The sequence below is a fragment of the Eumetopias jubatus genome, unplaced genomic scaffold, assembly GCF_037043125.1.
Source record: "Eumetopias jubatus isolate StellerSeaLion01/CBP00866 unplaced genomic scaffold, mEumJub1_p1.0 scaffold_7, whole genome shotgun sequence".
NCBI classification, from domain to species: Eukaryota; Metazoa; Chordata; class Mammalia; order Carnivora; family Otariidae; genus Eumetopias; species Eumetopias jubatus.
In genome coordinates, this window is record NW_028274813.1 from 84884084 (window position 1) to 85124954 (window position 240871).

A 240871-nucleotide genomic window follows, 5' to 3' on the forward strand; every position below is an offset into this window, starting at 1 on the left:
ATGTGAGGACTTCCGTTAGTTCTGCTGGTAATTCTCAGTCCTGAGTGTCCATTTTTTCTATTGAATGGGTTTCTTCCCACTCGAGGGTGGTTAGCAATTTCTCACTTCTGCAACTTTTTTTTCTTAAGATTTTATTTATTTACTTATTTGAGAGAGAGAGAGAGAGAGGTAGCGAGAGAGAGTAGGAACAAGGGGGGAGAGGGAGAAGGAGGCTCCCCGATGACCAGGGAGCCTGACATGGGACTCAATCCCAGGCCCCTGGGATCAGGGCCTGAGCTGAAGGCAGACCCTTAACTGACTGAGCCAGCCAGGCGCCGCCAGTTCTGCAACTCTTACTCAGTTTCCCCTTTCACTTTCCACCACTTCCACTGCACAGCCCTCTGCTGCTGTTGGTGCTTTGAATATATCTGCCCATACTTGGGAGTTCATGGAGATTTCCTGCTGCCTTGTTTTGTTAAACTTTGGGTTTTTTCTTTTGTTATCCTGGTTAGTGTATATGGTTTTCAAGAAGAATTTTGAGGAAATTCAGAAGCTGTACTCTTGAGGTGATTATACCACTTAACTCTGGATATCTTTTTACTAATGGTGCTCTTTGTTGTACATAAGTTTTAATTTTAAAAGGGAGGGAGGGAAAGAGAAAGAGAGACAGAGAGCACTCGCTCCCATGGGTGGGGAGGAGCAGAGGGTGAAGGAGAGAGAGTCTTAAAGCAGGCTCCATCCCCAGTGCAGAGCCTGACGCGGGGCTTGATCTCACAACTCTGAGATCCTGACCTGAGCTGAAATCAAGACTAAAGATGTAACAGACTGAGCCACCCAGGTGTCCCAGAAGTTTTAAATTTTAAAGCAAATTGTGAAAATTTGCATGGTTGTATGACTTGTTTTTCCTAGTAGTGCCCAGCTACTCTAATATAAGTATGGAGAAGACTCCATAGTGACCTCTTCCTGCTAATTCCAAGTGCCTTGTATTTTCATAACCAAACACTTTCTTCATTGCCTTCAGTGCTACTACCCTCCCAGAATATTGTAAAATCTTAAAACTAAAGCAATGACTTTTTGTTTTAACTCTAGCTACCCTTTCCTTAAATGAAAGCTTACACAGAAACTCACAATGAAATATCACAACTATCCAAGTTTGGCACTTTTCCCCCTCTCTGATCTACTTTCCTCTCTGAGGCTCTTTGGCACATAGACTAAAATCACTGAGATAAAAAGAAAGCAAGCTCTAAAATTTAAGGGTAATGGTTTAGAAACAGGAGATCATAATGGTTTTGTAAAGGCTCAATCTCAGGAGATTCTGACTCAGGATCAAGGGTGAAATCTGGAAATTTATATTTTGTTAATGCTCTTTAGGTGATTCTAACACTGTCAAGTCTGAGAACCATTAACTAGATTTATGCTGTCCAATATAGTAGCTACTAGCCACACATGATGATTTAAGCTTAATTAAAACTAAATGAAATAAAAAATTCAGGTCCTCAGTTGCACTAGCCACATTTCGAAAAGTTCAACAGCTGCATGGGGACAGTGATTATCATATTGGAGTGCAAATAGAGAACACTGCCATCATTGCAGAGTTCTCCTGGACAGTGTTGCTCTAGACAGTTGTGTCCACAATGGAGTGTACATACCCAAAGAGATGCATAGATTCACTTGGAGGTTTTTAAATAGAAATATTCTATTTTTCAGCTGATTTTTTAAACCCCCATTTTTGGGCAATCATTTATAATGTACTTAATACATTAGTACTGTACTGAATATAAAAAATTCTCTCTATATATGTATAGTGCATGCTTAAAAATTATTTACTGATGGAATGTATGGTCAGAAAGTTTGGAGACCATTACACTGAATACCTGTGTCTTTTATTTTATTTTTAAAGAGATTTTTATTTGTCAGAGAGACAGAGAGAGCACAAACAGGGGGAGCGGCAGGCAGAGGGAGTGGGGGAAGCAGGCTCCCCACTGAGCAGGGAGCCCAATGCAGGGCTCCATCCCAGGACCCCAAGATCATGACCTGAGCCCAAGGCAGATGCTTAACCAACTGAGCCACCCAGGCGCCCCAATACCTATGTGTTTTAAAGAATTTGTCTGGGCTGGCAGAGGTAACATTTAATTAGAGCTCCTTTCTAGGTACAGATTTTTATACTTCAAACCCAAATCCCCAAACATGAGAAGTCCCTTTTTTCTTTGTAAATATACACATATAAGATATTTTATTTCAAAAAGCACAAGAACATTATACAAGTTTTAAATTTACATTTTGCAATAAAAGATATCAATATATGCATTGTTTGTATAACTTCATCATGGATGGAATTTGAATCAGTGGTATAAACATGTTGCAGTCACTAGATATAGATCATCATCACAGTGAACCAAATGCATAGTTGTTATGAAATGACAAATGACCACTAACGGGTGAACTCACAGCCCATACACCAGCGAAATAAATTAATTATACAGATATATGTTTTTCTTCACTCTATCATTAAAATTCCTGTCAGCCCCTCACCAAAAACATTAGAAAAACACAGTTTTGGAGCCATCCTGTTGAACCAGTTCCTCCACATACTACACTAATTAAAATAAAGTGACTTTTTGCTCATTTGTAAGTAAACCCCATAAGCATAATTAAATTGTTTGCAATGATGAAGGGAAACCACTATGATATTTGAATATAATTAGAAATCCCTAGGGCTGGGGGCAGCACTGAGACACATATTCATCTCCAGTGCAGGGGTCTGAGTCAATCTCAAAAGTGGAACTCAGTATGAAATGGGTTCTTTGGCAGTAAAGGTCTGACTGGCCATTACAGGGTAGTCCCTCTGGCAGCTTAAGAGCTTAACCCCAGGGTTTATGAAGTGAATATAAAAAGACTAGAAATAAAAAGTCAGTTTATCTTTGCTAAACCAGGGCCAGTCAGGGCAGAAGTCAGCATCTTCTGTTGCCTTTTCTGGCAGACAATTTCCCAGACAATCCACCCATTATTTCTATCAGAAATAAAGGGAGATGTTCTAATCATTTAATCATACTGGTAAATTGGACAAGCTGAATACTGAATTTTCTGATCCTCATTCATCACTTGTTACAAATTGTTCAGTGGAATTTTATGTTTCCTGATACCTTCTGAACAATAATTATTCAAGTAGATAATCATGATTGTGATTTTGATGCCTGTTCATGCCAATCCTTTACTGCAAAGCCCACCTTTTCTTTACTTTACATAAAAATACCAAAAAATCTAACCCCAAATGTGCATCATCGCTTTGCAAATGTATTTTTATTTGTTTGCCTTTGCTGAGCAAAAAGAAGATAGGAAAACATTCACACACATATAGGATGATAGTCACCAAAGGCAAAATCGGATGGTCTTTGAATGCATCTTTCAAATTCCTAACATTACTCCAGAGACAACAGAAGCTAAAATGGAAGGTTTTCAATTTATTTTCTGTCTGCTGTTTATATCACAAGTTCTCGATATAAAAAGGTAAAGCCAAAAATCAAGAAGTCTATGCACAGATTTGGGAGAGCTCTATTATTTATAAAGAAGATGGCTCAACCACAGCATATTATAACAGGACACATGACCACTGATCACATGGCTTTTTTTGGTTGTCTGTACTAGTCATAAAACCAGAGTTTATGAAAAGGTTGCACACAGGTAACAACTGAAGGATTTATCTTTTACGAAGACATGGAAAGTTACAGAATTGGCTTCAGTCTGATTGTTCTTAATTGACAGCTGCCATGCTCCATTCATTGGGGGAATTTTCTTATCCTCATTCTAGAGATAGCTTATCTCAGAACTGCATCAGGTTTTTAAGAGTCAAATAGGATGGTGCCACGAACAAGAGATAAGTGAACTCATTTTAGAAATTTGCCTTTGGAAAATAGAAAGTATAATTTCAAAACTCAGCAAAGCTATTTGTGGTAAGAGGTGAGGACTACAGTTTCTTTGGCCCATGAGGGATGAAAAATGAATACATTATCCTACCCTATCCTGTTCTTGAGGTCTACAGTGCGAAAAAAGCTTTTCCACACTAGCAGAAATTTGCCTTAGAAATGGCAACTTTGCCCAGAGAAAGATTTGTTTAATTTCTGGCTGAAACAGTAAGTGGCACATTAGGGGTATTTCCTTAAAAGAGAAATAATAAAAAAAATTTACTCTTTTGGAAACTTTCTCAATTGAAGTACACTGCACGGTTTCTGCAATTCCTGTTTAGCTGCAAGGAAGACTACCACAGATTAGTGTTCCACAGTGTTCCAACGTCAGCTAAACTAAACCTGGGTGTGTGTGGGAAATACCAAATACAAAACTGTAGAAGAGTTAACCAACATATAAAAATGTCCACAACTGCTTAATGTGACTTCATTTACCAGGTGAATGAAATGAAATGAAGTGGGACAGATTATGAAGGGAAATGAGTTTTCTGGAGATAGCAGACTCAGACTTGGGGTAAAGAAGCATTTTTTAGTGTTCTGGAACATAAAACAGATTAATCAATGTCCTTTTTCTCCTTTAAGCATATTTTCACTAATTGAAAGCAATACTCCGTTAAGGAATATTTTATTGATGTATGTGAATCTGGACATGGAGCAAAAGACCCTCCAACCCCTCCCCAGCCCTCAGAAAGATCTCCATAATTTTGAATCAGTCTTCATTACTGTCTTCATTTGTGATTGTCCCAAGGCAGAGTTGAAGCTCACAATAATTGCCAGTTGAATCCAAATAACATCTGATTAGTTTCCTGGCTCCTAGCAATCTCTTCTATAATGCAGTGTTGCTGCCACACCAAATGGAGCTTCCGGTACCGCTCACGAGATAAATGAAGGGGGTTGCCCCTCCTTCAGGAAAAAAAACAAACAAAACAAAAAAACCCGACACGTAAGTTCAAATCAAATAACTGCTACATCTTTATTGCCTAAATTAGTTCACACTCTTGGGATGTTCTTAGAGCTGGGAGGAATCACCAGGACAGAGTTTTAAAAGGGATATTCTCCCTTCACCACTAATCACCATGAACTTAATAGATTATTTAACTGATGAAGCAGAAATTTACTCCTTGATTATTCAGAAAATAGGCAAAGTATATCATAGGCATTATGAGACCCCGTTTGAATGTGAGGTTTATAACATGAAGCAGCTCTATTCTTTTTTTGGGTAGTCTGATGGGGCTTTAATGGCTTTTGGCCTCATACAGTTTATTTAGCTTTGATTTCTGGTCTTTGTATAGTAGAGATTAAGTCTGAGGTATAACACTAAGCCCTCAAATTATATTCTGATGCTCAGAAATATTTGCTTATTGTTGTCCTCATGACATAACAAATTTGCTGGTGATTAGCAAATATTTAAACAAAACTATTCCACATCAATCCTAAGGTTGTACAGTTTGTAACACTGTAGATCAGCTAACCCGAAATTATGGAGAACTGTGAGAGTCTCATTCTGGAGGCACTCAAGTGTCTCAGCTGGTTGGGTATTTTCAAGTTGCCTAATTAAGTAAAAAATTCTGCTTCTTCTTTCCTTTCTGGAACAACCCAGATCTTATCCTCAGTCATTAACAAAGCACCATTCAGCTATTTTCTCCCTTAATCCAAAGACTACCTCCATACTTAAGCCTTCTAAGTAATTCTGAAGAAAGGCTGATTAAAAATAACATAACATTCAAACATTTGGATGGCTTGTATCTTTCATTTTAGGGAAGTATTACCCTCACATTCTGGAGAAGCACAAAGTTGTTCAAAATTATGTGCTACATTTAGGATGGTATCATCCTTAATATTTTTAATTTGCACCTATTTAAAAATATCTCTCAATATTTAGCATTAGTTTCTGTGTTTAAAAAACTGTTACCGTCCATGTACAATAATGTGACTAAAATGAAAAACAAACCAATCTTACTTCAGGCCAGGGTCTGTTTCTCCATATTCATCCAAGTAAGGGGCTGGATAGGCACAGCCTCTGGCTTTACCTTCAACCAGGACTACTCTGCATTCTCGGATTCTGAAGGACAAAACAGTAACAGGAAATATTATTAAGTGCATGTATGCAAATGATAGGCACTACATCAAAGTTAATCTAGAGAAAAGACATGGCCAATATCTGTTACGAATTCAGTATAAAGACAATAAACATAGACAAATAGACTAAATTGTATTTTGATAAATAAAAGACAGTGACCACTGCTATTTTTATTGAAGTTATGGGAAAGGATCAATGGATTTAGGGAAATGGGACCATTAATACTGACTGAATATATTGAAGAGAGGAAGGAACCCGTCCTACTTGAGCCAAAGATAACCCTGGAAAATGATGGCCGGGGTTGTTTCTGTTGTTTCCTGACCTACAACCTAGAGTGGGGAGGGAGCTTAACAGAAGGGCAACAACATCTCTTGTTCTGATAACTCTGGGCCAGAAAGAAGGTCAGCTAGGAAGTGTCAAGCCATTTCCGGTTAGAGCCAGCCTCTAACAGTGCAGATTATGAAGAACCACTGCCACTGTGAAGTTACTTGGGACTCTTATCGCCTAGAAATGAAGCTATAAAAGGAATGTTTGTGTGCATGTGTACAGAAGGGTTAAGTACCACCGAGTAACATAAAATAAATAGTTGGAATAGGTAGTGGGTTTATATGCTGTAAATTTCCTAAAAGAAGAAAATAGGTGTTTGGGTGTGGCTTCTATGAATTCATTCCCATTGTTCCAACAGATGCCTACAAGCAATAATTATATATTCCATAGTTAGTGAGATATTTGGGCTTACATTAACAGAAACTACGTTACATGGGGAGAATGGAAAGAAAAAGCACACGTCTCCACTTTGAATCCTATTTCTCTCAGGGAACTTGTACTCTTCTTTCATAAACATATTGTTCCACTCTCAGCCTTTTGCTGAGAGACCAGGGAAAACAATGGTTGCTTGATAGAGGAAATGAAGAAAATGAACATAGTCAAAGGACAACTTTGTATAGATACTTTTTAAATATAAGTGTTAAGACTCCAAGCCCTTTCACGACACCTGAGTGTTATACAACACCAGAGTAATTAATACAAACTCTATCATGCTTAAAATATACCACAAATAATTAAAATGTGAACAGAATCCTTTTTTTAAAAAAACTTATTCTGTAATTCTGTAGTATCTTCTCAAATGCAATTTCATGTGAATAACCAGTCTATACTCTAACTTCTGATAGACCATTTCCTATCAACACAGTATCCTACCATAATAGCCTCCAGATTGGATCCAGATTCCTTAAGTTCATTATTAAGCTTCCAGAACACTCACTACTCACTTTAAGAAAATGCAGACTCCAGCTCCACAGTGAAGTGCATGAAAAATGCAAGCTCCAACCTCTTCCCCATTCACAATTTCTTGGCAGCAAATGTTCTGAGAACACAGTATGGCTCCACAGAAAAGACAGAGGACAGGGTGCTTTCGCTCATCATCTGCAGACCGTGGGCACCTCAAAGGGGAAGAAAACATTCAGTATGGTGGAGAAACAATAAAAAGCATTGATATATCCAGTTAGCAATGAATTGTGTTCATCACTGGCTGCTTTGCAGCAAAGAAAGCTCTTAAAACACAAGAAATTCATTCATTCATTCATTCATTCATTCAGAGAGGGAGAGAGAAAGAGAGAATCCCACGCAGGCTCCATGCCTATCGCAGAGCCCGATGCAGGGCCCCATCTCACAACCCCGAGATCATGACCTGAGCTGAAATCAAGAGTTGGATGCCTAATGAACTGAGCCACCCAGGCAGCCCAAAACACAAGAAAACATTTAATTAGATCATTCCTCTTTAATAAGGACTTAACAAAAAAAATCTCCTGATTAATCCAAGGAAGAAAACGTATTATTAAATATATAGTGTCCTGATAATTCCCATAGTTTGGCAATTAAATATGCCTTGAGATTGAGATACTTTGATAGAATCTAGTCTTCATCTGAGATGACCAATTTATAGTCAACTACCTCCTCTGGATTGGTTTAGTTAAGCTTAAAGTCTTCAATATTAGAGGAATATGAACTTGTTAGGTGTATTTTTTTTTTTAAATCACAAATGTGCAGTAAGGGTTCAGACACATTTCCTGTCCATTTTAAGTATTGAGATCTTTAGGGTTGAAATGAGAGACTGTAGTCTTAGAGTTCATACACCTCTATCTGGGAAACAAAGCAAGTCTTTAGGAAGGATAAAGTGACAGAATTGACTTGCTTGAATTGAACCAACTAGTACACTGAGATGTACCATTTTACACAGTAGTATGCTACAGCCTTGCTCATTCTCTGAAATAAAGCAATAGTGGCTATCTTTTTAAAAAGAAGCTTTCTACACTCCTCTCTCTCCCTTATAATGGACATATAAGGAACATCAAGAATTCCTTTATTTGGGGAGTAATAAATAAATGCAACCACTAAGTTGAGATCCAATGTGGCTTATAATGGGGTCAGAAGAAAGAGCACCAAAAGAATGTCCATCTCCAGTAAGGCATTAACGGTTTATTCTCTGATTCCTTGTTTCTCAGGTAAGATAAGAAAACCACCGTCCACATAGGAGCAGAAGGGCTCTGTGCATAGGTTTTCCACGCCTATCTCCTGGAGATGAGGAGGCTATTTTCACTTCCAGGGGGAAGAACATAATTTTAGCTCTTTTTGGATAAAGCCAAAACCTTTCACTTTTCATGCAGGATGGCTGAGTCCTAGTCACTAATATCCTATAGAGGAAAATAGAGGTGATACCTAAAGTATAGTAACTGGGCAGCTTACCCTCCTACAGTAGAAATGGCTCAGTCTTAATGGAAACTGGTGGTGACAATAAAACTGGAAGAGATCATAAGATTTATTTTCACTTTACTTGAAACCAGTACGTAGTAATATCATCCAAGGGGCTCTTCACTGTGATTAATGACTAACACTCTTCTCAGATCTTCCTAAGAGCCAACAGTGATACTCTTTAATGCTGGGAAGATAACATCTATTCACTGGGATTGCAGTACAGCCCTAAGATTAGGAGAATCATGGAATTCAGAGCTGGATACAATCTCTGAAATCATCTAGCTCATGTTTTTTTTTTTTTTTTAAAGATTTTATTTATTTATTTGACAGAGACATAGCAAGAGAGGGAACACAAGCAGGGGGAGTGGGAGAGGAGAAGCAGGCTTCCCACGAGCAGGGAGCCCGATGCAGGGCTCGATCCCAGGACCCTGGGATCATGACCTGAGCTGAAGGCAGACGCTTAACCACTGAGCCACCCAGGCGCCCCCATCTAGCTCACGTTTTAAGGGCTGCGAGGTAAATGGCTCAGCCATTTCTTTAGGTGGCTGAACTTAACCTGCATGGGACAAACAGCAAGGGAACTAACACCAAGACCAATTCTATCTAGTAACAGAGGCGGGAGTATGAGCTGCCCAAGCCCCTGCTGGGCCCGTTAAACTCCCCTGGCTTCAGGGTTCAAAGCAATGGTTATAACAGAATAGGAGAATTTCCTTAGTCATTCTGTAGGGCAGTGATTCTCAAAATGGGCCACATAAGGGCTCTTCAAACCCTCAAAATGATGATAAACTGCAATCCCTTTCTTTGCCCCTTCAAATGACAGCAAGTTATTTAACATATGACTAAGGATTACAATAGTCACTTTGTACGCCAAGGCAGTTCCTTAGAATTACTAACTGGTACACTTAAAACAAAATTTAAGAGTTATTTATGTTTTCTGAGAGCTCTAATTAAGTTTATTAAGAAGTTTGGCTGCTGTACAAAGCTTACTTAATATTACAAAACTCCTAACTGAGCTTTGGAATTCCTGCAATTTGGGGAAGAGATGCTGTATTACCAGTATATCATCAATGAAGTTTTGAATAGGTTTTGATTTTCAGACTGCTGAGATTCTTGCCTTTTATTTTTTTATTTATTTTTAAAAATTTTATTTATTTGACAGAGAGAGACACAGCGAGAGAGGGAACACAAGCAGGGGAAGTGGGAGAGGGAGAAGCAGGCTTCCCGCGGAGCAGGGAGCCTGATGCGGGGCTCAATCCCAGGACCCGGGGATCATGACCTGAGCCGAAGGCAGACGCTTAACGACTGAGCCACCCAGGCGCCCCAGATTCTTGCCTTTTAATTACAAGTTACTGCTAATTTCTGTCATCATTATTAGTCTGATTTTCTATGGGTGGTGGTGTGATGCCACCTCAGTGTCAAGGATACATAAGTGCATCAATAGTAATTTTAGCCTATTATTTTTAAGACGATGCATTTTGATTCAAATATGAAATATTCACACACCAATGGCTAAGGTGGGTATGAATATAATTTCTCCATTCAGGGACATTATATTGGTGGTGTACAGCTCATGAATTTATGTTATTTGAATAACTTACATCATATTATAGCAAGGTAAGTGTAAACTGTTAACTTTATAGGACATTACTTTATCATATAGAATCATGTGTTTAAGCTCATGCTGTTTTCTTACAAAAGCAACTAATAGGTAATTCATACATGATATTAGTAATGACTATAATGTAACTTGTTTATTGTACTTATTAGTCTTCATCATCCAGATTTTTTTTTTATTTGAAAGTAATCAGTGAAAGGGAAGAGGAAGATGAAAGAAAGTCTGAGAAACACTGCTTTAGTGTGGTGTTTAATTTGATTGAGGTAGGGGGGAACACGGTATCAGAAAAGGCTAAGGAGGTGTACTACTCTAATATCCAGGCTTAAACTTGAGCCACAATGCTATTACCTGTTTTACTGTCATTAAGATTTTGCTTGGGAAAAAAGGGTTCTTCAGTGTTATTTCAGTGAGGATATGGTGACCTCACTGTAATGTACATAAAACAGTGCTAAAGACACATGTATAAAAGATATTTCTAAGTGAACTACTTGTTTATGAAGTTGAGAACAGTGTTATTTCAGTGGATGGATGTACTGACCACAATTCTACACGTAAAACACTGTTTAAAGATACATGAATAAATGATGATTCTTAGAATGCTAAAAGAAAAAAAAAAGGCTCCTGTAGCTTTAAAAAAAAGTTGAGGGGGAGATATCCTATAAGATGGTAGAGTTATGAGCTCCAGGAATTGTTTCCTTTACCAATACAACTGCTGATCTGGCAAGAACTGTCTGAAGCAACTATTTTGGAATTTGGAATCTAGGTGAACACTTGCAGCATCCACAGCAGTGCTTAACGAAGAGGCTGGTAAATTTCCATGAATTTTGGCTTTCTGTGTAGTGGCTACCAGCTCCTATCCCCCAGCCCTATAGCAGGTAGCTATGGGGGTGGTGGCTTCCTGGTGCCAGGATGGGTAATAGAGACGTTGTCCTCAAAAATCATGGTTGTGTGTTTAGTTCTGCCTGGCAGCTCACTGAAGGGCTGATGCAGAGACTGGCCATTGTTTCAACCCCTATGGGCTGAAGTGACTTTCTTGGCAGTGATGGTAGAGGGAATTTAAAGAGACAGAATATTCTTTATATTTTTTTCTTCTCTTCACTTTTCTTACTGGATCCAGAAATTTAAGGAAATCTCTGTCAGTTCACTGGCTGACTGCAGAGATAATGGAACAGAGACTTTGGTGAACACACAATAAGAAATACAGTCTTTGCAAAAAATAGTTTGGAAAAGTCACTGAAGAGACACCTGCAGCCTTTATGAAGCAACGGTAGCAATTCTTGGGGAGGGGGTAGAATCTGATTTACAGAGCTACTACAATAATCAAAATGTCCAATTCTAAACAAAACTAACAAAGCTTACAAAGAAGCAGAAAAGTATGGCCTATTCACAAAGCAACACTGAAAAAGTTGGAAGGCTGACACGTTATAATTTCAAAACTTACTACAAAGCTATGGTAATTTAGAAGTGTGGTATTAGCATAAGGATAGACATATAGACCAATAGAATAGACTTTAGAAAGAAACCCAAACATCTATGACCAACTGATTTTCAATGTGGGTGCTGAGATTATCCAATGAGGGAACAAAGTCTTTTAAAAAATGGTGCTGGGATAACTGTAAACCAAATGAAAGAAAGAATGAAGTTGGACCTCCCGTCGTCTCATTCCAAAAATTACTCAAAATAAATCCACAGTGTAGGGGTGCCTGGGTGGCTCCGTCGGTTAAGCCTCTGCCTTCGCTTCAGGGTCCTGGAATCGAGCCCGCATCAGGCTCCCTGCTCAGCGGGGAGCCTGCTTCTTTCTCCCTCTCCCGCTACCCCTGCTTGTGCTCTCTCTTTCTAATAAATAAATAAAATCTTAAAAAACAAATCCACAGTCTAAATATAGAGCTAAAACTACAAAACTATTGAAAGAAAACAAAGGGGTAAATCTTCATGACCTCAGATTTGGCAATGAAGTCTTAGTTTTGACACTAAAAGCACAAGAAACAAACAAAAAAATAGATAAAATGAACTTTTATGTAGTGAAAACATTATGAAGAATATGAAAATACAACCTATAGAATGGGAGAAAATATTTGCCAAATAAAAATCTGATAAGGGCTGAATATCCAGAATATACTGAAAGAGAACAGAAGAGGCCACCCCAAAATATGCCACTTTGGCATACTGAATATTTTGAATTAAAGTTACTTAAGAAACAGCAGGTGCAAAAAGGACACTCTGACCCTCTTTCCTCCCCTTCAATATAAAGAACTCTTACAACTCAACAACAAAACAGACAGTCCAATTACAAGATGGACAAAGGACTTGAACAGACATTTCTCCAAAGAACATATACAAATGTCCAAGAAGCACATGAAAAGATGTTTAAATGCTCATCAATAGATAAATGGATAAACAAACTCTGGTATATACATACAATGGAATATTATTATTGTTATTTTTAAGATTTTATTTTTAAGTAATCTCTACACCTAATATGGGGCTCAAACTCATAACCCGAGGATCAAGAGCCGCATGATCCACCGACTAAGCCAGCCAAGCATCCCTGCAGTGGAATACTACTTAGCCAACAAAGGGATGAATACACGCTACAACTTTGGATGACCTCAAAAGCTATACTAAGTGAAAGAAGCCAGACACAAAAGGTCATAAGTTATATGACTCCTTTTATAGGATATATCCAGAGTAGGCAGATCCACAGAGACAGGGAGCAGATTATTGGTTACCAGGGGATCAGGAAAGAGGGAAATGGGGAGCGATTACTTAGTGGATACAAGGTGTTTCTCTGGCATGGTGAAAAAGTTTTGAAACCAGAGAAGGTGGTGGTTGCACAACACTGTGAATACACTAAATAGCACTGAATTGTACACTTTATCACCATTGTTTGTTTTATGGTTCTCACCTCAATGATAAGAAAGAAACTGACAATCACTGTTGTAAAGGATGCTCAGTGGTCACTTTAAAAAAGTCTACTAGTGGTGGTGCATACCAATTTCAAGCTTAAAAAATTTTTAGAAATATATTTCTTCTTACCTGAAATGAGAAGCTTGATTTAGGAGACAGCTATAGTCATCAGGAAGCTCTATCAAACTATTTCTTTTTCTAGGGTATCTAGAAATGTAATTTAAAAGACAATTTTACTTCTGAGTAAATAAGCCCATGTCAAAAATTGACCAAGTAAAGAGTATTTTAAAAATAACAAAAGGATACATACTTGAAACCCACAGTAATTCCTCCTGTTGACTACACTAAATCCAAGTTTCTCAGCCTAGAATTTCAAATCTTTCATCATCTGGTTTCCTTTCCAACTCAACTCCCACTATTTCCTAAGACTAAATTGTTCTAGCTAGATTTCCATGATGGCTAGGAAGGTAATATAAAGAACACAGGCTTTGAAATCAGACAGACCTCGCTACAAATCCTAAATTCTCTGGTATCTGACAAGTCACTGAACCTTAGCTTGTATTTCCTGGTCTGTAAATAGAGGATGGATATATTATACTTTCTCAGCCATAAGGCATACCATCAATTTAATAACACATTTTTGAGATGGTGGGGAGAGAGAAATATAAAGACTCATGCTGATTTAAGAAATGTTAAATATAAATAATAGTATGGAGGAAACTCACAGCTGTTGAAGACTCAATAAGATATTGAAGTGGAACATAATACACTTAGTACTTGAAAACATATTTGCAAATATTATTATTCATTCTTACCACACAATACAGATACAATAAAAGCCTTGCATGCATGCCCTGGGAACGCATTCTCAATCATGTGGAAATTCTGTCCTCAAACTCCAATTAACTTAAATTCTTTTTTTAAATTATTATTATTATTTTTTTATTTGAGAGCGAGCGAAAGCAAGAGAGATCACAGAGGCAGAGGGAGAAGCAGACTTGCTGCTGAGCAGGGAGAGACTGATGCGGGGCTTGATCCCAGGACCCCAAGATCATGACCCAAGCCAAATGCAGATGCTTAACAGACTGAGCCACTCAGGCGCCCCCCAATCAACCTAAATTCTATAATTCCTTCTAAGTTCAGCTAAAAATTATCTCCTCTAAGACTAACTTTGCATCAATAAGAATCTTTTACGCTTTAAATTTATATAGCATTAACAGTATATCCCATATACTATTTTATGTCTTTACTTTATGTACATAATTAGGTTGTAAATTACCCATGACCAAAAAGCTGTATGTGTTAGGTCTTTTAACTCCCCAAAGTATTTTAGCACCATGCTGAGGAAATAGTAGTTCTCTAAAAGGCACACAATGAACTGAAATAAAGGAAAAACTGTGTGAGATGAACAGTTTTAAAATAAGTACTCATCTTTTAAACCTTTCTCTCTTTCTTTTCTTGGTGATGTGAATACTACTGTATCTAAGTTATCAAAGCCGGATCTATAATCTCTAAATCACTAAAGTTGGGTTAAGGAGTAGGTAGCATATGTACATTTACAGTAAAGGGGAAGGAAGTTCAAGGGGTAAGAAAGATGAAAAGAGAAGGTGGCAAATGCACATTGTGTCACAATGTTTGCTTTAGCGAAAAATGGTACTGATGTTAGCATTTAAGGTTGAGGGGTCAATCGCTCTGCTTGTTTACTGATGCAATTCAACTGGAATAAAAATTAGACACATACATAACAGAAAGCAGGCCCAGGAGAGGATACAAAGAAAATAAGCATGCAGTCTGGTCCCTGGTGAGTTTACTGTTTAGTGCTTTGTGGTGCTGGCAGGCACACATGCACGCACACAGCTGAGAGGATATTACTAGGGCAGACTTGCAGGAGGAGGTCACATTTGAATTGGTCTTTGAGGAAGAGGTGGATTTTGATTGAGACATAAGGGAGATAGAAGGGCTGAAGAACAGTTTTGTTGGGTCATCTCTAAGTATACAGATCGGAAGGGAAGGGGAAGAGGGACTGGTTCTATTTATATCTTACTCTATTCTCAAAAGGAAAAAAGTGGTGTATAGGAATACTGTTACTACTTTCTGATTTTAATAAACTGGCAGCTCCAAGATGCCATCTCCTCTGGTGCCTTTTAATAAGCATGTACGAGCTTAAGGAAGAGGAGCTGGTGGGGTCAAACAATTTAAGAGGGAAAGGATAGCCACTCCAAGAAAAAAAATCAATTGTAGGAGGAATCCAATTTCCGGGAAAGACTTAACAGAAACGTAGGAAACAATGTACTGAGTGAGAATGAAGAAGACAGACTGGAAAGCATGTTACACAAACCAACTACTTTTGGAAACACAGCCTGTAGATGGTTGGGAGAGGAGGATTGAGAAGTAAAACCAACCTGACTATGGTGTTCTTCTGCTTCAAACAGTGTAGCAACGCAGGATCTGCACACCACCTATATGGGGGAGCCAAGAGAAAAGCAAACAGGTCATCACAACTTCAGCACAGTGTTCATCAGTGAGCCACCCGCTCCAAATCTTTCTGTCCTTTCTTTCCATGTTCCCTCAGCTAGACCTCTCTCACATCTTACCCCTCTGCTTTTCTTCCCTTCGTTTTTGTGTCTGCCTATTTATTTTCCCCCTTTCTTTTATTCATCTTTTTATTTTTATTTATTTTAAGATTTTATTTATTTATTTGAGGACACAGAGATAGCGAGAGAGCACACAGGCAGGGAGAAGAGGGAGAAGCAGACTCCCCGCTGAGCAGGGAGCCCGATGCGGGGCTTGATCCCAGGACCCCAAGATCATGACCTAAGCCGAAGGCAGATGCTTAACCGACTGAGCCACTCAGGCGCCCCTCTTTTTTAAAGGGTTAATCAATCAAGGTCTAGCTAGAAAAACAGAAACCATTCTGAAGATGGAATTTAATACCAGGAATTGGTAATAAAGGTGACAGAAGGGCTGCAAAGCCAATCAGGAGAGAAAAAGGCAAGGCGACCCAAAGATTAGCCAATAACAGGAAGCCACCACCTCTCCCAGGCTGGAGGAACAAAAGGAAACTGTGGTATTATTAGAGCCCGGGGGCTGGGGTCAATGGTGGATACTGGCAAGAAATGGCAGCTGCAGGAAAGAGTAGTACAAGGAATGGTAATCATGGTGGGACAAGTGCAAAGTCCAGCTGCCCATGGCTGCTGGACTTATCTCTAATTCGTTGAGTGTGTGAATTAGGAATCTCCTATATTTTTGTTACCCACTTCAATAAGTCTAATCAATCTAAAAGCTTAGCAAATAATTTTAATTTAAAATTTCCAAACTGTATAATGACCCAAAAAGGATATTTTGCCCTCACAGTACCTCTGGAGGAGGGGTCTTACAGTATCCCAATATTCCTGAAAAAGCAGGAACAAATTTGTGGGTAAAGATAGATAGCTACAGAGTGCACTGTACTCTCCTTCTGCAGGATCTGCAAGAGAATAAAAATACATTTAATAAGCACATTATCCTTATCTGGTCAAATTGTGAATAGAATTTCTTCATTGCTTATGTTCATTTCTATACTCTATAAAAGTGGGTGACAAATAAGACACAGTGATTCTTTCAAATCTGATTCATTCATTCTCCTGATGAGGTTTCTCCACACCACTAAAAGGGACAAAACACAAAGTCCTTATCAAAACACATAAAGGCCCTACATGATCTGCCCCTGGCTGCTTCTTGAACCTCATCTCCTACCACCCTTGTCCTGCTCATTATGCTTCAGCTACACTCATCTCTTTACTATTCTTTGATGATGTCAAGCAAAGCCTTTGCATTTAGTGTTCCTTCTGCTTAGGAATACTCTTCCTTCAACTCTCTGTCCAGTTCAACCCCATCTTTATTTCAACATCTTTTTGCTCAGTGTGCTCAAAGAGAAGTCTTCTATGACTATCTACTAAAAGTATTACTCCAGCCCAGCACTCTCTATCCCCATGACCTGCTTTATTTTTCTTGGTAGCACTTATCACCACTTGACGTTATATTATGTACATTTATCTGTTTGTATACATTTAGTCTCCTCCCAGTAAAAGACTTAATCTTACTCACTGTTGTATTACAGCACCAACTAGATAAATTAATACATGATTTTCTAAAAATGCGAACAACACATCTGTACAGGCAACTACTTGGAAAGTAGCCCCCCATTTATAGGCATACTGTGGAGATAACTGCGGGTTCAGTTCCAGACTGCCACAATAAAGCTAGTATCGGAGTGAAGCAAGTCAAGTGAATTTCTGGTTTCCCAGGGCATATTAAAGTTATGTTTCTACTAGACTGTAATCTTTTTTTTTTTTAAGATTTTTATTTATTTATTTAACAGAGAGAGACACAGTGAGAGAGGGAACACAAGCAGGGGTAGAGGGGGAGGGAGAAGCAGGCTTCCTGCAGAGCAGGACGATGTGGGGCTCGATCCCAGGACCCTGGGATCATGACCTGAGCCGAAGGCAGATACTTAATGACTGAGCTATCCAGGTGCCCCTAGACTGTAGTCTATTTAGTGTGTAAGAGCATTAGGTCTAAAACAAATATGTACAGACCTTAATTAAAAAAACTGCTAAAAAAATGCTAACCATCATCTGAGCTTTCAGCCAGTCATAATCAATCACCACAGATCACCCTAATAAATGTAATAATGAAAAAATTTGAAATATTGCAAGAATAATCAAAATGTGACACAGACATGAAGCGAGCAAATGCTGTTGGAAAAATGGTGCTGACAGACTTGCTTGCCACAAACTTCCAATCTGTAAAAAACACAGTATCTGCAAAGCACAATAAAGTGATGCACAATAAAACAAGGTATGCCTGTATATAGAATCAGAACAAACCTAGATCAAATAAGCCCTACTGAACTAAGTTCAAGATAAAAAAGGTGATAGCCAGTAAAGCTGACCCATTCAGCTTAATCTCAAAGGACAAAAGCAAGACTCTCTGAACAATTTTGGTGACGCTTCCAAAATCATACAAACGTTCAGATTTTTACCCATACAAAGCCACAAGGAAGCCTTGTCTACTTTGATCTAGATTTAAGGCAAGTAAAGAAGAAAGGAAATGATTGTTACTCAGATATATGTGTCCTGGGTTTGTTCCAACAGGCCTGTCCTAGCAGGATTTTAGTTCTTTTGTAATAGTCATATGTTCAAAATTCAAATAACAGAGTATACAATAAAGTTTTCCTCCTACTTAGCCAAAACATTCTCTTCCCTAAAGGTAACCAATGTTTCTAATTTTCTGCATATCCTTTCAGTTATATTCTGTGTGCAGACATTTTATAAGCTCAAGTACATAAACTATACATAGATAGGAGCCATGAGTAGGTTTTGCATATTTATGAGGCTAATCTCATTTTTGGTCTCACCTTTAACCTATACCGAGGCAGAGGCACACATGTTGGGAGTGAACGCTGATGAAAAAGATGGAATAGAGAAGTGGTTCTTGCCTGTCCCCACCTTATATTTTTGAGGCTGAAGACAAGGGAAAAAAAATTCCCTTATTTGCTACTCTGAGATTTCATTTTCCTACTTACTGGTAAGCAGTTCTTCAGGTGGAGTTACTCCAAGTAAATAGTGGAAAAACAATGCAGCACAGCGAAGGTAAGGGGTGATGCCATTCTTCAAAGAGACCCACAAATACCAGCCAGGAACACCACATCCAATGCAGCTGGGGGGAAATAATTCCAGAATAGAACAGAATACTGATCAGACTAAAACTCTAGACACATCCCCCTTTAAAAACATAGCTAAATATTTAAATATTTTTTATCCATTTAACACAAAATATTTAACTGGCAGTAGCTTTTGTCTTTAAATCTTCTAAGTTTCCTAAAGAAAACCACAGATCTTGCATCTTTTACCATGTAGATTTTTAAAGCAAATAACTATTATCTTCATTTTTCTAACCCTTATGATGAAATGTGAATCAGATATATTTATCAATAACTAACCAAAGGAGTTAAGTTAGCTAAAAAAAATTAATACTTTCTTGATTTCTGTATTCAAATTGGTGATTCACAGGGCAATGAAACTATTCTATATGATACTTATAATGCTACCACACCAAAAGTGAACCCTAATGTAAACTACAGACTTTAGTTAATAACAATGTATTGATACTGGTTTGTCATCTTTAACAAATCTACTAATGCAAGATGTTAATCACAGGACAAACTTGTGAGGGGAGGGAGTAAACGGGAATGCTTTGTACTTTCTGTTCAATTTTTCTGTAAATCTAAAACAGCTCTAAAAAATAAAGCCTAGTTAACACACACACACACACACACACACACACTCTTTCTCTCTCTCTCTCTTCTGCAACCCCACCCCCCCACCTTCAGTGCCTAAACTAAAAACAAAATGAAACAGAAAACCCAAATAAAAAACGGTAAAGAAGGTGAAAACAAAGATGAGAGAGTGTGGTAGCAAGTGGAGCTCAGCAGGGCACTCCTATTATACTTTTGGTTTTAGCCTCTGCACTGCCAATGTATTTCATATGTTAGAGAACAGTCTTAAAAAACCTCTATTTAGTAAAGTGCATCAACTGTATAGATTGCTTTAAAAGGATGACCTATTTTCTATTTTCTACATTTATTTAAATTCTAAATGCTGCCACTTGTTAAAATTCTATCATTTTTTGCCAATGTTCCCAGAACAATTTACAAGAGTAAAGATGTATCCAAACTTGTTTCAGTCTCAGAAACAAATGGGTACCTGTTATTTCAAAAGCCCTCAACTGATTTTTAAAAACTGGAATTAAAACGGTTCAAAAGTTATTCTGCCAAACAACTGAAACTAAAAGGTGGAATTATTAAAACAACATTCAAATAGGTTGGACTAATGGACTGCTACTCACCCATTTGTATATTGAGAAACTTCTGCCAAGAAAGAAGATGCAGAACGAGCCTCTTCACTCTCTTCTTGAACCTGAGCAAGGGGAAGGTCTGAAAAAGAAATTCTGAAAGATAAATCTATGAATTTGCTATTCAATTTATAAATTACACCTCAATTTCATGGTTCCAGGATAATAAACAATGTCAACTCAACTGAGGTTCTTTTCCTTGTTCTCAATCTAAATAGCTGATTATATTTTATTTTTTATGAATGGATAAATAGCTCATTTTAAATATTAAAACTGGTAAAAAAAACTTAGGTAAACTCTATCAGTATATTAGGTGAAGAAATAAATAGGGCAGAATCACATGGATATTTAATAAATATTTATCTCAGGGGTGCCTGGGTGGCACAGTTGGTCAAGTGTCCAACTCTTGGTTTTGGCTCAGGTTGTGATCTCAAGGGTCATAAGGTCGAGCCCTGGGTTGAGTGCCACATCAGGCTCCATGCTCAGAGGGAGTCTGCTTGAGATTCTCTCTCTCCCTCTCTTATAAATAAATAAATCTTTAAAAAATAAATATTGGGGGGGAAGGGAGCAAGATGGCAGAGGAGTAGGAGACCTGGATTTCGTCTGGTCTCAGGAATTCGGCTGGATAGGGATCAAACCATTCTGAACACCTACGAACTCAACAGGAGATGGAAGAAAAGAATAGCAACAACTCACTGAACAGAAAAGCGACCACTTTCTGGAAGGTAGGATGTGCAGAGAAGTGAATCTGGCGATATTTGGGAGGATACATGGCAAGGGAGGGAGCCTCCGTCCACCACTTCTGGCAAGTGATAGAGCAGTGGAGCACAAAATCGTAACTTTTAGAAGTCAGCTCCACTGAGGGACGTCGCTCCAGTGGTTAAGCGGGGGGTGGAACCCTCCCTGGGACAGTGTGGTCTCAGGACCCTCGGGGTCACAGAAAGACCGGGGGTGCCTGAGTGCGGCAGAGCTCCCAGGTATGGGAGCGGGGAAGCCGGCTGCATAGACGGAGCCGAGGCGTGGGCTCTCAGCTCGGGGTTGCCATAAACTGTGATCGGTGACAGTCGGGCCACTGCTCCTCCAGCAGGGACCCAACAAGCGGCAGAGCGACTCCCCTTCCTCCCCCAGGGAAGAGCAGTGCGTGAGTGCACCGCAGGGATCTGCTGGGTTTGGAGACTCCACACGGGGTCGGGTGCCAGAGATAGAAATGCTCAGTCACAGGCCAGGTGAGCACGGAGTGCGGCCGGAGACCAGGGAGACGGGAGTGACTGCTTTTCTCTGGGGGCGCAGTGAGGAGCGGGGCCCTGAGTTCTCAGCTCCTCTGGGGCGGAGATTGGGAGGCCGCCATTTTCACTCTCGTCCTCCAAAGCCATACGGAAAGCTTGCAGGGAACAAAAGCTCCCCAGAGCAAACCCGAGCAGATTGCTTAGCCCCGACCAACAAGGGCGGGGCAATTCCGCCTCCGTCAAAGACATTTGGGAATCATGGCAACAGGCCCCTCCCCCAGAAGATCAGCAAGAACAGCCAGCCAAGACCAAGTTTACTGATCAATGAGAACGGGAGAACTCCAGCACTAAGGGAATACTGCACATAGAATTCATGGCTTTTTTACCATGATTCATTAGTCTTTCAAAGCTAATTTTTTTTAACTGTCTTTTTTTTTTGAATTCTTCTTTTTCCCTTTTTCAACCAACATCTTATCCCTTTTTTTAAAAAAAATTATTTTTTATTTTTTAGAGTCATATTCTATCCCTTCATAGTAGTTACCCTTATTTTTGGCGCGCACACACACACACACACACACACACACACACACACACATATATATATATAAGTTGTTCTCTCTTTAAAATTTTGAGATGCGGTTTCTTCTAACATATCAAAATATACACTAAATCTCTAGTGTATGGCTTGGTTCTAGTCTCCTGCCTGATCACATTCTCTCCCCCTTTTTTTTCTTTCTTTTTTTTTCAAACACCTTATCAATTTCTTTTTTAAAATTTTTTTATACTTTTCATCTTTACAGTCATATACCATCCCTTCATCGTAGCAACCCTTATTTTGTACATATTTAAGTCTTTCTTTAAAATTTTAGGAGGCACTTTCTTCTAACAGAACAAAATACACTCAAAATCTAGTGTGTGGCACTGATCTATGCACCAGCTTGATCATATTTGATCATATTGTTTTTTTTTGTTGTTTTTGTTTCTTTTTATCTTTTTCTTTTTTTTTCCTCTTTCTTTTTTCTTTCTTTCCCTTTCTTTTCCCCTGGTTGCAGGTCTTTTCTGATTTGTTTAGAGTATATTTTCTGGGGACGTTGTTAACCTGTTAGCATTTTGTTCTCTCATTCATCTGTTCCCCTCTGGACAAGATGACAAGAGGAAAAAAATCACCTCAAAAAAAGAACAAGAGGTAGTACCATCGGCCAGGGACCTACTCAATATGGACATTAGTACGAAGTTGGACCTAGAGTTCAGAACCATGATTTTAAAGATACTAGCTGTTTAAATAAATTAAATAAATAAATTAAAGATACTAGCTGGGCTTGAAAAAAGCATGGAAGTTATTAGAGAAACCCATTCTGGAGAAATATAAAAGAACTAAAATCTAACCAAGTCAAAATCAAAAAGGCTGTTAATAAGGTACAATCAAAAATAGGGGCACTAACTGCTAGGACAAATGAGGCAGAAGAGAGAATCAGCGATATAGAAGAGCAACTGATGGAAAATAAAGAAGCTGAGAAAAAGAGAGATAAACAACTACTGGATCACGAGGGCAGAATTCGAGAGATAAGTGATACCATAAGATGAAAAACATTAGAATAATTGGGATCCCAGAAGAAGAAGAGAGAGAGGGGCAGAAGGTATATTGGAGCAAATTATAGCAGAGAACCTCCCTAATGTGGGGAAGGAAACAGGTATCAAAATCCAGGAGGCACAGAGAACCCCTCTCAAAATTAATAAAAATAGGTCAACACCCCGACATCTAATAGTAAAACTTACGAGTCTCAGAGACAAAGAGAAAATCTTGAAAGCAGCTCAGGAGAAGAGATATGTAACCTACAATTGTAGAAACATTAGATTGTCAACAGACCTATCCAGAGACCTGGCAGGCCAGAAAGGACTGGCATGATATCTTCAGAGCACTAAACGAGAAAAATATGCAGCCAACAATACTATATCCAGCTAGGCTGTCATTGAAAATAGAAGGAGAGATAAAAAGCTTCCAGGACAAACAAAAACTAAAGGAATTTGCAAACACGAAACCAGCCCTCCAAGAAATACTGAAAGGGGTCCTCTAAGCAAAGAGAGAGCCTAAAAGCAGCATAGATCAGAAAGGAACACAGACAATATACAGTAGCAGTCACCTTACAGGCAATACAATGGCACTAAATTCATATCTTTCAATAGTTACCCTGAATGTAAATGGGCTAAATGCCCCAATCAAAAGACACAGGCTATCAGATTGGATTAAAAAACAAGACCCATCGATATGCTGTCTGCAAGAGACTCATTTTAGACCCAAAGACACCCCCACATTGAAAGTGAGGGGGTGGAAAACCATTTACCATGCTAATGGACACCAAAAGAAAGCTGGGGTGGCAATCCTTATATCAGACAAATTAGATTTTAAAGCAAAGACTGTAATAAGAGATGAAGAAGGACACTATATCCGCTTAAAGGGTCTATCCAACAAGAAGATCTAACAATTGTAAATATCTATGCCCCTAACATGGGAGCAGCCAATTATGTAAGGCAATTAATAACAAAAGCAAAGAAACACACTGACAACAATACAATAACAGTGGGGGACTTTAACACCCCCCTCACTGAAATGGACAGATCATCTAAGCAAAAGATCAACAAGGAAATAAAGACTTTAAATGACCCACGGGACCAAATGGACTTCACAGACATATTCAGAACATTCCATCCCAAAGAAACGGAATACACATTCTTCTCTAGTGCCCATGGAACATTCTCCAGAATAGATCACATCCTAGGTCACAAATCAGGTCTCAACCGGTACCAAAAGACTGGGATTATTCCCTGCATATTTTCAGACCACAATGCTTTGAAACTAGAACTCAATCACAAGAGGAAAGTTCGAAAGAACTCAAATACATGGAGGCTAAAGAGCATCCTACTAAAGAATGAATGGGTCAACCAGGAAATTAAAGAAGAATTAAAAAAATTCATGGAAACAAATGAAAATGAAAACACAACTGTTCAAAATCTCTGGGATGGAGCAAAGGCAGTCATGAGAGGAGAATATATCGCAATACAAGACTTTCTCAAGAAACAAGAAAGGTCTCAAATACACAACCTAACCCTAGACCTAAAGGAGCTAGAGAAAAAACAGCAAATAAAGCCTAAACCCAGCAGGAGAAGAGAAGTAATAAAGATCAGAGCAGAAATCAATGAAATACAAACCAAAAGAACAGTTGAACAGATCAACGAAACTAGGAGCTGGTTCTTTAAAAGAATTAATAAGATTGATAAACCCCTGGCCAGACTTATCAAAAAGAAAAAGAGAAATGACCCAAATAAAATCATGAATGAAAGAGGAGAGATCACAACCAAAACCAAATACAAACAATTATAAGAACATATTATGAGCAACTCTATGCCAGCAAATTAGATAACCTGGAAGAAATGGATGCATTCCTAGAGATGTATCAACTACCACAATTGAACCAGGAAGAAATACAAAACCTGAACAGACCTATAACCACTAAGGAAATTGAAGCAGTCATCAAAAAACTCCCAACAAACAAAAGCCCAGGGCCAGATGGCTTCCCAGGGGAATTCTACCAAACATTTAAAGAAGAATTAATACTTACTCTCCTGAAACTGTTCCAAAAAATAGAAATGGAAGGAAAACTTCCAAACTCATTTTATGAGGCCACCATTACCTTGATCCCAAAACCAGACAAAGACCCCATCAAAAAGGAGAATTACAGACCAAAATCCTTGATGAACATGGATGCAAAAATTCTCACCAAAATACCAGCCAATAGGATCCAACAGTACATTAAAAGGATTATTCACCATGACCAAGTGGGATTTATCCCTGGGAGGCAAGGTTGGTTCAACATCCGCAAATCAATCAACGTGATACAACACATTAACAAAAGAAAGAACAAGAATCATAGGATCCTCTCATAGATGCAGAAAAAGCATTTGACAAAGGACAGCATCCTTTCTTGATCAAAACTCTTCAGAGTATAGGGATAGAGGGTACATACGTCAATATCATAAAAGCCATCTATGAAAAACCTACAGCGAATATCATTCTCAATGGGGAAAAGCTGAGAGCTTTCCCCCTAAGGTCAGGAATGTGGCAGGGATGTCCACTATCACCACTGCTATTCAACGTAGTATTAGAAGTCCTAGCCACAGCAATCAGACAACAAAAAGAAATCAAAGGCATCCAAATCGGCAAAGAGGAAGTCAAACTCTCAGTCTTTGCAGATGATATGATGCTTTATGTGGAAAACCCAAAAGACTCCACCCCAAAACTGCTAGAACTCATACAGGAATTCAGTAAAGTGGCAGGATATAAAATCAATGCACAGAAATCAGTGGCATTCTTATACACTAACAACAAGACAGAAGAGAGAGAAATTAAGGAGTTGATCCCATCTACAATTGCACTCAAAACCACAAGATACCTAGGAATAAATCTAACCAAAGAGGCAAAGGATCTGTACTCAGAAAACTATAAAATACTCATGAAAGAAATTGAGGAAAACACAAAGAAAAGGGAAAACGTTCCATGCTCATGGATTGGAAGAACAAACATTGTGAAGATGTCAATGCTACCTAGAGCAATCTACACATTCAATGCAATCCCCATCAAAATACCATCCACATTTTTCAAAGAAATGGAACAAATAATCCTAAGATTTGTATGGAACCAGAAAAGACCCCGAATAGCCAGAGGAATGTTGAAAAAGGAAAGCAAAGCTGGCGGCATCCCAATTCTGGACTTCCAGCTCTATTACAAAGCTGTCATCATCAAGACAGTATGGTACTGGCACAAAAACAGACACATAGATCAATGGAACAGAATCGAGAGCCCAGAAATGGACCCTCAACTCTATGGTCAACTAATCTTCCACAAAGCAGGAAAGAATGTCCAATGGCAAAAAGACAGTCTCTTCAACAAATGGTGTTGGGAAAATTGGACAGCCACATGCAGAAGAATGAAACTGGATCATTTCCTTACACCACACACAAAAATAGACTCCAAATGGTTGAAAGACCTAAATGTGAGACAGGAGTCCATCAAAATCCTTGAGGAGAACACACGTAGCAACCTCTTCGACCTCAGCCGCAGCAACTTCTTCCTAGAAATATCGCCAAAGACAAGGGAAGCAAGGGCAAAAATGAACTATTGGGATTTCATCAAGATAAAAAGCTTTTGCAGAGCAAAAGAAATAGTCCACAAAACCAAAAGACAACCGACAGAATGGGAGAAAATATTTGCAAATGACATATCAGATAAAGGGCTAGTATCCAAAATCTATAAAGAACTTATCAAACTCAACACCCAAAGAACAAATAATCCAATCAACAAATGGGCAGAAGACATGAACAGACATTTTTCCAAAGAAGACATCCAAACGGCCAACAGACACATGAAAAAGTGCTCAACATCGCTCAGCATCAGGGAAATCCAAATCAAAACCTCAATGAGATACCACCTCACACCCGTTAGAACGGCTAAAATTAACAAGTCAGGAAATGACAGATGTTGGCGGGGATGCGGAGAAAGGGGAACCCTCCTACACTGTTGGTGGGAATGCAAGCTGGTGCAACCACTCTGGAAAACAGTATGGAGGTTCCTCAAACAGTTGAAAATAGAGCTACCGTACAATCCAGCAATTGCACTACTGGGTATTTACCCCAAAGATACAAATGTAGGGATCTGAAGGCGTACATGCACTCCGATGTTTATAGCAGCGATGTCCACAACAGCCAAACTGTGGAAAGAGCCAAGATGTCCATGGACAGATGAATGGATAAAGAAGATGTGGTATATATACACAATGGAATATTATGCAGCCATCAAAAGGAATGAGATCTTGCCACTGGCAACGACATGGATGGAACTGGAGGGTGTTATGCTGAGTGAAATAAGTCAATCAGAGAAAGACATGTATCATATGACCTCACTGATATGAGGAATTCTTAATCTCAGGAAACAAACTGAGGGTCGCTGGAGTGGGGGGTGTGTGGGAGGGATGGGGTGGCTGGGTGATAGACATTGTGGAGGGTATGTGCTATGGTGAGTGCTGTGAACTGGGCAAGGTTTGAATCACAGATCTGTAACTCTGAAACAATGCAATATATGTTAAGAAAAAAAAAAGAAGAAGATAGCAGGAAGGGAAGAATGAAGGGGAGTAAATCGGGGGGGGAGACAAACCATGAGAAACAATGGACTCTGAAAGACAAACTGAGGGTTCTAGAGGGGAGGGGGGTGGGGTGATGGGTTAGCCTGGTGATTGGTATTAAAGAGGGCACGTTCTGTGTAGAGCACTGGGTGTTATGCAGAAACAATGAATCATGGAACACTACATCAAAAACTAATGATGTAATATATGGTGATTAACATAACAATAAAAAATTTAAAAAGAATGATGTAATGTATGGTGATTAACATAACAATAAAAAATTAAAGGAAAAAAATAAATATTTATCTCATTTTAATATGACCAGGTAAACAAATTAGTGGTCATCTGCTCTGGGTTCGTAGGAGTCTTAGCTAACAGGTAGAAATTCAGCCTCTAGAAAGGGAAGTAGGTTGCTGTCCTGCCTTTATGCTCAAGCAATGAAACACATTAAAAAGAACCTTGTGGGGTGGGTGCCTGGGTGGCTCAGTTGTTAAGTGTCTGCCTTCGGCTCAAGTCATGGTCCCAGGGTCCTGGGATCAAGCCCCGCATCGGACTCCCTGCTCAGCGGGAAGTCTGCTTCTCCCTCTCCTACTACTCCTGCTTGTGTTCCCTTTCTTGCTGTGTCTCTCTTTGTCAGATAAATAAAATCTTTAAAAAAATAAATAAATAAAAATTTAAAAAACCTTGTAAGGTAATTTTCCTCCATTAATCTATCCTTAAGGAAACCATCTTAAACCCTTCATTTTTGCTAACTCACCCAACAGAGTAGTTAAAACCCTGGGTAAGCCACTTAAGTTTTGTGAACTTCAGTTTTATTATATTAAAATGGGGATAAAAATGCCAACCTTGTAGTTCAATGTGACAGATGGTTACAGCCCATTTGAACAGTGCTCTCTTGCTTCAAAAATGCTTTTTAAAAATACACATTAATTCATCTGAAAGACAACAATTAAAATTACCCCATCTCTTCCTTTGGTTGGATATTGCTAGTTTTTCTCCTTTCCAATTAGGGTCTCTTTAGGAAATACATACATTTTAAATTTATTTTTTTAATTTTTTTTAAAGGATATAAATGGGTAGTTTATTTTTTTAAAAACATTTTATTTATTTATTTGACAGAGAGAGAGAGACAGACACAGAGCACAAGCAGGGGAGCAGCAGAGGAAAAGGGAGAAGCAGGCTCCCCGCTGAGCAGAGAGCCCGAAGTGGGGCTGGTTCCCAGGATCTGGGATCATGACCTGAGCCAAAGGCAGATGCTTAACTGACTGAGCCACCCAGGCACCCCTTTTTTAAAAAGAGGAAAATATATTATCATATTGACATTTCAAATTTAAATATAAGAGTTCAATATTTGTACATGATTGAGGTAAATTTTATATGCAATGAAATACACAAATATTAAAAGTATCATTTGATGAGTTTTGATAAATGCAAACACCCATGTAACAAGAGTTTTTTAAATTAATACACTTTATTTTTTTAATAAACTTTATTTTTTAAAGCAGTTTTAGGTTCATTACAGAGCTCAGTGGAAATCACAGAGTTCCCATATACTTGCTGTTCCCACAAATCCATCATCATCTGCGACTATCGACAGACATCTAGCACCAGAGTGGTACATTTATTACAATCAATGAACCGTATACTGATACATCATTATCATCCAAAGTCCACAATTACCATTAGGGTTCATTCCTGGTGCTGTACATTCTACTGGTTTTCACAAATACATAGTAACATGTATCCACTATTATAGTATCATACAGAGTAGTTTCACTGCCCTAAAAATCCTCTGTGCTCTGCCTATTCACCCATCTCTCTCCCCTAACTTCTGGCAATCATGGATATTTTTACTATCTTCAAAGCTTCGCCTTTTCCAGAATGTCATATACAGCTGACCCTTGAACAAGACTGGGGGCTAAGGGTGCCGACCCCTGGCACAGTCAAAAATCTACCTATATCTTTTGACGCTCTAAAAACCTTACCACAGCCTACTGTTGACTGGAAGCCTTACTGATAACATATCTAGTCAATTAAAACATATTTTATATATGTATTTTATATATAAATGCTACATGTCATATATTTTATATCTTATTTTTTAATTTATTTTTTTAAAGATTTTATTTATTTGCCAGAGAGAGAGAGAGCACAAGCAGACAAGTGGCAAGCAGAGGGAGAGGGAGAAGCAGCCTCCCCACCGAGCAGGGAGCCTGATGCAGGGCTCGATCCCAGGACCCTGGGATCATGACCTGAGCCGAAGGCAGATGCTTAACCAACTAAGCCACCTAGGCGCCCTATTTTGTATGTTATATACTGTATTCTTACAATAAAATAAGCTAGAGAAAAGAAAATTTATTAAGAAAATCACAAAATACATGTATAGTACTATACTGCATTTATTGAAAAAAAAAAATATAAGTAGACCCTCTCAGTTCAGACCTGTGTTATTCAAGGGTCAATTGTAGTTGGAATCATATAGTATGCAACCTTTTCAGATATGCTTCTTTCATGAAGTAATACATATTTAAGCTTCCTCCATGCCTCTTCATTGTTTGAATGCTTGTTTCTTTTTGTGCTGAAGAATATTCCATTGTCTGGATGTACCACAGTTTATTCATTCACCCACTGAAGAACATGTGGTTGCTTCCAAATTTTGGAAATTATGAATAAAGCTGCTACAAACATCTGTGTGTAGGTTTCTGTATGGACATAGGTTTTTAGTTCATTTGGGTAGATAACACGGAGCATGACTGCTGGCTGCATCATACAGTAGGAGTATGTTTAGGTTTGTAAGAAAGTGCCAAACTGTATCTCAAAATGGCATGGAATTCCTTCCTTTCAGCAATGAAAGTGAGAATTCATTTTACTCTACATCCTCGCCAGTACTCAGTGTTGTCAGTGTTTTGGATTTTAACTATTCTAATAGGTGCATAGTGATATCTCGTTTTAATTTGCAATTCCCTAATGACTTATGATATTGAAAATCTTTTCATATGCTTACTTGCCATCTGCAGATCTTCTCTGGTGAGGTGTCTTTTACTTAATTTTAATCAGGTTATTTTCTTATTGTTGAATTATTAACTGTATATTTTATAGAACAGTTAATCAGATGTGTCTTTTGCAAATATTTTCTCTTAGGTTGCGGCTTGTCTTTTTACTCTCAACATTGTCTTTTGCAGAGCAGAAGTTTTTAATTGTAATGAAGTCCAGTTTTTCAATTACTTCTTTAATGGACTGTATCTTTGGCTTTGTATCTAAAAAGTCACTGCACACCTCAAGGTCGTCTAGGTTTTCTCCTACACTAACTTCAAATAGTTTTATATAGTTTTATGTTTTACATTTAGGCCTATCAACCATTTTTCTTTTTAATGAACCATTTTTAGTTAACTTTTTTTTAAAGATTTATTTATCAGAGAGAAATAGAGAGCGAGCACACAAGCAGGGGAAGTGGCAGGCAGAGGGAGAAGCAGGTTCCCTGCTAAGCAAGAAGCCTGATGTGGGACTCAATCCCAGGACCCTGGGATCATGACCTGAGCTGAAGGCAGACGCTTAACTGACTGTGCCACCCAGGCGCCCCATTTTTAGTTAACTTTTACAAAGGTTGTAAGATCTGTGTCTCTGTCTTATGTGTTCGTGTCCAGCTGTTACAGCAACGTGTGTTGAAAATCAGACTATCTTGGCTCCATTTGTCTTTGCTCCTTCATCAAAGATCAGTTAACTGTATTGCCATGTATAGATTTTTTGGCTCTCTATTCTGGTCCACTAATCTATTGGTCTGTTTTTTCACTGCCTTGATTCCAGAAGCTTTATAGTAAGTCTTGAAGTCAGGTAATGTCAGTCCTCTGACTTTGTTCTTCTGCTTCAGTACTGAGTTGGCTATTCTGGATCTTTCTCCTTTTCATATAAACTTTAGAATCAGTTTGTTGATATCGACATAATAACTTGCTAGAATTTTGGCTGGGAACTTATTGGGTTTTTACTTAACTTTTCTGAATTTATTCTTTTTTTAAAGGTTTTTTTTTCTCTTTAAATTTTTTTTATTGTTATATTAATCACCATACATTACATCATTAGTTTTTGATGTAGTGTTCCATGAGTCACTGTTTGTGCATAACACCCAGTGCTCCACGCAGAACATGCCCTTTAATACCCATCACCAGGCTAACCCATCCCCCCACCCCCCTCCCCTCTAGAACCCTCAGTTTGTTTTACAGAGTCCATCGTCTCTCATGGTTCGTCTCTCCCTCAGATTTACTCCCCTTCATTCTTCCCCTCCTGCTATCTTCTTCTTTTTTTTCCTTAACATATATTGCATTATTTGTTTCAGATGTACAGATCTGTGATTCAACAGTCTTGCACAATTCACAGCGCTCAACAAAAGGTTTTTCATTTTAATTCCAATATAGTTAACATAGTGCTATATTAGTTCCAGGTGTACAATACAGTGAGTCAGCCATTCTATACATCATTACTCACTGCTCCTTTTAAGTGTACTTCTAAACACCTTCACCTGTTTCACCCATTCCCCCACTCACCTCCCCTCTGATATGCTTTCTTTAATTATTTTTTAAAAGATTTTATTTATTTGAGAGAGAGAGAGCACTAACAGGGGGAGGGTCAGAGGAAGAAGCAGACTCCCTGCTGAACAGGGAGCCTGATGCAGGGCTCAATCCCAGGACCCTGGGATCATGACCTGAGCTGAAGGCAGATGCTTAACCAACTGAGCCACCAGGTACCCCTTTATTTTATTTTATTTTTTAAGTTTTATTTAAGTAATCTCTACACCCAACGTGGGGCTGGAACTCATGACCAAGAGTTGCATGCTCTTACAATTGAGCCAGCCAGGTGTCCTTGATATGCTTTATTTTAAATGAGTACCCTCAGTTAATTTTTTTTCAATAAGAACATCTTTTACTTGAAGCACACTTCAGAATGCACAGTTCTGAATTTATTCTTATGTCTCCTCCTTCCTACACCGAAAATCTTGGGTCCCAAGTGACATTAACACAAGCACTTACTTGGTTTATCCTAAAAATTACCTAAATTAATTTCAAAATAATACTAGTACCTAATACCATTTGTACCACTAATATGAATTCAGTTTAATGATTTTTTTTTGTTAGTTCTTTTATTGTCAGAATAGATCCTATTAGGGAAGTACAGTTGAAATACCGTGTTTTAGGGACGCCTGGGTGGCTCGGTCGGTTAAGCGTCTGCCTTTGGCTCAGGTCATGATCCTGGGGTCCTGGGATTGAGCCCTATGTAGGGATCCCCGCTCAGTGGGGAGCCTGCTTGTCCCTCTCCCTCTGCCCCTTCCCATGCTCGTGTGCTCTCTCTCTCAAATAAATAAATAAAATCTTTTTTTTTTAAAGATTTTATTTATTTATTTGACAGAGAGAGACAGCAAGAGAGGGAACACAAGCAGGGGGAGTGGGAGAGGAGAAGCAGGCTTCCCATGCAGCAGGGAGCCCGATGTGGGGCTCAATCCCAGGACCCTGGATCATGACCTGAGCCAAAGGCAGACGCTTAACAACTGAGCCACCAAACCTATGTTAAAAAGACATTCAGAGTCCTTGCTCAAATCTCTGACTCTCTACCTTACCTAGAGGCAACTCTTCAGTTTTTGGCTTATACTTCTATTGTTTCATTTATAAAAAATGTAAGCAAATATGAATATACGTAAGCATATATATGCATACATATACATAAAATACCTTACACAAAGGTATTATACTACAACTACTGTTCTGTACCCCACTTTTTTCACTTAATAAGTATCTCCTAGAGATTACTTCTTCAGTAGATCTTGCTCATTTCTTTGTATAGCTGCAGAACATTCCATTATATGCATATACCAAAGGATATTCAACCAATCTCCAGGGTTTTTGTTATTCCAAATAATACCACAATGAATAATCATGTGCATATATCCTTTCATATTTTTGCCAGTATAGCTTTGGGATAGATTCTTAGAAGTGGGGTTGGTAGGTCAAAGAATAAATGAATATTTAGTTTTGCTAGGCATTGTTCTAAAGTCACTTTAATTATCTGTTTTCTAAATTACCTGAATTTTCAGGAGCCCTTCTTGATCACTGATACCTAGGAAGCAGACTTTGCTTTCAACTAAGAGCAGAGTCTAAGAGAATAACTACATCATAATTCCATGATGTTATATTATTCAGGTATCTCTAAGTGAACATTTGTTCAAAAAACATTTAATGAATACTTATTTGGTATAACAAAAGTTGCCAGATACTTTAACTTTATGAGAAAAGATTTTAAAATGTGAATGTTCCCTATTCAAGAAACTTGAAGGGGGGAAGGAGTGGAGAGAAAGGAGAACCAGGGAAAGAAGCAGAACAACATAGAACTATAAAACAAGATATTATGCAACAAATGCTATAAAACAAAGAATTATCGTTCTAGCTGGAGGAATCAAGAATGGTTCATAAACAGGCTTATCAAAAGACTGAAAGTATTTAGGTAGGGGCAAATATTGGAGACACTAATCCCCAACCCTGAAATTAGGAAATCTAAAAAAGGGTACAGCAGGTCCAAATGGTTTCCCTGTATATTTGGAGAGCAGCCACAAGTTAGAGAATCAAGTGGTTTAGCTAATTATCCCTTTCACAGCTCTTCTAACTTTTTATTTAAATAGCATCTATAAAGAAAACAAATGATTATTCAACAAGAGATATAACATACAACTTAGAAATATATATGCATATATATATATGATTAATCACAAGCATAATTAATTTTGCCAATAAACCATGGGTAAATATTATTTACAGTTAACAAGTGATGGGAACTTTACCTGTGTCTATGGTAAGAAGGATCTGAAGCATGTGTGCCATAGTGATCAAATGGAAGAGATAAAGGTGGTTATAGGAAGAACTAATTGACGAAGGCTGCAGATCAACAGTGTCATCCCAATACAAGGATGGGAATGCTAACACAGCACCGACCTACGAGAGAAAGTGGACATCAACATGGGTGACAACAAAGATCAGCATGAACTAATCTTATAACTAAATGTATAAGATATTGCAGTGTGTTTATGTGTGTGTGTGTGTTTTTATAACCACCATATTTTTCCTAATTATTCAACAGAATATCTTAGAATATAGTGTACCATAAATGGAGAACAAAAGTCATTACCAAACAGGTTATCCCTTTGCTGAAACTTGTTCTAGGTAGTGGTTTCAATCCTGTCTGTGGCTCAGAAGATTCAACATTACAATAACTTGGGGAGCTCTTAAAATAACACTGATTCACAGGCCAGTCCAATCAAATCAGAATCTCAGGGTATAGGGAGCAGTTACTGGCATTCTTTTCAAAGTTTGCCCAAAGATTCCAAAAGACAGGAGTGACAACCACTGGGCAGAGTCCTGGGCAATGAGGGGTGAAGAATACTGGCTAACCCGTATCCACAAACTCCATGCTCCTAACCTCATCAATGATCTCTCTAGAGAATTCATTTTGAGGAAATGAAGTCACTGCAGGGAGAGAAAACCTCTGCAAGAAACTCACAGAACAGGGGTGGTTAGATGGCTCAGATGGTTAAGTGTCTGCCTTTGGCTCAGGTCATGATCCCAGGGTCCTCCCACTGAGCTGGGAGCCCGCTTCTCCCTCTCCCCCTGCCTCGCCTGCTTGTGCTCCATTTGTCTCTCTCTCTAATGAATAAATAAAAAATCTTAAAAAAAAAAAAAACTCACAAAACAGTTGCTACCCATCCATAGGTGTTTGGGGGAAGGCTAGATGTACCAATGGCCTGGTCCCCAACACCAAATAATCAATGATTTTAAGATAGCTCACACTGTCATTTACTGCTTATAATGTAAACAAGAAAAAAGTGGAGGAAGAAAGCATAATATTTATTTAGAAAAAGTCTGCTTGGAGGGGGAAGCGCAAGATGGCAGAGGTGTAGGAGACCTAAATTTCGTCTGGTCCCAAGAATTTAGCGAGATTGTTATCAAACCATTCAGAACACCTACAAACTCAACAGGGGATTGAAGAAAAGAATAGCAGCAATTCTATGAACAGAAAAGCGACCGCATTCTGGAAGGTAGGATGTGCATAGAGGCGAATCCAAGGCAATATACGGGAAGACAGACCGCTGGGGGAGGGAGCCTCCATCAGCTGGCTACTGGCAAGTGATAGAGCAGCAGAGCACAAAATCAGAACTTTTAGAAGTTCGCTAGGATGAGGGACGTCACTCTGGTGGCTAAGCAGGGTTGGGGTGGGGTTGGGGGCGTGGGGGGGTGGAACCGTTGCTGGGGCAGTGTGGTCTCAGGACCCCTGGGGTCACAGGAAGACGGGGGGGGGGCGGGCGCTGAGTGTGGCAGAGTTCCCAGGTATCAGAGCAGGGAAGCCGGCTGTAAAGATGGAGCCGAGGAGTGGGCTCTTAGTTGCAGGTTGCCATAAACTGTGATCCGTGGCACAGTTGGGCCACAGCTCTTTGAGCAGGGACGCATCAAGCAGCAGATCTGGGGAGACTCCCCTTCCTCCCCCGGGGAGGAGTGGCACGGTTCTGCTGGGTTTGGACACTCCAAACGGGGTCGTGTGCCAGAGATAGAAACGCTCGGTCACCGGGTGGGTGAGCGCACGGAGTGCGGCCAGAGACCAGGGAGAAAGAAATGATTGACTGCTTTTCTCTGGGGGCACACTGAGGAGTGAGGCCCAAGCTCTTGGCTCCTCCGGAGCGGAGAATGGGAGGCCATCATTTTCATTCTCATCCTCCAAAGCTGTAAGGAAAGCTTTCAGGCAACAAAAGCTACGAGAGCAAACCCGAGCAGATTACTCAGCCTGGCCCTGGGCAAGGGCGGTGCAATTCTGCCTCGGGTAAAGACATTTGAGAATCACTGCAACAGGCCCCTCCCCAAGAAGATCAGCAAGAACAGCCAGCCAAGACCAAGTTTACCTATCAATCAATGAGAATGGCAGAACGCCAGCACTAGGGGAATAAAGCACATAGAATTCACGGCTTTTTTCTCCATGATTCTTTAGTCTTTCAAAGTTAATTTTTTTTTAAAGATTTTATATATTTATTTGACAGAGAGAAACACAGGGAGAGAGGGAACACAAGCAGGAGGAGTGGGAGAAGGAGAAGCAGGCTTCCCGCAGAGGAGGGAGCCTGATGCGGGGCTCAATCTCATGACCTGAGCCGAAGGCAGACGCTTAACGACTGAGCCACCCAGGCACCGCAACAATTCCTGTTTTAAAATCTTTTTTAATTTTCATCTTTACAATCATATTTCATCCCTTCATCGTACTTACCCTTATTTTTGTATATATATAAGTTTTTCTTTCTTTAAAATTTTGGGAGACAATTTCTTCTAACAGACCAAAATATACCCCAAATCTAGTGTGTGGCTCTGTTCTATTCACCAGCCTGATCATATTCTTTTCTTTTCTTTTTTTTCCCTTTCTTTACCCCCCGGTTTCGGGTTTCTTCTGATTTGTTTAGTGTATATTTTTCTGGGGTTGTTGTTAACCTTTTAGCATTTTGTTCTCTCATTCATCTATTCTGGGCAAAGTGACAAGATGGAAAAACTCACCTCAAAAAAAAGAACAAGAGGCAGTACCAACTGCCAGGGACCTAATCAATATGGACATTAGTAAGATGTCAGAACTAGGGTTCAGAATGACGATTATAAAGATACTAGCTGGGCTTGAAAAAAGCATGAAAGATACTAGAGAATCCCTTTCTGGAGAAATAAAAGAACTAAAATCTAACCAAGTTAAAATCAAAAAGGCTGTTAATGAGGTACAATCAAAAATAGGGGCACTAACTGCTAGGATAAATGAGGCAGAAGAGAGAATTAGTGATATAGCAGACCAAATGATGGAGAATAAAGAAGCTGAGAAAAAGAGAGATAAACAACTACTGGATCACGAGGGGAGAATTCAAGAGATAACTGATAACATAAAGCGAAACAATATTAGAATAATTGGGATCCCAGAAGAAGAAGAAAGAGAGAGAGAGGCAGAAGGTATATTGGAGCAAATTACAGCAGAGAACTTCCCTAATTTGAGGAAGAAAACAGGCATCAAAATCCAGGAGGCTCAGAGAACCACCCTCAAAATAGGTCAATACCCTGATATCTAATAGTAAAACTCACAAGTCTCAAAGAGAAAATCCTGAAAGCAGCTTGGGACAAGAGGTCTGTAACCTACAATGGTAGAAACATTAGATTGGCAGCAGACCTATCCACAGAGACCTGGCAGGCCAGAAAGGACTGGCATGATATCTTCAGAGCACTAAACGAGAAAAATATGCAGCCAACAATACTATATCCAGCTAGGCTGTCATTGAAAATAGAAGGAGAGATAAAAAGCTTCCAGGACAAACAAAAACTAAAAGAATTTGTGAACACCAAACCAGCCCTACAAGAAATATTGAAAGGGGTCCTCTAAGCAAAGAGAGAGCCTAAAAGTAACATAGACCAGAAAGGAATATAGACAATATACAGTAACAGTCTCCTTACATGCAATACAAAGGCACTAAATTCATATCGTTCAATAGTTACCCTGAATGTAAATGGCTAAATGCCCCAATCAAAAGACACAGAGTATTGGATTGGATAAAAAAACAAGACCCAACGATATGCTGCCTGCAAGAGACTCATTTTAGACCCAAAGACACCTCCAGATTGAGGTGAGGGGGTGGAAAAACATTTACCATGCTAATGAACATCAAAAGAAAGCTGGGGTGGCAATCCTTATATCAGACAAATTAGATTTTAAACCAAAGACTATAATAAGAGATGAGGAAGGACACTACATCATACTTAAAGGGTCTATCCAACTAGAAGATCTAACAATTTCATTATTTATTTATTTATTTATTTTACTTTTTAAAGGTTTTTTATCTTTATTTGAGACAGAGAGAGAGAGACAGAGCACAAGCAGAGGGAGTGGCAGGCAGAGGGAGAAGCAGGCTCCTTGCTGAGCAAGGAGCCCGATGCGGGACTCAATCCCAGGACCCAGGGATCATGACACGAGCTGAAGGCAGATGCTTAACTGATTGAGCCACCCAGGCATCCCGAGATCTAACAATTCTAAATATCTATGCCCCTAACATGGGAGCAGCCAATTAATAACAAAATCAAAGAAACACATCGACAATAATACAACAATAGTAGGGGACTTCAAGACCTCCCTCACTCAAATGGACAGATCATCTAAGCAAAAGATCAACAAGGAAATAAAGGCTTTAAATGACACACTGGACCAGATGGACTTCACAATATATTCAGAACATTCCATCCCAAAGCAACGGAATACACATTCGTCTCTAGTGCCCATGGAACATTCTCTAGAATAGATCACATCCTAAGTCACAAATCAGGTCTCAACCAGTACCAAAAGACTGGGATCATTCCCTGCATATTTATGTACCATAATGCTTTGAAACTAGGAATCAATCACAAGAGGAAAGTCAGAAAGAACTCAAATACATGGAGGCTAAAGAGCATCCTACTAAAGAATGAATGGGTCAACCAGGAAATTAAAGAAGAATTAAAAAAATTCAGGGAAACAAATGAAAATGAAAACACAACTGTTCAAAATCTTTGGGATGCAGCAAACGTGGTCCTAAGAGGAACGTATACAGCAATACAAGCCTTTCTCAAGAAATAAGAAAGGTCTCAAATACACAACCTAACCCTAGACCTAAAGGAGCTGGAGAAAGAACAGCAAATAAAGCCTAAACTCAAGAGGAGAAGAGAAATAATAAAGATAGGAGCAGAAATCAATGAAATACAAACCAAAAGAAAAGCAGAACAGATCAACGAAACTAGGAGCTGGTTCTTTGAAAGAATTAATAAGATTGATAAACCCCTGGCCAGACTTATCAAAAAGAAAAGAGAAACGACCCAGATAAATAAAATCATGAATGAAAGAGGAGAGATGACAACCAACACCAAAGAAATACAAACAACTATAAGAAAATATTATGAGCAACTATATGGCAGCAAATTAGATAATCTGGAAGAAATGGCTGCATTCCTAGAGTCATATGAACTACCAAAACTGAACCAGGAAGAAATAGAAAAACCTGAACAGACCCATAACCACTAAGGAAATTGAAGTAGTAATCAAAAATCTCCCAACAAACAAGAGCCCAGGGCCAGATGGCTTCCCAGGGGAATTCTACCAAACATTTAAAGAAGAATTAATACCTATTCTTCTGAAGCTGTTTCAAAGAATAGAAATGGAAGGAAAACTTCCAAACTCATTTTGAGGCCAGCACTACCTTGATACCAAAACCAGACAAAGACCTCATCAACATGGATGCAAAAATTCTCACCAAAATACTAGCCAATAGGATACAACAGTCCATTAAAAGGATTATTCACCACGACCAAGTGGGATTTATTCCTCGGCTGCAAGGTTGGTTCAACATCAGCAAATCAATCAATGTGATACAATACATTAATAAAAGAAAGAACAAGAACCATATGATCCTCTCATAGATGCAGAAAAAGCATTTGACAAAGTACAGCAACCTTTCCTGATCAAAACTCTTCAGAGTATAGGGATAGAGGGTACATACCTCAATATCATAAAAGCCATCTATGAAAAACCCACAGCGAATATCATTCTCAATGGGGAAAAACTGAAAGCTTTCCCCTAAGGTCAGGAACACGGCAGGGACACCACTGCTATTCAACATAGTACTAGAAGTCCTAGTCACAGCAATCAGACAACAAAAAGAAATAAAAGGCATCCGAATCAGCAAAGAAATCAAACTCTCACTCTTTGCAGATGATATGATACTTTATGTGGAAAACCCGAAAGACTCCACCCCAAAACTGCTAGAACTCATACAGGAATTCAGTAAAGTGGCAGGATATAAAATCAATGCACAGAAATCAGTTGCATTTCTATACACCAACAAGACAGAAGAAAGAAATTAAGGAGTAGATCCCATTTACAACTGCACCCAAAACCATAAGATACCTAGGAATAAATCTAACCAAAGAGGCAAAGGATCTATACTCAGAAAACTATAGAATACTCATGAAAGAAATTGAGGAAGACACCAAGAAATGGAAAAACGTTCCATGGTCATAGATTGATAGAACAAATATTGTGAAAAGGTCTATGCTACCTAGAGCAGTCTACACATTCAATGCAATCCCTATCAAAATACCATCCACTTTTTTCAAAGAAATGGAACAAATAATCCTAAGATTTGTATGGAACCAGAAAAGACCCCGAATAGCCAGAGGAATGTTGAAAAAGGAAAGCAAAGCTGGTGGCATCACAATTCTGGACGTCTAGCTCTATTACAAAGCTGTAACCATCAAGACAGTATGGTATGGCACAAAAACAGACACATAGGTCAATGGAACAGAATAGAGAGCCCAGAAATGGACCCTCAACTCTATGGTCAACTAATCTTTCACAAAGAAGGAAAGAATGTCCAATGGATAAAAGACAGTCTCTTCAAAAAATGGTGTTGGGAAAATTGGACAGCCACATGCAGAAGAATGAAACTCGACCATTTCCTTACACCACACACAAAAATAGACTCAAAATGGATGAAAGACCTAAATGTGAGACAGGAATCCATCAAAATCCTTGAGGAGAATACAGGCAGCAACCTCTTCGACCTCTCAGCCGCAGCAACTTCTTCCTAGAAACATCGCCAAAGGTAAGGGAAACAAGGGCAAAAATGAACTATTGGGACTTCACGAAGATAAAAAGCTTCTGCACAGCAAAGGAAACAGTCAACAAAACCAAAAGACAACCAACAGAACGGGAGAAGATATTTGCAAATGACATATCAGATAAAGGGCTAGTATCCAAAATCTATAAAGAACTTAATCAAACTCAAAGAACAAATAATCCAATTAAGAAATGGGCAGAAAAAAACTGGAAAGAGCCAAGATGTCCATCGACAGATGAATGGATAAAGAAGATGTGGTATATATACACAATGGAATATTATGCAGCCATCAAAAGGAATGAGATCTTGCCATTTGCAACGACGTGGATGGAACTGGAGGGTGTTATGCTGAGTGAAATAAGTCAATCAGAGAAAGACATGTATCATATGACCTCACTGATATGAGGAATTCTTAATCTCAGGAAACAAACTGAGTGTTACTGGAGTGGTTGGGGGTGGGAGGGATGGGGTGGTTGGGTGAAAGACATTGGGGAGGGTATGTGCTACGGTGAGCGCTGTGAATTGTGCAAGACTGTTGAATCACAGATCTGTACTTCTGAAACAAATAACGCAACATATTTTAAGAAAAAAGAAAAAGAAGAAGATAACAGGAGAGGAAGAATGAAGGGGAGTAAGTCAGAGGGGGAGACGAACCATGAACCATGAGAGATGATGGACTCTGAAAAACAAACTGAGGGTTCTAGAGGGGAGGAGGGTAGGGGGATGGGTTAGCCTGGTGATGGGTATTGAGGAGGGCACGTTCTGCATGGAGCACTGGGTGTTATGAACAAACAATGAATCATGGAACACTGCATCAAAAACTAATGATGTAATATATGGTGATTAACATAACAATAAAAATATATAAAAAAAGAAATGGGCAGAAAACATGAACAGACATTTCTGCAAAGAAGACATCCAAATGGCCAACAGACACATGAAAAAGTGCTCAACATCACTTGGCATCAGGGAAATCCAAATCAAAACCTCAACGAGATACCACCTCACACCAGTCAGAATGGCTAAAATTAACAGGTCAGGAAATGAAAGATGTTGGCGAGGATGCGGAGAAAGGGGAACCCTCCTACACTGTTGGTGGGAATGCAAGCTGGTGCAGCCACTTCGGAAAACAGGATGGAGGTTCCTCAAACAGTTGAAAACAGAGCTACACTCTGACCCAGCAATTGCACTACTGGGTATTTACCCCAAAGATACAAATGTAGTGATCCGAACAGGCACCTGTACCCCAATGTTTGTAGGAGCAATGTCCACAATAGCCAAACTATGGAAAGAGCCTAGATGTCCATCAACAGATGAATGGATACAGATGTTGTATATATATATACAATGGAATATTATGCAGCTCTCAAAAAAAAAGAAATCTTGCCATTTGGAACAACATGGCTGGAACTAGAGGGTATTATACTAAGCAAAATAAATCAATCAGAGAAAGATAATTATCATATGATCTCACTGATATGAAGAATTTGAGAAATAAGACAGAGGATCATAGGGTAAGGGAAGGAAAAATGAAACAAGATGAAACCAAAGGGGGAGACAAACCATAAGAGATTCTTAATCTCAGGAAACAAACTGAGGGTTGCTGGAGTGGAGTGGGGGTGAGAGGGCTGGGGTGGCTGGGTGATGGACATTTGGAAGGATATGTACTATGGTGAGTGCCGTGAATTGTGTAAGACTGATGAATCAGACCTGTACCCCTGAAACAAATAATACATTATATGTAATTAAAAAAAAAAAAGAAAAGTAAAGAAAAAGTCTGCTTGGACAGATACCAGCTAAATATAATCAACTAGGATGATACCTGTCACAAAATAAGGAGTAAATGTGCTTTCATTTTTAAAGTGATTTTTTTAAAAAGATTTTTTATTTACTTATTTTTGTGAGAGAGAGAGAGATAGAGAGAGAGCACAAGCAGGGGGAACAGGAGAGGGAAAAGTAGGTTCCCTGCTGAATAGGCAGCCCAATGCGGGACTAGATCCCAGGACCCTGGGATCATGACCTGAGCTGACGGCTGATGCTTAACTGACTGAGCCACCCAAGCACCCTTTAAAGTGATTGTGACAGTCTCAGTCAAATCTGTATCTATTTGTAAACAGAATGGACAAGAGACTAAATTTTATAGTTTGAACACTAATAATTTATAATCTTGAACAAAGAACATGAATTTGAATGGGAAAATACATGAAATTATAAACTTGAGAGACTTAAGAACTTTTGTTGAACACTTACCAAAACATGAAAGAGATCTATAGATAGGAGGCAAGGTGTATCTTCTGATTTTAGGTTAGGAAGAACAACTGAAAAAGAAAAAAAACAAACAGTGTAATTCATTAAGATAGCAATGTAGTTAAATACTACATAAAACACCTAAAACAAAAATGTAACAGGGTTATAAAATATAGAAACTGGTAAACTGGCACATCACACCTTTAAGATATGGGAACCACAATTAACAAGTTAAACTGACAAAAACTTCCTAGAAAGCCTTGTATATAATTTAAGAGTTGAAAGATAAGACCCAGGAGGAAAAAAGGTAAATAGCATAAAGGAAACAGAGATTATTCAATAAGTATATGCTCAATGAATAAGAATTACTTTTATCCAATGTTCCTTAATACTTTTTTCCAAACTATACATTTCTAAATGTCTTGTGATACATAAAATATGTGAAGAATTTGGAGTGGGGAGCAAAGAGAACTTGCAAAGCAGTGCAAGTGAAATGAGGATGAAGAATATCCCCCTGATCCAGCAAAATTAAAGCTATTTTTAAATGATCTATCCATATCATTGATCCCTTTTCTAACCAGATTAGGATATAAACATGTTAGCGGTTGTGAACGGTGGTTCAATAATGCCCCTAGGTGGGTAGATGTAAGTTAAAAACATTTGGAAAATAACCTGAGTTTGTTTTATTAATTAATTAATTTATTTATTTATTTTAAAGATTTTTATTTATTCATTCATGAGAGACAGAGGCGGGGAGAGAGAGAGAGAGAGAGAGAAGCAGAGGGAGAAGCAGGCTCCCAAGGAGCAGGGAGCCCGATGCGGGACTCGATCCCAGGACCCTGGGATCATGACCTGAGCCGAAGGCAGACACTTAACCATCTGAGCCACCCAGGCACCCATAACCTGAGTTTTAAAATAAGATTGCAGGTATTATAGGGGCATCCAGGTCTTTTGTTTTTTCTTTTGTAAAGCTGCTGTAGTGAGTGTTCAAAATTAGTGTAGTGTGTTGTTTCCTAATGAAATACATCGCCAGAAATGCAATGAAAAAGACATATAAGTAATAATTTAATAATAATTCAGAAGAGACTACCTGATAGGAGACGAACCAGATGTTTCTGTATCAGGACCTGAGGACAGGTAATCTTCTGCGCAATGGCAAACTGCATTAATGCTTTCAGACCATTATGCTAGATGGTAAGAGAGGGAAACATAAAAAGATAAGGGAAGATGATAGGCTGAAGTCACTCACTGTAGAACTCAATCCCAGTCTGCAAGAATTAGATGCAGACTTATTATATACTTTACATTCTTGCAAATAAATTACAATATTTTTAGTACTTTTAGAAAGTTTTATGAACTAATTCATCAAATTTTTAACAGATTTTCCCATGACAAAGAAGTATTAAAGCTATTAATTATTTCAATTCTCCTTTAAGTACTCATTTTCCCCAGTCAATTTCTTAAATGTCTGGACTAATTTACTCTGCTGAGGGCTGGGCAAAAAAAATTTATTACAGAAATTCTAAAACGATGGCAAAAAACCCCAAAACGTTCCATTGAATTCAGATCTTCTGCTCCCTAACCAGAAGGCCAGGAACTGTAGGGAAGCACACTGTGGACTACAAGTGCCCTGTGCCAGCTGTCAGGAAAATAAGAGGGAAATGGCAAGGAGGGGGTGGTCTAAGGAATCCTTGGTGGCCCACTCTGTTTTCGTGCAGCTATTTGTTGAGCACTATTTTCCAGGGTCCCCTACAATATGAAGCTTAGGCCTGGAGATGGGAGTATAGTCCTGTAGTGCCAAGATCTGCCCATCAAGGGGCCACAGCGTAGTTTTATTCTTGAATTTACTATGATGATTCATTTATAGTTAAGTCAGCACTAATAATGTTACAAGATGGGTCAAAATTAGTGAGGAAGGAAAATGTAGGAGACAGGAGGTTTCTGACTTGGCCATAAACAGAGTAGGGGGAGAAAAAGTAACTAAGTATCATCTGAAATCTCTCTATGAATTAGATTTAACCACCAAGATTGAGTAAGCACTCTAAAGCGCACAATGTTGGCCATTGAGTCTCCTGTGAGACTGAAGTAGCTTTAAAAAAAAAAAGAATTTTGCTAATTTTTATAGAAAAAGGAGTGAATTAAAAAAATGATTTAAGAAAATGGTAAATTAACTGTAGACTATACCAAAAAAAGCCTACCACGAATTACACATACCCTGCTGGAATATACACACCTGTCTATTTTGAAGTGCTCCAAACAGAGGTTTTCCTTCATCTCCCAAGAGGTTTTCTCAAAGAGTAAGAAAAACAAAAATAATAAATCCTGAATACTGCTACAATTGTATATTTGGCTTCAGATGTTCTTTAACTGATTCTATTTTTGACCAGATGATTTGCACTTTTCCCCCTCAAAGTTTCATGTTTATGTCTATGCCAAAATTTCCAAATTTCTGAGAATATATTATAGAAGCAAATGTAGATCACTTACAAACTGTTACTATAAATAATAAAGCCCCCGCAGCTATCCAAGAGAATACTTGGGAAAAACAAAGCATACTGGCTCATTTTTCATCCTTTTAACATTGCTTCTATGCCAACAATTTTTAAACAAGTAATTTTTATGCATAATCACAACTTATTTTGTTTTAAAATACATAGGCAGATGCAAGTAACTACTGCTCTTATAGGTACTATTAAAAAAGAATTACATTTATAGGAATAAAACCGAAACTGAAAATTAAAAAAAAAAAAGACCCATGGATTCATATACATTTTGCCTTGCTGGCTAGGGTATTTATTGCTATATTACTTGTATTTTCATTGCTTTCTGGCAGCAGATACATCTATGAGTAAGGAAGGCTTATTTCCTATTTTCTTTTTCCAAGTTTGAATAGACATTAATAAAAGATGTTGTATATTGATTCCTTAACGATAGTTCCTAACCATGCCAACACATTCTGTATATGTCTCTCCACACCCATAGGGAATGAGGTAAGTTAGCTGCTTATGCACTAGGAATAAAATAGAGGACTATGTCCCCTGCATGGAAAAATCACTGTGAAAACAGTGTAACACTATAGTAATCAAATAAAATCTAATTACTAGGTTTCAGAACCACACAGAAAAATTTAGTCCTATTCTCCAGTGAACTTCTCATCACTTTTATGATAAAAACTGAACTTATTTTTTTTAAAGATTTTATTTATTTTTTACAGAGAGAGCAAGAGAGGGAACACAAGCAGGGAGAGTGGGAGAGGGAGAAGCAGGCTTCCTGCCGAGCAGGGAGCCTGATGTGGGACTTGATCCCAGGACCCTGGGATCCTGAGCTGAAGGCAGACGCTTAACGACTGAGCCACACAGGCGCCCCAAAACTGAACTTTTTAAATGTTAACTCTTTAAATATAAACTTCTGATTCCTAAAGTTTGTCTTGCCAAAGGCAGTAAAGTGTAAAATGCCTTCATTGAAAGTCTCACGATACTCAGTAGTAGATCATGACTCTAAAAGAATACGTTATATTTCTTATCAATTTGTTTAGATTCTATTATATTTAAATCTCATTCTTCCAGGGTGCCTGGGTGGCTCAGTTGGTTAAGCGTCTGCCTTCAGCTCAGGTCATGATCCCAGGGTCCTGGGATAAAGCCCTGAATCGGGCTCCCTGCTTGTCAGTAAGTCTGCTTCTCCCTCTCCCTCTGCTCTTCCTCCCTGCTCATGCTCTCTCTCTTAAAAAAATAAAATCTTAAAAAGAAAATCTCATTCTTCCTATTTCCCATTTTATTTATTCATAGTAAATATAAACTTGTATATTATCTTTTATCAATGATTTAAGTCTGACAGGTTTGGATGTAACTCCTAAAATCTGTTTAGGAGGCTGAAGCTGGTATGCAGGAAGGTTTTGTGAAAGAAGCTTTTAATTCACGCTACTTAATTTGAATCATGAAATAGTGTCTTGCTACAAAAATATATGTAATTCAAGAAAAAGTAGTAGACTGGGATGCCTGGGTGGCTCAGTTGGTTAAGCGTCTGCCTTCAGCTCAGGTCATGATCCCAGGGTCCTGGGATCGAGTCCCGCACTGGGCTCCCTGCTCAGCGGGGAGTCTGCTTCTCCCTCTGCCTGCCACTCCCCTGTTTGTGCTCTCTCTCTGACAAATAAATAAATAAAATCTTAAAAAAAAAGAAAAAGTGGTAGACTCCATTAAAAACAACTGCCAAAAATCTACACTGGAAAGGGAAATTGAAACTGTCTTGGATAAAGGGGACATAAAAGTATTACAGTTATTCTTTTTCAGATAGTATTTATCTCATGACTGTAATAAGCAAATATGCTAATTTTAAAATCTAAGCAATTCTTCACAACTACACTCTTCTCCCCTCCCCAGCTTTCCTGATATATAACTGACACATAACACTGTGTAAATTTAAGGTGTACAATATGTTGATTTGAGGGGCGCATGGGTGGCTCAGTCGGTTAGGCAACTGCCTTTGGGTCAAGTCATGATCCCAGGGTCCTGGGATTGAGTCCCACATTGGGATCCTTGCTCAGTGGGGAGCTTGCTTCTCCCTCTCCCTCTACCGCTACCCCTGCTTGTGCTCTCTCTCAAAATAAATAAAATCTTAAAAAAACAAAAAACACAACATGTTGATTTGATTGCTACACTTTTCTCTAAGAAGCTTTCAATATGGCTGGGATTTTGTCAGTGGGCTTCCCATCTGACCTCTTAGTTCCTGCCCGCTAATCTGTCTCTCCTGACTACCTCAGTCTTCCCTTCCTTTTCCTGATAATGTTTTAGGTGACTTTGGTTTCCATTCTTTTCTCTCAAGGTGTAAAAGAAACAAAAATTACTGAACATTTCTGGCTTGATTCTTCTTCCTTTGCCTTTTTTCTTGATTTTCTAGTGTTGTAAATCTGCCAGCTTTTGAATATAGCTTGCTTCATGCTATACCTTTCAAATATTTTGAGCTTATTTTGCATATGGCCAATACTGTAGTTAAAAAGGGATCGATACAAAAATTCTCAGACTAAATGGCATTAGGCCACACTAATACACTGAAATACTAATACTTCTCCAACAATTCAAGCTATTTTAAGCCATCAGGGGAAAAAAGAGGAAAAATTTGGTCAATCAATGTTAATTCTGTTTCTATGAACCCTCCAAAGCAGTCTCTCATAGGCTTTACCAATTGCCTGGATAGTGAAAGCACACGTGCTCCAGGTCATCATGGGGATTCGAGGATCCGTTTCATCAGGAGGTACTTTCAGTCCAATTCTATAAATTGTTGTAGCAAAGAGAATGACCATTTCCTTGATGCTATTAGAATATTTTATTCTAAAAATAAAACAAGAAAAATTTATATAATAAATTTAGTAAACGGGGTTACCTACTCAGAAGTCCAATTAGGTACTAAAGTAACAATTTAACTCCTTTCGACAAAGTAAACTGCTTTTTGTCAAATTAGAGATTAGAGTCTCTGAAGATTTATTCATTAGGAAAAATGGGAAAAGCAGAACTCTATCTCTTAGAGGCAGAAAAATATCTCTTACAAAATGATAATGGTCCATATAACTTTACTTCCTGTAAAAGATGCAGTAAATGATCACAGCAGAAAGGATCCAGGTCCAAATTAAGGACAAACTACAGAGAAGGAATAAAATTCAGAGGAAACAGATCTGACTTAACAAGTTTTAGTCTCTGGAAAAGGGACTAAGAAGGATGTCAGTGTTAACAGGGTGTGTGTGTGTGTGTGTGTGTGTGACACAGAGAGAGAGAGAGAAAGAGAGAAAAGAGTATGTCATGTACTTGGAATGTAATTTCTGGTTTCCTGAACTTCCTTTTCTAACAAGTATTTTCAATAACAATGAGATATGCAATATAAACAAGGATCACAACTAAAAAAATGTACATCAGATAATATCTATTAAATAATTACACCTGATTTGGATACATTTTTCTAAGTGTCTTTACATAAGTATTTTTCCAATAACCTTATAATGTAAGATAATAGGCTACTGTTTCAATTTTACCAACAAGAAAAATGAATTGGAGAGGTGGGTGACTGGAGACTTTTCAGAAGTCAGAGGGCAGGTTAGATATGACTTTAATTAAAGTGTCTTAAATGCTGTTCTTACTGTAGGCAGGACTATAGAGAAATGGCATTTTTGTTGGTCAAAAATGGTTAATTATAGACATGGTTCACCCTAATACATAGTACTTTAATACCTCAAACCACTTAATTTTATTGTACAAATAAAACTTCAGGGAGAAAGAAACAAGATAAAAATGGGGTAAAGAAATAATTTTACAAATAAAGCAAGAAGGAGAGATGGGAGGATGGAAGGAAGGATTATTCTTCATTCTTATTTTCACAGCCATTTACAAACTTCTTTTAACTATTTAGATACTTACGAAGGCTGAATTCCAAAACTGAGGATAGAATGGAACTCAAAAGTGGAATCGCCCATTCCTTGATCAAGTAAGACTGGAATTGTTGGGTTTTCTCCTTATGCATGAAAAAGAAAAAGAAAGAAAAATCATGAGGGTTTAGTGTGACACACACTTTCCTAGCTTTTTAAAATTATATATGACCATTTTAGAATACTTAGAAAATGTTAATAAGTAATAAACGATCATTCAAAATTTCTCTACCCTAATAACATTTGGGTGATATTCTTCTGTTCTCCATATGAATGTTACACATACAGATTTTTTTATAAAGACAAAATCAGAGTACTGTTCTGTATCTTGTTTTTTCACCAATGGATCATAAATGTCTTTCCACATCGGTAACTCCCCCTCTACAGTTCCATTTTTAATGGATGCATAGTATTCTATTAGTAAGGCAGTATACATTAATGAACAAGTGCAGACAATCTGGACCCAAGCTGCCTAGGTTTGCATCCTAGCTCTGCCACCATTACCAAGACCTTGGGTGAACACTAACCTTACTTTGGCTCCATTTCCTCATCAAATTAGAATTGTTGTTCCCCTATATGAAACAAGTTGTCTTTTTCTGATTGTCTTTGAGATTTTTTCCCTTCATCTTTGATTTTTAACAGTTTGTCTATGATCTATGTAGGTGTAGTTTTCTTTCAGTTTATCTTTGAGGTTCACTGAACTTCTTAAATATGTAAATTTATATTTTTTGCTGAATTTGGGAAGTTTTCAGCCATTATTTCTTCAAAAAAATTTTTTTTTCTCTACCATCCTTTTTCTTTTGGGGACTTGCAGGACATAAATATTGGATTTAAAAAAATTGGGTCCATATGTCTCTAAAGCTATGTTGTTTTTTTTTTCTCCATCACTTTTCTGTCTATTCCTCAGACTGGAGAATTTCCACTGATCTAATTTCAAGTTCACTAACTCTTACCCTTCTCATCTCCATTCTACTATTGAGTCCATCCAGTTAATTTTTATTTCATACAGTGCTTCTTCAATTCTATTATCTCTATTTGGTTCTTTTTTTTTTTAATAGTTTCTATTTTTTTTCTGCTGAGAACTCTATTTTTCCAATCATTTCAAAAGTGTTCACCTTTACCTTATGTTTAATGATTATATAGGTGTTTTAAATTTTTTGTCAAAAATGTTCAATGTTAAAACATCTCAGGATTGGCATTTGATTTTTTTTCCTTGAGAGTTGGTCAGATTCTTCTGGTTCTTTGTAGGCTGAATAATTCCGGATTTTATCTTGGATATTTTGAATATTACATTGTGAGGTTTTGGTTCTTGTTAAATGTACCTTTCTTTTTGTTTTAGTAGGCAAACAACCCAATTAGGTTCAACAAGTTTTGTCTCACTGTGTATGGTGGTTCCAATGTTAGTCTTAGAGCCTTTGCTATGCTGCTTGGGTCTGCCTATACATGTACTACTCAGGGGTCAGTCTGAGACTTAAGCGGTGGTTTAATGCAGCTTCATTCTCAACCCTGCTGCTGTTCCTTTGGGCCTATTCTACACAAGTGCATCTTGGAGGTAAGCCCAAGATTTGTGCTGGTCTCAAAAACAGGAGATTCCCCTTCTATAGGCTCTCTCCTCTCTGGGATTTCCCCCATAATTCTCTAGCTCCATGGGGCCCTTTTCCCCAGTTCCTCTGGACAAAATGACATGTTTCTCTCCGTTTTAGTATCCTCTGTTGTTAAGTAGATTCAGGCGACTGGGGTTACCTGTGGAGTGAAGCTGTGAAGCAAAGACAGAAAAAAATAATGAGGATTCACCCTGCCTTCTTTGGAACACAGAGGTCCCTTTTTTCCCAGTTCCTCTGGCCAGAGATACTGCTTTTCTCTTGGGATTTTACGTGTCTCTATGGCCACCATGGCACTGTAGCTCCATGACTGGGGCTGACCTCAGAAGAGGGTCAGAAGATGAAAAACACCACAACAGGAATTCCCTTTACAACTCTCCAGTTATGAGGGGTTTCTTTTCCTGATCCTCTGGCCAAAAAGGGGATCTGTCTTGAATTTTTTTGCTGTTCATGTCCATTGCAAAGCTCTGTGACTCAGGCTACCCTGGGGTCAAGGCTGGGAAATACAGGAGGAAAAAAACCCAGGAAACTCATTGCCAAGCATTCTTCAAATTTTGACTTCCCTCCTCAATCTGCCTGCCGTTGTTTACTTCTCAGAGTTGTTAGATAGTCTTATCTCTCAACTGTAAGGAATATATAAATGAGGTAACAGTTTTAAAATGTTTTTGTTATTAATAACAAAATATTAATGAAATTAGTAACAGTAATGGCTAATGCCTATACTACGTACCATGCACTGTTTCACTTTACAAAGGATAACTCAATCCTTCAATCAGTGAGATAGGTACTATTATTATTCCCACCTTGCAAATAAAGTTGAGGCACAGACAGGTTAAATAACTTGTCCGAGATCATAGAGACAGTGAGCGATGGATCTAAGATTTAACTCCAAGCAGTGTGACTCTAGATTAACCACTGTCTATATTGCTTGCCAGTATAAAAATTATTTAATCAAATAAAGTGATTTAAGCCAAACTTAGTCTTGCCTTTGAAAACCTTCACTTCCTGATATTCAACAAATCTGTATTGGCAAACCATATTTTAAAGCAGTAAGTACTAGAGAAAAAATTAAAGACTCTGACACTTAAATCTCACACAGCTAAATATAAAATAATTTTAAGCAAACCTTTGGCGTGTTTCATATTATAACCTGATATTCTGGCCAGAACAGTCTGTATCCATTGCGCCAGGGTCAAAAGTTGAGCAAGAGCTTCTGCATTCTCACTGAAAAATGACATTTAAAAATTATCAAGCCATTGGCACCAACTCAAACTGAAAAGCTAAACTTGTAGAGTCTTTCTATGGATAAATGGTTGTATAAAAAAGGTCAAATTCCTTCAGATTAACTTCCTAAGTCATAGAAACACATATGTCTAAAAATGTAGTTTTAGGATCATTTACAATAGCCACAATATGGAAGCAACCTAAGTGTCCATTGACAGATGAATGGTTAAAGAAAATGTGGTATATATACACAACAGGATATTACTCAGCCATAAAAAAGGATGAGATCTTGCCATTTGTGACAACATGGACAGATTTAGAGGGTATTATGCTAAGTGAAGTAAGTCAGACAGAGAAAAGACAAATACCATATGATTTCACTTATATGTGGAATCTAAGAAACAAAACAAATGAACAAACAAAGCAGAAAGAGACCCATAAATACAAAGACAAACTGATGGCTACTAGAGGGGCAGGGAATGGGCCAAAAGGGGTTAAGGGGAGTGAGAAATACAGGCTTTTAGTTATAGAAAGAATAAGTCATGGGGATGAAGGTACAGCATAGGGAATATATTCAATGGTACTGTGATAGTGTTGTATGGTGAGAGATGGTTGCTACACTTGTGGTGAGCACAGCATAACATATAGACTTGTCAAATCACTGTGTTGTACACCTGAAACTAAGGTAACATTGTGTATCAACTATATTTCAATAAAATAAATAAATAAAAGAGAAAATGTAGTTTGGGGAGGGAGGAGAATTTTACAAGTACAATGAATAAGATACCACTCATAGGCCCAACACCTAGAAGTAACAAATGTCAATAAATGGAATCACCATTCTAGTCGCTCAAATAAAAAACTAGGTGCCATCACTGATTTCTTAGATTCTCTCACAGCCCACCTTCGAACCCAGCAGCTAGTTTTGCTGGTTTTACCTTCTAAATATAACCCAAGTTGATCACTTCTTTCTACCTCCACTGTTACTACCTTAATCCAAGTTACATTATCCCTCACCTGAACTATTTCAATACATTAACTGTTCTTCCGAAGTTTTCACAACAGTGCTTCATTATTATCTATGTATTCATTATATAATAGCCAGAAGGATCTTTTAAAATGTAAATCTGATATCACTCCTCTGTTCAAAATACTCCAATGGTTTCCCATCAACATAAAATACTATGTGTTTTTAATACTAAAAATAAAATTCTAATTTCTCATCTTATAAGCCCTTTTATGATCCGGTTCTTTGCTTGTTCCATTCCAATATACTGCCTTTCTGCTGTGCCTCCAACATGCTGATACATTCCTACTTCAGGGCATTTGCTCTTTATATTGCCTGTGCTTGGTTCTCTTCTCCCAGAAATTAGCACTACTTGTCTTTCACTTCATTCAGGTCCCTACTCAAATGTCATTATCCCAAAGAGAAGCTCCCTGATGACTGTGACCATGGTCTCATGCACCCCGTTTCTAGCCCTTTACCTTGCTGCTTTAGTTTTGTCATAGTATTTCTCACTTTGTATTCGTATGTTTATTGTTGGTCTCTCCTTTCTGTAATATAAATTCCATAAGGGCAGGGACCTGATCCAAACTTTTATTAACAACCAAGAAGATTAGAAACAATGTTATTAAAAGGGACTGTTGAAAAGACAGTCTTGTAAAGTGAAATTATACAATGAACTGTGCCACAATTCACATATCTGGACATAAATTTGACCTAAGAATTTTTTATACACTCTTAACTTTCACATCTTAGATTATACTCATGTTGATTTTCTAAAAACAAAAAAGGCAAATATATTCAAATACATAGGTAAGTTCAAGTGCCTAATAAAAATGTTATGTATAATTATGTATTTCAGATCCTAAGTAACAAAGGTGTTACTACACATTAAAAGTGTCACAGGTTCAAAGAGACCCAGTTGTAAGGATTGGTCTAACTTCAGAAAGGACTGCCCTGAAGCGTCCTGTTCTTTCTTTTTACTTTTAAAGATATTATTTATTTGAGAGAGAGAGAAAGAGAGAGTCCATGGGCACGAGAGAGCACAAGTGGGGGGAGACAGGGGGAGAGGGAGAAGCAGACTCCCTGCTGAGCAGGGAGAACCCTGAGATCATGACCTGAGCTGAAGACAGAGGCTCAGTCGAGCCACCCAGGTGCCCCTGAAGCATCCTATTCTTTAAAGATATCAAGGGAAATAGTTGCTGAACATTCCTTAGAGAATAATTTACATGTTTAATAATCCTTACTTGGGAAACCACTGTGTAAAAAAAAAGGCTTATACAGGCTAACAAGAAGTTGGAAAGGTCACTTAATTTTATTATGATTTGTTTTTTGTCTTCATGTGTATAGTTAGGTAAGGCTTTGGAGTCACGTCTGGGTTCAAATCCTGAGTCTGTCTTGGGACAAGTAAAAACTACTCATAGTCTCCAATTCCTTATCTTTTAAATGGGAATAACAGTACCTGCCTTTGTTAGGCTATTTGAGTATTAAAAAAATAATATAGCAGGTGCGTGGTAGAGTGCCTAGAACATATCAATTAGTCAAAAAAAGATAAATGCTTCCAATGCCACCTTCTTCCTAAAAGATGACATTTTATGTCCCAATATGCTGAGTAGAAGACAATTTCCAAATCAGGTTTTCTAATGACATGGAATAGTACAGACAGAACAACTACTTATTGACCCTGATTGCCAAGCCTATCACCTTTGAGCACTTTTGTTGTGGAAACACGTTAAAAGTGTTTTTATCAACAAAATCTTTTTCTTTAGCAAAACTTAGGTCGATTATTACAAATTCATTGAGTTTAAAAAAAGTAAAGTAACAATAATAATACCGTTATCATCATATACAACAGTGGCAACACAGAAATATAAATTAAGCGTTACAGTTCTCATAACAAATGAGTAAAGTTGCTGTTAAATTCCACTTGTAAATGGTCAACACAGAAAAGTTCAAAAACTTAGTCTAAAAACTCAAAAGCAATCCAAAGATATACAATGAATCCAGTGTTTTTTTTACTTTAACATTTTGTCCACATCTCTACAACTAGAAAACTGGATCTTCTGAAAAAATAGAATTAAAAACAATAATACAAAGACCTTTAGAGAAACCAAATTCTAAAAAGTAACTCTAATGGTATCAAAGGACTATATGAAAGAAATGAATCTTCTCAGCATCTTCTCTTCTTATGTGAATGCTAAGGTAGAGATCCAAGTTCTATTGCTTTCATGGCTGTTAGAAGATACACACACAACATAACAGATTTGAGTTAATCAACATTACAGTTATTTTAGAGACCAAAAACTGGGGCTTTTCATCGTATTTAGAAAGTAGAACAAAGTTATGAAAAGAAAAAGTATTACTTTAAATAGCAAAAGAAACTAGCAATCTAATCAAAACAGATACAAATGAAAGGATTAAAGATAGCTTTTAAAAAAATTAACCAAAACATGAATTAAAATATACCTGTTTATCCTTTGAGGTTGCAAAGGAATAATGGGGATCACAGTATTACACAGAGACTTGCAAAGAGGGCAAAGATATTCTCCACTCTCCAAATCGAAAAGGTCAACATGAATGCGCTGCTGAGAGCTCAGTTGTACAGCTTCAAAATACCTGCAAAATTCCAAGGCATGTGTCCATTCAGAATGACGCATTTATCTTTGTTCTAATCCAAGAGACAAAAATCTGGAATTTTTGCTTCAATAAATGTCTTTAGAATCTATATGCCCCAACACCCAAGTTAAAATTACAGAAGAAACAGGATACCCATTCTTTTGGAGGCAAAGTGGAGGACACATCATGCCAGAAACAAATTTAAAATAATTCTACTGAATCATAACGTGGCTCCTAACTCAAAAGCATGGAAATACAATGTAGACACTACTTCCCTCAGTTTCCAACGGTCAACTATAATAGTAAAGGCTGTTACAGGAAAATTATGTATTTTAATAATGCCAAAAGGGTGAACCCTATACAAAAGATTTCCTAGGAATAATATTTCTGAATTTTTCTCTTTTAGAGGTGGAACTAGAATTTCTTGTCCTATTTTATCTCAAAGGTACTTTTTATTCTGTTTTCAGAGAAATGAGACTTTTTAGGAAGAAAGATTACAGCTTCTTTTACACAAATACTGATCAAGAGCAATTAACTAGCTTATGGAGAGGAAATACAAAGGGGTAGTGAAAATTTAAAGTTGATAACTTTTTACACCCATTTCTAAAGGTGATAATAAGTATCACGCAAACAAAATTAGTAATTAAAACTGCTTCACTTATTCACATAAAAAGGAAGGAAAGAAGACATGAGAAAACATGCCTTTTTGTGGCCTTTAGTGAACTTCAATTATTCCTAGTTTCTTTCAAGAACAGGTCAGAAGGACAACTTACTTTTGCCAGCACACCGCATGCATTACATGACCACAGCTTCCTGTGTAAGTTCCATATGCTAAGTCTGGATCCATGAAAAGGGGGTCCACGGTTTCTGGTACAGGAGGACAAAAATAGGAGGTATATATTCATCTCTCCCACAGTCATAAAATGAAAAAAAAAAGAGAGAGAGATTATCAGGTCTAAATTTCTAACCATAAGCTTTCTTAGGAATGTCTAACTAAACTGTCATAGTATCTTGATAGCAGGAAATATATTCTTAATAGTAAATAAAAATTTTAGAGAAAAATAAAAGCTAGACTTCCAGGAAGGATTTAAAATTAGTATGAATTAATGACATCCTCTATTTTTGATTTGCATTTTTTATTCTGAACATTAGGTTTAAGTTGCTCTGTCTTAGTTGTTGAAGTGATTTTCTATGATTCATGCACAATTTGCTTTTGTAATTTTAAGAGTAATTTCAATTACTTTTTAAGGGATATTTACGGCATTATAATCTACTGGAAAAATCCAAAGCAAAGACGAAGTGGCTCAAAATCTGGTTTTATTACGTATAACTCATGGCCTTGGGCAAATTATTTAACTTCTCCGTGCCTCAGTTCCTTCATCTGTAAATGGAGCCAATATTGGTACCGAACTCATAGAGTTGTTGTGAGGATTAAGTGAGTAAATACACAAAAAAGCACTTAATCAGTGCCTGGCATACAGTACATAGTCAATAAATGTTAGTCTTTTTTATCATCCTTATTATTGTTATTCCAAGGGTATGTTATAAAGCAGCTAACTCTGATGCAATGTAAAAAAAAAATCCCAAAAAAAACAAAAAAAACCCAAAAGCATTACCTAATTAGTGTTCCTGCCAAGAAAATATCTAATATGAACCTAATCTTGAGGCATAGACGAATCCGCAATGTAAGACACTGTACAAAACAATAGGTCTGCATTGTTCAAAGAAGTTATCATGAAAAAAAAAAGGCTAAGTGACTATTTTAGATTAAATTGGACTAAAATAGACATAATAAAAGTGACGCACGAAACATGTCTGGATCCTGAAAAAAGAAAAGTCTAGCTAAAAAAATAAAGATATTTTGAGGGCAACTGGGAAAATCCAAATATGGATTAGGTGATATTCCTGAATTATTATTCATCTTTTAAAATGTTATAATGGTATGATAGATATATAATAGATTATCCTTAGCTTTAGAAAATGCATATGGAAATATTTAGGGATCAAAGTCATATGCCTGCATCCTACCTTCAAAAGGTTCAGCAAAGAGAAATGGAGATAGATAGATAGCCACAGACTGAGCAATGTGGCCAAGTGTAACAAAAATTAAAATTAAAAAATAAAACAAAGGAGCCAACATGGCATGTAAAGACCCAGAGTCCATTTTACACATGATAAAATGTGATCTGACTAAATAAAGCTAAATAAAGTCTCATTCCCAAACTTCTTTCAATATTTTTTCTAATTACATAAGTATGAAAAGAAATGCTCAAAAGGATATTTATTAAACAATACATACCCCCTGAGAGTTCTATAGGTTTTCCCCTGTTCTGGGTTAAGGCGGTGGATTTCTGGACACAGGCCGATAATACCATGGCATTATTTTCTATTTTCACCTCTTGTTCTTCTTGGCAGAGGATGCATGTCAGCACCTCCTTTTCAGTAACAGTCGGACCCCGTTTAGGACCCAAAGCAATTCTAGAGTAGTCACTGACTGCTGGGGTGCTACCAAGAGAAACGACCAGAAATGAGGACACATGTTTTGGTGACTTGTCTTTATATTTTGGTAGATTTTAAGTAACTGTAGGGCAAGAACTTTAAGAACAAAAATAGTAAAATAAAAATAACTTAGCAGTATTAGCTTAAAATCTTTCCCCTTGATTTTTCTGACTCATCAGTTAATTTGCTTATTAGAAAATGCATTTTGAGCTGCTAAGTGCAAAAAAAGCAGATCACAAAGTAGACTGTATAATTATACTTAATTTATTGTACCAAGAAGCTGGGTTATTGGTTTTTTCTGATTATAAAAGTAATGCAGGCTTATTAAGAAATTTTGGAAAATCTGGATAAGTATAAAGAAAATAAAAAGCATTATACACTCACAACCTAGAGATAACCATTTGTATATTCCCATCCAGTTCACGTTCTATTTATAACATTCTTTTTACATAATTAAGATCATACTTAAAAACATATACAGATTTGCATCCTGCTTTATTCACTTGTATCTTAGTTGTTTTCTCATGCCATTAAAATTTCCTCAGAAACATTATTTTTAAATGGCTGCCCAGTACTCTTACTATATGTGCGTAATAGTTTTATCCATTCCTTCTTACTAGGCATTTAAGTTTCTATTCTATTTTGGTAGGCATTAAAATAAAGACTTACATCTTAATGATTTAGCAATTCTTAGTAGGTACTCAATGTGTGTAATAATAATATAATAATAGCAAATATTTATAAAGCACAATTGCAATGTGAGGTACTGTTTAAAATACTTCATATTACGTTAACTCATTTAATCTTTACAAACAATCCTATGAGGTAGGTCCTAATATTACCTTCCATTGTTAAGATGAAGAAACTGAGGCCTAGAGACAGTAAGAGACTTACCTAATGACTCATCACTATGAAGTAGTAGAGTCAGGATTTAACCCATGTGATCTGACTTCATAGGCCACGCTCTAAACTACTCTGCAATACTGCCTCTTTCCCTGTACAAGAAGCTCCCTGAAATGTCACAGATCATTCAACAAACTGGAAATAACTTACATGTTTATTATCCATGAAATGAAATTATATAATACAGAATATTATGCAGTTTTTAAAAGGTGCAGTTTAAAAAGCTAAGTGTGGTACAACCTCATAGGAGGTGTTCAGCAAGACGTGGGGTAAGGTTTATTTTTTTGGTTATCATAAGGACTAGGGAACACTACTGGAATGAGTGGATGAAGAGCTGGAGATGCTAACTGTCCTGCAATTCATGGAGCATGAAAAAGAACTGCTGCCCAAATGTCAAGACTGAGAAACACTGAGCTTGTTTTGTATGTAAGAACATATTGCACAGATTGCCAAGTGAAAATGACAAGTTGCAGAATGACACACATGTGATAACACTTATGCAAATAAAACCAAAGACTGAATGATACAATATAATTTCTACAGTTACATATATTTGTATGTAATAGCATAATAGCCATTCTAACAGGATAAACATAAAACTTATAACCAGAATATCTACTGAGGAAGGGCAGAAAGGGGTCCTGGGTTAGGCCACTGCTCAAACAGAACTTTAGCTTTATGTCTAACATTTGATTTTTAAAAGGAAAATGTGTCAATATAACTGTAATTAAAATTTTGTTTTAAAAAATATAAGAAAATATATTTGTGACTTTGGGATTGAGAAAGCCTTAAGATACCAAAAATTAAAACTCTAAAAGACTGATAAATCTGTCCTTATCAACACTGAAAACTCTGGCTTAACTTCATAATTAATGTTAAAGAATTGGGACAAAATATGGGAAACATGCAACAAAGTTTAGTATCCATAATTTGAAAGGACTTCTAAAGATCAATAAAACAAAAGCAAAGTATCCAAAAGAGATGGGCAAAGGATAGTAACAGGTAATTCCCAGAAGACAAAACACAACAGACTAGTGAACAATCATATGAAAAGATGCTCAACCTAATACTAACTAGTAATCAGGGAAATTCAGACTGGCACAGGCTTATAATGTTGATTATATCTAATTTTTTCAAGTACTGATAATAGTAATTATTGGTGAATATGAAGGAAATAGAAACTCTCAAACACTGTTGGGAGTAGGAACTGGTAAAACTACTCTGGAGGACACTGTGGCAGTATCTATTAAAATTTCAAATAATTATGACTCAGCCCTTTCACATATTAATTTCATCCTTGAGAAGTACTTATACAATTGTACAAGAAGGCAAATATTAAAAAATGTTCTGACACATTGTTTATAATAAGGGAAAAATGGAAAATAAGGGAAAATCAACTTAAATGCTCAAAGTCTGATAAATAAAATATTGTATATACACACTATGGACTACTATGCAGTAGTCATAAAGAATCACGTAGAATCTATACCATAGATCTATATGCAGTGACATGAAAAGATTTATAAGACACTGAGTGAAAAAGCAATCTGCAGAACAAAAGGCATGGTAAAGTAACTTATTAAAAAACACAAAACAAAATTCATTTATGTGCACAATAATAAATGCACAGAAAGAGGTAGAGAACAGGAGTTATTTATTAACAATGGTTATCTGTGCAGAAAGATAAGGAATGTAGAGGATGGTCAAAGGGAACTTACTGTATTATTTGAATTCTTTTCAATGAGAACACAATTTTATGTATGCAATCAATCAGGCAATAAAAAGTAAATAATAAAAATATTAAGGCCATTAATTAACTATGAGCACATATTTGCTTATATCCTGTTGTTTGGATAAATATATGGTAATCTCTTTCATTACTTTCTAAGGAGTATACTGCCAATATGTAATATCTAGAGGGCTAGAACTTCTGTTGTTTAAAGTTTTGTGTTAATTTCTAGTTTTATTACTATCATCAGCCAAGGATATCTTAACCTTTATATCTTTTTTTTTAATCTTTAAAATATACAGTCTTTATTCTTATTGGTACTTGTTAGCATATTCAACTTCAGGAATACAGGTATATTATGTATATTGTTACTATTGCTATTGCAAAGGCACAATTTCCTAAAACTATCCACAACACACACTGTTTAAAGAGCAGTGGATTAAAAGTACCCTTATTTTGCCTCCTTTTCTCACTGTATCTATGCAACATCCCACAAAGTTTGACTCTCAGCAGGTTAGCTGATTTCCCCAAAAGCACACCACAGTGGGACCCAGAACACTAGATTTACTGATTCCCATTTCTTTTTTTTTTTTTTAAGATTTTATTTATTTATTTGACAGAGAGACACAGTGAAAGAGGGACCACAAGCGGGAGAGGGAGAAGCAGGCTTCCCGCTGAGCAGGGAGCCTGATGCGGGGCTCGATCCCAGGACCCTGGGATCATGACCTGAGCCGAAGGCAGACGCTTAACGACTGAGTCACCCAGGTGCCCCTGATTCCCATTTTCTAATGTGGTATCCATGACCACAACCATAGGCATTGTCTTCTTTCTCTTTAAGAAAAAATGAAAAACGAATATAAACCACCTTTTTCAGGTGAAGGATTTTTTTTCCCAATCTGTAATAACTGCAGTATTTTTACCAGAAATCATAAAAATGCTGTGGAATATTTGAACTGATACATAAATGTGCATCTAAAAAAGCCTGTGCAATATGTAATACACTCTGCAATATATTATGTCAATATAAAAGAATATTAAAATAAGTTCAAAGAAACACAAAAAGTACAATTAGTACTTACATTTTTTTAACATAAAAAATAAATAAAAGAGCCTGTACATACAAGATAACAGAACTTGATTTTGATTTGTGCCATTCCCATTTTGTATCTTTTTGTGCATAAAGCCTCTCAACAAACTATTGTGCACTTGAACTGTTTATGAACATAAACTTACATTCAATTAGTACCTTAAGAGCTTTCACTGTGCCTTTCCTAGTTTAAAAATAAATGTAATTTCTCTTACTATGAAACGTATTTTGGAAAAATTTTATTTAAAATGAGTATGTCATTTTCCCTCCAAAAAACTGAGTTGCTGATTTCTAGTTTTGCTTGGTTTTACCTCTCTTCCTCCATAATGGAGTCTTCTTTCCCAGACATTTCTGAGGTGCTGTCATACATGAGTTTGTGAGTTTCAATAAAGTTTTTCTGTAAGGCGGACATCTGAGCCATGATCTTCTGGCGGTGCAGTCTAGCAGCTTCAGCTTTTCTTTTCCGTTCTGCTTTTTCTTTATCATGAGTAATCTGGGTATTAAGAAGCCACAAAAATTAGGTAAGATCCATTGTTGAAATTTACATATACTGTTCAGTCAGGCAAAATTTCCTAGAGTTAAGAGTCTGATAAAATTTGATTACCGCTTAAGCTTAGACTCAATCTAATGTCTCAAAATGAGCATACAGGCTCCATCATATCATACAACTAACTGCTTTTTTTTTAAAGATTTTATTTATTTATTTGACAGAGAGAGAGAGACAGCGAGAGAGGGAACACAAGGAGGGGGGAGTGGGAGAGGGAGAAGCAGGCTTCCCGCCCAGCAGGGAGCCTGATGTGGGACTCGATCCCAGGACCCTGGGACCATGACCCAAGCCGAAGGCAGACGCCCAACGACTGAGCCACCCAGGCGCCCCTAACTAACTGCTCTTTTGGTTATTTTAATAATTCAATGTAAAAGCCCCAAGTACCTTAAGTATCTAATAAGTTGCATTTTATACTCAATGCAGGTAGATTAAGAAATAAAGTTGAAAGAAAAAAATTTTAAATCATATGTCAATCATTTAATCACTCACATTTAATCAATTTTACCCAATTTGATGATATCTAACAGTTATGACTAGATGCACTGCTAAGACTGAGAACTTAAACATATTACTGAGATGCATGGTGTCTTTTTGTTTGTATCTAACTTAAGTCCACTGTTTTTCTTTTAGGAGGGATAGTTAAAAATCACAATAAAAAAAATCACAAGTAATAGTATTCTAATAATTTTAAGATTAGAATAATCAAAACCTGATTTGTTATATTATAGAATTCTGTAACCTAAATATTACCGCATTTCATTGAATCTAAGATGTAGCATTATCTTATGTTCCACTAAGAAAAGAATGCTGCTGATTAAATTATAAGAAGTCATTACAGGATATATCCCAATTTCAGATATTAAAATATTTCAAAAATTAATAAATTACGGTATTTCCAACAGAGCTCCACTGTACATCAATTTCCTCTGCTTTTATAAAATACATATGTTATACTGGACAACTATATGTCAAATACCACTAATCCCTGTGATATAGAAACAACGAACAAAAGAAGATGGACATCTCAGAAACTTTACAACAGGTTCCTTCTAACAAAAAAGCAGCAGCTCTCTTACACCAGTAAAGTTCAAAGACAAAGAACATCACCATTATTACGTTATTACCTCATCATTCTTAATAGATTCTGATCCTGATGTAGTTGCTACAATTAAACAAGATTTTTCTCTTAATCGCTTCACTGTGTCAAACATCTGTGAGAAACAGATGAAATGTTAAAAGATTTGGTTAGACTGACCAGAAACAGAAAAATTCAGTAATTTGATTTTGTCATCATGTCACCAAATATCTTTGACTTAAACTTGACATATATATACACACACACACAAATAGTTACACATGTAAATAGTTATATAATTAGTTTAAGTATATAAAAAGTAACTCCTGCCTATGACAAACAGCTCCCCTAGTTGATGAGCAATACAGCTAAGGAGGAGGTTGCAGGCAGTAAAATCAGCTGAGTCTATCTGCAGGTATGAGAGAGAGTACCTCTACTTTTGCCAGGGGAAAATTTTTTTTTAATTTAAAATAACATTTTTAGTACAAAGACATATAAAGACAAAAATAGAAAATGGAAAGTGAAACCCTCTCTTCCTGCAGCCAGTCGCTCTCCCCAAAATTAACTAAATTAAAGATTATTAGGGGGCACCTGGTGGCTCAGTCAGTTAAGCGTCTAACTCTTGACTTTGGCCCAGGTCATGATCTGAGAGTCATGAGACTGAGCCCTGCTTCGGGCTCCACTATGGGTGTGGAGCCTGATTAAGATTCTCTCTCTCCCTCTCCTTTGCCCCTCCCCTGCTTTCTCTTAAAAAAAAAAACAATTGCCTTTTGTAGAAAAAAAATTATCAGAATATGTTTTTCTATATTTACATATATTCTCATCAAAAGCAACCCTACCATTTACACTGTTTCCTATATTTCTTTTTCACTTAAACATTTATCTGTGGATATATTTCCACAATAGCTTATATAGATCAGTCTCATTCTTTTTAACAAAAATCAAAGCTTTAGCAATAGGAGGGTACATCCACAAAACTTATTTATATTTTGAAGGAGTCACATTCTCATGTGTAAAAACCTCCCACAAGGAACTTACAACACAACTTTATATTAAACATTTGGAGAAAATGCCTAGTAAGTTTATGAGCTGATACTTGTACTTTTTGTCTATTTTGACAATGAACTTTGGTATTCTAAAAGAAAATAAATTTTTGGAAACAGATCTCCAATATATAACATTGTATCTGTAAGATATAAATGTTGAAGTAAATGTAGTTCAGTTGATTTTTTTTCTTTTCTTTCCTTTTTTTAAGTAGGCTCCATGCCCACTGTAGAGACCAATGCAGAGCTTGAACTCAAATCCCTGAGATCAAGACCCGAGCTGAGATCAAGAGTCGGATGGTTAACTGACTGAGCCACCCAGGTGCCCCTGATTTCTTTTCTTTTCTTCTTTTTTTAAAAGATTTAATTTATTTGAGAGACAGCGCAAGCGTACATGAGCGAGGGGGAGCGACAGAGGGAGAGGGAGAAGCAGACTCCCCGCTGACCAGGGAGCCCAACTCGGGGCTCAATTCTAGTACCCCGGGATCATGACCTGAGTCAAAGACAGAAGCTTAGCCGACCGAGCCACACAGGTGCCCCATCAATTTATTTTCTTAATAAGAGTTGAATACTTATCTACCTTGTTTCTGTTTTGGTTTTATATTTTTAAAATTATTATATTGGCAAATTTAACACAAATACTAAATACTTGTGAATTCTATTCCAAGAGAAACCTTAATAATAACATCTTATCTTATATTATATCAAGCATGTTTAAGGAGCATCTCTAGTTAAGAAAAAGCTGACTTCTTGAAGTACAGATCAGTACCAAGATCTCCAATTGATGTAAATATGGAAAATAACCACTCTATATTCTAGTTATCAAAACAATATCTAGCTGATCACATCAGAATCTTAAAATAAATACAGTGAGGGGAAGCTCCATAATCTTGGCTTCATGTTTCCATGTGGAGGGTTTCCCATTAAGGTAATATTCCTGGCTTCTCTTACTACCCCTTATTCACTCCTCCTCAAAGGCAGTGGCATCTACCCAACAGTTCAAGCTTCAACTCTGAGTCATTTTTGACTCCGTGATCTCCCTCATCCTTTCCACCATTATCTATCAACAAATCCTATATATTCTGCCACCAAATTACATCTGAATCAGTTCAGCTTCTTGCCATCTGCACCTGAGCCTTGGTCATGCTCATTTCTCAACAGGATTTCTGCAACAGTTTTCTTTCTTTTCTTTTTTTTTTTTAAGATTTTATTTATTTATTTGAGAGAGACATAGGGAGAGGACAAGCAGGGGGGAAGGGTAAAGGGAGAGGCAGACTCCCTGCAGAGCAGGAAGCCTAACATGGGGCTCGGTCCCAGGATCCTGAGATCACGACCTGAGCCGAAGGCAGACACTTAACCGACTGAGCCACCCAGGCGCCCCTCTGCAACAGTACTGTAATAGTTTCTCTGCTTTTACTCTTGTCCCCTATAATCCACTTACACCACAGGAGCCACAGTGATCTTACAGAAGTAGAGACCAGAGTATGTTACTTAAAATCCTTTAATGGTTTCCCACTGTCCTCAAAAATAACATCCATCACTTTACCCTCACCTGTCAGGTCCTATATGATCTGGCTCTTGGCTGCCCCTCTGACCTTGTTTCCTACCTTCTCTCCCTCCCTCATTGTGCTTCAGTCATACTGGCCTTCTTTCTGGCCACCTTAGAGCTTTTGCAGTGCTGTCTCCTTTTTGTGGAATGCTCTTCCAGATTTTTGTAAGTCTGGCTCCATGTCATTCAGTTTCAATGTCACCTCCTAAATAAGGACTTTTCTTTTTTTTAAAGATTATTTACTTGAAAGAGAGAGAGAGAGAATGTGAACAAGCAGGAGGGGCAGAGGGAGAGGGACAGAGACTCTCAAGCAGACTCCACCCTGAGTGCAGGGCCCAACACGGGGCTCAATCTCATGACCCGAGCCGAAACCAAGAATTGGATGCTTAACTGACTACGCCACCCAGGCGCCCCAAAAGAGGCCTTCTGACTACCCATCTGAAGTTACCCTCTATTCATCTACTGAATTATCCTTTTCTTGTTCATTGACTGTACCTCAACTAGTGTATTCTCCATCATAGCAAGCACCTTATCTGTGTTGTTCAGAGTCTAGAAATGACCATGGCACTATAATAGGCATTCAACAGATGCTGACTGAATAATGCCACAAATAAATCTTAATTTATTAAAAAAAAACTTCCATTAAAACATGAAAATATGTGAGTGACCATGAAATCAGTAGTAAATGACTTTATAATTGGAGAATAATGGTTTAACATTACAGGCAGAGGATTCTTCAATATTTAAACCAAGATATGATACAGTTTTTTTATCAGGTTCACCTGGAGTATCCATGTTATCATGTCCTTCTGGCCTTCTAACTGGGGAATTCCTTTGAGTTTTTCCAAAAGCATTTGTATATTCTGAGCATTCATGGCTGAACTTCCCAATCCTTTTTTAAAACACAAAAGTTACAAATCATAAATAAAAACCTTTATAATTATAATCTACAGTGTTATGTTTTTCACATTGCCAACCAAAGTTCAAAATCACTCCCTTAACTACATTAATTTTTCAATGGAAGAATCTGCAATGACATGAAGTACTCAATACTAAATTAAACAACTTGAAAAATTTGAACTATTTTAAAACTTAATATATTTTCCACTGGGGCTGCTAAATAAAAGCTACCTTTAATGATCTGTCTCCCGCCTTTCTTCCACTTGGCTCACTGTCTAGTAAAAGTAGTTAATGAGAACCAAAGCTCCCAAAAAATATGAAAGCGGGGGCTTTTTATATCCATAAACTAAATAGGTTTAGGATGTCTTCAAGGACCTAAAAAATACAGTCTGTAAACAGAATAGGAGATGCTTTTCTCCTACTGGTTTCGTAATCAATGTCCCTGGAATGTGCTTTGATGAAACTGTCTTAATGTAATAAATAAATATAAATACATCTTAGTAAAAATCTAATCTAAACCTATCCTGTTCTGCAGGAAGAAAACAGTGCAAGACAAACACACTATCATTCACTCGGACGTCTACAATCATTTTATATTCAGGAACATTAATATCTTCTGTAGATGGGTAGTGTGAGTGTTATGGTTGATGAGGAAGCAAATATTTGTAATACTGAGACAAAGAATGAAAGTAAGAAACTATCAATGTATGCATCCCCCACTCAAAAAAAGGGGGGGGTTAAGCAGTGAGAAAGATTGTAGTAGGGGACTGAAAATATATTTTTATTGTTGAAAACATCAGCTAAAAACTAAAGATGCTAGGAAAAGTCTTAATTTCAGAACTGTCTATAGTTTAAGGAGTGGTAGATTAACACTCTGTAAGAGCTAAACTTTCACTTACAAATTCATAATTAGCTGAAGCTATGCTTAAAATTAATACTAAAACATACTTGAAGCCTTATGGTAAAAGTCAAATGTCACTTCTTCTTCAGGAGCTTTTTGAAGCTGCTGCTTTTCTTCTAGTAAACCCAATGCCAGAATATGAAATGCCTGAAAAAGGAATATGAAAAGATCTATAAAACTGTGCTTCCGGAGGTAAATATATTTTAAATGAAGGTAAAAATAAGCAATCTGATAGGTAAAAAAGGGGCAAAGGTTATAAACAAGAAGTTCACAGAAAGAGAAATGATAAATACACATATGAAAAATGTTCAACCTCACTTAAAATTGAAGAAATGTGAACTGAAACAAGACCATCCTGTTTTTCACCTATTAGAGTGGCAAAATTTTTAGAGTTTAGTAAAATACAGAGCTGGGTGAGGTGCTGGGAAACAGGCACTTTCCACCACACCGGTTATGTCAAAGTAAATTGGTATAACATTTTGAAGGCCAATTTGACGATATTTATCAAAAATGTAAAGGTACAGACCTAGTATTAGGAATCAGTATGACAATACACTCAAGTATGCAAAGGTATTTGTACAAGGATGTTCATTTCAGTGTTATTATATGGAGACCTAAAAATAACCTAAATGTCTATTAATAGGAGACTGGTTAAGCAAACTATACATATCCACACAATGGAGCAAACATCTATCAAGAATGAAATAGGCCTATATGTGCTAAAGTGGAATGATTTCCAGAAGATACACACCTTTAACAGTGCTTATTTCCTAGGTAGGACACTAGTGGGTAGGGAGAGAAATTTTAACCTTTGATTTCAAATATATCCCCATGGCCTGAAATTTTTTACTCATGTATTTACCATTGTTATAACGAAAATTGAGATACACATACAGTATGATCAGCATTTAGAACCTCCAGACCAATAACAGCCAAGGAAGAAAGAAAATTAATTAAATTAAATTAATTAAATTTTAAATTAAGTTAATTTACTTAATTTAAATTAAGTAAATAAATACCCAGTTATAGCTACCAAAGATGACACTACTAAGTAATTTATCTATAACAATATCAAGAAAAAATAGCCGCTTCTACTTAATGAGCTAATTCTCATAAAAACGCTATGAAATAATTATACTTATACCCACTTACCAGTAAAATGGAGAAATTATTCTTTGCTCCTAAATAGGGTAACCCAAGATTCAAGTCTGTCTTCAAATCACTACTTGCTCATAATACAAGTAAAATAAGAAATGTAGAAAATTATGATGTAATAAGGATATACCGATTTATTATTAGTAGGGCAAGCTTTTTATTTTTTTTTTCCCCAGTATAAATGGTTCTCAAGAGTAAGGATACTAAAATATGAGACTGTATGACTAAGAAAGTCTATGCCACATCTAAACTATTTTTAATGACCCCCAGGTCTCAGGTGCTCTAGTGTGGGTCTGACTGAAGTTACAAAGTTAGACCAAAGATCTTCTTTTCCCTGGCTCCTCATAAACCCTACGATGTAGAGACAATATTAGAAGTAGAAAAAATATTTCAAGTATACATACCATCTGAAGCATTCCTTCAGTCCACAAGTTAGAATCTGTGTCAATTGCCCGCTCAAATATGATCCTGAGAATGTACATCATGATATCACAATTGAGAAGGTTAACCACTTTGCTGAAAGCCGGGCAGAATTCAGGAGGTGGTGGTGGTGGTAATGCTGTAGTGAGTGGAAGATGGATAGCAGAAGAGACAAACAAGTATATTTTTATTTAGGTTATCCTACATGCTAAATTGCATATGTCAAAATCATATTACACGCAACAACACATGATTTTTGTTACCTTTAGAACAGTGAACACATCAATGTCAAGGGAAATATAAGTCACTATATTAATCACCCAAAATAGACTCTAATTGCTATAAATTTAAAAATTCTGTCCCCATTGATGTAAGCCATAACTTAATGTGAGGGCAAGAATTAAAGGGTTCTTTGCACTTCCATTAGTTGCCCACTCTTAAAAAACAACAAAAACAAAGATGAAAAACACTATATGCTTTGCTGATACAAAAACCACAGAAAATAGTCAAAATGAGTCAATTCAGGGGCGCCTGGGGGGTTCAGCTGGTTAAGCGTCTGACTCTTGATTTTGGCTCACGTTATGATCTCAGGGTTGTGAGATCGAGCCGTGCATCAGGCTGTGCACTCGGAGCGGGGTCTGCTTGCCTCTCTCCTTCCCCCTCTGCCCCTCTCCCTGCTCACTCTCCCTCAAAATAAAAAAAAAAATCTTAAAAAAATGAGTCAATTCGGAATCTCACTTTTTACCTTCATCTTTGTTTTCTTGTTTTCTCCTTTTTTTCTGCATATGTTCCGCCTGTGTATTTAAAAAGAAAAAAAGAGTAACTTTAAATATACTGCTTGGCAAGCATTAAACAAAGGGAATACTTTGAAGCAGGCAGGAAAGATCCAGGAGCCTACCAAAATACATACTAAGTATGTATTCAAAATGTTACCTTGTGCCAGAAATAAAATGACTGTCCTAGGGAAAGCAACTGCAAACCAGATGAGTAACATCTCTCCTCAAGATTTTACTCCCCATTCTTTTGGTCAACAATGTTCATTTAGTGCCTATTATATATTCAGGGCATCGTACTATGGGCTGGAAATTATTCAATCATATTTATAAGGACAAGTCCAGACATCACCCTAAGTGATCAAACTTAACATTACCCTTAAGGGGACAAATAGACATGCGCCTACTGATGTGATACAATATATTACCTATATAATATTCTTGCCCCAAAAAGTTTAACTTGAATCTAACCATGAGAATATAATCAGGCACATTCATAATGTAGGATATTCTAAAAGATCAGTAGTCCATACTCTACAGAAATGGCAATATTATGAGAGACTAAACAGGCAAAAAGACTACCCTAAATGAAAAGAGATTACAGAAACATGACACCAAATGAAGTGCAGCATTCTTGACTGAATCCTCCTCCCCATGAGACAGTGATAAAGGATATTGCTGGTAAATCAGAAAAATTTAAATACTGCCTGTACACTAGATAACATTACTGATTCAATTTTAATTTCTTGGGTGAGATAATGGCCTCTATTAGTGAGAACCAGTATGAAACTACATAAAAACCAGGAAATTTTCTATGGAGTTAGAAACCATAAAGCATTTTAGGCTTATTTACTGAAAAGCATATCTTTCCTACCTTGCTATGCTGTGTTTTGGAATAATGATAAAAGTACATATTGAAGTCTTTCAATGATTCATCTTTCAGTTCATAAACTCCATGGCCTGACACACCTGGTTTCCTGAACAGAAAATACAGAGATTAACTGTGGTGTTCTTGTAGTATAAAATACTGAAAATAAGAACCTAAAAATTAAACTGTCAAAATCTAGAAGAAATACAATCATTTATCAATTAGCTTGCTTAAACTGAAATGACTAATTTCATTCCAACAGTAAAACTAAAAACCTACACTGCAAGCTCAAAGTCCTTATAACAGCCAAGTTGTGTTTCATAATTAAGAAATTTAAATAAATCTGAGGAAACTTATTTTATATTATACAGACCTCATTTGATTGATGCCCTACTTAATTTGCTAAGGCTTTCTAAAATGGTAGTGAGATATCAGACTGGAGATGAAAATACAGTGTTGGGGCACCTGGGTGGCTCAATTAAGCGTCCAAACTCTTAATTTTGGCTCAGGTCATGATCTCAGGGTCATGAGATGGAGCCCCTTGCTGGGCTCGTGCTCAGCAGGGAGTCTGCTTGAGATTCTCTGTCTCCCTCTGCCCCTCCCCCCCCACATGCTCTAATAAATAAATAAATCTTAAAAAAAAAGAAAAGAAAAAAGTGTTGAATCCTTCATACAGCACTATAAGAAAAAGGATCAAAGCCAAAAGGAATACATCGTATTTGTTCAGCACACTAAACAGCTTTTGGTTTCTATTGAATTTTTAAGTGAAATACGTTATTGAGTATTATTAAACCATAAAAAAGCTATATCCTATTTTAAAAGTTATTTTAAACCACTAATTTATGACTATAATACTATAGAAAGTAGAAATTCATTACCAGTAGGAATTTTTTGAATTTTAATAATTAATCCACTTAAAATCTTATTTCCATTTCATGTATCTCAAAGAATCAAAGAATTATAAAATCTCCCATTCAGTATGTTGCCTTTTTGTTTTGTTGATGGTTTCCTTCACTGTGCAAAAGGTTTTTATTTTAATGTAGTCCCAATAGTTTATTTTTGCTTTTGTTTCACTTGTCAGGAGACATTTAGAAAAATGCTGCTACGGCCAATGTCAGAGAAATTACTGCCTGTGTTCTCTTCTAGGATTTTTATGGCTTTAGGTCTCACATTAAGTCTTTAATTCACGCTGGGTTTATTTTTGTGTATGGTGTTAATAGGTGGTCCAGTTTCATTCTTTCACATGGAGTTGTCCAATTTTTTTTCCCGGTACCATTTATGAGGAGACTGTGTTTTCCCCATTGTATATTCTTGCCTTCTTTGCCATAGCTTAACTGACCATATAATTGTGGGTTTACTTCTGGGATCTCTTTTCTATTCCACTGATCTATGTGCCTGTTTCTGCGCCAGTAGCATACCGGTTTTTATTATTATTATTCGTTTAATTTCAGTATAGTTAACAGTGTTATATTAGTTTCAGGTGTAAAATATAGTGATTCAACAATTCCATACAACACCTAGTGCTCATCACAAGTGCACTCCTTAATCTCCCCATCATCTATTTCACCCATCCCCCCACCAATCTCCCCTCTGGCAACTACCAGTTTGTTCTCTATTTTCAAGAATCTGTTTCTTGGTTTCTCTCTTTTTTCCCCCCTCTGTTCATTTGTTCTGTTTCTTAAATTCCACATATGAGTGAGATTATATGGTATCTGTCTTTCTCTGATTGACTTATTTTGCTTAGCATTATACTCTCCAGCTCCAGCTATGTTGCTGCAAACAGCATGATTTCATTCTTTCTTATGGCTGAATAATGTTTCATTGTATAATATATACCACCTCTTCTTTATCCATTCATCTATGGATGGACACTTGGGCTGCTTCCATAATTTGGCTATTGTAAATAATGCTGCAATAAACAACGGGGTGCATGTGTTCCTTTGAATTAGTGTTTTTGTACTTTTTGGGTAAATACCCAGTAGTGCGATTACTGGATCATAGGGTAGTTTGACTTTTAACTTTCTGAGGAAACTCCAAAATGTTCTCCAGAGTGGCTGCACCAGTTTGCATTCCCATCAACAGTGTGAGAAGTTTCCTTTTTCTCCACATCCTCACTAACACTTGCTGTTTCTTGTTTTTTTGATTTTAACCAATCTGACCATACAATTTTGATTACTATAGCTCTGTAGTATGTCTTGAAATCTGGAATTGTAACACCTCCAGCTTTGTTCTTCTTTCTCAAGATTTCTTTGGCTATCTGGGGTTTTTGTGGTTTCATACAAATGTATTATTTGTCCTAGTTCTGTGAAAAATGCTGTTGGTATTTTGATAGGGATTGCACTGAATCTACAGATTGCTTTGAATAATTTGCACATTTTAATAATATTAATTCTTCCAATCCATGAGCATGGAATATCTTTCCATTTGTTTGTTCATCTTCTATTTCTTTTATCAATCAAAAACTCAACTATCAATAGCCTACTACTGACGAGGAACCTTACTAATAACCTAAACAGTTGATTAATATATATATTTTGTATGTTAAATGTATTATACACCATATTTGTGTAATAAAGTAAGCTGGAGGAAAGAAAATGTTATTAAGAAAATCATAAGGAAGAGAAAATACCCTCCAGTACTGTACTGTAGAAACTCGATGTGTAAGTGGACCCATGCTATTCAAACCTGTGTTGAAGGGTCAACTGTACTTACTATCTATGTCATTTAATATCTAAATGAGTATTTCTCATACACCTGTTAAAGATACTCATTTCTTCAACAAACACATACTAAATGCTTACTGTGTGCCTCTCACTTTCACTCCTTCTAATGGGTATTCCATCTTGTTCTTGGGAGCTCAGGGAGGGACTTCAGAGCTTCTACAAAGTATCCAAAATACAAGAACAAAGACTGGTCTATCTCTCAGAATAAGCAGAAATATTAAGTACTTACTTAAATGTGGCCACTTTGTTAATGACATTCTCTAAGCCAGTTTCATTATTTTCCTGTTGAAACAATATTTTTGTCATTTTTACCTTCATGTTATGACTTTTCCTTCTCTTACTGTGAACTGAAATACATTTCAACAGCATTCTTGAAGTATTTTGTAAGCAATAAAAAAAAATCAACTTCCAATATAAAAAATTAGGTCTGAAACCAATTAGCTTTGTTTTGAGGAATCAATTTCTAAAGAGAAATAAAATCTATAAATAAACTACTCATGGAAGAAATTTCATCTCAGTTTGCCCTAATATACGTGTACATATAGAAACACACACACACACACACACACACACATACCTGCCCAACAGTTCAAAGAAAAAGAGCTTTCCTTTATGTAATATGTTCATCATCCACATCATTTAAGCACATGTCCATGCTGTACCAACACCTAAAACTAAGGTTATAAAATAAATGGGATCTACAGCAAAACACCTGTAGATGCCCAAATGTATTCTGGCTTCTGCATTATAATAATTTTCTGACTGGCTGGAACTTTTCCTTAATCAAGAAATATTATTTTTTTTATGAAGTCACTTAAAATCAGGATAAGAACATAGTCAAGATACTAAAGCAAGCTCACAGATTCCTATAGTTTTGCAAAAATTATGATATTTAACCTCTTTTAAAAATAATGCACTTGGGGTAAGCAATGAAGTTAGGATATGCCCTAAAGATTTCTTTTTGCAAAGTATGGTATGTGTATCACTAGTGGTATGTGAAATTATTTTAGGTTGCACACAGTTACGTATTTTTAAAATTTTGAATAGTTACTCACTTATTTTAAAATGAATTAGGAAAAAAAATCTAGAATCTAAACCTACTATTTCACTGATAGTACTGCCTAGAAAGATGCTAAGAAAAAATATAAGTTAGGGGCGCCTGGGTAGCTCAATCAGTTGAGCATCTGACTCTTGATTTCAGCTCAGGTCATGATCTCATAGGTCATGAGACTGGGCCCCACATTGGGCTCCACACTCAGTAGGGAGTCTGCTTGAGGATTCTCTCCATCTGCCCCTCCCCCCACTCTTGTGCTCCTGGCTTTCTCTCAAATAAATAAATCTTTATTTATTTATTTTAAAGATCTTATTTATTTATTTGACAGACAGAGACACAGCGAGAGAGGGAACACAAGCAGGGGGAGTGGGAGAGGGAGAAGCAGGCTTCCCACGGTGCAGGGAGCCCGACGCGGGGCTCGATCCCAGGACCCTGGGATCATGACCTGAGCCGAAGGCAGACGCTTAATGACTGAGCCACCCAGGCGCCCCAATAAATAAATCCTTAAAAAAGTAAGTTAAATCTTGGGGCGCCCGGGTGGCTCGGTTGTTAGGTGCCTGCCTTCGGCTCAGGTCATGATCCCAGGGTCCTGGGATGGAGCCCCGCGTCGGGCTCCCTGCTCCGCGGGAAGCCTGCTTCTCCCTCTCCCACTCCCCCTGCTTGTATTCCCTCTCTCGCTGTGTCTCTGTCTGTCAAATAAATAAATAAGATCTTTAAAAAAAAAAAGTTAATCTTAAAATGTATTAATAATTATAAAACTGGTAGATAGATATGCAGAAATTATGAAGGTGTTATGCCAAATGGTTAGCTTGAGAATCAGTTAACAATGAAACTGGAAAAAGATACAAATATTTTTTGGGAAAAATGACCAATAGTCCAAGCTTATCTCTATTCTACTTCTCTAGAACACCTTGATAGTAGATAAGTCTAATTCTCTTTTAAGAATCATTGTTCTAATTCATAATTAAATCTCAGGAGAAAAAATATGAGACTCATAATCTTTAGGACTATTACTTCTATAATCAGTATATACAAAAACATAAGTATCACCTGTGGTGGCCCTGAGATTGCACCCTGCAGGCCTCAGGTAGAGGCAGCAGAGATACTAACGCAGGCTCACTCTGGGATACAGGGGAAGACATCAAGCCTGGAGTAGATTACCTAGTGGTCTAGAATGCTTCTATCTACCCTTTCTTCCTTCCTTCACCTGAAATCAGCCTCGCCTGACAGTCTCATGGCTCCCCCAGCTTTTCAAACTCCCTCACCATTTTCTCTCATAGGCATCATTCCTAATAAATTCTTACATGTTTTGGCTTGACATCTGCTTTTTGGAAGATCCAGACTAACAAACTACCCAAATAGTATTTCAGGGAGCTCCCTTTTTCTCTGGAGAAATTTTATTTTAAGGTAAACAAAAAGGGAGTTTCTTGTTCTAAGATGTTTTCCAAATAGCTATGTTTCTTAAATGTTTCCTAATGTCCCAAAGTCCAGAATTAAAGTTTAGATCAGGAAAATTTGCCAAATAGATTTTCCTCAAACTTCAAAGTAGTTTCCAATTAACAAAAAAGAAAAAAAAATCCCATCTTAAGGCGAATGGAGTAAAAAACAATATTGGACTTACATTCTCAGGTAAATTTTTGGCAATTGCACTATGTGGCATGGGTTCAATACAAAGCAAGTGAATAATTTCTCTCATTGTGACCTCTTCTTTGGTCACATTTCCCACTCCAGGTACATAACGCTCTCCTAATACAAACAATGAAAAGAAACAGTAAACTAATTATTTTCTATTCAAATCTCTTCTACCAGGAACACTTATACACAGAACAATGCAGTAAGTCCATGAGAAAGGGACCAAAAATTATTGGCACATGTTCGAAAATCTGAATAAAATTCTGTATGTAAAAGCCAGAGGAAGAAAAATGAAGAGACCTAAAAACACAGGCTTTCTTGTAATTTATACACACACAAACACACAGAGGTACACACACACATTATAAACAAGGCCCCTCAATTAAATTAGCATGTGTTTCTAAATCAGAAAACAAAGCATTGAAAAAGCAGTGGCCACTGTTGAACAATAGCTTTTCTTTCAAGATCTTCCTCAATTTTGTCTCTACTTGTTATTTTATGAAAGAACAAAGTGAAAACTCAAAAACAAAATACTTAATATGTATCAGGAATGACTGGTGTTGCTAAAATGCCCACATGATCACATTTCCATTTTTCATCTCAATAAACTGCCAAATGGAGAGAGAAAATATAGCTAAGTTAACTATGGGAACTTCATTGGTGTCATATCATCTAATTCTAATTGCCTTAAGAAGGCCTACTATGGTAACTGGCCTTATGTCACCACTGATTTTCAATACTACACCGTATATAAAAAGTCCTATGATATTTATAACAAGGTTATTTTAAAGATAGGAAACTTTTGCCTAAGAGATTTGATAAATTCTACACATTAGCCAAAGAATGACTTTTTGTGAAGTGAATTCATTTCAAACAGATCATTCCCCTTAACATTCGTAAAGCACTTTGTAACTTTCAATTTTCTTTCACCTAAAACAACATTCCCTAGAAGTACAGCGCTAGAAGGAACTTTAGAGATCATACAGATTAGCTTCTAATTTTGCAAATCAGGAATCTGAGACCCAAAGAATATAGATGGCATGCTCTTGACAGTTAATATATTATAAATAACGGAAGTATAATAATATAATGTATAACAATACAATATGTAATTACTATAGAATATTATATAATTACATATATATTACTTACACATATATATTGATATATATTAAATGTCGACTCCTGAAAGTAATGAACTTATTATACTTAAGAATATAGCAAGTATCAACCAAGAATCAAATCACATAGGAGGAAAAACCCAATAAATCTGGATAAATACAATAACAGAAAAATAACAGTAGCAATAAAACAGTAAAAATATAAAATAGCAAATATTTAATACAGTACTAGAAATTCTTCATATAGTATTCCAAGAACAAACATTAAAATTCCCCTCAAGTTTTTAAAATTTAATAAAATATAGCATTAATTTAAAAATCTTTTACACATGTGTATCTCATTTAGCAATTAAGGTTTATCATACTTCCTGCTGAGACAAGCAGCCAATCAGTAACTAATTCTTTCACAACAAGTAAAATGAACCCATGTTTTCAGATTTAACTAATGGCTAGAATCCTCACTAGGAACTACTAATATAAAGCCGTGTCTGCTGCAGTAAAGAAACAGGAGCCAGAATGAGAAGTTAAGAACTACTAGCTGATAAAATCAATAAAGACTATAAAACGAACATAAAAAAATAAAAGTATGGCCAGTATTGCACAAAGTAATTTAATAGAATGACACAATGAAAATATATTTTACTTAGACCTGAAATTTCATATATAAATAAGATTTTCAGCAATGTACAGATATTTTTCATCTATATTTCTAAGTAGGATAATTGTATTCCAGACCTCTATAAACAAGACCAAACAATTGTAAATCAGGTACTGAAAAATAAAGATGTAACAGAGCTGTGCTTTTTTAAAAGCTGGGTTTCTAAACATATCAATCATATTAGTCACATTAATATTCTACGCTATGTTTGGGAAGAGAGTAAAATGATAAATTCCAGTTTTTATTAACGTTTTCTCTAAAAAGAACTCATATCCTATTTCAAACATGTTTTAATCTTACCTACAATATAGATGAGGACTTGAAGCATTTCTTCTATTAATGTATTATATTGTTTAATCAAATCCTATTAAATCAAAAAAGAATAAATTAGTTACATATGAACCAAAAGCTTTCATAAAACATACATTTCTGGATCAGGCTCATGGCCCATGCAGTCCAGTATGTTCCTCCAGACTACAACAGATTATTAGGTGAATAATTTCCTTTTTTGACATCAAATTCCACAAGGTTCACAATACCTGGCAAATAATAACTCAATAAAAATATTATTGTTTTCATTATCATTACCATAGAGCCTTAAGTCAACACACTAATTCTAATGACTTCCTTCTTATCTGGGTTGGTAAGACAGTGGCTTCAAATAATAGATACCAACTATGGTGACAGCAGCTTTCCTTAACACATCTCTTATTTAAGCAATGTAGCAAATTAGATACTCATTTTTACATTGAGTATAAAACATGACTGAAAATTAGCTTTGTATTTTATATCCTATTCTTTGGTTCTTTGCAACTAACTTCTAATGTGAAAGCATAAAATAAATTCATAAATTCAAAGTAGGTAAGGACTAATTTATAAGTTTGTATCAAATTTTAGAGCAATGAAGGATGATGAAACTGTATAGGACAACAAATAATAAATTGTGAAAAATGTAACAATACAATAAATGAAGAATATCCTTACTAAATAAGGAATTTTGACAAAACCAGAAAAAGGATGAAGGACTAGAAAGATAATTTATTATCAGAAAGGGGGAGAAAAAGGCCAGTAATCATGAAAACATGATCAGCCTCACTGCTAATTAAAGAACTACACCTACAAATGAAAGACCAGCTCTCACCTACTGCATCAACGAAGACTAAAAATACCAGCGCCATTACAGATGTACATACTGCTAAAGAGTGTAAATCTGAGTAACTTTTAAGAGTCTTAAGAAAAAAAAAGTCTTAAGAAAGAGCACATGTTTTCTTCAGCAAATCCACTTTTAAAAACTTAACAAAATAATTAGGTAAGTGTTTGAACCGTGAGGTCCAGAGATGTTTCTGAGACCAAAAAAACTAGAAAACCTCTTTAGCAATAGGGGACTAAGGTATAATGCAATCATACAGTGCAATAATATACAGCCATTAAAAATTATGATGTAAAAAATGATGTGGTTATGTATTTAATGACAAGAAAAAATATAGCATAATCTCATTAAGAAGAGAAAGCAAATTACAAAAAAGCACATACAAAATGATCCAATTTGGTTTAAAAACAAGACACCAAAACTTAAAAAGTGATCATTTCTAAATTCAGCAAAGTCACAGGATGTAAAATCAATGGCAGAAATCTGTTGCATTTCCACACACCAATAATGAAGCAGCAGAAAAAGAAATCAAGGAATCGATTCCATCTGCAACTGCACCACAAACAAGAAGATACCTAGGAATAAATCTAACTATAGAAGTAAAAGATGTGTACTTTGAAAACTATAGAACATTTATGAAAGAAACTGAAGAGGACATAAAGAAATGGAAAAGCATTCCATGCTTATGGATTAGAAGAACAAACACTGTTAAACTGTCTATACTACCCAAAGCAATCTACACATTTAATGCAACACCTACAGAATACCACAAGCATTTTTCACAGAGCTAGAACAAACGATCTTAAAATTTGTATGGAACTACAGAAGACCCTGAAGAGCCAAAGCAATTCTAAAAAGGAAAAACAAAACCGGAGGGGCGCCTGAGTGGCTCAGTTGTTAAGCATCTGCCTTCGGCTCAGGTCATGATCCCAGGGTCCTGGGATCAAGGCCCGCATTGGGCTCCCTGCTCCGCGGGAAGCCTGCTTCTCCCTCTCCCACTCCCCCTGCTTGTGTTCCCTCTCTCGCTGTGTCTCTCTCTGTCAAATACATAAAATCTTTAAAAAAAAAAAAAGATAAGAAAAACAAAACTGGAGGCATCACGATTACGGATTGCAAGCTGTCTTACAAACCTGTAGTCATCAAGATAGTATGGTATTGGCACAAAAACAGACACACAGATCAACGGAACAGAATAGAGAACCCAGAAATAGACCCTCAACTCTACGGTCAACTCATCTTCAACAGAGCAGGAAAGAATATCCAATAGAAAAAAGATAGTCTCTTCAACAAATGATGTTAGGGCAACTGGACAGCATCATGCAGAAGAATGAAACTGGATCACTTTCGTACACCATACACAAAAATAAATTCAAAATGGATGAAAGACCTTAATATGAGACAGGAAATCATCAAAATCCTAGAGGGGAACACAGGCAGAAATCTCTTTGACTTCAGCCATAGTCACCAAAGGCAAGGGAAACAAAAACAAAAATGAACTACTGGGACTTCATCAAGATAAAAAGCTTCTGCACAGCGAAAGAAACAATCAACAAAACTAAAAGGCAGTTTTTGGAATGGGATATTTGCAAACGACATATCTGATAAAGGGTTAGTATCCAAAATCTATAAAGAACTTAACAAACTCGACACCCAAAAACAAATCATCCAGTTGAGAAATGGAGAGAAGACATGAATAGACACTTTTCCAAGAAGACAACCAGATGGCTAACAGAAACATGAAAAGATGCCCAACATCACTCATCATCAGGGAAATACAAATCAAAACCATGATGAGATACCACCTCACACCTGTCAGAATCGCTAAAATTAACACAAGAAACAACGGGTGTTGGCAAGGATGTGGAGAAAGGGGAACCCTCTTGCACTGTTGGTGGGAATGCAAATGGGTACAGCCACTCTGGAGAACAGTTTGGAGGTTCCTCAAAAAGTTAAAAATAGAAATACCCTATGATCCAGCAATTGCACTAACCCAAAGGATACAAAAATACAGATTTGAAGGGGTATATGCACCCCGATGTTTATAGCAGCATTATCAACAATAGCCAAACTGTGGAGAGAGCCCAAATGTCCATCGACTGATGAATGGATAAAGAAGATGTGGTGTGTGTGTGTGTATATATATATATATATATATACACACACACACACACACCATGGGATATTATTCAGTCATCAAAAAGAATGAAATCTTGCCATTTGCAACAATGTGGATGGAGCTAAAGTGTATTATGCTAAGAGAAATAAGTCAGTCAGAGAAAGACAAATACCATATGATCTCACTCACATGTGGAATTTAAGAAAGAAAACAGATAAGCATATGGGAAGGGGGAAAAGAAAAGGAGAGAGGGAAACGAGCCATAAGTGACTTTTTTTTTTAGATTTTATTTATTTGACAGAGAGAGTGGGAGAGAGCACAAGCAGGGGGAACAGTAGGCAGGAGAGGGAGAAGCAGACTTCCCTGCTGAGCAGGGAGCCCAATGCGGGGCTTGATCCCAGGGCCCTGGGATCATGACCTGAGCCAAAGGCCGATGCTTAACCAACCGAGCCACCCAGGCACCCCGCCATAATTGACTCGTAACGCCAGAGAACAAATGAAGGGTTGATGGAGGGAGGTGGGTGGGGATGCGCTAGATGGGTGATGGGTATTAAAGAGGGCACTTGTGATGAGCACTGGGTGTTGTATATAAGTGATGAATCAGTGAATTCTACTCCAGAAACCAATATTGCACTATATGTTAACTAACAACATTAAAAAAAAAAAGTGATTTCTAGGAGGCAGACTGTTTCATGTTATTTTTCTTCTTATTATTAATCTATATATTCTAAAAATTTTTTTAAAGATTTTTCTTTATTTATTTGAGAGAGAGAGTGAGAGAGAGAGCACATGAGAGGGGGGAGGGTCAGAGGGAGAAGCAGACTCCCCGCTGAGCAGGGATCCCGATGTGGGACTCGATCCAGGGACTCCAGGATCACGACCTGAGCCAAAGGCAATCACTCAACCAACTGAGCCACCCAGGCACCCCTATATTCTAAATTTTTATAAAGAGTATATGTGTGCATATGTAGATATATATGCATGTTGTATGTATATGTGTGATTTTTGGAAATATACCTAAAGATAAAAAATCCTAAATATGATTAAAATTGTTAACAAAAATATTTCCTTTGGAATTAATTCACATGTCTGTTTCTGGTGCTTACCTGGTCTTTTGTGGATATAGTCTTATTAAAAGCATCAGCAAGTTCATACCTCTGAAGTACCAGTAACAAGAACTTATTGGGATCCATTAAAGATGCACCAATCTGTGAAAGAAATGCAGCATCACAGTTCTACATGTATTAAATGAAGAAACATTTGTCTCTAGTAGGACTGTCAGAAATAGTATAAAGTCTGCAGAAGATAATGTAGTAGTCCCTTCCGTTTTTATGATGCCATATTCCGTTTTAACAGTGAGAAAATTTTAAATAAAGTTAAAAATAATTATAGTATCTTTTCTCATTACAAGGGATCTAAGAAGGAAAGTTAAGATATAAATATCCAAAGTAATTTCAATAGGTACCTGAAGCATAATGATATCTTTATCATACATTTCTTCTCTGCACTTAACATCTTGGTAATAAAATACCTATAAAATAAAAGGTAGAATAGAAACTACAAGAATTATTTTATTTTAAACAGAATTCTCAACAAAAACTATTTCTAAAACTTTCTCAAAACTAAAAATTCCAAGAACTCCTTAGTGGGAAAAAAATTGTAAATCTATGAATTATTTTAAGGGATTTGTGAGATTTTTGAAGGAAATATGCATGAAAATACTTGAGTTTAAAATGCTCTATATTAATTATTACTCAACAATGAAATAATTTATTTCCTCTAAGTTAAAAATGCGCACTTCAGAGTCGTTCTGGGATTGGAAACTGCTGGGGGCTGAAGGACTCGGCGGGCACCCACTTCAAGGACCCCTCCCTCTGCAGACATGGCGCAGTTTGTGTTCGAGAGTGACCTGCACTCGCCGCTGCAACTGGACGCACCTATCCCCAATGCACCCACCGCGCGCTGGCAGCGCAAAGCTAAGGAAGCTGCAGGGCTGGCTCCCTCACCCATGCAGGCAGCACTGGCAGGACCCCAGGCTGAACTCCCGGCAAATCCAGCTCCAAGGCTCAGACCACTCCCAGCAAACCTGGTGGTGACCGCTATATCCCCCATTGCAGTGCTTCCCAGATGGAGGTGGCCAGTTTCCTCCTGAGCAAAGAAAACCAGCCTGGAGACAGCCAGATGCCCACCAAGAAGGAACATCAGAAAGCCTGGGCTTTGAACCTGAACAGTTTTGATGTGGAGGAAGCCAAGATCCTTCGGGTCAGTGGAAAACCACAAAATGCCCCAGAGGGTTACCAGAACAGACTGAAAGTGCTTTACAGCCAGAAGGCCACGCCTGGCTCCAGCCGGAAGACCTGTGGTTACATTCCTTCCCTGCCAGACCGAATTGTGGACGCCCCTGAAATCTGGAATGACTACTACCTGAACCTTGTGGACTGGAGCTCTGGGAATGTACTGGCTGTGGCGTTGGACAATAGTGTGTACTTGTGGAGTGCTAGCTCTGGTGACATCTTGCAGCTGCTGCAAATGGAGCAGCCTGGGGACTATATATCTTCTGTGGCCTGGATCAAAGAAGGCAACTACGCGGCAGTGTGGAGGTGCAGCTGTGGGATGTGCGGCAGCAGAAGTGGCTTCGAAACATGACCAGTCATTCTGCCCGTGTGAGCTCCCTGTGTTGGAATAGATATATCGTGTCCAGTGGCTCACATTCTGGCCACATCCACCACCATGATGTTCGGGTGGCAGAACACCATGTGGCCACACTGAGTGGCCACAGCCGGGAGGTGTGGGCTGCACTGGGCCCCAGATGGCCAACATTTGGCCAGCGGTGGCAACGATAACTTGGTCAATGTGTGGCCTAGTGCTCCTAGAGAGGGTGTCTAGGTTCTCCTGCAGACATTCACCCAGCATCAAGGGGATGTCAAGGCTATAGCTTGGTGTCCCTGGCAGCCCAATGTCCTGGCAACTGGAGGGGGCACCAGCGACTGACACATTCGAATCTGGAATGTCTGCTCTGGGGCCTGAGTGCTGTGGATGCTCAATCCCAGGTGTGCTCCATCCTCTGGTCTCCCCACTACAAGGAGCTCATCTCAGGCCATGACTTTGCCCAGAACCAGTTGGTTATTTGGAAGTACCCAACCATGGCCAATGTGGCTGAGCTTAAAGGTCACACTGCCCGGGTCCTAAGTCTGACCATAACCCCAGATGGGGCCACCATGGACTCAGCAGCAGCAGATGAGACCCTGCAGCTATGGCACTGCTTTGAGTTGGACCCTGCATGGCGGCGGGAACAGGAGAAGGCCAGTGCAGCCAAGAGCAGCCTCATCCACCAAGGCATCTGTTAAGGACCAACTCATCACCTCAGTTGTTTTTATTTTTTTATTTTTCTAATAAAGTCGTATCTCCCTCTCTTAAAAAAAAATGCCCATTTCAATAAAAGTAAACCAGTTTCTACAATCATAACGCCATTTATCTCCCAAGTTGTAGCTTTACAAGTCCAGTTTCCCACCTTTTAGGAAAAGCATTCCTCTTTATTTGCTTTAGAATGGAAGGAAAAATTGTTCAGGGAGCCTTCAATTAAGAATGGTGGGGGGGCGCTTGGGTGGCTCAGCCAGTTAAGCATCTGCCTTCACCTCAGGTCATGATCCCGAGAGTCCTGGGATCAAGTCCCACTTTGGGCTCCCTGCTCAGCAGGGGAGCCTGCCTCTCCCCCTCCCCTGGCTCCTCCTCCCTGCTCATGCTCTCTCTCTGTGCCAAATAAATAAATAAAATCTTAAAAAAAAAAAAAAAGACTACAGGTCCCCAAGTAAGGAAATCTTCAGAAAAGACCTATATTAATGGACAGGTTTCTACTGGCTTTCACTGAATCTAGCCACTCAATAGGATAAAACAACAAATGTCTATATGGTTACTAGAACTTTCAATTCTGAGTTTATATAAGAGAACAGAAAGTAAATAGCAAAATCCAGGGACACAAGGTAAAATTAAAGAAAAAATGATCAGAAATAGAACACACTCATAAATGTAAACAGGCCTTGCCATACCTGGCTAATGAGAGAGAGCCCATTTCTTCGCCACATCTCAGCAACAACCTGGGCAACCAATACCAGACAACGCAAAGGATATTCCACTAGTACCTCTACTTGAAAGTCCTCCTGAAACAGATGAGCAATTTTGTTATTTTTCAGAGGGCTTGGATGTGTGTCAAAGTTATTGCACTAAACAGTCCTCGGTTTTCTCATCTGTAAAATGGATGGAACTGAATGAGATAATTCCAAGTTCTTGTGATTCAGATATCAATGTCCTTATATAGAGACATAAAAGTACTGAATGGAAATTATTCAGGTAGGTTTCAAAATTTTTCTTCCCTCTCATCAACCAAGAAGTATTTAGAAATAGGATATAAGTAAATCAACACTTAATAGAGTCACTTACAAAAGGCACAAATTCATGCAGTCTTGAAACAGCTCCCAGCCTGCTTAAACGCACATGAAGACCTAACAGTTATAAAAAAGAGAGAGAAAAAGGAAAAAGGAATAAACCCAGTTAATCTGTCCCATTAACTCCTCAAGTTTAGAAACGTGTGAGATGTTAATATGCATTTGAGTTTAGAAATGCAAACTTTTGATTTCTAATTTCGAAACACAGTAGTATTAATACATTTAAGATCCTACATTGTGCAAGTTGTGTTTATACATTATGTAAAAATAATATGTTGCCTCTCAAGATATCCTTATTCTGCTCTTAAAAAAGCATCAAAATAAATGAAAACTAACAAGTATTTCTTTTTATAAAAAGAGAGGTGATATACAAATCACATCAATTACATCATGTGCAAAAATTAACTAAATTAATCAAAAAGCTAATCATAGGTGCTAAAACTATAAAACTCTTAGAAGAAAACATAAGGAAAAGGCTTCAAGACATTAGATTTAGCAATAATTTCAAAAGACACTATCAACAAAGTGAAGGCAACCCATAGAATGGGAGAAAATATTTGCACATCATATATCTGATATCCAGTTAATACCGAGAATATACAGAAAACTCCAATAACAAAAAAATCTGATTAAAAAAACATAGAAAGCACTTGAATAAACATTTCTCCAAAGAAGATATAAACATGGCCAACAAGCACAGGAAAAGATGCTCAATAATCACTAATCATTAGCGAAATGCACATCAAAACCACAATGGGGGGCGCCTGGGTGGCTCAGTTGGTTAAGCGACTGCCTTTGGCTCAGGTCATGATCCTGGAGTCCCGGGATCGAGTCCCGCATCGGGCTCCCTGCTCAGCAGGGAGTCTGCTTCTCCCTCTGACCCTCTTGGATCTCGTGCTCTCTCTCTCTCTCTATCTCATTCTCTCTCTCAAATAAATAAATAAAAAATCTTTAAAAAAAAAAAACCACAATGGGCTACCACTTCACTCATTAGGATGGCTATTAAAAAAACAGAAAACAAGAAGTGTTGGTGAGGATGTGGAGAAAATGGAATCCTTGTGCACTGCTAGTGGGAATGTAAAATGGCGCAGTTGCTATGAAAAAGAGTATGGAGTTTCCTCAAAAAATTAAAAAGGAGAATTACTTTATGGGCCAGTAATTCCACTTAGGATACATACCCCAAAGAATTGAAAACAAGGGCTCAAAGAGATACTTGTACACTCATATTCACAGCAACATTATTCACAACAGCCAAAAGGTGGAAGCAACCCAAGCATCCATTTGTGGATGAATGCATATGCAAAAGGTGGTATATACATACTATGGAATATTATTCAGCCTCAAAAAGGAAGGAAATTCTGATACATGCTATAACATGGATAAACTAAGGACACTGTAGTAAGTGAAATAATTCAGTTATAAAGGATACGTGTATGATTTCAATTACATGAGGTACCTAGAGCAGTCAAGTCATAGAAATGGAAAGTAGAATGGTGACTGCCAGGTACTGCAGGGAGTGGGGATTGAGGTGTTATACTGAACAGGTACAGAATTTCAGTAGGGGAAGATGAAAAATTCTGAAGATGGACAGTAGTGATGACTGCACAACAATGTGAATGTACTTAATGCCATTGAACTGTACATTTAAAAATGGTTAAATTATAAATTTTGTGTTATATGTATATTTTACCACAATTAAAAATATAAATGTAGGGCATCTGGCTGGCTCAGTCAGTACAGCATGCGACTTTTTTTTTTTTTAAGATTTTATTTATTTTAGAGAGAGAGAGAGAGAGAGAGCAAGTGTATGAGACCAGGGGGCAGGGGAGGGAGAGGCAGACAGGGAGGGAGATAGAGGGGCAGAGAATGTCAAGCAGACTCCCTGCTCAGACGGAGCCCTGCTTGATCCCATGATCCTGAGATCATGACCTGAGCTGAAATCAAGAGTCAGACACTTAACTGACTGAGCCACACAGGCTCCCTGAGTATGCAACTCTTGATCTCAGGATAGTGAGCCTCAAGCCCCATGTTGGGAGTAGAGCTTCCTTACTTCCCAACTAACTAAACTAGAAAGCTGCTATCAATATTGTTTAAAAATAAATAAATAAACGCACTTATATAAAGTTGCTTAAAAAAAAACCTGACAGGGCCAATTTACCTGGAAATGCAAATCAAAGAATGATTAAAGAAAATCTATGATTTCTTTTAGTGGTGAAAGGAACAAGGACACAGACAACACACTGGCGTAATCAGGCAGAGAAGAATGTTAAAAACCAGTAACAATGTATGTTAACTATACTGCAATTAAAAAAAAAAAAACAAAACCCAAACGAGAATTTAAATAAAAATTTGAAACAGGGCGCCTGGGTGGCTCAGTTGGTTAAGCGACTGTCTTCGGCTCAGGTCGTGATCCTGGGGTCCTGGGATCGAGTCCCACATCGGGCTCCCCCTGCTCTTGGTGAGCCTGTTTCTCCCTCTGCCTCTGCCTGCCACTCCCCCTGCTTGTGCTCTCTCTCTCTGTCAAATAAATAAATAAAATCTTTAAAAAAAATTTTTTAAACAAAAACAAACCAGGAACAAGATTTTGCTATATTTAAGTCTGAGTGGGAGATGAGTTACCAAGTTAGTCCTTAAGTGTGTATTATAAGGATCCATTAGTTGATCCAGATAGAAAAAGACCCAGATACACAAGCATTCTTAAATAGATGTTCTTTGAAGGACAGTGACAGCTCTTAACTGCAGTATCTGATCTGAGTATGTCTGTATATACTGAGCACAGAACAAAAATAGAAATAATTCCAGTACCCTGAATATCTAAAAAACAAAGCTAATAGAAACATGCAAAAAAAAAACACTCACCAGCAAGAGTCCTAGAGAGTGGCAGATGTATGCTTACAAGATCTTCAGATACTCTGTAGGACTTAGTTTCCAGAGTATGACCACACAATTGTACTACTGTCTTGCTACTAGATATAAAACTTGTACTGCACCTCATCACAGCTTTGTGACATTCTTTATAAGCCACGAGTAAGAGCTCTTCCTAAAAGAAAAAGAAAAATGCAAATACATTAACAAGTTATCTACTTTACCACACCATTCAATAAATATTTAGTAAATATAAGCACAAAATTATTTTATGTATAGCAGGGATACCTACAAAGGATCTGCAAACTAGGTGGAAATATCAGACAGACAAACACACACGCACTATCAAAGTAAAACATTTTAAGTACCATGTAAATGGTACAGCAACTACCCATATCACATATTTTTTGGCAACCCTCATCTTATGGAAGGCATGCATAATTATTCAAGATGAGGTCAAAGTATGCGTTGCTCATCTTGACATTTACCAAACCTTCTGAAGTCATCTACATTTGCTGTTGTCACTCTAGCTTCTGAAACTTCTTTAGGGTCTGCTTTCTGCCCTTACCAAATTGATCGGAACTGCTTTTTGAAAAAAAATTCAAAGAATCCATGTAGTAACCAAATTCAGAGGGTCTTTCCTAAGTCCTCATCTTCCTTAAAATGTGTGTGGCACTGTATTCTGTTGAGTACCTTCATCTTTTTTTTTTTTTAAGATTTTATTTATTGGGGCGCCTGGGTGGCTCAGTCGTTAAGCGTCTGCCTTCGGCTCAGGTCGTGGTCCCAGGGTCCTGGGATCAGGCCCCGCATCGGGCTCCCTGCTCCACGGGAAGCCTGCTTCTCCTTCTCCCACTCTCCCTGTTTGTGTTCCCTCTCTCGCTGTGTCTCTCTCTGTCAAATAAATAAAATCTTTAAAATAAAAGATTTTATTTATTAATTTGAGAGAGAGAGAGAGCAAGAGCGGGGTAGGGGCACAGGCAGAGGGAGAAGCAGACTCCCTGCTGAGCAGGGAGCCCAACACGGGGCTCGATCCCAGGACTCTGGGATCATGACCTGAGTCGAAGGCAGACGCTTAACCAACTAAGCCACCCAGGCACCCCTGATGAGTACTTTAATCTTTCTGAAACTTTCTTTCCCACTGATTTTTACAAACCTACTTATTCTGATACTTCTGTTACTGATTAAAGATTTCAAGCAGTGATTCTTTTTTTTCGTTCCCAATTCCTTCTGCCTACTAAATGAGACATTCCCAATATTCTCTTCTTACAGGTCTTTAATTTCTACCACCTCAATTAAAACTGCAGAGATGACTCTCCTAAGCTATATCATTTCTGTTTATGTGCTAGACATTCTTGCTTAGGTCTTACACTTATATTTCAAATTCAGAATAGATTAAATTGGTTTGTCATCATTTCTGCTTTATTGTGCACTTCCCTTCTCAATTTCCCTTGTTCTGTTAATGACACTATGATTCATACATTCATCCACACAGAAAATTTCAAAGCCACTGCATTCTGTGTGTTAGATGTTAACAGATTTTTCAGGGGAAAAAAGTTCTGTGTTCACATAAGACTGAGAAATGCTAGGCTGAACAAGATCAAGTAGGATTTTTTTAAATGCCACTGAACTTTTCAAACCCTTTAATTAATCAGTGTGCTGATTTCTAAGTGGAATATTTCCCAAAATTTATTTGATCATAGAATTCCTATTTTGGGATAAAATTAGTGTGAGAAACACTATCTTGAAAAGTCAGTTTTGACTCTTCTCTTCCTGGCATACTACCCCGATTTGAGTTTTCCTTATCCTAAATTTATTTTATAATCCTAACTTATTTCCTATGGGTTCTTTCTCTTTTTCCCTGACTGCCCCCACCCTAGTTAAGATCCTGTCACCTTAGATTTAGACTTCATAGTAATCTTTCTGTTGGTTCCCTTGCCTCCTAACATTACCCTCTCCAATCTGCCATCTTCAGTGACACTCATTAATTCTTCCTAAAGCAGTGTGTTGACATTGTTACACTTCAGACACAATCAGTGTATTCACATACTGATGCCAAGGCATATTTCCAGCTTAATTGCTCATTAATTTCATCCATAAATCCCTTGATTTATCTAGTTTTTATTCTTCCATACTGCCTGAACAGGAGTTGGACTTCCCCTTATTTCTCTGTTTACTCTGTATCTCTGCTTATGATGCCACTTTTCCCCACACTTAAATTCTGCATATTCTTTTACACCCACTCAAAAATGCTTTCACAAATATGTCTTCCCAGTGGTTTGTAATTCTTTTTCCTCCCTCTTAGAGTAATTTGTTTGGACAATATTTCCTGTCCTTATTGTTCTACAAAGCTACAGTGCTAGATTAAATTCTGTCCTGTCTGTATGACTGCTCTGAACCTGTGACCAACTGCTCATGGTGAAGCAGAAGAAAGGAGGAAAAAAGAGAGTTCACAGAAGTAGCAGAGACAATGAAGGGGCTTTTATTCTTATTGATTTTAAGGATAGGGGAGGCCTGTGGGTGTACAGGCAGATGAATGAAAGACTGGGAAATCGTAGAGGTGACAAATGAGGAAGCCAACTCCAGGAAGAAGGAGCTCAGGACCAAGAGCCTAGGTAGAGACCTTAGTTTTAGAAAGAAAGAGATGAAAAGAAAGGGACCAATTGTGAAGACACAAACTTAATGAATAGACTATGTCATGTGAGAGGTACAGAGAAACTAGAGAAAATGAAAGAATTTGATGCAGATAATGTCAGTTTTCTCAAAACAGAAATAAATGAGGTCATCCTTCTCAAAAGGGAATCTAGGGTAGGACTGTGTGTTTCAAGAGGGTTATGGTCTAAAATTATTGCATAAGGAAATATATTAGTTCTGTATTTTGAAATTAATTTTCTTAATGGTTTAACATGCATAACAGAGCTCTTGATTGAATAAATATCCACCCTTCTCTATTATTGAAATATTTTAAAGTCTATGTGATCCTAATTTTCATATTAACATTCACGTCCAAGGAAATAAATGCATACATAAATAAATAGTGTTTTGTTGTATCGTTTAAACCCAATTCCCAGAGGTAAATGAAACTACTATGGAGCACATTTTTTTAATTAAGTATAAAAACTGGATTTTCTGGGGCACTGGGTAGTTCAGTCGGTTAAGCATCTGACTTTTTTTTTTTAAGATTTTATTTATTTATTTGACAGAGAGAGACATAGTGAGAGAGGAACACAAGCAGGGGGAGTGGGAGAGGGAGAAGCAGGCTTCTCGCCGAGCAGTGAGCCGATGCTGGACTCGATCCCAGGACCCTGGGATCATGACCTGAGCTGAAGGCAGACATTTAACGACTGCCTTCGTTAACGACTGAACCACCGAGGCACCCAAGCATTTTGGCTTGGGTCATGATCTCAGGGTCCTGAGATCCAGCCCTCCGTTGGGCTCCATGCTCAGAGGGAAGTCTGCTTGAGATTCTCTCTCCTTCTCCCTCTGTCCCTCTCCCTGCTCATGTTCTTTCTCCCTCTCTCTAAATAAATAGAATCTTTAAAAACAAACAAAAAACAAACACTGGATTTTCCTTCTAAATTTAGTAAGACAAATTCAAATACACAACTACTTAAATAATAAAATTTTACATCAAGCAAGTTGCTACATAAACTCTACTACTAATAACCATTAGAGCACTTAAAAAGGCACTAATCCTACTAAAAAGTTTTACTTACGTCACAAGCACACCACTCTTGGAACATGAGTAAGATATTCTTTAATTGCATCTGTATAGCAATGGCAGCCTCCCAGTCAGGATCCACTTCTATGTGTTGCCCAACCTGTCTTCTGATTTCTTCCATTCCCTATAAGAAAAGAGTGATTACTATATATGTATATAGTAGGCCCTCTTTGTTTACTCCTCTGCTGTCAAAATATAAAATTGTTAGGATTCATATTCATATATGCATAGCTTTTTTAACATGGCTATTATACAAGGTCAGAATGCATGGGTTCAAATCCCAGCTGTCACTTTCTAGCTGCATGTGACCCTGGTCAAATTATTTCTAGACTTCAATTCCCTTATATGGAAAATGAAAATAATAATAGTAACTGCCTCATAAGATTGCTATGATGCTCAGCAGAGATAATGCATGTAAAGTGGTTACTACCATATCACATAATAAGCATTCAGTAAACATCAAAGAGTAATAGCAGCAGTTAACTAAAGTATACAGAATTATACCTATTAAAGATCTATTAAAGCAGGATCAGTGAGGCAGTGTTTAAATTTTATTTCTACTTTACTAGATATAGTCTTCCTCAAATAACAAACAGAATTTCCTTAAAACAAAGAAAGACTGGGGCTAAATTTTTAAAAATAAATTTATTTTACTGATGTACAGAAGAACTATCATACCTGCATACAGGTAAGAATCTTCAAAAAAGACCGAAAACCTTCAAGGAACTGCATTCTTAATCTTTCTGTCCACGCTGTGGGCTTGCTGATTAGGATATACCTATCATTTCAAAAGAAAAAGAAATATTTCACTTTCCCATTCTGAGATAATTTTAAAGTTCTCAAAGCTACAGACAATGTTGATTCATCAACATTACGGATTCTAATTTCTTAAAATAATTAGACGCTCTGGGCAGAGCTAGGATTATACCAGCAAAATGTGAAGGCTCTATGAGAGGCGGCTGTCAAAGTTAAGCCTGACTTCTCTACTCAGAAGTTGTTCTGCTTAATGATCCTTAGAAGCAACCTAGCCTATCACAGATGGACAACCACAGTACAGATTTTCTAGTTGCTCAAAATATGTGAATTTCCCCTTTTCCTTGTCATTAGAGATTTCTCTGTTTAGGTAAGGATATAGGAGAGAAGTTGTAATAACAATCAGAAGACTGGGAAAACTTTAAAGTTAACATCCAAACCAGCAACCGTAAAATTTTAACATACGGTAAGTATCTAGGGATGTGCTGACTCTAAATTATTCATTGTAGAGAATAACTATATTCAGAAATACATAAAATAAAATGTGATAAAACAATGAGGTGATTATGCACCACTTCCCTGGATAAAAAAATAACTCAGCTACAAGAATATTTCACAGTAATGAGGGCCATAGTAAAAAGATTTTTCCTGTACATTAGACAAAGGAATAATAAATACACTGATTTAACACTGTTAAGTTTAAGTATGGCCATTTGGCATTTTTGTGCATTTTGTGCTTGTTTGTTTTTGCATACATGTAATTTATGCATAATTTGTGAAGCACACTGGCTAAATAGTGATTCACTACAGAATTCATCTACCATCTCTGTACTGAAGTTGTGGTAATGTAATAATTTGCTGAACTTTAGAGAAAGATTTATAATCATATTTAAAAACTGAGAAATTTGAAAAGGTCTGGAAACTTTCTCCTTTGTAATATCAAGGTTCCAATGCATAATTCCAGAAATCTGTCAAATGCATTTTTTAAAAATATTTATTTATTTGCGAGAGAAAGAGAGAGAGAAGGTTGGCATGTGGGGAGGGGCAGAGGGAAAGGGAAAAAAGCAGGTTCCCCGCTGAGCCGCCAATGCAGGGCTCTATCTCATGAACCTGAGATCACGACCTGAGCCAAAAATCAAGAGCCGGTCACTTAACTGACTAAGCACCCAGATGCCCCTGTCAAATGTATTTTTAAGCAAACCAAACTATTTCTAGGTTAGTTTGGAAGCCTGTTTTCACCTCTCTATGCCCTAAACAGTCACTAAAAGAGGTAGACAAAATTAGAATGATTCTTCCCCCCTGGGGACTAGAAATAATTAATCCTATACACCTTGAAGCTCTTTACTTTAAATGGTAAACTAAACGAAATGTATTTTGTTTTAATATATTCTTTTTTTTCCCAAGATTTTATTTATTTTGACAGAGAAAGAGACAGCGAGAGAGGGAACACAAGCAAGGGCAGTGGGAGAGGGAGAAGCAGGCTTCCCATTGAGCAGGAAGCCCGATGCCGGGCCCAATACCAGGACCCTGGGATCATGACCTGAGCCGAAGGCAGACACTTAACAACTCAGCCACCCAGGCACCCATTTAAAAGAATTTTTTGAAGCTTGTGGTTTACTGAATACTTGATATATCACAACCCTTATAATATTCACCAATTCTAAAATAAATGGAAACTTACTTCAAGTCCAACAATCCCAAAAGTGATCTATCATGTGATTCCAACTTTAGTTTAAAAGGAAATTCCATCCTTTTCAGCAAAAAAACTTAAGAAACCCCTGATGAGCATTAATAATTTGGTTGTATGTATGAAAAAGGGAGTTAAAAAGAAACTCAGATCAACAAGATTATCTGAAACTATGTACAAATAGACTATGTAAAAGGAACAGAACCAAAGTGCATGAGTGAGAGTAATTGGAAGGCATGGCAGTTATGATGGAGATTCATTTAGTGACCCCAAGAGACCCAAAGTTCCTGTAACAGGCCCCTCCTCAATACCTTCTTTGTTAACCTGGCTGTAACTCTCTAAGAAGCCTTCACTTAAAACATTTATTGACATGAGACAGTAACAGTTCTTTGTACTTGCCATCATTATAAGGAGAATTCTAAATAACCAAAAGGATCGGAAGTTTATTTATAAAATGGAATATATAAGCACATTGTGATTAACAGGTACCCTTACCTTTTGACTTGAACAACTTACTTTAAATCACATATTACTGCATATACTCTTCCCAATTTGTCCTGGCTATAACCCTGGAAGTTGAATTTATTGTTCCTGTCCAAGTATTCAGGCAAAACTTCTAGTAGGGTTTCAGTAATGACAGAAATAACATTCTGTTCTTCAATAAGATGTCGAGCCTGCAGAATATTTCAAGAATATTCTTTATTATTAACTCATGATTGTATGGACTTAATTTATTCATTCATTTGGTTGGTGAGTCATTTTAAATAAATGTTTCAAATAAATGCATCAAACACAGTCCTTAGTCTCACAGAACAGCAAATTCAGAGAAGTTATTTTCTAAGAGTAAAAATTCCCTACTCCTCAGTAACACCTGTCTGGACACTCCAAGCCCATCACATAGGTTACCTACATAAATGTTCACCAACGGTAATCACACAATGAGCAAAGTAGGACACAAATACACTTCATGACTTCTATCATATTACTATCTATTCTATCATATTACTGTTACTATCTCCCTGTCACTCCTAATCCACTGTCTCTTCTCCATCCTTTTCTCTGGCCTTTTAAATGGGAAAGTAAAAATATTTAACCAAACTATCCAGAAGAAACATGAAAAGTAGTAGTATTAAAAAAAAAAAAAGAATTCTCCACTCTCCTCCCAAGCCTATACAGTACCATATCAGCACCTATTTCATGCAAATGCTTGCGAGTAGTCTCTCCTCCTGCTTTGTTTTATCTTAATCTATACCCCTGCCCCCAAACAATAACTAAAGAATAAAAGAATAGCAAAAAAAGTAGTCTGGGTATTGAAGACAGGGCTCCCAAGTTAGTCTAGAATCTGAGAAACCAGTTCTGGACTTCACCTTCAGGGATCAGGACTATTGGACAATGGTCATGCCATCACTTCCACTCCAAAGCGATCTTGTCCTTGGGTCCCACTAAAGTGTACTTCACATGCAGATACCACTGAATTATTATTCAGTCTTCCAAATGAAATTAGTGCAATATAGTACTGACATTGTTTTAATTTGATTCAATACTAGGCAAAGTTTTTTTTTACTTTTTTGTTATGTTAATCACCATACGTTACATCATTAGTTTTGATGTAGTGTTCCATGATTCATTGTTTGCATACAACACCCAGTGCTCCATGCAGAACGTGCCCTCTTTAATACCCATCACCAGGCTAACCCATCCCCCTCCCCCCTCCCCACTACAACCCTCAGTTTGTTTCTCAGAGTCCATAGTCTCTCATGGTGCGTCTCCCCCTCCAATTTCCCCCCCTTCATTTTTCCCTTCCTGCTATCTTCTTCTTCTTCTTCTTCTTTTTCTTAACATATAATGTATTTTTGTTTCAGAGGTACAGGTCTGTGATTCAACAGTCTTATACAATTTACAGTGCTCACCATAGCACATACCCTCCCCAATGTCCATCACCCAGCCACCCCATCCCTCCCACCCCCCACCACTCCAGCAACCCTCAGTTTGTTTCCTGAGATTAAGAATTCCTCATATCAGTGAGGTCATATGATACACGTCTTTCTCTGATTGACTTATTTCGCTCAGCATAATACCCTCCAGTTCCATCCACGTCGCTGCAAAAGGCAAGATTTTATTCCTTTTGATGGCTGCATAATATTCCTGTGTGTGTGTGTGTGTGTGTGTGTGTGTGTGTACACACCACATCTTCTTTATCCATTCATCTGTTGATGGACATCTAAGCTCTTTCCATAGTTTGGCTATTGTGGACATTGCTGCTATAAACATTGGGGTGCATGTGCCCCTTCAGATCTCTATATTTGTATCTTTGGGGTAAATACCCAGTAGTGCAATTGCTGGGTCGTATGGTAGCTCTATTTTCAACTTTTTGAAGAACTTTCATACTGTTTTCCAGAGTGGCTGCAAAGTTCTTAAAAAGCAAAATAGGTTTTATTTGCAAAGGTTGCAAAGAAATGATCAATACATACCAGAGTAGGAACAGTAAACATCTGAACTGAGAGTGCAGTTACTGATATACTTCTGTCATGATCATCACTGATATATTCTTTTTGCAGCTGTTTATAATACTGAAAAATATAGTAAGTGGAAAATCAATTATAAATTACTGAAAACTTTTAAAATCCCAATTTTAATAGCTGCTGATTTATTTCTATGCATATGATTAGAAGTATTATAATTCCTATTTCTTAAGATGTATTTTTTAAGTAATCTCTACACCCAACGTGGGGCTTGAACTTACAACCACCCCAAGATCAAGAGTTGCCTGCTCTACTGACTGAGCCAGCCAGGTGCCCCTGTAATTCCTATTTCTAAAGGGAAGATGGGGCGCCTGGGTGGCTCAGTTGGTTGGGTGGCTGCCTTCGGCTCAGGTCATGACCCCAGGGTTCTGGGATCGAGCCCCACATCAGGCTCCTTGCTCAGCGGGGAGCCTGCTTCTCCCCTGCCTGCCGTTCTCCCTGCTTGTGCTCTCTCTCTGTCTCTGTCTCATGCTCTCTGTCAAATAAATAAAATCTTAAAAAAAAAATAAAGGGAAGATAATATAGTGAACAAAAATATATCAGAGAATAACAAACGAAAGACCAAATATGAACTCAACTACCCAATCTAGCAGAGTTGTAAGTGAAAACTATAAAAAGACAAAAAACAAAACACACACACGTAAGAGTCATAGAGGACTGTGGTGGTGCTGTATATCCTTTCTCTAAACAGAATCTGGGACAATCTTCAGCAGATTTTATTGCAGTGGTGTAGGACAGAGGCAATATTCTAAGTATTTAAAAACTGATAGGACCCAGAAAATCAACCAATCAGATTCAATCCAAACTTAAACAGAATGGATGCTGGCTGCAAATAACTTCTTAACTATACTGATGCATACCAGCCAAAAATCAACCCTGATATAGTGGGAAACAAAAATAATAATACATCCACTCATGTACAAGCAGAGTTTCAGATCCTTGACCTACATATTTAATTTTATCCACTAGAATTCCTACAAAAAAGTAACCATGGTATAAAATAATCTCATTTAAATAGAGAGAACTGCTTTTGTAGAAGAAAAAAAGTTCATTTCAGATCACAGATATGGTCCAATATTCTAAGAGTTTTAGAAAAACAGAGTTAATAGCTTGAGTTGTTACATCTTTCAAGAAACTAAATGTGTTACTTTTAACACTCTACTTGTAAAATCCAGCAAGTACAGGTATCTTGTCCCACGGTATCATTTGCCTTCAACAGTCATTATTTCATTCTCTTTTTCTAATCCTATCCTGGATCCTACCTCTGACCTGTTCTAATTTTTACAGAACTGCCTGCAACTCAAAATTAGAGGAAACAAGTATTTATTGATACCTTTTTCTTTTAATGTTATTTCATTTTTATATATAATATATGTAACATACACACACACACACACACACACACACACACTTATTTATTTATTTATTTATTTATTTATTTATTTATTTATTTATTTATAAAGTAGGCTCCACACCCAACATGGGGCTTACACTCATAACCGTAAGATTAAGTCACATGCTCTATTGACTGAGCCAGCCAGGCACCCCTTGGATACCTTTGTATAAGAAAAGTAAAAGATTCAAAAAGTACCTGTCATGTATTTACCTTGCAATCTAACTTCAGAGACAGAACCCTCTCCCCACAAAATATATATATAAAACAATGTAAGGGACAGACAATAGATCAATAAAATATCAAAAAACTGTAAGTTTTATCTTTATGTTTTAGCCTCAGTTAAGTAAAACTCTTGCTCGTCTCATTCCTGCCTCCCTTTAGCATGCGTATCTGTTCCTTTCCCATGCTATGCCTTTCAACTAGTCACTTCTACTCTTATAATTCTACTTGTTATAAAACAGACAAATGATAAAAAAGAATGAATGCATGTGTAATGTGATAACTTCCTATTGCTCTGTCCAGGCAAATAATAGGTCATTTTCCACCTACCTCTTCTCCAAGACTACCGCTTCCATACTCCCAAATGTGAAAATGAATGGACTTTTGACAAAGAAATACATTACAAACTGAGAATTCTAGAGGGGGGATGGGTTAGCCTGGTGATGGGTATTAAAGAGGGCACGTACTAAATGGAGCACTGAGTGTTATATGCAAACAATGAATCATGGAACACTACATCAAAAACTAATGATGTAATGTATGGCAGTAAAAATGTAAAAAAAAAAAAAAGAAATACATCACAAAATTAAACTGATTCATAATTATCTGCTTTGTTTCTACAACTTCATTTCCAAAATGGTTTTCTTTTTCTATTATTGATATCTATTTATAAAGAGCAATTACCTTAACAAATTCCATAGCAAAGAATTTTTTGTATTCCATCTCCATAAAAAAACTGCTGAAGATCAATTCGTGAAGGATCTTACGGGCACCTAGAGATCATTTTTGGGGGAAGTGGAAGAGTATCACCAAGGCAAAAAAAACATTCCAGCTATTAGAAGTGGCAGAATATTATAAAAATATTTCACATACTAACAGACCTCAAGAACTCAAATATGAGTAGCATTTATCACAATAATAGCTAGAATTTAAAATACATACATATAAGCCTTTTTCCTCTCTTTCTGCCCCTCCGCTTTGCCTTACTTCACTTTACCTTGCCCAAGCTTTCTCCATTCCTTTTTATTCTATTTCACTCAAAATTACTCTTACTCTGTGTCTTCCCTTTTCCATTTCCTTAAGCCTTTTTCTCACCTTTCACTGTATGTTCTGCATTTGGATTTTAAAAATGAAAATTAACATAGCTTTAACAATGGCACCAAATGAATATATACACATACTCTTTTTTACTGGCCCTGACTAAACGAAAAAACACTATAATTAAAAGTATCCTTAAGTTTTAACACAGAAGACTACATATTGATTGGTTAAATTTTCTTAAAGCACAATATCTTATCAATCAAGAGCACTGGTTTAATAAAAAAGATTATAGCTCCACTTTAAGGTCATGCTTCATGGCAAGCAGCATAAGCAAAGATCCACCTACCTTTATAAAGTTTTGCATCCCAAAGCATTAATCTGCTTATGAGACAGGGGTTCTCAGAGCCAGGTTCTTCTCTAAGGCATGCTTGGCAAAAGATCTGTCTAAAGTCACCTACAAACAAAAGAAGTCACATAACTTTTATTTTCATAATATTCCTCCCAAAGTATGTTTCCTACAATAACATGTGAAAAAATTAACATTAATCTTCCCAGCTTAATATCAAGAATAATTCTGTCAACATCAAAGAATCAAAAGCTGACAAAATATTATTTATGGCATTTTGTGATACAAATCTGAAAATTAATCAAAATGTATAAACCAAAAATGAAAAAGAAATTCTGTTTTATACTCAATGACATTTTCAAATTCATGGTTATTTCAAAAACCAGTATTTTATGAGAAATAAGAAAAATAGTCAATATGCTTACTTGAATAGCTCATAATTTTGTTCATCCAGGAGCCAAGACGCAAAGCAAATTTCTGATGAGCCATAACTTCAGAGTGTAATACTTCTACATGAAGTGGATGTTGAGAGACATTTTCTGAATGACTCTACAAATGAAAGGAATATTAAAAACAAAACACTAATTTTAAAATTTGTTTTAACTAAGTAATCTATTCTTCAAAAAAAATCTTATATAACACTTACAGTTTCAAATCTCTGGGTCTAAATGGCCCAATCCTACCTTTACTTAGGATACCAAACCACTTCAACAATGTGATTATTCTACTTCGGCTCTTGTAATGTGAATTCCTCTTACAATTCTCTTTTGTCCTTAATTCAGAAAATTACCTTTATATCTTCCTTTGCTTCCTGGCAAGCTGCAAAAGCACCTGCTTTGACAGCCCGACGACCCTAATTATAAACAAACATGAGAATTAAGTAGTAGAATGACAATCCCAATCAATAAGTAATATGTAGCCCAAAGGCCTAATGAGCTCTTAATTATTAATCATTTATCAACTGCCTAAAAGTAGTAAGATGGGCAATACCTGGAAGATAAACATAAATGTTTAACATCTTTATGAAACTTCAGAACTTTTGATACTGCTAGCAGAGAATATACTTTAGGATGCTGGATTTCCCGCTTGGCAAGAATGTTAGTTCTTCACTTCCTATAGTGTACTCTATTTCTATCCAATAATAATAATTTAGGTTTTTACTAAAATCCTGCTTTATGTTTTAAATACTTTTCATGCAGGTGCCTGGGTGGATCAGTTGGTTAAACGTCTACCTTCAGCTCAGGTCATGATCCCAGGGTCCTGGGACTGAGCCCCATGTCAGGCTCTCTGCTTGGCAGGGAGCCTGCTTCTCCCTCTCCCACTCCCCCTGCTTGTACTCTCTCACTTTCTCTCTCTCTCTCTGTCAAATAAATAAATAAAACCTTTAAAAAATACTTTCCATGAATGAATTTACAAGTTCCTCAACATGTGTTCCACAACACACTTGGCATCCACTAGTGGATGACAGGTGTGACCAGGATATTGATTCCTCAAGCCCTAGCACCACTACACTAATTACTAATGCCATGCTGCTTCTTCCACTATATTACACTCCTCTCAAGGACAAGGATTAAGTTAATATTCCCTCTATATATCTGAGGAACACATTTTGCTTTGGATAGATATTTTTTAAAAAGCCGAACCACAGCAACAGTATTATGCTAAAAATAGTTGTAATAATTAAAAATGTCAAAATTAATGCATTTATTCATATGCTCAATAATTACAGAATGCTATTTTATTATTGTTTTAAAAGATTTTATTTATTTATTTGACAGAGAGAGACACAGCGAGAGAGGGAACACAAGCAGGGGGAGTGGGAGAGGGAGAAGCAGGCTTCCTGCCGAGCAGGGAGCCTGATGTGGGGCTCAATCCCAGGATCTGACCTGAGCCGAAGGCAGATGCTTAACGACTGAGCCACCTAGGTGCCTCTAGAATGCTATTTTAATAAATAATTATAGAAACAAACTAAAGTGGACATTCTTAACTACTTTTTGCCAAATATATTCAGTAACTTTATAATTACTTAGAATAAAAGAAGAAAGCTAATAGTTTATCTACAATTACAATACACAGAAAAATCAAGTTTTAACCAATTTACCTAGAATATAAGGAATAAAAGAAGAGTATGATTGTTCCTAACACAATACAAAAGATCACTTGTCAAGGACTCAGTCAACACCTGACTCCCAGGAAGCTGATATGGGGGAGCATAAGAATTCAAATGAAGCTCACAAACCTCTTTGTCTATGGCAGTGGTGTGCAACTGGGCTTCTGCGAGCTCACAGTCGAGAGCTCTTTGTAGACTGTATATGACATGGTCATATGAATGGTGTTCATCATTGAAAAGGACACAATAGTATCTTTCATTTTTCTCCCTGTTAAAAAATAAAAGATATATATTCAGATACTGAAATAAAGGAAAATGTAAAAAATAGACTAATACATAACATATAACCACAGTGTAATTTCTTATGTATGAGAAAGTACCACAGCAATACTGATAAAGGATGTTATTTTAAGTGTTACAGTGCCATGAAATTTTAAAAACCCTGATACCATTTCATTTTTTTATTACCTCCAGATGTAAATTATTACTTTCAGTTTAGTGGCAATATGGTTTTTTTTTTTTTTTTTAGTGGCAATATGTTTTTAATACTACTCTTACTGCGGCAAAGGGAGACAGCCCTAGGCTCAGGACCTTCAGATAGGCAATGATAAATGGTAAGATTTTATTAACACTTAGTTTTGTTTTTTTTTTCCCCAGTCACTTCATTTTTACTACTTCATATTTTCAGCAAACAAATCAAGGTGCAAACAGGGTTTATTTCACATTAATATATTAACTGGGTTTTTTTTGTTGTTGTTTTGTCAAATAAATAGGGAATTCTCTTTAAATAACCATCTCCTCACTTCACGGCCAGTCCAGAAGCAAATGAGAGCAAATTTTAGTGCATCCAAGGGGCATATCACCAATTAGGCATGAAGCTTAAAGGGAAGAGAGCAGGGTGAGGGGCTGGTGAGAGGTCATGGTCAGCACACAGGCTCAGGTCAGGGGCCTCTGTTCCAGCCCACCCCAAAGCCCCCAAACAGTATGATGGAATGAACATGCATTCTCCAGTCTGAGAAGCCTCTTCTAGAGGGAAAGGAGAGAAGGTAGAGGGAAACAAAAGCCAAAAATACCTGGAGGGAAGCAGCCGCCCAGCCCAGTGCCGCCTACCACTTGGAAGCTCAAGTTAAAGCTCCAAAAGTCAAAGTGGTGGCAACAGGTGACCAAGGACAGGACAGGGAGGTGAAGGTGAGCGTGACCTGGCTGGAGGCTGGCTGGGATTGGAATGTGGGCTGACCGTCCGGTGAGAAGGTCGCCTTCCATGGGGAGGCAGAGACCAGAGTGGAGGGAATGTGAGGGGGGCCCGGTGGGGGCCCTCAGGAAGACGCGAGGCTGGTCTGAGGGAGGTCACAAGGCTGAATATAAATTGGATTCCAAAACGAGGGAGCTGGACTGCGGTAGAGGAGGTGGCCAGAATCCTTCCATGGGCATGAAGCTACTAGAGCAAGACAGGAGCGAGATGGATGCCCACGCTCCTGAGCAGAGCCCCAGACACGGTGAGAGGGAAGCGCATCCAAGCGGCGCCGTGGGCTCCGAGCTAGCTTGAGAAGCGGGGAGGCACAGCTCCCAAGTCAAGGGGCCCCCCCTTCCCTCAACACCAGTCCCTGCTAAGTGTTTTATAATCAGACCTGGAGGAAGAACAAGGCCCTTCCGTCACCCCCCTAGCCCCAGCCTCAGCCCCAAGGGGAAGGGAAGGGAAGGGAAGAGTGACGAGGGATAGGAGGCAGGGGCAGGAGGGGTCTACTGGGTCTTCTTATCTTCTGGGGGGTAGTAAGGAGGTGGCGGAGGCTGGTTCGTGGGCATGTAGACGTTGTGTGGGTTGCCCGGGTTGTAATAGGCGCTGGCCGCTGCTTCTGCAACCTCGGCTTCAGCTGCAGGAGTGGAAGGGACATCAGGGCCGCTGACTGGAGGTTCCATGGGCCCAGGATAGGGTGGTGGTGGAGGCTGCACATATCCCATGGCCCCATCCATCATGGGAGGTCCTGGATAGAACTCAGGTGGGGGCGGTGGATAGGGGTAGCCAGGAGGGCAGGGGTACATTCCATTGGCGATGGGCGGGGGAAAGACATAGGCCCCGCTGGGCATGTGAGAATACCCATAGGCTCCATTGGGGGCTTCGCCTCGGGAGGCTTGAGATACCACCTGTAGCATCCGCTGTCCAAACTCGATGGCGCCCCCTGCCGTAAAAGTCAACTTGTATGACGCAGAGCCTTCCCAGCCACCTCCTGCTTCAGCCTGCACCGTTCCTTTGATGTAATTTGCTCCAAACACGGGCTGCTTGATCTCACAGTCCTTCATCAGATAAAACGGCATCATGAAGGACTGCATGGCATCCTTGCCTTTGGACAGAAAGATGACCCGGTACGGGGTAAGGTAGACGGTGCCTTTCTTGGTCCCTTTGAAGGCCTCGGGCACGTTCTTCATGTCACTGAATGTAAGTTCCACATGATCGTAAGTCATCAGAATGCTCTCGGTGTTGTTGACGATCACTCCGCCGCCCTCTGAGTGATTCTTGTTGAGCGCCATAGTCTCTCGGAAAAGGGTCCCGAGACTCCCAACACAGTGCCTTAACACTTAGTTTTTATTGAGTTTGTTTTTGCTTTTACTTTCTACTTACTTGAAGTGATACTGGTTTTATAGAACATTTAAGTTTAACAAAAAAAAAGGTGTACAGATTGAAAGTGCTAGCACTACCATGTGACTGAGGGACCTCAGGCTGCTTAAACTTTTAAGCTTGCTGAGATGACAGTGCCTCTTCCATCTTTAAAAAGAGTGTAATATCTACATTCAAGAGTGGTGTGAGGATCTCATAAAAAATGTGAAAACAATTGTCATAGGCTACACAAATGTCAGATGTTATTATCAGTTTTAAACAGTTTACAGTACGCTTTTATAATATACTCAATCCATCTCATAACTCTAAGCTCAGGTCTGTTAGAGCTCAGGAAACAGGGGTGCTTGGTTGGCTCCATCGGTAGAGCATCTGGCTTTTGATCTTGGGGTCAAGAGTTCAAGCCCCATATTGAGTGCAGAGCTTACTTTAAAACAAAAACAAAAACAAAAACAAAAACAAAAAAACTTCTCCATGGTCACAATGCCAAAAGCAGTTAGAAGGCCTTAAACTCAGATCTATGAATCTGAAGTCTGGTGCTGCTATATATACACTCAAACTCAAGCAACTCTCCCTTTTCAGGCAGGCAGATTGCTAGTATCATGTTTACCAACACAAAGTTTCTTTTTCTTTTTTTTAAGATTTATTTATTTATTTATTTATCTGAGAGAGAGGGAGAGGGAGAAGCAGACTCCCTGCTGAGCAGGGAACCTCATGTGGGGGTTGGATCCCAGGACCCTGGGATCATGACCTGAGCTGAAAATAGACGCTTAAGCAACTGAGGCACACAGGCACTCCAACAACACAAAGTTTCTTAAAGAGTTTAATTGACATTATCACATATCTGAAATTAATGCCTTTTTGGATGCAACCTCTGATGACCTTTATTTCCCCAAGCAGTTTATGGCCCACAAAGAGTCAAAACAATACATTTAATGTCTTTATAAATTAAAATTCTTAATTCTATCTCTTCCTAAAACAAAAAAATCCGTAAACTCAAAGAACAACAGTATTTAAATATGTGATGCAATTTTGTGAAATTCATAATATTACATGGATAGAAAAATTCCCATAAGGCCCAAACTGTATCTTCATATCAGATCTGGAATTCTCTTGTACCTTTATAAGTTAAGAGCAAATCTGTCACTGAAAGACTTATGGTTGTTAGAAATTGCTGGGTTTTAGTTTTAAAATGTTAAATCCCTACAACTAGTAGGGAAATAATCCTAGGTATCAAAGCACATGGTAAAGGGCTATCTTCTTATTACCATCACAAACCTCTTGGGGAATCTGGAGGTTGGTCTAGGACAGGATCAAACTGGGCAATTTACTTCTCTTCTGGGATGAGTAGCTGCTAGGTCCTTATAAATCATTCAGAGTAAGACCCCCAGCCCAAATAATGAAAGAAAGGCCTTCATCCCCGCCATGGGCTGAGCTAATCCAGAAGAAGCTACAGGGAAAGAGGGAGAAATATCAGCAGCTACAGGAAGACTTGAGTAAATCCATGTCAGGGCAGCAAAGCTTGAGGCACAACTAACAGAAGGTAATATTGTGAAGGAGGAGCTGGCCCTGCTAGATGCGTCCAACATGGTCTTTAAATTTCTGCATCCTGTGCTGGTCAAACAGGAGCTGGGAGAGGCTCAGGCCACAGTGGGGAAGAGGCTGGACTGTATAACAGCTGAAATTAAGCAGTATGAATCCCAGCTCCGGGACCTCGAACGGCAGTCAGAGCAACAGAGGGAGACCCTGGCTCAGCTGCAGCGGGAGTTCCAGCGGGCCCAGGCAGCCAAGGCAGGGGCTTCTGGGAAGGCCTGACCCCGTAGTGGGGGAAGGGGAGGGGAGGGAATGAAGCAGCTCTAGGGTCTATACTGTAGCTAATAAAATGTGAAAACACTGGGGTGTTTTCTGACCAAACAAAAAGACCCCCAAAATGCTCTTTCTTAAAAGTCAGCAGCTCCTGTTCAGGGTCTTCTTTTGGCTTACCTTTTGTTAGTGCCTATGCAGAGCATCTCATATAAATGGACATTTTGGAAGTATTCTCCAAAGAGAATTCTCTACATAATTGTTATAATGCTGATAAATTATAATCATTGCTAAAACTTCTCCCTTTTGAAAAATGTCCTCACCTTATCTGGAGTTCAGGAGGCAGTTCTTTTTCCTCTTCCCATATAGTCATTTCTACAATGTATTTTATCACTGAAGGGAATATTTTCCGGGCTTGGGCAATTACCTCTTCATTCAATGGACAACGTAAATTCTGTAAGACAGTATAGAAAAAATGTAACTACCAACATTGTATACAAATAAATGGATAAGAAAATGTTATTAATTTGTAATTATTTTAATAACTTCATTACACCATCCTTCAGGAACAAATTCAAGTTGAGCTCAAGAGGGTTGTTATTCACATCAGTTTACCTTAATTCCTTGTGGCCAAGTTGGTGCTACAGATAGAAAGGAAAGGAGACAGAACACAGAGTCCCCTTTTTAGTGATGCTCTCCCTTATGAATGTTCTCTGCCTTCCCGAGTAGCCTAATTATGGTAATATCAGAGAACATCTGGTTATCCCTTAGACCTTACAAAAAACTTTTCTCATTATTTCAACTGATCCTCATACCCACTCTGTAAGAAAGGGAGAGAGTTAGTGACATTTTTAAAAAAGATTTTATTTACTTGAGAGAGCGTGCGCAAGAGAGAAAATGAGCGGGGGGGGGGTGGGGGGGTGGGGGGGTGGGGAGGGAACGGGAGAAGGAGGCTCCCCACTGAGCAGGGAGCCCAATGCAGGCTTGATCCCAGAACTCTGGGATCATGACCTTAGCAGAAGGCAGATGCTTAAAGGAATGTGCCACCCAGATGCCCAAGAATTAGTGACATTTAAAGGATAAGGAACCCATCCAAGGTAAAAGAGCGTATAAATAGCAGAAATGACAAAACCTGAGTCTTCGGCTCCCACAAAAAACCATGTTCTCTTTATTACAGACCACTACCTCCTTAACAAAAGGCTTGTTAAAATCAATCAGCTAAAAAATCCATTCAAATGCTCTTTTGATTTTGATATGAATCAAAACCACAATGAGATACTTCTTTATACCTGCTACAGTAACTATAATAAAAAAGACACACAATAACAAGTGCTGGCCAGGATGTAGAGAAATTTGAACCTTTATATACTGCTGGTGGAAATGTAAAATGGTGCAGGCAATTTGGAAAATAGTCAGATAGATGCTCAAAATATTTAGCATAGTTATATGACCCAGAAATTCCACTCCTACATAACTATCCAAAATAAATGAAAACATGTCTGAAACAAAAACATATACACAAATATTCATAGCAGCATTATTTATAATAGCCAAAAAGTAGAAACAACCCCAATGTCTATCAACTGATGAATGGATAAATAAAATATGAATTCTTTTTTTTTAAGATTTTATTTATTTGACAGAGACATACAGTGAGAGAGGGAGCACAAGCAGGGGGAGTGGAAGAGGGAGAAGCAGGCTCTCTGCTGAGCAGAGAGCCCAACACGGGGCTTGATCCCAGGACCCCGAAATCTTGACCTGAGCCGAGGGCAGATGCTTAATGACTGAGCCACCCAGGCGCCCCTAAAATATGAATTCTTATACAACAGAATATTACTTGTACCAAAAAGTACCTGGTACAAGTAATGTACCTTGATGAACCTTGAAAACATTATGCTGGTGAAAAAAGCCAATCATAAAAGACCCCACATACTATATGATCCCATTTATATAAAATGTCCGTAATAGGCATATGTATAGGGACAGAAAGTAAAACAGTGATTGCTTAAGGCTGGGGAGTTTGTAAGAAATGGAGAGTGACTGCTGATGGATACAGGGTTTCTTTTGGGGGTGATGAAAATGTTCTATAATTGAGGTGATGGATGAAAAACTGTGAATATACCAAAAAGTGCTGAATTATACACTTTAAATGGGAGAATTTTTTAATATGGTATCAAGTTACATCTTAATAAGCTGTTTAAACAAAGAGTAAACAGGAAAAAAAAAACAAAGGAACTTTTTAAGACAAAAAAATCCAGTAGAAATTCAATATAAGATTTTAATACTAAATATTAACCTACCTGCTACAGACTGTTCTAATGAACTGTTTCACTCTGCATTCACCAAACTCTTAACCTACACATTTTTACTATTTTGCACCTATTCTTTCTCACTCCCCAATGCTTTATGATTTCAATTTTTACCTTCTCTTCAATATGTCACCTTCTCTCTGGAGATTTTGTTCAGAAGCACTTACTAGAGATACAAAGAATGCCAAAGTACTAAGAGCAATATTGGTCCACTACATTCCTATTTCATATAATATAATACACACATATGTGTATTTTTTTTTAGCTCAGTATATCTTTTCGAATTCTTCAAAATAGTAGTCTGAGGTGAAGAGTTAAAAGAATCAACTCATTACTTCCATGCCATAGCAATCAGAAGTAAGCCCTTTAGAAGAGGTCTGGTAAGTATATAAGAAACTTTCAAGCAAAGCATCTAAAGCTTAAAAAATAAGAAGGTCAATGAGAGGAAACAAAAGGGCTATAATCTAAATAGAAAAAAAAAAACTTAATAATTAACTCAGAAATGTACTGCAAGACTAGAGAGAAACTGCTTTTATATATATACAGGAAAGAGACCTCTCTTCAAAAGACATTGCCAAAAGCTGGATGATTGGCTGATTAGTATCAGCCAGATAGGATTACACTTGGTAGATCCCCACTATGACTGGCACAATACCATGCACCTGGTAGAGTATGGCTTTCACATTCATCAAAGCAAAGATGAAACAAAACACTATGTACACAGGACTGTTTGTGTTGCATGAATTGATTAGTTATATGCTAGCCATAGGTGCCCCTCTTTCACCTCCAGATAATCAGTCAATTCCAGAATATCCAGGTTTACTTTTTGGATAAGCCTGAATGACCAATCGCCCTTTGAATCTAATTCTAAATCCAAGATCAGCTTAGTTCAAGACTAAATCCAATGTTCTGAGGCCATTATGATTCAGGAAAACCCCATACGGACTGGAAATCCATGAGGCAGAGGGAGAGAAGCTAGCTTTGTAAACTCAGTGAGTCAACTTAACTCCCAAGGATTCTTCAGGTATTTAAAACACAAAGACAGGGGCGCCTGGGTGGCCCAGTCTTTAAGCATCTGCCTTTGGCTCAGGTCATGATCCCAGTGTCTTGGAGCCCCGCATCGGGATCCCTGCTTAGCCTGCTCAGCGGGAAGCCTGCTTCTCTCTTTCCCTCTCCCACTCCCCCTGCTTGTGTTCCCTCTCTTGCTGTGTCTCTGTCAAAAAAATAAATAAAATCTTAAAAAAAAAAAAAAAACACAAAGACAGAGGCGCCTGGGTGGCTCAGTCGTTAAGCATCTGCCTTCGGCTCAGGTCATGATTCCAGGCTCCTGGGATCCAGCCCCATGAGCCCCACATTGGGCTCCCGGCTCAGTGGGAAGCCTGCTTCTCCCTCTCCCGCTCCTCCTGCTTGTGTTCCCTCTCTCACTGTCTATCTCTCTGTCAAATAAATAAATAAAATGTTAAATAAATAAATAAATAAAACACAAAGACAGTTTTTGCAGAATGACTAGTTATGGAATGAACAGGTTATAAAAACCAAGCCACAAATCACTCTCTATGTGCCAAAATATTTCAAAATATTTTGACGTATTAGAAGAGGAAAGTGGAATAATCAGAATTAAAAGCATTCCTTAAAACAAAAATGAGAATAAAATTGAAAGGGTTACACTGGTATTCCAGGTAATGGACATGTGGTAATATTTAATCAAGAAATGGGCACTTGATAAGTATTTGTCAAGTGAAGGAACGGCCATCTGAGATTAGGACAAGTAAATGAGTAAGAGGGAAGAGGCAATCTAAAAATCGAATGCTGAATAATAAAGTAAATGGGGGAAAAGGCTAACAACTGGTGAATGGGTAAAAAGTATATGACTATTCTTTTTTTTTTTTTTAAGAGTTTTATTTATTTATTTATTTAAGAGAGATAGAGAGCACAAGTAGGCAGAGTGGCAGGCAGAGGGAGAGGGAGAAGCAGGCTCTCTGCCGAGCAGGGATCCGGATGCAGGGCTCGATCCCTGGATCCTGGGATCATGACCTGAGCCGAAGGCAGCCGCTTAACTGACTGAGCCACCCAGGAGCCCCTATATGACTATTCTTTGTACTATTTTTATTTTTGCAGCTTTTCATAAATTTGAAATTATTTCTAAATTCAAGATTTTAAAAAACCGTCTGGAACCCAGAATCTAAAGTAATCTGAATTTTAGGTCCAACTTTGCCACTGACTAGATAATGCAAACCTGAGCAAGTCACTTAACTTTACTGAGGCTCTGTTTCTACTTCCATAAAATGGAGCTACTATATCTACCTCACAAAGTAGTAATGAGGATAAAATTATGTAATTCATGTGAAAGATCTCTATTAATTCTAAAACATACAAATGTGAGGTACTATTAGTATCAGAAGTAAGAAAGGTAATGGGAAAAGTAGTAGGAGCTCTAATACTAATACTAATGACGACAGCTAACATTTACTGGGCCCTTAGAATACCCCCAGGCAAATTCTAGAGCTAAGCACTTTGCATGTATTGCCTCATTTAATCCTCACAGCCCTGTGAGGCGGACGGTATTATCTCCAGTTTAGAGAGATACTGAAAGGTAGAAAGGTTGAGTAACTCTGCCAAAGTCACAGAGCTATCAGTGGGGTTCTAAAACAAACTGAGGACACCTGTTCTAGAGCCCATACTGTTGCCCTCTGATGCTTCTACTCAAGAGAAAACAACACATTTTACCTCTCCAAATATAATTCCATTTCTTTCCATTCTGAGTTTTGTAAAATAGAGCACACTACACACAAGTGGTCACATAGCACAAACATACAGAATACCAGGGGTTTCTTAATGATAGATCATTATCCTTTATGACACATTGCAATGTTTTTTTCCGGTCTGTCATTTAATCTCATGACAAAGTTTTTGCTATAAAGAAGTTATTAATATTTGCAGAAGCCATTTATCAATCTTTTCCTTTTTATGGCTTCTGAATTTATTTTTATTTATTTATTTTTTTAAAGATTTTATTTATTCATCTGAGACACAGAGATACAGAGAGAGAGAGAGGGAGGAGAGAGCCTGAGCAGGGAGAGAGACAGAGGGAGGAGAAGCAGGCTCCCCGCCGAGCCAGGAGCCTGATGTGGGGGCTCGATCCCACGACCCTGGGATCATGACCTGAGCCGAAGGCAGATGCTTAACCATCTGAGCCACCCAGGCACCCCGGCTTCTGAATTTAAAGAAAAATCTTAGAAAAGCCCAATCTACTTCAAGATTATTTTTAAAAATTTACCCATATTTCCTTCTAACAAGTTCATAATTTCTTTTCTTTAAAAAAAAAAAAGCTTTAAAAAATCCTTGTTATTTCTGGAATTTATCTGATCAAGCTTTATGTTTTCTTCCCTCCAAATGGGCAGCCAGTTACATACCACCACCGATCTGAAATGCCATCTTTATTACCAATCTGGATTTAGATTCTCTTCTCTATTTCATTCTTTGCTGTCTATTCCTGTAGCAAGAGTCACATTATTTGTATTACTACAGCTCTTTAATACATTTTAAGTCTGTTAGACCTACTCACACTCATAACTCTTTATTTCAGCTTTTCCTGACAATTCTCACAGATTATTTTTCCAGAAGAACTTCTGCTTTGTCAAGTTCCAAAAGAGTATTTGGCTGTTATTCTGGTTGGGGAAATACTGATTTTGTGGATTAACTCTAGAAAAAATTTTGGTATTGTATATTTTTTTGTAATATTGAATCTTCCAATCCAAAAATGAAGTATATCTCCTGATTCCTTTTTTAAAAGAGATACTTTTTTTTTAAAGATTTTATTTATTTGACAGAGAGTGAGAGAGGGAACACAAGCACGGGGAGTGGGAGAGGGAGAAGCAGGCTTCCTGCGGAGCAGGGAGCCCAATGCAGGGCTTGATCTCAGGACCCCGGGATCATGACCTGAGCCGAAGGCAGATGCTTAATGACTGAGCCACCCAGGTGCCTCATCTCCTGATTTTTTTTTCTTTCATGCCTATTGGAGTATACTTTTCAAGTTTCTTAAAACAGACCTGGCAGATTTATTTTTTTCCAAAGTATTATATTTTTTCTCATGCTATAATGAATGAGATCTTCTCCTCCATTACATTTTTTTAAAAAATAATCTCTATACCCAACATGGGGCTTGAACTCACGACCTCAAGATCAAGAGTCATATGCTCCACTGACTGAGCCAGCCGAGCACCCCTCTTCCATTACATTTTCTTTTTTTTCCCCCAAGATTTATTTATTTTAGAGAGAGAGCGTGCATGAGCAGGAGGGGCAGAGGGAGAGAGTGACAGAATCTGAAGCAGACTTCATGCTAAGCGCAGAGCCCAACATGGAACTTGATCTCATGACTCTTGAGATCACAACCTGAGCCAAAACCAAGACTTGGATACTTAACCAACTGTACCACCCAGGTGCCCCTTCCATTACATTTTCTAAAAGATATTATTGCTTGTAAGGCATTCAAGTAATATTTGCTGAATACACTAAACAGAAAAACTAATGGTTTTTAATATGAGTTCTGTAACCAATAACTGGACTAAACTCTGCTTTCTATTTCTTTTTCAGTTAACATTCTTGGGTTTTCCAGGTATCATGACAATTTTGCCTCCTCTCCAATACTGATGTATTTCAGTTTATTCTGTGAGTCTATTTGATTGACTTCCACAACAGTGTTAAATAACAAGAGCAATAGATTTCCTTTTCTTCTCTCTATAATGGGAATACCCTAGCGTTTTATCGTCAAACATGATTAATGACTTTTGATTTCAGGTCAATAATCCTGGAAGAAATTGAGAATGTTATCAAAGAAGCTACTTTCCCAACTAAAATTAACAACTCAGGGAACAACAGATGTTGGCAAAGATGCGGAGAAAGCGGAACCCTCTTACACTGTTGGTGGGAATGCAAACTGGTACAGCCACCCTGGAAAACAGTATGGAGGTTCCTCAAAAAAAAAAAAAATAGAAATGCCCTATGACCCAGCAATTGCACTACTAGGTATTTATCCAGAGGATACAAAAATACTGATTTGAAGAGGCACATGCACCCCAATGTTTATAGCAGCAATGTCCACAATAGCCAAAATATGGGAATAGCCCAGATGTGGTGTGTAGTGTGTGTATGTATGTATATATATCTATATTCCACAGAATGGAATATTACTCAGCCACCAAAAAGAATGAAATCTTGGGGTGCCTGGGTGGCTCAGTCATTAGGCGTCTGCCTTCGGCTCAGGTCATGATCCCGGGGTCCTGGGATCGAGCCCTGCATCGGGCTCCCTGTTCGGCAGGGAGCCTGCTTCTCCCTCTCCCACTCCCCTTGCTTGTGTTCCTGCTTTCGCTCTCTCTCTCTGTCAAATAAATAAATAAAATCTTTAAAAAAAAAAGAAATCTTGCCATTTGCAACAACATGGATGGAACTAGAGGTTATTATGCTAAGCAAAATAAGTCAGAGAAAAATATATGATTTCAATCATATGTGGAACTTAAGAAACATGACAGATGAACATAGGGGAAGGGAAGGGAAAATAAAATTAGACGAAAACAGAGGAAAATAAAATTAGATGAAAACAGAGAGGAAGGCAAACCATAAGAGACTCTTTACTCCAGGAAACAAATTGGGGGTTGCTGGAGGGGAGGAGGGGGGGGATGGGGTAACTGGGTGATAGGCATTAAGGAGGGCACTTGAAGTAATAAGCACTGGGTGTTGTTGTATGCAACTGATGAATCACTAAATTCTACCCCTGAAACTAATAATATAGTATGTGTTAATTAAATTGAATTTAAATAAAAATTTTTTTAAATTAAAAAAGAAGAAGCTACTTTCCCAGAAAGTGCCAGGATTAATGGTTTCACAAGTGAATTCCAAGAGTTCATTCCAGGAATGTAAGCATGATAGTGCTACATGATTCCTTTAAACTTGATTTCACCCAGTAATGTTTTATTTAGTATTTCAGCATAACAATTATTAATAAAACTGATCTGTAAATTCTCTATTTTGTCAGATATGAGGTCAATATAATGTTGGCTTTATGTAACAAATTTGGAAACTTTCTCTTTTCCCCCTTCTATGCTTAAGGACAGTTTCTATGTTTTTGTTATTTATTTGGTGTTTAATTGAGTGATTTTTATTTTTATTTTTTTTCAAGATTTTTACTGATTTGTCAGAGAGAGAGAGAGAGAGAGAGAGAGCAAGCACAAGCAGGGGGAGTAGCAGGCAGAGGGAGAAGCAGGCTCCCAGCCAAGCAAGGAGTCCAATGCGGAACTTGATTCCAGGACCCTGGGATCATGACCTGAGCTGAAGCCAGATGCTTAACCAACTGAGCCACCCAGGTATCCCTGATTTTTATTTTTAATTAGTAAAATTTTTTAAATACAGAAAAACAGGAAGATCAGTATAATAAACACACTTTTACCTAAATTCAATAACTGTTATTTTTCCATATATGTATTTTTTGTTCAAGTATTTTAAGGTAAAAATTAATTATATTTTACCCCTAAATACTTAATATGTATCTCTAAAAATTTTTTTCTTATATACTTATAATACCATTATTTTATCTAGTAACATTAATAATTTTTAAATATCATCTAATGTCTTAATCATATTCAATTTCCTTAATTCTTCCCAAAATATCTACTGCATTTGGTTATTATGTCTAGATCACTTACATCTAAATGAATCTCCCATCCCCACTTCCAGCTTTTGTTCTTCATGACAGAAACCAGGCCATACTTCCTATAAAAACTCCTATATTCTAGATTTGCCTTGAAATGTCATACATTAATTTATATTTATCTTCCTTGTGGTCTTCTTTATCATGTTCATGCCTCCCCTGTATTTCCTAAAAGTTAAACCTCAAGGTTTTATTAAGTTCAGGCTAAAAACTTTTTTTTTTAAAAGATTTTATTTATTTATTCATGAGAGACAGAGAGAGAGAGAGAGGCAGAGGCAGAGGGATAGCAGGCTTCCCGAAGAGCAGGGAGCCCGATGCGGGGCTCGATCCCAGAACCCTGGGATCATAACCGACTGAACCACCCAGGCGCCACCAGGCTAAACACTTTTATCAACAATATTTCATAAGTGGGGCCAGGTGGCTCAGTTAGTTAAGCATCGGACTCATGATTTCAGCTCAGATCATGATTTCATGGGTGAAAGGCTCCATGCTCCATGGGGAGTCTGCTTGAGATTCTCTCTCCCTCTCCCTCTCCCTCTGTCCCATACCCGACATGTGCCCGCATAATCTCTCTCCTAATCAATCCTTAAAAAAAAAAAAAAAAGAATATTTTCTAAGTGAGGCTCTAGGTACTTCAATTTTTTAACAGCTTGAGATATAATTCACATACTATACAATTCACTCAAAAGATACTATTTAATGGTTTTTAGTGTATATACAGATATTTGTAACTATCACCACATTAGTTTTAGACCAGTTTCATCACCTCAAAAAACAAAAGAACTCTTTAGTGATTTCTTCTTCTCCCACCCCACGCTTCCATCCCCCTAGACCTAAAGAACCACAAACCTATTTTCTGTCCCTATAAATCTGCCTATTCCAGACATTTCACTTAAACGTAATCATATAATGAGATTTTTTTGTAATTGGCTTCTTTCACTTAGAATGTTTTCAGGGTTCCTCCAAACTGAAGCATGTTTCACTACTTTACATATATATAGACAAATAATGCGTTGTATCGATTTATCCACATCGTTTATCCATTTATCAGTTGATAGACATTGAGCTGTTTCTACTTTTTATTATGAGTAATACATTATTCTATAATAACTGTTATAACAATACTATTATGAATAATGCTACCATGAACATTCAGGTCTAAATATTTGCTTGAACAACTGTTTTTAATTATTTTGAGTATATACCTGAAGTGGAGTTGCTGAGGTGTATAACTCTACATTTAATCATTTGAAGAACTGCTAGACTATTCTCCAAAGTGGCTGCACTATTCTACATTTCTACCAACAGCTTATGAGGGCTCCAACTTTGTCACATTCTCACTAACACTTGTTATTATTTGCCTTGTTGATTATAGCCATTAGTGGGTAGGAAAAAGAATGTCATGATTTTGGTATGCATTTCCCTAATGAGCAATGATGCTAAGCATCTTCTCATGTGCTTATTGGCTGTGTGTGTGTTGTGTGTGTGTGGTGTGTGTGTGTGTGTGTGTATACACTCTTTGAAGAAATGACTTCATTTTTTTCCTTTTTTAAATTTTATTTATTTATTAAAGATTTTATTTATTTATTTGACAGAGAGAGAGAGGGAGTGGGAGCATAAGCAGGGGGAGTGTCAGGCAGGGGATTTTTATTTTTATTTTTTTTCAAGATTTTTACTGATTTGTCAGAGAGAGAGAGAGAGAGAGAGAGCAAGCACAAGCAGGGGGAGTAGCAGGCAGAGGGAGAAACAGGCTCCCCGCCAAGCAGGGAGCCCAATGTGGGGTTGATCCCAGGACCCTGGGATCATGACCCGAGCTGAAGGCAGACGCCTAACCGACTGAGCCACCCAGGTGCCCTCACTGTGGTTTTGATGTGTATTTCCTTAATGATTCCTTAAGTGATGTTGAGCATCTTCTCATGTGCCTATTGGCTATTTGTATGTCTTCTTTGGAGAAATGTCTATTAAAGTCTTTTGCCCATTTTGTATTCTGCATGTTTCACTGTTTCTATTCCTAATTTGATGAAAACTTTTATTTACTTTTAAAGATTTTATTTATTTATTTGACAAAGACAGAAAGAGCACAAGTAGGCAGAGCGGCAGGCAGAGGGAAGGGGAGAAGCAGGCTCCCCACTGAGCAGGAAGCCCGACACGGAGCTCCATCCCAGGACCCCAAGATCATGACCCTAGCCAAAGGCAGATGCTTAACCGACTGAGCCACCCAGGCACCCCAGAAATGACTATTTATGAAGAAATGACTATTTGCTTGTTTTAAAAATTGGGTTGTCTTTTTACTATGGAGTTTTAAGAGCTCTTTTTTTTTCAAGATTTTATTTATTTATTTTACAGAGAGAGACACAGTGAGAGAGGGAACATAAGCAGGGGGAGTGGGAGAGGGAGAAGCAAGCTTCCCTTGGAGCGGGGAGCCTGATGCGGGGCTCGATCCCAGGACCCTGGGATCATGACCTGAGCCAAAGGCAGACGCTTAATGACTGAGCCACCCAGGTGCCCCTTAAGAGCTCTTTATAAGCTCTAGATACAAGTCCCTTATCAGAAAATATGATTTGCAAACATATTTCTCCCATTCTGTATACTTTTCATTTTCTTGACAGTGTTCTTTGATGAAGTCCAATTATCTATTTTTTCTTGTATTACTCAGGCTTTTGCTGTCATATCTATCAATCCACGGCCAAACATGAGGTAATGAAGATTTACCTCTGTGTTTTCTTCTAAGAGTTTTATAGTTTTAGCTCTCACATTTAGGTCTTTGATCCATTTTGAGCTAATTTTCATGTATGGTGTGAGCTAGGGATCCAGACTCATTCTTTTGCATGTGGATATCTAGTTGTTCTGGTACCACTTGATAAAAAAGACTATTCTTTTCCTAGGGAATGCCCTTTGTATTCTGGTTGAAAAACAGTTGACCACAAAAATGTGGGTTTATTTCTGGGCTCTCAAACCTATTCTCATAATCTCTCTGTTTATCATTATGTCATACCACACTGTCTTGATTACTGTTGCTTTGTAGTAGATTTTGAAATAGAGAAGTAGGAGTTCTCCAAATTTGTTCTTTTTCAAGGTTGTTTTGGCTATTCTGTGTCCCTTATAATTCCACATAAACTTTTTTTAAAATTTTATTGTTATGTTAATCACCATACATTACATCATTAGTTTTTGATGTAATGTTCCATGATTCATTGTTTGTGTATAACACCCAGTGCTCCATTCAATACATGCCCTCTTTTTTTTTTCTATCTTTAATTTACATGCCCTCTTTAATACCCATCACCAGGCGAACCCATCCCCCCACCCTCCTCCCCTCTAAAACCCTCAGTTTGTTTCTCAGAGTCCATAGTCTCTCATGGTTCGTCTCCCCCTCCGATTTCCCCCCGCCTTCATTTTTCCCTTCCTGCTATCTTCTTCTTCTTTTTTTTTTTTTAACATATAATGTATTATTTGTTTCAGAGGTACAGGTCTGTGATTCAACAGTCTTGCACAATTCACAGCGCTCACCATAGCACATAACCTCCCCAATGTCTATCACCCAGCCACCCCATCCCTCCCACCCCCCACCACTCCAGCAACCCTCAGTTTGTTTCCTGAGATTAAGAATTCCTCATCTCAGTGAGGTCATATGATACATGTCTTTCTCTGATTGACTTACTTCACTCAGCATAACACCCTCCAGTTCCATCCACGTCGTTGCAACATTTATTAAGATGATTATGCGGTTTTGTTTTTTTGTTTTTAGAAAATTTTATTTTCCCCCAATATTTCAAATTTCTTTTCGTTAACATATATAGTGTAATACTAGTTTCAGGAGTAGAATTTAGTGATTCGTCACTTACATATAACACCCAGTGCTTATCACAGTGCCCTCTTTAATATCCATCACCCATTTAGCCCATCCCCCTGCTCACAGCAACCCTCAGTTTATTCTCTATAGTTAAGTCTCTTTTGGTTTGTCTCCCTCTCTTTTTTTTTCCTTTCCCTTATGTTCATCTGTTTTGTTTCTTAAATTCCACATATGAGTGAAATCATAAAAATATGGGACACTTCACCAATTTGTGTGTCATCCTTACACAGGGGCCATGCTAATCTTCTCTTTATTGTTTCAATTTTAGCATATGTGCTGCCAAGTGAGCTGATTTTTAGAATGTTAACCTATGTACTTTATTTTACATCCTGTGAGGAGGCTCATTATGCCATGTCACCCCACTATTAGCAATGATGCTAATACTGATGGCCAGTTTCAGGAGATGACAATATGATATATCCATTACAAAGTTTCACTTTTCTTCTGTATGCCTAGCAAGTGATCTATGACATGACAATTTAGAACTATGTGAATACTGTTCTTCATCAACTCATGTCTCAATAGATTTAGCATCCATTAATGAACCTTGCCTGAATCAAGTATTTCCTCCAGGTTTGCAAAATGTTGATTATTCTAATTCTATTATCCCCTCTCTACTAGCTAGCTAGCGATCACCTAGAAAGAAGAGCTCTAGCTCATAAACTGGAAACACTTGTTTACCACGAAATACAATTCCTATTGAAGAGGTAGAATAGGGCCTCCTGAGTGGCTCAGCTTGGTTAAGCGTCCAGCTCTCAATTTCGGCTCAGGTCCTGATCTCAGGGTCGTGGGACAGAGCCCCGCGTAGGGCTCCAAGTTCAGAGCCAGTTCAGGACGTGGTCTGCTTCAAATTCTCTCGCTCCCTCTGCCCCTCCCCCCACTCCTGCTCTCACACATGCTTTCTCCCTCTCTAAAATAAATAAAATCTTTAAAAAAAAAGGGTAGAATATATGCTTAGTTCATTCTCTTTAATTACCAGTTTTTAGAGTGAGAAATTAATATAATAACCACTGGGTGCCTGGGTGGCTCAGTTGGTTAAGCGACTGCCTTCGGCTCAGGTCATGATCCTGGAGTTCCAGGATCAAGTCCCGCATCGGGCTCCCTGCTCAGCAGGGAGTCTGCTTCTCCCTCTCATTCTCCCCCCTCTCATGTGCTCTTTCTCATTCTCTCTCTCAAATAAAATAAATTTAAAAAATCTTAAAAAAAAATAATATAATAACCATTGCCATGGCAACGAACCACTGCCATGGCAAAATTATTTGTTTAAGTTCTCTGCAAGTTTTATTAGGCACTCATGAATTTTCATATATTATGATTCAATCAGTTATAGTAGTTATTAGTGTTATTTTGATGCTCCAACTGTCCAACTCCCATCAACGACAGCTCTTTCAAGCTGGGTCCTAGATTCTTTAGACACAAACCCATCCTCATAAGCTTACCTATTCCTTGACTCTGACCTGGTCAGGTATTTTTACAAGCCCTGAGTTCTTTTAGTGGGTAATAGTACTTAAAGAGATCAAAATCTGGGCCCTAGGGGTATTCAATGCTAGAGGATTATTTGGAACAGTTTAAAGAGTACAAAAACTATTTATTTCTTACAGTTCTGAAAAGGGTTACTCTGTGAAACCATTTGAACATAGGAAGTACTTATTAGGAAGTACTTTCTTGTAACAACATTCCAAATTTCTTCCTTGGTTATTAACTGTTCAAATTTTCTCCATGTATAGTCTTATCAAAGAGTCTTTTATACCCTTTTAATTTCTTCTGTATCTGTGGGTTTTTGTTTTTTCCTCATTCTCCTTCCTAATAGCCTTTATCTGGCTTACTCACTTTTCTTGATTAGGATATACAGCAGATAATCAATTTATTGACTATTTTTTCTTTATGAAAAGGAATTACTGAAGTTACATATCAGTTCTACTGTTCCATTTGCTCTTCTAGCCTTATATATTGTTTACTCTTACTTACCAAATTGCTTAACAAGTAGAATAAATTCACTCTTTAGACAAAGAACACAGAGTGGAATAAAACTCCTTACATTTAAATACTGGAACATAAAAAGCAGGCTTCTTAATGGAATTGAGTTTAACCCATACACATAACATTTCTATCTAATTTCATCAAGCTTAAAATAATTACCAATTTTTAAAAATAGTATTCTTACCTCTTTTGTAGTACCTGCTCTTCCAGGTTCATGACTTACACAAAAAGGGCCAGTTTTCCATGCCTCTGTGTCTCCACAGTCACAAAATCCCCCTCCAGTAGAAGTATGCATCTGATAAATGAAAAATGAGTTTGTCTTGATTTCAAACATATTACAAAGCAAGAAGGATGAAGATGACTCAAATAATAAATGCTCCCCAATACTTAAACCTTAACTACCATTAATAGAAACCAAATAAACCAAAAACCGTTTGTCAACTGAAATAAATAAAGATCCGAATACTTAATCACAACAAAAATGAGCCTTCAAAACTGACAAAATTTTGAAACAAATATGCTTTGAAACATCTAATTTTTAAATAATAGTTTTTAAAATTGTGTACTAATGGAGAACAGACTGTGAAGAATGCAAAAAAAAAAAAAAAACAGCCCACTATGCAACACCTAGAATGCTTGAGTAATGACATTTTTCTGCTTAAACACACTTCTAAAAATCATTATAATAATACTTATATAGTTAAGAAATGTTTACAGTATTTACATCTATTTGATGTTCCACTGCAATTAAAATTATTTAATTTTACTTTTATTATTATTTACTATTTATTTTTCCTTTCAGGGTTCCTGCAAACAAACAAAAATGATGCAACATATATGAATCCTGATATAGGATGATGACAGTGGCCTGATTTTGAATCTTCCCCAAAACCTCCTTCTCCAAAACATAAAATAAACAAGGAGAGCAATAAAACCACACGATTCATGTCTGCAGCATTACTGAGAGATGAAAAATAAATGCCACGGCCTTCAAACAACTTGTTCCATTAGAGTTCCTATTGCCTATCGTTTGAAGCCTACAAATGCAGATGAGAGAGGAGCTTAAGAAATTCCATGAAAGAAAACAGAGAGGTACAGAGGACTTAGATGAAGCACACACAAAGTCACACCCAATGTTGAGGAACATAGGTTGAGACTTGGCAGTTCCCAGGGAAAGATCAAAAGTGAGCATGACCAGAAGTGGCAACCTGAGAGAAGCACTGCTTTTGGAGGAAAATGAAATACATTTAAAAAAAAGTGATAAACCTTAACAGTGTGGCAGTAAACGAAAAAAGGAAATAAAAAGGGAAAATTAAGGATCCTAGAGAAATGAGAGAAACAACACAGGCCACTCTCCTCACCTCGCCTCTGCCACCAACATCATCTATAAAAGAAATTACACAGAAGAGGACCGAACTTATAGAAGAGAGCACTTGTGGACACTGTCCATGAAATAAAAAAGAAATAGACCATATTCATACAAAACTATTACCAAAAAAGAAAGGCAAAAAATGCAGTAAGAGCCAAAACCCAATCACAAAGCTGAAGAAAACTGTAATCTAATGTTTCAAACTTAATTACATAGCCTCAAACAAGCATTTGGGGGATATGAAAACCCTTAATCAGATTAAAGCACCTTTAATTAGAAATAAACTAAGAACAGAAGTGGACAAAAAAGGAATAAATGAGACCTGACTGAACTCAAGAAAAAAAAAAAAAAACAGAAGAGCACTAGAAAATCCTATCAGAAATGAATTCCAAATTACAAGGTGTCCAAGACAATACACTCAAATGAAAAATTAATAAATAACATTAAACAAAGCAGGAGAAATGAAATGTGATACATTTCAAGAAATGAAAATGTGATAATTAAAGAAATACAAGGTCAGAGAGAAAGGGGTTGCAACAGAAAATAGGCATAACTGGAGTCACCAAAGAAGAAAATCTGAACAACGGAACAGAGTTGATACTTACAACTGTAATCTAAGGAAATTTCCTAAAATAAAAGAAGACCTGAATCTACACACTGAAAACACCCATGAGTAACTAAAACTCACCTAATATGATCAACTCTGAAGTATATCCTATGAAAATTCTAAGACTTTAAAGATAAATGTCCTGAGGCTTTCTGGCAAAAAGATGAAATAATATAGTAGTAAGAAAATTAGACTGGTGGGGCGCCTGGGTGGCTCAGTTGTTAAGCGTCTGCCTTCAGCTCAGGTCATGATCCCCGGGTCCTGGGATCGAGCCCCGGATTGGGGTCCTTGTTCAGTGGGAAGCCTGCTTCTCCCTCTCCCACTCCCCCTGCTTGTGATCCCTCTCTCGCTATATCTAATTAAAAAAAAAAAATTAGACTGGTATCAGACTTTTCAATGACAATGTATAAAACAACAGCAGAGCTGTGTTTTCAAGGAAAGAAAATGCAAACAAGGATGTTATCTCCAACCAAGCTATAAAAATACAATTTTGAACATGTCAGAACATCGGGAATACTGTATACATGAGCCCTTCCTGAGAAATCTACTTGAACAGAGATCAGCAAACTTTATGTATAAAGGAACAGATAGTGGGGTGCCTGGATGCTCAGTCAGTTAAGCATCGGACTCTGGATCTCAGCTCAGGTCCTGATCTCAGGGTCATGAGTTCAAGCCCTACTTAAAAAAAAAAAAAAAAAAGGAACAGATAGTAAATATGTTAGGCTTTTCGGGTCATATAATCTCTGTTGAATTACTCAAATCTACCGTTGTAGTGCAGAAACAGCCACAGATAATAAATACATACACGAGCAAGGTTATGTTCCAATAAAACTTGATTTATGGGCACTAGAATTTTGATTTTATATAATTTTCATGAAATAGGAATTTTAACTTCACATAATTTTCATGTATCATAAATTACTACTTTATCTTTTCCCCAACCACCTAGAAATATAAAAACAAACTTAGCTTGCAGGCCATACAAAAACAGGCAGTGAATCAGATCTGACCCACAAATTAGTTCACCAACCCTTAGAGGATGAGCTTCATCTGACCAAGAGGTGACTAGGAAGAGCTCAGAAAAAGGACAGATGGTGAACATTTTATAAATTCAATTGCAGAGTTAAGATACAAATCAAAAGTAAGGACATGGATGAAGAATGTAAACATTATATGATCTAACAATCAGAAGGGCTACAACTAAAAATTGGGACAAAGGAAAGAAAATAAGATTATCAACTATTACACAGGTATTAAGAGGAAATCAAAGATACCATTAAAACTGACAGACTAGGGGCACCTAGGTGGCTCAGATGGTTAAGCGACGACCTTTGGCTCAGGTCATGATCTCAGGGGCCTGGGATTGAGCCCCACATCGGGCTCCCTGCTCAGCGGGGAGCCTGCTTCTCCCTCGCCCTCTGCCATTCTCCCCACTTGTGCCTTCTGGCTCTATCTCTCTGTCAAATAAATAAATAAAATCTTAAAAAAAAAAGTAAAAGCATAATCAGAATAGGGAATGGCATAGAAGCAAGGCACAAAATCTAGAAGCCTTAAAAAAATCTGGCAAATTTAATATATATATTTAAAAAGCCAAGACAAATGATAGCATAGATCAAGTTAAAAGGTAGAAAACAGATCTTATAAAATCAAATATACACTTAAGATTCAGCAATCCTACTTCTAGGTTACTCAAGAGAAATGCAAACATTTCTGTACAAAACAAAGACTTGTACATGAATGTTTAAAGAAGCTTTATTTAAAAGCTGGAAACCAATGTGCACCAACTGATGAAAAGAAATTGTAGCAGATCCATATAATGGCAATAAAAGGAACAAAATGCTGATATATGAGAGGATTTCAAAGGCATTTTGCTAAGTGAAAAAAAGCCAGACAGGAAACACTACACACTATATGATTTCATTTATATGACATTCTGAAAAGGCAAAAATATAGGGACAGAAAACAGTTCAGTGACTCCCGGGAACTAGGGGTATGGAAGCAAGACAACTGAATGCAAAGGGTATCTGGCAGATGTCAAAACATATCTTGATTGTGGTGGTGGCTACTGACCTGTATAACATCTGTGAAAACTTCAAACTATACACTTTCAGTGTAGATTTCATTTTATATAAATTATATCTCAATAAATCACACTTAAAACAAGGTTTTTTATTTTTTATTTTTAGATTTTACTTATTTGACAGAGAGATACACAGCGAGAGAGGGAACACAAGCAGAGGGAGTGGGAGAGGGAGAAGAAGCAGGCTTCCCGCTGAGCAGGGAGCCCAATGCGGGGCTCAATCCCAGGACCCTGGGATCATGACCTGAGCTGAAGGCAGACGCTTAACCAAATGAGCCACACAGGCGCCCCAAAAACAAGTTTTTAAAAGACAAACATAATAAGATAATGTTTGTAAAGTATGTAACATAGAAGTAAAAGGCAAAAGAAAAATGAGTAAAGAAATAAACAACACAGAAGAAATTAAACAATTAAAATATGAAAAGATGTTAACACTACAGATAACCAAATTAAAATAATGACGTTCTTCAATAATCTGAAATCTATCTAACAGATGGCAAAATGTAAAAAAAGACTAATTAAAGATTGGGGACAGTTGTGGAAAAAGAACATTTTCATATTCAAGATTTTATTTATTTGAGAGAGAGAGAAAGCACACAAGCGGGGGTGAGGGGCAGAGGGAAAGGGAGAAGCAGACTCCCCGCCGAGCAGGGTACCCAAAATGGGGCTCGATCCCAGGACCCCAGGATCATGACCTGAGACAAAGGCAGACGCGTAACCGACTAAGTCACCCAGGCGCTCCCATTTTCATATTCTTTTACTGAGAATGTAAGCTCATGGTAATTCAAGGAAAATATCTGGCAAAAATCTAACAAAATTTTAAATGCATACACCCATCAATCCAGAAAATCTACCTCTAAATATCTAGCCTCAGGCATTCTTGAATATTTATATACATTGGTTCATATGAAAACAAAGGTATATGTGTACACTCCAACATTTTTGATCAGTGAAAAACTGGAAACAACATAATTATCTAAAAAAGGAGAGGGCTAAATATATGATGATATAGGGTCCCTGGGTGGCTCAGTCGCTAAGCGTCCGCCTTCGGCTCAGGTCGTGATCCCAGGGTCCTGGGATCAAGCCCCGCTTCCGGCTCCCTGCTCAGCGGGAAGCCTGCTTCTCCTTCTCCCACTCCCCCTGCTTGTGTTCTCTCTCTCGCTGTGTATCTCTCTGTCAAATAAATAAATAAAATCTTTAAAAAATAATATATATATATATACGATGATATAATCCCATAAAGGAATACATGCAACAATTAAATAAGGCAGGGGAGTTGTTATATGTATCAACATAGAATTATCCCCATGATATACTGTTAGGTTGAAAACAAACTGTAAGATAGGATATACAGTAAGATCCCATCTATATACACACTCACATACACACCCCTCCTAAACATATAAATGTGTGTACATGTTTGTAAATACATAAAGATTTGTAAGGATGTACATACATTAAATTGTATGTAGTTTAACAAAGAAAGTACAATGGGACAGAATGGCAACTATAATTTTTATTTATATTTTTCCATATTGTTTGAATTTTTAAAAAGACAGTTTTATTGTATTCCCTGGGTAAATTAATTATTTTTTAGTGCTGTTGTATTTCGTTTCTTTTATTTTTTTAAGATTTTATTTATTTATTTGAGAGATAGAATGAGATAGAGAGAGAGAGCATGAGATGGGGGAGGGTCAGAGGGAGAAGCAGACTCCCTGCTGAGCAGGGAGCCCGAATGTGGGACTCGATCCTGGGACTCCAGGATCATGACCTGAGCTGAAGGCAGTCGCTTAACCAACTGAGCCACTCAGGCGCCCCAGTGCTGTTGTGTTTCAAATATAAGAATAAATCTCATCATGTAGGATTACAGCAGGCTGATGTTAAAATAGACCCTCATGGTTATTTTTATAATTAAATGTTAGATATCAGCTCTACCTATGATCTAGTCTTTTTGATCCTAACACTTCATTTCAAAAGACGTTTGCTGAAAGCCTCTATGTCCCAGGTACTATGAAAGACAAAGGAGGTGTAAAGTCAGACCTGGGCCTCGTCCTAGAGAGTTTACAGTCAGATGGGGATGAAGGACACACAGACATATCATTGCAATTTAGTAAATGAAGATAGAGACATTACACAGGAAAGGGAGAAGAAAAAGAAGCCTCGTAGTGGGCTTTGTTTTCTTCTCCAGACTTACGGTAATTGACTCTGGAATGTGTTCAATAAAAGGACACCAATGTTAGAAGCAAACCTGGTTTGGTATCAGTTTCCAAGATACAAGAAGACCCCGGTTAGGTGAACTCAGCCACTATTTTGGTTGTTTGATCAAAGCTACATTACTGTGATCGTGGCTTCCTGGAATTTAATCTACTTATCAAATCAATGACCTTGGCCCTGTCAGCAAGGATGATGGCAAAACAAACAGCCTGTTCCTTTTATCCAGGAAGATGGCAAAGTAAAAATGCAAGGGTATTTCATATTCACCATTCCAGAATAAGCAAAGAGAAACAACATTAGAACAATCAGGAAAACACTTTTCAATGAAGTGGGGAAAATTTTTTTTTAAGTTGGGTTCAGTTTGAAAGGTTTTAGTTTAAAGGGTTTCTATTTAAAGGTTTCTGCAGGTTCTGCGGGATTCTATACCACTACTTGTAGTACATTTGGTATAATTCTTTCCTGAAGCACTTTGGCAAAATGTACTAAGAACCTTTGAAATTCATAAAAATTAACAGACTTTGTTTTTTAGAACAGTTTTAGGTTTAAAGAAAAATTAAGCAGAAAATACCAAGTTCCCATATACCTCTTCTTCCCCCATCAGTTTCCCCTATTATTGACACCTTGTATTAGAGTGATATATTTGTTGCAATTGAGGAGTCAATGTTGATACATTATTTTTTGATACATTATTATTAACTAAAGTCCACAATTTACATTAGGGTTCTCGGTGTTGTATACTTTTTTGGTTCTAACAAATAATGACATGTATATACATCTTCAGTATCATACAGAATAGCTTTACTACCCTAAATATCCCCCATGCTCCACCTATTCATTCCTCCATCCCTCCCACCACCATTCCCCAGGCCCTGAACTTTTTAGTCTCCACAGTGTTGCCTTTCCCAGAATGTGATACAGCTAGAACCACACAGTATCTAGTCTTTCACAGTAGCTTCTTTCACTTTGTAACATGCATTTATGGTCCTGCCAGCTCTTAGTAGCTAATTTCTTTTTATCACTGAAGAATATTCCATTGTAGGGGCGCCTGGGTGGCTCAGTTGGTTAAGCGACTGCCTTCGGCACAGGTCATGATCCTGGAGTCCCAGGATCGAGTCCTGCATCAGGCTCCCTGCTGAGCAGGGAGTGTGCTTCTCCCTCTGACCCTCCCCCGTCTCATGCTCTCTCTCTCTCTATCTCATTCTCTCTCTCAAATAAATAGATCTTTAAAAAAAAAAAAAGAATATTCCATTGTATTGGTATACCAAAGTGGCGTATCTATTCATCTATTGATGGATATCCTGGTTGCTTCCAAGTTTTGGTAAATGTGAAAAAACCTGCTATAAACATTCCTGTGCAGTTTTTTGTGTGGGTGTAAGCTTTCCGTTTATTTGGGTAAATATTAAGGAACACAACTGCTAGATCATATGGTTACAGTATGTTTACTTCTGTAAGAAACTGCCAAAATGTTTTCCAAAGTAGCTGTACCATTTTGCATTTCCCCCAGGAATGAATTAAGAGTTCCTGCTGCTCCTATCCTCATCATTTTGTGTTGTCAGGTTTTGGATTTTGGCCATTCTAATAGGTGTGTAGTGGTACTTCATTCTTGTATTAATTTAATAACAAATGATGCTAAGCATTTTTCATGTACTTGTTAGCCATTTATATATCTTCTTAGTGAAGTCTGTTTCAGATCTTTTGCCCATTTTTTAACTGGGTTGTTAATTTTCTTACTGTTTAAGAGTATTTTGTACATTTTGGATACCAGTCCTTTATCACATACACGTATTGCAGACTTTCACCTAATCTGTGGCTTCTCTATTTCCTGAAATATTTTTTAATCCAGTAATTCTACCTCTGAGAACCTATCCGAAGGAAATAATCCTACATATAGATAAGTGACTCACACATAAAGATATTTATAGCAGGGTGCCTGGGTGGCTTGGTTGGTTAAGTATCTGAATCTTGATTTCGGCTTGGGTCATGATCTCTGGGTGGTAAGGCTGAGCCCCAGGTTGGGCTCCACGCTCAGTGTGGAGTCAGCTTGAGATTCTCCCCATCTCCCTCTGCCCCTGCCCCCACCTACACATGTGCTCTCTAAAATAGATTAATCTTTAAAAAAAAAAGAAAAGATGTTCTGGGTGATGGACATTGGGGAGGCTATGTGCTATGATGAGCGCTATGAACTGTGTAAGACTGGTGAATCACAGACCCATACCCCTGAAACAAATAGTACATTATATGTTAATTAAAAAAAGATGTTTATAGCAACACTGCTTACTATAAAAAAATAACAATCCTAATTACATTCCCCCAATAATAGGTAAACAATTAAAATAAATTACAGTTAAGTATTATATACACAATGTTTTAAAAGAAACACCAAAAACTGAATGCATAATTTTATATATTTTGCTTTTTCCATATAAAAGTATACCATGAGAATTTTTTTCTTTCACAATTTTTTAAGCTTCATTTGAAAACATTTATTTCTGATTAAAGGGGATGATTGTATGAATATAGGCTTATCTCAGAGATCATACAGGTTTAGTTTCAGACCACTGAAATACAGCAAACAGCATGATAAAGCAAGTCAAATGACTTTTTTGGTTTCCTAGTACTTATAAAAGTTACATTTACACTATACTGTAGTCTATTAAGTATCTAAATTATTATCATTATATCTAAAAAATGATGTATATACCTTAATTTAAAAATACTTTACTGTTTAAAATGCTAACCATCATCTAAGGTTTCAGTAAGTGGTAATCTTTTTGGTGGTGGAGGGTCTTGCCTTGATGTTGATGGCTGCTGACTGATCAGGATGGTGGTTGCCGAACATAGGGGGTGGCTGTGGCAGTTTCTTAAAATGAGAAAACAGTGAAGGATATATACCACACTGACTGACTCTTTCATCAATTCTTCTGTTCCATGCAATACTGCTTGATAACATTTTATCTACACTTGAACTTCTTTCAAAATTGAAGTCAGTCCTCTCAAACCCTGCCAGTAATTTATCAACTATGTTTATGGAATATTCTAAATCTATTGTTGTCATTTCAACAGTCTTCACCAGGAAGAATGTCTCAAGAAACCACTGCTCACCCATCGAAAGCAACTCGTCATCCATTACAGTTTGATCATAGATTGCAGCAATTCAGTCATGTCTTCAAGCTTTAGTTCTCTTGCTATTCCTACCACATCTGCAGTTATTTTCCTCCAATGAAGTCCTGAACCCCTCAAAGTCATCCTTGAGGGTTGGAATCAACTTCTTCCAAATTCCTTTTCATGTTTTTTCCTTCTTTGCATGAATCATGAATGTTCTTAATGGCATCTAAAATGATGAATCCTTTCCATAAACTTTTCAATTTACTTTGCCCAGACCCATCAGAGGAATCACTATCTACAGCAGCTGTAGTTTTATGATATGTATTTCTTAAATAAGACTTGAAGGTTGAAATGACTCCTTGATCCAGGGGCTGCAGAATGGATGCTGTGTTAGCATCAAAAGAACATTATTCTTATTGTACATCTCCATCAGAGCTCTTGGGTGAACAGATGCACTGTCAGTGAGCAGTCACATTTTGAAAAGAATCTTTAATCTGAGCAGTAGGTCTCAACAGTGAGCTTAAAATATTCAGTAAACCATGTTGTAAACAGAACTGTTGTCATCAAGGCTTTGTTGTTCCATTTATAGAGCACAGGCAAACTAGTTTTCATGTAATTAAGGGCCTTAGGATTTTCAAAAATGCAAATGAGCACTGGCTTCAACTTCAAGACATCAGTTGCATTAGCCCATAACAAAAAAGTCAGCATGTCTTTTGAAGCTTTGAAGCCAGGCAATGACGTCTCTCTGGCTATTAAAGTCCTAGATGGCATCTTCTTCCAATACAAGGCTGTTTTGTCTACATTGAAGATCTGTTGTTGAGTAGAGCCACCTTTATTAATGATCTCAGCTAGATCTCCTGGAGAACTTGCTGCAGCTTCTACATCAGCACTTGCTGCTTCACCTCCCACTTTTAGCACTTTATGTTACAGAGATGGCTTCTTTCCTTAAACCTCATGAACCAACCTCTGTTAGCTTCCAACTTTTCTTCGGTAGCTTCCTCACCCCTCTCAGCCTTTACAGAATTGAAGAGTGGTATGGCCTTGCTCTAGATTAGGCTTTGCTGTAAGGGAATACTGTAGTTGATTTGACCTTCTATCCAGACCCCTCACACTTTTTCTATATCAGCAATAATGCTTTCTAATCATTCACGTGTTCACTGGAGTAGCACTTTTAATTTCCTTCAAGAACTTTTCCTTTGCATTCACAACTTAGCTAACTGGCACAAGAGGTCTGGCTTTCAGTCCTCACTCAGCTTTCACCATGCCTTCCCTACTAAGCTTAATCACTTCTAGCTTTTGATTTAAAATGAAAGATGTGTGCCTCTTCCTTTCACTTGAACACTTAGAGGCCATCGCAGGGTTATTAACTAGCATAATTTCAATACATTTGAGTCTCAGGGAATAGGGAGGCCTGAGGAGAGTGAGAGAGACAGGGGAATAGCCAGTCAGTGGAGCAGTAAGAACACACACAACCTTTATCAATTAAGTTTGCTGTCTTGTATGGGTGCAATTTGTGACAGCCCAAAACAATTACAATAGTAATATCAAAGATCACTGATCACCATAACAAATAAAATAATAATGAAAAGTCTGAAATACTGCGAGAATTACCAAAATGTGACACAGAGACATGGAGTGAACAAATGCTGTTGGAAAAATGGTACCAACAGACTTGACACAGGGTTGCCACAAACCTTCAACTGTAAAAAGCACAGTATCTACAAAACACAATTAAGTGAAGTGCAATAAAATAAGATATGCCTATATATTATTTGTTGTAACTCACTTTCCTTGCTTTAGATAAAGGAAACATTTATCTATTTAAATATAATCTTTAACAGTGGGTGCTTGTTTACTTTGAGGAGAAAATGCAGAGGTTAGCTTCAGGTTATTTTTAAAAAATAGTACTGGGAACTTGGGTGGCTCAGTCATTAAGCGTCTGCCTTTGGCTCAGGTCATGATCCCAGGGTCCTGGGATTGAGCCCCGCACTGGGCTCCCTGCTCAGCAGGAAGTCTGCTTCTCCCTCTCCCTCTGCCTCTCCCCCCACCTTGTACTCTCTCTCTCTCAAATAAATAATAAAATCTTAAAAAAAAATAGTACTGTATTATGTTCTTTTTTTATATCTACTTTTTTTAATGTGTCCACAAGCATTTAAGTTCTACTCTTTTTTTTTAAGTATTTTATTTATTTATTTGACAGAGAGAGACACAGCGAGAGAGGGAACACAAGCAGAGGGAGTGGGAGAGGGAGAAGCAGGCTTCCCGCTGAGCAGGGAGCTGGATGTGGGGCTCGATCCCAGGACCCTGTGATCATGACTTGAGCTGAAGGCAGACGCTTAATGACTGAGCCACCCAGGCGCCTCTAAGTTCTACTCTGTTAACAAATTTCAACTACACAATACAGTGTTATCAACTATAGTCACCATGTTGTACGTTAGATCTTAAGACCTTATTTATCTTACTGTAGGTTTTCTTAAGGGATAAACTACGGAGAACCTAGAGATCATGAAGAGTCACATTACACACAGCAGAACAAACAGTTCAAAATTTCAACTTTGTTATTTTCTTGTTCTCAAGTTGTTTTGGACTGTTCTGCCACTAAAAGTTTTTCTTGGTCCTGTCTTCTTCACACAGTATCCAATCTTCGGTCTGTCCCCTGTCATTACACTCTTCTTCCTCTTCTCTTGAGCAACACATATCCCTTCTTACCTCTTCCAATCTTTTTTTTTTAATGGTTTTTTTCATTTATGAAGTGTTTTATTATACAAAAGAATATATACAGAGTATAGGTAAGTTACAAAGTATAACAATGAAATGAACACCCGTGAACCCAGCACCCAACCCAAGAGAATATGAATACTGCTGAAACTGCCTGTGTGACCATCCAGAGTCCCATTCTCTTACCTGCCCTGGAAGTTAATACTCACTTGTATTATGCTTATTAGTCATTCACATGCTTTTCTTTAAAAATTTCATCAGACATACAGGTATTCCAGAGAGATTCTATCAATATATTCTCTCATCAAAAGTGTTCTGTCCCTTCACACTCACATTTGATGGGTAATATTTTTTAAAGCTTATAGACATCATCTTTTATTAGTCATAAAATAGCCCATCCTTCTGATGACTCAAAGGTTCCTGAGTAAACCATGTAAGCACCTTCTTCTGTAAGAAGAACTCTGCAAAACCTCAAGATGGTAAACCTAAGTATGTTCCATAAAAGAGTGCTTTGTGGTGGTGATGTAAACTGGTAAGCTTTAAAAACTTAAAGGTAGCTTGATGAAAAGGTTTCCAAAATTTAACAAACAAGTTTTTACTAGTCTACAGAAAAACCAGAAAAGGAAGAAATGTAGCGAGCTCTTTCACAGAGCTACATGGATACAATTTAAAGGACTAACCTTTATTCTGGGATTATCCTACTTTCTTGGAATTAAAATGTCTTTTCCTTTATAAAATGATAGGAAATGGCAGGTATATTTGGTTGCTGTCCTTGTGTCCTTTTTAAACTTAAAATTGAACTTATATAGCCAAAGAAAAATTTGAAAACCCTATGTCTCATCCAAAGCTTTTGCAAATTGTACTGACCCACAAAATCCCAAAGCTTGGAAAACATAAGCTTAGAAGTCTTTAAATTTGAGGAACTGGAAAACTTTGGTCTTAAGACTTTTAGCATCTTTCCCTATTAGTCTCCCAGAGTAAAAATGAGAAGAAATTAACAACTTCCTCCTGTCTCTACTTTTGGCATTCTTTCTTTGGTTCTCCACCGTAAGAAATACTATAATTAATGGAGGTGATGAGGAAATATGGAAATATGGAATAAAGTTAACAAATGCTTAACTCTATAAATCTCATCAGCGATTAGCTTTGTAATCTTGGGAAAACATTTTAACCACACTATATCATAGGTTCCTCTATCTGTTTATTCTTGTGCACAATAATAATAATACCTATAATCTATATCTATAGCCCATCACCTCCTGAAATAGAAGTGGTAATGTTGAGGCCAGTCTCATAACATGAATAGCGCTTTCAACTCTATGGAAGACACAAACATAACTTCAAGATGTTATATACATTTACACAGGACCTTAGAGAGTGTTTAACAAGATGTTAAAGAGAACCATCAATAACATCAACAACATCTAAGTCCAGAGTATACAAAGTATACAACCACTACAAATATTTGAGAAATACATTTCAGCTCAAAATAAAGTTGTCTAAAATGTAACAAGTAAGGAAAAAGCCCTCAATCTCATTAGTAATTAGCGAAAATTAAGACCACAATGTGATACTATTATATACCCACCAGACTGGCTAAAATTAAAATGACTGACAAGACCAAATCTTCCAAGAACGTGCAGCAATGGGAACTGTCACGTACTGCTGGAGAGACTATAAATTAGTATAACCACTTTGGAAAACAATGTGACATTATTTATTATAACTAAAGATTCACATACCCTAGAACTCAGCATTCTATTCCAGATATATACCTTAGAGAAACTGCTGGACATGTGTACCAAAATACACAAATAAGAATGTTCACAGCACAACTCTTCATAACAATCTCAAACTAGAAACGATCTACATATACAGTAAAATGAATAAAGACAACATGGATTATTGAACACTGTAAGATCAATGGACAAACTACAGCTATTAAACATAATACTGAGTGAAAGAAGCTACTCAGCAAGTAAAAGATACAGCATGACTCTGTCTATATAAGCTCAAAAACAGAGAAAACTATTCAGTGTGATTTGGGTGATAAACTAAAAGAGAAATCAAGAAAACCATTATCACACAACACAGGAGATCCAACGGGAGAGAGAAAGACTGTGATCTAGAGGGGATAAACAGGAGGCCTCTGAGAGCTGACAATGCCTATTCTTGACCTAAGTAGTGGTTACACAGATGTTCGCTTCATAGTTATTCTCTAAGTTGTTCATATGCCTTATACAGTCTTTTGTATAAAAGTGATATATCTCACAAAAAATTTACAAAGGGCTGCCTCTTGAGGTAGTAGCTCTCCTATCGTGTGTTATTTAACCAAAGCTAAATGTTCATGTATCAGAGCTACTGCAGCAGGAATTCGAGTACTGGTAGGAATTTGGACTAGATGGCCACCAGGTTCCTGCTAATTTAGAGATTTTATGGATCTATTTCCATACCTTGTAACGATGATTTTTATGAACACTATTCTGGAAGCAGTCCATACAGAGCACACATGTTGGGTCAATTGCACAGTCCCTGAAAAAAATTAAAAATTAGATCCCAAAATTTAGAGGATGCCAATGATGTTTAAGGTATGACTATAATATAATGTGAATGAGTTTCCTGTGTGGTGCACAAGCTGAATATGAAAATGTCTCAAAAACTAAATTCCAAATAATTTTAGCCATATTTGAATATATAGGTTTGGTTTTGATTCTTAAATAATCCTCATTACTTTGAGCTTTTACCTGATTTCAGACTGCTAAGTTGCATATTAAAGTTAGTTTTGTGACAAATGATTAGCTGTTTTTTCCATTATCTGTCATCATCTTACCCTCCTGCATTTATAAACATATTTTCACAAACACTGACTGTTCACTGGTAAATGAGGCTTGAATAAAGACAAAATTCATTAGAATGTAAGCAGCATAAGGGCAGGAATGTTTCTTTATTTTGTATATTGTTATGTCCTAAGTACCTAGAACAGTGCCAGGCACATGGTAAGTATTCAGTTAATATTTATTGAATGAACAAAAAAAACTCAATCTCTCTTAATCTCTTCCCTAATAATAACTCTTAAAAGTCACTATCTTATTTAACTTTTTCAGGAAAACATTAAGAGCAACAAAAATTGATGAAAAGTGCAAAATCAATTTTTAAAATATCTAATTTAGAAGAATCGAAGAGATGGAACTGGCAAGTTAAAAAGTGATTTTAAAGGCTATTAGGAAATAAAGATTGCCTAACTATACTCTTGAAAATATATATGATCTACTGACCTATTTAGAGCAGAATTTCTCAACCTCAGCAGTACAGACATTCTGAACTGGGTAATTACTTACTGGGGATAGAGGAGACTGTCCCGTGCTGCAGGACGCCTCAGCAGCAACCCTGTCCTCTACCCACTAGATGCTAGTACCATTGCCCCAGTTGTGACAATTTAAAATGTCTCCATGACACTTTTGGAGAAGTGAGATCTACAAATGTCTATTATGCTGTAGCTGAAACTGATTGGGCTTCAGCTAAAATATATATAAAGAAGATAAATAAACCTTACTACCTATGTAGCAAAATAGTACACAAAATACAAAAGCTGCCTTTTTTCCTGAGACAAGAACAGGATAAAGATACTATGTTCTAAACAACTGTTAACTACATGTAAACCAGGGGCGCCTGGGTGGCTCAGTCGTTAAGCGTCTGCCTTCGGCTCAGGTCATGGTCCCAGGGTCCTGGAATCGAGCCCTGCCTCGGGGTCCCTGCTCGGCAGGAAGCCTGCTTCTCCCTCTCCCACTCCCCCTGCTTGTGTTCCCTCTCTCGCTGTCTCTCTGTCAAATAAATAAATAAAATCTTAAAAAAAAAAACCTGCTCTTACAAAGGACAAAAAGCCTATAGCTGCTTCCAGTTTCCCTACCAATGGCTTTTTCTACTCAACTGAATTTCAACTGTCCCTACAGGTCCACAATCCCCCAAATCTCACTTGGTAGCAAAAACTGACCTGAAATGACATAAGACTACAGACTTTATTTATATCACTTGCTGTGAATATTCATAGATTTCTTACAGAAATGCTATGTTTGATGATAGGATCCTGCCCTGACACTGCTGGAAAAGTGTTCAGAACTCTGAAATACACCTGGCCCTAGGGTTTCAGATAAGAGTATGTGGACTATATTATAAACAAGGCAAAAGTCCATCTCTTAAATACTTTTAGAGAACAGAAAAGTGAGACAACTGTTTAAGTCATATACTCACAAACAAGCTATATAAGCAAAAACAGATTTATAAGTGCATAATAAAAGGAAATTAAGTATGATTAAGTATATTATAAATAGTAATACACAAAATAAAATACATCATAAATAAGTACAAAATACCAAAATTGAAATTATAACCAATCCTAAATTTCTAATTCTTACCTACAAGAATATGTTGTCTCTCCACTTTTGAAAACCTTCCCACAGAGTTGAAATGCTCCACTGTGTTTCAATTTCTCTAAGCAAATATCTGGATCTTCTCCAAATAAGTACCATTCCAGGGGAGTGAATATGGACATTTGTATGCTCTCCTCCTGCTTTTCCAAATCTGGGTCCATTTCAGCAGAATAAATTTCTGGCACCAATTGTGCCAAATGGTGCAAGAAAGTAGTATAAAAATCAACTTGCTGATCCCACCACTGAAAGAAAAGAAAACAAAAATTAGACTTTGTTACAAGTTTCCTCTTGAAGATGTAGGGGGATAAATATTGGCACAATTCTGTAACTTCAGAGAAAGTGATTTACAATATATTATCTTATCCCTCACCAAAACAAAAGGAAAGTGGGTAATTAAAAAAAAAATAGCCTTGGAAATAAGTGGTTGCCCACATACCACATATACCTGGAAAAAGAAAGAGCAGCTGTATTGGATGAGAATTACTCATTACTCCAAGAGGAATGGGCAACTCCTGGTCTGTGAAGACAATTCTATTACCAGTCATGTGCTGTACAGACAAAGCATTCCCCAGTCTTAGTTTAATTGTTTTAAGGAACCATAACATTTACTGAGAAATAAAAATGAATGAGTGCAAAAGAGTTTTTAGAATGCCAAAAGCACTAAACATAAAAGAAAATGGGTAAATTAGACTCATCAAAAAGTACACCTAAACCCTTCTGCTCTTTAAAAGAAACTATTTCAGATGGCTTATCTGTACATGAAAACATGTTCAACATCATTAGTCATTAGAGAAATGCAAATTAAAATGACAGTGAGATACCCTTACACAACCTATTATATTAAGGTGTAGATAAAAAATAAAATATAAAACTAACAATATCAACAGGATCCAGAAAACTGGAAAAGGAAAATGCTGATAGGAACTGAAAATGGTATAGCCACTTTACAAAAGAGTTTGGTAGTTTCCTTACAGTTAAACATATACTTACCTTATGACCCAGCAATCAAACTCTTAAGAATCTACCTAAGAAATGAAAACTTATGTTCACACAAAAAAGTATACACGAATGCTATAGCAGCTTTAAATTGCCAAAACCCAGAAATAACCCAATTGTCCTTCAACTGGTGAATTAGGAACAAACTGTGTTACAGCCAAACCATGGAATACTGCTCAGCAATAAAAAAAAGTAAGTTATCAATACATGCAACATCAAAATCTATTATTGTAAAAGCAGTCTAACTCAAAAGGCTATGTATGCCTCTTAGCAATTGGGGACATGTTCATAGTGACAGCATCTGTGTGAACTGAGCAGAGCTCATCTCTGTGCCAAATTCCTGATTCCCATCATGGGGTTTCATAGACACTATATGCAGGTTTCAATAACACCACCATTCCACTCTTATCTTCAAACAAGACAGCTTTCCAAGTATCAAGAAATGCCCTGTTAAAAAAAGACATTTGGGGATTACTCATTTGGGCTTAAATGTGAGGTATGATTACCCTAAACCACCCGACCAGCCCAGTCTGACCAATTCTCGATGGCACTCAGTAACAGCAAGCTTAAATGAACAGAGGTAAGGGAAACAGAAGGTTGAATGCACAGATCTCTACTATCAACCCAACACTGACAATTTAGTTGCACTTAACATCCTTCTAATTAAATTAATATTATTCATTTGAAATGGGCTAGCTATGGTATTTCATGTTTGTCTCACAGTTATGTAAAAACTGGCATTTATACATAGTTTTGTATTTGTTCACATTAAAGTTATATTCTAAAAAAATAATTTAAAATGTTAAAGGCTATGTACTGTATGATTCCATTTATATGACATTCTGGAAAAGGCAAAACTAGTAGCAAGACAAAGGACTACACAGTGGTTGCCAGGGGTTTACTACAAAATAGAAGTGAGGAAACTTTTTTTTTAAGATTTTATTAATTTGAGAGAGCAGGAGTGGAGGGAGGCACAGAGGGAGAAGCAGACTCCCCTGCTAAGCAGGGAGCCCAACACGGGGCTTGATCCTAGGACCGTGAGATCATGACCTGAGTCGAAAGCAGACACTTAACTGACTGAGCCATGCAAGGTGCCCCTGAAGTGAGGGAATTTTGGAGTGCAATGGAATTGTTCCATACCTGTATTATGATGATGGTTACACAACTGCTGGCAAATATCAAAACTCACAGAATTATATAATAAAAAGTTATTTATGTAAATTTTAAAAGCAAATTTCAAAGTACATAGTTTAAGAGATAAAAAGGAGAGTCACTGGGGTGCTGGAGTGGCTCAGTTGGTGGAGCATGTGACTCCTGATCTCAGGGTTGTAAGTTTGAGCCCCATATGGGGTATAGAGATTACTTAAAAATAAAAAATCTTTAAAAAAAAGTGATGCCAAATAGTCTCAAAATATCTCCCTGCAGATACTTATTAACTATAAGGGAAAAGGTAAAAAGTTTAAAGTAGAGAAACCCTGCAGATACCAACTTAACCAAGTGATTAACATAAGTATCACCAGTTGTAAGAATAATGATACCAAAAATCCCTGAATATGATACACTGAGAAGGCTATGGTATCACTTTTGTGTTATTTTTGCCAAAAATGCATAGCCTCATTATAATCATGAGAAAACATCAATCCAAACTGAGGAACATTCTACAAAATAATTTTTCAAAATTCTTCAAAAATGTCAAGGTCATGAAAAACAAGGCAAGAACAAGATACTGTTACAAACTTGAAAAGACTATGAAGAAAATAAGACCCTATCACAGACCAGAGGCAACAAAGGAGAAATAACTAAATGTAATGTGAGATACTAGATAGGATCCTGGAACAGAAAAATATTTAATGTCAGTGGGAAAACTATTATAATTCAAATAAGGTCTATAGTTTAGTTACTATCAATATTAATTTCCTGTCCCTGATAATTATATTATGGTTATGTAAGATGCTAACATTAGGGAATGCAGGTGTGAAGGACATAAGAGAACTGTTTCTGCTATTTTTACAACTTTTCTGTAAGTCTAAAATGAGTTCAAAATAAAAAGAAAAAAGAACCAAAACTGAAGATGATTATTTACTAATATAGAAAGCAATTAATAATATACAGTTTGGTAAAGCAGGTTACGAAGCAGTATGTATAAAATCTCACTGTGGCTAAATATTTTATATGAGGGGAAAAAATCAGGAGGAATATACACCAAAATGTTAACAGCAGTAGGTAGTGAGAGTTCGGCATATTTTCACAGAATGTATACATTTGCTTACCTAATATGAATAATATTCTTAGTGATATTTTCCATATTTGGGGGAATTTTTTAATTGTAAAATTAAAAATATTTTACTAAAACCTTAAAAAAAACCATCTATACCTTCCAGTATTCTAACTCCCAACTTTTCTAGGGTACGCACAGACCAACAACTTGTTTCCTCCACAAATCCAGCAACAACTGTAACTATGAAATAAAGAATACCTAATGTTCTATGGTATACCTAAGGTTCTTTTCTCCAAATAGTACTAAATAAAAAAAAAAAAAAATCCTGTATGTTTACTGCTATACACCAAATTAAAAATTTTTCTGTGTTATCTAATTATGGAAGGCACAGAATTAGTTCAAGTTTTTGAAGAATACTTTGAAGAACATGAGAAATCTGACAGTCACCAAAACCTAAGGGATCTTCTGGTTCAAGTCTCGCATCTTATAGATGAAAAACATGAGTCACAGAGGGAAGTAAATTGTCTTTTCCAAGACTGAATAACCAATTGGCATCAGAGTCAGGAACAGAAGTTAGATATCCTAACTCCTAGAGTTCAGTGCTCATTATACTCAACCAAATGTAAGTACATAGTACTTTTAAATTTACCCTTAAACTAATCAATTTCATTTTTTTAAATTTTATTTTATTATGTTAGTCATCATACATCATTAGTTTTTGATGTAGTGTTCCATGATTCATTGTTTGCGTATAACACCCAGTGCTCCATTCAATACATGCCCTCCTTAATACCCATCACCGGGCTAACCCATCCCCCCACCCCCTCCCCTCTAAAACCCTCAGTTTCTTTCTCAGAGTCCATAGTCTCTCATGGTTCGTCTCCCCCTCTGATTTCCCCCCCTTCATTTTTCCCTTCCTACTATCTTTTTTTTAACTAATCAATTTCATTTTAATCATAAAACAAAACAAGAAACATAGTTTTGTCTTCTTTTTATTTCTTTCCTCCAAATGAAGCCTCTTCACTAACATCTGCCTAACATTCCTGTGTACTACTAAATATTCTTAAATTGTATCTCTGTCATTACATGTCTTGGTGTGAACTTATATTTTATTCTTATTTTTTTAAAGATTTTATTTATTTGATAGAGAGAGAGAGACACAGCAAGAGAGGGAACACAAGCAGGGGGAGTAGGGGAGGGAGAAGCAGGCTCCCCACTGAACAAGGAGCCCAATGTGGGACTCAATCCCAGAACCCTGGGATCATGACCTGAGCAGATGCTTAACCAACTGAGTCACCCAGGCATTCCAGTGTGAACTAATATTTCAAAATGTTATCTTTATACTGTTGGTTGATTTGGGCAGAATGTCTGGGTATTGATGCCTTAAATGCCCTCTCCAGGGATCTTACCGCTAGCTCTCGATCCTTCCATCCCCACTGGGAGTTATTCCTTAAAGTCCATCAAACTCAAGGCACTCCTCTCTGACTACTACACTGATCAGCCTAAGAAAATTTCTCTCCCCTGTAACTCCAATACAGCACTTACTGAAGGAGGTACTCATTCAGTACCAATACCTCTGACTCATTCAGTACCAATACCTCTGTCAGATAACATTAATTATCTTTATATGTGTACACCTAGCCTCTTCACCCAGACTATAAATTCCTGAAGGGAGGAACACCACCTTCCAAATCCCTGTATCACCACAGGCCCACCACAAATACTTAACAAAAGTTCTCTTGGGGCACCTCGGTGGCTCAATTGGTTAAGTGTCCGACTCTTGATTTCGGCTCAGGTCATGATCTCAGGGTTGTGGGATTCAGCCCCACATCAGGCTCTGTGCTCAGTGAGGAGTCTGCTTGAGATGCTCTTCCTCTCCCTCTGCCCCTCCCCCCTGCTCGCATGCTCTCGCTCTCTCTAAATAAATAAATAAATAAATAAATAAATAAATAAATAAATAAAATCTTTAAAGAAAAAAAAGTTCTCAGTCATTGCTGAATGTTATAGATTTCTTGCTAGAGAGAACAAAGCAAATACTGACATTAAGCCTTCTAAAACTATAGAATTCTTATAGGAGATAAAGTATAATTTCACTCTTTCATGAAGACTTTTTCCTAGATGACTGCCACATCTATGAAAAATCTTTTTCAACTAAGATTTGATTTTGTTTCCAGATAAGAAAAACTACACAGCATGTATTTTACTGGGTGACATGTTCAGGAATTATTGGTGCCTGGAGTAGCCTAGCTTGATTTTCTTATTTATTTGTTTGGTTGTTTTAATATTTTTACCCACTTCAGATAATAAAATTAAGAATTTTATTTTTTATTTTTTTATTATGTTATGTTAATCACCATACATTACATCATTAGTTTTTGATGCAGTGTTCCATGATTCATTGTTTGCATACAACACCCAGTGCTCCATGCAGAACGTGCCCTCTTTAATACCCATCACTGGGCTAACCCATCCCCCCACCTCCCCTCCCCTCTAGAACCCTCAGTTTGTTTCTCAGAGTCCATAGTCTCTCATGGTTCGTCTCCCCCTCCGATATCCCCCCTTCATTTTTCCCTTCCTGCTATCTTCTTTTTTTTTTTTTTAACATATAATGTATTATTTGCTTCAGTGGTACAGGTTCTGTGATCCAACAGTCTTACACAATTCAAAGCACTCACCATAGCACATATCCTCCCCAATGTCTATCACAAAATTAAGAATTTTTAATTTCAATGTCCAGAAGGAAAAAAAATTTTTTTCGACATTTGGAGTTCAGAGAAGGTTTTCTTAATTGACTGTTCTGTAAAAACAAGTTCTCAGAACATTTAAATTCCCAAACATTCCAAACATTTTCCTCATCCCTATGGAGATTAAGATATGTTCTCAATTCTGACCCAGGGACTTGGATGCCCGTTTGGGAACACCATTCTGAAAAAGGAACGTACTTTTAGAACGTTCTTTTTGTTCAAACCACAACTTACACTTCCTTAGACAACTGCTGACATCTACAAGGCTTCAGATTCCCTGAAACTCTTTTTCCAACTCTTCTGTTTTAAAGTAGTAACATAATCTAGAGGCTCTAGGATTGTTCATAGCAAGTACTGGATGAGTGTAATCGGAGTATCTACAGGCATCAAGAAATCTTTTGGTTACACAAAGTTTTTTTGTAATACTATCTGACAAATTCATAAAGTTTCATAAACACAAGCAAACAATAACAGCAAAACCCCTAGTTCCACTGCATACCCCATGAGGAATCCTATCTATAACATATCTGATTAGTTCCCTAAGCCTGTCTGAACACTTCCTTTCAGCCAATGTTCATTCTTACAGCTCATAATTAAGCCAAAATCTACTCTCCTGTAATTTTTATCCTATATTGCCTGAAATCCATACAATTTACTCTGTTCTTTCATTGAACAACCTTTCAAATAAGAACTATTAAGTCTCTCATTGGTCTCTTTACTCTGGAGCTACACTGGAACATAGAAACTAAAGAAATCTGTCCATCCCTAGAAATGACATTTGGCCATCCCTAATGCCATGGTATTCAGACTACTCTCTATGTTGATTACTCTTTTATGGAACATGCACAATGTGCCTCTGTATAGAGGAGTGGGACTGTTTCTTACCTTCCTTATCCAGGGTACTTAACTGCTCAAAAAGGTCACATTCTTTTTTTTTGGCAGCCACATCATATTATGACTTATAGGTTTGCAGACAACTAAAACCCTTAGGTCAATCACATATAAGAGACCTGGTCCTATATACAAATACCTAGTCCAAGGTATAAGACGGTACTTTCACCACAATTAAATTTCACTTTGTTAGTTTTGATGCAATATTCAGACTAAGGAGATTTTTTGTATATGTGTCCTATAACGTATTTCTTATCTCTGCCAGCTTTGTGTTGTTCGTAAATATGATAAGTATACTATGTCTTCATGGCATTGATAAAATAAGCCAGGGTCAAATATAGAGTCATGTGACAAATAAGTCCCCTCTCTTTTCTTTTAAGATAATACACAAGCGTACTGTCAGAATTTAGTTTTTAAAAGCATTCTGTTCCTCCTAAGTCATTCTCTTCCTTTTTCTTCTCTGATCATAGGTTCATGCTCCAATTTTCTAAGCTTTCCTTGAAATCTTTGGAACAATGAAATCTGCTTTCCTAAAGTGTGAGGTACACATCTCATATCCTCTTTCTACTGTACTGAATATATATTTGCAAATGGACTAAAATCCTTTCTTAGACTACAAAGTAGAGTGTGTGTGTATATAAAAATAAATGGATAAATTAAAAGATTTTTCTTCCTGTTCTCAAGTCATTCTAGCTTACCCATAAATACCAAAAGTTCAAAGGCATTTTTAAAAGTAGTCCATAAAGACACAGTTAAGTGGTTAAGCCCCACTCCTCCAAACAAGTCAAATAGACTTTGTTCTGAAGAATGACATTAAGTAAACTATTAGAAGGAGAATTATTATATTCAAGTGATTAACAACAGACTCCATCCTGGACAGGGCCTATATCATTCCCGGATAGCAAGTAGGCACTTAGGGAAGCACAATAACTCTTCTAGAGTCATTCAGTAACATTTATTTAGTACAGCATATTTCCATAAGCACTTAGTCTATTATAGGGTGCAACTTAACATTGAAAAAAAAGGCTTACCAAATGCTTTAAAAAAAACCAAACTCATCAAATAACAATTGTTTCTTTAATAGGAGGCATGTTAACTCAGAATACCTTAAAAGAACACATAGGAGTTCACAGAAAATCACCTGGGACTAAAGAGGTCTTAATATTTTGTCTTAACATCCAAATGGCCAACAGACTCATGAAAAAGTGCTCCACATCGCTCGGCATCAGGGAAATCCAAATCAAAACCTCAATGAGATACCACCTCACACCAGTCAGAATGGCTAAAATTAACAAGTCAGGAAATGACAGATGTTGGCGGGGATGCGGAGAAAGGGGAACCCTCCTACACTGTTGGTGGGAATGCAAGCTGGTGCAACCACTCTGGAAAACAGTATGGAGGTTCCTTAAACAGTTGAAAATAGAGCTACCATATGATCCAGCAATTGCACTACTGGGTATTTACCCCAAAGATACAAATGTAGGGATCCGAAGGGGTACGTGCACCCCAAAGTTTATAGCAGCAATGTCCACAAGAGCCAAACTGTGGAAAGAGCCAAGATGTCCATCAACAGATGAATGGATAAAGAAGATGTGGTATATATACACAATGGAATATTATGCAGCCATCAAAAGGAATGAGATCTTGCCATTTGCAACGACGTGGATGGAACTGGAAAGTGTTATGCTGAGTGAAATAAGTCAATCAGAGAAAGACATGTATCATATGACCTCACTGAGATGAGGAATTCTTAATCTCAGGAAACAAACTGAGGGTTGTTGGAGTGGTGGGGGGTGGGAGGGATGGGGTGGCTGGGTGATAGACACTGGGGAGGGTATGTGCTATGGTGAGCGCTGTGAATTGTGCAAGACTGTTGAATCACAGATCTGTACTTCTGAAACAAATAATGCAACATATGTTAAGAAAAAAAAAAAGAAGACAGCAGGAGGGGAAGAATGAAGGGGAGTAAGTCGGATGGGGAGACGAACCATGAGAGATGATGGACTCTGAAAAACAAACTGAGGGTTCTAGAGGGGAGGGGGGTGGGGGGATGAGTTAGCCTGGTGATGGGTATTAAAGAGGGCACATTCTGCGTGGAGCACTGGGTGTTATGCACAAACAATGAATCATGGAACACTACATCAAAAACTAATGATGTAATATATGGTGATTAACATAACAATAAAAAAATTTTTAAAAATATTTTGTCTTAAGTCACCCGAAGCAATGAGTTAAAAGCTTAAAGAAACTTTCACAGAGCACAGTGTATGATTAGCACCTGTAGAGAAATGGGTAAAATGATGGCAAGGGAAATCTGAAATAACCCTTAAGGCCAGCACACACGAAGAGAATAGGTCAGGACACTGTATTGGTTCATCCTGTATCAGTGATTTATACACATATCTACCCAGTCTCTCCATGCATTATTGAGGACAAAAACCTCTTTATTTGCAGGACAATGTCTGTTATTAAACATAAGCAGTCCATCTTCAGCACCAGCTTATCCACACTAAATTACTATTCTTCCCTATAGACTATTACAGATAGTGGGACTGAATCTATCACTCTAATCTGCAGTTTTACACCTCAACTTCATATTTGGGTCTATAGAGTCTGATACTGAAAATCAGAATTTTCCTTAGCTATCCACAACCAAAATTAGGAGATGATGATGAAAAAACAACAGGCAACAGGCCCTGCTATGATCTGGTGACAAAGCACTTCATTCAGGACTCAAGAGACCTTGGTTTTCATCCTAGTTTTCTCATTGTAAGTGTGTCCTTACTATAGAAAGTTGTGCAGGCACCTGGGTGGTTCAGTCATTAAGCGTCTGCCTTCGGCTCAGGTCATGATTCCAGGGTCCTGGGATCGAGCCCCACATTGGGCTCCCTGCTCGGCGGGAAGCCTGCTTCTCCCTCTCCCACTCCCCCTGCTTGTGTTCCCTCTCTCGCTGTGTCTCTCTGTCAGATAAATAAAATCTTGAAGAAAAAAAAAAAAGCTGTGCTCTGGCCTAAAATGATATAGATTTCAATTTCTAAGAAATATCACCACTGAAAATAACATATAACTTCTTATTCCTTCTTCTATATCTTAGTATTTTACTTTTTTCTTTAAGTTGTTGTTTTTTTTTTAAGTAATCTGTATGTGCAACGTGGAGCTCGAACTCACAACCCTGAGATTAAGAGTCACGTGCTCCATTGACTAAGCCAGCCAGGTGCCCCATCTCAGTATTTTAAGGTCAACTATCAAAACAAATTTTTATCTTTTAAAGATCCACTACACATATGAGATTGTAGATAAATTTTTTCTCGATGTTCATAATGATTATTGTGGAAACATAACAATATTAAACTTAAAAAAAAAAACAAACTAAAATCCCCCCATTTGGAGACAGTATAACTTTGGGAGTAATGGAAATGTTCTGTACCCCCAATTTAGCAATAGTTACACAGGTGTATACATTTATCAAAACTCATCAACCAAAACACTTAAAATGGAAGCATTTTATTGTACTTAAAATATAACTCAATAATGTTAATTTTTTTAAATTCCTCTTTAAACCTTTTAGCCTAACCGCCTCAACTCCAATTACTTCCACCTCCACTCCACCTGAGTTATTGTCTCCTCATTCATTCATTCGTGCATGCATTCAACAAAAATTTTGAAGCAATGTGTTAGGTACTGGAGATACAGGTGTGAACAAGAAACAGCTTATGCTCTCAAGGAGTTTCTTGTCTAGAAGGAAAGACAGGCAGCAAACAGGCAATGCTCAGGACAGCCTGAGACATGCTGCATACAACAGGAGTATGAAAAGGGTGCTCTAGGAATGCAAAGATGCTCATCTAACCTGGCTCTACCATCACAAAACCTGATGTACCTCCATGTTCTCAAACTCCAAAATCCCTTGCTGACCATAATGTTCAGGTCTTCCGTTTATGTCAACATCATAACTTTTAATAACTCAAATCCCATGAATTCCCCACAGAATTCCTGTTTTGGCTTTTCCTACACCCCCCACCTTCAGCCTGGACCCCAATGTTAGGTACTATCCTAATATGCCCCCTCATTTCCCATCTTCCTCCACAACTCCCTCTCCCAATCACTACCAATCTTGTTAAAATAAATCACTAATGTTGATTCTCAGTTATTCACTAAGAGTATGTAAATGTCGGCTATTGCAAACGCATACTGGGACATATCAGTGGACAAGTCAGACATGATCCTTGTCTTCACAGAGCTTGCATTCTGGTGGGAGAGACAGATATTTAAATAATAAAGACAACATAGTAATTACAGATTGTAATAAGTGCAGTAAAGGAAATAAACAGGGTGCTTACACACAGAAGGATAAGAAGAACCCATCTTTTAGACTGGGTAAGTATCAAGAAAAAGCAGAGGAAAAACACTCTTGGAAAAAAGAACAGCAAGCAAAGGCACAGGCCCTAGAGCAAGATAGATCTTGTGCTTCTTTTAGAAACTAACAGGCCAGTGTAGCTAACACTAAATGAGGAGAAATAACAGGAAATGAGGGGGAGACATAGGAGCCAGATCATGCAGGATCTTGAAAGACCTGTAATGAGTTTAGATTTTATTCCAAGTAAAATGGGAAGCCACTGAAGGATTTAGGCAGGAGGCTGACATGATCTGAATTAGTCTTAAAAAGATTACTCAGGTTGATCTGTGGAAAATAAACTGGAAGAGGGCGGAAATGGAAGCAAAGAGAACCAGTTAAGAGGCCACTCCAGTTGCCTAGGCAACAGATGGTGGCTAGGACTAGAGAGGTGGAGTGGAGACAGAGAGAGTTGTTTGTGTTCGAGAGCTATTACGGAAGTGCCATGAGACAGGGATAACAAAATTCTTGATCAGCCTCCCTTCTTTCCCCTCTCCAAACCTGGTCCTTTCTCTCAGAATATGACCAACCATGGCCATGAATGCTTAAGCCAAAAACTGAGGATCCAGATGTGATTTGTTTCTTCCCTTTTATCCTCATGCCTAATCCATTAGCAAATTTTTTTGCTTCTACCATACCTCCAAAATCTCTCTCAAATCTATCCACTTCTCTTTATCTTCAGTGATGTCTCTCTAGTACAAACCACCATCAGCTAAGGCTTAGGTTATAGCAGTAGCTTCCTAATTGCTCCCCCTGTTTGAAACACTTATCAGACATCCAAGTGGCTATGTCAAGTAGGCAAGTAGTTGAATTTTTGACTCTGGAGTTCAGAGGTGAGATGACCTAGAGATATGAATTTGGGAACTGAATGCATACCAATGGTATTTAAAGCCAAAGAACTGGATGAAATCACATAGGCAGAGGGGGTAGACAGGAAAAAGCAAAGACCTTAGTACCAAGCCAGGAGACACCTTCTGAGATTGACTTAGGAAAGAAAATCCAGTCAAAGTAGACAGAAGGCAGAAGTTCTGTCAAACCACCCCATATACTCTCTGGATTCCCAGTTTTTCTCAGTCCTTATCTTCTGGACCCAATAAACCACCCTCTCTCTTAGAAACTAGACCCTATGGCACCGTACTACTCTCCCCTCCTACTTGCTTGGCTGCTCCCTTTCTAGGTCCTTCTCTGGTTCTTCCTCCATCTTCTATCCCTGAAATTCAATCATTCCTGTCCCTAGTCCTTCTCCCTCTCTTCTTTCCCTCTCTCCCTGTGTGTATGTGCTCATGCATGCACACACACACACACACACACACACACACTTTTCTCCTCAAAGATCTTCTTCATTTCCACAATCTCAACTGTCAACTCTGTATTGAGAATTTCCAAATGTCTAGTTAAGTCTTACTCAAAGTGTGGCTCACAGACCAGGACCTCAGAATCAGCTGGGCATGCTTGTGAAAATTCTCCACCCCGGACCTACAAAATCAACTCCTCTAATGATTCTTAAGCAATGACTTTTATAAATGTCCAATAATTCATATCTATTATTTCACCTTAATTGCATGTTAGGTGATATTAGGAATTTGAGAGCCTTCATGCTTTTGATAGCAGTATGACAGAGAAATGACCTGGGGTTTAAGAAGAAAGTATGATTTAAGGATAACAGAAAGTATAACCAAGGACAAGGCTCTAACGGAGTTGGTGAGATTTCTAAAACCTTGTAACTGTCCTATATTTATTATTTTTGTTTTCCCTACCTCCCAAGTGCTTTAAAATACAAATCATTCAAATGTTAAAGAGTCTCTGAGCTTATTTTACTTAACAGCAAATAAGAAGTAAACTGGAAAGCCAGTATCTTACTCCACTGTCAGAATAAAATTGAAGACAGTAGCTTTAAAAAGAAAAGGAAAGTAAAGAGATACCTGGAATCCTTAAGTAGATAGAGCAATCCAAGCCAAAAAAATGATCATGAGGCCTGTCACAGTTCTTCTTCCACTTACATCACCCTATCTTGTATTAAAGTTCTTTGAGCACTTGTCTTATCTGTGTCACTAAACTGTGAGTTCCCTCAGGCGATTACACTTCTCTTGACATCTACCCATTACTTTGCAAAACCTACAGCCTTGCCCCAAGAAATCCAATCTTTCTTGAATTAAAGAGTTTGCAACCTAATTCTACCTTGATTTCTGTACCATTATCTCCAATTAAAAATAAGTGGAGTCTAGATTGATGAGGTTTTACTGTACCACCTGGAAGGAATTAATATATCAAACCTTTAAATAAACACTAGCCATCTTTGGCAATACAAAATTACAATAACACTTCTATCCACACAATTTCTGTACTGCTTCTAAGATGTAGAATGCACAAGCTACCATTAAGATGTTTCAGGTGCTTCTCAATTTTCCCTACCTTCTCATTTCAAATAGATGCTTCCTCCTTCAATACTGGCAGTGAAGTGAGGCTGCTACTGTTTGAGCTAGAAGATGGTTGCACACACTGCTATAGTTGGCCAAATCCTTATTCCAATTCCCTCCCTACCTGGTTTCTATCTCCCAGCCAGTCTCCCCAGTTCCTGGGGTGGATTCTTAATTCTGGAGCTCACTTTATTCTCTCATAAAACAATGCTGAAGTGTTTGCATGATTAAAATAGTCTAAAAATGCTTTTATTGAAACTACCAACCAAAAAACTTCAGAAAGAGGTGTAATCCCACATTTTTCTATAGGCAGCAATAAAGACAAAGTGATAAGACGTAATATTATGCAGAAATCGATATTTGAATATTTCCTGTATATCTCCCCACTAGATGCCCAGAGACATCCAGAACATTCCCCAATATTGCCCCCTAGCTCTTATCCTCCTCATCTGCTTTCTCCCTGTGGCCAGACTATAGACTCAAATTTGCTCACTGTCTCTGCCTTCCCATTCTTTCAAAATACAAGGGCAAAGTATAGACTGCGATATTAATTAATGGTACTGCTCTGATTCGAAATGTCTGGAAGTTTCTTCACCCTTAATAAGAATAAGACGACGGGTTTCTCCATCGAGGGGTTAGGCTTGGGGTTCTCAAGACACTACAACGAGGGACTACAATTCCTACACCCAGTATCTTGACGAGTTGACAGTGGCAGTATTCCCTGCCATTATCAGGCCCCACCCAGCTAGCTATGCAATATAACATTAGGTGCAGCGTCCTGGATTCCTGTCATTAAGAGGGGTTGGCACTGCGTCTATCGGAAAATGGCTTTTCCTCTAATCCCGCCTCAGCCCCCACACCAGACCATCTAATAACATCACCAGTTCTTTCTACTTAATGTTAGAGACATGCTTGAACTCGTCACGACTAATAAATGGCAAAGTCATTATATTCCGTAGACTTGGTCGGCAGGAATGTGGGTAATGACTAACTTTTATTCGATGGCTTCCTTCCAGATCAATCCATAAGACTCCCCCTCCCCAGAGCCGCGAAAAGGGGTGAAGCCCGACATCCTCCAGAGCGCGGTAGGGAGGGACTTGGGGGGGACAAAAGGAACTTGCCTACAAGGACTTACAGATGCCAGGAGCTGAGGGGTCTGAGGCAACTCGGTACTGACTTCCATCCTCTCCGCACCCCCGGCCTCCTCGTCCGCCATCTTGAGGGAAACTGACACCCGCAGTTCCAGACCCCCGGCCGGAGACCAGAGGAAACCTGTGGCCGGTCCAAGAAACGAGGGGCGACACTTTTACGACGGCCCCTGAAGTCGGGTTTGACGCAGAATCGAGGAGCGGCTTCCGGTCCCCTTCCCGGAAGCAAGCGTCACGGCGGGTACGGCTGGAGGTTTTTCTTCCCCTAATTTTTTAGTTGTAGTCCCCAGTGCTTGAATGGTTGTGCATCTGGTTTCGTTGCTGCGAACTGTTGCATCTGCGAGGTAAAAAGTGAATTCAGCGTCCATTTTGAAAAGAGGAAGTCTGTCAGGGGTTGAGTACCTATTCTGCGTCTCGTTCAGGCCAGGTTTTGGTCAGGGGGTGTTTGTCGCCCTACGTACCCGCAGTGGTTCCCCAGAACCCACAGAATGAAAAAATACTCAAAGCTATTCCATGTTTAGGAATGTAGCCCTTGGACACTTGCACATGCGCACGAGAAAGCTCGGGCCCCGGCCGCTTTGAGGAGATCTGGTGAATATTAAAATTGAAACCTTGTAGTCATGCATCGGTCGAGGGAAGACAAAATAAACATGGTCATGCTCATTATGGAACACCATGCGTTGGTGTCGAAAAGAACAGGGTAGACCCCTGTGGAAAGATAAAGATGAATTAAGTGTGTGCGTGGGTGGGGGAAACCCCAAGTTGCCGCAGACTATGTATTTGCGCTTATATGCGTTAAAATGCGAAGGAAGAAGCCTGAAAGGGAAAAAAACTAATAATAGCTCTCAGGATAGGAGGAAGTTGGTCAAGAGCTACTTTAGATTTATCTGTATTGTTTTAAATGTTAAGTTGTTTACAAACCAGTAATTTAATAGTATGTTTTTAACAAAGGGGAAAATAACGATAAATCTAACGCGCTTGAAGGAATTAAAGGTTAGCTATTTGGGAAAAGATTAAGTCATATCTTTACCTCAAAGTATACATATCAAAATAATTCTTAATGAATTGAAGAGTTAACTACTAAAAAAAAGAAAAAGTAAATATTTGTATAATATTGGGATGGAGGAGCCTTTTTTAAATTTATTTTTTATTTTTTGGAGGAGGCTTTTTAAAGCATGACACCAAAGGCAGAAAATATAAAAAGACTGATAGGTAATTTGTTTTAAAGATTTTATTTATTTGACTGACAGACAGTGAGCCCAAGTAGGCAGAGTGGCAGGCAGAGGGAGAGGGAGAAGCAGGCTCTCCGCTGAGCAGTGAGCCTGACGTGGGGCTCCATCCGAAGACCCCAGGATCATGACTTGAGCCAAAGGCAGACGCTTAGCCGACTGCGCCACCCAGGCGCCCCAAGACTGATAGGTAATTTAATCACAATTTAAAACATACAAAAATAAACTATACAAAGTTAAAAAGTAAACAAAAATTGGGAAGAAATGACTGCAACATTCATGACAGACCAACGGATAAAATCCCAAAGACAACTATATCAATAGAAAAATGGACAAAATACATAAATATGCAACTCAATAATTTTTATAAACATGAAAAAATCTAACTAATAAGCAAATAAATGCAAATTAAAATGAGATTCCATTTCTTGCCTGTAAATTTGGTCAGTTTTTGTTTTTCCTTAAAAATAACCACCATCGGGGCGCCTGGGTGGCTCAGTCGTTAAGCTTCTGCCTTCTGCTCAGGCCATGATCCCAGAGTCCTGGGGTCCAGCCCCGCCTCGGGCTCTCAGCTCAGTGAGAAGCCTGCTTCTCCCACTCCCACTCCCCCTGCTTGTGTTCCCTCTCTCTGTGTCAAAGAAATAAAATCTTTAAGACAATAATAATAACCACCATCAGGGGGCCTCGGTGGCTCAGTGGGTTGAGAGTCTGTCTGCCTTTGGCTCAGGTCGCGATCCGGGGGTCCTCAGACGGAGCGCCGCTGGCTTATCCCTCTCACCCTCCCCTCTCTCGTACACGATCTCTCTCTCAAATAAATAAAATCTTTTAAAAAAATATAACCACCATGTTGGTAAGCGGGAAGGATACTCATTGTTATATAAAATAAACGTGTACATTAGTAAACCCATAGGAAGGCAATATTCGGAAGCCAGTTTTTCTTAAATGCTTTTCGTTGGCCCATTTATTCCATTTTTAACGCTGTATTCTTTTTTTTTAAGGTTTTTTAAATTTTAATATGTTTTTAAATGTTTTATTTATTTATTCATGAGAGTCAGAGAGAGGCAGAGGCAGAGGGAGAAGCAGGCTCCCCGCCTAGCAGGGAGCCCGATGCGGGACTCGATGCGGGACTTGATCCCAGGACCCCGGGATCATGACCTGAGCCGAAGGCAGACGCTTAACCATCTGACCCACCCAGGTGCCCCTTAACGCTGTATTCTAAAGATATAATTCAGGATGCAAATGAAGTTTAAACTACATCATTACTGGTGATGGAGATAAATTAGAAATGACTCAAATGCCCTCAATAAAGGACATTGGCTAAATAAACTGTGTTCACTCATATAATGTAATTTTCTACAGCCACTAAATATGTTGTAGAACATTGATTCTCAAAGAGTGGTCTACAGACTGAGAGTTCCCCAAATTTAGTAAGTTTGTGAGGTGAAAACTTTTGTGGTAATAAAAAAGTTATGTGCTTTTTTTTTAAATCATGTATTTGTACTAACTGAAGCAGAAGCAATGATGGGTGAAACTGCTGCCCCCTTAGCACAAAATAAAAACAGTGGCACCAAATTCAACAAGTCACCAAAGCGATCCAGAAGTCATTTCTTGACCACCATACTCTTGCAGTTAAAAGAAAAAAAAAGAATTTAAAGCATGTTTCCCAGTGTCCTTGATGAAGCAGTAAAAATATTATTAAATCTTAACCTGAGTCTTTTAAATATTCTGTATGATGATGGGGCACCTGGGTGGCTCAGTTGGTTAAGCGGCCGCCTTCATCTCAGGTCATGATCCCAGGGTCCTGGGATCAAACCCCACGTCGGGCTCACTGCTCAGCGGAGAGCCTGCTTCTCCCTCTCCCTCTGCCTGCTGCTCTGCCTACTTGTGTTCTCTCTCTCTCTCCCTGGCTAATAAATAAAATCTTGGGGGGGAAAAAAAAAGCAACAACTGTTGTGGCTCCGGCTTCCTGGTCCATGGCAGTTCCTTGGGTTTCTGCTTTTCTTCTAAGCCTGTCCCTAGCTTCTTGCAGAATCTTTGAGTCTCTGATAACCTTTCAATAGATGTGCTTTTTCTTAAGATAGTTAAAGGTGGTTTTTATTGTCTGAAGCTGTTAGTTTCCTACCTATTAAATTATTATTAATAATCTATAATGCTGCCTTATGTTACAGGCCTAATTTTTTCATGGCCTAATTTAATTCCTTCTCTAATTTCTTAGTTCCTTGAGTGTAGGAGCCAAGACACATACTTAGAAATGTCAGCTACTATGTTAAAGACTTTAGATGCATTTTAAAATACTTTTTTTTTAAGATTTTATTTATTTATTTATGAGAGAGAGAGAGAGAGAGAGAGAGGCAGAGGGAGAAGCAGGCTCCCAAGGAGCAGGGAGCCCGATGCGGGACTCGATCCCAGGACCCCGGGATCATGACCTGAGCCGAAGGCAGACGCTTACCCATCTGAGCCACCCAGGCACCCTTTTAGATGCATTTTAGAGTATAACTCTGAAAACAATCCTATGATGTCGTTCCTATTTATCGATATTGCATAGACAAGGAAATTATAGCTTAAACAAGTGAGATTGTTCAGATCCACAATTACTAAGTGACAAAACCTGGATTCAAGACCTAGGTCTATCTGGCTTCAAAATGTGTGTCTTTAACCATTTCACTGTCCTACCTCTAATAAAAAAATTTTTTTGAGTCGCTTTTACCACTTTATATGTTGTAATATAAATGTTTATTAAATAAACAAAAATATCAGGTATCTGGCACACATTTAACATCCTGGTATGCTTATATTAGACTTTTTATAGGACATGAACCAGACAAAATAGATATAAACTAATGAATTATCATTGCTCTTTTCTGATCTAGACCAAGGTGTGGCTTGACCTACTTTAGAACAGAATTATGAATTTCTTTGATTCTTCTGCAAATACATATTTCTTTTTAAATTAGCATCAGCTCACAATAACTTTTGTGAGTAAGTTGCAAGGTCATTTTTCAGGTGTCATTTTACTGTTTGAAGTATCATCAACAGCTAATATACATTAATTAGTTTTCTCAAAGCCCCAGAATGACACAATTAGGACAGCCATACTCAGAACTATGTTTTCCTTAGACTCCTCATTTATGGATTGTGCTGGAGGTTTTTAACCCTGGTTACACATTAGGATCACCTGAGAACTTCTTAAAAATTCCAATACCAGGGGTGCCTGGTGGCTCAGTTGGTTAAGCGACTGCCTTCGGCTCAGGTCATGATCCTGGAGTCCTGGGATCGAGTCCCAGGATCGAGTCCCTGGATTGAGTCCTGCATCAGGCTCCCTGCTCAGTGGGGAGTCTGCTTCTCCCTCTGACCCTCCCCCCTCTCATGTGCTCTCTCTTTCTCTCTCTTATTCTCTCTCTCTCAAATAAATAAATAAAATCTTTAAAAAAAATTCCAATACCAGGTCTCACTCTAGTGATTTTGATTTAATTAGGAGTAAGACCTGAATATCCATTTTAAAAAAATACTCCCAAATGTTTTTAATGAGCAATCAGAGTTGGGAAATCCTCAGTGATTCTATTTTAATAGACTTCTTTCTCTGGGATATTTTCTTATGTGGATGATAGTAGTGCCTACATGATTCCACCTGTCTGGTACAAATCCTTGATATTCCTCATCCAGATTAGGGAAGAGCAATCTTCCCATCTGGTCTCCCTATTTCCACTCTCTTGCTCATATCCATCATTTATTTTCCTGCCAGAATTATTTGTAAATATAAATCTGGTCATGTGACTCTCTTACCTAAATAAATTAGATGACTGCCCTATAGCATAAAACTTAACTCTTAAACATGGCATTCAAAGCCCTTCTCAATCTGGCTTGGAACACTTTTTCCTAGTCTAATCTCCCTTGCCACCCCTCACCTTAAACTATCCACACCATATTTCACATATATCCCATTCAGTCTCATACTTCTGTGGTTTTGCATAGGTTAGTCCTTTGGCCTAGAATGCCCCCTCCCCGACAACAGCACCTCTTTCTATAAAGGGGTTTCTGCTTGTGTATGTATGTATGTATGTTTTATTTTAAAGATTTTATTTTATTTATTTTTTAAAGATTTTATCTATTTATTTGATAGAGAGACACAGCAAGAGAGGGAACACAGCAGGGGGAGTGGGAGAGGGAGAAGCAGGCTTCCCGCGGAGCAGGGAGCCCGATGTGGGGCTCGATCCCAGGACCCCGGGATCAAGACCTGAGCCGAAGGCAGACACTTAACAACTAAGCCACCCAAGCGCCCCTCTGCTTATTTTTTAGAGTTCAGTTTATTTATGACTTCCTCTGAGAAGTTTTCTGATTCTCTCATTTTCCAATGTGCAAAATTGTTCCCTCTGCAATTTCATTGCACTTTAAATGAAAGAATAAGAGGAAACTGGCATAGGGTGCCTGGGTGGCTCAGTTGGTTAAGCGACTGCCTTCAGCTCAGGTCATGATCCTGGAGTCTTGGGATCGAGTCCCACATCGGGCTCCCTGCTCGGCAGGGAGTCTGCTTCTCCCTCTGACCCTCTTCCCTCTCGTGCTCTCTCTCTCTCTCTCTCTCTCAAATAAATAAATAAAATCTTTAAAAGAAAAAAGAGGAAACTGGGATATAATCTTGCTAAAGTTGCAAAAATAACTTGACACCTTTTACAAAAAGAAACCTTCAGTCCAACCTAGATGCTTAAGATATATATATATATACATATATATTAGTTATTCTTTCATTTACATGTATGGCAATTCTTAGCCTTTTATTTGTCTAATTCATTGAGTTACTGGATTATCTCAATTGGCCTGGCATGTTCTTTGTCAAGAAATATTTCCTGTTTAACATTAAAGACTGTTTTTCATTTTGCATAATCTTTGGTCTGTTGGAAATGTAGCTATTGGGAAGCCCTTGAACATGGTTTTTAAATGGCAGCAACTTGAATATAAAAATTAAGCATGTTCAGAGATAATCCACTGTACCCTCTGCAAATTTGAAAAGGCATTTACAGTATGGTGAATGTTTATTGGTTAGATTAATGATTGTTTGTTTTGCGGTATTTCAGTGGAAAAGTTAACCCAGACCCTTCAGACAGGAGGATACTTACTATTACATGATTAGTCTAGAAAACAAAACAATATAAAGCCAAACTGAATTTTGTACTTACTAAAGGAAATATAAATTTTAAAGAAGAAGCAAACAAAAAAGAAAAAAATTATAGAATGGTGCCACTGTCCTCATCTTATGACTGCAGTCTACTTTAGCTATTTATAAGTTGCTGTTTCCAAGAGTGCTAGTTTCTTTTTTTTTTCATTTGGTAGTGGATTTTTTTAAATTTTTTTCTTTTATTTTTTATTGTTATGTTAATGACCATACATTACATCATTAGTTTTTGATGTAGTGTTCCATGATTCATTGTTTGTGTATAACACCCAGTGCTCCACGCAGAAAGTGCCCTCTTTAATACCCATCACCAGGCTAACCCATCCCCCCACCCCCCTCCCCTCTAGAACCCTGTTTGTTTTTCAGAGTCCATCGTCTCTCATGGTTCCTATCCCCCTCCAATTCCCCCCCGCTTCATTCTTCCCCTCCTGCTATTTTCTTCTTTTTTTTCCTTAACATATATTGCATTGTTTCAGATGTACCGATCTGTGATTCAACAGTCTTGCACAATTCACAGCACTCACCATAGCGCATACCCTCCACAATGTCTATCACCCAGCCACCCCATCCCTCCCACCCCCCCAACTCCAGTGACCCTCAGTTTGTTTCCTGAGATTAAGAATTCCTCATATCAGTGAGGTCATATGATACATGTCTTTCTCTGATTGACTTATTTCACTCAGCATAACACTTTCCAGTTCCATCCATGTCGTTGCCAATAGCAAGATCCCCAAGAGTGCTAGCTTCCAAGCTAAGGAAAGAGCCTGGGGCTCTCTGGTCCTCTTAGGAAGTCTGTGGACCATGGCAACCCCATGTGGGGGCAGATTATACTTCAAGAAAAAGACTCCCATATTGAGCTGAGAAGCAGGGATCATTAAGGTCTTTAGGGTCAAAACCAGGATGGAGAAGGGATGGTCTTTATTAGAACAGAAATTCTCAGTCTTGGACAAAGGTCATTCCCACAGTTGTGGGGAGATCAACCCCATTTTAGAACTGGAAAAGTCCTGAGAATGTGATAAAGTAGTCAGGACTGGAGGCTTCAGCCCCAGTTTTAGGAGAGTCATTCCTGGGTTCAAAGATTTCATTTCTGGGGTTGGCTTCATTTTAAAAATAAAGATATCCATACATAGGGAGTCATTTCTGGAGTGAAACTCAGATTGCTGGTTCAAACTGAGTCAGACCTAGGTTGAGGGTCCAAATAGGCCTGGATCTTGGGTTCACTCTCAGCCCTGAATCCAGAGGTTTCATTTTAAGGGCTCTGCTGGTCAGACAATCTTGTCTGTCTGTGCAGGTGATAAACCACAAAAGCATTTCAGCCCTGGTAGAGGGGAAAAAGTCTGGGAAGAGAAATAGATAAATAACTTGCCGAAGGTAGTACAAATAGGAAGAGAGAAGCGGGAATGTGGATCGAGGTCCAAACAACTCCAGGGAGCATGCTCTTTAGAGAGGAGCTGGGACACAGAAATGTGCACATGACTGAGAAGAAATGAGAGTGAATGATCAATGGAAGGAACTTTATTTAGACATGCAAGAAATGGCTCAACCTACCAGGAGAATAAAATCTGGCTTGGAGGGTGCTTGGATGGCTCAGTTGATTGAGCATCTGCCTCAAAGTGGCTCAGGTCATGATCCTGGGGTCCTGGGATCGAGCCCCATGTCTGGCGCCCTGCTTGGCAGGGAGTCTGCTTCTCACTCTGCCCCTCCCCCAACTCATGCCTTCTGTCTCGCTCTCTCTCTCTCAAATAAATAAAATCTTTAAAAAAAGATCATTAAGGGCGCCTAGGTGGCTCAGATGGTTAAGCATCTGCCTTCGGCTCAGGTCATGATCCCAGGGTCCTGAGATCGAGTCCCGCATCAGGCTCCCTGCTGCTTGGGAGCCTGCTTCTCCCTCTGCTTCTCTCTCTCTCTCCCTCTGTCTCTCATGAATAAATTAAAAAAAAAAAAAAGATCATTAAAAAAATCTGACTTGCAGAGAGACAAACTGGATCCTTCCACCAAATTTGTGGAGAGCTGTATGCCCCAGTTTGCAGCAGACTGCATCAGTGATGGGGTTCAAGTGCTTTGGTGAACAGATTAAATGAACATGAACAAATTTATTTTTCCAGGATCTGAGTAAATTCTGGAAAGAGGACCCAAGCTGGACCCATGATGGTTTGAGCACCTGTCAGTGCAGCCTACCAACCATCCATATATTCTACCCAGGAATCTTATTCCTTTAAAATTGTTTTAAAAATAAGTAATAATAATAGTAATAATAATAAATATGTATATTTAAACATTGTTTTCTAGGCACTGTGCTAGGCACTTTGGAGAAAAGGTTCAACAAAAGTTGCATTAAAGGGTAGATGAGCTGAGTGTGAGCAATACATGGAACACTGTATTACTAACAGATGAACAGCAAAAGGCATCCATCCCTGAGCACAGAGTGAAAGCAGGTACCAGATGCAGCTGTTAAGCTGTGCACCAGATGTGGTGAACAAACAGGCCAGGTTAGAAGTTGGAAAGCTCTGGGAGAGGCTGCTTCTGAAAAATACAAATGACACAATACTTCAAGGTTTTAAAAGTGCCAGGTAGAGGTTTAGACAACTGCTGAAGAGTTTAAGGTTGAATTAGTTTTAAGAACTTGGAAAACCAAACACATAGAAAAAAATCAAGATAATTTACCAGTGCAGGAAAATGAGTTGTGCAAGCAAAGAATAGCTTGTCTTTAACAGGTGTTAGAAAAATATGGCCCCAAATCCACCTGCTGTCTGTTTTAATATAGTCTTCAAGCCAAGAATAGTTCTAACATTTTTTAGATGGTTGAAAAAAGGTCAAAAGAAGAATATTTTATAATACATTTAAAATACATAAACTTAGAGGGGAGGGGGGTGGGGGGATGGGTTAGCCTGGTGATGGGTATTAAAGAGGGCACGTTCTACGTGGAGCACTGGGTGTTATGCACAAACAATGAATCATGGAACACTACATCAAAAACTAATGATGTAATGTATGGTGATTAACATAACAATAAAAAATTTAAAGAAAAAAATAAAATACATAAACTTCAAATTTCAGTGTCCATAAATAAAGCTTTATTGGAATGCTGCCACCTTATTCATTTATATATTGACTATGGCTGCTTTTGCACAATGGTAGATTTGAATAGTTGCAATAGAGACACCCTGGCCCACAAAGCCTAAAACACTTACTATCTGGTCTTTTATAGAAAAATTTTGCTAACCCAAAACAAAATAAAATAAAAGATTTCTTTTCTCTTTACATTGTCATTGTTGAAAACTCAGAAAATATGGATATGCAAAGAGGAGAAAATATAAATAACCTATAATCTCGTATATTTTCAGAATCCCAGAATAACCATCATTGACAGTTTGGTGTATATGCTTCCAGGCTTTTTTCTGTGTGTGTGTGTGTGTGTGTGTGTGTGTGTGTGTGTGTGTGTGTGTGTGTCTGTAAAATGGCATTATACTGTACAGTTTTACAAAATACCCAGTAACATGTTATTAATGTATTTTCATACTACTAATTTTTTTTCAAAATTATTTTAAGATTACTGCATGGTATTACCTTATATGGCTGTGTCATTTTATTTTTAAGACTCTTATTGTAGAACATTCACAGTATTTTGTTTCCAGTTTTTTCCTATTATAAACTTGCTTTAATAAACCTACTTATTGGTAAGTCCCTATAAACATCCATAGATTACCTTAGGATAAATTATTTTAAGTAGAAATGCCAGGTTGAATAAGGTGCACATTTAAATATTTTTCATATTTTTAATGGAAAAAATAAGTATGCATTTATTGCATTTTTATTAAATGTTTCTCATAAGAATTTATGGTAAATATAATACTAAAGGTTACATGTAACATATGTACATATTAAAGAATAACAGTAAAACGAAGACCAGTGTATCCACCATCAACTTAAGAAATAAAGGCTAACTTTTAAATATTGAAAAAATAATAATGGGGGGTACCTGGGTGGCTCAGCCAGTGGAGCAAAGTGTGTGGCTCTTGTTCTCGGGGTTGTGGGCTTGAGCCCCCATGTTGGGTGTAGAGATTACCTAAAAATAAAATCTTAAGGGTCTCCTGGGTGGCTCAGTTAAACAGCCAACTCTTGATTTTGGCTGAGGCTGTGATTCCAGATCCTGGGATTGAGCCTCATGTCATTGGGCTCAAACATGGCAGGAGTCTGCTTGAGGATTCTTTCTCTCCCTCTGCCCTTCTCCCCTCCCCCCCTGCTCGTGCTGTCTCTCAAATAAATAAATCTTTAAAAAAATAAAATCTTAAATAATAACAACAACAACAATAATAATAATGTGACCAATATATTTCTCTGGTAGTTTTCATTTTAATTACTGAGTTTGGTGCTTTCCCTAACTTTTGATGAGGGCATTAGTTCTCTGCATTTTTTAAGGCTTTTGGATTCATGCTTCATTGCAGGGATGGCAAAGTAGCATTTGTATCTCAGGAATGTGAAAGCTGACAGCCCTATAACTTGTTTTTCCATCTATCTTATATATTTAGACACATGGAAAGAATGGATTTGATGTCATCCAAACTTGCCTTGATTGCCTCATTCCAAAGTGGCTGTGTGGTCATTGTTTCTTTTACTCAACCATAAAATGACATATAAATGGCGGTTGTGTTTTTTAAAAAGATTCTAAGTAATCTCTATACCCAACGTGGGGTCAAACTTACAACCCTAAGATCAAGAGTCGCATGCTCTACTGACTGAGCCAGCTAGGCGCCCCGAAATAGTGATCATTTTAATAGTAACCTAAGATCAAGCTTGGCACATTTATTTTTTAATTTAATATATATATATATATATACTTAAAGATTTTATTTATTTGAGAGAGTGAGAGAGCACAAGTTGGAGGAGTGGCAGAGGGAGAAGAAGCAGCAGGTTCCCCCCCGAACAGGGAGCCCCATGCAGGTATACAGTGGCATTAAATGCATTCTCATTGTTGTGCAACCATCACCACCATCCATCTACAGCACCTTTTCATCTTGCAACATCGAAAACCTGTATCTATTAACCTTTTTTTTTTTAAGATTTTGCTTATTTATTTGGCAGAGACACAGCAGGAGAGGGAACACAAGCAGGGGGAGTGGGAGAGGGAGAAGCAGACTCCCCGCGGAGCAGGGAGCCCGATGTGGGGCTCAATCCCAGGACCCTGGGACCATGACCCGAGCCGAAGGCAGACGCTCAACGACTGAGCCACCCAGGCGCCACCTGTATCTATTAAACCTTAACTCCTCATTTCCCCCTCTCTCTAGCCCTTGGCAGCCACCATTCTACTTTTTGTCTCTGTGAATTTGAATACTCTCAGTACCTCACATAGGTGGAATCATACAGTATTTGTACTTTTATGATTGGCTTATTTTACTGGCATAATATTCTCAAGGTTCATCATATTATAGCATGTGTGGGAATTTCCTTGATCTGTGATTTCTTACTTTTGCTCATGTTTCAGGTTCCTTAATACAGAGCCCTAACTTACCTAGATGAAATTCTCCTCAAATTTGTTTTCCTAAGGAGTGAATGGAGTGCTTCCTAAAAAGCTGAAAAACTGGTACCTACTGATGGTCATAGTAGAAGCATCCACAATAGCCAAAAAGTGGAAATAATCCACATGTCCATCGACAGATGAATGAATAAAGAAAATGTATATTTATACAATGAAATATTTTTTTTGAAGATATTATTTATTTATTTGACAGAGAGAGAGTCAGCGAGAGCAGGAACACAAGCAGGGGGAGTGGAAGAGGGAGAAGCAGGCCTCCCGCAGGAGCAGGAAGCCTGATGCAGGGCTTGATCCCAGGACCCTGGGATCATGACCTGAGCTGAAGGCAGCCGCCTAACGGCTGAGCCACCCAGGCGCCCCTATTTATACAATGAAATATTATTTGGCCTTAAAAAGGAAGGAAATTCTGACACATGCTATAACATGGGTGAAAACATTCATTAGGGAGTGGGGAGGGGAGGATGAGGCACCAATATTTAATGGATACAGCATTTTAGTTTGGGATGCTGTAGAGTTCTGGAGATGGATGGTGATGATGGTTGTGCAACAATGTGAATGTACTTAATGGCACTAAATTATATACATAAAAATGGGTAAGATGGTAAATTTTATATATCACAATTTTGAAATTTAAAAATCCTTACATACACACAAAGCTATTTTGATTACATTACTTTAGCTCTCCACAGAAATAACTCCACAGAACAATGATTCAATACTGTACTTTTGGATTTTTTTAAAAAGGTTTATTTATTTGAGAGAAAGAGAGAGCCCATGCAGGAGGGGGAAGGGTTAGAAGGAAAGAGAGAAAATTAAAGCAGACTCTGCACTGAGCGCAGAACCTGATGTGGGGCTCAGTCTCACAACCTGACATCATGACCTGAGCCAAAACAAAGAGTTGAGTCCTTAACTGAGCCACCCAGGCGTCCCGTATTTTTTGATTTTTAAACAAAGTTAGCATAAGAAATAGTAATCTGAAGATAATTTCTACATGTTTATGAGAATCACCTAGTTCAATTTATGACTGTTGATGACAATGTCCATTGTTTGTGAAATGCCCCGATGTTACATTCTCTCTTGACTTTAGTTCTAGGATATTTTACTTTCTTGATGCATTCTTGCTTGCTCTCTTTATGAGATAACAAGAAATCTACCTTTCTCCTTTGGCTATTAGGAACTGAGAATCACCTTGTATGATGATTTGTGGTGTATTAGCTGTATTCCTTGAAGAATCATTAACCATCTTTAAATAAATAATTCCTGTTTCTACTCACTGTGAACACTATGAGTGAAGCAGCTTGGTTACAATTCAGTTTCTGCAATCCAGACTGCTGGACTTTGTGACTTTAAACCATGTTTCTCATTCCAAAATGTCTTAATAGCATGTCTGTTCCTATCATCTATCACACAGATTCTTGTTGTATTACATTTCTGGAAAATAATTCTCATATTTTTAAAGTTCCTCTAAGGCCTCTCCAAATGCATATCATATATGCCATACTGCTTATGTTTTAAATCCGATCATCTCAAACATATCTTCAAAATTTGGTTTAGAGGTATCCATACAGATATTTTTGTAGTGCAATATTAGACAAAACCAAAAACTTTATTCATATGGACAATGTTCTCCACACATACATCATAGCCCTAGTATTTTTGTCATTTGGTTTCCAAATTTTGGCACTAACTTTTAACTATCTCTTTTTCTTCCCTCAAATATCCAATCAGCTGTCAAAGTCTGTAGTTTCGGTCTTCACAATTATTTTACATCTGATCCTTCCTTTGTAATCTGTGTTACACTCTCCCATCTTCTTTCTTCAAGACTTTGCAGTTACCCCTACCTGGAGTCTCAGTCTATTTGGGCTGCTAAAATAAAACATCACAGACTGGGTTGTAAACAACAGTTTATTTCTCACAGCTCCGGAGGCTGGAATTCTAAGATCAGGGAGCCAGAGTGGTTTGATTCTGCTGAAGCCCTCCTCCAGGTTGTAGATTGCTGATTTCTCACTGTGTCCCCACATGGTGGAAGGGGCGAGGGATCTCTCTAGGGTCTCTTTTATAAAGGCACTAATTCTGTTCACAAGGGCAGAGCCCATCTCTAAATACCATCATATTGAGTATTAGGATTTCAACATATAAATTTTGTGGGGACACATTTGGACCATAACACTAGATTATCCCAATATCCTTCCAACCGGAGTCTCTGCCATACCTGTCCTCTGTCCAGTTGGTTCCCTGTGCTGTTGCCAGGTCTGTCTTCACTCTTGGCATTTACACAGGCCTTCCAAAATGTGGCTCAAATTAAAGGTCTGGTTCAATTACCACTATTCCTCTAGGCATACCCTAGGCCTAGACAAACTGAAGTACTCACTGTCTCCTCATCATGTCCTGCATTTTCACACCTTAATGCTTTGATTCATGTTAGATCCTGGTGGAAAGTGCTTCTCCCTACCCCATCCCCAGTCTCTGCCACTCAGAAATACTATCCATCTACTATCTGCCACCTCCTTAAACTTTTCCTGATTCTGTAGATGAGATCTGTCCTGGGTAAACCTCCTCTGGCCTTTTATATCTTGTTGTCTCTTGTGCCAAATGGCATATTGGTCGTATAGTAAACTTACTTATGTATTTCTCTCTCCTACATAAGCTTCTAAGATTATGAATCATGGTTCTTTAGCTACTTATGTTTCTTTATATTTTCTGCTTAGATCAATGTATTGCTTTCCAAATGTACACAAAAAGTATTTTAATGAATTGAAATTGGCGTAAGTTCAATATTGGCAATATATCCCAAGAAAATAACTCAAAGATGTGTTAAAAAGGGTGCTCTTTGTACAAAAAATGTTTTTTTCAAAACAGCAATTATGTTTATTCGGAATGTTTATTCAAAAATGTTTATTCAGAACGTTCCAAACATAAGTAATCCAAAAGCTCAACAATAACAGAATGGTTAGATAAAGTAAGGGCAGGACCCGAATCTAATTCTTCTCCTGTGACTGCCCATAGGGAGTATTTACAGTTTATTAAATGAACGGTGTAACATGGGAACGGGATTTTTTTTTTTAAGATTTTATTTATTTAACAGAAAGACACAGCGAGAGAGGGAACACAAGGGGGGGGAGGGGAAGCAGGCTTCCCGCTGAGCAGGGAGCCGGAAGCGGGGCTTGATCCCAGGACTCTGGGATCACGACCTGAGCCGAAGGCAGACGCTTAAGGACTGAGCCACCCAGGCGCCCGGGCAACGGGATATTATATAGCCAAGTGAGTAAGAAATCAAGTTTAGGAAAAAATAACTTTACAAAACATACGTACTATATCTATTAAAAACCTATGGAAACACGTTGTTAATAATCAGAAGGGCCGAGAGAAAGCCGGCTGTCACATCTGAACAGGAATTTAAATGGCGTCCTCATACATACTTTGATTCTCACAAGCCTGTGAAGTACGCACGCGAGGCATCATTAGCTCCGTTTTATGGGTAAGGAAACTGACCCACCGGGGTCAGCAATGATTGACTAAGGCGGAGCCACGACTCCGCCTACCGGACCTGGGTTCTTTCCCCGCCACTGCTCGGCAAGCTTGATTGGTGCTGGGGTTCTCGGTTTCCTTTATTTCACCCGCCTTCCTTTTTCCAATCCAGCCTAGAGACGCGGGCGGCAGGCGGGTGGCAGGTGTCCGGCGAGGTGCAGGTGCGGCGGTGGCGGACGAACTGCGCCTTAGGCCCCCGCGACCATAGAGTCCGGAAGTGCGGCCAGAGCAGCTCCCGGGGGCGCCGCACGGGCCGAGCCCAGGACAGCGAGGGCAGTGCCTGGGCAGGCCGAATGGCCGTAGTGCTGGCCATCAGGGTGGTCGCGGGGCTGGCGGCAGCGGCGCTAGCGGCCGTGCTCTTGGAGCACTATGGCCTGGCCGGTCAACCTTCGCCGCTGCCCCAGCCCCGCGCCTCCCGGAGCCCGCACCCCGCGCCGGGCCCCGGAGCCAGCAACATCTTCTGGGGGCTGCAGGTGACGCAGCGGGAGCAGGGCTTGGGGTGGGTGCAGAGGCGTCACTACGCGGTGAGGCGCGGGCAGTTTCCACCGGGGTGCGACCGCCGCGGACCCAAACTCCCGGCTGGGGGCTCTGTCCTTTCCTTGGGGGGGAGGGGGCTTCGTTCTTGCACTGCATCCTTGCCATTTCCTTCCGCCTTGAGAGAGCTGCCTGGTCGCCTGGGTCCGTGCTGCCTCTTCCTGACTCAGATATCTCTGTTTAATACCTGCTTTCGGCAGATATCCGACATTCACCTGAGCAGGTTTCGTGATCCAGGCAGAGCTGTAGACTTAGAGAAGTTCTGTTCAGAAACTATTGGCATCATTCAACCAGCTCTCGTCCTGGCAACAGGTAGGGAGGGTTGCCGTGCTGTCGCGTTGTTCTGTGGTCCGGATGGTAGAATGCTAGCCAGGGCTGCAGCTTTTCACTTCGGGCATGTTGGGGACACTATAGCCCCAGCTCCAGGTGAGTCTTCCTGTAGAGAAGATGGGACATTGTAATTTCCTTTGCCGATGGATAATTGAGTCAAGATCCAAGCTAAATGACTTGCCATAGCAAGGTTTTGTCAAAGCAGTAGAAGCAAGGCTCATGATTCTCGTTAGTATACTGTCTGCTATATTTGTATTCGTTCGTCGTTGTTGTTACAGTTCTGGATTTGAGAGAGAATTAGGGAAAGCCCTTTAACCACAAATGAAGTTTTTTTCTTAATTCCTTTCTTCCTTCCTAACTTCCTTCCTTTTTCTTTCTTTTCTTTCTTTCTTCTTTCTTCTCTTTGGCGGGGGGGGCAGAGGGAGAGAAAGAATTTCAAGCAGGCTTCAGGCCCAGGGCAGAGCATCCTGACCTGAGCCGAAACCATGAGTGGGAGACTTAACCGACCGAGCCACCCCAAAGTTATCTTTTTTAAAAAAAACTAACTCCCCCCTCCCCGCCCCTCCGGGGCCCCAGACAGCCTCGGAGGCACTCCAGCTTCAGAGCACTCTATCCCCCTTGTCCTGTGAATGACCGCTGAGGAAGACAATGAATGAGGCAAAGGAGTCTCTTCGAAACATCGAGCAGAAGTACAAGCTCTTCCAACAGCAACAGTTCACCTTCATCACCGCTCTGGAGCACTGCAGGGAGAACACCCACGACAAGATCCGGCCCATCGCCAGCATCAGACAGGTGCAGAGCTACACGGAGCATTACTGCAACAACTCCACAGACCATCGCATTCTGCTCATGTTCCTGGACATCTGCTCAGAGCTGAACAAGCTGTGTCAGCACTTCGAAGCCCTACACTCCGGCACCCCGGCCACCAACAACCTGCTTGAGAAATGCAAATCCCTGGTTAGCCAAAGCAATGACCTGAGCAGCCTCAGAGCAAAGTACCCTCACGACGTGGTGAACCACCTCAGCTGTGACGAGGCCAGGAACCACTACGGAGGTGTCATCAGCCTCATCCCCATCATCCTGGACTTAATTGAAGAATGGATCGCCCACTCAGAGAAGCTGCCCCGCAAAGCCCTGCAGCATGTGAGTGAGCCCCAGGCACGCCAGGAAGCCACCGGGGTGGCTGCTCGCCCTTCCTGGACCATAGGCACCCAGCCTCGGTTAAGAAAGCACAAATGTAGGCGACTTACAAAAGACAGCCCCAAACCTAGGGGGAATGACACAGGATGTTTCAAACCTCCCTGGAGACCACCTGGCGGGAAACTGTAACTCAGAGCCGGCAACCTGCTGCGTCCCGTAGTGTGCTTGGTCACTTAACTTGGTCTCCACTGGCTGATCCATTCTTTGGCACCCACAGTCCCCACCACAGATGAACCCCAGAGGGGCCTGCCCAATATACTGTTGAGAACCTCTCTCCCTCTCTCACTTTCACTTCTAAGCTCTCCTCGCCTCTGAGTGTCAGGCTCTGTGCCAATGAAGAGGACCCCCACTTCCAGTGTTGGTGGGAGCAGGTGTCCCGGGGAGGCTGCTGAGAACTGGGGTCACCGGCCTGCCCAGGTGCTCTGGGAGCTCCCAGCCCGCACCCTGCCGGGCCCGGCCACACTGCAGGTCTGGCTTTCTGGGCAGAGCCGCCGAGCCGGAGGCCTGCCAGCTCCTTTCCCACCACAGTGGCAACCGTAGGCAAGGCTCGGCTCCTGCAAGGTCCAGCTGCTCAGCCTGCCAGGATGCTGAGGGCCGGCACGGTGGACTTCCTCAGTGTGATTAGGTCTCTGAACCAAAACCCAAAGGGGAATGAACCTGCCTTTGCTCTCCTTTACTTGGGAGAGGAACCATGAGAGAAGCCGGAAGAATTCTGACTTTATGGCTCCCATGCAAGGACAGTTTCCTGATTTTCACAACACAGTCAAGGCCCCGACATTATAGAATGTGTCTCTGGCTTTTGAGCTTGCTGGAAGTTCTGACTGACTGTTGGCTTTTCCCTTCGCAGGGGGTGACTTAGCTTCTGTGTTCTTGCTTCGTCGGGGGCGACCATCAAGAATAAAAAGTGTTCTCCCCCCCAAAAAAAAACTAACAACCCCCCACTTTTTTTTAAACAGCATTAGTCAATCTTATGTTGTCAATTGTTTGAGGCTTAAAGTGACTTAGGACACTTTTCTTCATCTTTTGGTACTTCTGTGACTTGGGTTCTCTAGAGTCTTCAAACTTTTTTTTTTTTTAAAGATTTTATTTATTTATTTGAGAGAGAGAATGAGAGAGAGAGAGCACATGAGAGGAGGGAGGGTCAGAGGGAGAAGCAGACTCCCTGCTGAGCAGGGACCCCGATGTCGATCCCGGGACTCCAGGATCATGACCTGAGCCGAAGGCAGTCGCCTAACCAACTGAGCCACCCAGGCGCCCTGAGTCTTCAAACTTCTATTTGCCCCCTAAATGCATTGTAGAAAAAGTAAAGGAGCATCTGCCATATTTATTGGGGGATTCATATCCTACCCACCTTACTGAAACACCTCTGCTGATATGATGGATTACCAGTCCTTATGTTATGGAAAACCTCCATTTCAAATTTGCATTTAGTTTTCCAGAAATTTTGGTATTTCATTGACCAACCACACCTTCTAGATTACTTCTTGCTGTAGAAATAACACTTGGCCAGATTACATATCCTGATTTGGGGTGTGGAAAATATGGTTGTCATAGATATTAGGCATCTGCCCAGTGTTGGAATTTCTTATAGTTTGCATTTTTGTCAGTTTCACGATGCATTTTTTACTGCTCTCTTTAAAGATAATTTTTTTTCAGAACCCATTTCTAATATCACGGTAAGTTAAATAGGTACTTGCTAACCTATAAGAAACAAAGTCTTTGCCAAGAAAATCTCATTTTATAGGGCTCGCTTTGGACATAGATGGACTTACAAGTTGTTATGCTTGTACATGTTGAGTACTTAAGTATCTTTGTTCCTTCAAAGTGCATTTAAAAACATTTTTAACCCCCTTGGGTTTATTTTGCATTGTGATTCAAGTCTTATGTAAATCTACAGGAGACCTGACTGATGCCAAAACAAAGGAACACTTGGGATCCAGGCAGCATGAGGTAGAATGGCAAACTTACCAGGGTATTCTGAAGAAGACAAGGGTCATGGAAAAAACCAAGTGGCTCGATGTTAAAGGAAATCATGGTAAGAGTCAAGACCCACATATAATTAAAACTAGATTTTTTTCCCTTCAAGAGCCTAGATTCTCCAATTTAGAATATAAAATTATAAAATGGGAACATTGTAACATAGTTTTAGTTAGACTGAAGGCCGCAACTCTGAAATACAACTATATTATATGATTTTAAAACTTCAGATGTCACTTTTAGCCTTTGATGGGAAAGTTGGGATGGTCATTTCTTCTTTACATGAAGAAATGCTTCTAGCAAAACCTATGTAGGAGGGTGTTTAAAAGTATAACTATTTTGGGCTCCTTGCTGGCTCAGTTGGTAGAGCATGCAACCCTTGATCTAAAGTCATGAGTTCAAGCCCCACATTGGGTGTGCAGCCTACAATCAATCAGTCCATACGTATATACATTCACACCACATACATAAATACATACATATAGATCAATAGATACACATTTTGCTAATAGAAGCCACCACCCGTAAGTCTATATACCGTATGATTCCATTTATATGACATTCAAGAAAAGGCAAAACTATAGAGAACAGATTGTGGTTGCCAAGGGTTGAGGGTGGGGGGATAGGCCGACTACAAAGAGGCATCATGGGAGAACTTTGGGAGATGTTGGAACTGTTCTGTATCTCCATTGCAGTGGATACATGACTGTGCATTTGTCAAAAACCAAAGAACTATACATTACAGTGAATGAATTTTACTGTGTATACATTAAAAAATTAAAATTGCAAATAAATCTCTATGTATGAGGGGAGAAATGGATAATCCTTTCACATTTTTTACATTATTATTGTCTTGTTAGTAAGGAAATGAACTCTTCAGCAAAGTGTCCTAACAGTAGGTTTGTTTTATAAAGGTTGACTTTCTTATTAGTTGTTAAGTACTTTGTCTCCTTCATTTGATTATTAATTGCTGCTGTGTGCCTAATTATATATATTTTTAAAACTATCATTTTAAACAGATAATTCTGTCTGGTAAAATACACAGTTTTGGTTTGATCAGAAAATGCCCTTTATAAATAGTTCTTACAAAGCAGCTAGGAATTATTAATTGATGATGGGATATCTGGCTTATAGCTTTCTCTGGTGTACCCTGTAAGTCTGGTCCTGAACTTATGATGGTTCAACTTACGATGGTTTGACCGACGATTTTTTTTTTTTTAAGATTTTATTTATTAGAGAGAGAGCAAGTGTGAGAGAGAGAGAGCATGAGCAGAGGGAGTGGCAGAGGGAGAAGGAGACTCCTTGCTGAGCAGGGAGCCCAATGCAGGGCTCCATGGGACTCTGGGATCATGACCTGAGCTGAGACCTACGATTTTTCAACTTTACAGTGTATGAAGGTGATACACATTCAATAGAAACTATATTTCGAATTTTGAATTTTTATCTTTTCCTGGGCTAGCGATATGCAGTATGAAACTCTGGTTATGCTGAACACGATCACCAGGGTAAAAAGCCATTAACCTTATAACTATTCTGTGCCCATGCTATCATTCTGTTTTTCACTCTCAGATATTCATCATGAGATATTCAACACTTTATTGGCCTTGTGTTAGATGATTTTGCCCAACTATAGGCTAATGTAAGCATTCTGAGCATGTTTAAGGTAGGCGAGGCTAAGCTCTGATGTTCAATAGGTTCAGTGCATAAAATGCATTTTCTATTTAAATATTTGCCACTTAAAATGGATTTGTCTGGACATAACCCCATTATAAGATCTGAATTTACATTTCCCTTTTTTCCTGATCTTAATTAGTGGTACAGGTCAAATTCTTTTGCAATAAAAGCAAGTCTGTACATAATAAAGAAGTTTATTTTTTAACAGCATTAGTCAATCTACTGACTAAGCCAAACTACTGACTTATTTCAAGATGAGATCTTGTGAACAGAGCTTGTCCTTTGGAGGTCATGATAATCTAATTTGACTTGTATAAGCACAAAGGCTTATAGTATGTGTATATATATAGATAGATAGATAGATATGTTTATATATTGTGTTAAGATAGGAGGAAACTAATTTTTATTAAGATTTAACTATAACTGTAGTTCTCTTACGTAGTAAGAGGAAAATTGGACTTAACAGCTTATTCTCTGAAGTTACTAGAAATATAGTGGATTCTTGGAATTCCAAGCTGGTAAGTAATTTTAGTTATTGCAAGCAGGCAATCAAGCTCAATGAAATAATTATATTTCCAGATAAGTGTTCTGTGACATCTTTTACCTTACTCCTTACCATTATATAACTCCTTTCTTACTGAATCTCTATAAGATTTAAGAAGAGACGGTCTTAGGTCCTGTTATCAAAGTGATTAGCTGTTTAGAAACACTTGGCATGGATCCATGTATCAGTCATGATTAAAACAGCAGCAACAGTCCAGTCTTACAACGGCAAATTGATTTATTCTGAATAGTACATAATATCAAAGTATTTCTTATTCTCCAGTATATGGGGTGCCTTAAATTAGTTTCCAGATAATCTGAATTCTGTTACCAAGTTTTAAAAACTATCAGGCTAATTTATTGGCATTCTGCCATTTAGAGATGTTATTGAAAATATTGTCATTTTTCTTTAGTCATTAAGATGTTTGTATTTTTCTTTTTAATATAGATGATGTTTGCTCTTTTTTTTTTCCATGTGCTTTTTTGGTTTTTGTTTTTTCCAAATTTTTATTTAAATTCTAGTTAGTTAACATATGGTGTAATATTGATTGGTTTCAGGAGTAGAATTTAGTGATTCATTGCTCTTTTCTTTTTAATTAGATGCATTCAACATTCCAAGTCTGGAGAGTGTCGAGAATTATTACAGGTACTGTAGTGAACAGAATACAGACCATGAAGTAGTACAAGGGGAGTGCAGTCAAGTCAATGAATGGGTGAAACATTTTTTAACAGAACTTCTAGTAACTTAGAATTTTTGTGTATGTGTGTATGACAGATTCAGTTCCTTTTTTCCCCCCAAGACTTTTTCTTTCCTTTAATTCCTTTTATCTCATATACTTTATGCTTTTTATTGGCTAATGATACTTTAAATATTTCACACAAACTTTTTTTTTGGCCATTGATACTTAGCAGAAGTCATATTTTTATTAGTCATTTTTTTTTACTTGGATATAATTGATATATAACATATTCATTTTAGGTATACAACACAATGATTCAAGAGTTGTATGTCTTGTGAAATGGTAACCACAATAAGTCTAGTTAACACCCATCACCATACATAATTAAAAAAATCTTTTTTCTTGTGATAAAAACTTTAAAAATCTACTCTCAGCAACTTTCAAATATATAATAGAGTGTGTTTGACTGTAGTCACCATGCTATACATCAGAAGTCACTTAGATTAGAGCTTGTTAGGAGAGTACTGTAGATTTTAGGAATACTGAGAAACTGATGCTCTCAGCCTCTGCAGTGGCTGAGGCGCCCAGTTGGTCACCCAGTTTGTCACAGAAATATTAAAATTTTCTTTATATGCCATGAATGTGAAAAAGGCTATGACTATGGAAGGCTCTTTGCATTAGAAAACCAGTTCTCTAGTTTCAATGTGTTGGGATTCTTTTAGTTGCAATTTCACTTCTAGTTCTAGGATAGTCCACAGCTTTGTCCTACATTGTCCATCACTCAAGTAGTGAGAATTTGTTGAGAGCCCATTGTTAGCTGGATAGCGTGAGAGATACAAGAGCTAATATGAAAAACTATGGCCTCTATCTTCAAGGAAGTCCAGTTAAGAGAGATAAGAATTGTTTGGGAAACAATTAGAAAAGAACATTAAGGGATGACTGATGAAATGCTACATTATTTGGTAGACATGATAATCACTATGAGAAATCGGAAAGGGCAGAAGTCAGCATGGGCTGGACCTAGAGGAGACTTTATCTTATTTTTGAGATATAATTGCAATATAACTTTGTATAAGATTAAGATGTACAACATGTTCATGTGATACATATATATATTGCGATATGAGGACCACCATAGAGTTAGCTAATACCTCGATCACTATCACATAATTATCATTTTCTTGTGGTAGAAATAATTAAGATCTAGTCTCTTAGTGACTTTGAAGCTTATAAAACAGTATTGTTGATTATAATTACTATGCTGTGCATTAGATCTTCTGAATTTATATATCTACCTAGTTGCAAGTTAGGATTTAATAAAAGAAGTAAAACTTGTGTTCAGTCTTAAAAGAAGGGTTGCATTTGGAGAAGTAAGAAATTTTGAGGGGTATATTTTAGGCAAAACCACATAATTTTAAAAGTTAGAATGAGCTTTTAGGGACAGTAAGGTAACTGGTATCACCAGAATAAAAGATCATTTTGAGGACTGGTATGACATTGGGTAGGTAGCTTAGAGCCAATTTATGGAGGTCTTAAGTGACAGGTGTAGAAATTTAGATGTGTTGTGTAATGGTTCATAATCCAGTACAGATTCCTAAGGAGACAAGTCAAATAATGAAATAATATTTTATAAAGGGCAATCACACAACAAAAAAGAGAAAAGATAGGGATAATAAGGAAAAAAACAGGGAGATTGGAGTTTTGTAGAGCAAATAGGAGAGTCCTGTAATAGTCCAGTCATGATGTGGAAGGGCTTGAAATGAATAGGAGACATATCTATCTAACAGAGTCCATAGATACGGGGACAGTGTCATCAGCTGGAGGATGGCAGGTCAAACAGCATTGGTTAGCGTATAATTAGAGTCACTGTAACTTGGAGGATGAAGTTGTCCTTTGTTTTTAATGTGAGAAAGGAAAAGGTCAGAGATGAAAATCTTTCATTTTCTCTTATCTATTTGTATCTTTGATGGTGACTGTGGAATGGAACTAGGAAACATTTTCAAAGAAGAATTAACAGGACTTTGGGTCTGACTGGTTATTGGGAGGGTAAAGCTATTAGTCACTTGAAAGTTTCTTACCTTTATATTTTTGTTTCTAACCACCTAAACTGTATCTGAATTTTTAATAAACAGCATTTTATTTTATTTTTAAAAAATATTTTATTTATTTATTTGACAGGGAGAGAGAGACAGCAAGAGCAGGAACACAGCAGGGGGAGTGGGAAAGGGAGAAGCAGGCTTCCTGCGGAGCAGGGAGCCTGATGTGGGGCTTGATCCCAGGACCCTGGGATCGTGACCTGACCCGAAGGCAGACACTTAACAACTGAGCCACCCAGGTGCCCCAATAAAGCATTTTAATAAACAGCCAGAGATATGGACATTACAGATATATCAGCCTGAACAAAAAAGCTTAAAGCTAAATCTTGATCTTAAGAATGCCCCAGAGAATGTCAAAATCCAGAATTCAAAAAATGTTAATAGCTATCATATAGTTTAATCTCTACTTTCAAATAGTTGGGTTTATTTTTAGATAATGGGTTTTAATGTATTAAAAATGTAGGAAAGGAAACAATATATGTGAGATTATAAGATCCTAAAGAGGGGTGCCTGGGTGGCTCAGATGGTTAAACGTCTGCCTTCGGCTCAAGTCATGATCCCAGGGTCCTGGGATCGAGCCCCACATCGGGCTCCCTGCTCCGCGGGAAGCCTGCTTCTCCCTCTCCCTCCACTATTCCCCCTGCTTGTGCTCTCTCGCTCTCTCTGTCAAATAAATAAATAAAGTCTTAAAAGAAAAAAAAAGATCCTAAATAACTGAAAACAAGTTAAGCAGGAAAAATATAAATAAAAATTTTAACGAGAGAAAAAAAAAAACCTCAAGATAGAAAATTTTATTTTTTTTAAAAGCTTTTGTTATTTATTTATTTGTTTTAGAGAGAGAGAGTGTGTGCACGTGTGGGCACATGCGAGTCGGGGAGGAGTGGAGGGAGAGGGATAAGTAGAATCCGTGCTGAGTGCCAGGCCCAGTGCAGGGCTGGATCCCATCACCCTGAGATCTTGACCTGAACTGAAATCAAGAGTTGCTCACTTAACTGAGCCACCCAGGTGCCCCCCAAAATAGAAAACTTAAAAATACTGGGAAGAGGGGCAATAGAACTAATTGCATTTTAATTATAATATCTGTGATAATGTGTTTATTTTATGATATATTTGATGGCTATCGTGGCTTAAATATAGCTCCCTGATAGCACATTAGGTTTCAGGAGTTTATTTGTATTTTTCCATATGTGCCTTATCTATTTTCTTATAATGTCTTGACATTTGAGTAATATAATACCTTCCTTCACATTTATTCAACAAATACTAATGAGTTCCCACACTGTGTGCTATGTTACCCACCCTTTCCCCCGTTCTTCACTCTCCAACCTTATAGACACCTGAACACTGTGGATACTTAGGTAGTGAGGACTTTCATTACCGAATATATACCCTGTATAGGTTACAGATATATTTTTAGGAACTGAAAAACATTTACTGACCCAGACCTAACATTTTTCTTGATGACTTCGTCTTTGCAAGGCTTTATTGTGAGTTAAGCCTCTATAGTCCTATTTCAAGATACAAACACCTTTTTTTTTATCTCATTACACCAAGAATTCTGCTAGGCACTTCGTAGGTCCTCACTAAATTTTTCAATGATGGATAAGTACCATTTCACTGGATTCTGATTGATCTCTCTTTAAATGTTTGGTGGACTGCCTAAAATAGCCGCCTCCTTCTCTGCTTTGCTTGGTGACCTTGTGTTTGGTTACTTATGCATTAGTTTGCTTCAATCTTTATAGAAAATGGGAAGAAAAATCCTTAAAATTTCTTTTCATCAGCTTATTGTGGATTAGTTTATGTATTTCTCTGTCAGATTAGGAAATATTCAAAGGGAGGCAAAATACAGTGTGATAGATGGGGAGGAATTTAAACTCATTCTGTTTTTTTTATGATTGCACTAAAACTTGCCTGTCTTGTATTTTTTAGGAAATATTCTGCCGTACGTAGGGATGGCTCTTTCCATTATGTCCACAGTACTCCCTTTGGCAACTATTCTTTCATCTCTTTGGATGCCACCCCAAATCCAGGGCCTAAGAGACCCTATAATTTCTTTGGAATTTTAGATGAGGTACAGTAAAAATCTCACTTCCCTTTGTAGCTAACCTATTTTGTTTTTTCTTGGATAAATGTGGCTCACTTAAGGTTATCCTAGGTAAACTGTTCCTATTTAGAAATTCTTGAGAAAAATTTTACTGTGGTTACAAGTATGGCTAGAAGAAATCACTGGCTACTTCCGCATTATCACTGCTATCCATCTTCTGGTCCCCAAATCTTGTAAAGAAATACCTCACATTTTATATTTATTCAGTAAGCATTTATTAAATATATACTAAGTGCAACATGCACTTTGCAAGGTGCAGGGCGTACAGCTTTATACTATATGGTATATTCCTGAATCCTCATAGTTGCCATTTCTAACTAATGGACTATATTTATTTTAATAAGAGAAGGGCAACCACTGAAGTGAATCAATTTCTGTTAAAGCAAGTTAGGTGAAAACTGTTGCTGGATTAAAACTGTCTGGAAAATCACATATGAGAACCTCTCATTATTTCTTAGTACAACAGATGTCAGCTCACTAATGAGCACCTGCCTACATGCAAGACATATGTGCCTGCATGGAAGAATACAAGAGCGATAAGATCAAGTTACTTGCCTCTTAGAATATTTAATCTAGTGGAGGGGCATAAGACTAGTGCAGAAATAACTATAATAAAGGGCAGAATTTGCTAAGTGCTGAAAGAGATTCAAAGTGATATGAAGGTTCAGAAGACCTTGAAATCAAGTGAATAGAATATTGTGAAATGCATTGTGTTATATTAGGCATTTATTTAATGAAGGTATATTTTGTTTCTTATCCTCCAACTGTCTTTAGACAGAGTTTATTAACTTATTATTTTAAAGCCTACTCCTTAGAGCAGTGTTTTTTTAAGATACGACTCAAAGATCATCTTCATGAAAATCAGCTGGACTCTTGTAAAATGCAGATTCCCAGGCTTTCCCCGAGACTTATCAAATTAGAAACCCTGAGGGTATGGTCCAGGAATTCATTGCTATAAGCACTTTACAGATAATTAATGTATATTTATACATGTACAAGTTATTTTTTTTAAAGATTTTATTTATTTGAGAGAGTGAGCGAGAGAGAGAGGCAGGGCGTGTGTGTATGTGTGCAGGCAGCGGGGAGGGGCAGAGGGAGAGGGAGAAACAGGCTCTGCGCTGAGCGAGGAACCCCGACTTGGGGCTCGATCCCAGGACCCTGGGATCATGACCTGAGCAGAAGGCAGTTGCTTAACCGACTGAGCCACCCAGGCGCCCCTGTACGAGTTATTTTTGAAATCAACTTTATGAGGGATGATTTACATACAATAAAGTGCACTCATTTTAAGTGTTTGAAGCGTATTGACAAAAAATACATATGCTGGTATAACTGTCACCCCAGTCAAGAGAGAACATTTCTATCATCCCAGAAAGTTCTCTTGTGTAGTCAGTCTTCACCCCAATCCTAGAGAACCACTGATGGGTTTTCTGTCAGTATAGATTAATTTTTTTTCTAGAATTTTATGTAAATGAAATCATACAGTATGTACTCTTGTGTCTGGCTTCTTTTGCTCAGTATATTTCTATGATTTGTTTCTACAATTCATCCATATTATTGTGTGTTTGAGTAATTCTTTCCTTTTTATCACTACATAGCATTCCATTGTTTGGATATACTGATGGTTTCTAGTTTTTGGCTATTTTGAGTTGAGCTGTTGTGAACATTCAGGTACAGGCTTTTTGTGGACATATGTACATCTTATTTTAGAAGTTTGGTTTCAAATTCCTCTTTATTAATTGCAATGTAGTATACAGGGCTGAAGAGATTAATGGTTCTTATTTTCTATAAAGAACTTTGTCATAAAAATGGACAGAAATTTATGTCATTTAAAGATTGTTCTCTATTTCTCAGTTTCCTTCTCTATCAAATGGGGATAATACTTGCCCTGCTTAGCATAGAGTTATTTTTAGGACCAAATGAATTATAATGTATATGAAAACAGTTTGAAATTTATACAGGTCCATGCAGGTCATTAATTAGTAGGGTTTAGGCCTTAGACATAATATACTTATTATTATAAAACTTCAAGGCAGATGTTTAATCTGTAGATTTCAGCCTGAGCCCTAATGAAAGATCCTTCTGTTTTTCTCCCATTTCAGAAGCGGATGGAGGAACTTCTGTTACTGGCCAAGGAGAGTAGTCGGAGTAACCACAGTATTTGGTTTGGACACTATACAACATCCACTATCCTTTCTCCATCACCTGGAATTCGGTCAATAATGAGGTGAGGCAGGCTTCCAAAATCAGAATTAATTGCTTGTAATTCTTTTATGTTACTCTTGCTCTCCTGAAGAGATCTTTTTATTAGTTTGGCATTGCAAGTTATCTGTTCATTTATTCTGCTCGTTTTTCATCGATTAGATCAGCTACAGCGTATTTGTGTGGGCATCTCCATACTCTCGGTGGGCTGATGCCTGTTTTGCACACTCGTCACCTCCAGGGCACTTTGGAACTTGAGGTGGGAGACTGGAAGGATAACAGAAGGTAAGGGAACTACCCCACAAAATAAACTTATACATGTAAGTTTTGCTAAAACAACGATAGTTTTCTTATTGCTACCATGGGTGATCCCAGTCAAGGAAAAACTTGTGATCTCCCTAAGTTTTTAAAGTAATATAGATATTATGTGTGTCGGTGTATAAAAACCTCATTGCAACAGTTATGTTTGCCATCACTATGTTACGTTGGATTTTCAAGATGCATCCATTAGGAGCTGATCTCAAACTCTAGGGTGCACAAGGATTGTGGAGGATCTTATTAAAAATAACAATTTGGAGGCCCTATCTCCAGAGAATTTGGTTGTGTTGGTCTGGTTTCGGACCTGCATTTTTTTTTTTAAAGCCCACCAGGTGTTCTATGGACCACACTTAGAGAAACATTAGAACTGGAACTGTATCACCCTCTGAATTTTATATCTACCTTTGTAGTTACTACTATGTTAGTGATTTAAGTTCTTCAAATACACGATAGTTGGTTTTATTAAGATTAAAGTCTTTCTATGAGAAAACACAGCCTGTTTATCAAAAGCATACAGTATAGTTAAATATATAGAGAGAAAAGAACTAAATACATATTTTGAGAATAACTAAGTACAGTAGCTTAAATATAGATGAGTATCATCTCATTGTTGAACTATTATCAATTACAATTTAATTTATTCAAACTCAGTTCTCTGAAGATGTTAGTAAATATTTTTTGAGCTGAATATGTTCTTTCTGTTTTTAACTACTTCCATTAATTAAAAAATAGCTTTACATCTTGGAAGGTACTCACTCATTTTGGTTGACTCTGCTAGAAACTGTCTAAAACTATGCTTGAAGCCTGTAATTACTTGGCAACTGTAATTACTTTGAGCTAGACCTGTCTATTCATGACTGTGAAGTTGTGGGCTGGGCTGGGATTACCTTTTACCAGATAGCCTTCCTAATCCTTGATCAGCTTCTTTATTTCTTATAAATGCTATAGTTACAAGTTAAGTGATGTCATGAAACCATTTCCTCTCTTTCTCTTTCCACCTGCTCTCCTGTTGTTCCACCCCTGGGGTTTTATCTGGAGTTTTACTGAAAGGACCTAACCTTTACCTGCCCTTTTAAACATTTAAGTTGTGTTAGGATAGTAGAGGAGCTTTTAAAAGTATATTAGTAATATTAGGCTAGGCTTTGTTGTGGATACAAATAAATCTGGAAAATATCAGTGGCTTAACACAACAGATGCTTATTTTTTCATTTATGTAAATCTGGTATGAGCCAGGGACTCTCTCTTCCATGGAGTGACTCAGGGATTCAGATTTCCTTCATCTCATAATGCCACTATCTCAACACCTCAATCCCAGGGCAGGGAAGAGAGCATGGAGAACTCATGCCCACTCTTAAATACTTTGCACCAGAAGTGTGATACATGTCACTTCTGTTTACAGCCCATTGACCAGAACTAGTCACATGGTCCCAACCTAATACCAGGGAGACTGGGAAATGCAGGGGAGCACGTGGAGTATTTGGTGAGCACTATTGTTTCTGCCATAGTTAATCATTTCTTTTCTCAGTTCAAAAAGTAGAAAATATAAAATTTTGGTTATTCTTTAATGAATATTTATACCTCTCACCATGCATTTAGAAAACCAAAATAAATTTTGTTAATTTCTTTGAAATTATAGAAATAAAGGTTTAAAAGAAGAATGAAAGATTTCTGATTGTGTTTATGTTAATATTAGCATTTTTGATGAGATGAGGAATATCAGGTATTAGGCTTATGATGAATGTCTTAGGTTCAAAACAGTCTTAAAGTATAAAAACCAAATGAATTAATTTATCAAGCATTTATTTAAAAATGAAAGCGTGCATGCTATGTACCAGGCATTGTTCTAGGGCACAGTAAATTTATGTCTTAGTAAGATTCAATTTGTGATAAACGTGAACTATAAAGCGGTAGGGGCAAGGGAAGAAGGACAGGGAAACAATATTAGTTACTTTGTATAAATTCATGATCTCAGAAAGTATAGTTTTATATTTTTACATTTGGTCTGTGTATAACCTTCATACCCTCTTATAATGTGAAGTGACTAAATTACCTTATTGTCTCTGGTCTCTAGGTACCGGATCTTTGCTTTTGATCATGACCTCTTTAGCTTTGCAGATTTGGCCTTTGACGAGTGGCCTGTGGTTCTTATCACTAATCCTAAATCACTCCTATATAGCTGTGCTAGACATGAACCACTAGAAAGACTTCTTCATTCAACACACATCAGGTATGTAGCAGTTTTTTGGAATTTCCTTTCAGTTTGATATTAGTGGAGAATAAGTCAATGTGACTATAATCCCGTGTGAAAACTGTGAGATGCTGCACTTTAATTTTCTCAACAATCTAAACATTATATAAAGATAAAATGCTTACTGCTTTATTCCCATTCAGTTAAAAAATAATTTTTTTAAGCTGTTGAAATTTAAAAAACCTCCAGAAACCCATAACCCTACCACTGTAATTTTTGTGTATTTTATTTTCATGTTTTACATTGCTATAATCCCCCTAACCCCAAACAGAGCTGTTACTGACATTTCTGACTTCCTTCTCAGGCATTCTCTTTGAGGCATGTTTTTACATAGTTGTAATGATAGGGCACAGTCTATTTTAATTCCTACTTTTTATCTCTCAACAGAGAGAAGGTACCACAATTTATCTAACCATTTTCTTACCTTACTGGTGAACTCTTACATTTTTTTCTAACTTGGGAATGAGCATCTGATGCATGTAGATTCTTTTTCCATTTGAATAATTTCTTTAGGTAAAGTTCTAGAAGTGCAAGTCTTGGTGAAAGAATATGAATTCCTTTTTGACTGTTGATAAAGATTGCCCAATTACTTTTTTTTTGTAACTAAAATCATTTTTCTTTTAAAAATATGCAGTAAAATATATGTAACATAAGATGTACCATTTTACCATCTTTTAGGTATACAGTTCAGTGGCATTAAAGTATATTGATTTTGTTGTGCAACCATCACCACCATCCATCATCAGAATATTCATCTTCCAAGACTGAAACTCTGTACCCATCCAACAATAACTCCCTGATTTACCCTTTTCCCCAGCCCATGGCAGCCACCATTCTACTGGTCTCTCTCTTTGAATTTCACTACTCTAGGAACCTCATATAAGGAGACTCCTACAGTATTTGTCCTTTAACTGGCTGGCTTCTTTAACATAATATCTTCAAGATTCCTCCATGTTGTAGAGTGTGTTAGAATTTCTTTGCTTTTTTAAGGCTAATATTCCATTGTGTGTATATACAACATTTTGTTTATTCATCTGCCGATACTTCTGCTTCCACCTTTTGGCTATTGTGAATAATGCTACTATGAATGTGGGTATATTCTGTTCAAATCCCTGCTTTCAGCTTTCAATTCTTGTGGGTATATATCTAGAAATGAAATTGCTGGATCCCATGGTAATTATATGTTTAATTTTTTGAGGAACCACCATACTGTTTTCCATAGCGGCTGTACCATTTTACATTCCCACGAGCAGTGCATAAGGTACCCAATTACTTTTTAAAACAGATACTAATTTATAATGTTACCAGGCAAATGAGTACCAATTTCATAGCACTCTTATCATTTTTGGATATTGTACTTTTAAAAAGATGTACTAATTAATCTGGAAAAATGATATCGAGCTGTTTTATTTATTTATTTTTTTTGGTCAGCAGTGAAGTGACTCTCAGGTTTTTTTTTTATAGGAGCTGGATATCTGATTTACACTTTGTATTCTCTGAAAGGGCTTGGTAGCCTTAGCTCTGTTTGTGATACTGCATCTTGTTGACAGTTGGGAAACAAATGAGTGGATGGTAGGATTAACATGAGATTAACAAAGTAAGATGTCTAACCAGTGTTCTTTTCCTATATGAAAAATCAGGACTTCAGGAGTTTATCAGAAAGAACTTTGGATCTACTCCAGTTTTATTTGTCAAAAGAAAATTGATTTTCCTTTCTAAAAAGTACAAAAATAGTTTCTAATTTCTCACCAACTTAGGTTTGCTAAATTATATAACTCCAAAAGCCACCATTCAGAAAGAAACCAGATCATGAGTAGTGGTCATATAAACAGTTATACAGTGTGATGGTTCTGCCTACATTTATATTTTTTTTAGGTTATAATAGAGTTATTCTCCTTTCTAAAAACAGTGAAAATATCTAAAACCACATGCGTATGTATGTTCTCATTTTAGAGTCTTGGCCTTTTCCTTATCCTCCATTACTTCTGTCACAGTTAAGATTGATGGAGTTCATTTAGGGCAAGCTATTCATTTATCTGGTCCTATTTTCATACTGAAGTGGAACCCAAGAAACTACAGTAACAGGACACATAACATAGAAGTAATTGTCCAGGTAAGTTAGTAATTTTCAACTTGCTATATAAATGATTTGGCTGTAACTACACTAAACTCTGTTGTGGTTTTGTTTTGTTTTTTTTCAGTCCATTGATAGAGATGAAACTAAGTTAATTAAAAAATTTGAGGGGCACCTGGGTGGCTCAGTCGGTTTAGCATCTAACTCTTGATTTTGGCTCAGGTCATGATCTCAGGGTTGTGCAATTGAGCCCCGTGTCAGGTTCTGTGCTTCATGTGGAGTCTGCTTGTCCCTCTCCCTCTTTCTCTGCTCCTCCCCTCCCCCTTCCCTGGCTCTCTCTCTCTCTCTCAAATAAATAAATAAATAAAATCTAAAAAAAACACTTGAGGGGCGCCTGGGTGGCTCAGTTGTTAAGCGTCTGCCTTCGGCTCAGGTCATGATCCCAGGGTCCTGGGATCGAGCCCCGCATTGGGCTCCCTGCTCAGCAGAAAACCTGCTTCTCCCTCTCCCGCTCCCCCTGCTTGTGTTCCCTCTCTTGCTGTGTCTCTCTCTGTCAAATAAATAAATAAAATCTTAAAAAAAACCAAACTTGAATATACTGGATTTAGTATATTCAGGAAATGAGCACTCAGGAGTCATTCTGTTAGACAAAAAACTAGACTTCTCAGTGTGTAACTACTGGCCACAGTCCCCTCTTTTTGAGCCCCAGGGAATCATTCTTTTATTGTCTTTCAACTTTGGCTAGAGTCTTCTAATAATGGGAGCAAATTCCCCAACATACCCAAAGATAATAGAATAAGTCAGAAAATACGTATTTATGTACCCATGCCTTTGCTTGCTTTCTCTAAGTACAGGAAAATTGTGACACTATTTTGAAAGCTCTAGGATAGAGAATTTTCAAGGCATCCCAGAGAATTTTTTTGTTTGTTTGGGGAGTCTGCATTGATAGCATATGTAGTAACAGTCTGCCTGCTATTCCAGTTCAGCTTGGGGGCATTTAATTCACTAGCACCTGCCAGAGTAGCAAGTGATCATTCATTACCAAAATAGGACACTTTCGTCAATATTGTGAAATTCTTTAGGAGATACTGTGCTCAGGAATTAGTTTCTGAAAAAAAAATCTATCGATTGCCACAACTTGATGATTTGATGACAGTTATTAACTATTTCATCTTCTATTGTTAAGTCTTAGTTTGAAGATTACCAAGTAATCCTTCAGAAAACACATGTAATTATTTTCATTATCTTTTGTGTGTGTGGTGTGTGTGTGTCACAGAGAAGGATTTTGAGTAGGAAGGAGCTGTTTACTGAGCTCCTTCTAAGGAAATGCTAGACACTTACAATTTTTTACCTAATCCATATAACCATCCTTTATGGTAGGTAGCTTTATCCCCAGTTCATAGATGAGGAAGCAAGAAAAGGCACTTTGCAATGCCACCCATCTTTGAAGTGTTCTGCTTTGGAGGCAGAAGAAACTCGGGGAAGATGTGAAAGGAATTATGACTGGGGATGAACTCTTAATGTCCCTTCTATTAGAAGTTGGATCACTGAAAGAAAACCTGAAGGTACAAGTGCACCTAGAATAAATTATTCCCTATCTTTACAGTTATGAGGAGGAAGTGGGAGCAATCATAGGAGACCTGCTCACTGTAGGAATGGGGAACTCCCAAATCCTTGGATTGCCTCAAAACCCCAGCTTCTATAATTTTATGAGAAAAAAAAACATAGTTCATGTTCCTTGAAACATTTCTGGCTGCTTCATTAAATCCTAGTAAAAATGTGAAATCACATATACTTTTTACATGTTTAACATTTCTTACATTATTGAGGTATAATTTACATACAAAAAAACTATACATATTTAAAGAGTAGAATTCGGTGAATTTTGACATACATATATATCCTTGCCCATTACTACAATCAGTACAGTCTATCACCCTCAGAAGTTTTCTTGTGTTCTTTTGCAGCTGTCTTCCTTCCACCCTCATGTCCAGGAAACCACTGACCTGTTTTCTTCTATATATGTGTAACTTCAAAAGATTATTCTGAACATTCAGTAGGGAACTTGGTCCCTTCATTCGTCAATGGGAAAGTTCTATTCTTTTATTTTTATTTTTAAAGATTATTTATTTGAGGAGAGAGTGAGTGAGAGAGCACGAGCATGAGCAGGGGCAGAGGGAGAGGGAGAAGCAGACTCCCCGCTGAGCAGGGATCATGACCTGAGCTGAAGGCAGACGCTTAACCAACTGAGCCACCCAGGTGCCCCAAGTTCTATTCTTTTAAATACAGTATATTATAGATAAGTCTCAGAAAAATCTGTGAGAGACAACATCAATTTATTGTCTTATATTTTACCTGCTCACTATTTTTATTGAATGAGGAGCCTAGTAGCAGCTAGACCTTTAGATCAATTTTCAGTGTGCTTCCTGAATTAGTAGCATCAGCATCACCCGGGAACTTATTAGAAATGTAAACTCTCAGGTCCCATACCAAACTTCTGCATCAGAAACTCTGGAGTTGGGACCCAGCAATCTTGTTTCAACAGTCCATCCAGGTGGTTCTGATGTGCACTAAAGTTTGAGAACCAGAACTTTAGATTATTGTGCCTACTTTGCCAATTGAAAGAGCAGACTCCAGAAATCTCTATATCTCTAAATCTCTGTATCTATAAATTAAAGAAAAACTCTGCTTTAAAACAAGAACATACAACTTAAAATAACATTTTGAGCAATAAAAGTCTGGTAAAAACAAGTGTAAATTCTTTTTTGTTTTTTACTTTTATATGATGGGAAACTTTAAAATTATATGCAAGAGATAATACTATAATGAATTCCCATGTATCCATTAGCCGACTTAAACGGTTACCAACTCATGACCAGTTTTGTTTCATCTATACCCCTGCACCATGATGTCATTCCATCTGTAACATGACAGTATGTATCCCTAAAAGAACTATTTTTTAAAAATGTAACCATAATACCATCACACACCTGGAAAATCAATAGTAATTCCTTAATATCAAACTAGCTAGTATTCAGTTTTCCTAATTAGTCATATATATATATGACATGCATGGGGTTGGTTCAAATCAGAATCCAAACAAGGCTCAAATACTGCATGTAGCTGATTTGTCTCTTCAGTCTCTTTTAATCTACAGGTTCCCTCTTTTTTTTTTTTTTCCTTGCAACTTATTTTTTGGATAACTTTGGAAACTGGATCTTTTATCCTGTAGAGTTTTCTATATTCTAGATTTATGTTTAAATTCATGTTGTATCCTTCAGCATGTTCCTCCACCCCCTCTAGTTTCTATATCCTTCAGCATGTTCCTCCACCCCCTCTAGTTTCTATAACTGGTAGTTAAATTAGGGGTTTGATCAGATTTGAGTCTGTTTTTTGGCAGGAATACTTCATTTGGTGTTTTATGCTCTTATCAGAAGTCTGTGATATCTGGTTGTCTCTCTTTTAGTAATGTTAGGATTGATCATTGTATTCAGGTGTTGTTAACTTTATCCATTGGTGTGGTGGTAAGTATCTATCCACCAGCTTGGGACAGGTTTGAAGGGGGAACCCTGATTTGTAGTGTTTCCCTGATTTATACCAATTTCCATAGTATAAATATTTTTACCATAGCTGGTTTTAAGCTACCAACATATCAACTGGCCTGCAAAATTCCTGAAAATTTAACAATTGGCTTTTGTGAGCCTGTCAAACCAGCTCCAGCACACTGCTCGCTTTTCCCTCCATTCATTATGAAGTACCCAATCAGCTTTTCACTGAAGGATTTCCAGCAGCTATTGATGGTCTTGGCCTAGGTCCATTGTTTCATTAGAGTGTACAATGGTGGTATTCAAATTTGCACTCCTTGTAAAAGGAGTATTAATTAGAATAGTCCCATAAAGAAAAAAATCCCCTTATCTATTTGGCACCCAGATAGATAAGTTCATACAGGAAAGGTGGGATAAATTCTTAATTCTTCCCCCCCCTTCCCTTTTCTAAACCAATTTTCAGAATAATGAGTTGCTTCTCTAGCATCTGCCAAAGGCAACCAAATGAATCTTTTATTTTTAGTATCATTAGGAATTCAAAATTTAAAAAATACATATTTGGTATGTTTCAATCCATGGCATTTATATTTTTAATGCTCAAATTGTCCCACCTTTGGCTTGTGGGAGCCTCTCCAATTTGGCCACTAAATCTTTCGATATAATCCCAGTAGTCTTTGTTAAGTGTTCTTGCTTTCTGGTATGAAGATATTTCAAGCTCTTCTTGTGTATTTCTTGTTCAAGAACTGGAATCAGCTATTTCTCTAAAGAGCACTGATCTTGTAATGAGAAATTTTATTTTGAGAGTACAGTCTGGGCAGTAGCCCAGCTAGCTCCTTGTTCTTGGGTTTGTTACTATTTTTAGGCTTTTCAGTGAGCAGAGAAAGGGAAAATACAAATTTTTCTTTAAGAGAAAATATATTGTGAGTACATGCTGATATTCCCAGTTCAAATCTAGAATTACAGGGTTTAAAAGAAGTTATATTTAAAGTGCTTATTAGGAAGAAGCAAAAATAAATGAAAAAAATACAGCTATTCAGAGATAACGGACAAATGTTACTGGAAACTTAATCTTGGGACATTATACATATATATGTGCATGAGAATCACCGCTGTGCTTATAACTAGGATTCTGCTGGAAGAAGTAAGAGTGTTCACCACCTGTTTTCTGTTCAAGAGGATATTCATCTCAGATTTGATCCCCTGGCATCATTTATTCTCCTTACTGACCATTGCATCGTGGTGAGTAAATTCAGCTTTAGATGAGATTAGGTCAAATCTAGTGGTGGGTCCAAAGTATTAATATAATCATGTGGTGAGAAAGACGAACCTTATAAAATTAAGTTAGTTATTTGTCTAGAAGACTACAATGCTTTAAAGCTGATTTGAATTAAAAGAAGCAGAGGCATTGACAAGTAATACCTGTTTTGGAACCTAGTTCTAAGCAATATCATAAAACCAGAATAACTAAGGGAATTGTAGAAACTGTAAAATTGGATTAAGGATCTTTTAAAAATAATATTTCTTTCTACATAAATAATACATGCTTAATGTGGAGAACTTGGAAAATTTAGAAATAAAGTAAAATCAGCCCCACATTATTCTTTTATCACACTACTTATTATAACCATTGTATGTCATTATGATACTCTTATTTTTTTCTCATATATATTGGTATATGAGTTTTTAATGTAAAATAGTAATTTTCATTCTCTTTTGCAGTCTGAACTTTTTTTTCTACTGAGGAATTTGTTTTGACTTTTTTTTTTTAAGATTTTATTTATTCATTTGTCAGAGAGCGAGCACACACAAGCAGGGGCAGCGGCAGGCAGAGGGAGAGGGAGAAGCAGGCTCCTCGCTGAGCAGGGGGCCCAATGTGGGACTCGATCCCAGAACCCTGGGATCATGACCTGAGCTGAAGGCAGCTGCTTAACCGACTGAGCCACCCAGGCGTCCCTTGACTATTTTCTGGCTTCAGTTTATATTATTTTAAAAAATGATGTCTAGGGCGCCTGGGTGGCTCAGTTGGTTAAGTGACTGCCTTTGGCTCAGGTCGTGATCTCGGAGTCCTGGGATCGAGTCCCACATCGGGCTCCCGGCTCACTGGGGAGCCTCCCTCTGACCCTATCCCCTCTCATGCTGTTTCTTTCTCTCTCTCTCTCAAATAAATAAATAAAATCTTAAAATAAAAAATAAAAAAATAAAGTAAAATAAAAAGTGATGTCTATTGGCATAAATATACCTTAATTTATTTAACCATTTTTCTATTGTTAACTGGGTGTTGACATAAAACACACCAAAGAGACACCTTACAATGTTAAGAAAATTTAAGCCTCCTTTAATTTCACCTTCCAGACATAGCTTTACTATATAACTTCACAGCCTTACAATGTAAATTTATTATTATTTTAATTTACTTGTATTACTTGTATGATTAAGCTTTTTAGAAATATGACTAATGGGCATTTGTATCTCAGTTTTATAAGTTCCTTTTGTGTCATTTGTTTTTCTTTTGGGGTTTTTTAATAGTCACCTAGATTAGGGTTTGGAAACTCTGATGTACTTATGAATCACCAGGGAACATTAGTAAGAGACAGATTCTGATTTAGTAGGGCTGAGATGGCGCCTGAGATTCTGCCTTCCCAACAGGCACAAGGCGATCCCAATGATGAGCTGGGGTCCGTACTTTGAGAAACCAGAACCTAGATTATGTCTCTTCGCTGTGAGTTAATCTCCAAGTGAATGCTGCCCTGATGGAGAAAGCAAACGAAAATGCGGTTTCAGTTCACTCAGCCTGCAGTGCACTGTGTACTGTTTTTCTTCACTCTTCTACAACTTGAAATAAAACCAATTATACTTCTAGTACAGTGAAGGTGGACTGTTTTAATTTGATCATTTTATATAACTATGAATTACTTTGTTTCAGTATTAGTCTCAGTATCCAAATTCTGAAAGAGTAATGCTGAGGCAATTTTTTTTATTTATTCATTTATTTTAAAGATTTCATTTGTTTATCTGACAGAGAGAGACAGCGAGAGAGGGAACACAAGCAGGGGGAGTGGGAGAGGGAGAGGGAGAAGCAGGCTTCCCGCTGAGCAGGGAGCCCGAAGCAGGGCTCCATCCCAGGACCCTGGGATCACGACCTGAGCCGAAGGCAGATGCTTAACGACTGAGCCACCCAGGCACCCCAATGCTGAGGCAATTTATAATTTTCTTTTTTGGTGGATCAGTTGTTTGATTCTCTTTGGTCATTTATTTTTCTTGCATAGTCATTTCTGGTAATGGTGTCTTTTCCATTTTTGTTATTGAGGCCATTTTAAAGACCTTAACTGTCGTTGTACGCATGTATCTGTTTTCACATTAACATTGATTTCTCTGCAGGCCCGGGTCCTTTTTGTGATAATTGTGCTGATCCAGCTCACCATTCTCATTACTTTTAGGCACCGAGGATATCCAGAGCATAAAGGTTAGTCATGGTTCCTTTTATTCTCAGAAGACTTCATTCTGAAGTGTCATATAATGTCCTATTGCCAAGTGATAAATATCAATATAAATTGTCTTTCCTGAGCTTTGTGAGGTGCATTCTTCAAACTAACTATACTTTGTCCACAGTACTTGAGCTTTTAAAAAATTCAGTTTTTTTGCTGCTCCATTGCAGTAATATGAAGCTCAACCTGAAAATGGGGGAAAAATCACAATATGGCTCAAAATGACCAAACGTCTCTGCCAGATATTAAGGATCCTCCACAGTTGGGTCTTACCTAATTAGCCGCATCTTCAACCATTTACCTGTATTTCAGCTTAGATAATTTTCCACTGTTCCCTACACACACCATACTCATTTCTGCTTCTGTGGGCTTTTGCCTAGACTATTATCTCTAAGTTATTTTTCTAAACTTATCTATATTTTAGCCTCCTTTAGGGCTCACCTCAAACCCTTTTTCCATATCATTTTCTCCACCCCTTCCAGGTCATAATGAGCTCTTGCGTCTCTGAATCCTGTAGTCCTTCCTGACAGTTAATGCTATACTTGGCCAGTCAGTCACCGTGCTTTATGTAAGCACCCCAAATGTATATATACATTTTCTCCTCAACCAGACTAAGTTCTTCAGTATAGGAGCTCTTGTTTTCTGCTTCTTTTCTGTTTCTCACAGCACCCAACACTGAGTGTGTGCGTGACAGACAATAAATACTTGTTGAATTAAATTTTCCTTACCCCTTCCTGGCTTGGATGAATCCCTGGGATCAGGGACTGATTGTAGGGGAGGGGAGTACTGCAGCAATGACTCAACAGTAAAATGGCTAAGTACAGAGGGAGTGCACACATCCTCCTGAATGTTTTCCTGCCTATATATATTTTCACAAATTCTATGAAGAAGTTCAAGAAGCATTATTGCACACATATATGTTCCTACATATAATGTAAATAAATAAATGTTTAAGGGAGGGCCCCAGCCTCATTCTGTGGGGATACCAATATCTTTGTGTAGTTATTTAAAATTTACAACATATTTTTACCTGCATTATCTCACTTAATCCTTACAGCAATCCTGTGAAATAGGTATTATTGTCCCCGTTTTAAAGATTAGGACACTAAGGACTGGGGAGGTTGTGAAGGTTGTTCAAAGTCTCATCGCTAATAAGAGATAAAGGAGAGACTCGAAACCTGTGTCTTCTGACCCCAGGTCAGTTCTTTTCTTTAAACAACACTTCTCAACTTCGACTGCACCTTAGACTCCCCTGGGAAACTTCTGAAATCTCCGTGTCTACACAGCACCCTAGACCAATCACATCAGAATCGCTAGGGGTAGGACCTAAGCATCAGTAGTTTATAAAGCTCCCCAGATGATTCCAATGGGCAGTCAAGGCTGAGGCGTTCAGCTCTGACTAAAGCAGTATTTCTCAGTCCTGGCTGCTTAGAATCACCTGGGTTGCAGCCTAAGCTTCCCCTCTCCCTCAGGCCAATTAAATCTGAATCTCTGGTGAGTGAGACCTGAGCATGAATATTTTCTCAGAGTTGCCCCAGGTTATTCTAATGTGGAGCCAAAATAGAAAATCACGTTTAAAGTTTATGCTTAAAATTTAAAGCATAGCTGCTTCCAAGGCTAAAGGATTATTTATTTTTAATAAATAATAATTATTGGGGTGCCTGGGGGGCTCAGTTGGTTAAGCATTTGCCTTCGGCTCAGGTCATGATCCCAGGGTCCTGGGATTGAGCCCCGCATCGGGCTCCCTGCTCAGCGGGGAGTCTGCTTCTCCCTCTGCCCCTCCCCCTGCTCGTGCTCGCGCGCAACTCTCTCTATATCTCAAATAAAATCTTTAAAAATAAATAATTATTATAGATGGATATATAGATGAATACTTTGAGAAATACCAGACTAGAACAATAAAGAATCTAAGAGAAGAATGAGTAGCAAGAATGCAACGGAGTGGGAAAGGTCATGCATTATCAGGTTTTGTACAAAATCAACTGTCAGGCTGAACAGTGTTTTAAGTACAAAATGGATATGTTGGCCTATTAGGAGAGACATACTATTTAACTTACCTCAGGCTGTCTTTCACCTCTAGGGGCGCTCAGTGCGGACCGAGCTTCATGTCATAGTCTTCTTCTGACTGGTTTATGACCAGCCACACACATGAGTGAAATGGCGACTGAGGTTGAGGATCTGTGATGCTTAAGTCTGTGGCCACAGAATGGAGCTTCTCTGTGTGAAGCCCATATGCTTGGCATTTTTGGCACTATATATTAAGAGATGTTAATTTGAAGAGCTTTAGGGATCCCTTTCAATTGGAGTAAGAGGATGGCTGTGAGTTAAGAGCTATGTCACATTTGGGAAAGGAATATTGGACAGTCATACTTAAGATTAGACTGGAGAAATTTTGATATTTCTTTGATATATTTTGATATATGATTTGGAAATTTGTACATTTGGATACTAGATCCCATAGAAAACAGAGACTTTGAGTACAGCACTATATTTCAAACCTACATTTAATCATTTAAAAGTGTGTGTGTGTGCATGTGTGCATGTGCATGTCTCCCAACTACACCATTGCTTTGCACTTCCTACCCTCTGCAATTCTTTTTTTTTTTTTTAAGATTTTTTAAATTTATTTGACAGACAGTGAGAGAAGGAACACAAGCAGGGGGAGTGGGAGAGGGAGAAGCAGGCCTCCCACCGAGCAGGGAGCCTGATGTGGGGCTCGATCCCAGGACCCTGGGATCATGGCCTGAGCTGAAGGCAGACACTTAACGACTGAGCCACCCAGGCGTCCCCCCCCCCCCACCCTCTGCAATTCTAAGTGGACTGGCTTGGCTTATCAGGCTTCCTGTCAACTTCTGAATTTAAAGTAGTATCATCTGTATAGTTACCATATAACGAAAGATAGCCCATGGAAGTCTTCTAGAAAATGTTATAAAGAAATTGAACTTTGTCAGTCATAGAAAGACAAATATATGATTTCACTCATATAGAATTTAAGAAACACAACAGATGAACATAGGGGAAGGACAGGAAAAATAAAGTAAGATGAAATCAGAGAGGGAGACAAACCATAAGAGACTCTTAACTCTAGGAAACAAACAGGGTTGCTGGAGGGGAGTTGGGTGGGAGGATGGGGTAACTGGGTGATGGGCATTAAGGAGGGCACTTGATGTAATGAGCACTGGGTGTTGTATTCAACTGATGGATCACTAAACTATACCTCTGAAACTAATAAAAAAAAAAGAAATTGAACTTTGCATGTGCTCACTGGGTTTTTTCAAATTTATTCTGTTTAGGGTCTCCAGGATTTATAAATTTGACCTCATTTTCCCTCCACGTCCTGAGCAAACTAAACATCTTCTATTATTCTGTGTTGTTGCTAACCCTATATACAGCACTGGGTAAGTCAATTAGGAAACCTGAGTTGTGGAGAATTCTGCCAAAGGATATATGGAGAATTTTGACAATAGTCATTTAGACTCTTGAGAGCATAATGAACAGCACATGGCTTCTTCATAAATCATTTCCTGGAACATGGTTTTAGGAAATAAAGTTCTTTCCTAACATGTTTAAAGGACATTTAGTTGACACTGAGTTAACTTAAGCTGAGAAGACCATTAAAGAATTAGTATGTGTATACAGGGCAGCCTTCTTTGACTGCCTTAAAGTTTTATCCTTTATTTCATCACACTTTTTATTTCCTTCATTACTTTATCAGAATCTTTGATTATCTTCTGTGTTTATCATCTCTTCCTTCATTAGAATATCCATTGAGGTCTTGTCTGTCTTGTTCACCTCTATGCCCAGCACTAAGCACAATGCCTAGTATGTAGTTCAGTGAATATTTACTTATGGATGCCCCTTAAAAACTCAGCTCAAAAAAGGGAAACTGAGATGAGCAGTGAGTTCAGGCATATCCAGATTCTTCTGTTGTATTATTATACCCAATACTTAGTCACTTAGCCACTTATGGAAGCAGGGAGCACTGTGGTTCTTTTTTTAAAACTTTTTACTAGTGTTCCTTAGTGACTAAAAGTTAGGAGTAGATTAGCCTACTTGTTGCTTAGTCTTTGTCTTATACTTTTATTCCACCTCTGGACTTTTCTTTGCTCATTAGTAACTCCAACCAGAGAAGAGAGAGTAGTTAGATAAAAAAAAAAAAAAAAAATGTAACACTCTACAATTCTGTGTACCAGGCTATGGCAGATGGCCCTTTGGAGGTCAGTTTCCTTGTTAGAAGATAGGTTGAAGCTATTTTAGACACTTGCCTTACACTAGAAGGAAAAGCACACGATTCGGTTCCTGGCTGTAAAAGAAAACATTAAAAGGATAGAAGTTGCTCCATGTTTAAAAGTTGAAACTTGCAGGGAAAACACTTTTTTAGACTGTGCATCCACAGTCTAAGATTACCTATGACTTTTTAAAGCTGAACCCTCTTACCAGCAGATGATGGTATTTGCATTTTGAGAAAGTCTTGACTGTTCATTAATCACCCTTGACAATATAGTAGTTCCAGAAACCTGCACATTAGGAAGGGCAGTAAATAATAGGGAGGAGAGAAAAGTCATTCTGGCATTCTAAATGAAAAATTAAAGAAGTTAAATTTTGTACATGTTAACCTCGAGTGTATAGTTGATGTAAAAAGTAATGACTTGGGTCAGCAAGGAAAGGTCAGAATACATTCATTAATAAGAAAGAGAAGTGCATTTTAGAAAGATGAAAGTTTTCTTGCTTAAAGGAGTAAATATCAGTTAACTGGAAAATTAACTTCCATAGAATACCTCTTTGCTTTTTAAAGGAAATGTTAATGCATTATATTGGGATTATTATTGCAACAGAATCTTCTAAAGTTTCTGAACATACTCTGACCTGTTTCTTGAATCTGTTCAGGTATAGCATGTACTCAGATGATTTTATAATCAGACAAAAGTGGAGAGCAAAGGAGCAAATGGTTGGTTAGTTAGGATGTATGGTGCAACATAGAGATTAATAAAGAAGAAAAATTATGCCAATAAAATGCTTATTAGCAACTACTCTCATACTTTTTTATTCCTATAAATGCACCTTGTGATGTATATAATCAGAATCATAGTCATTTAATCTTCTGTGCCCATTGCCTCTTTCAGGACCATGGTTTGTTGGTGAGATCACTAAAGGCAAACTGGGTTGCTGCTTTTCCTTTGGGATGTTTGTTGATGGACATTTCCTACAAGGCAGCCTAACATTTGTAGTTGGAATTCTGCAGGTAAGAAGTCAGAAATGGAATGTAAGAATGCCTTGGCCTTTTGGACTACTGCATAACAGTTATGAATTAAATCCAGAGCTTCCAACTAAACACCACAGATCATATTTCCTAATTTACTGGCAGGGCAATCTTGAATATTTGGTGTTTTGTTTGTTTTTCAAGTGCTTCCTAAGCTCTTTCTTCCACTACTCTCTTGTAAACATCTAAAATACATTTTGGCAGGAAGGGTTTATAAAAAGTAAAAGAGATTTTTGTTTTTGTAGTTTGTTTTACTGTGCTTTTCCATCGATAAAAAATGAAATAAGGGACTTATAGTAGAATAAATAAGTAAACCAAAATTGATTATGATAATGAAGAAGGCAAATGTTTTGGAGGGAGGAAAGGAAAAATAGACTCACAAGAAAAATGGGTCAGTTGTCCAGTGGAAGCTGCACTGGGCAAGCCCCAGACCTGGGCCTTTCAGTGATGTCTTAGCTGCGGCTTGTTTGAAAACACCGATAGATTAGGTTTACATGTGGATTAAGATTCCTTTAAAAGAAACACACAGGGGCACCTGGGTGGCTCAGTCAGTTAAGCGTCTGCCTTCAGCTCAGGTCATGATCTCAGGGTCCTGGGATCCGGCCCCACATCAGGCTCCCTGCTCATTGGGGAGTTTGCTTTTCCCTCTCCCTCTGCCCCTGCTCGTGCTCTCTCTCCCTCTCTTTCAAATAAATAAAATCTTAAAAAAGAAAAAAGAAACACACAAAAAACTAATAGAAAATCTCTGTATATAGGTTTGAAAAGTATTTACCTATTTATGTATTTTATTCACCTAATGGGGCTAAGGTACTAAAATCTCAGGTGATGATCTCATGTTTGGGAAGAGATCCAAAAATGTTGTTCAGAATGAGTTCACAGCCTCATAACAGGGCAGTAAAAGGTGATCAGCAAAACAGGGAAGACTTCTGCCTAGTAAACATTGACCACAGACAGAACATTCTCTGTATAGCAGTATTTTATATGTGAGTAGGTCCTGAGTCTGGTTCAGTTTTCCATTATGTAGATGGAGGCTATCTCTCAGGAGCACTGTGATACCAAATAAAACCTGAGCCTTACTAAAAGGTGGGGATTATATTCATATTTTAATAAGTAATATATCACTAGTGGATTTTATGTATCATATAGGCCCATGGCTCCCAAATGTGTTAATCTCTGCCCTCGACTTCTTTGCACTTCAGGTGCCTATATACCCATCTGCCATTTCATATCTTCCCTTAGATATCTAACAGGCATCTCAATATTATGTGTCTAATAGGACCTTAGTTTCTACCTCAAACTTGTTCCTCCCCCAGTTCTTTCCAATTTCAGGAAGTTTTTCTAGGATGTATCTTTAATTTTTCCCTTTCCCTCTAATACCCTGTATCTAATTCATTAGCAAGTCATACCTTGTTTGATCTCCCTCCAATGCATATCTTGAATCCGCCACTTCTCTTCATCTCTGTTACCACCACATAGTCTAACTCATAATTATTTCTTGCCTGGGCTACTGCAGGAACCCCAGATTGGTCTTCCCACTGCTACTCTTCTCCCTACTCTCAGTTTACCATAGAGCATCCACTGTTGTCCTTTTAAAACCTTAATCAGCTCATTCCTCAGCTTAAAACCTTTTAAGCAGAGCAGTGACATGATCTGGGTCCTTCTGATTGCCTCAGTTTCCACCTGGCTCATCATGTTCTAGGCTAATGGGCCTTAAATAGGCCAAGGCCTCTCCCACCTCAGGGATTTTTACTTGTTTCCTCTCCTTGGAATGTACTTCTTCCACTGAGTCATTCCTGTTCTTCACGCCTCAGAACCCGTCTGTCACTTACTCTCATGTGACCCAGTTATCTCCTTCATTTACTGCCTCAGTTTCCACCTGGCTCATCGTGTTCCAGGCTTATTGGTCTTAAATGGGCCAAGGCCTCTCCTGGGAACCACGGGGGTTTTTATTTGTTTCTTCTGCCTGGAATGTACTTCCTTCCACTGAGTCATTCCTGTTCTTCAGGCCTCAGAGAACCCATCTCTCAGTTACCCCCTTGTGACCCAGTTATTTCCTTCATTGAATTTATCACAATCTATAGTGATCTTTTGTGTTTATTTTTTTGGTCTCTCTTCTCTGTTAAAATGTAAGCTCTATGATGCATCCTCTTTGAGTTGTTTGCCACTGTGTCCTTAGCTTAGAGCCTAGCACAGTGCCTGCCATGTAATGGGCACACAGTAATTATTTGGTGAATGAATTAATGAATCATACAGCAGCTAAACTTAGATTATAACTTAAATCTTTTTTAAAAATTTTTTAAAAAAGATTTTATTTATGGGGGTGCCTGGGTGGCTCAGTCATTAAGTGTCTGTCTTTGGCTCAGGTCATGGTCCCAGGGTCCTGGGATCAAGCCTTGCATCAGGCTCCCTGCTCAGCGGGAAGCCTGCTTCTCCCTCTCCCATTGCCCCTGCTTGTGTTCTCCCTCTCACTGTCTCTCTCTGCCAAATAAATAAATAAAAATTTTTTAAAAGATTTTATCTGTCAGAGAGAGAGAGAGAGAGAGAGGGTGAGAGAACAAGGAGAACAGCAGAGGGAGAGAGAGAAGCAGGCTCCCTGCTGAGCAAGGAGCCCCAGGTGGGACTAATCCAAGGACCCTGGGATCATGACCTGAGCCGAAGGCAGCCGCTTAACCCACTGAGCCACCCAGGCGTCCCTATAACTTAAATCTTCTGATTTGTATTCCGGTACTCATGATGCTACTTTAATTAAAAATACAGAGATAAGGGGGGTGCCTGGCTCACTTAGTTGGTGGAGCATGTGACTCTTGATCTTGGGGTTCTGAGTTCGAGCCCATGTGTGGTGTAGAGTTTACTTAAAATAAAAAAAATTAATAGAAAATAGAGATAAGAAAAAAATATTGATACTTAAGTCCCCCCTCACTGTGCCAAAAAGAAGTGGGTATGTATTCATTTCCACCTTAAACATTACTGAGGGCTTCAACATAAATGATACCTACTTTTAAGATGAACAAAAGGATACAGGTAAATACACAACTATAAGTCACTTATTTTGAGTGTTATAAGCAAGTGTGATTGAAGCATAAAGAATCAGAGTTAACCCCCGAGAGAGAGCAACATGTTCTTAGGAGCCACCAATAATGCGTTCATGAGACCCGACCCTCTAAGGTCTTGCTAATAAGCTAATGGTTCTGTTCTGCTTCTCTTCCCAGCTGGCATTTTTTAACATACCCTTGATGGCCTACCTGTGTTGGAGCTTGCTGCAGCGGTGCTGTGGTCACAACTTCCGGTCTCATCTCCATCAAGGAAAATACCTGAAAATTATACCTGTTCACCTACTTATGTTACTGCTGTACATCTGGCAGATTTATTCCTGTTACTTTCTTCATATGACATATGGCACTCTAGCTTTTTTCTTCTCCCCTTTGCGGACCTGGTTGACACTGTTGACACCTGTTATCATTCGTTGTGTGTGGACTCTGAACTCTACCGAGCTTGGAACCTTCATAGCACAGTTAAAAAGCCACTCGAGCTCCTGAAGGCCTTGCCTCACCATCTACCCCTGGAGCCCAGGCCTCTGCCCCAGCAGCAGGTAGAAGGCCAGTGCTGATGGGCAAGTTTCAGGGAGCTGCTGCACTCTGGACTCCTGGGAGTTGGGGGGATTACCCACTACTGATTCCTGCAGAATGGACTGCAGAAAAATCTCTCAATAATGCCATGATTCCTTCCTTCTCCAAGAAGGCAGGGGATTGATTTCCCTTCGTGAAGAGAAAGTTCTAATCAGGAGATCCACAGGGCAGGGTGTAGGTGTGTGTATGGGAGTATCAGAAGCCCAGTGTATTTTTTATGGTTACCTCGTGTAAAGTACCTAGCACAGTATGTGGAACTCAGTAGCCGGCAAGAGTGCCACTTTACGGGCAGGGAAGCAGTACGAACTTGGGGCCTCCCCTTGACTACCCTTGAGATATCAGCTCCAAGTTTTCTTTTCCCTCGGGGTTATGGGCTCTCGGCTTCTTTAGGTGGGGGTGCTTTCAGCTAATCAAATAAAAGAGTGATGATTAAGAACTCCGAGTGGGCGTTGCGTTTGTGACCAGGGCTCTGGGAGCGGGAGGAGGCGTGGCCGGACCGCCGGGGACGAAGAGGCGTGGCCGGAGCTCTGCGTCGGGGAGGGAGGGGACGAGGCCGGACAACCGGAGCGGAAGAAAGGCATGGCTCGGCCTCTGTAGATCGGAAGGGGTGTGGCGGGGGCCCTGGGGCGGGGCCGGGCGGGTTGTTGCCGGAAACGAACCCGGGTTTGTGACTCCCGGAAGTTGAGCGCCTACGGCAGTGCGGCCCTGGCAGCTTCCGTGGCCGCTTTTGTCTGGAGGTGCCAGGTGATCTACTGAGATGGCGAGCGCGGCTGCATCTACAGCCGCAGTCCCCACCCTAGCTCCGCCTTTGGAACAGATCCACCAGTTGGCAGTGGAGCTGCGGTTACTCCTGCCTGGAGTGCGGGGTGAGCTAACGCAGTTGAGACGGGCGACGGCAGGGGCGGGCTTGGTTCGGGAAGAGGCCGGCTGTGGCGCCGGCGGGGGCGGGGGCACGGGCGGAGGAGGTGGGGGCTGGGGCTGGGTCTGGCTCCGCTTACCTGTGCTCTTCTTTTGCCACCGCCCGACCGACACTCTAAACCCACTAGTCGGAGAAGCCCGAGAGACCACAAAGGAGTTTAATCCTGAGACGTTTTGGAGGAGACTCAGTGAGTGCCTCTCCTGTTGGGGACTTAGCATTTCTCATCCTTCCAGTGTACCCACCCCTTTCCCTCCCACTTTTACCCCCGCGGCATCCTCTCAGTGGGGATACTTCACCTTACCCATCCTTTGTACTTCGGAGTTTGGGATATGACACATTGATTTTGGGAGGTGTTTTTGAGACGTCTCAGCCGGTAAGGCTGGCATCTTCAAAGCCCATGCAGCAGCTGCAGGCTCATCCTTTTGGCACTAACGTATTGGCTCCTCCCTCAGACGCGGCAGCTGTGAACGTGTCAAGGGAAGCCACGACTCTGACTGAAGTCTTCTCTCGAGTTCCACTGCCTTCTCCGCAGGTGGGCTTTACTTTCCTGGAATCCTTGTGCTGCCTCGTTCATTAGGAATCCAGTCACTTTCTTTCCACCTTTTACACTCAAGCCACGGCATTTATTTTCCACACCTGGCAAATAGGATTGCCGTTCTCACAGGATTGCGGTGAAGGCCAAATTGCCAAGTGCAGTACCCGGCACGACGTAGGCAGGTCTTCTAAATAGGTATCCGTTCAATCTGCAGTTCATCCTGGTTATTTCCTTTCTGATATATATTTTTCTCGCTATTTGCTGGGTGTTTTCGCACGTGATTCCCATCTGACAGAGGAGTAAGCGGGCTTAGAGGCTCAGGTTGAGGTAAATAAGCCGTGGAGCTGGGATTGAAATTAGGGTCTATGATGTCTAAACTACACCTTTTCTGTTATACTACATAATACCCTTTTGTATCGAATTACTTTATATTTAATCAGTAACATACGTATACAGTATAAAATTCAGAAGATGTCAAAGTTAAATGTGCTAAAACGTTTGTATTTACCCTCCCCAGTTACTTTTGTGTTATTCCATATATATTCGGTGCATATACACATTTATGTGTATATGCCTGCTTTTTTACACAAATGATAGGATACCATAAACACTTTTCTGGACCTTCCTTTAAAAATTAACAACATGGATTGCACATTGATTCTTAGCACATATAAAGTTGCTCAGTTCTTTGTAATGCTGCATGGTATTCAATAGAGTGGATATAACCATAATTTATTTAACCAATACTTCATGTGGACATTTAAGCTCTTTCCAACTTGTAACTGTTATAAACAGTGCTGTGGTAAATTGCCTAGGACAATCTTTGTATGTATATCAGTAAAAAAAAAAAAAAAAATTCCCGGAAGTGATATTGCTGGAACAGGAATTTATGCATTTTTATTTTTATTTTTTTAAAAGATTTTATTATTTGAGAGAGAGAGTGCAAGCACAAGCAGGGGGAGTGGCAGGTAGAGGGAGAAGCAGGCTCCTGCTGAGCAAGGAGTCCGATGCGGGCTTGATCCCAGGACACTGGGATCAGGACCTGAGCTGAAGGCAGATGTTTAACCGACTGAGCTACCCAGGCGCCCCTGCATTTTTATTTTTATTTTAAAAAAGATTTTATTTATTTATTAGAGAACACAAGTGATGAGGAGGGGCAAAGGGAGAAGCAAACTCCCCGCTGAGCAGGGAGCCCAACTCTGGGCTCAATCTCAGGACGCTGAGATTATGACCCAAGCCAAAGACAGACGCTTAACCGACTGAGCCACCCAGGCACCCCAAATTTATGCATTTTTAAATAACCTGTTACTGTAAAACTGATGAAAGTAAACATGTTGGCTATGACCGGGTATGCTTTATGCCGTTTTTCTAGAACTAGGTATACTTAATTCAGAAGTAAGGTTATTTTAAAATGGCATATTCATTGCCTTATTTGGTTTTCATAATCAATAGTTTCATTCTCTTTTTCAATCTATCCAGATGCTTTGAAATGAAAAAAATATTTTTTTTGCTGCACCTATAATGATAAACTCTCCCCCTGTTGACCCCAGAGATCTATGATGAGAAAATAAGAAATGAATTGAGAGCATTTTAAAAGCTTTGTGCAAGAAAGTCAATATTTATTTTAAAGGGAGTAATATTACCTTATTTTTCTTATCTGTTGCCTCCTTTCTTTCAAATATACTCAGGACTTGTTGCTAGAATTCAAAGCTAGTAGGATACCATGAGGAGGTAACATAGAATTATTTTTCTGTACATGCTCAGGACAGTGGTTTCATTCATAGGTGAAAAGTTTTAGTTTTATTTGAATTATATGTATTTGAATGACGATTGTTTTTTTAGTTAGTTTACTGAAGAATGGCCTTTTTTAATTAATTTTTTTTTATGTGTTTAGATGTTGAAGCAATGTCACATTGCCGTAAAAAGTTTTAAACACTTACTCTCAGTCACTGTGCTTATCCACCATCCCAGACTGGTAACTGTTCAGAGACTGGCACCAATCTGTGGACCACATTTTATGTAGCACTGGCTTAGAATTTAGCAGAAAAGTGAGGACAAGGAAGATAGGAGAAAGTCAGTGACTGCTTAGAAGGAAAATAATCAACATTGAGCAATGTAGAGTCTATGCTAATTACCTTTAGATATATTGTGATTCTGTTAGAGAGATCAGACACCTGGCTAATGGTCTAAGGGTTGGCAAACTTTTCTCTAAAAAGTCAAATAGTAAATATTTTAGGCTTTGCAGGTGAACTAGTTAACTTCGTCCCTGTAGTGTGAACACAGCTGGAGGTAGTAAGTAAACAAGAGCGTGGCTGTGTGCCAGTAACACTTTATTTATAAAAACTGGCAGTGGGCCATAGTTGCCAGCTCCTGGTCTAAGATATGATGAATACCTCACAGCAGATCCTGAGTATCTCAGGATGTAGAGTATTAGGAATAAGTTTTTCCTGCTGTTCCTTGTTTTATTGAGTTGTCCCCTCATTCTCTGGTGTCCAGCTAACTCCTCTGTGCTATGTGGCGAGAACAGCACAAGGCCTAAGTCATAATGGGACCACGGAAAATGTTTGTAGATCATGCTGTACAGACATCTGCTCTCTTTTACAGTAGATGGGCTGATGAATCTAATCCATTTTTTTTTCATTCTGAAATTGATCCATCACCTCATAGGAAACCCAGAGGTTCTGTGAACAAGTGCGTGCTGCCATCACGGCAATCATTGCAGTATACTATTCACTTCCCAAGGATCAGGGTAAGCCACTGTGTACACAGAAATGTTTGGTTTATAGGGTAGATCTTTGCTAATTTAACAGCTTATCTCTTGAGACTTTTCCCCTTGTCCTCAATTTGAGCATGTAGTTTAACTTTCTCTCATAAAACCCTCTCACGGATAATTTTATAACATTCATAAATAAGCCTTTATGCTAAGGTACAGATGCTGTGTTACCATCTTCCCTGCTTTGCCTGACTCTAAGGCTTTTAATTCTCACTGGTTCCTCCCTCTCTAACCCATTCTAACCACTACAGATGCTGGATCTATAGGGGCTTCCCCAGTCTCCTCCACCCATATTACATCACACCCTGTTTCTGAACTCCCTTACGGTTAAGTGAGCTCCAGCTCTGCCCGTAGATTAATGCTTTGATTATAATTGTGCCAAAATTATAAATGAATACTTGTCTCATGGATCTTCAGGGTTAGTCACCGATGGTTTAAACTTCAAGTGTTTCATCCACCATTGTCAAGGGACCATTGACCTTAATTAATGGATACATGCTGTCCTGGAAGGATTTTGTTCCAGATCTCTCTTGGAGAACACTCAGGAATGATGGGAGGAGCAAGAAAATGATGTGGGGAAATACATAAGACCTGAGTTTTGTGTTGGCACTGCAATTAAAGCATGTGGGTGTGCATTACCTCAAGTTCTGAAGGGTTTAAATGCTCAAGAAAGCAGATGGTGACTTCTGGAAAGAAGACCAGGCTACTTAGTCTTTGGGTTTCTTCAGGAATCACCCTGAGAAAGCTGGTACGGAACGCTACTCTGGACATCGTAGATGGAATGGCTCAACTTGTGGATGTGCTTTTCATTACTCCAGCTCACAGGTAGTAATGCCACAGTTGGGGTTATCAGTTAATGGGGTTTCTTGCTTCAGGGAGGGAAAAAAAACTCATTTTCACAGCAAAGTTACTAACAGCTGAGAATGATGACTAGCAGGAATGAGCTTTTTAGGAGAGAGGAACCTTGGTTATTGATATACCCTTCTTGATTCCTTTCTCCAGCCCAGAGAACAGTGACCTTATTTCCTATAACAGTGTCTGGACTGCATGCCAGCAGGTGCCTCGGATACCAAGAGGTGGGTGAGAGTGGGAAACAGGCCACTGACTCTGCTGGCCAAAGCAGACAGTTCTCTCCTATCTAGTTTCTAGTTTTGTAGCATGGATGTATTTTAACTTATAGTTTAGTAGAACACATATAGTTTATCACCAACATCAAAAGAGAAGTATTAATATTTTTTCTCAGTGTTCTTAGTTCTCATACTTTTTTTAGCCCTCTTTCTGGGGCCCTATCTTGTTGAACAAACGTGGTTTGTTCTCCTGGTCCTGCCCAGGACACACTGAAGCACTTCTGAGGTGGTGCCAGCTAGGTCAAAAGCAGTGTTCGTCCAAGAGGACGTTGATGAGAAATATCGTCTGACCATTTTTTTTTTTTAAGATTTTATTTATTTGAGAGAGTAAGAGAGGGAGAGCATGTGGTGGGGTGGCAAAGGGAGAGAGAGGAACAGACTTCCAGCTGGGCAGGGTGCTCAACATGGGGCTCGATCCTAGGACCCTGGGATCATGACCTGAGCCCAAGGGAGATGCTTAACCGACTGAACCACCCAGGCGCCCCTCGTGTGGATGTTTTATTTCTTTTTGTGGTGAATGATGAAAAGCTTTTTAACTCCTATCTGGGTACCTAGAGGATGGGTATTAGAAAAATTTTACATTAAAGCACTGCTCTTGTTGACTATCCTGGGCACTCTCCTCAAATGGGAACACAATTGGTTGTCATTTGCAGACTTGACAGAATTGTAGGTTTCTTCTTTTATTCTGGTGCTTTCTGATTTTCCCTCATAGATAACAAAGCTGCGGCTCTTTCAATGCTGACGAAGAGTGTGGATTTTGTGAAGGATGCACATGAGGAAATGGAGCAGGTGAGGGTAGATGAGAATATAAAGAAAGGAGACGGCCTGGGACGCCTGGGTGGCTCAGTCGCTATGCCTCTGCCTTCTGCTCAGGTCGTGATCCCAGGGTCCTGGGATCGAGCCCCGCATCGGGCTCCCTGCTCCTCGGGAAGCCTGCTTCTCCCTCTCCCACTCCCCCTCCCCCTGCTTGTGTTCCCTCTCTCGCTATGTCTCTCTCTGTCAAATAAATAAAACCTTCAAAAAAAAAAAAAAAGAAAGAAAGGAGATGGCCTAAGCATTGACTCAATTAAGTCCCATCCTCACCTCTGGATTTCGACTCCCATCTCCTACCCTATGCCAGTGTGTGCTTTAGTGCCATTCCCCTCTGTCCATTGCTGGGCTAGGAGAGTGAGAACGGGGTTTATGAAGTGATTCAAGTCTGTGGCCATTGATGAAATACCTGGCTGATGTTTTGGGATAACTCAGACATGATGCTGAAAGTATAACAGTCTCTCTCTTTTTTTTTTTTTTGGCATGTCTTAGGCCGTAGAAGAATGTGACCCATACTGTGGCCTCTTAAATGACACTGAGGACAACTCTGATAACCATGGTAATGAAGAGGATGATGGGTTGGGGTGTCCAAACAATCGGGACTTATATTGGTCAGAGGAAGATCAAGAGCTCATAATCCCATGCCTTGCACTCGTGAGAGCGTCCAAAGCCTGCCTGAAGAAAATCCGGATCTCAGTGGCAGAGAATGGGAAGAAAGATCAGGTGGCCCAGCTGGACGACATTGTGGATATTTCTGATGAGATTAGCCCTAGGTAAGCAGCATCCCCGCTTGAAACGTGAGCAGCAGCGTATGATCTCAGCTTGTGCTGTCACCCCAGGCTTTTCCCCCAGTTTTTTATTTTGAAAATATTCAACCTATAGGAAAGTTGAAAAAGTGTTCTAGTAAACACCCATATATCTTTCATCTAGATTCACCTGTTGTTCACACATTGTTTTCAATATTGGTTTATTTCTCTATGGATAGATGTGCCATTTTTCTCCTGAACCATTTGAGAGTAAGTTGCAGACATCAATGACATTTCACCCCTAAATACTTCAGCACTTATCTCCTAAGAACAGACATTCTTATTATTACATCCAAGAAATTTAACATTGAATAGAATAATAATTAATATTCAGATTTCCCCATTTGTCTCTAAAATGTATAGCTTTTTTTTTTTTTAAATCCAGGGTTCTGTCACAGTGTCACATTTTTGGTTGTCATCTTTGCAGTCTGGTTTGGTTGTAGTCTCTTGCAACTCTAATAGTCCCTGTCCTTTTTAGTATTTTTTGACATTGACTTTTTAAAGAATCTAGGTCAGTTGTCTTGCAGAATATCCAAAAAGTCTGAATTCATGTGATTGTCTTTTTCATGATTATAGATTATATTCAAGTTAAATATTTTTTTGGCAAGGATATCACATATTTGAGGGTTTGGTGCTTCTCATTGCATCATATGGGGGAGGCATGTAATGTTAGTTTGTCCCATTATTGGTGGTACTAAATTTCATCATTTGGTTAAAATAGTGCCCACTTGAGTGGCATTCCATGGATGAACTCCACTTGCATCAGTTATTAAATTAATGGTTTCAGAGCCTCCCATTTTGTTTTTTAAAGATTTTTATTTATTTATTTGACAGAGCACAGATAGGCAGAGTGGCAGGCAGCGGGAGAAGCAGGCTCTCCGCTGAGCAGGGAGCCTGACGCGGGGCTCCATCTCAGGACCCTGGGATCATGACCTGAGCCGAAGGCAGACGCTCAACAACTGAGCCACCCAGGCGTCCCTGGATCCTCCCATTTTTAAAAAATATTTTAGAGCAGTGAGCAGGGGAGCGTGGGGGTGGGGCAGAGAGAGAAGGAGAAGGGAAGCAGACTCCCCACTGAGCACGGAGCCCAGGGGGGTGGGGCTCAATCTCCAGACTTGGACTCAGAAATCGTGACCTGAGCCAAAACCAAGAGTCAGACTCCTAATCCACTGAGCCACCCAGGCGCCCCCAGATCCTCCCATTTTTAACTGAATCATGTCCTATCGTATGGGCCAAGGGAGTTTCTCCCCCCCAGCTTCCTAGTGAAATGGGGTATGTATGTGTTTAGTAAGTATCAGTTGAATTGATTCTGGTTACCCAATTTAAGGAATTGAGAGGCATTTATGGGACAGTTAGGTTCTCACTAGTCACATCCTTAACTGTACTGGAAACCACCCAGTTGAGCTTTGTTCCTTTTTTATTAATGGTTATTTTTGCTTTTTGCCCTTAGTGTGGATGATTTGGCTCTGAGCATATATCCACCTATGTGCCACTTGACTGTGCGAATCAATGTAAGTACCAGCTTTGAGGGAATACCTACTGACCTAACTGGTAGGATTTCACTAACCACTAGTATTTCCTTTAAGCTATAGGGAATATATTTATTTGTTATACTTGGATGCAAGTACAACAATAATGTCACAATTCTTACATGTATTTCTGCTTGATAAATATTTACTGAAGCCCTGAGTTTTGGTAGTACTTTCTTCCGTAACCACTTGGGTAATCACTTAGAAGAACGCAAAGACCTTAGAAAATGCGACTTTGAAAAGAAAGTCTGAATTACCACAATACTTTAGGATCCTATTAAGTCATTAAGTTTCTGAATTCTGGTGTAGGCAAAAATACATGTCCAGAAACATACTCCGTTCTAATATAAACACATTGGGTGATTTAACTACAGAGGGTCAATCTCTTTATAAAAATCTGGTTTTATTGTATTTTTTCAAGTCCTGGGTACTGTGCTAGAGAGAATTCTCTTGTCTTCTTTTTAGAGATTCAGATTATCTCTACAGTTATTGGAAAGAGAGGTAAAACTGCCAAATGGCTTATATCTTACATTCAGAATTATCAATCCTAGAAATATTTGATAAATTGGGTGGTGGAAATTAAATTCATCAAATGTTTCTTCACAGTATGTGAACACCTTAGAGTAGAATAGGATCCTTTTGGGTGTTAACTTTTTCTTTCCACATTCACGTTTTAAAAATTGACTTCCTAAGAAATAAACATCTTTAGCAATATGCCTTGTTATTTACCCCAAATAAAAATTTTAAAATGTGTACCATATATTGTTGGCATACGTATGTCCTCATGTTATCTTGTTATTGGTGTGCTTAAAATTCTGTACATAGTTTTTTTTTGTTTTTGTTTTTTTTTTTAAGGAACACTAGCTGTTTCTGCTTATATTTGGAGCTATCCGCAGTTGGGGTAAATTCAGGTTATAGTCTACCTTCTAGTTTTTTAAATTTAAAAGTATTAAAAAATTTTTAAAAACTTATAGGAATGTTATAGCAACAATATTAATAGGATTTTGTAAATAGAGAAGAATCCTATAATCCTACCACCCTAATCTAATCAGAACTTTTGTTTTTGCAGTTTCCTTCAAGGTTTTTTTTTTTTTAATAGTTTATTACTTGAATCTTTTAATATATCTTAGCTCTCCTTCCCTTTTTATGTGGGGCTCAGGGTCAGTAACTTCTTTGTTTCTTTTCTAGTCTGCGAAACTTGTATCTGTCTTAAAGAAGGCACTTGAAATTACTAAGTGAGTATGAGGACTTCTCATCAAATAGCTTTTTTGAGAATAAACCCATCCAATCATTCTCAATTCCCAAAGCCCCATTTCAAGAAGTGGAAGAAGGTGGGTGTGGTGTTTTCTTTCTACTTCAGTTGTGGAGCAGCTAAGTTTCTACAAAGAAATCTGCCTTGTCTTACTAGTTTCCTCTGTGCTCCCTGTTGAGAGTAGATTTTCCCTTGACAGTATAAATTTAACTTCTCTTTTTCCCCATTCCATTTGCAGAGCAAGTCATGTGACCCCACAGCCAGAAGATAGTTGGATCCCTTTACTCATTAATGCCATTGATCATTGCATGAACAGAATCAAGGAACTCACTCAGAATGAACTTGAATTGTGAGTTTTCAGACTCATTTGTAGTCTCCTCTCTCCTTTCCTTACTATTACAGGTAGCCTCTGATGTCTGCTTTTAAAATGGGGCTAGAATGCTGTCTGGATCAAAAGGGAATTCCTGTCCAAATTTGTCAAGAGACATTATTACCAAAGATTGTTGGTTGGGCCAGACTGACAATTATTTATAAGCTATATGAGTATGTTATCTTTTTCTGTGCTAGATTCAGATGGTAATTGCCTGAGTTTGTGTTCCTGAATCGCCTTTCAGAGATTCGTGTAGAAGCTGCCTTATTCCCTATTTGCTATAAAGTGTGTTTCATTGTTAAACATGTTGATAGTCTTAATAAAATGCTGACCTGCTCGTAGTTCAATAAGTACCCTTCGAGTTTCTTTCTACCAAAAATACAGTGGGTTGAGACTAGCACATTGCTTTCATTTGTATTTATAGGTCTAAACGTCTGATTCTGATCAGAACTGTATTTAGAATAAAAACACCTGACTTTATTTTTATTTATTTTTAAGATTTTTATTTATTTATTTTGAGAGAGAGAGCATGAGCAGAGGGGATGGGCAGAGGGAGAAGCAGACTCCCCGCTGAGCAAGGAGCCCAGTGTGGGACTCGATCCCAGGACCCTGGGATCATGACCTAAGCCAAAGGCAAATGTTTAACTGACTGAGCCACCCAGGTACCCAACACCTGACTTGATGACTTCAAAGCTCCTCTGAGTGCTTCAGCAGTTACATATCATTGTTCTTATCATTAAGTCCTTCTGAATATTATTCCATCCATGCCTCCAAAATTATTTTTTAGTATTGAGTTCATTTGTTAGGTTTGTCCACTTTATAGAACAGATTTGTTTTTCTTATGCATACCTGTATTACTGTTCTGTTATACATTACATCTATTTCGAAACGTAAATACAAAATTTTTATACATCAAAAATTTGTAAATGTATAAGAGTTTATATAGTTTTAAGGGCCTTTTCAGTTAATCCTTCTGCACAATCATGGATTAATTATATTTTTGCATTGGTCTGGAAGATCACATATTGGAAAGCAAGGTAAACCTGTATGGTGTGTATTCCGGTGACCTGACTTAGCCCTTATGCCCGTACTGCAGATCTCCACAACAGCTAAGGCCAGTCCTTTTCCTTGCATGGGTGTAACTTATCCCATCTGCCTTTCTGATGTCCCCAGGGTCTTTTTAGGTATAACCACAGCAGTCATTCTCTGAGCAATTAGTGTGTACTTGGGTTGAAATTCCTTATGTCAAATGAGTTTTAATTTACTTTTATCAAGTGCCATTTTATACTTGTAATAAAAGTCATAAAGAGAAGGAACTAAATTCAAACTGAGAGAGTGCCAAAGCAACAAAATAACGTAAACCCCCAAAAATGATAACTTTGTATAAAAGGCGTCCAGTTCTTTTATTTTTTTTCTCCTAGGGCCTGTTTTCTATATACCTAATAATTTTCATATTTCTCTAGTGGACCAAGTTCATGTTATCAACATCAGACTTTAATTATGTGCTGATTATTGGAAGTTGAAGCGGGAAGTTCAGGGGCCTTCACAGTGACGTTTCTGTAGTTGGTTACATTCTGGAACATATCGCAGTCCATTTCCACAGTGAGCCTCTGGAGCCCCACCTGTGTCGGTGCGAACTGGAATTCGGTGTACAAGGTGTTTCCAGGCCACACGGAAGCTATTCTGAAATAAAGGAAAAGGCAGGTGGTAGTTCTGTCCCATTGCTTTGCTAGTCCCAGTGACTGATTCTTCCCTGCTTGAAGAGGTGAACTGTGAAGAAATAAACATTTAAGTACCTTGCTGTTGAAACAGGAGGTTTTAGGGAGCCTCCCTGTGGCAAATGATTACATGGTTAGGAAGAAAAACATCCTATTCTAAGGGTTTCCAAGCTACCTCTGTAATTTATCATCTGTGACTTCAGTCTGGTCCCACTCTTGGTAGTAGTACCGGGGTGTGTTTGGGAGGGCTATGGTTTTGGACCCCTCACATTGCTAAGTGCTGTAAGGGTACAGTAGACATACACAGAAGATGTCAGTATGTTAACAGGTGGTGTTTGGCATCCTATCAGCAACCTTTCAGCCTACTTGTGGACCAACAACAGGAGTAGCACAGATTTCCTTTGAGCTTTCCCCCACAGCTGATCTCAGATACCACAAAAATGTAGTTAAATGCTGGCAGTCCATCCTCTCAACTTACTGGCAAGAGTGATTCATTTAGTTTCATAAGGCTGAGGCATTGGCTGAATAACAAGACAACTACCAGGTATTTCAGGAGTAGGCAGCATGAACTCTAAACTGTATACTGTGTTTTCAACAAAGAATGTGGTGGACACAGTGAGAGAAGAAGAGATAATGAAAGAAGATACTTGCAACATCTGAAACCAACAAAGGACTCATATGGGGAACTCCTATAAATCAACAAGGTGGAAAAGCAGAAACCGAAAGAAAAGTGGGCAAAGATAAAAAGAAATCTTTTACAGAGGAGGAAACAGAAAAGGGTAATAAACATATGAAGAGTTGCAAATTAAAACAATAATGAGATATTACCTTATTTCTCTTAGACTGGAAAAAAAGCTGAGTATTGCCAAGAATGGAGAAAAGTGGAGAAATGGTAGAAACTCCTGTACTGCTGGAGGGAGTGTGGACTTCTGCCATCATTCTGCAGACAAATCTCATTAATCTTGGGTCCCTGCCTTTCTGACCAGTTGAGATGTTTCAGTGAGATGAGAAGCTTGTAGTCTCTCTCTCTCTTTTAAAGATTTTATTTGAGAGAGAGCACAAGCGGGTGGGGAAGGGGGGACAGAAGTAAAGGAAGAAGCAGGCTCCCCATTGAGCAGGGAGCCCAGATGTGGGGCTCAAACCCCGAGATCATGACCTGAGCTGGAGGCAGATGCTTAACTGAGCCACCCAGGTGCCCCAAGAAGCTTGTGGTCTCTTACCTGTACCTCCTCTCTCTGTAAATGAGCCCCCTTCCAAAGAGGGAGATCACACAGTCTTTCATGGGAGCATCTAGGAAGTTATGGAGGCGGACTGAAGCCTTAAGAAGTTGATACTGCTCTGCTGTCTCTGGCATCTGTGGGAAGAGGCAAAATCTGGAGCAGATACAAAGAGCACAGGGCTACAGTTACTGCTTCCCCTCCTAGGCACCCTCCCTGTACTCTCCTCAGTTACTCTCCTGTCTGCCATCCGGACCCAGACTCCACACCTGACTTCTTTAGCCCTCTACAGGTCTTCCTGCGTTTATACTTACCCTTGCCTTGATTCATCCATGGCCATTTCTGATGGTGCCTCTCCTCTTAGAAACCTTGGAGGGGGTCCCATTGTCTTCAGAATTCAGCTTTGGTTGGCATTCAGAGCCCTTCATGGTCTGACCCCAATCCCCTTTTCCAGCCTCACCTGTACTTCCCTTGACTAAATGACATCCCAGCACCCCTCTCAGACTCCCTTTGGGGCCTCTCTGTTCAGTCTTCTGCCTGCAATGGCCTTCCCCAACCTCTGCACTATAGCTTACCTATTTTTCAAGGCTCAGCATAAGTGCCTCCTCCTATTAAGCCTTTCTCAAAACCACCAGCTGAAATTAATCCCCTTACTTCACTTATGCCATAGTGACTTTGTACTCTATTGAAGCACTTACATAAAAGACCTAACATTGTGTCTCATTTACTTAACTATAACATAACCTCGTTGAGGGCTGGGACCAGATCGCATTCATTCTGGTCAGGGTAGACATGTGGATAGAGGACTAGATCAAGAGCCATAAGCCTCTAAAACATCCTGTTTTCATGATCATGGGTATGATAATCTCTAGGACTGTTTCCTCATCTGAATAATATGAATAATTCTACCTCACAAGGATTTTGTATTAAAGAAAGAAGGTGAAAATACGTTGGCATATGTATAAATTGCTAAATAAATGTAGGCTAGTATTATCCAAGTATGGAGGAAGCAACTGGGGAGGCCCTGATTTTTAAAATCTTTATGTAACCAAAAAAAGAAGTTGGAAGATGTAAACCTTAATAGCATATGTAAGAAACCATCTCTTTCAAGAGAAGGAGCTCTCAATCTAGCATTTTCTGGTAATCCTACAGCATAGTTGTTTCCCTGAAGCTTGAGGGGCTCTGATTCCTTCTGAGATGGGAGCAAATGAGAGTGATCTGGGGAAAGACTAGTGCCTACCTCAATGGTAAGGTGTGGTCTACAAATGGCGATGTCTTCCTGAGCAAAGCAGCTAAGGCTACGCTCAGACTGTGTTGCCGTGGCCATGACAGTGAGTCTCAGGAAGCTGTTCTCTGGTGGGCTTTGCTCAAAATGGAAGAAGGCCAGGTTTTTGATGGTTTTGTTAACTGAAACAGGACAAGCAGAGTCAGTGCAAATCATGAAGGTGTGTGCCCTGGAAACAGGCAATATTACACACAATGCAAAGGAGTCTGTATCTCACTGAAGCCAGAAAGATGCCTCATTTCTCATTAGCAATTTCAAACTTGAACTCAGTCAAGACCCCACTCCCTACCACCATCACTGCCTCCAACTTTCTTGACAGACCACCTCAGTGGGGTTGTTGAAGGCCCCGGCAAACTAGAACAAGTTAAGCTCTCTGGCCTCAGCTTCCTTGTCTAATAACACCTACCTGGTGGGTGGCTTATGTTAAATGAGATACTGAGTGCTTATCTCAGACCCTGCCACACAGTTGTTGCTGAATATATGCCCTTAGTTCCTTCTTATTCTCTGCTTTCTCCTTTTGCCGAGAAAATGAAGGCATCTTTCATTGTCTAGGAATCTTCTCAAGCTCATGTTCCCAGTCCCAGCCCGCAGACATAGTCATCTACCCCTGCTCCTACCACCCCCATGAAGATGAGATGTCCTCCCTCCCCCAAGTAAACCCTCCGCTTTTCAAGTCTGTGCCCCATCCTGACCCTACCACTGCCTGCTCGTTAACCCTGGGGCAAATTATGTAACCTCTCTCTGTCTTGGTCTCCTCATCTGTAAAGTGGGGATAATAGTAGCTGCTGCCTCAGAAGGTGGTTGTAAGGGTAAATGAGACTGTGTGTATGGAACACTTAACACTGTGTCTACCAAAAGTAGGCTACAGTTATTCTAGTTGCCTCTCATGTCCCCCCAGGGTTGCACCGTCAGTTATAACCCATTTTTCCCGAGGCTTCAGGCTTTCCCTCTCTGTTGATTGTTTTCCTCAGCATGTAAGCAGATTCTGCTCTCTCATCTTAAATAAGCAAAAAAACCACCCTTCCTCTACCCAGTGTCCCTGGCTGACTACCACTCAGCCTGTCTCCTTTTTCAGTCTGTTCTTCCAGGAAGGACTGTATATGATGTCTCGCTTCCTCAACTCTCCATCAATTTAGCCCCCAGGAAGCTGGCCTTTGCCGTCACTTCTCAGTAAGACCACTCCTTCAGCATCTGCTTTTCAACCTTGACATCTCATGGCCACTCTCCTGCCCCTGCTGGGTGCTCCTTCCTCTCTTTGACCTCTCTGTTTCCCTTATTCCCTGCTCTTTTCCTTCCTGCATCCTACATGCTGGTGCTGCCTGGGTTCCCCTTTCAGCCTCTTCTCACAATCCTTCCACTCCCAGGAGCTCATCAATGCCCTGACTCTTGGCAGCCCCCTCTGTGCTGGGGTTCACACATCTGGTCTCCAACCCAAGCCATTCTTTTGAATGCCAGGTTTAGGTTTCCACCTGCCTACTAGCCATCTCTGTTTGGATGTCTCATGGGCTTTCAAACCCAACATGCCATAAACAGAACTCATCATCCTTCTCCACATACTTGCTCTTCCTCATTTTCCCTATCCTAAAGAGGAAGCAACACTCTCACCACCCCCCCACACACACATATTCACAAGTCCAATCTAGCCTACCTCCTTAATATGTCTTCATTTGAAGTGCTGCTAGTCTAATTTGTCCTTCATGCTTTGACTTGTTACAAAACCTTCCAACCTCTGATCCAGTGGTTCTCAACATTAGATGCCCATTAGAATCATAGAGAGAGCTTTATGAAAATAGTCCCAGTGCCAGGCTACACACCAGATCGATAATATCTGACTCTGGAAGTGAGACCCAGGCAGCAAGCAGTATTTTTAAAATTCCCCAGGTGATTCAACATGGAGCCAAGGTTGAGAGTCATTATTCTAATATGACCTCTTCCATTCCATTCTGACAACAACTTTTTTTTTTTTCAAATGAATTTCTGATCACATTGGCCCCTCTAGTTCAAATTTTCCCCAGCTTCCCACTGCCCAAAGAACAAAACTCAAAATCCTTGGCATGATATACAAAGCCCTGCGTGATCCAGCCCCCGCCCCCCGCAGAAAGGGAACATGGTGGAGACACTGGAGGCAGGGGAGCTGGTTAGGAGGCTGTTGGAATAATGTAGACAAGCTCCGGTCCACTGATTCTCTTTTGTCTGCACATTGGAATCACCCGATGAATTTAAATCATTTTTGATGTTTGGGTCCAACATGAAGTTTCTGATTCAATTGGTCTGGGGATGCAGGCTGAGCATCAAACTTCCCCAGGTGATTCTGATAGGCAGCAAAGTTTGAGAACAACTGCTCTAGTCCAGGAACTCTCAACCCTAGGATAACATAGGGAGCTTTTAAAAAGTACCAATGCGGGCGCCTGGGTGGCTCAGTTGGTTAAGCGACTGCCTTCGGCTCAGGTCATGATCCTGGAGTCCTGGGATCGAGTCCCACATCGGACTCCCTGCTCAGCAGGGAATCTGCTTCTCCCTCTGACCCTCTTCCCTCTCGTGCTCTCTCTCACTCTCTCAAATAAATAAATAAAATCTTTAAAAAAAATAAAAATTAAAAAAATAAAAAGTACCAATGCCTGGACCCTACCCCAGACCAATGAAGTAGGACTTTGGGGGAGAGGAAGAACCTGTGCATATGTTCTTCTGCCTTGAATAGTCATGATGCACTTTTCTGCCTGTCACTGCCCTTCCTACTTGTCCTTTCAGACCCAGTGCAGTCTGTTTACCTGGGTGAGATGCTCCCCTGCCATTGTATTCTGTTCACCTTATCAAACACTTCTTTAACTGCTACCATTGTCTGTTAACTTACCTGACTGCAATTGAAATTACGGGGGCTTTGGTCTGTGTGAAGCTCAATAAATATGTGTTGAATGGCAGAGAAACGGCACACCAGGGGCTTTAAGCCACCTCTTCAGACCTTCAGGGGTGCCCCATGGCTGCTGCCTCCCAGGGTGGGAGCTGGGGTTTGGGGATATCTGGGAGGCCATAGAATTACCCATGTTGGCACCGAGCATAAGGGACTGCTTCTTCTTCCAGAGCTCAGCAGCAAGGATGCCATTGTAGTATATTGCCTGCAGCCCAAATGCCAGCTGCACTGCCTTCTCCTGGTCACTGGGGTTAACCAGGCTCACTGAGAACTGGGCATTCCCTCCCAGGTATACAGAGCAGGGTGCTTCCAAGAACATGTATAGAGGCTCAGCAGTCTTGAGACTGGGAGGATGGATGCCACTGTGTTTTTCATGTCGCATTCTCTCTTCCTGGACTTTCTCCAGCACCTCTTTTTCTTGAGGAGATCCTGAAGAATGGAGGAGACAAAGCAGGCCTTTTATCCAGGGGGTATAGACCCTTCTAATAAAAGTCCAAGATTAAGATTCATTTACCCACTGCTACTCAAATGCCAAAGTCACAAGAACTCTGCAACCCTCTAAAGCCACATTTAGCTTAAAAAAAAAAAGCCCTAATGTGAGGCCTGAAACCATAAAAAAATCCTCGAAGTCAGGCAATGACTTCTTTGACATTGGCCATAGCAACTTCTTTCCAGATATGTCTCCTGAGGCAAGACAAAAGCAAAATTAAACTATTGGGACTACATCAAAAAGCTTCTGCACAGCAAAGGAAACAAACAGCAAAACTAAAAGGCAACCTATGGAATGGGAGAAGATATGTGCAAATGACATGTCTGATAAAGGGTAGTATCCAAAATAAATTATAAAACTCAACATCCCCAAAATGAATAATCCAATTAAAAAATGGGCAGAAGACATGAATAGATGTTTCTCCAAAGAAGACATACAGATGGCCAACAGACACATGAAAAGATGTTTAACATCACTCATCATCAGGGAATGCAAATCAAAACTACAATGAGATACCACCTCACACCTGTCAGAATGGCTAAAATCAGCAACACAAGAAACAACAGGTTTTGGTGGGGATGTGGAGAAAGGGGAACCCTCTTGCACTGTTGGTGGGAATGCAAATGGGTGCAGCTACTCTGGAAAACAGTATGGAGGTTCCTCAAAAAGTTAAAAATAGAACTACCCTGCAATCCAGCGATTGTACTAGTAGGTACTTACCCAAAGAATACAAAAATATGATTTCAAAGGGATACATGCTCCCTGATGTTTATAGCAGCATTTTCTACAACTAATCAAATTATGGAAGCAGCCCACGTGTCCATCAATTGATGAATGAATAAGAAGATGTGATACACACACACACACACACACACACACACACACACACACACACACACACACAGGAAAACTATTCAACCATGAAAAAGAATGAAATCTTGCAATTTGCAATGATATGGATGGAGCTAGAGTGTATTATGCTAAGTGAAATAAATCAGTCGGAGAAAGACAAATACCTATGACTTCACTCGTGGAATTTAAGAAACAAAACAAATAAGCAAAGGGGAAAAAGAGGGAGAGGCAAACCAAGAAACACTCTTAACTATAAAGAACAAACTGGTGGTTACCAGAGGGGAGGCGGGTGGGGTGGATGGGTTAACAGGTGATGGGGATTAAGGAGGGCACTTGTCATGATGAGCACTGGGTGATGTATGGAAGTGTTGAATCATTATACACCTGAAACTAATATTACACTGTATGTTAACTGGAATTTAAATAAAAACTTAAAAAGAAAAGGTCTACATTGGGCAGATCCACTGCAGATATCACATGTCTCTTCCAGGTCATTCCAGTTCTTCAAGTGTTATGCATTTGCCCCTTGAATGGTGGGAGAGCAAGCTTTTGGACAAGTCATACTGACTCTGAGGACAGATCTGCAGGGACTCACATCTTCCTAAGTGAAGGAATGGACTTATTCCAAGGGCAGTGGGGGCCATGGAATATTCTAGAGCAGGGAGTAACATTATTTTGTGTCTTAGAAAGCTCACTCTGGAATCTAAGTTGGAAAGGGAATGATAATGGAGAGACTGGACCTAGGGGGTCCAGTTAGGAGGCTGTTAAAATGCTGCAGAGAAGAGATGTTGAGGCCCTGAATTTTCTATAAGCAGTGAAGAAGGAGATAAGGAAACAGATACGAGAGAAAGTGGGGCAGTGAAGGAGGGAGAGTTGAAGAAGGTGCAAGCCTTCTTGTTTGGACAAACAGGTGACGGTGATGCCATTAATCAATATGGAGGAAGGAACAGATTTGGGGTGCTGGAAGAGAGGGTGAGAAGGAGAGAGGGAGAACATCTGGCAGCTGGGCTTGGTATTAATTGTGTTGTTTTATAGTAGTGGTTTTCAACTGGGGGCAAGTTTGCCCCCCAGGGGACCTTTAGAAACATCTGGAGACTTTTGGTTGTCACAGCCTGTTGTGGTGGGTTGCTGGCATCTAGTGGATATGGTCTGAGAATGCTGCTAAACATCCTATGATGCACAGGCCCCCACAATGGAGAGTTATCTGGCCCAAAATGTTGAGTATCAAATGGGGTTAAAAAGCCCTATTTTATATGATGAGGAGAAGACTGTGAGTCTCTCTGGCCTGCATCTTTCTGGCCCATCCCTTCCCCTCTGTTGGCATATCAGGTGCTGAGAAGCCTGGGGCCCTCCCCTGCCCAGTACCTTCAGGATACTTGTAGTTCTGAGTGATGTCCTCACAGCGGTTGCTGCCCACACCCTTGGTGCTGATGTTGTTGCCAACATACTTAGTGTTGGAATTGGTCAGCTCCAGTGCGCCATCCTCACGACACTTCCAGACCACACACGAGGCATTTACTGCGGCGAAAAGGTCTGATACTCCAGGGGTCAGGCCTAGTGTCCCCTCCTTGACTGCTCTGACAGGGGCCAGATCACAGGACCCCAGAACTGAGGGAGAAGAAGGTCAGTGAGCAAGAGGAACCATACCCAGACCTCTCTCTGAGTCAGAGCTGCATAACCTCTGTCCCCATCCTATACACTATTTTCCCTCCCCCAAGATCAAGGTCAGAGGTGGGCACTAGGCAGTTTCTGAAAGGGCATTGCAGTGGTGAAATTCACAATTATTTAGTGACAGTACTTTTTGGTCATGGCTTGTGGCAGGAGCCCTCTCAGAAACTGGACAGGTGGAACCTCAGAGGACCGTAGTAACGGGAGTTCCTTAGCCAGCTCTGCTATGGATATGATAGGAATAGGTCACCTTTATTGAGCACTTACTATGTGCCAGGCTCTATTACTATTCAGCTGCTGAGAAAGGAAGAACAATCCTTTTATGGCTCCTGAAGATTTCTTCTCTGAGCTTGAGCCTATCTTGATACCCTCTTTATCCATATCCAGAACCTCAGAAATCCCATGCCACAAGCCCCTAACCCAGCACATCCACCAGCTATCTTAAGACCTTTTACCCTTCCTTGAGACTCTGTTTCCTTGCCCGTTGCTCCGAGGTAGGGCAAGTCTCCCCATGGCCTTGGGCCTAGATGGCTAACGCCTTTGTTCCCTTGAGCCTGCTGGCTTCAGGTGAGCATTCTGCTGGCCACTATCATTCCTTCCACTTCTCCTGTTTTAGGAGATGCGGACCCCCTTTGGACCTCCTGCTGCTCCTGTTTTCGAGGGACTTCTTGCTTGTATAGCTTTGTGCAGCCCAGGATGGTACTGGGCCTACCCCCAGCCTTTACCTCCACCTCCACTGGGAACACGTGGGTACAGAATCTGCCATCCGTCATAACCTGGGGGCAAAGTAGGCCGGGTCATCCAGCACTCCGTGGAAGTCTGGAAGATCCTGAAGGTACCAAAAGAGTAATTCAAGTGGGAAAAAAAGTGGAGGACACTGTAAAAGTGGCTGCAACACTCCCAGGGGAGGTGGCGGGAGACTTGCCACGACTGACCATCAGCATTCTGCCTACAAGAGTCTTGAGGGCCTCCTCAGTGCTGGGGTCGCTCAGGGTGTGTAGGGGGTGCCGTGAGGTTATACCTTGTGGATTTGGAACCCTCCCATGCCTGGGGCCTCATCCACTTGGGCTTCTCACCAGATTCTGCCTCTTTGGCCTTCTCCATTCTGAAAGCCCTCCTCATTGTAGTATTCATCTACAAACAAGCGGCCGCCGGTTCCCTGGGCTGAGGCAAACGTGGTAATGACGCGGGCAGGGATTCCCAGGCATCGTAGCACTGCGTGGGAGGGGGCCAGAGAGTCAGGGGATGCCAGGGAGGCCTGGGTATGTATAGCTAGTGTTTTCAGTGTCTCCTCTGGGCAGGCATGGTCTGAAGTGCCACCTGACACTGTGGAAAGAGGAGGGGCGTGGGCACCTGGCATATAGGACTGACCCACAGGCCCAGGATGCGTAAAGGCCGAGAGAGGAGGTACAGACAGTTTATGCAGCAGGGCGAGGCTTACAGAATGTACAACAGAGCACCGGGGCTTACTCCTGCTGGGGCAAGGGCAGGGAAAGTGTCAGGGCGAAAGCCGTGGGGCAACCCAAAAGCAGGGCAGGCACGCTGTACAGGAGCCAGGGTGACCTGGGGGTGCGGCAGGCAAGCCAGCTCTGTACCTGTGCAAGCCACTGCGGCGAACACCCAGGCCTGACTGTCACACACAGGTCGCCCTTGGCCTGTGATCCACTGGCGCAGGATGGGCACACTGCCCCGGCGCTTGCTCAACAAGGCCCCTTCCTGGGCAGCAGCAGCGGTCTGTGGGGTGGGCAGGACACTCTTCTCCTTGAGAGCATGCAGCTATTTGTGGAAATGTGTGGATGTTATGTGGGGCCCAGGACAGAACCGCCTCTGGAGGGGGGCAGGGAGTAAGGAGGGCTTAGACCCCACTTGTATCAGAATCATCTGGATACTCCTGGGCTTCACCCTACCCACTGGATTATAATCTCTAGGAGTGGGGCCTGGGGAATTCTTTTATTTATTTATTTATTTATTTATTTATTAATATTTTATTTATTTACTCATGAGAGAGAGAGAGAGGCAGAGGGAGAAGCAGGCTTCCCGCAGAGCAGGAAGCCTGATGCGGGACTCGATCCCAGGACCCTGGGATCATGACCTGAGCCGAAGGCAGACGTTTAACCATCTGAGGTGCCCCAAATTCTCCTTTTTATCTAGTCCTCTGGAAGCCAGGGGTTTGTGGACCACATTGGCAAGCAAAGCATACATCATAAGAGGAGCAAGAGAGCTGCCTCTCACTGGGGGCTCGTTTCAATGCTCCTTCACTTGCCTGACCCTGATTCCTTTGAGGGCATTTGCTCTCAGGGCCTCAAGGCCCACTTGTCCCCAGCTTCCTCCTCCTCAAGGTTGACCTTGTCGTCCTCCACCTCTTCAGAGGGGAGTCCAGAGGCACAAGCTGAAATGGGGAACTCATGGTTCCCCAGAAAGGACATTAAGGGACAGGAGGAAGCTACCAAACTACCTTCATGGTCTGTATATTCTTAGGAATAACTTAGAAATGAAAACAATTAACCATGTGAGCGGCAAACACTGGGCAAGATAGACCCTACCCCCTCCTTCCCATGAACCTAAGCCTGCAGGTTGGGCTGACGGGAGGAGGCAACGGAGGGAGGAGGGCTCTGAGGAACTCCAGGCCAGTTTTAGTCCTCCTGGCTTGGGTCCCGAGGGATGATACTTCCCTTTGCTTTTCTCTCCCTTGTGGATGCTACTGTCCTCCCTCCTCACTCAGACTTTCTCCAGGAACTGACCCCCACATCCTGGGAGGAATGGACCATTTGCGATTTGAAGGTTTCCAGGGCCGTAAATGTAGGCAGCTCCGGCAGAAGGCTCCCCCCACTCCCCACCTCACTCACCAAGGCACCCAAAATGTGGGCTACATGCTCCGGGTTGCCCCACTGCTCCACCTGCTTGTCCATGCTCAGTAGGCCCAGGCTGAGGTCAATGACACTGCTCTCAAACTGGAAGGAACACACAGGACCGTGATGAAGGGCCTCCAGGTTGGGTACTTATCCCCTGCCATCACCTCATCCTTGTCCCAGACTCAGGTTCCACTCCTTCCTGCCTTGCCTTCTTGTCTCCCGTGGCAGTTCTGGCTTTTCCCTCTGTCCCACTGTGCCCCCTGTTCCCTGTGTCCGTGCAGTCCTATCCTTTGCCTTTTCTGTTGTCTGACTTTCCTGACAGGGCATGAGCCCTTGCGGACCAGAGCTGTATTGTTTGATTTTTGTTGTTGCCCATTTTGTGTGCTCCTGCTGCTCCTGCCATCACTGACCCACATGGGGAGGAGACCAAGGCAGCGTTTGCTCTTGAGGGACCCACAGTTTGGGAGCAGAGGGGGACATGCAGGCCTGTAGACTATAGATCTCAGCAACATGGCCAGGGCTCTAGGAGAGATGCCAACCCAGGGCAGAGGGCATAGTGGGGAGAGTCACTCTTAACCTTTGGGGGCTGAGGAAAACGTTCTGACGGTCTTAAAAGGTGGATAGGAATTTTCTGGGTTGATAAAGGAGGGAAGGTATTCCAGGCATATTCAGCCTGTCTGTTCAGGGGATGGCCAGAAACTGGAGCGTGGGGTGGCTCTTGAGAAAAGAAAAGCAGTGGCCTGGCTCTGAAGGGCCTTAGGGGTCAAGCCAGGGCATTTAGTTTTTATCCTGAAAACAGTGGGGATTTAACAGAGGTTTGATTTGCTGTGGCCCTTAGGAAGATAACTCTGGAAGCTGTGGAGGATGGTCTGACGTGGCCCTGAGGAAAGAAAGGCACCACATAGCTGAAATGGCCAAAGGAAGCCTCACTGATACACCAGGGAACAAGGGTGGGAAAAAAGGAGGATTCGGTGTGGTGCCACCCTTTCTTCCGTCTTGGGTCTCTGCACCTTTCCCAGAACTTCCAAGAGCGCTATGTTGGGACAGAGCATCTGGAGGTTCACAACATCTGTGGTCTGTAGAAGCCACTATGAGGAGGGCCTAGGGAAGAATTGGCCATTTTTAGTGGAAAACAAGTGGCAGTTACTAATTATGATGACTCTGTACTTTGGATCTGGATTTGCTTCACCTTATTTTGTAGTAAGACACTAACTGCTTAAGAAATAAGGGTGTTTTAATTAATCCATTAAACAGATGTGAAAAAGATCATTTTAAGAGGTGCAGTCTCTTTGAAAAATGGATCAAACTCTTGAATTCAACATACTCAATATGTTTGTAAATAAACTTATGCCATGAATCCTTAAAAAAATAAAGGGAAGAAGAAATGGCCTCATAACCTAAAGGCTTTTGGACGGGCCAGCTCTGTCTGGCCTGAACACCGAAGGTTATGGGGCAATTACTGGCCCCTATCCTTTCCCAGAGGTCCCTGTACCTGGCCAAAGTCCCAGGGCTCTGCGTGGAAGCAGTCAGCCGTGCCCAGGTAGATGAGGCCGTTCTGGTTCAACACGTACTCCCTGCGTTGAGACTCCTTCTTCAGGAACACAGCATCCTCTGGTGAAAAGCAGGCCGGGATGAGGGCCTATGGGGTGCTAGGCCTGCCCTCCACACCTAGGCCTCTGTTCTCCCTGCTCAGGTCAGGTTTGGCTGCCGGCCTTCTCTTTAGCTCTGGGCATGATGAAAATTGGAGAGGAATTCCCTTTTTTCACTGACCCCACTGGGACCCAGACTCTTCTCTGGTGCAGAGTGGGAACAGGGGTCAGAGTCCCTGGGTCAGCCAAGGTGTCCTTCATGGTCAGCCAGACAGACAGGAACAAGCCAAGCTTAAAAAGCCTACTGGTTCCCAGAAGACATGGGCAGCCAGAGTGCTTTTGGCCCAAGAGAATTTGGCAACAGCCCAGGGAATTTCCCAGTGGGCCTGTTATATCTCATAGCCAAATGCTTGGCTGGCTCAGTCAGTAGAGCATGCGACTCTTGCTCTTGGGTTATAAGTTTGAGCCCCATGTTGGGCGTAGAGATTACTTAAAAATAAAATCTTAAAAAAAATTTAAAAATAGTGTGTCAGAAAAACAAACAAAAAAACGATCAAACATAGATTGACGGGTGAGCAGAAAGGAAGAGGAGCATCTGGTAAGACAGGGTCAGAGGGAATGGTGGAGCTGGGTGAGGTAGAAGCCAGTGGAAGCCCTGGGGGCGTCCAAGTACGTCTAAGACTCCCACAGTCTCTCCTGCCTGTCCTGCTGCCTTCCTCACAGGGTCGGGCTGGGGTTCATGAGGAGGCTGGTAGGCTTTAAGGAGGACACTCTAGGAAGCCGGGAGCGGCAGGGAGACCTGCTCTGTTTGTCAAGTGTCTCTCTCTGCAGCTGTTGCTGGGTGGGGGTGGGAGAGGGGGAGGAGAGTGCTTAGGCTGGTTCCTGGAGACTAATAAGAGAAAAGGCTTTCCAGATTATCCCTCCAGGCATCTGCTGGGATGAGGGTACTCAAAACAACAGAAGGATAGGATATTAAAAATCTGGGAAGCCCTGAAGAACCTGAGGCCTAAAATCATAGAACCATGTGCCCGAGGAGCCCTTGACTCCTGCCCCTCCATCTTGAGACTCTCTATAAAATCACTTCAAAGTGAGGTGCTGGGCCCCAGGCTCTGCAGGGCTCTGGGAGGTACCTTATCAAGCACAGGTAGCATCACCCTCCCCTTCCGCCCCAGGGTGTGGCCCCTTTTATAAAGTTCTCTGCTTATGAATAGGACTTTCTTTCTAGGATATAAAATTTCCTTTTGAGTCCAGGAGAGTCCCATCTCCAAGTATGCTAAGATGGACTGAGTCCCGGATAATCTGAAAATCTCTTAATCACCTCCCAGAGAAGCAGAGCCAATAACTCACCCCTGCCAACGCAGACATCTCCGTACAGACTCACACAGAGAGGCCTTCCCCAGGCAGGGTCAAACCAAGCATAGACACAGGAAACCCGGCATGGATTCAAGACTGAGAGTTCCCACTGAACCGAGCATGGTCTCAGAACTGTCTTTGCTGTGTCTTTGCTCTGGCCCACCAGGGCCTAGCTCTGGTTGTGGGTTCGAGTCAGCAAGGCAGGGACACTAGGGCCCTCAGCTTTGGAGGGAAATATGTCAAGAGCCATGGGTCCTCCCCCAGCTGAAGGGGCCCTGACTCCACATTTACCCACATGGGGCAGCTGCACCTGAATGGACACTCGTTCCCATCTGTTGCTCTACCTGCTCATCCCCTTGGATCAGGAAATAAGAGCCTGAACTGAACATAGGCAGGGCTATCTGAAGGAGGGGGGACTGGAGAACCCCACCCCATGCAAGAAACGTGGAGAGAGGCAGTCCACTGGGTTTCAGATGCCACATAGAAAGGGAGTTAGGAACTGGCTGGAGGAACCCGGGAAGATTTCTTCTGCTTCGCTACGTTTCCTTTTGTCTCCCAGCCTTGCCTTATAACAAGGGCCCCTTCAGGCTGGCAGTGAAACTCCTGAAAGAGAAAGGCTCTGCATTTGTCTCTGGGTAGTGAGGGAAAGCTGATCCAAATTGTTTTCCATCCCCCTAAGCAATGCTTCAGGAAGCCCCAAGGAGTAAGGTGGGGGGGGTGGGGGTGGCAGATTTAAAAAGGAAAGACAGACTCAACCTTCAGAATGGGAAGGAAGAGGAGATGCCCTCCTCGTGTTTGGAGCATGTCAACCACGTCTGATGATCTTTTTAAAATGAAATAGTCCCAACAGCCAAGGCTGAGCTTTGCCAGAGGTAGCCACTGGTTGGGCTGCAGGAGGTCACCTGATCTCAGGAAAGCCCACCCTTAGTCTGCTGAGCTACAGGCCACTGGCTGTTTGATTTGCCACTCTAGCAAATACTTAGGTTGATGTGGAGAGGACCCAGCAGCCAGTAGTAAGAACAGAATATACAAGTGGAGAGAAGCAGAGACAACCAAACGGCAGATTTATTGTGGAGCTGATAAAGCTGAAGATTTGGGCCCTTCACTAGCATAGACCACTTTAGGCCTGAGCAATTCAAAATTTTGTATTCTTTTTCTTAAAGAGGGTCCCCCAAATTATATAAATAAACCTTAGGTCCCGCAAACCCTGGATTCACCCTGGACACAGACTATGGGAGCCCAGGGAAGAAACCGGGAAGCCCGTCCCTCAGGTTGTGTCCATTCCTGAACCACTTTCCAGTTCTCAGCCCCTGTGCTGTCACAGTAAAGAGTGGCTCTCCCAGGGTCATCTCAGTGAGTCTCAGCTCCTGTGACCAAAGAGCCCGACCCGGCACCAGGGTTTGGTGGTGAGATAAGCCTTTCCTTTCAGGGGGAGGCCCCAGGCTGCTTCTGCCAAGGGTGACACCAACACAGACCCCGGGTCTGAGAGGCCATTCATCCAGGGAGCAGGTACCACAGTAACTCAGTGCTGGTGCTGTCCTTAGAGGGAGCTGTGCACCGGGGCCTGGGGCAGTCACTTCCTGCCAGAGCTGTGCCCCAGCTCCTATGCCTGGAGTCCCTGTGCAGCCCAGGCTGGTTCAGGTCCAAACTCACCTCGAGCCCATGGGTTAAAGAGCACTGTGAACTGGCCTAAGAGGAGTTGCTTCTTGCCCAAGACCTGCAGCAGGAGCGAGTAGCGGCCGATGATGGCGTCTGCGGGCGCAGTCACAGAGATGGTCCAGCACTGGTCATGTCTGTCTTCCACTGCCGCATTCCACCACTTCTGGTCCCCCAAACGGGAAATTGGGAACATGGCTTGGGTCTTGTTGGCCTTGGAAGGGTGCTCTCCTGCAGTCACACGGAGATGAATTGGTCATTTGGACCTTTTGGTCACAACTCAGAGTAATAAAGTCAAGTATCATAAAGTTGGAACAGGTGAAAATTGGTTTTTGGTGAGGATGGAAGAAGTCCATCCAGTAATGGGAGGCAGTAAAGGGTGATAGGAGAGCACAAGTTCTCAGTGCTCATGGACCCACATCTAGAAAAGGTCCATAGTGTATAAAATGGGCGGAGTGGTACGCCTTCTTCGTAGGACGGATGTGAGGTCTTAATGAGATATTGCATGTGAAGCACTTGGCCTGGTATCTGATATGTAGTACAAATTCAATAAATAGTAGCAATTAAATGTTATCTTAAGCCTAGATGAGATCCATTCAGGCTTTTCTACAAAACTGATATATTTGTAACCAAAAGGAGCCCCTAGTGATAATGATGCTCAGCAACTTCTGAGTCATAATAAATGTGATTTTTAAGAAGATTTATTTTACCGGGCGCCTGGGTGGCTCAGTTGGTTAAGCAACTCCCTTCGGCTCAGGTCATGATCCTGGAGTCCCAGGATCGAGTCCCGCATCAGACTCCCTGCTCAGCAGGGAGTCTGCTTCTCCCTCTGACCTTCCCCTCTCTCATGTACTCTCTCTCTCTCATTCTCTCTCTCAAATAAATAAATAAAATCTTTTAAAAAAAAGATTTATTTTACCTATTTTAGGAGAGAGCAGGGGGAGGGAGGGGGAGAGAGAATCCTCAAGCAGATTCCCCGTTGAGTGCGGAGCTACATGAAGGGCCTCGATCCCAGGACCTGTGATCATGACCTGAGCCAAAATCAAGAGTTGGCTGCTTAACCAACTGAGCCACCCGGGCACTCCAATAAACACTATTTTTTATGCATGTTATTTCGTCCTCACCACAGCCCTGCCAGGTGGACAGGACTTCTTGAGGCTCAGATGCATTGTGGGCCATTTGCCCCTTTTTCCCTGAGGAGGTGCTGGAGAAAGAACCCCCCCCATCCTGCCACCAAAGGGGTCTAGGCCTGCCCCACTCACCAGTTTGTGCAATGAGGGCTACCTTCTTCAGGGTGGATGTAAATGCATAGACCGGAGCCTGGAAGTGCAGGATTATGGTGAAGGGCTGCCCTCTCCTCACAATGAGGTGCTGGGAGCTGATGGCCTTGGTGTGGTGCTCCTCATTGTTTTTTGCTGCCTGGAAGTCACAGTTCTTGATCCCCAGGGCTGTTGTGGGAAAGGGAAGTCATGAAGACGAGGTAAATGTGACAACTTTAGTAAAAAGAGAGACCCTGGAGTCAGAGTTGAACTGAGGTTCAAATCCTTGGCTCAACTTACATACTAGCTGCGCCACCTAAAGCAAGTAATTTAACCATCTGAGCCTCAGTTTTCTCTTCCTTAGAATAATCATCCTTCCCTGCAGGGTTGGAGAAATTAAATGAGTTAATGTATTAATACACTTAGCACAGTGTCAGACACGTAGGAAGTCCCATTAAATGAGACCATTACTATTATTAGTAAGAGCAGGGCTTGCCCTCATTCTTGACCTTCTTTTCTGGTCCCTAAACAAAACAATGAATAAAACCTGGAATTTTGCTCACCCCTACTCCTTTATTCTTCAAACACAGATAATTTTTAAAGCTGGTTTTGAAATCACTGAGCCGATTCTCTTGTTTTAAAGACGGGAAGAGTCAGGCCCAGAGAGTAGAACCAACTCACCTGAGATGATACTTGGCTCTTTCACCCAAAGGCTCACCAAACCCATGGCCCCATGCAGCCCAGAAAAGCTCTCCAAGGAGGGGGCCTGAGAGTATTATGACAGCCTATCAGGCCGTTCTCATTTTACAGTGAGTCTTGTAAATATACTAACAGACTTATGCAGAGGCCCCTGAACTTTCTGCATCCTCTGGTTATACCTATTCTCTTGCTTGATGTTGGCCTCTGCCCCTTGTATTTGGATTCCCTGACTCTTACCTCCCCTTCTCTCCCACTTAGCTTTGAGGCTATGACACCCTCATGCTTTCCCAGGGTTATCTCCTGTATGTATCACAATCCAGTGAGAATAATCAGGTTGTGATGCTATAAATCCATGTTAACTGTCACCATCGTTGTCAAAACTATGACCACCGATTTACCACCAACAACCTACCATATTGCCACCCATTGCCATACCACGGCTACCACTGCCACAGCACCCAGTACCACTCCCCAACATAGCCCCACCAACCATCACGTCCACCACCAGCAGCACCTACTACCACCCCCACCAGTCACACCACCAACACCTCCACCACCATCCTACTTCTCAATGAAAACACGTTATTGTGGAGGAGCTACTGAGAGTCAAGTAAGCCCCATGGAGAAATGGCTTGGCTCACCCTGTCCCATGGTTGCAGGCTGCTCTTCTCCACTCGTCCACAGAAAATGCCTGTCTTGAACTGTTGCTCCGTGCTGCCTCTCTGGATCTGTCCCAAGAGAAAATGATGGAGGTACTTTCATTGGCTTAAGAATCTGTAAATAGTAGAGTTTCCTTCCACTCCTCCTGTGAGCTCCCACACATGTTTCTGTTCTCTTGCTCCCTCCCCACTGCTATCTCTTGGGCCAGCTGCTGGGAGTTACCCTTTTCATTTTATCTCTTGTGCCCGGCTGCAGTAGGGGGTGGAATGGGGGAAGATCTGCCAGCTAGAGAAGCTAAGAGGAAACTTCTAAGCCTGTCGCTTCAGTGGTCTCAAGAGACCCTCAGAGATATTACCTGGACAACACTGGAAGACTCTGGAAGGGATGACTTCATAAGCAGGAGGCCCACATCCAACTCCAGATCTCAGGCCCTAAACATATCCTGGGCTTCGAGTTGCTAGATGTTTGTGGCTATTTTGGTAATAGAGAGAACCTGTGTGTCTGGGATTCATCTGTGTGAAGCAGATAAGGAGGTAGAATTTGTTGGTGAAAAATAAATGTCCTAAAAGTAGAAGTCAGAGCCCCAGCTCTTCTAAGCCCTCCGGGTCTGGGACACTCTTCCAGAGAAGGTTGGGAACTATCTTGGGACTCAGGGCCTATGTCTTTTCTATTTCTACTTATTTAGTCCCTGAGGAGATAAGACACAGGAAAGGACCTCCTCTTTGGCCCTCTAAAGCCAGCTTTTGCTAGGGCTTCTACGACTGTGCTACCCGGAGCACACTCAGGGGCAGCTATGCTGGCCTGCATGCATATGAGTTATCTGTAGAAAGATATAAAAGACACTGCAAGGAACATTGGGTGCCTGTGGAGAGGAGAGTTAGAGAAGGGGGTAGGAAGATAATTTTTCTCCTGTTTACACCAACTTTTAAAACTTTGAACCATTGTCCATTTGAAGAATCTTGTTATGTTAAAAAAAAAAAAAAAGAAATGAAGCTGCTGCCTTTTTACACCCCCAAAAATGATTCTTCATGAGAAATGAAGAGGTAAATTTTTCATTATTTGGAGATGATGTGATTTTTACCTGGAAACCATGAATCAACTAAAAAATGGTTATAAAAGATAATTTAGAGTCCTATTCTTAAGTTTGGTGCATTCCCAATAAAAATGCTAACAAATTTTTTCTCTGAAAGTAGAAAAGCTGATTCTAAGGTTCAAAGGAAATTTCTAAAAGATATAAGATATAATCTAAAAAGATCTAAGAAGATATAAAGATGTTTTAGATGAAAACATCTAAGATATGTTTTACTATCTAGTAGGGCCTCATCATGCTACATTTCTAACTTCTTATGTAGTATAACTAGCTTCCTAGATATTAAAACATAGTATGATATCACTGCACTTGAAAAAGCACATTGACCAAAATGTACACATTAAGTATGGGCTAAACATGGCACTTTGTATCAGTGGGGAAGATAAGGATTCACTAGTAAATGGTTTGGGGACAACTAGCTTGCAAAGTAAAGTTGTTTTTCTACCTTTCACCATACAACAAAATAAATTCCAGATGGGTCAAAACTCTAAATGTAAAAAATTAAATCCAAAAAGTACTAGAAGAAAAGATAATAGACTTATTTTTAAGCCAGCCTGGGGAAGGCCTTTTAAAATATTACTCAAACCCCAGAAGCCATAAAGAAAAAAATAGATAAATTTTATTCCTTAATTTTTTTACTTGGAAAAATCCATAAAGTTACAAGATATACAACAAATTGGGAGAAATGTTTGGAACTTGTAACACAAATTGTTACTTTTCTTAATGTAAATGATACCTGCAAATCAATAAGAACAATAAATCAATAGAAAAATGGGTGAAGGATATGAGAGAAAAGAAAATTCAAGAGTCTCTTAAATATATGAAAATATGTCCAGCCTCATTTAATAGAAATGCAAAATGAAACTACCCTAGGATATCATTTCTTTCTTTCAATCTATCAGATTGACCAAGATAGTTTGTCAACTTTCTGAGTTAGTGATGGTGTGGGGAATGAGTTAGTCTCTTATAGTACTGGTAGGAATGTAAATTGGCATAGCTTTCTTTCTTTTATTTTTTTAAAAAGATTTTATTTATTTGAGAGAGAGAAAGAGAGAGTACAAGTGGGCAGAGGGGCAGGGAGAGAGGAAGAAGCAGACTTCCCACTGAGCAGGGAGCCCAATGTGGGGCTCCATCCTAGGACCCCGGGATCATGACTTGAGCCAAAGGCAGACACTTAACTGAGCCACCCAGGTGCCCCTAAATTGGTATATCTTTCTAAGCGAAATTAAATAATATTTACCCAAACCTAAGTGCTTATACTTTTGACTCAGCCATTTCACTTCTAGATATTCTAATGCAAATAATCGAACATGTAAAATGAAATTTATACAAGTATATCCATTGTACTGGTAGTTACAATAGCAAAATATCAGAAACTACATAAACATTCATAAATAAGCTACTAGATAGACGTATTATGGGACATGCATTCAGTAGAAAACCATGCAAATGTGAAAAAGAATGAAGTAGCTCTACATAAGCTGGTATGGAACAATCCAAACTACATCGTTAAATGGAATAAGCAAGGTACAGAGCTGTGTGAACAATATGCTACCTTTGTATAAAGGATGTGGGGAAGAATATGTATGAATTTGCTTGTGTTTGCCTAGAGTATTTCTGGAAAGTTATTGCTTCTGTCTAGGGAAATTCAGTGCCTGGGTGTATGTCTTTTTTTTTTTTTTCTTTCTGTATATCCTTTAGTATCTTTATATCATGAGAATATGTTGTTATTATTTGAAAAATAACAAAAACTTGCAAGGGAAAGAAAAGCCTGACTGGGGGGTGCCTGGGTGACTCAGTTAGGTGGCTGCTTTTGGCTCAGGTCATGATCCTGGGGCTCCCTGCTCAGCGGGGAGTCTGCCTCTCCTTCTCCCTCTGCCCCTCCCCTCTGCTCGTGCTGTCTCTCAAATAAATAAAATCTTTTTAAAAAAATCTCTCAAGGATTTCTGCTTCTAGATAGAGCAGACTAGCTTGATCCTATCACCCCTGTTGACAGTAACCAGAAAAACTGAATAAAATATTTCAAAGCTCTGCCTGAAGGCATCAAGGCAGCACGGATTTGAGGGATCAAGATCTCAGGGAGAAGAGAAGCAGAGAGAGGTGAGCCTGACATTATGCCACTTTTCCCTTTAGGATGTTTGCTGATTCACAATTGGCAGATGACAGCCTGAAAATCTGAGATCTTCTGAGGAGCTCATAGGACTGGAGGATAAAAATTGGAGTTGGAATGACAGGAATGACAGACCCCATAAACAACCCGGTTTTCAACTGGGACCCCTGAAGGACTGTTCCCCAGGAGTAAAGTTAATAGGAAATAGACCAACACTTACAGAGACTGAAACCCAGTTTTGCTTGTTTGTTTGTTTTTAGGCAATCAATGGAGATTTTTATTCCTGCTGACATTGCTATGGATGCTATTGTTATCACCATTATTTATCTAATAAAGTTATAAATGTTGGAATAGCATAGAAAAAATTTTTGTGGTAGAAAATACCATAAAACTTATCATCTTAAACTTTTTTTTTTTTTTAGAGAGAGGGAGAGAGAGCACGTGCTCAAGCAGGGTCATGGCGGGGGGGGGTGCAGAGGGAGAGGGGGAAAGAGAATCTTAAGCAGGTTTCACACCCAATGCAGAGCCCAAAGCAGGGCTCAGTCTCACGACCCTAAGATCATGACCTGAGCTGAAATCAGGAGTTGGACAGTGAGCCATCTAGGTGCCTCTATCATCTTAACCATTTTTAAGCGCACAATTCAGTAGTGTTAAGTATGTTTACATTGTTGTGAAAGAGACCTCAAGAACTGGGGCGCCTGGGTGGCTCAGTCGTTAAGCGTCTGCCTTCGGCTCAGGTCATGATCCCAGGGTCCTGGGATCGAGCCCCGCATCGTGCTCCCTGCTCCGCAGGAAGCCTGCTTCTCCCTCCCCCACCCCCCCCTGCTTGTGTTCCCTCTCTGTGTCTCTCTCTGTCAAACAAATAAATAAAAATCTTTAAAAAAAAAAAGAGAGAGATCTCAAGAACCTTTTCATCTTGCATAACTGAAACTCTCTACCAGTTAAACTACAACTCCCTCTTTGCCCCCTCGTCTCAGGCTCTGGTAACCATCATTTACTTTCTATATCATTAATTTGACTAATTTAGATACTTCATATAAGTGGAATCATACAGTATTTATCTCTTTGTGGTTTCACTTAGCATAATGTCCTCGAGGTTCATTCGTGTTATAGCATGTGACAGGATTCTCTTCCTTTTTTAAGGCTGCATTGTATTCCATTGTATGAATATACTGAATTCTGAATACCCATTCATCCAATGATGGACATTTGGGTTGCTTCTATCTCCTGGCTATTGTGAATAGTGCTATGGATGTGGGTCTGCAAATATATCTTTGAAGCCCTCTTTCAATTATTTTGGATATACACCCAGAAGTGGGATTGCTGAATCATATGGTAGTTCTATTTTAAACTTTTTGAGGAACTGCCATACTATTTTCCAAAGTGGTTCCACCATTTTACAAGCCTACCAACAATGCACAAGAGTTCTAACTTCTCTGCATTCCCACCAATACTTATTACCTTACACCCACTAGGATGGCTATTAAAAAAACAAACAAACCAGAAAATAATATCTCTCAGTGTGGGACTTTTTTTGAAGTATAGTTGACACACAATGTTACATTAGTTCAGGTGTGCAGTATAGGGATTAGACAAGTCTTTACATTATGCTGTGCTCACTACAAGTGTAGCTACCATCTGTCACCATACGACACTACTGTAGTAGCATTGACTGTATTCCCTATGCTGTACCTTTCATTCCTGTGACTTATTCATTCCATAACTGGAAACCTGTACCTCCCACTCCCCTTCATCCATTTTACCCATTTCTCTACTCTTCTCCCCTCTGGCAACCATCAGTTTGTTCTCTCTATTTATGGGTCTGTCTGCTTTGTCTGTTTGTTCTTAGATTCCACATACAAGTGAGATCATATGATATTTGTCTTTCTCTATCTGACTTATTTCAGTTGGCATAATACTCTAGGTCCATCCGTGTTGTCACACATGGCAAGATCTCATTGTTTATAATGGCTAAATAATATTCCTGTGTGTGTGTGTGTGTGTGTGTGTGTGTGTGTGTGTGTGTGTGTGTGTGTGTTGACATCTCCTTTATCCATTCATCTGTGGAGGGACACTTGCGTTGCTTCCATATCTTGGCTATTGTAACTAATGCTGCAATAAACATAGGGGTGCATGTATCTTTTTGAACTAACGTTTTTGTTTTGTTTAATTCCAGTAGTGGAATTACTGGATCATGTGGCATTTACTTTTAATATCTCAATGTAGTTTTGATTTGCATTTTTCTCATGATTAGTGATATTGAGCATCTTTTTGTATGCTTTTTAGCCATTTGTCTATCATCTTTGGAGAAATGTCTATTCATATCCTTTGCCTTGTTTGCTTTGGTTACTGCTCTATCACCTGGGCCTAGAATATTCAACACTTACGTTCTCAATAAATGTTAAATCAAGAGTTGAAAGACAACCTTGACATTCAGGGAAGGCTTTAACTCAGAGGAATGACTCTGATGGGAATTGCAGGCTTCTCTGACAGACCAGGGTGGAGAACTATTTGTCCTTTACATGCTTCTCAAATCACATGAAGTCTGCTCAGTTCTGCAAAATGGAATCTACTCTAAGCACTGACATTGTAGGCAATGACTGTGATCCAAGACTTACAGGAAATAGATGCCTGCAGGTGATCACTGTCTAAACTCCCTAGATTGCCTGCTTGAAGTTCTTCATCCCTTGGCTCTAGCCTTATTTTTTCCTGCTACTTAGCTCCTCCAGCTCTGATCTCTAGCTATCTGACTGACTTGCAGTTTCTGACTGCTTTATTCCACCCCAACCCCTTTGACCCTGAGTCTATTTGGCTAGCCCCTGGTCTTTTAGCTTAAATGCCACTCCCTCCAGGAAGCCTTCCTTGATTCACAATCCCAGGATTAGACAAGCTGTCCGTCCTCGTGCTCCCAAACACCCTACACTCACTCCAACAGTAGTTCTCACCACTCTGTGTTATAACCTCCTATTCATTTTTCATTCTCCACATGCTTAAACTTGAGCTCCTTGAGGGCAGGCCCTGGTCCTTCTTGTGTCCTCAGTGCCTAGCTAAGGGCCTGGCCTCTAGTAGAAACTCTGTGAATATTTGCCGAGTGAAAGTGTTAATGAATGTAGTGTTAAAATCAAGCTTCATGAAGGAGTCTGAGGGTGGTAGTTGAAATGTTCCAAGTACTTCAGAGGTTACTGTCTCTGTAAGATGTTCCCATCCACAGTGTTTCCCTGAAATCATTTTTAATGATTGTTAGGCAACAGTTACAGAATGAAACAATTATATGTTACTTCCCGATCCCTGCTGTCAGGGTTCTCCTGGTTCTTAGCCTACTCTTTAATAGGACCTCAACCCGCTATGTAATTCTCACCACACCCTCTTCTCTCCCCCTGATCAATTACACTTACCCTTTTGTTTATATATAATAGAAGTATTTATTTCATGTGCATGCATTTACTATATGCCCAACATAGCTGTCTCAGTCATGTAGCTAGTGCCTGGAGGGCAGGTGCATCAAGCCTTTCTCCATCTCGAACTTGGCACAGTGCCATGAGAAAGCAGAGGCGATAATGATTGGAAATGCTTTGTGTTCAGAAGGAGCATACACACAAGCTACAGCCAATAGAAAGGTCTGAGAGTACTTCATTCCCTATCAAAAATCTACTTCACTGCATTATTCAGCTGGCTTTACCTCTGGAATCACAGTCATTCCAGGTCCATCCAGGACCACACTGTACTGGCAGACTTTGAGCCAAGAGGCTGGAACTGTTAAGATTGAGGGACATCTTAGATGTGATATGGAAAGGGATTCAAAGGAAGGCCAAGTGAGAGATCTCGTAGGCTTTTATCCCCCAAGATACAAAGAGTCAGTAGTATGTAGAAACTCTTACAGGGCTTTTGGTTTCCCTAACCAGATCATGACTGACACATCATCTGTAAATACCTTACTTACCTGTTGACATGTCTATATCCCTCCCATCCACCATAAATAGAATGTAAGCTCCATGGGGGCAGAGCCTTTGCTTTGTTTACTGTCTTCTCCGCCACACT

At 39.1% G+C, this 240871-nt stretch overlaps 5 protein-coding genes, 1 non-coding gene and 4 pseudogenes across 12 annotated transcripts; 6 read left to right on the forward strand and 4 right to left on the reverse strand.

Annotated features, from left to right (window-relative positions):
- Nucleotides 1-4550: 4550 nt before the first annotated feature.
- UBR1 (ubiquitin protein ligase E3 component n-recognin 1) lies at nt 4551-154134 on the reverse strand. Of its 2 annotated transcripts, XM_028126715.2 has the most exons (47): nt 153944-154134; nt 139138-139394; nt 137179-137257; nt 122817-122927; nt 108111-108241; nt 103503-103641; nt 102054-102116; nt 101689-101812; nt 101264-101371; nt 100561-100649; nt 98211-98309; nt 96256-96413; nt 93978-94077; nt 93295-93423; nt 89576-89756; nt 86712-86773; nt 86321-86431; nt 83740-83805; nt 83381-83482; nt 79309-79372; nt 77219-77343; nt 74773-74825; nt 71827-71929; nt 70925-70973; nt 70164-70318; nt 68652-68751; nt 67586-67695; nt 64261-64347; nt 62901-63082; nt 58671-58876; nt 57145-57238; nt 56222-56371; nt 52655-52752; nt 49920-50013; nt 48694-48842; nt 45752-45807; nt 44609-44705; nt 43522-43589; nt 34411-34561; nt 20186-20273; nt 18864-18997; nt 16655-16763; nt 15700-15756; nt 13427-13504; nt 7293-7463; nt 5902-6003; nt 4551-4844 (listed from the first exon to the last, which is right to left on the reverse strand). In XM_028126715.2, exons 1-47 carry the CDS (start codon nt 154022-154024, stop codon nt 4703-4705), a joined length of 5262 nt encoding a protein of 1753 aa, XP_027982516.1. In that variant the 5' UTR covers nt 154025-154134; the 3' UTR covers nt 4551-4702. The 2 variants fall into 2 exon arrangements, with proteins under 2 accessions (XP_027982516.1, XP_027982517.1); XM_028126716.2 differs by lacking the exon at nt 98211-98309.
- On the forward strand, nt 84154-85621 carry LOC114226534 (cell division cycle protein 20 homolog pseudogene; annotated as a pseudogene).
- LOC114226567 (WW domain-binding protein 2 pseudogene) lies at nt 104642-105933 on the reverse strand (annotated as a pseudogene).
- LOC114226513 (prefoldin subunit 6 pseudogene) lies at nt 107384-107799 on the forward strand (annotated as a pseudogene).
- LOC114226584 (U6 spliceosomal RNA) lies at nt 120838-120943 on the reverse strand. The gene has a single exon (XR_003612779.2). It is a non-coding gene; the product is annotated as a U6 spliceosomal RNA (small nuclear RNA).
- Nucleotides 154120-203742, forward strand: TMEM62 (transmembrane protein 62). Of its 6 annotated transcripts, XM_088024756.1 has the most exons (15): nt 169476-169886; nt 170148-170259; nt 173375-173512; nt 176272-176317; nt 180377-180518; nt 182651-182775; nt 182913-183035; nt 185140-185295; nt 186515-186577; nt 187270-187429; nt 192061-192174; nt 194314-194398; nt 197714-197818; nt 199544-199662; nt 202890-203742. In XM_088024756.1, exons 1-15 carry the CDS (start codon nt 169707-169709, stop codon nt 203214-203216), a joined length of 1995 nt encoding a protein of 664 aa, XP_087880882.1. In that variant the 5' UTR covers nt 169476-169706; the 3' UTR covers nt 203217-203742. The 6 variants fall into 6 exon arrangements, with proteins under 6 accessions (XP_087880886.1, XP_087880885.1, XP_087880882.1 ...); XM_088024760.1 differs by lacking the exons at nt 169476-169886; nt 170148-170259 and adding an exon at nt 154120-154197; XM_088024759.1 differs by lacking the exons at nt 169476-169886; nt 170148-170259 and adding an exon at nt 154225-154300.
- Nucleotides 170849-172596, forward strand: LOC114226568 (sperm acrosome-associated protein 9). The gene has a single exon (XM_028126725.2). It carries the CDS (start codon nt 170926-170928, stop codon nt 171604-171606), a length of 681 nt encoding a protein of 226 aa, XP_027982526.1. The 5' UTR covers nt 170849-170925; the 3' UTR covers nt 171607-172596.
- Nucleotides 203743-203972: 230 nt separating the features above from the next.
- CCNDBP1 (cyclin D1 binding protein 1) lies at nt 203973-213777 on the forward strand. The gene is made up of 11 exons (XM_028126625.2): nt 203973-204172; nt 204353-204412; nt 204678-204757; nt 207428-207509; nt 208262-208358; nt 208536-208609; nt 209373-209449; nt 209963-210243; nt 211727-211787; nt 212994-213040; nt 213296-213777. The coding sequence occupies exons 1-11, from the start codon at nt 204064-204066 to the stop codon at nt 213408-213410; spliced, it is 1083 nt and encodes a 360-aa protein (XP_027982426.1). The 5' UTR covers nt 203973-204063; the 3' UTR covers nt 213411-213777.
- Nucleotides 213778-214899: 1122 nt separating this feature from the next.
- EPB42 (erythrocyte membrane protein band 4.2) lies at nt 214900-233813 on the reverse strand. Its single transcript, XM_028126623.1, has 13 exons — nt 233615-233813; nt 232278-232463; nt 231013-231246; nt 227910-228028; nt 226412-226516; nt 225161-225341; nt 224642-224780; nt 224291-224394; nt 223263-223505; nt 220685-220984; nt 217603-217769; nt 216366-216499; nt 214900-215110 (listed from the first exon to the last, which is right to left on the reverse strand). Exons 1-13 carry the CDS (start codon nt 233733-233735, stop codon nt 214915-214917), a joined length of 2229 nt encoding a protein of 742 aa, XP_027982424.1. The 5' UTR covers nt 233736-233813; the 3' UTR covers nt 214900-214914.
- LOC114226512 (cytochrome c oxidase subunit 7C, mitochondrial pseudogene) lies at nt 227419-227644 on the forward strand (annotated as a pseudogene).
- Nucleotides 233814-240871: the final 7058 nt, after the last annotated feature.

Excerpts from the sequence above, each read along its gene's own strand:
- UBR1 (XM_028126715.2), bottom strand. The coding sequence starts at position 154,024 with ATGGCGGACGAGGAGGCCGGGGGTGCGGAGAGGATGGAAGTCAGTACC. Across the intron at positions 13,505-15,699 it reads CAGAAGAACACCATAGTCAG|ATACCCTAGAAAAAGAAATA; the intron begins GTTGGTTTTACT and ends TTACATTTCTAG. Across the intron at positions 7,464-13,426 it reads AATCAAGCTTCTCATTTCAG|GTGCCCACGGTCTGCAGATG; the intron begins GTAAGAAGAAAT and ends TTCCCCTTTGAG.
- TMEM62 (XM_088024756.1), top strand. The coding sequence starts at position 169,707 with ATGGCCGTAGTGCTGGCCATCAGGGTGGTCGCGGGGCTGGCGGCAGCG. Across the intron at positions 173,513-176,271 it reads CGATGTTAAAGGAAATCATG|ATGCATTCAACATTCCAAGT; the intron begins GTAAGAGTCAAG and ends CTTTTTAATTAG. Across the intron at positions 176,318-180,376 it reads AGTGTCGAGAATTATTACAG|GAAATATTCTGCCGTACGTA; the intron begins GTACTGTAGTGA and ends TGTATTTTTTAG.
- LOC114226568 (XM_028126725.2), top strand. The coding sequence starts at position 170,926 with ATGAATGAGGCAAAGGAGTCTCTTCGAAACATCGAGCAGAAGTACAAG.
- CCNDBP1 (XM_028126625.2), top strand. The coding sequence starts at position 204,064 with ATGGCGAGCGCGGCTGCATCTACAGCCGCAGTCCCCACCCTAGCTCCG. Across the intron at positions 209,450-209,962 it reads CACATGAGGAAATGGAGCAG|GCCGTAGAAGAATGTGACCC; the intron begins GTGAGGGTAGAT and ends GGCATGTCTTAG. Across the intron at positions 213,041-213,295 it reads AAGGCACTTGAAATTACTAA|AGCAAGTCATGTGACCCCAC; the intron begins GTGAGTATGAGG and ends TTCCATTTGCAG.
- EPB42 (XM_028126623.1), bottom strand. The coding sequence starts at position 233,735 with ATGAAAGTACCTCCATCATTTTCTCTTGGGACAGATCCAGAGAGGCAG. Across the intron at positions 232,464-233,614 it reads GCCTGCAACCATGGGACAGG|CCCTGGGGATCAAGAACTGT; the intron begins GTGAGCCAAGCC and ends TTCCCACAACAG. Across the intron at positions 223,506-224,290 it reads TGTTCCCAGTGGAGGTGGAG|TTCTGGGGTCCTGTGATCTG; the intron begins GTAAAGGCTGGG and ends CTTCTCCCTCAG.